This window comes from Bemisia tabaci, chromosome 1, assembly GCF_918797505.1.
Source record: "Bemisia tabaci chromosome 1, PGI_BMITA_v3".
NCBI classification, from domain to species: domain Eukaryota; kingdom Metazoa; phylum Arthropoda; class Insecta; order Hemiptera; family Aleyrodidae; genus Bemisia; species Bemisia tabaci.
This window is the reverse complement of record NC_092793.1, coordinates 89,536,111-89,779,903: the sequence shown is the minus strand read 5'-3', so window position 1 is coordinate 89,779,903 and position 243,793 is coordinate 89,536,111. Positions and strand designations below refer to the sequence as shown.

The following is a 243,793-nucleotide window of genomic DNA, read 5'->3' as shown; positions in this document are numbered from 1 at the left end:
TGATACCTCGTTCGAAAGAGCATAAAAAAAAACTTTTCACGCAAACCCGAAGTCAATATACCGGCTGCACTACAGTTTCGCACAACTTCAGTTTCGCACAGTTTTTATAAATGCACGATTTGACAGCTATGCGTGAAGAATCTGAGTGTTTAGGACAATTATTTAGATTACAACTCCCTCATCTCACACATCTCGCCCGCTTATCACTGATGCAAGAGTGCGGAGCACTGACGATCGCCGCGCCCGTGACTCTTATACGCTATCTCCGTATCATCACTCAGTTGATCTGATTGAGCACCTAATTTTCAGGTGAAGTCAGTGTCCTCTCGCCGGTCATTCGCGCGGGGTTAGCGTGTCGTATGTAGCAGGTTTTTAACGTGAATTTTAAGAGAAAAAGATTCACGGGATGCCAAAGTTAAGGTACGCATATTACTCAAAAACATCAGATAATCCAGACGTACAACACATCAAACAATGGCTCACGTTATTTTTTTCTTTATCCTATCTAAAACCGGAAGATGTTCCGTCCGCATTCGGTAAACTGCAGTCCATCCACCCCCCCTCATGAAGAATGCAAAAAATTTGCCAACTATGTAAAAAAAAATTACATTGATTCGACGAGCTATCCACCCACTCTATGGGCGTGCCCTTTAACAGAGTGTGTACCAAAAACTACTAACGCCGTAGAGAGCTATAATAGTAAACTGCAGATGGAATTCTACCATTCGCATCCGAATATACACGCTGTAGTAGGCAGTATCAAGCAGAATCAAAGTATGATAAAGTTAAAAATAAATTCGGTCCTCCAAAAAGAGACTTTTCAACGAAGGCCACAGCAAATAAAATTGGAGGAAAACATCATAATCGCTACTCACGCTTACTATACTTATAAGTATTTAAATACTTTACAATTTCTACAAGTTGTTGGCGATGAAAAGAAACTATTCCCTTTTAAACAGCCAAAAAACTCTAAAGAAAACGATCCAGCCGCCTTCGAGAACGATCTAGATATTTCTCCAGACGATCCAGATTGGCGATCTCCAGACGATCCTATCTACCTAGACCTATAAAGTCGAAAATCCGCATCACACCTAACTGGTGAGTCAACTTTTATCTTTTTCTCATTTCTTTTTCTATTTCTTTAATTGTGTCATTTTTAGTGTCATTTGAGGGCTTGCAATGTTGCTACATCGTGCATTTATAAAAACTGTGCGAAACTGAAGTGCTGCCAATATACCTCAAACCGTTTCAAAATGGCGGCCGGTTAGAGGTCAAGATGGCCGAAATTTGAAACCTAGGTTTTCTGCCTATGAATTTGCCTGAAATTGAATTCTGGGGGGGGGGGGAGGGGGGTTAACACGAGAAAAACGAATTTGACGTTAGATTTTCAAAAAAACCAAAATTGTCAACATAGCGGCTTGTTGAAGTTCAAAATGGTCGAAGCTTATTTTCTTTTAGAAATGTAATTTCTTCGTTAATTTCATGCCAAAATACCCCGAGATTCAAAGATTTAGGCAAACCCATCGACAAAAAACCGGTGTGAATTTGCGGCCATCTTGACCTTTAACCGGCCGCCATTTTGAAACGGTTTGAGATATTTGACTTCGGGTTTGCGTGAAAAGTTTTCTTTTTTTATGCTCTTTCGAACGAGGTAGGTATCACAAGAGGGGTCTTCCCATTTGAAAATGAAAAGTTGAGCCCTCCCCCAAGGGAAGCCCCCTGAAACGTTTAGGGGGGTCAAACAGTAGATCCTTTTGACCTAGGAACGTCCTCAGATTTTCAAATCTCTACCTACCTCAAGGTAAAAAGTTAGATGAGGGGAGGGGGACTTTTTTAACACCCTGTATGGATCTGAATACTTCACTGAACGGAATGGAACGGTAATCCATCCATTTGACTACACCTAGCGGCCGTTTCGATGAACAAAAACACCAGTCTGTGACGGTCGTGTAGCGGGGACTTAATGACAGCATATTTTCGAAATATTTTGGGTGGGAAACACATTTACTAATAATCAGACACAGGGTGTCCCAGAAATCCCTCCCGCCCCCTCTGAAAGGAGGAGTATAGTTTTGGGCCTTTTCCGGCCCCACCTGGATTTTGCTAAATGTTTCATATTTTCAAAGTACTAGTCCTAGGTAGACTTTATGCCAAATATTTTACCGAACGGAGCCCATGCAAAGGTGGAACAACGCCTCAAACCCAGGATCTTGGCATCGAAAAATAGTTATTTTCGTCGACTTTTTCGACTGTTATCACTCCTCCAACAGTTGATTCCTACGTATTTTTTTGTGTACTTTCCGTTTCTGGCCTTTTCAAAGGCCTCCGATAAATTTTAAAGGGCCTTATGGCCCATTGTTGCCATTTTTAGGGGTTTTTCCGATTTTACCAACGCAGAACTCAATTTAAACTAAAAACCGTAGACGTTTTTGAAAAAAACGCAAAAAAAGAATAAAAAATGTTCAGTACAACTTTTTTCTAAGTTGCCAAATTTTCGACAAAAATCGTTCCAAAAAGCCAAAAAAGGCAAAAATTCGATAAATTGCCACGCTTAAGGTTCAAGAAAGTGGGGTACAACTTTTATATTGACGTACGTAACAGCTCTTACCTGTATATACAACATATCAAAAAATTATAGTTGTACCTGGATTCCCACGATGTGAAAATTGACCGGGATGTCAATTTTAGCGGCCTTCTTTTACTTGAAGATAGCTCTTTTGAATGTTTTTTGACCGTAGTCACCCTCTATGGGCGTGAACTATGTGTATTTTTCTACGTACTTTTCATATCTGGCCATAAAAATGGCTTCCTGTGAATTTTAAAAGGCCTAACGGTCCATTGTTGCCAATTCTCACCAATTTTTGGATTTTTTTTCAAGTTTACGTGTGTGAAACTTAATTTAATGTAAAAACCGCGTCATTTTCGGAAAGAACGTAAAAAAAAAATATAAAATGCACTGTGTAACTTTTCCCTACGATGCCAAACTTTCGAGAAAAATCGTTCTGAAGCGCCAAAAATGCCAAAAATTGGATTAATCATCACGTCGAAAATTAAAAGTTAGTACGTCACGGAATCCTCAAACAACAAAAACATTGTTATTGTTATAACATCAAACATCTAATCCGACGGATAACTGAGTAATCGTCCGCTTATTTTTATCTTCATTTCATTTTCGTAATTCGACGGCGTAAGTCCGCAATCACATAATTATCTTATTCACGGTGTCTGAAAATTTAAAGGAGAACCAGACACATTTGACATCATTCCTTGCAGTTTATACAGAATTTTCTTCGCATAGAGAATAAAACTCACGGCAGTTTTAAAGAATTTTCGTTGAGTAGTTCTCCGTTTAAAAAATAAAGTATGACAGGAAGTCTGCGACGTCGTAAACCGAGTTATGCGATTGCCGACTCAGGTACGCCGCGCCGTCGAATTGTTTTCCGGTGTCATTCTAAAGATTCGCTACCAATTAAAGTTTGTTGAAAGAAACTTTAGGTTACTTTTAAAGTGAGAGGAGTCTTATTCAGTCTTTATTCAGAAACATCGGCAAAGAATAGGTTTGAATCAGTAATTCGCCAACCACGTACCTATCTCGGAATTCAGTATTGGACCTTAGTTCCACAAACACATAACTCGGTTTTTCGGTCGTTTCTCCTGACAGACGCGAATATTATTCAAAATGATGATAGAGTCTTATGAAGCATCTTATCCTTGCTGTCTCTAAGAATTATTTCCCGTCTACCTTCAAAGATGAGGAATGTAGAGGGTTTTTTCCCTCTCCTGAAAAATCGCGATTTCCGAGTTAAGTGATTGCCGACTTACACCGTCGATAGGAATCAACTGCTGCAGGAGTGATAACAGTCGAAAAAGTCGACGAAAATAACTATTTTTCGATGCCAAGATTCTGGGTTTGAGGCGTTGTTCCACCTTTGCATGGGCTCCGTTCGGTAAAATATTTGGCATAAAGTCTACCTAGGACTAGTACTCTGAAAATATGAAACATTTAGCAAAATCCAGGTAGGGCCGGAAAAGGCCCAAAAGGATAGGTACTCCTCCTTTTACTTAGTTAATATTTTGAAGCGAAACTTTGGGGATGTTCAAGGACCAATGTTACCTACTTTGCCCCCCCCCCCCAAATTTTCTGACCATCCCACGGGGCGGGCTACAAACCCCGACTTTTTTTCAAATAGCAACCCCTTTTTTATAACAAATCAATGGAGAGAGAATAAGAAAAGACAATTTCAGTGATGGACATTTTATTTCAAAATAGTGGAATTTACAGAGTGTTTCAGACCACCCGTATCAGGCCTTTTTCTCGGTTGTTTCAGGTCGTACGAAGTCGCGGACCGCGGGGTTGAATAGAGAATTGACCCCAAGGAATCCGAATTTCGTGGTCCCAACCCCCCCCCCCCTTTACCTCCCAAGGGGAGGTAAAGGGGGGGGGGTAACGATGCTAAAAGCCACGGTTCCAGACCGAATTGCGGATTAATCGCATCAGAATTGAAAAGCACGGAAAATTTCTTGTAAAATTGACCCCTAAAAATCCATTATCCATCCAAGGCCCAAAAATGACCCCCTAAAGAGGGGAACAGTACCCCCTCCATAATTTCTCTCTGGTCTCAAAATTGACGTAGATTCTCCATATAAAGATGGTCTCCCAGGTACTTGACTCCGAGAAATCCAAATTTCATGGTCCCGAAGCTCCTCTAGCCCCCCTTGGGGAGTAATCGGGGGGCCCAATTTTAAAAGTCGGGGCTCCTTTCTGAATCGCAAATCGATTGCATCCAAATTGAGGAGAAGAACACTTTTACTTCTTAAGTGGCCCCCAAGAGTTTTAATTGACCCCCCTGAACGGCAGAAAGTAACCCCCGAGGAGGGGGGATTCACCCCCTCCACAAGTTTCTCAAGATTCCTCTTTGGTCGCAAAATTGACGTCGATTCTCCAGATAAAGACAGCTTCTGCCCAAAAGGGCGGGTAGCGGAGCTTAGGGACCATGAAATTCAGTGCCCTCAGGGTCGATTACCTGGAAAACCGTCTTCTTCTGGAGAATCGAGTCAATTTTGCGACCAAAGAGGAATCTTGAGAAACTTGTGGAGAAGGCGAGGCCCCCCTCCTCAGGGGTTACTTTCTGCCGTTCAGGGGATCAATTAGAACTCTTGGGGGTCACTTAAGATGTAAATGTGTTCTGCTCCTCATCAATCAATTTGCGATTCGGAAAGAAGCCCCGATTTTTAAAATTGGGCTCCCCGTTTACCCCCCAAGGGAAGCTAGAGAAGCTTCGGGACCATGAAATTTGGATTTCTCGGGGTCGATTACCTCACGATTAAAATCGAGTTTTCCGACTAAACTCATTTTTTTTTATCTTGATGGATACCTGAAGATAAGATGAATCAATTGGACAGCTTTATGCAATAAGGAACTAGGGTCAAATTTTCCATTTATTCTTTTTATGATGAATTCCGTTTCAGGAGGGTATTTACTTACTATTGAGAAAAAGAAAATCCTCAAAAACGATTTTTATCCCGCTTCAGCGACCCCGCGAAAATTTGCCGTCGCAGGATCACGCGAGGTTCATTTTGCAATTGGGACCTATACTATGGTTCCCTATTGCGTAATGCGAAACTCGGATTTCCCATTTTGCAATTCGGAATTATAGGCAGGACGACAAAAAGCTATCTCGGCATTCACGGCTCCTGTTCGATCGATCTTGCTGATTTTTGGCACAGGGTGTTATTTTTAGAAGGAAAACTCAAATTTCTGGTCAAATTTCGAAAAAACATAAATCCAAGATGGCGCATGTGGCCTAAAATGCTATCTCGGCTCCTGTTCGATCGATCGTGCTGATTTTTGGAACCAATGGGTATTTTTGGACGTGAAACTCGAATTTCTGGTCAAATTTTGAAAATTCGAAAATCCAAGATGGCGGATGTGGCCTAACATGCTCCCTCGGCTCCTGCTCGATCTATCGTGGTGAATCTTGGTTGTATAGGAGGTATTTTTGGACGGGAAACTCGAATTCCTAGCCGAGTTTCGAAAAATTGAGTTTTTTTCAAACTTTGACAATGAACTTGTTCAGTAATGTTTGATTTTTGCATTTTTTGAAGTACTTACTACGCATAAGCCACAATAATTTTTTCCGATATTTTTCGCATTTCAATCCACGAAAAACAAGTTCGAAGTTGCGTCTTCTGAGCTCCCCTTTAAACGCGTATCTCCGAGGAATGAAAGATCCCCCAGGGGATACTTACTCAAGTAAGGTCATTTTCGGCCCCATCCCCCATCTTGGATTATCGAATTTTTAAAATTTGATCAGAAATTCGAGTTTCCCGTCCAAAAATACTAACTGGTACCAAGACTCACCGCGATAGATCGAGCACGAGCCAGGATAGCATTTTAGACCACATCCGACATCTTGGATTTTCGAATTTTCAAAATATCACGATTCACGGGATTGTTGACCTATTCAAGGGTTTATCGATCAATTCACGGATTTTTCGAACGAATCACGGGGTCAATCGATTTACGGATTTGTTGATCGATTCGCAGGTTTTTGATCGATTTACGATCGTTAATCGAATCAGTACCGATCAAATCACGTCAATCGGTTCACGTTCCAACTTTTCGTTCGATTCATGTCGGATTCATGACAACGGTTTTTCAAAAATTTGTCGAACGAGTCAGTGTCGATCGATTCACGCTTTCATTTTTCGATCGATTCATGTCAATCGAATCTATAAACCCTCCCGTCTAAATTGCATGTTAATATTTGCCACCATTCTCGAAATATAAGCAAGTCGGTAGGTATCCATATTTTTGGCACACCCTGTTTTTGGTAGAATATCTTTCCGCAGGGACAATGCACCTCCCCCTTCCTGGTATGATGGGAGGAAGGAGTGTTTTCTCTGTTGGGGTTAACCGGGGTTAACCCTCCAGTTTGTAATAGTGACACCAGGGTCGTCTTCCCTATGCAGTCAGTGCTAAAACAATATATAGTTCCTAATTGCAAAATGAGCTTCCCCGGGTTCTTCATTTTGCAAATAAGGAACTATAGCCTTTTTTTGTAATTTTTGGCAACAGTGTGATGTTTTCGAAGCATCTGTCAACACAGGGTGTCAGAGGAACTCCATAGCTATAAAATGAACCATCAAACTGCAACATTGATCGTTTTGAGGAAAAACGCCAATGGTTTTTCCAAAAGTTGCTCTCCTGAAAACCTACCGTACTGCCTATAGTTCCGAATTGCAAAATGCTATCCAATTACAGGCTGGGTTTTTGGCTCTTCACGACGATTTCTGGGTCGGAAAGTGAGTTAAAAATCGCTCCTTCCCCGTTTTCTTCACGGAGCAATGGAGCCGTTCGGCGGTTAGCGGAGTGCGGTGCGCAGCAGCCAGCCCTGCTCGGGTTTTTCCAGCAGCGTCCGCTCATCATCGTAGCCAATTGGAGCTCGAGTGGAACTTAACCTAACTTAACCTCCACTAGATAAACACGCCGTCAAGATGTGGGTAATGGCGGCAAGGAGAGACTCGCTCGCGTAGTTTGACCATGCGTACGGTGCGGTGGCGTTTGCGGACGTGGCGTTTGCGGATTCTAAGAATCGGGTGGCGTTTGCGGATTCTCATATTTTGACGGTGGCGATTGCGGACAGGTGGAACAGGGCCGATGGACTTTGCGGACCAGAGAATTTCGGCGGTGGCGATTGCGGACGGAGGGGTAGGAACCTACATATCGACGGTGAAACTACCAAACCACGTATCTCGTTTGCGGTGTTTAAAAATCTACGCTCACTTTTTATTTTTTTGAAGTAGACCAAATCAATATCATTCCTTGAAATTTTCACGGAATTTTCTCCGCACAAAGAGGGAAAATCACAGAAATTTTCAAGACTGGATGTTAAGTAGTTTTTCATTTAAAGAATAAAGTATGACAGGAAGTCTGCGACGTCGCAAACCGAGATACGTGGTTTGGTAGTTTCACCGTCGATATGCTGCCCCCCACCCCTGCGCTGTATATTAAAGAGAAATATTACCGGAGAGGCTCTGGATTCCTTTTCATGGATGTAGAATGAAAAAAATATTCGTATTCAACATTAGTATTATATTTGTATAAAAACATATGAGCAGTGAACATACAGTACATTTTTAAAAGAAAGGCATGTCAGAAATCAAGAAACTGAAAAATCGTCAGTTTCAGTCCATTTTCATGATGAAAAACATGTTGTAAATTCTAGTCCAAAATTCCTTAAAGTCAAAAAATTACATACGAAAAATGAAAACACTTATTTTAATTTTTTGACTTTAAGGAATTTTGGACTAGAATTCAAAACATGTATTTCATCATTAAAATGAACTGAAACTGACGATTTTTCAGTTTCTTGATTGCTGATATGCCTTTTTTTAAAAAAATTTACTGTATGTTCACTGCTCATATGTTTTTATACTAATATAATACTAATGTTTAATACTAATATTTTTTCATTCTACATCCACGAAAAGGAATCCAGAGCCTCTCCGGTAATATTTCTCTTTAATATACAGCGCAGGGGTGGGGGGCAGCATATGTAGGTTCCTACCCCTCCGTCCGCAATCGCCACCGCCGAAATTCTCTGGTCCGCAAAGTTCACCGGCCCTGTTCCACCTGTCCGCAATCGCCACCGTCAAAATATGAGAATCCGCAAACGCCACCGCACCTTTTGTACTACAGCCGATGCGATGCAATGACAGCGTTTATTTTCAACTTGAATTTGATGGAGCTTTGACGGGCTTTTTCGGGCTTAAGGACTTGATTTTTGACTTTTTGAACATTGCCATTGTTTTTATCGCGAAAAGTTCTAGAAATACATATTTTTTATTCTCAAATCTCTCACCCATGCAACAACCCCATTGTTCAGACTTTTTTCTTAATTTCATCAATAAACATACAGTTCAATGAACGATATACATGGTGGTATTCCAAAAGTTCCTTCCATCCCTTCTAAAATACCTATTTAATATATTGAAACAAAATTTTGGGGATGTTCGTAGATCAATGTTAGCTTCTTTCGCCCCCCCCCCCCAAAAAAAGTTTTTGGACCATCCCACGGAAAGGGGTTCGTAACCCCGACTATTTCTTAAAATAGCAACCCTTTTTTTATGACAAATCAATTAAAAGAGAATAAGAAAATAGGTACAATTTTGGCGCGAACTGCAAGTCAAAATTTTGACTTTTCGTTGAAAATAATGGAAATTTGACAAGTCCATTCTTGATGAGGGATTGGAATAAAACCTGGCAACCACGGTTTTTTGGGACGAGAAAAACGATACTGGCATTACTTTTCGGGAAATTCTGTCCTTTTCAAAATGGCGGCGGTCAAAATGGCAACCTAGAGCGGTAACCGCAAAATTATCTCTAATATATTCTCAACTGGACAGCATTTTGCAATTTGGAATTATAAATTCTGGCTCTTCTGGAAAAACATTTATGTGCTTAGGGAAAATAATAGCACATACGTTGTTTTTAAACCGGGCTAGAATCCATAGGTCCAAATTGCAAAATGTAGTCCAACTGATATGAAATATTAAGAGACAAAAAGGTGATTCACAAAGGAGGAACGAGTCATAGAAAAAGAAAAAATAACTGATGAGAAGTTTCTTGAAAATTTGTTCAAGTGGTATTTTTAAAAAAAGCAAATTGTCTTAATTCATTAGATAAAACTAGATCCAAAGCGTTCACAGCTCCTTGACACATAGGACACTTTCCATAACTTTCAAGGACCCTGAAAAATAAAAAATCCGTAACTTAGAATGACATGATGATCAATATGACGATCTAGAGGCAAAAATTGGCTTTTAGTCACACATGTTATATCCACTTGGCAAAATGTTTTGTACAGAGCAGCAGCGGGCTGATTGTTGAAACTGATAAACAAAACTATAGACGAAGAAGACAAGAAAGATATGAAGGGATCCTTAGGGCGGGTCGAAAAAAGGCTTTCTGTTTTATTTTGACCGCAATAGCAAGCCCCCCCAGGACGCGCGCTTCGCGCGCGTTTTTCAGTTTGAGTGTCCGGCCTCAGTTGTTCTGTCTTTTAAGTGACCCGCGCGTCCACCGCGGGAGGAGTGTATTTTCCGAAGGGAGGGGCGGGGGCGGAGAGTTATCAATCTTTGGAGGTTGGAATTACGTTTACACTGTTGGAGGCATTGATTATTCGAATAAGGACTTCATGTCGCCAGATTGCAACAACAATCCTCATGTAATGTCTGATATGAAAAAATGTCAACAAACGCTGTGGCAAGCTTGAATGACGATGGATGAATCTCCATAACCCACTGTGCGACAATATAGCCATCGTGTCCACCAATTATCAGTTCATCAGTTCGTGACCCATTGTACGACAACATTGCCGTCTTATCCACCAATTTTCAGTTCGTGACCCACTGTGCGACAACATTGCCGTCTTGTCCACCAACTTTCAGTTCGTGACCCACTGTGCGACAACATTGCCGTCTTGTCCACCAATGTTCAGGTCGTGACCCACTGTGCGGCTTCCCTCCTCTTTTGCCGCACACCCCCCGCCTAAAACTTTCAAAACTCGCCATTTTTAAACGGCTCGACCGATTTCGCTCAAATTCAATACCAGCCTAGAACTATGTAAGATCTTCCTTCAAAACTCGCCATTTTTAAACGGCTCGACCGATTTCGCTCAAATTCAATACCAGCCTAGAACTATGTAAGATCTTCCTTCTGTAAAAATTTCGGGGGAAAGCTTTTAATTTGCGCGAGTTATCGCGCCCACAAAATTGAACCTCCCCCCACTTCTCGCCCCCACCATTCGAAATGTAATACTTCGATCTCCGGTTTTTTTTCGCAGAATGGTAGTCCTGTTCCTCTACTTTACATCGCAAAAAGTTTCACCCGGAAATTTTTTAAAATGAGGGAAATATAACCAAGCAAAAATCGGAAAAACCACGATGAGTCGGAAATACATACATTAATAAACAGATATATATATCTGCGACCATGCGTAATCTACGACCCATGATCGATGCTCATTACATGGTCTTTGGTCCAGGTCTGACATCAGGGGAGAATGCAATAGTGTATTTCCTTCGGAAAATACACTAAAACCTGTGTCAAACATGGTAAAACTCACGTGTATTAAGTTTCAGCCCTTTATGCAACCCCTAACATGAAGTCCCGGGCACTTTAAGGGATGAAAATCAAAATATTAAATTTTTTGAAAAATTGAAACATGTATCCCAAAGGAACTTAGCGAGATAGGGTCCTTCGAGCTAAAATTTCAACCATTTTGACATGCAAAGTTACAAGTTCAGAATGACGATTTTCGGCGCGTAAAACATCCCTTTTAGCCACTGCCTGATAGGAATTTTCGCAAATTTGACAGTCTATCATGTGAGAAATAGACGATTTGCGAACTCCAGGGCGCAAATTTCGTCGGTTTTGAGGTATCTTAAAGCTTTATGCCACAAATCTCAAGTTAAAACTGCGTGAAGGTCACACGGGTCGGAGCCCGCGTCGATGCTCCCGGCCGCGCTGCGTTGTTGCCGTCGGAGTCCCATTATTAGGACCATGGTTGCATCTTACGCGCACTTAACGTGAACGGCTGCGCTCTTTCTCCCCTTCAACCACCCTCTAGCTCTTATATTAACGTCAACGATTCATTATTCAAATATCTTCCTTCCCTCTTCTTTATTTAAGATGAATGCTGCAACTTACGTTAAAAATGTGTAATATTCGAGCTCTGCCCGAGTACTGGGTGACCGCCCTCTTCTTCCACAAATGTATTTTTCCCTCGAAGAAAAGAATTCACTTCATCAAATTTACTCAAATGAAATTTTTTTCGAGAGGAAAAATGCATTCAAAACTGACGAGATATGCGCCCTGGAGTACGCAACTCGTTAATTTCTCATATGATAGACTGTCAAATTTGCAAAAATCGTACAAATTCAAAATTCCTATCATTCGAAAAAAGGGATCTTTGACGCGCCGAAAATCGCCATTGTGAACTTATTCCTATCCTTGCACGTCAAAATGGTTGGAATTTTAGCTCGAAAGACCCTATCTCGCTAGGTTTCTTTGGGATACATGTTTCAATTTTTCAAAAAATGTAATATTTTGATTTTCATCCCTAGGACCTAGGACTTTATGTTAGGGGTCGCGTAGAGGGCTGAAACTTTAAACAAGCCCAAGTAGCATTTTTCAATGTAAAAGTTGCAACAAGTTGAAACAATGTTGGTATTAGTTGCAACAAAGTTCCAACTTTCGGTTAACATTTGGTCGATAAGTGCCGATTTTCAGCGATCTGATCGGAAGACAAAGTTGCAACCTGCTGCGATTGCAAAATTTCTGAACCGAAGTTGTTTAAAATCTAAAGATAGGCAACCAGCAATACTTTGAAGTTGAAACATGTTTCAGCTTAATTGCAACTAGTTCCAACAATGGTAGCTCCTTCGGGGGAGAGAGTAGGCAATCTGCACATCAATCTATTAGTTGCAAAAATCAAACGATTTTGTTGCAAGTTGTAGCAACCTCTGTTACTTGGGAGTGAGTTTTACCATGTTTAACACAGGTTTTTTTGCTGTTACGGTCAAAACAAAACAAAAAGCCTTTTTTCAACTCGCCCTAGGGATCCTATATAGGATCCCTACCAATATTTGTAGAAGCGGGTGGTTGCAATGGATAAAGGAGGTAAGTAATAGACTGACTAACAGCAACCCTTGAGAGACCTTATACTTAGTCCATTACTTTCTTCCTTACTCTATAAGAGCCACCAATTTCAACCAATAAGATAACTCCATACTCCTTAAGTCTTCTTTCTTTATAGCTTTGTCTATCAATTTCAACAATCAGCTCGCAAATAAGATTACATTAACAGGTTAGAGTCCATTCATAAGCTTTATTCCTGCTGCATGAAGCCTGGGACGAAAGTTGCCACTGCTATTCGTCAGATCGTGAATTCTTTTCCCATTTCTCAGTCGCCGCGACACCATTTCTGTTGCATAAATAGCTCAACACAACAAGAGCACCGCTGTAGGATGAAACATTTTGCGTGCATAAAGAGCCGTTCATAAAATACAGGGTGGGCCAGAAGTTCCAGGACGGTCGGCTAACTTTTTTAACGTTCGAGATAGAAAATGAAACTTTGGGAATGTGCCTATCTCAAGGGGACCATCTTTTGGGGAGTCAAAATTTTGGTCCATACCCCCTAAGGGAGGGGGCGGGGGCCCCCACTTTTTTTTTTCAAATAGCAACCCCAATCTTGTGATAACCTCATTCGAAAGTACTATAAAAAACTAAGAATTTTTAGCGCAAACCGCAGATCAATATCTTAATTTTTGACCGAGTTATGATAGGCTCAAAGGTCAAATTTGACCTATTTTTCAAAAAATCACACTCCGATCAAATTATCGTAAAGAAAAAAATTAAAACGAGAAAATTTACTAAATTGTGTTCACAAATTTGGAAAAATTGCAGAAATCACTTCCCAAACCACCCACCAACCCAATTTAAACGGTCAAATTTAATTACCTTAAATTGCGTTTTTTTTAACTTTTCCTGAAATTTTGGGGGACTTGCCCAACGTAATGCCTGAACTGATTTTTACCTTACTGAGATAATGTGGAGGCAAATCTAGGGGAATTTGGCTTATTTCGCGGGCAAATTGAATGACCTTTGAATTGACTGTATTTGGGGGCCGAACCCCCCCCCCCCCCCCCTTAAAATAGTTCGAAGTGATTTTCTGCAATTTTTTTTTTCTCAAAAAGTGAACACAATTTAGTAAATTTTCTCGTTTTATTTTTTTCTTTACTGATAATTTGAATCCGGAGTTGTGATTATTGAAATAGGTCAAATTTGACCTTTGATCCTATCAATAACTCGGTCAAAATTAAGATATTGATCTGCGTTTGCGCTAAAATTCTAGTTTGTTATGTCCTTCTCCGAATGATTTCACATAGATAGGGTTGCTATTTGGAAAAAAAAAAAGTTGGGGGCCCCCCCGCCCCCTCCCTAAGGGGGACCAAAAATTTGACGTCCCCCAAGTAGATGGTCCCCCTTTGAGATAGGAACATTCCCAAAGTTTCATTTTTCTATCTCGAACCGTTAAAAAGTTAGCCGACCGTCCTGGAACTTCTGGCCCACCCTGTATACAACTCTTAATATCGGATTTATCACCCTCCCTCACCCCTCCTACAGCTTTTGGGAAGTAGGACCCTATTCTATGACACATAAAATACTCAACCCTTAATATCGGATTCATCACCCTCCCTCACCCCTCCTACAGCTTTTGGTAAGTAGGACCCTATTCTATGACACATAAATGCAAAATGGCATAATGATCTTCTAGACTTCCTCCTTCCCTCCCCTTGAGCGTTATGTATTTTAAGAACGGCTCCTGAACGCACCCATGCATAGCTCTGGGTGGTTGTGAACGCCAGAGACAAAAGTTGCTGGGCGGTTTCTAACTACTTGCTACACGATCTAGAAACCTCCATGCCCATTTTGTAAGAACAATCTTGAGGCAGTGATTCTTTGCTCCTCCCTTCAACATCTCAATTGCCTAATTCTTGGTCGCTGAGGGACACATGACGAGAATTGCAAGTATATGTGATCCTTTATGAGCAGAAATGAAGTCTATAAGATCATTTCTGTCTAAATGATGTGGGATCCTTGTCTCAGGAGATATTAAGCTCTAAGTGTCATAGACATAAAATACAAACCATGGATAGTCAACTGGGACTGCGGCAGAACTAGATCATTGGTTGACTTAGCGATGGCTACCTGAATGAACAGGTGTGAGTATACATACGAGCCATGAGTGGTAATCAATGTGAGTGCTAAATGTATAAATGGTTGTACTGCTTGTGAAGTAGCATTTTTACCCCCAATCCGACCTCTCTCACTGTAGGCCAAACCTTGTGCGCAGTCAAGATTGTATTGTAAGTCTACATTCAGTATTTATTCAGTTGACTAGAAGACAATGGTTCACACTATCCTTTTGACAATGAAATTAGAAAAAAAAATACTTTGAGCAGAACTTAATTAATACGGGGAAAAGTTGCATCAACTATGAGTACTTTGATGTAAGTATTTTCTGTGAAACATGGCAGCAAAATAGAAGAGGGAAAAACGTAGAACGATAGAGAACAGGATAAACTTACTCTGTAAAAGTTACATGCTTAGCAGGAAAATTACAAAGTGGGCAAGCAGTGAGTTCATCCAAGACAATGTGGTATCCCTGAGTGGACAAAAATTGATAGGTAATGATTATAAATCAAAGGCACACATGTAGCGAAATGCCTGCACAGAAATAAAGGGGTGCATGCAAAATCGGCAAAATCCAGCCGTGGATTTGACCAATTTTCAATATGTCATTCCTCAGTATAGTATACGCCTTTTCCCAAAATTTCAAGGGGCCAATATTTTTTCAACCATAATGTATCGTCAAATGCCGGATTCTCGATTCGAACAAAACGCTGTTCATTTTATTTGTCGTACTTTTCCGTACATTTTGATGTATTATACCTCCCACGAAAAAAATCTGTACGCGAAATATGAGCTACCAAAATTTACGTTTGGCGCGCGCCGCACATTGGGACGAGCCCATTACAGAAACGGGACATTCACGGTAAAAATGAAAATCATTAAAAGCAAGAACCAAAGGTGTAGAAGTTACCTGGAGGGTCTAAACCTCCAGAATAACGAAGATTTTAACAATTTAATTGAGGAATATTCAAATGACAGCCGTAGAGAAACGCGTGTTTCGGTAAGATGAAAAAAAGAGGCAAAAGCGCACGTATACAAATTTTGCTCCTCTAGCTTCCGAGATTATTTTAAATGCAATTTTTTGTTTTAACAATTGAAAACAAACATAGACTATTCGTTTACGTCTTTGGTGATGATTACTTTTTACTTCCTGGGGGTCACAGAGTGAATTCAAAATCGACCTGTCAAAAAACTAAAATTCAAACTTCAATTAGAGTTTTAAAAAAATGTCCAGACTTGTCCAAGAAACGGTTTGCAAATCGAGATTCTACGTATCCTTAGCTTTCAGAATCATATTAGTTTTCATCCGACTTCTTCCGACTTTGGAAGTTACGAGGGAAAACATGAGCGCGGTTTGCTTAAAATCGAGCGCTTTCACAGGCCAATTGACGGTTGAGGTTGAGTGCAACGGGCTATGTTGCTGGCCGCCGCGCCGCCGCTGCGTTGCTTATCAGCTTGCTGCGATGCTCATCTGATATCTAGGATACGGATCAATATCGTCTTTTTTTGTAGACCGATTTTTTATTTTTAATTTGTAGAGCAATCAACAACAAGAATCGGATGATGTCGTGATGGAAACGGTGCTTAGAATCGAGGCTGACATTAAAAATTTAATTTTAACCAAAGTAGACGGTTTGACAGTGTCCCATGATTTGTATTCCACCATGTTTGATGGGAAAATTTGCAATATATTAAGTGGCAATAAATCCTCATTCTTATGAACGATATCTCAGAAGTGCAGAAAAGACCCCTAAGAAGCTCGGAGTTTCTGAAGTATGGAATTTTGCCTTGGCATCTCAAGATTGAAACTTTTGAGTGTCTGTTGCATATTTCGTATAATCAGGATTTCAGAAAGTGACGCTCAAAAACGGAAGAAGAAAAGTCCTTGAAAAAAAAACGGGGAAAAAACAGCATCTGTGTCAAAGAATGATAATATTTGGGAGCAACTTATTCGTTTATGATTTTCGGATTCACTTTAATGTCTGCCCATTGATGAACTCATTCCCCTATAGTCAAATATCGCTGCGGTTTTTGCGATAGGTAAGAAGATGGTGGGGGGGGGGGGTGTTTATTCTTAATAGAAGCATTTCTCAATTTCAGGATCAGTGAATTCATTTTCTTTTTCAATGAAAAAAAGCAAACGACACGCGCGTTAAATCTCTACCATAATCATGCTAATCTGTTTATCAAATAGATTAAAACAGAGACTTGGCAACACAATTTTTTGGCGGGATTGTCACAATGAACCAAATTCTGAACATAACATTGGATTCCTTTTCCCAAAAAGACCGAAAATGTCAAGTTTTGAGAAGATCGGCGAAAAATTATCGTCTGATGTGCGAATGTCCCGTTTTGACACCTTTTCGTCCCACTGTGCGCCGATTGGAATCCGGCGCTCGGAGTCGTCTGCGCACCCCCTCCCTTGCCACCGACGAGCCTTACAATGTCATTCTCGTGTATCTTTTTGCGAACTTTTCAATTTTGACCTTTAAAAAGGCCTCTGATGAGGTTTCAAGGGCCTCAGGGTTCATCGTTGCCGTTTTTGGCCGATATTTAGGGTTTTTTCAATTTTACTTAAGTAAAACTTAATTTAAACTGAAAATTGTGCACTTATTTGGATTGAACATAAGCTAATGAATAAAAGAATACTAGCAATTAGCGCGCCCTCCACGGCTATCGAGGGGAAAAGCCCCCTGCACCATTATCACACGCTTCGCAATATTACTGTCATATTATATTATATACTGTCATATTATATACTGTGTGAATATTCCTGTCATTACCACTTTGATTACATTCGAAAAAGTTCCAGAAACAAATGCCACTCGTCGTCTTGCAACACTTTCCTAAAAGTCAAAGAATATTCTAGAAAGCTCCCAAAAGGACACGGCGAGGGCATCAATGTAATTGCGCATCACCTGGAGAATGAATGACATAATCACACTTTCGACCCATATAGGGAGGGAGGGCAGGGGGTCACAGCGGAGCCGATTCATAGGCGTCGGGGCGCCGCGCCACCGCGTACGGTGAAATGCGGCTAGGGTGATCCACTTTGGGCAACTTCACAAAATTGACCGCGATGCTCCCTAAATTTGTTCCATCCGATCCAAAAACGATGGATGCCACGTATTTTTACTTTCTGATAATATAAGGACCTATCTCCCAGTGACAAATTTTGGCCCGTAGGCCAAAAAAAGGCGTTTAGAGGCCCCGTCGAACACAAGTGAGGCTGCATACGTTGCAAAGTTTTATAATATTCGTCTCTTTTACTATTTTCTTCAATTTTCCCAAAAAACAGTCACACTAAGATGGGTCACATACACAGACACACCCGCACACATTATCAGAAACATTATTAGTCACATTATCAGACAGTAAGAATACGTGGCATGCATCGTCTTTAGATCAGATGGAACACATTTAGGGAGCATCACGGTCCATTTTCCGAAGTTGCCCAAAGTGGATCACCCTAGCCGCATTGTACCGTACGCGGCTGCGCGGCGCCCCGACGCCTAAGAATCGGCTCCGCTGTGACACCCTGCCCTCCCTCCCTATGGGTCGAAAGTGTGATTTTCTCATTCACAATAGGCTTCTAGGTATTTTTGTAGGAAATTATCAAGTTATTTTTATTTTGGCGCATTTTACAGCCGAAAAACGAAAAACCGCGGATCGGCCTATTTTCCCCCATTTAAATCAAGATAATTTTTTGGAGATTTTCAGCCTCAAGTCTTAATATTGTCGGAGAGCGAAAATAATTGGCAGGTATCATATTTGGATGGTAAGGAACAAATGTAGGGGGCGTCCCGATTCATTTTCCGAAGTTGCTGTTGGATAGTGATGTCATGTCATCATGACGTCACTACCCAGCGCCTCTCACCGATGGTCATCATCCATCAACGAGGCATTCGCCATTCTTGCTCTTGCTTGCTTGTGATCATGATATGTATTTGTGACTGTTGAATATTTGCATTTCTTGCATTTCTTGCATTTTCTTAATAAAATGCCTTAGTCTCAACCCAGTGTTACGTTCTTGTGTGCAACCCACCTATCATCTTAAATCAGTTGCCCAGTTTGGAGCACCCTAGCCATTGGATCAAAGACTCTCCTATAGGATGAGCTGAACAAGCCGTAGGGGAAAAACGCCAAATCGCGAGGAGCTGAAGTTAACATTTTAGAACTTTTTGCATTCCTAGGAATATATTCAATCTGAGATAAGTGTTTATTTTTTCCACAAGCAACAAACAAAGCTCCCACGGGTATCCTGACCAGCAGTTTTTTCAGTGATCGGCGCTTTTTCCAATGATCATCGATTTCTTTGATTATAGCTGGACATCAATGATTCTGATGATCATCAATTATTCCATCAACATCCATTATTTAGATCATCATTTGTCACTTTGATGATCGACGTATACATCAAAACTAAATCCGTTACTGAAGTGGACCGTCTCACATGTCTAGTTGTGGCTTTCCTGATCACCCCTGTCTTTATGAATGAGACCTATAATCCCATACTTCCTGCACCCCTGATGTGCTGTTGACAAGTGAGTAAGAATAGTCAATCTACTTTTGAAGATCGAGCCACGGAACGGTCTGTGGACAGAGAACTTTATTCTTTGCCTTCTCTTTTCGTCCAGCCACAGAGTATCACTTTTAGGGCGAATGTAAAAGACGCAGTCTTGACCGTGCAACTGCTGTAAGAGTTCTCAGCAACTATTGCACACTCCTTGCAATTGAAACTACTTCCTGTCTTGACAACAGACTGACTGTAGACATGAAGTTCAAAGTATACTCTCTTAAACGTTTAAAAGAAATGAGTCTTAATAAATGATTCCTATTCGAGTTTAATGATTAGAATTGGGGTTCATACGATGAAAATAGTTACTTACACTTGCTATGCAAAACGGGATGATTCGAGAACATTGTGGGCATTCTAGTTGGGTTTGAGGCACATTAAAATTACAATACGGACAAGGTGTTGAGATATTTTCAGCTTTCTTGGGTGTACTTCTATTTGCTTTTCTAACAATACCTTCAATTTTTGAACGGTACTTGGGATCAATCTGGAAAGAGAAGAGGGAATATATATATATGTATATGAAGTAAAGAACTGACTGTTACCTAAGTATGTACAGTATGGGAGCCATCCAGCCATGAGAACTTTTCAAATTTAAACAAGCATGTTTATTACATTTTGAAAGTTACACATAAATACAACCGCATACGTTTCGATGCCTGTTTTGAAGACCTCTTGATGGAATATGTTGAGATGGAGGTACATAGTTCTAATGATGCAAGACTTAAATTTTACAAACTTTTTTAGATGATTCTTTAGCATGCCTTCACAAAAATGACACCTAAAAATGGCTTGATAAGTTTAATGCGTTCTATCCCTCATTGAAATTCACCATGGAGGAGGAAAATAGTCAAATTAATTTTCTAGATCTCACATTAACATAAAAAGGGTAAAAAAATCCTCAGCAAATGGTTCCAAAAGAAAACGCACTCTGTAAGGTACCTCAATTTCTTTTCAGAATCTCCTCATCAACATAAGATCAATACAGTCCTGAATGTTGTTAATAGAGTTATTAAATTAACTGATGAATGTTATTGCCATGAACAACTAGCATTTGTAAAAGATATGTTCTTAAAGAATGGCTATCTGATGGGTATAATAGAGAAACAGATAATGAAAGCCTTGCATTGCCATATACATAGTAATAACCGTAAAGTTGGCATTGCATTTGATCCAGGTGAAGTAGTAAAATTTCCATACATACCAGTTTTATCTGAGAAATTGAGCCACAAGCTGAGGCCCTACAACATTAAACCTGTCTATTCTAACGGGCAAACATCAAAATCCCTTTTCACAAAATTCAAAACTTCAGAATCTGTGAAAAAAGCTTTCAATGTTGTATACCAAATCAACTGTTCAGACTGTCCTGGTGTGTATATTGGCTAGACAAAGAGGTATATACAAGAACAAATTAAATCTCATAAATACGACAAGAATGAGAAAACAGCACTCCCCCAGCATATTCATGACACAGGACAAAAATTTAACTTTGAATAACCCCAACCTCTTGTCCGTGAACCCGTTGAGAGAACTCACGAAGCCATTTGTATTAAAGCTAAAAATCGCACCATAAATTTTAGATCTGACACGCAATGCCTGATCGCCCTCTATGACAGGATGTTCTAACCATATTTCTTCATAATTGTTGCTGTTGTTGTAGAAGTAGTTGATGCTTTGCACGACGGAGCACATGAATAGTCACATTTCCTAATTCCATTTACCACCTATCACCTATCAGCATCTGATAAACAAAACCTGAGATTTTATAGGTCAGCGCAATTACCTCACAATTACCGTTCCTTCTCTTGGCTTTTGTAAAATTGTAAAATGCTCTTCATTTTGTTGTATTTTTTTGCTTATCGATGCTATCATTTTTGAATTGGTAATTGTTTTTTTTTTCACTGATGATGGTGTCTGTCTGGGCATCAAAAAGTCTGTGATTGTACTTACGTGTAACTTTCAAAATGTAATAAACTGACTTCTCTTGCCTGGATGGCTCCCATACTGTACGTACACACACACACACACACACACACACACACACACACACCACGCACGCACGCACACACACACCCACCCACTCTCACACCCTCACACATGCACACCCTCACACACGCACACCCTCACACACACACACATATATGGGTGGATTTCAGCTAATGGGAGAAAATGGTTCTGAAAAAAAGTTGAAACGTGATTTGGCCATATCAGGCTAAAGACTACTTTTCTGTTATCTTAGAGCTCCATACTATAGGATTTAATTACGTGCATTGCAATATCTTTACGATTATTTTTCTTTTTCAAGCCTGACGTGTCAGTTTGGTCTGGACGTGTCAGGTTTGGTGACGTCACCAAACTGACATTTTGCTGTTATTAATTTTTCCTGCCAATTCACAGTAACAAAATCAAACGAATCATTGAAGTTAGATCGAGAGGCCACTTGTAGATGTAAGAAAAAAATACTTGCTCACATATTCCTTGCATATTGCACCAAAAGTTTTGATGGAAAACAGCGTCACCAAACTGACATTGAATAAGTGAGACACTCCAAAAACCATGGAAAAAACTTAAATCATGCTGAAATTGGAAGAAATACAGGGTGATCCAGACCACCCGTCCACTATCTTTTTCTCAAAAACGGCGGAGAATTGAGCTTCGGGACCAAAACTTTCATGGGGTAAATCGACCCCAAAGAATCGAATGAAAATATTTTCAGCCCCCCAAAATGGCCCCTTGGGGGGGTTTTGGGGGGGAGCCCCCCCGTTTCTCGAAATTTTCAAATAGGAAGGGTATGTTTTGACTTTGGATTCGAAATCTACGGCAAAAAATAAGAACATTTTACTCTTTGCACTTTTTCCCTAAACCCCCATTTTTTTGAGTTATGGGGCATTTACGGGCCTTTTTGGGGCGATTTTCAATTCGATGCTGTAAGCGGCCAAATTATCCAAATTTCAAAATCTAAAAATCCCCTGAGAGGAGAGGTCAATACCTTTCTATTGATGTGCCACATGACCCCTGTTGCTCAAAAATTTTGGGGGCCACGACCCCCCAAAAATTTTGGGGTTTTGGAGGGCAGTAAGTCGAAAATTTCAAATAGCAAGGGTATGTTTTGATTTCAGATTTGGATTCTACGCGAAAAGTTAGGTAGAATTGATATGGCGCAAGGCTTGTTTGCTCCAAATTACTGAAGAACCCCATTTCCCCATAAGAAGCCGTGTATTTTTGGAGAAAATAAGGGGCAAAAAAATATTTGAGAAAACAGGCCATGCGCCATATCAATTCTACGTAACTTTTCGCGTAGAATCCAAATCTGAAATCAAAACATACCCTTGCCATTTGAAATTTTCGACTTACGGCCCTCCAAAACCCCAAAATTTTTGGGGGGTCGTGGCCCCCAAAATTTTTGAGCAACAGGGGTCATGTGGCACATCAATAGAAAGGTATTGACCTCTCCTCTCAGGGGATTTTTAGATTTTGAAATTTGGATAATTTGGCCGCTTACAGCATCGAATTGAAAATCGCCCCAAAAAGGCCCGTAAATGCCCCATAACTCAAAAAAATGGGGGTTTAGGGAAAAAGTGCAAAGAGTAAAATGTTCTTATTTTTTGCCGTAGATTTCGAATCCAAAGTCAAAACATACCCTTCCTATTTGAAAATTTCGAGAAACGGGGGGGCTCCCCCCCAAAACCCCCCCAAGGGGCCATTTTGGGGGGCTGAAAATATTTTCATTCGATTCTTTGGGGTCGATTTACCCCATGAAAGTTTTGGTCCCGAGGCTCAATTCTCCGCCGTTTTTGAGAAAAAGATAGTGGACGGGTGGTCTGGATCACCCTGTATGTGGACTTATCAAGTATACGTTTGTTCGTTCTCCACTTCCGCACTCAGTCATGCCTTAATCCGCACACAAGCGCTATCTCTTGAGTGGCCACAAACTAAAACGCATGGCATCACCAAACTGACATAATATTGAGTTACACGCTTCAAATCTCAAATTAAATTGAATAATATAGTTTTCTGGTGTTTCAATGCATATTATATCAAAAAATATACATTCAAGACTTAAAAAAAAAATTAGACACAGCTCGCAAAAGGTCCTGGTTTATTTATGTAACGATTTGATACATTGACTACCTCCGAGTTACACGTCACCTCACTGACATTTTCACTGTTTAGCACGTTGAAAAAAAGGTTTTGAACCTTTTTTTGAAAAAGGCACTACCTTTTAGTTGTAAGAAAATAACGTATGGTGCTTGACAGTTCTTAGACAGTATATTACCGCCATGACCACTTCTCCGCGACAATCACAACAAAACCTCAGGAAAACCATTAGAAACTTTACAAGAAATTTTTAATCGCATTTATCTTATAATTCACTGTAACATCCAAAATTTGTTATGACTTGTCAAAAATTTGAAACAATGTAGAAGTATTCATTAAGTAACGACAATAAATTTTAGACTTTTCTTTTGTTTTCACAAAGTTAAAAAAAGAAACCTTGTAAGTGCAAAACTTTGAAAGAAACAAAGTGGGAAGTACTAATTTTTTTGGCTACCAGAAGCAGGGGGAGGGGTAGGGGTGGGTAAGGTTGCCCCCTCTCTCTCAAATTCAAGTATACTTTTAGGGGTAATAATGTTTCTTAAATGTAACTTCCACAAAATCTCAAAAAAGATACATAATGTGTTTATAATGAGAGGCTCCTACATTTGAGGGGACTGGGAAGAGGAGAAGGAGGTCTAGAGGGGGAGGAGGGAGGCAGCTTATGGGTGGAAAGAGACTTTGGGACCTCGGTTGTCGAAAACGAAGTTTGAAAATCATAAAATTCTTCAAAAAACAGAGACAAAAGCATCGCAGCTATCAAATAACAGCATACTCTCAATACGGGCCTTGCAGGCTCGGGTTAGTCATTCAAGGGATAGACATGAAAAAAAATTGCTGTACCTAAAAAAATTTTTTTTTTTTTTTCAAGAATGTTTTTAAGGGTTTTTGTAGAGCTATTTGTGAAGGACAGACTTCTCGGACAATTACAGCTGCAGTGACGCTAAAAATAAGGCCTTGTCTCGACCGCTCAACTGTTGAGGGTATTTTGTACAACTGTAGAAGGAAGAAGGTGTTGTAAAAATGTTTCATTTATTAGTGAAACTTTCAAGGTCAGAAACCTGGAACCTCGAACAGTTGTTTACCTTTGTGTTCTGAATTGATAAACGCTGATTACACGTGAAGCAGGAGATTACTAGGGGTGTTTTATTTCTGAGCGGTTATTATTTAGAAATATTTGTCTAAATTTCAGTATCAATTTTGTATTTTAGTTATCACTACAGCAGGAAAATAAAATTTTATCGAATATATTTTCTTTTTATCCATATCTGTGTTATGTTATTGCTTTTGGTTATTCCTGGTCCAAATAATGCACAATATTCACTTCCCGTTGATTAATATCAGTTCAATTACCTCCGTTGACATCGTTTAACCTAAAAAAATTAATGTTGTTCAAATATTCTTGCCTAAAAGTTCCAGGAACACATGCGTGTGCCTCGAGACAGGGAACTATGGTTGGCACAACAAACTCGCGACAGTTGCACCAAATTCCCTCAACAGTTGCGCTGTCGAGACAAGGCTTCAGAAGCCACCGGGCCTCGTAGACCCGGTTAGTCATCTAGGGGTTAAAGTCCTTGTCTAACTTCACTGAGTACTAACCAATCCTATCCTAAAAAAATTGGCTTATTAATATTCAAAATGATCAAATTTCCATTAAAATAGCGAAAATTCGAGAGTCAACGTCAAATTCCCTGGGTTTTCCCAGTAGTGGAAACCCTTCACTTTTCTTGGAGAATTTTGGTAAAGGACTTTCCCGTTCATTTTGATGTTCCACAGAAAAATCCCCTAAAGTTAGTCTCCACTTAGTTGGTACACTCTGTGAACAAAAAAATTTTTATAACTCTGCACGTATTCTCAAGCCATGAAAGAACAGCTATAAAACCAAAACAGAAGCATAAGTGTCTCCCACGAGGCTTTAAATGATTTTTCAAATGTTTCATACAGCTTCTCGTTTTGCTTCTTTCATGTGTACCACGAAATCTTACTAAACTTAAAATAAAAAATGAAAAACAGCATGGATTCATACCAATTGACGATTCTCAGGTTTCATAAGGTAGGAGGCAAACTGTAGAGCATCTGCTTTGAAATCAGCTCTTTGACACTCAATCACAGCTGAGGTGAGAATTTGGACAGTATCTATGGATAAATGGTACAATGGTGGTGGATCAATGTAGTCGTTTGAGAGATTTCACAAAAAAGACATTTAAAAAAATTATAGAAGGGAAAAAAATAGTTTAGAACTTACAGATATTTACTTAGGGTCCAGGATATTTGAATAAATTATTTCACATGACGAGTGTTAAATGTTTTAAATGAAATTGTTTAGGAGAGGTTGATTGCTACTTCAATATTTAGAAGATATGCTTGAACCGAGATAGAACCAAAGTGATTCTTTTTGGGAACATGATCCCTATTAAAACTCCCCAAATTCTGCAAAATGCAGTGAAGTCAGTTTCCTCAGAACAAGTAAGAATCGATACTTCAATTAATTGCAAAGCACAGACCGAGCACCTCTTTAAAAAGCTGGTGCAATTGATGTAAATTATGAAACATTTTTTGGGAACTGTCTCTTAAGACGGCGTGGCAGACAAGCTTCTGTCCAAAGAATACTTTCAAAGGGAAATCCAGCAGAAGGACAGAAGAGCTTGAAAAACACTCACGAGGGTGTTGTTTCTAAGAGGTCATTACTGTGATTACGATGTTACCTTAATTCCATACAGGGTGATCCAAAAGTCCCTTCCACCCCCTCTAACTTTTTACCTAATTGAGGTAAAGATTTGAAACTTGGGGGATATTCCTAGGTCAAAGGAAGCTACTTTTTGGCCCCTCTAAAATTTTCAGGGGGGCCCCCCTTGGGGGGCAACGGCCCCCAACTTTTAATTTTCAAATGGGAAGACCCCCTTTGTGATAGCTCGTTCGAAAGAGCATAAAAAGAGAAAACTTTTCGCGCAAACCCGAAGTTAATATCTCAAACCGTTTCAAAATGGCGGCCGGTTAAAGTTCAAAATGGCCGAAAATTCACACCGGTTATTTGTCGATGGATTCGCAAGAAAATCGGTATGTAGGGGTATGTTGACACGAGAAAAACGAATTTGACGTTAGATTTTCAAAAAAACCGAAATTTCCAAAATGGCCGCCGGTTAAAGTTTAAAATGGCCGAAAATTGTCAACTCGGTTTTTTCCTGATGGATTTGCCTAAAACCTGGAATTTGAGAGTATTTTGGCATAAGATAAACAAATTTGAACTTAGATTTCTAAAAAAATCAATTTTTGGTCATTTTGAACTTTAACCGGCGGCCATTTTGGAAATCTCGGTTTTTTTGAAAATCTAACGTCAAATTCGTTTTTCTCGTGTCAAAATACCCCTACATACCGATTTTCGCGCGAATCCATCGACAAATAACCGGTGTGAATTTTCGGCCATTTTGAACTTTAACCGGCCGCCATTTTGAAACGGTTTGAGGTATTGACTTCGGGTTTGCGCGAAAAGTTTTCTCTTTTTATGCTCTTTCGAACGAGCTATCACAAAGGGGGTCTTCCTATTTGAAAATTAAAAGTCGGGGGCCGTTGCCTCCCTAAGGAGCCCCCCTTGAAAATTTTAGGGGGGCCAAAAAGTAGCTTCCTTTGACCTAGGAATATTCCCCAAGTTTCAAATCTTTACCTCAATTAGGTAAAAAGTTAGAGGGGGTGGAAGGGACTTTTGGATCACCCTGTATACTTAACCTTTGCCGGATTCCCTACACTCAGGAACGTTGAACAACCAGCAGTCACTGAGTTTGTCTAAAAAGCAGCTCATTTGGCAATTAAAATATTACAGTGTATTAAAGTTGCGCAGCAGTCTCAGTTTGGAGCACACCAAAGGATTTTAACTACTATCTTCAGTTCTAAGCGAAATTACTTCTTCAGTTGATGAAGTTCCCCCAATTTCACTTGACTTCTTGAACGAGACAAAAATCGGTTAGAGCCCTCACTTATAAACTTCGACCTCACACTTTGTAGTAGGTTGAGGTGCAAAACATTAGAAGCCCCTGCAGGGTGCAATAGGCAGAAGGTCCTCAGAATTCATTGATTCTTCCCGATTTCAACCCGGAGTATGTTCTCATCAATGTAGGTATTAGGTATTAGGACAACCTTAGTAAAATAGAGATGGTAACGAAAAATCGGAAACAGCAAATTTATGTAGGTCTTGATATGGGTGTTTCTGTTGGAAGTACTTACGAGATGGAAACTTAGAGATATTGTCAGCAACTTTCATCAAAAGTAGGGCTGCATTATGGTGATCATTCCTTCGGACATGAATTTTAATTAAAGCGTAAGAGTGAAGTAAATGTAAACATTTGAGAAGTTCAAAACTAATTTTCAGGCCATTCAAACGTAACTCTTGACAAATTGAAAATAGAACATCACGAGCGCTCCGATAATTGCCTGCAAAAAAATTAGAATGAAAAAACTAAAAACGAAATACAACTCACATCACTTAATTTTTTTAATTAAGCATAAAAACATGAACATTAAAGATATGAAGAGGTTTTTACCTCCCAGACACTTCCTCCTTACACTGATTTTACCAAACCCTTCAAAGTCTCTTTTGTCAACAAAAAAAAGTTTTATTGATGCTCAATCTTCTTATTCTTCGTGAGTCTCGGCTCTTGTAGGTACAAGAGACTTTTCATTTTAAGGAACTGAAGAAAACGTGCATCTTTCACCCAAGAAGGCATTGAGATAGGGTTTTTGGGCTGGTAGCTTTGCTAGATGATCGTTCGAACTTGACCTGATGCATTTTTGATTCTTAGACCTAAGAATCGTGTAACTGTTTGATATGTGATTATGAAAGGATAAGCCAGATGGTACATCAAAATCAAATGTAAGTTTGAAATGTTACTCTCCCTAGGCGACTTGGCGACCATCAATGCCACTTGGTAAAAAAGAACATATTTGCCAGAATTTGGGTTGATTTCATTCATTACTAATGGTATCGAAGGTCCACTTTATGATGAAGTTGTCATTTTTAGGTTTAGACTTCCTTCGATTTTGAACGAAAAACCTTATCTTACGCTGAAATCATGCGTTTACATGAAAAATGCTAGATACTTAAAGTTAGGGTAGGCGAAATTTTGTTTATGAAAAACATTATTTTAAACGACAAAAATCAAATAAAACTGAAAGAACTCATCTCAGTATTTTTTTTTTCCCTCGGAATTTCTGAGGCCTTGCAATGTACCGGTATAAATGACTTATTTCTTACCAAAATGAGTCGGAAAAGGTTATGATTGAACTGTAGAAAAGTGCTGAGGACACAGACGTCATTGGAACCTCCACAGTTTCAAAAAAAGGTCCCATTTTTTGCATTCTTCAAAAAATTATACTGCTCCCTTACAGCCATCGGTTAGCTAACTTGACATGAGCCTGACTTGGTGCGGAAAGGTTACCTCATGAATGGCTTTAAGGAAGGGGAGAGGGGTCTAAAAGTCGATCAAAATAGATCACACAATATATGAATGGACCTTAAGGTATTAACAGATGTGCAAGTGAATTCACTTTATAGGTTAGAATACCTGTAAAGGAAATGTATTGACATGTCGAAACATGGAGCTCTTGGGGCCCAAAGAGGCAACCAAACTTTGAACACAAACTAGGTATCCAGAATGATTTATAATTTATTTTATTTATTTATTTCACAATTTTCGGGCTAAAAACCCAAACAAACAAAAGATACATCAAGAATTCAACAAGATGGCAAATATATAACGAAGAATACAATAAAAAAAAACATAGTTTGAACATAACTCAACAGACCATCAAGAGCAATGATTATTACAATTGTCACGATTCGTCATTTATAAAGCATGTATTTCACATGGTTTTTGCACTAATTTTCTCACTTTGCAAGAAGGACGCTCATTCATCAACATTCTTGGCCGTCTTTTTTCGATATTGGAACCTAAAGACTGGTAGCGGCAGTTTGATAATATTTTTCATAAAGGAAATGTGGCTGCGCTTTAGGGCCCTAAGAGCTCTATGTTTTGATGTGTCCGTACACTCCTTTTATAGGTACTCTAATCTTAAGTGAGTTGACGGGCACAACTGTTAATACGTAAAGATCCATTCATGTATTGCAGAAGCTACCTATTCTGTTTAACTTTTAGACCCCTCTTTCCTTCCTTAAAGCCATCTGTGAGCGAACCTTTCGGCATCCTTTTAAATTACATGAGCCTAACTTGACACCCCCCTCCCTTTCCCAATTAATTATCCCCAAAATAACGCAGAAAACCTGGGAAATTGCTGAAATAAAAAATGTTTAATGGAAAATATTATTATGTCTAGAAGTGGAGGGTTCATATAAACCTGGGCCCGACCCCCACCTCTTTCCCCATGTGACCTCTTCAGGCAATCTCAGACCCCGCTCCCCAAAAGGGCTTATACAATACTTGGACGATTTAATATTAGTGTCCTGCTTTTAGAGCCGGATACCTTTTTGAGGAATGTGCAAAACTGAGACCTTCTTGTGAAACTGTGGAGGTTCTGATGACATTTGTATCCTTAGCACTTGTCAACAGTTCATTTACACCCTTTTCCGATTTTATTTTGGTAAAAACTGAGTCATTTATACCGTAATTCTTATAATCATTTATAATTCTGAGTATAAGAAATAAAAAAATAAATAAATGAATAAATATTGGGGCGTGTTTTTCAGTTAATTTGATTTCTTTATGTTCACAATAATGTTTTTCTTAGAAAAAATTTCACGCTTTACAACTTAAGTTATTTGACGTTTTTCGCATAAAAATTTATCGAACACATCATTTCAGAATAATATCAGGTTATTTGTACAAAATCGAAGGAAGTCTTAAACTTAAAATCACAATTTCACCATACAATTGACCTTGGGCACCATTACTCTATGTAAAGCTGCTGTTAACACTCACTCTGGCCCCCCTCCCCCCACCTAGAGAAAAATTGGCCGAAGCGATTTCCTTTCAACTTGGTACATCGTGGTTGTCGTGAGGAGTTGATCGAAATTATTCCGATTCCAATCCGCTACCTAGGACGCCCGCAACAGCGAAAAGCTGTTTCTCTCTATAGTAAAGCATTGGGGATACGCGGTTGTTTACGCGCACCTCGCCGAACAGGTTCAATCCCGTCGCGTGACGTCACAGCCTTATAGACGTAATTTAAGGTTTCGGGAGTTATTTTTCGACGAATTTTTGTGATACTAAAAGTCAGGGGGTATTTTTCAACAGGGAACTCGAATTTTTGGTCGGATTTTTAAAATTTCAAAATCCAAGATGGCGGCCGTGGCCTAAAATGCTAAGTCGACTCCTGTTCGATTGATTTTCATGATCATTTTTGTGGTACTAAGAGTTAGGGGGTATTTTTCGACGGGGAACTTGAATTTTTGGTCAGATTTTCAACATTTCAAAATCCAAGATGGCGGTCCCGCACCAAAATGCGGTCCCGGCTCCTGGAACATCAATTTCTGTAAAACTTGGTGAAAAAGCAGATTAAGACAAAGATGTCTTCTCATCAATGTTAAAAACTATGCATGGCGATGGCCGCCCAGTCATATCAGTTTTTATTTGGCTTCGGAAGTTACAATCGAAAACATGAGCGCGGATCGCTAAAAGACAAGCGCTCTCACAGGCTGATTGACGGTTGAGGTTGTGTGCATCAGGCTGCGTCGGGTCGTAGCCGCTGCTGCACTACTTATCAGCTTGCTGCTATGCTCATCTGTTATGTGGGATAATGATTGCAATGGCCATATTCCACTTTTTTCTGTAGACTAATTTTTTTTCTTTTAATTTGTTAAAGAATTGTATGAAGTCGTGACGGAAACAGTGTCTGAGATCGAGTCTGAAATCGAAAATTTAAGTTCAGCTGAAGTGGACAATTTGTCTGTGTCTCATGACCTGCACAACACCATGTTTGATGGAAGAATGTGTAATATTTCAAGTGGCAATAAGCCACCTCTGACTTGTTTTTTGTGTGGCGATAGACCCATTCAAATGAATAATATTTCAGGAGTGCAGAAGAGCCCTTTGTGAAATTTGGAGTCTTTAAAGTATAGAATTTCTCCCTTACATCATCAGATCAGGACTTTTGAGTGCCTGTTACACATCGCGTACAAACAAGACTTCAAAAAGTGGCGTGCAAAAATAGGAGAGGAAAAGTTTTTGAAAAAAAAAACCCCCCGAACAAAATGGTTCCAAAACAAAAAGGGTCAGTTAGGATGGAGAGTGGACATATTGAAGTGAACTTGTTCCCCTGGTTGAACTTACCTGTGGTTTTCGCGAGAGGGGAGAAGATGGGGGGGGGGGATTTCTGAATAAAGAAGTATCCCAATTTCAGGATTAATACATTTTTTCAATGAAAAAAGCCAAATGACACGCTCCCTAAATCTCCACCATAATCACGCTAGTCTATTTATCAAATGGATTAAAACAGAGATTTGGCAGCCACTTTTTTTTGCAGAATCTTTGCTATGAACCAAAGATTGAACATAAAATTGAATTTCTTGTCCCAAAACGACTTCGAGTGCCAATTTTGGAGAAGATTCGGCGATATTATATGGTCCGATAAGCGAATGTCCCGTTTTGACATCTTTTCGTCCCAGTGTGTAGTGCCTAACAGCTTAACACAATGTTGGTGCTAGTATACCATTATGTATGATTTGCACCTTTCGACGTTGAGATAAAGATACATACTTGACATGAGAAAAAATTACCATTTACACGCTCATTATCAGCAATGATGATAGCTGTTTCGGTGGCTTCCTTAAACTGAGATCTTGCAAGATAAAGTCGGTATATATTCCTTGGGTCCTGGAATGAAGAGACCAAATTGAATTAAGAGAAATGCACACGTTAAAAGTGAAAATTGTTGTGGTTGAGAAAAAGAAGGGTGCGTAAGGAGTGTCAGTCTCCACCTAATATAGTGAAGATGAAAAATGCAAAATCTTCACCAACAATTAATAATTAAACCTTTAAGGACGAATTCTTAAGCCGACGTTGATTCGAGAATTTACAATAAGTCTAGGGGCCATGAAGTCACTTTCACGTGCCACCCTGAAACTTTCAGTGTACTTTTCGAGTCCCTGGGACATCTTTTTCCAGCAATCAAAATGCCCGTATCCCATGGCAACATATTCAAAATGGCCGCCATGTCCAAAATCGTAGGTCCGGAGGTACTCTCGGATATCAACGATTTACTCGAAGATTTACACAGATACACAAAATTGTCAAAGGATCAAAAGTGCTCTGCACTAACAATACATTGAGTTTGGACCTCTGAGCCCCTTATTTTGAGAAAAAAATTACATTTTTCCCATTTCGGAAATCCAAAAGGTTCGAAAAATTTACATGAGCATTGCCATGACCCCAATGCAATGTTACACCTTAAACAGTTATTTCAGCCACCATATTAGATTTAGCTCTTACCCTAATGTTGAGAATAATTTCTGACAATACATTCGGATTTTACGACTAGAAATGCATAAGAATCAACACCTTCATAGCATATTTCCGGCAGAAATTTGTTTTACTCTGAAAGGGTGATTTGGGCCGCCGCATTGGATTTAAACCTTACCCTGATGCTTAGGATCATTTCAACCTTCAGATTCAACTTCAACGACCGAAAATACTTAAGTGGTCTGTCCGGAAAGTATCAGGACTTTTTAGATTTTGAGAAATCGAGCTTCCTTATGACATTGTGGCTTTAATCTCCTTCGAAGTACTCTCCGTAAGACACAATGCACTTGTTCCAGCGATTTTTGAGCTTTTCAAAACAGTCCAAAAAGCTCTCCTTTGGGATATCCTTCAGCGCTCTCGTCGTACTCTCTTTGATGTCATTGATGGAGTCAAATCGAGTCCCTTCCATTGGAGATATCAGCTTTGGGAACAGCCAGAAGTCGCAAGGAGCTGAGTCTGGACTGTATGGAGGATGTGGAACCAGAGAAATACCGTGCTTTGACAGAAACTGTTGCACAAGACAGGAGGAATGAGCCGGAGCGTTGGCACAAATTTCGCTGCCACTCTACGGAGCCCGAGTTTTTCAGTTGAAATTTCCGTAACGATGGTCTTCGGGATATTTAGCTGCTCTTCCAGTTCCCGCACGGTTAACCGACTGTCTTGGGCAATAGCTTCCCGAACTTTTTCCACGTTATCGGGAGAATTCGTCGACGAAGGTCTCCCGGACCGCGGATCACTAGCGACTGTTTCACGACCCGATTTAAAACGATTATACCACTCATAAATATTGCTTTTGCTCATAAAATCAGTGCCGAAAGCTTTCCGAATCATTTCCATGGTCTCCTTGGCAGTATTTTCCAGATTAAAGCAAAATTTAATACAAATTCTATGATCTTTACGCTCGGTCATTTCACGAAAAAAAAAAAAACCGCGATGATAGCACTTGACACACACACTTTGATCAGTTGATTGCAATCGACTGATTAAAGGTGTGAAAGCCCAATTGTGTGGCTGCATTGGTGAGGACATGGGCAAAGCCCATCCCAGGTTTCAGCTCAATATCTGGATTACATTCCGAGATAATCAAAAAGTCCTGATCCTTTCCGGACAGACCACGTAAAAGTCCACACCTAACATGGCATATCTGTAACAGAGATTTCTGAGGATACCCTGAAAGTTTCAGGTTGGCACGTGAGTGTGACTTAGTGGCTCCTAGACTATATTTTACAGTTTGAAAAATAGAAGCACTCTGATGAAAATCTGTTGAAGAGAAATATTATCACATATCAAAATGAGACACTCTATGAATAAAACCTAGGAGAGGCTCTGATAAGTTTTAGCATTGATGATGAGCAATGGGCTTTGCAGATTTTCATGTCTTCTGTAAGTCTCTTAGAAGTTTTATTAATACATCTTACAACGTTTCACAATGGCATTTAACTCGCCTCTTCCATTTTGAGGAAGGACTTGTCTGGTATTTCTTAGTTTGGCAATGAAGACTTGATGCTTCGACCAGTATGCTTCAAGGGTAACTCTTCATGCCTTTGGAGGAGATGACAACCAATCCTCTTAGGATTTTGAGTAAGAGAGAATATTATGCATAGAGATCCTCTTAAGCAGTGAGGGCTGTGCATTGAGGATTTAGAATTACTGCTGTCTATGCTACTCTTGTGGTAGTAGGAGTGGTGGTGGTGGTAGTAGTAGTAATGGTAGAAGTAGAGATGGTAGTATTAGTGAAGGTGGTAATAGTAGTGGAGATGGTGTTAGTAGTGGAGGTGGTAGTAGTATAGTGGTAGTGATGGTCGTAGTAGTAGTAATAGTAATGGTAGTGATAGTAGTAATATTGGTGGTATTGGCAGTAGTAGTAATAGTAGTGGTAGTGATAGTAGTGGTGATAGTAGTGGCAATGATAGTGGTGGTGATAGTAGTAGTGGTAATAGTAGTAGCAGTGGCAGTAGCAGTGGTAGTGGTACAGGTGGTGGTAGTGATCAACTACGTCTACCTTACACTTGAAAACTGCTGAAAATAAACTATAGAATTAGTTTGCGAGATTGGTTGTTTTTGTAGGTCTCTTTTTGGGCGATCCTGAATGCGGATCATTGTAGAAATGGTACTTGCAGACGTGCTAAATTTGAAAAAGAACAATACAAACTGGGCGAATAGTGCTTTAAGGAGTGGGTATTGAGCATTTCTGGTGTGCTTGACGTGATTTTTGTGCGATTTTCCAAATGAAGAGTGTCCTCTGTTGAACGTACCTCTTGTTTGCATTAGACCAACTGGGTATTTTCTAGGCATTTTGCAAGCTGATTTTAAATTGCTAACTGTAGCAAGCTAATAATTGAAAATTAGGTGTGACACATACAAAACGTTACTAACGAATGTTTTGAATTCATACCCTTGGAATCCCATCAAGATGTCCGAGGAGTAAGTTAATTAACTGATTGGACATAGCATTACTGTCAGTTCTGCTCACTACCTCAATTGCATAGGATAATGATTCAGGATTTTTTGAATCATTTTTTGCAGCTTGAATGAGCAACTTAAATGCCTGTAAACAAGAAATGGAAAAATATTTATTGATTGCCAATCCTGCTTGAAGAAATCTCGTATTGAAGATATTTTTGACGCATTTTCCACTTATGTAAGGATACAAAAAGTAAGACAAAGCTCGAATAACATCTTTGAATTTTTGGTGCAAAAATGGCTAAAAGCGCCAGACATTATTTCATCATTTAGTTGAGACTGTAATTTACTTGTAAGGTAATCACACAAAATCTTCAAGCCAACGTTATCAAATCAAAAGATTCGGTCTTTAATAATTTCATCAACTGCAGAAACTTCATGGACAGTGGCGTAGTAATTTTTGCCATTTCCATTCTGAAATAATATCTTTAATTCTTCAGATTAAACTATGCGGATACCAGAGGAGCCTGCATCCCTACACCCCCCCCCCCCCCCGGAAATCTACTCCATGTAAAAAAGTAAGTAAGTTTAAAAAAGTAAGTGCGTGACACTTCTTCCACCTTTGATATTGTATTTTCATCTATTTTTTGCTATGAGACCGTTCATAAAATGTGCACTGCTAGGTTCGGATTCTTCAGCCCTCCTCCCTCTGTGGCGCTTTTGTGACAGAGGCCCCTGCCCATTGACAAAAAGAGACAAAATGACATAACTCTCGCCTTGACCCTCCCTCCTCCCTGACCTTAGAGCATTACATATATTATGAGCAGCCCCTAAGAGCAGCTTAAAACTGCTTCTTGAACGAGTCAATTTTTCAAAATTTTCCCAAAGAGACTTTCGGAACCTTCTTTGGGGCTTAGGGTATCCAGAAAGTGCCCCTGTGCCTTCCTTTAAAATTGAGAAAGCCCGGGGACCCCACGGCTCCGTTGAAGGAAAGTTATATGAAAAGTGAATGTACATCTCCGATCTCTTCGGCATCTTCAAGTAGGGTAAAAATACTATGTTTTTAGCCAAAAATCGAAATGTGTTGCTCGAGCTCCTCGAAAAATATATCGACTTTTCGGTTTCTTTCTCAAAAAAATCACAAAATCGAAGAGATTTCAATTATTTACAGGGACAAATCTTATCGCAAACTAAAATCCAAATATACCGTTAAGAAGCTCTTGCTTTCAGCTTTTTAACGGTCTATAGATTTTGTAATTTGGAGCAACTGGCCGTCTATAAAGGGAATTATACTGCAATCATTTTAAGGAATTTTCCGCCAACTCGGACGGCCGGTTCCCTTGAATGTACCTCTTCTATTTTTGAAATTAAGAAATAAAATATGTACACCGTTAGTAAGACCACACTCTCAGCTTTCTATCGGTATAATAATTTTTGAATTTTGAGTAACTTAACGCCGGCACATAGGAATTTTTCGAAACCATGTCCAAAAACGCGGAAATCCGGGTGGCTCCAGTCAAAGTCAGTTTCTCGCCGCCCAAATGCACCAAAATCAAAAACCAACATGTCGTTAGAAAGCTGAAATTGTCAGCTTTCGCATGGTAACTTGGTTTTTTGTAGTGTTAAAAAATCTTGATTAAAAATACGAATCTTTGTCGGAGATGAAACCTTTGTAATTTAGCAACTCTTTTTTGTGGGGAGGCATCTCTTAATTTTACCCCGTCATTTTTGGGGAGAGTTTGGTCACTCTGAACCTACCCTGAGAGACCTGTGTCTCAAATTACACGTTATGAATCACACCTGTCTCACAATCAGTGAAAATTCATGGTTGCCAAATTTGGCCATATATCATAGCTGTTCCAAAGAGCCTCGCCAAAAAGGGGTGTTTTCTAGCCCCTTTTTGGATAACCACGTTGGTCAACCAGACAAGGCTCAAATGAAAGCTTGTGGTAAGGCAAACTTCCGGGTAAAGTTTTGACTTGAAGTGACACTTCGTTTCGGCTGTACAGCGTTTCCAATTTTTCATTTTTATATGCTAAAATCAAGGAATTCTGGACTATTAGTCCAGTGCATCATGGTTACATAGACTTGCACATCAGTCTACAGACTAAATACGACCCTGAGATTGTATGGAAACGCAATTAAAGGCTATTGTGAACTTTAATTTTTCCCCCATCATTTTTGGGGAGACCGATGTGCAAGTCTATGTAACCATGATGCACTGGACTAATAGTCCAGAATTCCTTGATTTTAGCATATAAAAATGAAAAATTGGAAACGCTGTACAGCCGAAACGAAGTGTCACTTCAAGTCAAAACTTTACCCGGAAGTTTGCCTTACCACAAGCTTTCATTTGAGCCTTGTCTGGTTGACCAACGTGGTTATCCAAAAAGGGGCTAGAAAACACCCCTTTTTGGCGAGGCTCTTTGGAACAGCTATGATATATGGCCAAATTTGGCAACCATGAATTTTCACTGATTGTGAGACAGGTGTGATTCATAACGTGTAATTTGAGACACAGGTCTCTCAGGGTAGGTTCAGAGTGACCAAACTCTCCCCAAAAATGACGGGGTAAAATTAAGAGATGCCTCCCCACAAAAAAGAGTTGCTAAATTACAAAGGTTTCATCTCCGACAAAGATTCGTATTTTTAATCAAGATTTTTTAACACTACAAAAAACCAAGTTACCATGCGAAAGCTGACAATTTCAGCTTTCTAACGACATGTTGGTTTTTGATTTTGGTGCATTTGGGCGGCGAGAAACTGACTTTGACTGGAGCCACCCGGATTTCCGCGTTTTTGGACATGGTTTCGAAAAATTCCTATGTGCCGGCGTTAAGTTACTCAAAATTCAAAAATTATTATACCGATAGAAAGCTGAGAGTGTGGTCTTACTAACGGTGTACATATTTTATTTCTTAATTTCAAAAATAGAAGAGGTACATTCAAGGGAACCGGCCGTCCGAGTTGGCGGAAAATTCCTTAAAATGATTGCAGTATAATTCCCTTTATAGACGGCCAGTTGCTCCAAATTACAAAATCTATAGACCGTTAAAAAGCTGAAAGCAAGAGCTTCTTAACGGTATATTTGGATTTTAGTTTGCGATAAGATTTGTCCCTGTAAATAATTGAAATCTCTTCGATTTTGTGATTTTTTTGAGAAAGAAACCGAAAAGTCGATATATTTTTCGAAGAGCTCGAGCAACACATTTCGATTTTTGGCTAAAAACATAGTATTTTTACCCTACTTGAAGATGCCGAAGAGATCGGAGATGTACATTCACTTTTCATATAACTTTCCATCAACGGAGCTGTGGCCCTTCAGAAGAGAGTTTCTATGTGCCCCCCAACCATCCTTGATATCCTTTCTGCCCCCTAACCATCCTTGATATCCTTTCTACCCCCTAACTTGATATCCTTTCTGCTCCCTCCCCTTCCTAAAGTTCCTAGTTCTGCCTATAACACTGGACAGCGATTAGGCTAGATATCTTAATACCACTGTTTGTTCCACAGATGCGGTTGGAAACACGAATGTTTTAAGCAGATGGGTGGGAAAATACCAATCAGTTGTATACTGAATAAGTCCATTGAGGCAGAGTCACCATACCTCCGACTTAAAAATTGACATTGAGTCGCAAGCATGGACCTGAATAACCCCTAGAACTTCTGTGGACGCCATTTTTCGGGATATAAAATTTAAAATATGTATGGACTATGTTATAAGTTTACTTTTTTTCAGAAAATAATTAACCCATTGACTGAAAGCGACGAGTGGGACTCGTCCGCGCTGCGTTGGGCCGGATCTGAGGCGACGAGTCCCACTCGACCTGAGACTTGGCAACATTATTTGCGTTGTTTTGGGTGTCTCCCGATAGAGAGCGCCACTTGGCAACATTAATTGTGTTGTTTTGGGTGTCTCCTGAAAGGAGCGCCATATATTTTCTCGATCTGGTCCACTATTTCCCCGATTATATGGTAATTTTCAAGTTTAGAAAATAGCCCTAATTTTTATTTACGCTTGGAATTTTCTAGTTTTTCCTTGAGGTTACGCTTTCTATTTTATTTGTTTTTCACTGGTTGCAGTTTTATTTTTTGTACTCAATCTTATAATATAAGTAATCTGCCTTTCCTCTTGGGTTTGCAAACCCCTTTCTCTTGTTGCATGCTGTTTTTTGTCAAAAATACATGATTTTCCCTAATTTTCCACTTTTTTTTTCAATTTTTCCTCACACATTTCAACAACACAAATGTATAAAAATGGAAATCCTTTTCATCAACCAGTCAATTTTTCTCTCTTCACAGTCTGGTAATAAGTAACTAATTAAATTTTTTTGAGTTAGTGGCTCTACAAGTCCCGAAAATCTGATTTTATAGGGTAAAGGTGAAATTAGCAAATCAGGGCCAAAATTAAATACTCATTCTGGGCGCAGAAACCCAAAATTAATTAATCAGTCAATGGGTTAATGGCACTCTTCAAAAATGCAAAATTTTATATTTTCCAAATTGTAATTTTCTTATTAAGAATGCACGATTTGTGGCACTACTGAGCCGTGTGTGCTTTGATTGGCAAAATGTTCAGCAAGGAATCTTCTGACAATGCAGAATCCAGATGAAACATTGCCACATTCCTAACACAACTTCTTCATTTCTTCCACCTAATGACAATTTATGATGCATTATGGATACTTGAAAACTTTTTTGCAGCCTGTTACTTACTTTAGGGTAGTCTTTGCACAGAAAGTAATACTTTCCAGCTAAAAAATATTGATTTTGAGATTCAAAAGTCACTGCTAGACTGTGATACTCGTCACTAATTTTATCATCATCACCCTCTGCGGTTAGAATTTCACCATAAAGCTCCAGTTGATTATTTGCTCTGGCAATTTGAAATGCTTCTTTATAACACTGAGAGACAATGAGGAAGCGAATTGCGGAGGTAATATTGCCCTGAGTCTGAAAAAATCTGAAAAATATTAATTACAAGCATTTATTACTGAACAGAACTTAGCTAAAAATTCTTCTTATCTAATCTTATCTTTTATGTCTTTAAAGAGATTTCATAAAATTTTACGATTTTCTTTTTCATGGCATTGATTAACACTGCCTCCTCCCAGGATCGCAGGAGGTTGAACAGTCTACAAGTGAGCTCAACTCGTACTCTAATTCGTTGGGAAGAAAAAACGCTGCCGAAAAAGGCCCATACAAGGTGATTTCCATAAACCGCTCGAGGACAAAGGATACATAAACGGCACTTTTTTAAGTCACTTTAGAACCACAAAAGCTTAACAAAGAGCCTTCAAAAGTGTTTAAAAACTATTTTTCAAATATTTATAATTACATCTAGGCGAATAAACCATGTCTAGACAGAAATCCTCGGTTTTCCGCAAATTTTTTTTAAAATCTTCCTTACATGTACTTAATATGGAGCGTCTTTGCATTTTTAATATGCGAGATCACACTATCAAAGGAGTGATGTGCTTCGAAGGCCTGAAAAGGTTCTTGCTTCAAATCTCTTTTGGATTTTCACAGCTTCTTCTCGAAGCTCCAGTGATCAAAATTATTTTTTAAAAAAAATACCTCAATACTTAATACATCTAAGACATCTATCCCGAACGGCGACATCTATCCTGCTTTAGAAACTGAATGTGTGAACTGTGGCTTAGGGGAAAAATTGCTTGAAGACTTTGACAAAAAAGACTTTGGCAATTTTTCAAATTTTTAGTTCTCAGCAGAAATTCTCTCTAAAGTGTATAAAACTGTTTTCTCTTCTAGATGCACTAAAGTTAAGTTAAACTGATGAAATATGAAAAGCTCAGGGCTCAAACTTTTGGTATGTATAATTGACTACAATTATAAAAGTGTCTCAATAGGATATAGTCGGTTGGCTTAGGGTCAAATATCACCGAAATATTTCGAATTAGGCTACCAGCATGAAACTTGGTGAAAATGTAGTTTAAGGTACCTAGAATGAAAATCCGTCGGGACCCAAGCTGGATCTCTCATGGTTCCCCGTATTTTGGCCGCCATTTGCCAAGATGGCTGCTATAAGCTGATTTCCATTATTATCTCATATTTCAGGCGTTCTAACTTACCTATTGACATGAAATTTGGCAGGTTGTATACTTGAGTGTGTCTAGAATGAGGAAAAATTGACATTTGAGTCCAGTCGGCCATTTTGCCCTTGCTATTGGCCGCCATTTTGAAAATTAGCGGTTCAGCGCCGTTTCTTATATTTTTGCGGCTAATGAGATGTATGAAATTTGGCAGAAATACGCATAAACATTTTGAGAACAAAAATCTATCGAGACCCAAGTTCAGTCGGTCATCTTTATCCTGGCTAATGGCCGCCCTTTTGGAAATTAACAGCCCAGTCCTGCTTCTCCGCGGTTTCTCAGATTTACGCGGCTGTTTTGCAGCTGGACACTTGAACTTTGGCAGAAATATCCATAAGTGTGTTGCAAATAGAAATTCATCGAGATCCAAGTTTGGTCAGCCATTTTCCCGCCGAACTTGGCCGCCATCTTGGAAAAAAGCTATCCGCCTTGTTCCTCCGAGGTTTGTCGGATTTTCGTGGCGGTTTCGCAACTGTATGCATTAAACTTGTAATGAGCACATGTAAATATGTGAGGAATCAAAAAGAGGTTGTTCCATCCCCCATTAGATTTGGCCCCCTATCAAATATGATCCATCTTTTCAGGAGTGATACAGTAGCATGCGAGACGTTCAAATATGGCGGTCATTTTGACTTAGGCCCCCCCAGAGAGGGGGGGCGGGGGGTCAAAGACAAAACCTTCAACTGCCTATAACTTTTGAGCGAAAAATCGGATTGAGTTGAACTTTTTTTTAAATGAAAGATCTCAAAAAGATCTATCTGCTGATACCAGAAAAATTGAAAAAAAGTTAAATTTAATGCAAATTTTTAGCAATTTTTCGATTTTTTAGGAGACAAAATTTTCAATTTTGTCGTGTTTCGGCACCGCGCAATGACTCTACTAAAACAAAAACCAGTTTTTTAGATTCTACACTCAATTTCCTATAAGATGCAAAAAACCGCATCTTGGGGAAACGTTTAGATCGCGAGCTATGGCTTGTCAAAGGTAGCCCCGCGCTGTTCGCATATCCTCCACGCGTCTGCCACCGATCCTGTTGCCCCTCCTCCCCCATCCTAAATGCAAATTAACATTCTACTACCCAGCTTTCGTATATATCTGCGTTATAGGTACGTGAAAATCCAGCAAGTTCGTGATTTCCAGTGGAATTGATGCTTTATATCTCCCCCCCCCCCCCCCCCCACCCGGCCACTGTGCTCCAAATATTGTGCGAAAAAGAATTATAAACATTTTCTTGTTACATGTTTTTGCTGATGTAGCACCCTGTGACTACGAAATCGAATTGAGGTAATTTTTTATCCCACCTCCCAACCTCCTTGTGTAACCTGTGTGTATCCTTGTGTAACTGCTTTCAATTCACTTAATAAATTACTTTTTTTATACCTATTCTGTTCATTTTAGCGTGTAATCTAGAAAACAAATACCTCCAGTTAGACACAAGAAAAAACTATTACAACTTGTAGGCAGGGGCAAACTTCAGTGCCAGTGGCCGGGTGGGGGGGGGGGGGGGGGGGAGCGAAATAAAGTATCAATTCCACTGGAAATCACGAACTTGCTGGAATTTTCACGTACCTATAACGCAGATATATACGAAAGCTGGGTAGTAGAATGTTAATTTGCATTTAGGATGGGGGAGGAGGGGCAACAGGATCGGTGGCAGACGCGTGGAGGATATGCGAACAGCGCGGGGCTACCTTTGACAAGCCATAGCTCGCGATCTAAACGTTTCCCCAAGATGCGGTTTTTTGCATCTTATAGGAAATTGAGTGTAGAATCTAAAAAACTGGTTTTTGTTTTAGTAGAGTCATTGCGCGGTGCCGAAACACGACAAAATTGAAAATTTTGTCTCCTAAAAAATCGAAAAATTGCTAAAAATTTGCATTAAATTTAACTTTTTTTCAATTTTTCTGGTATCAGCAGATAGATCTTTTTGAGATCTTTCATTTAAAAAAAAGTTCAACTCAATCCGATTTTTCGCTCAAAAGTTATAGGCAGTTGAAGGTTTTGTCTTTGACCCCCCGCCCCCCCTCTCTGGGGGGGCCTAAGTCAAAATGACCGCCATATTTGAACGTCTCGCATGCTACTGTATCACTCCTGAAAAGATGGATCATATTTGATAGGGGGCCAAATCTAATGGGGGATGGAACAACCTCTTTTTGAGATTTAAATACAGTTAGCTTTAACCCAGTTAATGGCCGCCTCCTTGAGAATGAGCAGTCAACCTCTGTTTCGCCGAGGTATCTCGGACTTTCGTTGTCCTGTAGCAGCTGGATGTATGAAATTTGGCAGGAATACACTTGAATATAATTGGAAGTAAGAAACATCGAGACACGCGTTTGGGGATTACCAGATGAAATTTTATTTCAGAGAACATTCGAAAAACAGGAAAATTTAATAAATTTACTGTAACTTATAATTTCTCTAAAAAAAGTCCCTGTAGAGAAGTCTTGATATTTGATGAGATATACAGGGTTATCCAAAAGTCACCGACCACCCCTGTAACTTTTATCCAAATTGAGATAGAAGTTTGAAACTTTGGCAATGTTCCTCGGTCTAAAGTAGCAACTTTTTGGTCCTCCCAAAATTTTGGGGAGCGGCCCCCCCCCCTAAGGAGGGCGGGGGCTAACTTTTTTTTTTCAAATGCGGTCAAAATGGCGGCCTAGCGCGGGAAGTGGATATTTAGGCTGCTTATCGTTGGATTTGCATGAAACTTGGTATCCGGAGATATTAGGGCACGAAAAGAACGAATCTTTCATTGGATATTTGAAATTCCGACAAATTTCAAAATGGCGGCGGAAAAATGGCGGGATATCAGTTTTACGGCTTTTTACCGATGGATTCGCATGAAATTCGATATCCTGGTGGTTTTTGGCTGGATAAAAAGGAAGCTTTCATTAGATTATTGAAAAAATTAATCATCGATATCGAATTTCATCACCCGGTCTTACCGGCAACGCTGATTTAATCAATGCGCTTCTCGCTACCATTCAATCATTAAATGAACAAATTAAACTTCTAAATGAAAAAATTAGCCATTTGGAATCACGTCCCGCAAAATAATGTTTCATCTTTTTTCTTATGAGTGTCAATATCAATTCATGTACTAATAATGTCTCTTTGTCTGTTTCTAACATGACTCATACAGAGCTGGAAGATGTCGCAATTGATTTTGACAATATGACTAATCTCCCTGCTCGAAATTCGATTAATTCACTAAACTTTTTGGCATGGAATTGCGGTGGCCTGACTCGGGCAAAGGCTGAGGAATTTAACGTTGCGCTAAGAGATTTCAATGTGGACATAGCCCTCCTGTCAGAGACCTGGTTCACCAGAACTGATTATAAGAGGTATTTTACAGGATATAAAATTTATAATGCTCTTCATCCAGCAAACAAACACAGAGGCGGCTCTTCCGTTCTAATCAAAGAATCCATTCAACATAATCTCATTAAAGTAATTGAATCCCAAGCATTTCAAACGGCCGTCATAAGTGTTCACACTGAACTCGGCGTTTTTAATGTCGCCTCAATCTATACTCCTCCAAAAAATGTACTTTCAACAGCCGATTATACCAGTTTTCTGGATGAACTGGGTCCCACTTATCTTGTGGGAGGCGATTGGAATGCTAAAAATCCTCGTTGGGGATCCAGGATTGTAAACCCAAAAGGTGAATCCCTACTGGAGGCTGTAAATAAAGCCGGGGGTAATTTCATCACACCCGGAAAACCTACAAACTTCCCTACTATTCCTGGCCATCAGGCGGATTTGATTGACTTTTTTGTGTACAAAAATTTAAATCTGATCGATCGTACTTCTTGTGACACAATCGCAATGAAGAAACTAGCAGGACATGCACAGATTATCATGTCCATATTCACAAATCCCATTTTAGCAGATCGCCCCCCAATCATATGTTCTAAAAGGACAAATTGGGACCAGTTTCGTTCTGATCTTGAATCCTTAATTGTAAATAACGTTCCAATCGCCTCCCCTGCGGATATCGACAGAGAGACGGAGCTGTTGGCGGAACAAATACAAAAATGCGCCATATCAAATACTCCGGTGGCCACAAACAAAATTCGGCCTTATTCTATCCCAAAAGACCTCCTCAAACTTATCAGATACAAACGCAAAGCAAAACGCATTTCAGATAATACCCACTATCCAGAAGACATTTCTCACTCTAACAGGTTAAATAAAATTGTAAAAAAACGAACAGAAGAATTTTTAAACAAAAAATTCGAAAATTTCATCAATTCGCTTTCCCCCATGGCAGATAAAAATTATTCCCTTTGGGCTGCCACTAAATACTTAAAACGCCCCAAGCAACTGAAATTTCCTATTCGTAAAAAAGATAACACTTGGGCTAATAGCGATTTAGAAAAGGCTGAAGTGCTCGCTGACCATTTCGAGGCTGTTTTTCAGCCCCACGAGAACATTGAACTTCCTTACTCAGATTCAGAAGGCTCATCTTCCGCTGATAGCTCCGACTCGGACCCGCAAGGACAGGGGGAGGTGTCCGCATTGAAACCAAAAAAAGTCAAGAAAATCCCACCAGTCAAAATCAAATCCATATCTCCTTCTGAGATTATAAAGGAGATTAAAGGAAAGATCAAAGCCAAAAAAGCCCCCGGCTTTGATAAAATCTCCGGTCTTATTCTAAAAAATCTCCCAAATAAGGCAATAATGAAATTGGTCGGTATCTTTAATGCTGTTCTACGATTTAAATACATTCCCACACAATGGAAAATGGCAGAAATTATCACTCTGCTCAAACCAGATAAACCGCCTGCAGAATCTGCATCGTACCGGCCACTTTCTTTGTTGCCAGTTCTGGGAAAACTGTTTGAAAAGTTGTACATAAAACGTCTCAATGAAATAGTCAAACAAAATAATTTAATTATCGATGCACAATTTGGCTTTCGAGCTCAGCATTCGACAGTTGATCAATTACATCGCATCACAAAATTCATTGAGGACGCCCTTGAAAAGGGGGAATATTGTGTGGCGGTTTTTCTTGATGTTGCACAAGCGTTCGATCGTGTCTGGCACGAGCGTCTCATTGGAAAGCTTTTCTCAATGCTCCCTTGTAACCATGTGGAGCTCCTGTCTTCTTTTCTCACAGGGAGACAATTTCGAGTTCGTTACGAAAACTCAACCTCTGGTTTCAGACCCATTAGAGCAGGAGTTCCTCAGGGTTCTTGCTTGTCCCCCTTCTTTGCTCTCTCTTTACAGCGGATATCCCACAGTCCGGGAGGAGAGGTAAGTTGGGAGTTTACGCCGATGATACTCTCGTGTTGGCTTCGTCTAAGAGCTATAGAGAGGCACGTCATACAACTCAACAACACTTGAATAAAATCAACAAGTGGACTTTGAGAGATAAAACAAAGTTAAATGCCACAAAATCGGTAGAAGTAATTTTTACAAATCGCCCTTATAAACACATTCCACTTTCCCTAGGGAACGATATAATTCCACATGACACAACTGCCAAATATCTCGGACTTCACCTGGATTCCAGGCTCAGGTGGGGCACCCATATTAAAAAGAAAGTAGCCCAGCTACGTTTAAAGTTCTCTAATATGCAGTGGCTCGTCGGACGAAAGTCACGGTTACCTTTAAATATCAAGTTACTCCTCTACAAGTCAATGTTGAGGCCTGTTTGGAGCTATGGCTGCCAATTGTGGGGTTGTGCAGCCAAAACAAATTTAGATAAGATAGAAGTAATACAAATGAAAATTCTGAGAAGCATAGCTAAAGCTCGTTGGTACGAGAGGAATGTCGATATCCGGGCAGACCTCGACATTGATTCTGTGGAGGACTACATCACCAAGATGTACACCGCATATGAGAGCAGGTTGCATCGGCACCCCAACCCTGAAGCGCTCGCGCTCTTGGAATGGGACCGATGCCTCCGCCGATTAAAACGTCGCAAGCCCCATGAGCTTGGAATCCAGGGGTTCTCAAAATTCTCATAATATTAATCATCGTGCCTCTCTACGCTCTTAGGACGTGATCGGAGGTTCTTGGCCTTTGACCGAGTCCGGTCGCCCAATTCTACACAGATAAATTAATAAGACCTTTTTACTTTGAAGTAAATCTGTCTTCATTCTTTCTCCTTGATATTGTAAAGGTAGTACTTTTTATAAAATGTATCTATAATTAGTTTAATATTATTTAGACAATTAAGACAAGCTTTTAAAAGACTTATATGAAGTCTAAAAGTGGTTTTTATACAAAATTTCTATTGTGCAAATAAAAAAAAAAAAAAAAAAAAAAAAAAAAAAAAATCGAATTTCATGCAAATCCATTGGTAAACAGCTGTAAAACTGATATTCCGCCATTTTTCCGCCGCCGTTTTGAAAATTGTCGGAATTTCAAATATCCGATGAAAGATTCGTTCTTCTCGTGCCGAAATACTTTCGAATTGTAGCATTCAAAACATCTAGGAATTTTTTTTTGGGGGGGCAGATGATACCTTTCAATTCTAGGGGGAGCCGGGCCCCCCTGGACTCCCCTTTTGTACGTCTATGGGAAGGGAGTTGAGTCACTGAAATCGAGGATGCCCAGACAGGAGCCTCTTAGCATCCGGCAACGGAAGAAAATGAAACGCAGTTACTAAAAATATCATTCTTCATATAATCAAAATCTTGAAAATAGATAGGAATCTCTAAAAAAAAAAATTTATAGTGCCCTAGCGTGTTTTTGAAAATTTATTCATCTTTTGCGGAATTTTTAGGGTAATTTTTTCACTTTTCCTTAGGAGACGAGGGTCACACATGCATTCGTAGTGGTTTGTTACCTGCGTCACAGGCCCCTCCAGCGGGGCGATTATTGAAATGTCATCGACTCTATGTTGCCGCTTACGACAAGACATAGCCCTATCTTAACCGTGCAATGTATCGCGATTCGATGTCTTATCGGGCTGGTTTAAATTTCAATAATCGGCCCGCAGGGCCCGGTCCCCGGTACCAAGGACTTAGTATCCCCCCCCCCCCTTGTGGCGGGCCTGCGGTCAGCTGGAGTTAGGTGAATGGTCTGCAATTTCCAAAATGGCAAGTAATAACATAGGTAAAGGGCCGGCGGAACTAGGGTCTCGACTTTTTTGTATTTTCAACTTAGCTGTGGGTGTACCTGCCAAATTTAATGCGTTTAGCTTCAAAACAGCCACGAAAATCCGACAAACCTCGGAGGAACAAGGCGGATAGCTTTTTTCCAAGATGGCGGCCAAGTTCGGCGGGAAAATGGCTGACCAAACTTGGATCTCGATGAATTTCTATTTGCAACACACTTATGGATATTTCTGCCAAAGTTCAAGTGTCCAGCTGCAAAACAGCCGCGTAAATCTGAGAAACCGCGGAGAAGCAGGACTGGGCTGTTAATTTCCAAAAGGGCGGCCATTAGCCAGGATAAAGATGACCGACTGAACTTGGGTCTCGATAGATTTTTGTTCTCAAAATGTTTATGCGTATTTCTGCCAAATTTCATACATCTCATTAGCCGCAAAAATATAAGAAACGGCGCTGAACCGCTAATTTTCAAAATGGCGGCCAATAGCAAGGGCAAAATGGCCGACTGGACTCAAATGTCAATTTTTCCTCATTCTAGACACACTCAAGTATACAACCTGCCAAATTTCATGTCAATAGGTAAGTTAGAACGCCTGAAATATGAGATAATAATGGAAATCAGCTTATAGCAGCCATCTTGGCAAATGGCGGCCAAAATACGGGGAACCATGAGAGATCCAGCTTGGGTCCCGACGGATTTTCATTCTAGGTACCTTAAACTACATTTTCACCAAGTTTCATGCTGGTAGCCTAATTCGAAATATTTCGGTGATATTTGACCCTAAGCCAACCGACTATATCCTATTGAGACACTTTTATAATTGTAGTCAATTATACATACCAAAAGTTTGAGCCCTGAGCTTTTCATATTTCATCAGTTTAACTTAACTTTAGTGCATCTAGAAGAGAAAACAGTTTTATACACTTTAGAGAGAATTTCTGCTGAGAACTAAAAATTTGAAAAATTGCCAAAGTCAGATAATTATTTATTAAACTTACTTTGCAACCAGTTTTGCACCTTCGAGGCTATGCGTCTCTTGCACCAGTTTTACCGCATTTTCCGGATCATTCAGGTGCTCTAAATCCAGCCTGATGACATTGTTGTAATCATGAGCAAGTTCATAGGCACGCACTGCCTTTTCATACTCACCAGCTGACTCTTTGGCCTGAAAAATTTTACATCGAGTCAAAGATAAAAGGTTAATTTAAAAGCTGAACCTAACTTTCAACTTGACCAGTCAAATGTAATGATATTTTATTACTGACCGGTTCTGCAGTTCTATCCTTGTGCGAATCGATGGCCGAAGTGCAAAACCGAGTATGTATGTCCATTTACGACGTTGCGGAGTCTCTCTCATATTTCATGGTTTCCTTGAAAAACTATTCAACGTAATTCACCGAAAATTTGCTGGATTTTTCGTCTTCATTACCAGAATATTCTATAAAAATTTCATGTTTTAGAGTTGGATTGTTCTCCCTCAAAAAATTAAAATAGTCGCGGACATTTATAAACACCGCACTTAAGATACGTTGCTCCGCACTTTAGCCATCGAAATACTGAATCAAAAATACTTGAGACAAACTCCACTGTTAAATTAAAAAAAGAGAGAAAGTCTTGCTTTTGCACACATGTTGTTTATTAAAAGTTTAGTGGATGTACATTTCGAACATCAGTCCATCCTCAGCACTTAAAGACAAAATTACACAGTAAAAACACAGGTAGTAGATGGAATATCACAATGCATTACAATTAAAACAGGAACAATTGAGGACATTGCACCAAGAACAACCTATAACTGGAAACCGCGTTTTGAGAAAAACGCATTTAAAGTTTTGTTTTTGATGTACTGCGCAGACTTTTCTATGCAGGTACCCTGTTTTGGTGTTTTTGGGTGACCTAACCCTTCTACTGAAGGATGCCGGGTAGATTTTGCGATACATTTTGGGTTTACACTCTAATATAGTTAATTTAAAAAAGCGGTTTATAGGTCGTTATTACGTCCAACAGTCATTTTGGTGGCAATATGCAGTATAAATCATTTTAATCACGCATGATTAACGCAAAATAAAAGAATATCGATGGTGAGTATAGAGAGGGGTAACTAGCACATTATAGGCCCTTAAATTTATAGGCCCGTATTACGCCCAACAGTCATTTTGGTGGCAAAATGCGAAGTATACATTTTTGGAGGAAAGGATAGTTTGAGAGGAGAATAAATTATTTCAATAGCTCGTTTTTCTGAAATAAAAACAAATCTTTATAAAATGAGATCAAAAAATCGAGCCATCACTATCGCCGCGCCGCGCCGATGCCCGCTAACCGAGAATGATAAGGCCGCGCGTATAGGTCGTTCTTGCACCCATCGATCCAGAGGCCTGACTTGCCTCGGAAAAAAAAGGTTTTTCGACCTCGAGACGTTACCTATCTATATTCTATCGCTACCACAGCATAGTCCAGGGTACGTAGAATCCGAAAAGCAGATTGGCGTAATAACGACCTATACGCCTATAGGTTGTTCTTGGTGCGGTGTCCTCAATTGAGCAAGTGAAAAGGTAAAAAGCAAAAAAGTGCGTAATTATTAAATAAATAACTAATCGAGTTAATATCAAAACATAAACACGGCCTGATTAGCTGAACTGATTATACAAACACAACCAATAGATGGCAGCACCCATATGGGAAAAAATCAAATTTATAGATGTTGCCAAGTTTGAAGCTTAAAGGTTGTTTGAAGGTTGAAGCTTTAAGCATAAATCAGTCAAAGAAGAAGCACTATTCATAATGTTCACTTCCATACTTAGCAAAGTTTCCCCTCAAGTGGAAGCCCATCTAATTTCAATAATTTCAAAAGCCTTTAGAGTATCATTATCAGTACTTTCATGCAAGATTTTTAAATTATTCACTAAACTAGAAATTTTGTGATCTTCATTTATACAGTGCTGAATTACACTAGAATTAGTATCTCTTTTATGTTCATTAAAACGTTTCCTAAAATTCCTGGCAGTGCAGCCTATATAGTTGCTATCACAATTATCACAATGTATACTACAAACATCTGAAAAATTAAAAGGGTTATCACTTGGAGGTTGATTTCGCTTCTATGGCTGGATAAATTTTTCTAGAGTATTGTTCGTTCTGAAATCCAGCTTAATAATATGCTTTCTAAAAATGTTACTTACTATATTACTGAAGCTATTGAAATATGTTAAAGCTCTATACCTTTCTTTTTCTCTTTTAGAGGTTTCATTATTATTTTCCCCAGTTTGGTTTCTAGAAGCTCCGTATTTATCTAAGAGCCTATTAATTTCCACTAAAGTATAACCATTATGCACAGCAATTTGCCTGATGATATTAATTTCATGGTTAAAATTAGAAACAGACATTGGGATATTGTGTGGGATATTGATTGGTGATATTGTAAGACTTTCCCTACTTTTTCGATTTAATTCAGTTAATTAACACGCAAAATGCGATACCTCAATTAACTCCACTGAGTTGCATCTATATTACATTTTGACATGCGGTTTGACGGAAGATTTTAGGTTAAACAGGCCAAGAAAGGGCAAAGACCCTGGCCTTTATCTCTCAAGTTGCACTCTCTACTTTAAATGATACATAGTTCAATAGTGGACAGAGAATTCTTTCGGCAGTAAGTTCAGGTTTCTAATCGTTATCATTTCAAAGCGGGCAAAAGCAACCAAAGAAAGGTACCAAAACACAGTAAACGGGAAAAACATTATCATTGCAACTATGAATTTCGCTTTAAATTTGATCCCAAGGGGCTCATAGACGCAGAAAGCGAGTTTGAAGCTCCTATTTCGAAATATCTTACCTTTTTCTAGATAATAGTCTTAAAATGGCTGAGAGACTGGTACTGGCCAGTTAGAAGCTTGGGCCTCCAAGCCACTGCATGGACGCTTTTATCATTCAGTTGAGCAAGATCATGTTAGTGAAGGAAAGTCTTTCTTGTGGTTATCGAAAGGGCAGCTGTATCCAGAAACGGAAGGATTTGTTCTTGCAATACAAGATCAAGTGATCAGTACCAGGAATTACAAAAGGTATATGCTGAAGGAGAAGATCGAGAGCGATAAGTGTAGGAGGTGTAACGCTGCATCCGAGACAATAGATCACATTACATCTGGTTGCGTATTGCTTGCAGGGAAGGAATATACCGAGAGGCATAACAACATGGCTAAAATTATACATCTAGCGTTGGCCAAGGATCGAGAACTATGTGATACTGCTGAACCCTACTACAAATATTGCCCAGCCACAGTCGTGGAGAATCAGCGCTTAGGGCTCTATTGGGATAACCCAATCTTAACCGATAAAACCATCATGGCAAACAGGCCGGACATAGTGCTTGTTGATAAGCGAGATCACACCGCTTACATCATTGATATTAGCATCCTTAATAATCATAACTTGGAGCTGAAGTATCAAGAAAAGATGGTAAAATATCTGCCCTTAGCTGCAGGAATGAAGCGATTATGGAACCTGAACGTTGTTTGCATCAAGCCCCTTATAATGTCAGTAACGGGGATAGTTCCAAAAAGTTTAGTTCAACATCTTCGAGACCTTGGAATAGATAGTTATCTGCTTCATTCAATGCAGAAGTCCGTCGTCATAAGCACGTCAAGTATTGTCAGGTCATTTCTTAATATCGAGTAATTTTTGATTTTACTTAAAATTTAATTTTTTAATTTTACTTTAAATAAGATTTGCTGTTCATTCAAGCAAGATAGTATGTGTTACTGACTTTGGCCTGTGGCTCGTCAGCAATACTTGTACCGGAAGTGCTCCCTCTTCCGAGTTTAAAAAAAAAAAAAAAAAAAAAAAAAAAAAAAAAAAAAAAAAAAAAAAAAAAAAAAAATATAATAATAATAATATTTGCCACTGCACAAAGCAGTAGTGTCTGCGGATCAAGAGCTCACCACTCTCAACCTACAAAACAACGAATATGGACCACCAAATAAGGCTAAAAGCACGCAAGAAAAGCAACATGAATGGATCCAGAAGGAGCTCCACAGCAGACATCCCAACGATCTTCAGCAAAGTTATGTCAATAAAGATGCATCGAACTTATGGCCAAGAAAAGGGGACCTGTTTGGAGAAACCGAAGGATTCATGACCGCGATACAAGATCAAGTTATCTGCACAAGAAATTACGCCAAATATATAATCAAAGACCCGAATGTAACCGATGACACCTGCAGAAAATGCTGTAAGCCACCTGAAACAATACAACATGTTACCGGAGCCTGTTCAGCCATGGCACAATCGGACTACCTTTAGAGGCACAACCAAGTCTGCATCATTCTACACCAGAACCTAGCCATGAAATACGAGCTTACCAAGAGCGAAACGCCGTATTATAAATATACTCCAGAAGTTGTGATAGAAAACGATAAATGTAAGCTCTATTACGATCGGACGGTAATCACGGATAAGACCACCCCACATAACAGGCATGACACAATTCTGGTGAACAAAAGCAGAGGAACAGCCTACCTAATGGATATAGCAATCCCCAATAATCACAACTTGCAGGAAACGCAACAAGAAAAAATAGAAAGGTACGTGGACCTAGGTAATGAAATTAAGGTCATGTGGAAGCTGCAAGAAGTCCACACTGTTCCAATCGTAATCTTGAACACTGGTGTAATACCAACCAAGCTGAGTGTTGCACTGAGACAATTGGAGGTCCAGGAGGACATCATGCAGAGAATGTAAAAAGACGTAATATTAAGCACGTGCAATATGGGACGGAAATTTTTATCGCTCTAAAGCAAAAGTAACTCTATACATACACGCGCACTTGTATATATGTATATATTTGGAGAAAAAAGGGAGGGGAAAAAAAAGAAAAAAATTTCTATGAAATACTAAGATACGGTAGTATAAAATAAAGGTTCATGCCCGAGGCCCAGCCCGGCACGAACTGGGAAGCCACAGACATTTGTGAGAAAATAAAAATAAATAATTACCTAAACCCCTACCCCACCATCATCGACGAGAAGCAACCTCTGGGTGGGCGTCTTAGGACACAGTTCCCACCCCGGTTACTGTAAACCTTATCGTTGACTGTAAATTGGCCATTAATATCCAAGTTAACACCGGCCTCAACCCACTCTACTCTCTCTACCAATGAGCATGGTTTGCTCACGTGAAGGGAGTCCAACTACCCGCAAAGCTGGAGACAACTTAATGTTTAAGCCCATAATAATAATAATAATAAGTAAGTAGATTCGAAACAGTGTAAACCAGAGGAAAGGTAGCATTAGTAGTATTAGCATTCTTATCGACTTTCTAATTTATTTATTTATGAATTTTTTTTTCTTTTTTTTTAAATGTAGTAACTCACCAGTGATAGGAACAACGCCTCCAACCACCTGGGTTATTATTCCCCCCCCCCCCCCTACCACTCAGTGGCGTGTAAATATGTAAAACGTATACATGTGTCAGATTTGCTACCCCTCTGTCCCCTCATTGAGCGCTCTTCCCCCTCCCCCACCCATGAATGCTAAGGCCTATTGTTTAGGCCTGCGATAAGGTGTACCTGATTTGTACCTCAATGTAAAAGTTAAGTAAATAAAGGATAAAAAAAAAAAATAAAAAAAATGAATAAATACATGAAACTGATCGCTGGATGAAAATAAATGAAGTAAAATAATAAATAAAATAGGATCAAGAAGTGTTAAGTGAAAAATGAAGTTGAAAAGTAAAGTGATTAATACGATGTAAGAAAAAATAAATTGAAAAAAAAAACAACAAATAAAACACAAACTCATTTATAACAATTATAGAAGGCAAATGTAATCGTTTGAGAATAAAAAAAAATAAATTGAAAAAAAAGACACTAGATCATTTAAAACAGTTATACATGAGCCAAGCAAAGGTGATCATATCCGTTTGATGGTGCTACCTTAAGACAGCTTGCCTTATCAGCCTCAAAGTCACCCGGAAAGTAGGTGAATGGAAGTGCAGGCAAACCCTTTACCTAACTGAGAGGATATGAGCAGCATCCTCCCAACAGCTAGGATATAGGGTCAATTTGACATAACTTTTTGGACATAACAAGTAAAAAAAGTTTCGGGCACCCAGAGGCTAAATAAAGATTCACGGTTTAGAGGAGAGAGGAAAAATTGAGGTACCTTTGCATACATGATGTAAATTTTGGCACTTGATATTCGGGATAGGAATGCTTCGATTTTATCCCATTGCTTTAAATTTGCTAAACAAATGGCAGCCTTGTCAAAGTTGTCAGCTGCTTCATACAAGATTGCGGCATACTGGTGTTTCTGCAACAATTGGAAAAGTGTGTGGCGAAAATGTGTAATTAAAATCTGTTTAAATCCTTAAATGGATACAATCCGGCATTTGGACCACAATTATGAATTTTTGCAATACTCTGTAAGAAAAGGGGCCTGAATCGGCCCAGAAGCATTGTACATTTTCTGATGAAGCTAAGAAGGACATGAAGCAAATAAGACAGGACATTTTTTTCCCAGAAATGTCTTTAGTCAGGACTTAAAACCAAGAAGGTCAGGATTTGTGATTTAGTTGCCTCAGATTGTTTGATAAATTTAAAGTAGGCATGACATTAAAGTATGTATGACAAAACAATTTTTGCACTAAAATTGCATTTAGTTACTTGCATTTTAGTTCACTAAAGTAATAATTGTTTCAGTTGCAAAAAGTTATTCATTTTTGGTAAATTGCAGTTGTTATTAATCTTAAATTTAACCCATTTTCACAAATACGTTTTAAATGTAGCATAGTTGTGTCTGCTACCCAGAAAAACAGGTCGAAATACGGCTGAATTTAAACGCTCTAAATCACGGTTACCGCCAATCGTTATGACATTAGGAATTCCCCACCAATACAGGTGTAACACCATTAATCTACCATGAATGGAGGACCCCCAAAAAGTGCCTTTAATGCAGAGCAGAGTCATGAAAATGCGAAACGCTGGTCACTGAGTGGCTATTTTTTCTGGAATGGCTAACAAAAAACCAGTCACCTTGACTAGCCTCGCGCTGAGCCGCTGGACAAACAAATTTCCACAACTCCTACTTATAGTTTGTCCTTGTAATTTTAAAAACTTTGGAGTAGTTAAACTGGTCGAAGAATTAAAATCAATTACTGCTATCTTATTTTTAAAATAAACTTAATAGCTGGGACCATAAAGCCGAAAGTTTCCCCCTCTGATAGCTGCATCACAGTTCCCTTGCACGGCCGTGAAGTAGGCTAAGGGCCAGGCAAAGAGAAAACAAGAGTCCGGACGTGAATTGCGGAGCGAGTGGCACCCCCTACTTTAGACGAGTCGTCTCTGATTGGCTGATTCGCCTGGTGCCCACCTTCTGGAGCCCTTATGGAAAATAACACGGGGTTCATTTTCCATCGAAAATATCTCGAAAACAAGGAAAAATTTATACGTCGGAAATTCCAGAAATCGATTCTCCAGATTTTTCTGAAGAGATTGATGGGTAAAACATGACACTCTTTTCTCAAACACACGGAACAGCTCGACTTGGAATTTTTTTTTTTTCAACTTGAAATATGGCACCCTCCAATTGTTTACTGACACCGGGTCAGCTGATAATGGGCACCAGCAGTTCTCGATCTGAAATTTGACAAATTTTCAATCTAAAATCATCTTTTGTGACTTAAGATGGTTTTTTGTCTTTCAATCAGTATTGTCTTAATACCTTTTCACTTCAGTTTCTAAAGTTTATCGCGTTTCTTCATTGTTCCTTTCGCTCTTAATGGTTGAAGCTGAAGCCAAGAAGCCAAGAAGCCAAGAGTTTACCCTTTTTTTGCGTGCCGATAAATGCAACCCTTATTTAAAGCTCTGAGTTAGACCAAGAAAAACAGAAGACACACCTGAACTCACATGATTAATTTTGCTCCCTATAATATCCTTAGAGGAACGGTAAAGGATAACCGGCCGCCATTCTGAAACAGTATGAGATAATGACTTTGGGTTTGCGCAAAGTCTTTTCTTTTTTACATGCTTTGTCGAACGAAATATCTATAGAGGGGAGGGTATTTCTAGATACATTTGAAAAGAAAAAACTTGAGTCTGTTTCTCCACAAGGGGGTCCCCAAAAATTTTGGGAGGGGGGGGCAAAATGTAACTGGTTGCATTTATCGGCACGCAAAAAGAAGGGTAATTTCACGGAAAAAGTATGTTTATCACGAAATCGAAAATGAATGTCACAGTAATTGTAATAATTCACGCAACTAAAAAAGAATTTACGCAATGGAAAAAATGTTGCACGAAAGATCAAAGTTGTGAACAGAAAAAAAAATACGTACACGAAAAATGAAGTGAAGAACAGGAAAATATATCGGAACTCATACGCAAATTTAAAGTGCAGGAGCGGTAATGAGAAGTCTTAAAGTTCATTAAAAATTCATAAAAACGTATTGTTCGTCGTATTGTTAAAATTATGTTTTTAAAAGAAATATACTAAAAATGAAGCGTCTTAACCTTGAACCAACAGAGCTTGCTTGGCTTTTGCGGGCTGCCCTCTCTTTCCCTTCTGGCCCAACAGAATTGTTTTGGCCTCTGGTGGTGAATTCACTAATTTCAGCCGGATTTGCATTCCCAATGTATGTTTACAAATGCAATCGAAGTCATTAGTATCCTGTTCATTAATCGAGATGGTCCAAATGCTGTAGTGGCTCTGCTTAAATTGGTCGAATGTCTTCCACTTACCGGCCACGGCTTTAAATTGGTTAGACGTTTTTGAGTGATATTCTCAGACATAGTGGAGGAGGCCGTGAAAAACAGTGACCTATCTTTAACTGACTGTTTTAATACCTTCTTATTCATAGAGGCCCATTGGTATGCAGACGTCCATTCCTTCAGTGAAGCAGTCGGTCGCTCAGCGAAGGAGATGCCGTTCACTGATGCAGCATTTCTGGCCTCCGACCATTTTACTACCAGGTCATTTGCACTATTCAAAAATTGGCCAACAGGCAAACTCTCTCTGAACGTGTGCTCTCGTTTTATGACTGCATTTGTTCCTTCCAATCGGTTGTTGGTGGATGGGAACCCCACTGCAGCTACTTCATACCATTTTGAATATTTCTTAAGCCATTGTGTTTCGAAATAAACCGCGAATTCTGTCACTTTTTCGTCTCCCGTTGAGGTCCACTTCTTCATAAACAACTCTGATGCTTTTTCAAATGCGATGTCATTTTGGCACAGCTGTAGAGCGCGAATGTCATCTTTCAAATCACTGTATCTCTTACCTTTGGTTAGAACTTCAAGTTGTTTTTCAATATTTTCCGATACGTGGAAAAAGCACATAATACGAATACGCGGAACACCGAACACGCGCTGAAACCTGCTTGTTATTGCGTCACTAGCATCAGCCAACAATACAGAAGGTTTCCACTCTATATCAAAACCGTGTAGGGCTTTAAAAGTGAATTCAAAGTCCTCCATTTTTTCACTTTTACAGACGGCTAATGCAAACGGATGAGATACATTATTTTTGTCACTCGTTCCGACAACCATCACAGGATACCTTTGCCAATTTAATTTGTACGTCGAATCAATTTGGACCATTTCAGATTTTTTCATTAAACTCAACAGCCTCAACGTTGAGATTAAAATTTTTAAATCTTGCTCATCAACATTGTGTGATTCAGCATGAACATGATATGACAAAACGAATGGTTTGTCCACATCGTCCGGCTTTTGTGCTCGATCATCACACCAATCTGTAATTTCTTTCGCCGAAACTGTGGGACTTCCATACTTTATTTCCGGCAACGTTTTCAAGTAAGTTACTATTCTACCTTTGGGTGGTTCCGGCAGCTTCTTTTGCCTAATCACCGCTAAAATTGCATTAGGTTTCTGTATCCCTTCACTAAATTTTTCTTTTATAAACAGTTTCATATCAGTTGATAAGACTCTGTTAGGCTCTGAAACATGATTCTCATGCTCACATCCATTTCGGTAGAATGATACACCAGAATCCGTCGAATGATACAGTAAATACAAGCCCGCAGGACATTCTTTGACTCTATACTGCCCGGCTGTACAACGGAACTGAACTCTTGATCCCGCTGCAGTTGTAGTTGAAGAACATTTTTTCCATATTGTTTTAGCAGCCACTGCTTCCTCTGCCTCAACTGAGGACTGAAACTCCTCTTTTTTGATCCATGAACTGTATGTTTTTCGTCTTTTACGTTCTGGTTCACACAAATCACTTTCGTTTGATTCACTGACACTTTGAAAGTCTTCGACGTACGACACTGCTTCCATTATAAAACTCACGAAACGTGGCACACGATGAAAATTCCACGGTCGGTCAACTGCGTGATCACAACTGACTATTGCACTTGCTCCAGCATACCTGGTACACTGCAAGCGACCGGCGGCAGCTCGCCGGCCAGATAACATTCTGCGACAACAGGCCAGTAGATAACATCCTGCGATGAGATATCAACATTCATTACCCTTCCTCAGACCGGCTGCCTGCGTACCGACTGTCCCATGTCTTTGTTCTTAATTAGCCGTTGAGCCGTATCAAATTCAGAGTTAGTGGGCTTATATGTATTTATTTACAGTTCATTTGATTTATTTTTTCGTTTCAACTTGCAGCAGAATTCTGTGGTATCAAATTAAAATGTCGTGCGAATAATACCGCGCAGTTCAATAAATTTTGCGTGCATTCAGACGATTTTTGTAAAAAAAAATTGCGTGCAAACCTCTTTTTTTTTGCGTGTGCTTTATTATTCCCCAAATGTAACTCCCTTTAACCTTTGAACATCCCCCCAGTTTAAAATCTTCACCTTAATTACATAAACAAATAGAGGGGGGGGGGGGGGCTTTAAGGACACTCTGCATGGAAACTCCAGGGTGTGACATTCTGATGTTATGGTGAGTTACGGTCTAGATCCGCACTTGCTCCACAAGGACCAATACTTCTTTGTTGATAGCTATCGGCAAATAAAGACATGGTGACCAGTTTTTCCGGCAGCGGGTTTCCCTGGCTCTGCCAAGCAGAAAAGATAGTGTCTATGGGTTCACCACAGAACTACCTGATCATCAAGTATGTATGGTGGATGCAACAGAGAGAAAGCACTAGGACCGCAGCTATCTGTAGTATTACTATTTAACAAGGTGGAGAAATGGTGCTGGGTCCACACCATTTCGCGGGGAAACAAAGCCAAGAAATACCAAAAATTAAAATTAGAGTCAAAAATAAATTTTTAGAACTCTAATGCGCACCAGTATGATACCATACTGGTGATATACCAGTGACCATACCATACCTATGATACCATACTGGTGCGCATTAGAGTTCTAAAAATTTATTTTTGACTCTAATTTTAATTTTTGGTATTTCTTGGCTTTGTTTCCCAGCGAAATGGTGTGGACCCAGCACCATTTCTCCACCTTGTTAAATACAGTTTTGGGCCACTTTTTAGTGTTTAATTTTTTAATTACTATTTAACTACGGTAACATTATATTCTGTTTATTCGTGTGAGTCCTTGTCGTATTAGGAATGCATGTCAAAGAAAACAGTAGTAGCGTAGAGGTTGAGATAAAATCACACAAGGAAGATCAAAAAAATTACATCACATGTTAGATCCATCATCATAAATATGAGTTCAGTTGTAAATGGTACCAACAGAGAAAAATAAATAACCACCAACTTTCACACTCAGTTTCTCTCTGTTTCCCTCTCTTGAAGTATGAAATCAAATGAGAAGTTGACATACCTTTGCAGCTTCTAAAATTTCAGCACAGTCCATCTTAAGAGATCTGTTTGACATTGAGCTCATTGCAATGCGAAAACCGAGTTCAAAGTTTCCAACTCTAATCGCTGTTCTAGCTATACCTTCATTGCATTTTTCCGTGTGATCAAAGGATTTGGAGAAACTGCCGTACTTCTTCAAGTCAAAATCACAATTGAAATCGGATAGTGCTTTCTCATAATATGACAACGCCTGCACATATTGCCCACTAAAATGAAACGACCAAAATTAAACTAGATATACCTCGTAAATTAAGCCATTTGGGCTAGCAAGAAAGTAGTGAACGAAAGGGGAATGCTTTCAGGACCATACCTAAATTACTTCAACACTGAATAAGGGAGAGGGAAGGTGGTTGGAGGCTGTGTGATGGTTGCAAGACAAGGGGCATAGAGGGTCATAGTGTCACCCGCCATAATTTAAAAGTGGAGATCTTTAGTAAAAAGCCATTAAAATTTCTTTCACACATAGTTATTCTGACACATTTGTCATGTGTTCTTTCAATCAGACATTTCCGAAACTGGGAATGAGTCAGGGCATGAAGTGCAGAGGTGGAGAGTGACCACGGGGGAACTCTCTCTACTTCAAAAATGACTCAATTTCCTCTCTTCCTCTCTTCTCATCTCGGCTGAGGAGTCTCTCTTCTCCGTCAGATCCAACTGAGTTTCTCGGTTGGGAAGATTTCTCTCACTCCCCTTCCCTCTCGTCGCGGCTGAGCATCTCGGCTGGTAGCCCTTTTGAGTATCTTGGTGGGACCTTCCTCCCCCTCCTCTTCCCTATCCTCAAAGGACTATCACTATGGGCGGCGCGATCATCCGCGATCGCTAGTCATCCCCACCAGTTCTCCTTTTTTGAGAGCGCTCTCTCGAGTAGACTCTGACCCCTCCGCTCCCCTCACACGGGCGCAAACACTTACCCTTAAAGTTTCCCATAAGTGCTTGTAAAATGTAATAGTTCAAAAAAATTGTAAAAAGTCCAACTTTATCGACTGATCATTCTATTGTAAATACCATAACATGTATTTTGCAAAATATGTATATATATAAATAAAAAAGTTCCTGGATTGTGCTGCTGGAGTCAGAAACCGTCGGCAGTCATATGTCGCCGATACAACGGCTTCTAAGCACTTAGCATCCTTCATCTCGCAAGGGCGATGGGCATACAATCCAGTAAAATGAGTTCTGTTCAATCAGTTGCGACGAGGTTGCAACAGGTCGTGGAAAATAATTTCATCGCGCATCTATAAGAAAAGCCGCAGCAACTTGCAATCTCTCAGGTCATCTTGGTTTCAAAACTCGACGACAAGAATGAAATTTTACTTTAATTCATGACATAATTCACTTATTGAAATTTTTGCAAATCCAACGAAATTAAATAATTTACTAGTTATACATTGTAATTTAAGTTTATTTAAATGCAAAAAAATACTTACGAAAATTCTAGTTGAAAAGCATACTCTTTCGAAATGAATGGCAACATTTCTGGTGCTAGAGTGTTGGCAAGTTGTAAAGCTGAATCCCAATGTAAAATATCTATGCGCATGTCAAGTGCAGCTGTAGGTTCATCTGAATTTAAAAAATACTCCTAGAAAAGATGATCATGAAATATATAAAGTTACCGTACTGGGATATCATCCACACACTTTACAAAAAAACTTATGATGCAATTTCCTTTGAACTTGGCAAGAATGAAGCTAAGAAGCATTCGAGCATGTCCAAAAACTCAATTTAGAAAAGTTGTCACCTTTACCTAAAGCAGAGAAACTTTGTTTCTCCCTATGCTAATGCATGGGAGATACAGGGTTGTTTACACGCACCGCGCTGAACAGGTTGGCGCAACTCCTGTTCAATCGATTTTAGTGGAACTCGAATTGGTAACTAGCGGGGGCGTTTTTCTGACAGGAAACACGAATTTTCGGTCAAGTTTTCAAAATTCCAAGATACAAGAAGGCGGCTGTGGCCTAAAATGCTATCTCGGCTCCTGTTCGACTGACTTTTGTGAAACTCTGCATCAGGGGGTATTCTTTTACCTTTTCTCTCCGCTTTTGGCGAACCTTACATTTGCTTTTTACAGTAATTGGTAATTCAATTGCACCAGCAAAACTTGCAAAGGCCATGGAACTGTTGTAATTCCGAATGTTATCCATGAACTTGGAGCACTCAATTTTTCAAAATAATAGGTTCTCGTGAATTAAGGACACAAACCAACCCGTTATGACAACAGCTATTAAAATGCCCCTGAACTGATTCACCTTTGAAATGGATCTCACCACATTGATGACATTTAGCATTCATAGATCCAAGGTTTGACTCCAAAATAACACTTTCTTTGAATTCAAAATCATATAGCATGTGCTGACTAAATAAAGCTGATTTGGAATATGACGTACAAATGTACCAGACTCCATTTCTGTTGCGTTTGATAATTCTACGTTCTGTTGTATCATGATAAATACGCCCTCGCTTTGCCGCGCGGCCGGAAAAATTCATTTTAACAACTCAAGTAAAATTCAAACAAACTGATTGAACCGTAGTATTGTGGTAAGTACGCCCTCACTTTGCTGAGCGGCCGGAACAACTCATTTCAATAACTGAAGTAAAATTCAGAAGTTGAATTCCAAATCTCTTTTTCTCCTATGATCTAAAACAGCTGACACCGAGTTCTGCGGTATCGTCGATTTATGGCAACGACTCTGACCGAGCGGCAACGGGAGAGATCCCAGCAGAAGGCCCCCTCCCCACCCCGCCTACCAGGAAATCCCGTTTTCAAGGCAGGAAAAATCGGGAACGCGACGCAGAGGAACGCGGATAATTTTCTCGAACTACATTTTTCGCGACACGCTGGCAGATACCACGCCCCTCCCAAAAGGGCCAGCCATCCCCCCGCAATTTCGATCTGAATTCAACTTTATACGAGGGTCATCCAAAAAGTAAGGTTCCCTACCCTGTATCTTCCGAGCGAAAAGAGATAAACCAAATCGGTAAAAAATCACATATTAGGCATACTCTAAGCTTTAAAACAAGCTCAAGTTTTTGAAAATCGGTCACAGGATTCACGAGTTAATTTAATTTTACTGAGACAACCTCCCGTCGCCGAGTGCCCACCTCCGGGGTTAGGATGCACGGAGAGTCGATTATTGAAGACTCGGGTTATCGCCTCTATACATCACATCAACAAGGAATTTTAAAGTTTTCATTGAGCAGGCCTTACCTCACTTTTTGACGTAGTCTCCACATCTTTTTTTGGCATTTCTGGTATCATTACAGCAGCTTCTTGATGCCTTCCGCGTAGAACCTTTTGCCTTGACTCAAAAACCAGTCATTGACAGCGATCTGCACTTTCAAATCAGTTGCTTTGCGTAGGGAAATTTTCCCCCAATCCTTCAAACTCTCTTACTTTAGCTTCATGTGACTTTCATTTGTTCCCGAGCGGAAAAACTTCCACAATGGAAGCGATTTTCAACCGATTCAGAGGTACAGATAGCTGTCAATGACTGGTTTCAGAGTCAAGGCGAAAGCTTCTATACGCAGAGGGCATCAAGAGGCTGCTGTAATGATACCAGAAATGTCAAAAAAAGATGTAGAGATTACATTAAAAAGTAAGGTAAGGCATACTCAATGAAAACTTTAAAATTCCTTGTTGATGTGATGTATAGAGGCGATAACCCGAGTCTTCAATAATCGACTCTCCGCGCATCCTGACCCCGGAGGTGGGCACGCGGCGACAGGAGGTTGTCTCAGTAAAATTTAGTTAACTCGCGAATCCTTTGACCGATTTTCGAAAACTTGAGCTTGTTTTAAAGCTTAAAGTATGCCTGTTATGTGATTTTTTACCGATTTGATTTATCTCGTTTCGCTCGGAAGATACAAGGTAGGGAACCTCACTTTTTGGATGACCCTCGTATATTAAGAAAAAGACATCGACGGCGTACGTCCGCAATCACAAATGTATCTCGTTTGTGGTGTCTAAAAATCTCCGGCTCTATGTTATTTTATTAAAGAAGAACAAATTGACATCATTCCTTGAAGTTTCGCACAGAGAAGAAAAATTACCGCAGTTTTAAAGAATTGCCGTTGAGTAGTTTTCCGTTTAAAAAATAAAGTATGACAGGAAGTTTGCGACGTCGTAAACCGAGTTATACCATTGCCGACATGCACCGTCAATATGCTTTGGCAGATATAGAGTTGACTTGTTAAAGTTTTGGATTGGCTTGACCTCAGCAAATAAACCAACAGGCGGGGATCAACAAGTTGCATTCTGATCATAATTGAAGGTGATCCAGAATAAAAAACTTGGATGCTATCCTGGATACATGACTTCAAAAACACTTTTGAAAAAAAAGAAAAAAAATGGGCTAACTATTACTTCTTTTGAACCATACTTGTCTTCGTATAGACTTGTAGGAAAACTAAAAATGAGGTCTCATTCTTTCACCTAAATTTTCAAGAGCTCATCTGTGCCATTAGCTATCATGAAATTTTCAAATTTTGGAAACGCTTTTCTTAAAATCATAAAAATGAGTAAATCCCTTGGTCTGGGACGCACTTCACATACTGTTGGTACACGTATGATTTCAAGTTTAAAGGTCACCTATGCCATAAGCTATCATACAATTTTCAAGCTTTGGAAACGCTTTTTTTGAAATTAAGAAAATCAATAAATCCCTTTGTCTCGGACACACTGTATTTATTGTTGGTAAAAGTAAGTATGATTCACTTACTTCAGCTTTATCAAAATCCTGCAAAAACATTGCAATTTGACCGGCGAAAAACTTCTTATTTTCGTGTGCATTGATGGCTTGCAGAGACAGAACCATTCCATCATCTCCGAGATGCATGTACACTTTGATGGCTAGAAAATAACATATGCAATGATGAATAAACAGCTGTCACTAGTGAAAGAAAAGATTTTTATTAGTTACTAAGTATATTTTTTTTAGCCCATTTTGTTGCATACATTGATGACTTTGTTATTATTTTTTATTTAATTGAGACACATCCCGTTGAAAGTTTAAATAAGTAAATAAATAAAAAATAAATAAATAGTGAATTCCCTGGTGAATCCCAGTTTTCTCGTCATAGACACCATGCCTAAACTCTTTCGTCTTAGTGTTTATGCCGGCGTTTAGCATGCAATGCGTCTGGGAAAAATCAATGATTTGTGAATAAATTTGTCAATCAAATAGGAGATTTGACAGCATTGCGTAGTGGGATGTTGTGTTTACCATTTTCGCGGTCCAGCACGCGCGCATCGCGCCTCACACCAAAGATTACTAAGGACTCCAGATACCGCATTGGAATAAAAAACGGCCCCCTAGTTCCCTGCAGCTCCAGGGTAGGCAACCAGTTTGGCGGTATGCTATACTTCGAGCTAACGAATATACCGTTTGCCGTGTGTTTGACCGGTTTCGACGTGGCTGTGCTTAGTTTGGTTGAAAATTCACGGTGTTAAATTTTCTTATGTTTTAAATCGTTAAAAAATGCCGAAAAAAAAGAAAAAAAAAAAAAAAAAAAAAAAAAAAAAAAAAAAAAATAATGCAAATATCTCTGCTCGATTTTCTGAGTCCATTTACCATGATTAGTGACTAAAATGAACAATTTTCGCAATTTGCCGTTCATAATCTGCACTTCCACCACAGGTGGGCTAAAGTATGGCATACCGCTACACAGGTTGCCTACCCTGGCGCTGCAGGCGCCTGGGGGACCGCTTCTTTCCTACGGCAAGTATACGGCGTGCGGTATCTGGAGTCCTTAGTAATCTTTGCCTCACACCCGCTGCACTCACGTGCGTCGCGGCTGCAAAAGGCCGGCCGGTCAAGCGTGTCATCGTCGGTTCCAGCACCGAAGAGCTCAAGTAAAGCCACGATAAGTACCTCCTCATACTTGCCTCTCTCGCAGGTTCTTCCGCTGACCAGTCGGACCTCCAAGCCTGACCAAGAGCCCTCCACAGCTTACATAACCTCAACACCTCCACGTATTGAGGAGGGGTCTCCTAGCCCCGGCGAGTGCTTCCACGCACTCGGCACTTCCAATCCCACGCCTAACGGAACCAGGGCAAGCCCAGCGAGCTATCGCGCGGGGTTTTCACCGCACCAAGGACCAAGAGAATAAATAAGGACCCTCAACTCCAGTTAGCGACGACGTCAGCGGTGCCTGGCAGAGGGTCTAGTGAACTAAACTGACAATTGGATTCTCCTGTTTATGTTTCCATGCACCATTTATTTAGGCTTATCACTCATTCTCACACTCAGTGCTCATGGAGATTTCTAGATCATCGTGGTCGTTCTGAAGTCCTGAAGAGTTTAGTGTGAAAAGTTTCCCATTTTTATTTCACTCTTAGTAAAAGTTCGGGCACACAACCTGGTATTAATGTGAAAAGTCTTTTCTAACCGTTTTACTCAGCAGCAACTGCTGTTGAGAGAGCAAAAGGAAGTGTGTAAGTAGTGTGTGTGCAGCAGGGTTGTACTTTTAGCCAAAGGCGTTTCTTTGTTAAAGTGAAATCTTTATAGTCAGAAATAGTGTTGTACTGATAAAGATCAGTGCGTGTCATCAACTAATAAAATAGGCAAAGGAAAGAAGTAATAGGAGAAACTGAATACTTTGAGTAAATTTTGTCTGTTTCATCATACAGGGTGTCTCACGAAAAACGAGCCACCTTGAATATCTGCCGAACGCGTCGGAATTTCGAAAAACTGTAAAAGACGTGTTCGTTTGTATCGAGGGGGACACCATTTGGCGTATTCGACATTTTCCCAAACCGCGGGAGGGGCGCGGGGCGGGGGGTGCCCCACCCGTAAGTCGAACTTTTCAAATGGCACCCCTACTTTTTTATTGCAGAAATCAATTTTTCGCAAAAAAACAAGCCACTCTATCCAAACCGAATGTAAATCGGACAATTTTTCAGTGATTGACAGAGTTTGAAACATTTTTTTCATGCTCTTTTCAAAAATTTCCCACGCCCAATGGAATTGCTGTATCAAACTAAACTCTCCGCCCAAAAAATTCTTAAACATTGCACTTTCGATAAAAAAATCAAAAAAATCTGCTGCACCCGAAATCTAGAGCACGCGGAGCCCTTCTTTGCGACATTAAAATTCGTAATACCGAACATTTCCGAAGAGCGCTCATCGGGAGGGAGTAGTAAGTTTTAGACAAGAATTATTAATCTTTTTTCTGAAGCATAAGAAACCGTGTCCATAAAGAAGCAGTTAAGTAGAAAAACAAATGGATTAGCTTTTTTTTTTGGGGGGGGGGGGGGGTCAATGACTTGAGCCGGACCTTGATACTTCTGAGGACGCTATTTTTCCGCGGTGCGTTGTTTTTCTACTTAACTGCTTCTTCATGGACACGGTTTCTTATGCTTCAGAAAAAAGATTAATAATTCTTGTCTAAAACTTACTACTCCCTCCCTATGAGCGCCCCTCGGAAATGTTCGGTATAACGAATTTTAATGTCGCAAAGAAGGGTTCCGCGTGCTCCAGATTTCGGGTGCAGCAGATTTTTTTGATTTTTTTTATCGAAAGTGCAATGTTTAAGAATTTTTTTGGCGGAGAGTTTGGTTTGATACAGCAATTCCATTGGGCGTGGGAATTTTTTGGAAAGAGCATGAAAAAAATGTTTCAAACTCTTTCAATCACTGAAAAATTGTCCGATTTACATTCGGTTTGGACAGGGTGGCTTGTTTTTTTTGCGTAGAATTGATTTCTGAAATAAAAAAGTAGGGAGGCCATTTGAAAAGTTCGACTTACGGGTGGGGCACCCCCCGCCCCGCGCCCCTCCCGCGGTTTGGGAAAATGTCGAATACGCCAAAAGGTGTCCCCCTCCATATAAACGAACACGTCTTTTACCGTTTTTCGAAATTCCGACGCGTTCGGCAGATATTCAAGGTGGTTCGTTTTTTGTGAGACACCCTGTATATATAAGCTCAGAGACCTCCTAAATATGCGTATCTGGTAACGCTTAGTTCCAGCGTTCTACCGGGCCGATTTTCATGATTTTTGCAGCTATCGACAGGCAAATATGAAAATATGACCCACGTTCTTTTACATTGCATGGTAAAGTTCGAATTCTCCCATTCACACAATGTAATTTTTTATATTTTGTCATAGTTTGTTTGAGCGTTCTACAGGGCCGATTTCCATAATTTTTGCAGTTATCGACAGGTGATAGTCCCTAGATGAGCCCGCTGTGATTAGAATTTGAAAATAGAACCCACGTTTTTTTACATTAGAGGAGAACAGATAGCTTAGAAAGGGGGGCAAAATTTGAAATTCCCCGATGGAAATGGCGGGAATTCCAAATTTAGCGGAAAATTGAAGTAAGCGGGAAATGTTGAATCTTGGTCTGTTAGTAGGGTAAGTGAATCGGAGGTATGCTCCTTTGCTACAGACTATCCAAAAGCGACGAAACGCTCCGTTCCGTTTCGTGTAAGTCTTGGCGTGAAGTTTGAAATAAATGCCGATTTTTTCATTCTATTCTTATTGGTCCAATTGCTCCCGGCCAGAGGAAGATTGAATAAATAGAGTCGGGTATGAAAATCTTCTCATTTTATTTGGCTGTTCTTTTGTCCACGCAGGCCTAAGAGAACGCGTAGCATCCTCTGGGAGTTGGGCTGCAGCCCCCTAGTATTCTAGCACGCTTTCACACAAACATTTGGAGTTGCGGTGACTAGAATTGGAGTTGATTAAAACCACGGCCGTTTGTTCTTTGTTTTTAGTCATAAAACTTGGATTAAAGTGACCAAATTTTGGTTTAATTTTACCTAAAATGCAGCAAGAATATTTTGAATAAATAGCGAAAAGCCAACTTTGATGTGACACCGAACACCTTCACTGGAAAACGACGCCTTACTTAATGCTAAATCTGAATAGATAAGCCACAAACGACTTATGGAATTAAGTAAAAGTGTTTAAGAAACAATTACTGAAAGTACAACCATAAAAAAATGTTGTTTTAGGGTAAAATTACAGAAAAATCGAGGGAAAAATACCACTTGTTTAGAAACGTTGTATATCAAATCAGCCACTTTGCCGATGCCGATGGTTCGCCTGGAAATCGCATTTCAACTTGAATTTCAACCTCCGATTCGTTTACACAGAATGCAAAAATCTAGTTTCTAGTGTAAAATATGGTTTCAAACAGAAATTTCGGAAACCTACATTTTGTTATGTGCATTTGTGCAGCCTTTTGGCAGAGATGAGTGTGAAGTTGAACACCGATTATTTTGATTCTTGCAAGAGACCTACTTCTCAGTAATAGGAGCCACAAAAAAATCTGAAGCTTCTCAAAGAGTGGTGACCTAACAGGCAGGAAGCACTTAGGTCAGGTTACCCAGGCTTTTGTAATAAATGGAGAAAATTGAAGCCTCGAAACCTTCAGAGTTAATGACAAACTTTTTTAGTAACCAAAGTCAAAGTAATTTTCAAACGTCCACTTCAACAGCTTGGTTCATTTCATATCAAAGGCACTTATAAATTAATTCATTCATTTAGCACTCATTTATTTTCCTCTCTTTACATCATACATTTAGCATTCTACAGATAGACATTTTCCGCTAAAATGGTTCAGAACAGTAATTTTTTAACTTGTTTAGACATCATGGTCGCATAGATCCTTGGTGGAAGTAGAATGATTTCATAGTAACATTCCATAGAATGATTAAATATTCTATCACGGCGCAGAATGGCTGATTTCATCACAGAGGCGTACTTTACAGTAAATAAAAAGTAAAAGAATATTGGCAGGAGGATTGGAGAATACCTGTGTTAATGTCCAGACATCTCAATGCCGTTGCAGCCAACTGTGCCCAACATTCTTTTTTATTGATGAGGTGACAGACATTGAGAGCATCACAGCATCTAATGGCAAAAAAAAACCAAATAAGACCTGAGGGATCACAATAAATCTAGGATATTTTGGAATGCGTTTGATACGGAAGGTATAATTCAGGAAGAAAGAAGTGTTCGTTGTATTTGTCCGCCCTTTTGCATAGGTTTAAGACTTACCTTACCCATGAGTCTCCAAAACACTTCTTCCTGGGATTGTGCTCCGCTCAGCCGACTCTCATAATGGGTCTAGTAGAAAAGGGCTGAAAAAGAGTTGTCCTTGAATAATAATAGGCATCTAAGGGTGGAAAAGGGTATGTAGAGATGCTATCAAAATGACTCGAAGGCGGTGGGAGGGGAAAAAGAACAGTTTTAAGGGAATGAGATGAGGCTGGAAAATCGCGTATTGATGTGAATCAATTAACATAAGTAGGGTCGAAAATGGGGTTTCTTATGAATATACCATCAAGTATCAACAATTCAACGTGCATTTTCAGCCAGAACTAGTGAAATCTATCTTTGAATAACTTCTTTTCACTCTTAAACTAAAAGTTTGAAAATAGCCCCCCCCCCCCCCCCCCCAATCATGTGTCATCATCGTTTGCGTCATCATATATATTAACATAAGTCAGGTCATAAATGATTTTTTCGATTAAAATAACATTAGTTTGCGAAGTTTCAACATGAAATGTCTACCAGAACGAGTGCAATCTATCGTTGAGTACCTTTTCTTTTTACCCCCGAAATCATGTGTGTCAACAAATGAAAAGTCAAAAATGAATTCTACGATCAAAATTCCCCAAGGATACCAAGTTTCAACACGAAAGGCCCACAAGAACGACTAAAATTTATTCTTATGTTTCTACAGAAGGTTTGGAAGAACGCGCAAAATTGTGTATTTGCGTCATTATATTAAGAAAAGTAAGGTCAAAAATGAATTTTACGATTTAAATAACATAGGAATGCTTTTGTTTAACACGAAATCCCCATGGGAACGTGTGGAATAGCCGAAACAAGTTGGGTAGTAAGGCGATGACCAAGCATTTCTATGCTTCGTTCCACCGTGCAGTGCCCCAGCATCCTCTGGGTAACGCGGCCACATCCTGGTGTCACCAAGTCCTTTTTATTTCAATACTGAAATAAAAATCACTTTCATTTCAGTATGTGAAGTTTAAAATCGGGGTAAACCCCTGATGGGTTTACTTTTTCAGTTCGTCTTATCTTTTTGCGCTTGGTTCGGTTTGGTGCTTCAAGCTCTCCTAACTGTTGTTCTGTTTGTCTTTCCTTTTCCTTTGAGGTTTCTCCTCTGAGTCTCGTGGTGTAACCATCTGTTTGACCGTTCTACAATGTCAGTACCAAATGGACTACATTTGGCAATTAAGAACCACTAATCCTGGCTCTTTATAGAAACAAAGCATGCACAATTACTTTCCCTATGCAAGGAGGTTTCTCCATGAGTAAGTAAGAAATAGTGGTTGGTAATTGCAAAATGCTGTCTAAATGAAACATTCAGACACATGGAAATTAATGGATCTAAAACTTTTGTTATTTAGACGTACAAATCTTGTTATTATAAATAATAATCCAATAATAACAAGCAAATTATGAAAACCGGTTGAAATAAAAGAGAGATTCCAAAAGTAGACTGTCAATAAAGGCACTCTAGGACACTCTACTTTCTATTAGACGAGGATTTCCTATTTGGTTAAGAATGATATTTGTGGGTTGAGCGAAGTTCAGAGATGACACTTTTATCCATTTGATTCCTAAAGAAGCTCCATTGATTCGAAGATTTTTTATAACTCTAATGAAACTATCAGAGGTTTTGTTTGGCATTGACTTCTAAATATTTAACTTATACATTCAAAGCACAATTGAATCCGCTCGTGCGAAAACCGCTAATGTCCATTTTTTTCAATATTGAGATTTTTGGGTTAAAATACTCTCGGAGATCAGACACACTCATTAATGTGGTGGAAATGTTTGTTCCTTAGGTTTGAAGCCCTTTTCAGGGGGGACCGTGGTCCGAATCATGCGAAAACCGCTAATGTCCATCATTCGTTGTATGCCTCATTATACTGTACAACAAACCAAAATGAAAAAATGTCTCCTGGACGAAATTAGGTGATCAATGTGCATTTTAAGGCGCTGAATCCGAATATGACCTCCGTTTCTTTCCATCACCCTCCAATTTTCCGGAAAAGCCGATTTTACTCGGAAAAATGACAATTTTGGGGTATTGTTGGTGTTTTTCCGACTGCTATCCCTGCATAATGTAGATAAAATTTTTCGTAGCTACGAGATTCAATTATACCGATGTCTTTTTAACTGATGAGTCCGGAAATGACCTTAATTTTTCCCGTTCACCTCTCAGTTTTCCGGGAAAGCAACTTTATCCTGGGAAAATGAGCAAATCCGACGCATATTTGTCGTGCATGCAATGTATTTTTATAAATTTTCCTGGACCCGTGGTAGCATGTTACTCATGTATTTTGAGCTGCTAAATCCGAATATTACCTCGGTTTCTTTCTATCACACTTCTCATATCCGGTAAAGCCGAGTTTTCCGAGCCTAAAATTGTGTATTGTAAAAGCTTTGCCGGATCGAAGTGTATTCAAAATTCATTGTATGAGAATGTCTCCGACATGTGATACATCGGTACCTTTGTATTTGATCTGTTGAATTCAAATATGATCTCAGATTTTTCCGATCACCCATCATTTTCCCGGAAAAGTCGCTTTAGCCGAGTTTTCCGAGCCTAAAATTGTGTATTGTAAAAGCTTTGCCGGATCGAAGTGTATTCAAAATTCATTGTATGAGAATGTCTCCGACATGTGATACATCGGTACCTTTGTATTTTGATCTGTTGAATTCAAATATGATCTCAGATTTTTCCGATCACCCATCATTTTCCCGGAAAAGTCGCTTTTCCTAGGAAAACGCTCTTTTCCTAGGAAAACGCTCTTTTCAGATATTTTTGCAATGATTTTTCTGCACTAGGGAGTTTCAGAAATTTTCCGAGATCCTCTTTAGGTCTCTCTTGCTGTATTAAGAGGCACTGAACTTGAATTTGACCTTCACTCATCTTTGACAATACCCCCCCCCCCCCAGTCTTCTAGAAGGTCCCATTTTTCCGGGCCAAAAGCTTTTCCGGACTGTTCCTACTTCCAGGGAAATTCAAAACATTTTCCGCATTTGTGATACATCGATTCTCATGTAATTTGAGCTGAAAACCCCGAATATGACCTTAGAAATTCGTTATCACCTACCGGAGAATCTCTGAAACTCTCTAGAGCAGAAAAATCATCGCAAAAATATCTGAAAAGAGCGTTTTCCTAGGAAAAGCGAATTTTCCGGAAAAATTATGAGTGATCGGAAAAATCTGAGATCATATTTGAATTCAACAGATCAAAATATACTTCGATCCGGCAAAGCTTTTACAATACACAATTTTAGGCTCGGAAAACTCGGCTTTACCGGAAATTTGAAGCCTGATAGAAAGAGACCGAGGTCATATTCGGATTTAGCAGCTCAAAATACATGAGTAACATGCTACCACGGGTCCAGGAAAATTTATAAAAATATATTGCATGCACGACAAATATGCGTCGGATTTGCTCATTGCTCATTGCTCATTGCTCATGCATCCTGGGATAAAGTTGCTTTCCCGGAAAACTGAGAGGTGAACGGGAGAAATTAAGGTCAATTCCGGACTCATCAGTTAAAAAGACATCGGCATAATTGAATCTCGTAGCTACGAAAAATTTTACCCACATTAAGCAGGGGATAGCAGTCGGAAAAACACCGAAAATGCCCCAAAATGGTCATTTTTCCCAGTAAAATCAGCTTTTTCGGGAACTTTGAGGGTAATGGGAAATAACGGTCATAATCGGATCGCGCATCAAAATACGTAAGGGTAACTTTCTTTACCCGAAAGGCACACTGAAAAACATGCGTTTCCGATGATTTAGAACCGACCATGCACGAATCATGCGAAAACCGCTAATGTCCAGTTTATTGCTAGTCATTTTGTGATGAAACTTGCTTTAAGTGCCGCAATTGTCAAGAATTTTAGTTTTACAACTTTACTTGAATGATAATCTACCGTTTTAATATCTTTAGAATGAATTTTGAAAGTACGAGGGTCATCCAAAAAGTAAGGTTCCCTACCTTGTATCTTCCGAGCGAAACGAGGTAAATCAAATCGGTAAAAAAGCTCTTATCAAGCATACTCTAAGCTTTAAAACAAGCTCAAGTTTTTGAAAATCGGTCAAAGGATTCGCGAGTAAACTTAATTTTACAGGGACAACTTCCTGTCGCCGCGTGCCCACCTCCGGGGTTAGGATGCGCGGAGAGTCGATTATTGAAGACTCGGGTTATCGCCTCTATACATCACATCAATAAGGAATTTTAAAGTTTTCATTGAGTATGCCTTGCCTTACGTTTTGACTCAGTCTCCACATATTTTTTTGACATTTCTGGTATCATTACGGCAGCTTCTTGATGCCCTCCGCGTAGAAGCTTTCGCCTTGACTCTGAAACCTGTCATTGACAGCTTTCTGTACCTCTGAATCGGTTGAAAATCGCTTCCGTCGTGGAAGTTTTTCCGCTCGGGAACAAATGAAAGTCACATGAAGCTAAAGTAAGAGAGTTTGAAGGATTGGGGGAAAATTTCCCTACGCAAAGCAACTGATTTGGAAGTGCAGATCGCTGTCAATGGCTGGTTTTGGAGTCAAGGCGAAAGCTTCTACGCGGAAGGCATCAAGCAGCTGCTGTAATGATACCAGAAATGTCAGAAAAATATGTGGAGACTACGTCAAAAAGTAAGGCAAGGCCTACTCAATGAAAACTTTAAAATTCCTTATTGATGTGATGTATAGAGGCGATAACCCGAGTCTTCAATAATCGACTCTCAGCGCATCCTGCCCCCGGAGGTGGGCACGCGGCGACAGGAAGTTGTCTCTGTAAAATTAAGTTTACTCGCGAATCCTTTGACCGATTTTCAAAAACTTGAGCTTGTTTTAAAGCTTAGAGTATGCTTGATAAGAGCTTTTTTTACCGATTTGATTTACCTCGTTTCGCTCGGAAGATACAAGGTAGGGAACCTTACTTTTTGGATGACCCTCGTATCAAACGGTTCCAAAACTCAGAGATTTTCACGAATCATGCGAAAACCGCTAATGTCCAGAGTCTTTTCTTTTTAATTATTCCGTCCCAGACAGAGGAGGAGCTGGAAACTGTTAGGGATCCTTTTCTACAATCCTCTCCTGTAATAATTAACTTCTGAACATTTTTTAATTCCGCATTTTAAAGGCTCCTTCAGTTTTTTGAAGTTCTCTCAAAATTAGAGGAAATGGACATTAGCGGTTTTCACATGAGCCAATTCAGTTAAATGATCATAAGTCGGATATAAATTTCTTTTGAATAATAAAGAGTTAACAAATCAGAAAAAATGAAAGCCTGAATCAAGCAAACAAAAAATTCAAAAATAAATAATCCAAACTTCTAATCTAATCATTGAGAGTTATGAGGGTAACTTTTAAGGTAACTTTTTCCACATTTCCCTATTCAATACATTGCTATAACTTGCATTTACTCATTTCTAGTTGAAAGCCTTGTGTAATTTAACTAGACATTCAAATGTTTTTTTTTTCAAAAAGAATTTGATATTGCAATCCAGACAAAATTGCAACTAAATATTTACTATACACGAAAGAAAAAAGGTATCAATTAAAAGGAACTAGTTAAACGAGTTAAGAAGAGTTACAAAGGGAAATCAATCCAGTTTTTATGTGAACGTTCTTCAACTAACCTGTACAAAGCTAAATATCTAGCAAGCACACTCTCGAGACCATCAGTGCGATTTTGCTTCAATACAGTATGAGAGAATAGATGGGAGTTTAAAATCAAGTTTGTCAGCTTTCCACCTCCAGAGAGAAGTGTCAAACCTCCGTTGTGCAAAATCAAAGGTAGAAAATTTTGAGATAACTTGGTTGAACTGATTTTACTTATTTCTGCACCTACACAATAAATGAAACAACAGGCAAACAATTTTATCTCTAAAAATAATTCAGTTTTAAAAACTTTACCATGAAAAGAGAAAAGGACTTCATGTGCGAGTTGGAGAGTGTATATACTGAGGCTAATCAAGATATGTTCCGGTAAATAAAAAAATTGTGTTGTTTTTCAAGTGAGAAAGCAACCTAGAGGTCTGTATAAATTTTTCGTGCTCCTTACAAAATGCAAGGCTATGGAAATTTCGATGATGCTCATTTACCTTCAAACTCAGAAACATCGACCCTTACCTCAACAAATGATGTTTAATGGGCATTGGGCAAAGGGTATGGATCTTTTGTAAATACCTCGAGAACGGCCGCACACGTTCACTTATGTTTTGGACGAAACTTCCTTAAATGGACAGCTTTATGCAATAAGGAACTAGGGTCAAATTTTCCATTTTTTTTTTATGATGCATTCCGTTTCAGGAGGGCATTTACTTACTATTGAGAAAAAGAAAATACTGAAAAACGATTTTTATCCCGCTTCAGCGACCCCGCGAAAATTTGCCGTCGCAGGATCACACGAGGTTCATTTAGCAATTGGGACCTATACTATGGTTCCCTATTGCGTAATGCGAAACTCGGATTTCCCATTTTGCAATTCGGAATTATAGGCAGGACGACAAAATGCTATCTCGGCATTCACGGCTCCTGTTCGATCGATCTTGCTGATTTTTGGCACAGGGTGATATTTTTAGAAGGAAAACTCAAATTTCTGGTCAAATTTCGAAAAAACATAAATCCAAGATGGCGCATGTGGCCTAAAATGCTATCTCGGCTCCTGTTCGATCGATCATGCTGATTTTCGACATCGGGAGTATTTTTGGACGGGAAACTCGAATTACTGGTCAAATTTTGAAAATTCGAAAATCCAAGATGGCGCATGTGGCCTAATATGCTACCTCGGCTCCTGCTCGATCTATCGTGGTGAGTCTTGGTTGTATAGGGGGTATTTTTGGACGGGAAACTCGAATTCCTAGCCGAGTTTCGAAAAATTGAATTTTTTTCAAATTTTGACAATGAACTTGTTCAGTAATGTTTGATTTTTGCAATTTTTGAGGTATTTACTACGCATGAGCCACGATAATTTCTTCCGATATTTTTCGCATGTCAATCCACGAAAAACAAGTTCGAAGTTGCGTCTTCTGAGCTCCCCTTTAAACGCGTATCTCCGAGGAATGAAAGATCCCCCAGGGGATACTTACTCAAGTAAAGTCATTTTCGACTACATCCACCATCTTGGATTATCGAATTTTTAAAATTTGATCAGAAATTCGAGTTTCCCGTCCAAAAATACTACCAGGTACCAAGACTCACCGCGATAGATCGAGCACGAGCCGAGATAGCATTTTAGGCCACATCCGCCATCCTGGATTTTCGCATTTTCAAAATTTGATCAGAATTTCGAGTTTCCCGTCCAAAAATACCATTTGATACCAAAAATCAGCATCGATCGAACAGGAGCCGAGATAGCATTTTAGACCACATCCGCCATCTTAAATTTTTGAATTTTCAAAATTTGACCAGTAATTCGAGTTTCCCGTCCAAAACTACCCCCCGATGTCGAAATTCAGCATGATCGATCGAACAGGAGCCGAGATAGCATTTTAGGCCACATCCCCAATCTGGGATTTTCGAATTTTCAAAATTTCACGATTCACGGGTTTGTTGACCTATTCAAGGGTTTATCGATCAATTCACGGATTTTTCGAACGAATCACGGGGTTGTCAATCGATTCACGGATTTGTCGATCGATTCGCAGGTTTTTGATCGATTTACGATCGTCAATCGAATCAGTGCCGATCAAATCACGTCAATCGGTTCACGTTCCAACTTTTCGATCGATTCATCTCAGATTCATGACACCGGTTTTTCAAAAATTTGTCGATCGATTCACGCTTTCATTTTTCGATCGATTCATGTCAATCGAATCTATAAACCCTCCCGTCCAAATTGCATGTTAATATTTGCCACCAATCTCGAAATATTAGCAAGTCGGTAGGTATCCATATTTTTGTTAGAATATATCTTTCTGCAGGGACAATGCACCTCCCCCTTCCTGGTATGATGGGAGGAAGGAGTGTTTTCTCTGTTGGGGTTAACTCTCCAGTGTGTAATAGTGACACCAGGGTCGTCTTCCCTATGCAGTCAGTGCTAAAACAATTTATAGTTCCTAATTGCAAAATGAGCTTCCCCGGATTCTTCATTTTGCAATAAGGAACTATAGCCTTTTTTTGTAATTTTAACAATTAGGCATTGTTACTTTTCTTGATTCATCTCATCAGAATGAGAAGATGAATCAAGAAAAGTAACAATGCTTAAGAGAAGAGGAAGCCCAGAGAAGGGCAGTAAGGGACTTTAAACGGAATGAGGGAGCTCGCCAACTTCCTGAGGACCTGTGGGAAAACAGGGCACTATGGCGGTTAGGCGTTGCAGACCGCGAAAGATTGCTGTTAAAGCGGCTCTTATGTATGTATGTAACAATGCAACAGTTCCTCGTTACACTCTGTGTAATTAAATTTGTCCTAAGAATCAATTCCTGAGTCGGGAAACAAGAAATACGCAGAACCAAAACCGCCAAAAGCATCGATTTTGGTACTATTTTTCAGTTTTCCACTGGTCGCGCGTTTTATTTTGCATCCAGAAAACATCGCATCCAGTTTGTTGAAAATTTAGTGAGTTTTAACTTTGGAAATAACCAATTTTGTCGTCAGATCAACCCCTGGAAAGTCACAGGCCATAATTCGCAAAAAAAGCCGATTTGAAGCCATTTTTGCCAAATGGCAACTTTCGGGCAACAATTCCTTGATGAACAGTTAGAGTTCGAATGCAGCGTCAAAAGTTACATTGGAAACCATGGAATTAAGGCTACCCGATGTTTTTGTAGGCTAAAATGTCTATCTGCCTGGGCTCAACAAGCAACGTCACTCCAAAAAGGTGTTCACAAAAATGGCCATATCTTGTGAGCAAAAAATGTCCATGCGAGGTATAATGTATGGATGGATGCGGAATCAAAGGAACCATCGATTCCACAACTTTTTATTCAAATCAAAACAGAGCCCTTTTTTGACAATTGCGGACTTGTAAAAAAGGATGCATATAAAATAAAAAAATTGGCAACAGTGCATGTTAAAATTAATAGGACATCAAAAGTATGAAAATATCTTTAGAGTGCGCAATTTTTAGAGAATTTTCGTTCGAACCGCGACTTCATAGCTTAATTTTAATGTCACTTATGGAATTTTCACGGTTTCAACTTGGCAACGCTATAGCGCGCAGGAAAAATTTTGGGTGAACTTGCTAATGCTGGAAAAAGGCGCGGCTTGTGATAAGAAACAACATATCCAACTCTGGGCAAAATCTACGGGGGGGGGGGGGGGGGGCAGAATCGCCGATTTTGAATAACCACCTTTTTGGCGCAAAACGCAAGTTGCTGTCTGTCACCATTCCAAAATGACTGCTGGTTGAAGTTAATAATAGCAGCAAAATGATATCTCCGTTATTCATGGGCCAATTTTTATCAAACTTGGTATGCAGGGATTTTTGACACAAAGATAAACAGACATCGGAATTTAAAAAAATTGCATTATTTTGATGACAGCCTCCAAGTCAAAATGTCAAGGGAAAAGTCGAAATCGGAAAAGTGCTATCTCGGTTGTGCACCAGTTGATCCAGATGAGTTTGGGAATGTGGGGGTCTTTAGACACGAGAAAAACGAATCTAACATCAGAATTCAAAAATATTGAAAAATTCTGCCTTTCCGCCATTATAAAGCCCACCATCTTGGATAAAGTGCTATTCTTTTAAATCCTGATGTCAGGCTTGCTTCTTTGTGCCAAAAAAACCCTTTATACAGTTTTATCTACATCAATCCATGAGCAATTGAGACTTTATTTTGCCACCATTTTGAATTTTAACCAGCGGTCATTTTGGAACGGTGATAGATATGGTCTTGCAGTTTGCGCCAAGCATTTTCTTTTCTAATGATTTTACAAATGAGGTATCACAAGATGCGGGTTTCTGTTCGAGATTCAAAAGTTATCCCCGCCCCCATAGGGCGGTTACGACCCCCCTCAAAAAATTTGCCCACTTTTATTGGAGGAAGTTTCGTCGAAACGGCATGTCAACATGTGCAACCCTTCATGAGATACAAGTGTCGACACTTCTTGCCCACCCTGTATTTGGTCTTTACACAATGTCTCAATGATTATGTATTAAAATGGATTATACACTGAAATTGACTTGGGCATATTACCAAACGGAGTGAAAGCAGATTTACTTTTCAGTCAGAACAATTCAGTCGTTTTTTCTACGGATCAGATTCTGCTCATTTTACTTCCTAACATATGTGAAAGTAATAGGGTTAAAAAGATATGAAGAAACAGAGGTAATACATTAAAAATATACCATTTATGGTGTCCTTAACATAAACATAAGTGGATATCGAGTTGGAATCACCAATGATGAAAATTTCTCCGACTTCTTGCCTAAAGTTATCCCACAAAATTTTGGTGCTGCCTGATGAAACAGATGGAATTGCAAGGACGGTGTCAGTCATCTGGAATAGAGATGAGAAAGAATTGAGGTGGGATTCTGAGAATGGGATGTCTTCCAATATAATGAAATCCTGAGAACTCAACATTCTTCCATTCCATTCAGTTCTGGCCTGAAGCCATATTGCTGTTATGTCTTAGAAATATGGAGTTTTAGATTAGTGAGTTCACTCTTATGGCCTCATTCAGTGTTATTTTTTGCCAGGTTATTGCAAGGAGCTACAAATCAATTTTCGCTTGTTTTGAAGCGACAAATTGATTCCATCCAGTTTCAATTTCTCGTGTTTGACATTAGGGTCAAATTAGTCAATTAGAGTCCCATTTAGGCAATTTGAGGATAATTATTATATTATTGTTATTAAATCACGTGAATTTCTATTCTATCCTGGTCTGAGCATACAGATTAACTCTTAACAAGACCCCTTCCCCAATTCATGAAGCTCAATATGAACATGTGCACTTCAACCCTCGATTTTTGGGAATTTCCAATCCGAAATAAATAATAATTGAGGAGTGCCTAAATGGACACAACTGGGAAAGAAATGTAGCTACAAGATTGAAGGGGAATAAACCAGATTCTCTTAGTCCCCAAAAGAGGTTCATTGGTAACACTTACGCTGTGGTAGCAGCATCCATAGAATAAGTTATAAATCTTCCTTGCACCAGAACGGGCCCACAGTCACAATCAGACCTCAGTGCAGTGCGGACCTCTATCAGTTAGCGCTCTCTTATCTGATTTTGTCCATCTGATAAACCTCTCTCAGCTCAATCTCACAGTGTTGAACAATTAGTGCTTTTAATGGGCATTATGCCCTAAGTTTCTGTGCAATTTGTTGCCACACTCAGAGTGGCAACATGTGTGATCAGGTGATAAAGCCTGGAATTCAGACTAAACAACAACCACACCTTTCTGTAGAAAACAAACGACAGGAACAAAAAACAAATGATGAGGTATTTCCAACTTCAGAAAACCCACACTTTCAAACCTCTGCTGTCTCTTTAATTGCTAATCTGAGACAAGCATGCAAAAATCCAATCCAAGCCACAGATGATAAATCTAGAGGCAGTGTTATGTTGCTAAAATCCTCCGCAGCCCATGTTGTCAATGTTTTCGAAAAGTTAAAATCTGAAAACGACAATTATAAAAAAACTATTGATGGACTCACCAAACGTTTAAGTGCGGTTGAAAACCAACTTACAATCATCCCAGCCAAAAATAGAGTCCCTTTATACCCAGAGTTACGACAACTCACTTTTGGTTGGGCCAGGATTGAGCTGAAAGTGGCCTAAAAAAAAATCCAACTCTGATTGGTTCTCGCTCATGGAGGCCGAAACGAGTGCATCAAGATGGCGGTACCTCGAATGTGAACAAGAATAATGAAAATATTACCTAATTGTGGTTTATCAAGAGTAAATTGTTATTTCCATAGGTCCAAAATGAAAATAGATTAAGAAATTATTCACAAACCAATCTCATTTTCTTTTTAATTGATCACTTTGTTGATGTTGTTGTTTTTGTGTGACAGACATCGCAGGATTCCTGATCCTTATCCCTCAATATCGTTCGTTTGGGTGCACTCGTTTCGGCTTCCATGGCCAGCCAAGGACGGCTGCCAGTCAGCTGATAATCGAGTTGTCGTAACTCTGGGTATAAAGGGACTCTAGCCAAAAAAAGAACCAAAACCTCTCATTTAAATAAACCTAGTGTCAGCAAATGTCAAACAAATGAGGTAATTCAAAACTCCTCTGGAAAATTTGACATCTTGGCTGAAAAATCAAATGAAGATGAAGAGATGTCCTTTGAAGAGGAAAACTCCTCAAGCTTAGACTCAGAAGAAAAAATAATCAAGGAGGAAACAGGATGGATCACAGTCGACTACAAGAAAAATCCAAAGAAGAAACGTTCAAAACCGATATCTGTCTCCTCAACCTCCGAAGATGACATCTCAGACCCGGAATACAGGAGCCGAAGGAAAATCTTCAGGAAAACTAGAGCCCAAACATCAAACGGAACCAACAACAAAACAACAACAGCCGGCGACTCCTCTAAAAAAGATAAGTCTTCTGTTAATAATAATATTAATAATTTTACAAACAATTCTAAAAACAAATCTCCCAAGGACAACCCTAAAAGTAACAATGTTAAACCTTTACCCCCTCCCCCTATCAAAGTCATAGGAATTAACTCAATGGAAAACATTAAAAAAATCCTTAAATCTGCTTCTGAAAAAGAAGAATATGTCATCCGTTTCCTCAGCAATGAGATGTGGAAAATTAACCCACTTACGGAAACAGCATACAGAAGCATCACTGCAGAGCTAAATAAAAATAACTTACAATGGTACTCCCATGCAGATAAAAACAATAGAAACATTAAAGTAATGTGCAGAGGTCTCCCATCTACTCTTGACCCTGAGGAAATCATTCAAGATTTAAAGGATAAAAATTTTAAAATTATTTCAGCTGTTTGCATGCAAAAAAAAAGTCGAAATTAAAAATAAAACCAAAACACAAGAAAATTTAGAGGAAAAAAAACATCCCTGAAAACCAAGACCCTAAAAAAAATTCTCAAGAAACTCCAAAAACAATTAAAAAATACGAGCTTGTAAAAATTCCCATCTTTCAACTTGATTTGGAACATAACGAATCTGCAAATAAAATTTATTACATTGAAGCCATACTACATACAATAGTTAAAATAGAACCGATTAAAATCAACCCTAAAAGAATCCCCCAGTGTAAACGCTGTTGTGGCTATTTCCACACAGCTAACTTTTGTCAAAAGCACCCCCGATGTGTAAAATGTGCAGGCAAGCACTTTTCACCCGAATGTGAGTATAAAGGGACCATTGCCAACCCAAAATGTGTAAACTGCGGTATTATAGGTCACCCAGCAAGTTACAGAGGTTGTCCCCTAGCAAAGGAGCTTCAAAACACTAGAAAGAAACAATTAAAACTTAAAAAGCAAAATTCAACCCCCCTCAAGTTAAAAAATCTAGCGTCAATAACCCTCCAACAAAGAAACTAGACAAAACGTTTGCTCAAGCCGCAAAAGGCAGCTCTGAACCTTCAGAAAGATTAATCGAAATGCTCTTAAAAACGATTGAAAGTCTTAACGAGCAAATTACAATTTTAAATAGTAAAATAAGTAAATTAGAAACATCAAGTAGAAAATGAAAAAAGTTTAATAATTTTAGTTTGTTTAGTTTTATTTAGTTTGTTAATTTTCTCTGTTTTTCTATGTATTTTCTATCTATGTCTTTTTGTAATAACAACATAAATGTCTTTTTCAAATAACTCTAATGAAAATTTATCATTTTCAGATCAAATTAATGGTGACATTGACTTTGACGATGTTATCAATCTCAAATCGCGTGCCAAAGCGGAAGCATTGACACTAATAGCCTGGAACTGCGGAGGTCTGACACGTACAAAGGCCGAGGAACTCAACGTGACGCTGAGAGATTTCGGTGTGGATATCGCCCTCATTTCAGAAACATGGTTCACCAGGAGTGACTTCACGAGATTTTTCGAAGGGTATAAAATGTATAATGCACTGCAACCCTCCAACAAACGTAGAGGCGGCTCTTCAATTCTAGTCAAAAATAATCTAGAACATAATTTAATTAAAATCATTCAAACTGATTTATTCCACACTGTAGTCATTCAACTACAGACGGATATTGGAATTTTCAATGTAGCATCTATTTATGCCCCACCAAATAACCTCATCTCAGCCCAAAATTTCCTTGACCTTTTCGGGGAGCTGGGACAGTCTTTCTTATTGGGAGGGGACTTCAATTCCAAAGATCCAATATGGGAGTCTAGAATAACAAATCCAAAAGGGGAAAACCTTTTTGAAGCAGTTAAAAAAATAGACGGTAACTTTATCTCACCAGGAAAACCCACGAACTTCCCATACAACAAAAAACATAAACCGGACATTATAGATTTCTTTGTTTTCAAAAACATTGAACTGATAAACAAAACAACTTGTGACACCTTACAATCACCCATAACAGGTCACGCAAAAATCAGTTTAACCATTCATTTAAATCCAATACTCATAAATAAACCCCCAGCCATTTGTTCAAAAAAAACAAATTGGACAAAATTTAGACAAGATTTAGAAAGTATGATTTCAAACAGCTCTAAAATAGATTCCCCTGAAGATATAGACAAAGAAACAGAAAACTTAGTAAACCAAATTCAGCTCTGTGCAAAAAACAATACTCCCATAGCCGTCAATAACTTAAGACCTTATGAAATTCCAAAAAGTCTATTAAAAATGATCCGCTACAAAAGAAAAATTCAAAGAAAATTCCATGTCTCTCAAAATCCAGAGGATAAAGCTCACTTCAATAGACTAAACAAATTAGTTAGAAAGCATGCTCAAACCTTCCTAAACAATAAATTTGAAAGATTTCTTCTCTCCCTTTCCGATAAAAAAGACAAAGATTATACATTACGGGCAGCAACCAAATATTTAAAAAGACCCAAACAACTCAGTTTCCCGATCAGGAAAAAGGATGGAACCTGGGCAGAAACTAATAGTGATAAAGCGGAAATCCTTGCAGATCATTTTGAGAATTCTTTTAAACCTCACGAGAACCTTGAAAATGAATCTGAAAATGAAACCGAAAAGGAGAGAGATGTGTCCACACCGAAGTCTCATAAAATCAAGAAAATACCGCCAACCAAAATTAAAACCATTACCCCCTCAGAAGTCAAAAGGGAAATTTTGGGGAAAATAAAAGCCAAAAAAGCCCCGGGTTTCGACAATATTTCAGGATTAATTTTAAAAAATTTGCCATCCAAGGCCATAATGAAATTGGTGTGCATTTACAACGCAGTTATCAGAAACAAATATATTCCGCAACAATGGAAGATTGCGGAAATCTTTGTCCTTCTGAAACCAGATAAAATTCCCTCAGATCCTAGTTCCTTTAGACCCATTTCGCTTTTGCCAGTCATAGGAAAACTCTTTGAGAAACTATATATCAAACGATTGAATGAAATTGTTGGTAATAAAACATCTCATCATAGATGCCCAATTTGGCTTTAGGGCCAAACATTCAACGATCGAACAATTGCATCGAGTATCTAAATACATCAAAAACTCACTTGAAAAAGGAGAATTTTGTGTTGCGGTATTTTTAGATGTAGCGCAAGCGTTTGATAGAGTCTGGCACGAGCGCCTCGTCGAGAAACTGTTTAAAATGCTACCCTGTAACCACGTGGAACTCCTTTCATCATTTTTGGAAGGAAGACAGTTTAGAGTAAGATATGAGAACACAATCTCAAGTTTAAGACCAATAGGAGCGGGAGTTCCATAAGGTTCCTGTCTCTCTCCTCTCCTCTATTCTCTCTTCACAACGGACATCCCACAGCCCAGGAGAGAGGGGAAAATGGGAATCTATGCCGACGATACACTCGTGATGGACTCGTCCAAGAGCTATAGAGAGGCGCGTCAAAATGTCCAGATCCACTTAAATAAAATAGATAAATGGACAGCTAAAGACAAAATCAAAATAAATGCTTCAAAATCAGTTGAAATTGTTTTTACAAACAGGAAATTTCATCATCGTCCTCTACATTTGGGAAATAGTCAAATTCCTAGAGATAAAGTTTCTAAATATTTAGGCCTCCACCTGGATTCCAAGCTCAGGTGGAAAGATCGCCGATGGTATACCTACTGGTAGTTCCGGTGAGACCTTTTCCCAACAGATCACCTGATTTCTTATAGCCACAACTTTTAATCTCTATTGTACTTCTTTTCTTATGTATAATCTTTTCTCATTTTGTCTGTTTTTTACATAACCTCTGTAACATTTACAAGTAACCAATAAACAAATAAAGGTCAGCAAAAAAAAAAAAAAAAAAAAAAAAAAAAAAAAAAAAAAGGTGGAAAGAACACATAAAAAAAAAAGTAGCCCAAATTAAATTAAAATTTCTAAATATGTTTTGGCTACTAGGTAGAAGGTCTAAGCTAGACCTTAAACTAAAACTTTTACTCTACAAGTCAATGTTGAGACCCATATGGAGTTATGGCTGCCAATTGTGGGGCTGTGCAGCCAAAACAAATCTCAACCAGATAGAAATAATCCAAATGAAAATCCTCAGAAATATCACTAAAGCACAATGGTACGAGAGAAATGCGGATATAAGAGCGGATCTCGACATTGACTCTGTAGAGGATTACATTACAAAAATGTATATCTCCTACGAAAATCGTTTACACAACCATCCGAATCCAGAAGCGCTTGCACTGCTGTTCAAGGATGATGGCGTAAGGAGATTAAAACGCAGGAAAACACATGAGCTTGGAATCCATGGTTTTTCAAAATTATTTCCATAATAATTAAAATCTTTGAGCGCCTCCTATTGCTCTAAGGACTTGTCAGGAGACACTTGGTTTTTGGACGGGTCAGCCCGTCGTAATCCAGTTACAATGAAAAGACATTTTTATTTCAACATAATCATGTGCTATTTTACACTCCAGTTAGTTTTAGGCAGTACACTTTAAGTTTAACCTTAATCAATAGCTAGTTTAAGATAAGCTAAGTTAAGATTAAGCATTTCAAAGACATTTAATATGTCTAAATGTAATCTTGTACAATGTTAAATATTTTGTGCAAATAAAAAAAAAAAAAAAAAAAAAAAAAAAAAACCAAAACCAGAACGGGCCAGACTGTCTGCAAGCGCTCAAAAATACCCACTGGAGGGGCTGCAGGTCTGGGGGCTAACATACAAAACAATGGTTTAAGCATACATTTTTTCTTTTTTCTTTTTTTTTATAAAAAAAACTTGTTTTGGAATTTATTGCAGCGTAAGGGACTCCCCAAACTCTTTATGGGGCTGTGTGCCATGATCGATTTCCTATTTCCTTATTAAGTTAAACTCGTGTCTGAATGCTGATCACAAGTCATCTATGTGCCAACTTTCTACAAACCACCGTTTACGCACAATCCACTATTGAAGTTTCGATAATTTTCTCAATACATGGAGGCAGCATGGCGATTAAGAACCAAAAAGATCATTTATGCTTTCGACACTCAAGAACGGGCAAGCTGTAAACAAGGAAAACTCCAGCTGGTGAGAAGTAAAGAATACATAGGACAGAGATATTAATTTGGATGGTAAAACAAAAAGGCAAACGGAATCCGATATAAGACTGCCGCTCAGGGCTGTAGTGGCTTCTGAGAATAATATACTTGAACGCGTTGGGGTTTTCCTATTTTCTTTATTTACAGCTAGCCCATTCTCGAATGGTGACGGAGAGAGGGACTTTTATGACTCTTGATCGCTGCTCAAACTTCATTTATTCAAATATTCAAGGAATTATTGAAACTTCAACCGCATATGGTGCAAAAACGGTGGCTGTTAGAAAGTTGGCGCAAAGATGACTTTTGATCAGCATTCATCGACGAGTTCCAGTGACAGACAGTCCCATAAGGTGTAAACCAAGTCCTTTAAAAAATCGAAAAACTAAAACGGGAAAGAATCTTTATGGCAATGTGATGAATTGTTCAAAAATTGTACATTAATTATAATTCACGAGTTCTGAAAATTTTGGGCATAAACTGCCTGTAAATACCTTTATTGGTTCAAAAGTTAGCAGACTGTCAAGATGACAACTAGGCATCACAGTGAAGAAAATGTTTGTGGGACTTTACAAAAAATGGGCGCATTAAAAAGGCAAAGCTTCATACCAAAAATTGGTAGCAATGAGCTTGCTCAGTAATTTTTGATCCGTTTATTTTCGAAAAGTAAAGATTGCACATAGTTAGCAGGAATTATCTCAGATTTTTTTGGACAGCTTTAAATCACGATTAATAATTCAAAGTTAAGTATGGAGCTCCCAACCAAACAAGCATTGCCGAGAAAGCCAAGACGGCGTCCGAAAATATCTCTCTCGTTACGGTCACGATCTTGATTGTACGTTACCTCTTCTGTAATCCAAGTATATGGAGCCGTTATCAATGCATGGCTGTAAAGACTATAAATCGCGTCAAGTGTACACGCGATCGGAATGGTAGCTGTATCGAGACGCGCATTCTTGGACATCAGCTTCGCATTCTTGGCGATGGACATGTGAAGGGGAGCTCAAAATATGCAACTTTGAACTCGTTCTTACTTAATCGTTTAGTCATCATTCATAAAAATTTGGGAAAATTTCTGGGAACTAAATGCACCGTTCACTTTACAAAAATGCAATAATTAAAAATTACTGAACAAGTTCTTAAAAAGCACGAGGGATTTGGTTGTCTCTATACATGTGAGCCTCTGTTGGATGGTTTTTCAAGATATTACTGGTTTTAAGACTTTCTCTATCCTGAATTTTGATTATTCCAAACATTAGTCAGACTCACAGATTCAAGTAGGCTTCAGTAAATAGAGCCTCTTGGTAGATTTTTTAAATGTTCACCTCGAATAATGATCTAATTCTTTCCTTCCTGAAGTGTTCCCTATTCACTGAAGCTTTCGGATGAACACTGAAACTGGCATGACTTTTTACAGCTCTTCTCCTTTTTCTGATTGGTCAAACACCTCCTCCCTTAAAAAGGCATTGAAGTGCCCTTTTTAACCAAGGCTACCCTTGCAATGCCAGTACCTTCTATACTATAAGCTCTAAGACCTCCTAATTTTGCGAAACTGGTAACGCTTAGTTCCAGCGTTCTACCGGGCCAATTTTCATGATTTTTGCGGCTATCGACAGGCAATTGTCTCTAGATAAGCCAACTCTTTTCAGATTTTCAAAATATGGCCCAGGTTTTTTTATATTACGTGGTAAAGTTGCGAATTCTCCCATTTAAACAATGTAAATTTACACTTTTTGTCATAGTTCGTTTGAGCGTTCTACCGGCCCGATTTCCATGGTTTTTGCGTAAATCGACAGGTGATAGGCCCTAGATGAGCCCGCTGTGATCAGATTTTGGAAAAAGGACCCAGGTTTTTTTAAAATCACGTTATAAAAGTGAGTGAGTTTACAGGTTGCTCCGGTACTGCTACCGCTATGCGCGGGAGGATGCGCAGTGGTCGAGGAGGTTGCGCAGTAGCTGTGTAGCCTGCGCATCAGCTCTACACTTATCTACACAAGATTCGCCCCATAGGACGCATGTCGAGCGGTGGCCGAGTCGTCTAAGACGTCGAAGGCGTCCTCTTTAAAATCGGTGTGGGTTCCGATCCCCGACTCATGATATCTTAATTATTACCTGACTATCATTGTTCATTGTTTTACTGCAATATTTCATCAAGCAGTCATTCCAAAATGCGTCCTTTTAATTTTAAAGTAATTTTAAGTAAAGTTTAAAATTAAAGTATACCTCATATCGTAATTTTTTATGGGAAAAATAAAACAAACACTGATAGAAGGGTAAGAATAGGGCCGCGAAGCGGCCCATTGATGGCGCGGAGCGCCTTCGGGGGGTTGGGCCGAGTGGCGGGCAGGGGGCGTAGCCCTCTAGTTTTCATATATGCTGGTTACGTACCGCATTTAAAATGAAGCCATTACCCTTGTCATCAATGAAGGCAATCCTGTTTCCGTTGATATTAGGCATTAGAGTCTTGATAGCAACTGGATGTTGATAATTACTGACATTTTTCCAATCCTCAAGATTAAAACACCTGATATGTCCAATCTAAAGCAAAAAATTAACAAGGATAAACCAAAAAATCCAACAAGTTTTAATCTTACTCAAGCGCTTTAAAAAGCAACATGTTGAGAAGAAGTCAAATATTACAGTCAAACGTCAAGTCAAATGACTAAATGAGACCAACTTTCCGCTAAGTTGAATTTTTGTGTGGTCCCATCGAATTTCCATTAAAGCTATTGTTGATAGTTTAGGCCTAACTCAAATTGCGAGCAAAATAGCATCTGCTTAACTCCCCAGGAAAGTTAAAATTGGGCACTATCTTGGATTATAGGCATTACTGTGCATTCGGTGGTTCAGTGGACCAATTTTTTGAACTTTACAACCCAAAATACGTAGGTTTAGAATTATCATACAACCCATTCTGATATTGTCACGGAGTATCAGGAGCGATCTAACCAAAATGGAGGCCGACTTTGGCCTTTACGTGGACCAAATCAGGACTATTCGGCATGAAATAGTTTTTTTTTTACTTTTCTTTTGGAATTTGCGACCTCGAAAACATATATTCAGTGTTTCTTCCTCTCTTTACGCCGCATTTGACATTTTGGCCGCTCAGCAGCCAAATTCGGCCGCCACCTTCGATTTTGAGCATTTCCGTGGGCCGAGGGGTCTGTTAGACAGTTTTTTTTTTAATCTAAGACCCAGTAAACATGAGAATCAACACCTCACTCGATGTGTTGTGCCGTTTCACCAAAATTTCATTTTTGAGCAGCCATTTTGGCCGCAATCTTGTTTTGGGAGCCTCTCCGTCAATATCCGGGAGTCCACCTCAGATTTTCTCATTCTAGAGATCAAAATGAGGAGATTAAGCTGCGGTGGCAACTTGCATCCTGAACGTGCACACGGGACGTAATTTTCGAACACATGGCCCCTGAGAATAGTGAAGAGTTTAACAACACATGAGTCTTGGAATACATTGCAAGTCTTGAATCAATACAGTATAATATTTATGCTGTTCTATCTCTCTTTTACCCGTTCTCTTAAATTTGCTGCGTCACTTCCAGTCCCATGTAACACAGAGGTACCATTAGCTTTACTAATTTGCAGACAAGTCTTGGCAAAGTTCTACTCTGCACTGAGGAGACTATATGAACTTGGGACAATTTAATACTTTTATTTTTTAATGTGGCTCTGCATATCAGCTGATGAGAAAAAATGAGAGAGAAAGAGATGATGCTGATAAACTTTGTGGGTGGTTCGAGAGCCAGGTGCACAATATTACTTACATCTGATGAATAATATAGAAAATCACCGATAATTTCATGATGAACTATAACGAGTTCCTGGTCGATTTCTGGTAAGATTTTCATTTCACTTCCATGGGGAGATTCCTCAATCTGCACAGAAAAGCAGATTTCAACTACATACCACAAAGTAAGACTAACAAAATATAATGAAAGAGAGTATTATTGACTAATTTGTGCAAGTAAGAAAAACAGAAAGCTTCACAGTAGCTTACTGTTCCAATTTTCAAAAAGTTTAAGGAGGATTTAAAGAATATGATTAACGTAATTGGCTGAAATGCGTATGATGGTGGATTTTCAAACAGGACAACGACCCAGAGCACAAATTGGACTGAATCAAGAGTCCAAAGTGAGTGGCGAACAATTAAGAATGGCGCTCCATTAAACTTTTCTGTGTTCACAATCAGCTCCTACCAGCTCCTTAAGATGGGATCATGATGTCATACAGGTAAATCCAGGCAGCCTTACTCACTAGTGAATCGAGAGCTCGTAATATGAGTTCCTATCAAAAAGATAAAAATTTACAAGCTCCTTTTCCAATTACTCCAACTATTAAGAATTGGAGAGTTCTTTAGAATAACCACATACAACAGAAATGACAGTTAGGAGAAAACCACAAAAGGATTCAAATGAATGCAGTTTTGTGAAAAATTGATGAATTCGTAAAATTGAAAAACAGAATTGAAAGGCACACTCTCCTTGATTGCTTGGCTTAAAGTAAAAGAAAATTAATTTCACCTGACACATTTTAGTAGTGAAAGCTGTAAGTTCAGATAAATGTGGTTTTAACAGAGAACTACTTTCGTGCCTCAGAAAAATCACTTAGGTCATCATTTCTAGCACAAATGTGATTAGAAATACATGACAAAACTATTGCAATGTGGTGAAGGAACATTTTCAGGAAATATTCAGTAAAGGAGCAAAAAAAATACAACTGTCCAAAATTGACGACATCGCACGAATAACAACCTATGACTGGAAACCGCGTTGCGAGAAAAACGCATTTCAAGTTTTGTACTTTATGTGCTACGCCAACTGTGCTTTGCAGGCACCCTGTTTATGGGTGACCCAACTCTTCTATTGAAGGATGCCAGGTTGACATTGTAATACATTTTCGGTTTCCACAGAAATAAACTTAATTTAAAAAATCAGTTCATGGGCTGTTACTGCGCCCCAAAATCACTTTCCTTGAAGTTGGTGAGTAAAAAGAATTATAACCACGCAAAATTAATGCCAAATGAACGAGCAGACACTGTTAGCGATACTCGCGAACTGAAAACAACATTAACGGGTTTATGGATGCATAAAAGACCTTCACACATATAGGCTGTTATTCCACTCATTGCTCCAGAGGCCTGACTTAACTCAGGAAAAGAGGCCGTTATCTAACTATGTTCTACCTGTACCACGGTATGGTCCGGGGTACAGAGAATTTGAAAAGCCGGTGGGAGCTACGAAGACCTATACGCGTATAGGTTGTAATTCGTACAGGGTCCTCAATTGCACCTAAAAAAGTCAAACTTTCTTACTCCACTTAAGTAACTATCCTTTAATGCACAGAAATGAGCTCCAAAAGCGTCCTTCCTGACTAGAATTTTATCGCAGCTAAAGTAGCGACTGTCTTTTGACATTTCTTTCAGCCCCCACTATAATGCGATATGCGATAATCACAAGACAATATAGAGCAAGATTGTAAGATTTCGTCCATACTTTTTGTTTACTCCGCATAATTTTAAAATTTCTCTTATAGATTTCTGAAAACACTTTTTTTTAAAGTTTTCCTTATTAGTATCCTTGTTGCAGAAATGTCTATGGGTTTTTTGGTGATCTTTAAAAATTCTCAGGAATTTTGAAAGCTGTGTTTCTGATTTGTGAAAAAATTAGTAGTCTACAAGGTGTTGCCCAAAAAACTAATTTTCCTCGATATCATAGAGGAGGATCCCCTGAAAACTTGCCAACAGTTACATGCAGCAGTTCAGTGTTACGTTTGCTCATCAAACTGACATGTTCTCCATGATATACTACGTATATCCACATAGGTGGTTTTTCAAGAATTTCCGAGGTGAAATTTTTCAAATTGCTTTCAAACGCAGAATTTTGATAGGAGCAAGTACATTTTCAATACATATATCTTAGAATACAAGTTATCAGAAAAGCCGTTCTCTAGGAAAACCATGTATGCGGCTAACTGCCATACACACTCATTCAAAAGACTTGCTCAGTTATGATAGGAAAGTCTGGTGGGCTGCAATGACAGCATTGAAAAATGAAGCCAACTGATATATTAGTTAAATCGCCCCTAATTGACAGAAAGATCAAAGGTAAGAATGAGGACCATCCCAGTTGAGACACAGTGTTAAGTCCTTAATGTACAATTATTGACAACTTTTATGCGTATAATATTCCTCTAGATTGTACTGTCTTAATATTTAAAGGTATGACATTTCCTAAAAAGCCAGTCCTCAGTGGTGGAGTTGCCAAGGCAGTTTGCTGTCAGCAAGAAGTGTGGCAAGAAAATTACCCATTGCGCAGGGGTATGCATAAAAACTTCTGAAATCATGGAGAATGTTCTTTAGGAAGTTATCACTCCGGAGGAGGGAGGGGGATTTAGACTAGGGTTGGCCAAAAAACTGATTTATCGAAAATCAAAGCTCAATATTGCAGAAACACGTTGTACATTGATATTACTTTAAAGCCTACTCTATGTTTTTGTTTTTTTTTTTTTGTGATAAATAGAAATATCAGAGTTCAAAAAATTTAATTTTGACTCTAATTTTAAGTTTTGGAATTTCTTGGCTTTGTTTTCCCCGCGAAATGGTGTGGACCCTGCACCATTTTTCCACCTTGTTCAAAATATTGAGGTTGCAGCAACCTTTAGTTTTGTGAATTTTTTTCCCCCCTTTCATTTGTTTTCTGCCGATTCGATTGTACTTCAAAAGCATACTTGAAATCGACTAAGGCCCTCATTTTAGGAGTCTAAACTCACATTACGTAGGCATTTAAGATGCGTTAATTGGTTTTTGGATAAAAGTAATTTTTGTCTTCCCAAACATGTCCCTAGAAACGCAGGAAACATAAGGGCAACTGGTATTACAACGATTTCATCGATTTTGTCGAGTGACAGGGCAAACTAGCAGAAAATTGGCTTGTGCTTCTTTGAAACTATTTTTATTATAAATGAAGAGAGAGAACTGTTCTGTTCCATATGGAAGGCGGGGATCTCCCATATGTATGCTCATAGAAAGGCCGCATTTCTCGATTTGGTCGAAATTTTACGATTTTGCTGTATTTTGGTTAGACTTGGCAGGAATGCTCAAAAATTTGAATTTTTTTATTCTAGAGAGCCTCTTTATAGGACATTAAGACAGTATAACAAATATTTTTTGAAAGGTGATGTTTCTCCCTCTCCACAGAGCCAATGGAAGAGTTGGAGACACAGTTTTTATTGAGTTTTCATCGATTTTCACCAATTTGTGAAATCCCAATTCACAAGGTCAATCGCTAATGGTTGATCAACACATTTGCATGAAATGATTAATTTGCCTGCTGGGCTTTGAAATACATATGATGATGTTTTTCAATTAAGTACTTCCTTGCATCAAATTAAAAAGAAAAAATCACTATTCATTAGGGAGGCAACAGAACACTCCTGCATGGTCTTGAAAATAGTATTTGAGGCGCTATTTGTAGGGGAATCAAAAAACCATGATCAAAACAATCGTCTAGCGGCAGCTCGACTGGACGACTTAACTCGTCGATTCAGATATTTCCCAGGCTTGGCTTGCACTGACAAGTAAAAATACTAGTTAAATTATACGAATGGACTAAGACAATGTAAGAATTATTCCAGCACACAAAAATTGTTTTGATCCAAAGCTGATTAGCACGCCTTGACAAGCGACTGAATGTGAGTTTAGACTCCAAAAATGAAGGCTCTCGCCGATTTCTATCATCCTTAAAATATACAATCAAATTGGCTGAGAATGCATGAGATAAAAAACATATTTTTTACAAAACCGAAGGATACAACCTCAAGGAAAGGACGACGGACCGGTCTTATGGGAAAAGTGGGCCCGGTTAAATCGGCTGGCGTTTTGATATGTTGTAGGTCTTAACCTACTGATCAAAAGTGTCAATGGGCATTTCTCCCTTTCTCGAAGTTTTACCCCCCATTTTGGGGGTCAAAGTTGCCAATTCGGCGTATAATTGGCAGTTTTGACACCCGGGTTTATTGGTCGCCTATGAGATTCTTTGATGGTTTCTTGAGTCTTTTGTATCCTCTGAATAGGCTAGAGACCATCCGAACTCAAAAACTGACAATTTCGCCTTATGGGTAAGGGGGGGGGGGGTGTTCACGCCACCGATTTCAGAGTCGGCGAGCCGCATTAAACCGATTCTTTCGCCATGTTTTGGAGAATTTTTTATGCAAATGATTGCGACTGCATCTTGAAAGGTCGACTAAGATGCAGCTCAGAATATACCCCCGGGCGGGAGGGGGGGGGGGGGTGCGACCGAACTCGAGCAGCGTAACTGGCTTGCGCGGGTCGGATCAAACCGATCCTTCTATTATGTTTTGGAGAACTTTTTTGCAAGTGACTCAGGCTGCTTCTTGAAAGGTCTACTAAGATGCAGCTCAAAATATACCTCCCCCCCCCCGGGGGGGGGGGGGGGAAGCGAAAACTGGGCCGAAAAGCCGACCGAACTCGGGCAGCGAAACTAGCTCTCGCGAGTTGCATCAAACCGATGATTTTGTCATGTTTTGGAGTTTTTTTTCCATCCCAATGAAACAGACTGCATTTCGAAGTGTCGACTGAGATGGAGCACGGAATATGCTGTATGAGAAAGGAGGTTTCTCAATCCGCACCCTCCCTCGCAATAGGATCTCTCAGCATAGGTCAGTGTGGCACTGACACTAGTATAGTGGCATTTTTTACCACCACCATCACTCATACATAATTCCGAGGGTCGTTTTAGCTGACACGCATTTCCGACTGAGCCCAATATTTCTATAAGCGAAAGCTAATGGTGCAGATGATTCCTACGGCTGAGACGTATATAACGTCGGTTGATTTCAGAAATATATCATCTAGGTGATTTTTTAAATGAAATCGCACATTATTATCGAGCATTAAACAGTTTTGTAGAATGTCAAGAAAGGCAAGGAAGAAAGCAAAGCATTCGCAAAAAGGCAATATATGCAATGCAATCAGTTCTGAAGGTATTTGACGAGTTCTGGGTTTTTCATTCTTTCTACTGGAGCTCCATAAGTAATGGATCAAATCCTGGAAGCTCTCAGTGCAGAAAGTGAGGCGAGCTCGCTGAGATTTTTTTACGTAATCAGAAAATCTAAGAAAAAAACAAGGTCATGTACTTCTTCTTTTTAATTTTTTTTCTTTTCAAAAGCAAATAACCCCTCCCCTCGTCGAAATTCTGAAATGCATCAGGATATGCTGAAAATTGAATGATGCGTTAAACGGTATGAAGTTTTAATCGTCCTAGCCACATTCAAAAGTGTCACTCTACTAGTGTCAGTGCCACACTGACCTATGCTGAGAGATCCTATTGCGAGGGAGGGTGCGGATTGAGAAGCCTCCTTTCTCATACAGCATATTCCGTGCTCCATCTCAGTCGACCTTCCGAAATGCAGTCTGTTTCATTGGGATAAAAAAAAAAAAAAAAAACTCCAAAACAGGACAAAATCATCGGTCAACCTATCAACTCATCAACCGATCAACAATCAAACTCGGGCAACTTTCGCTGTCCGAGTTCGGTCGGCTTTTCGGCCCAGTTTTCGCCTCCCCCCCCCCCCCGGGGGGGGGGAGGTATATTTTGAGCTGCATCTTAGACCTTTCAAGAAGCAGCCTGAGTCATTTGCAAAAAAGTTCTCCAAAACATAATAGAAGGATCGGTTTGATCCGACACGCGCGAGCCAGTTACGCTGCTCGAGTTCGGTCGCACCCCTCCCCCCCTCCCGCCCGGGGGTATATTCTGAGCTGCATCTTAGTCGACCTTTCAAGGTACAGTCGCAATCATTTGCATAAAAAATTCTCCAAAACATGGCGAAAGAATCGGTTTAATGCGGCTCGCCGACTCTGAAATCGGTGGCGTGAACACCCCCCCCCCCCCTTACCCATAAGGCGAAATTGTCAGTTTTTGAGTTCGGATGGTCTCTAGCCTATTCAGAGGATACAAAAGACTCAAGAAACCATCAAAGAATCTCATAGGCGACCAATAAACCCGGGTGTCAAAACTGCCAATTATACGCCGAATTGGCAACTTTGACCCCCAAAATGGGGGGTAAAACTTCGAGATAGGGAGAAATGCCCATTGACACTTTTGATCAGTAGGTTAAGACCTACAACATATTAAAACGCCAGCCGATTTAACCGGGCCCACTTTTCCCATAAGACCGGTCCGTCGTCCTTTTATAAAAAAAATAATAATTGGTAGGCTTCAAAGAGATACCAATATTTAACTTTTCCACACTATTGCGCTTTGATTTCCAAAAAAAAAAAAAAAAAAAAAAAAATTAGGCCCATTCTAGGCCAAGACCTCAGTTTGATTCCGCGTGGTCGCTGGTATAAAGGACACTAAGAAACTTGTCATTGAGACCATGACACTCCAATACCCTGTGTGTCCTTTCGAGTTTACTGGGGGGGGGGGGGGGGAGAGCAGCGTGACCATGTGGTCCACCACACTGTTTGACTGTTTTGTGATTTAATCGAAGATCACTTGCAGAGTGCGCGACTGCCAGCATCACCTATCAGTGGGAGGTCTGGTAGATGATAGTTAAGGAGGAGATCCGAAGAAGTCATTTGCCTGATGATTTTGAGAACAATAGATTTTGATAGCAATTGAAAGTTGCAAAGCTCCTGAGTTTGTTGACTTGGCGAATTGAGTATGTATATGAAAGTAACAGTCTTTATAATATATTGTTATTCAAATATTGGATTATAATCAAAGTAAAGAAAAATTATCTTGGATAATTCTTCAACGATGACAAATGTATTACTCTGAAATGTAAAAATATATTACTCTATCTTTTTCCTGATTAGAATCCGTCTGTTCATAGACAGTCATCAATAGTGCATATTTGACTCAGTACTAAGAATACATCAATCACAGGCGAACAACAAATTGCATATGCAAAGTAAGGAATATCGAGATACTCACTTTATGAATATGAAGTTTCCCCTCAAACAGAACAGAGATATAATGATTGCTTACTGAAATACTATGAATAGATCCTAGGTACTCTTTATGCCTTTTCAAGACAGGCTTCATGTTTTCTTCATAATCATTTAATTTACCTACTTCATAAATCCAACACCTATTATTCATGCCTAAAACAATGTGTGAGTTACTACACGTTACGAAGTTTGGTTCGATTTCGATGTTAAATGATGCTTTCTTGATAGTTTTCACCTGAAAGGAAAAAAAAAAGACCAATAGTAATGTTGAGAGTAGCATGTAAGGTTCACTCTGACAATTCGGGACGAAAACAAGAATTATGAATGAATGTAGCGGTAGTTGTATAATGTATATGGATATACCAGAACTGTCATTATAACCGCTAGTGCTGTAAATTCAGTTGTGCAAGAATTTTTTTTAATTTTGTAATTTTATTTGGTTTTACTTTCATAGTTAGTTTTAGAGGATTGCAAGTCTATTTTCTTCGAAGTGAGAGGAGTAGTAATTTTATTAACATATGTATACATGGTATCATTATTGTTAAAAAAAATTATTTTTAACCATAAAATATACAGTAATTTTCTGTGTATTACTTATACTTTGTTGTTAATCGATATTACACGCTTCATGTCTAATAATTACTATAAATTTTACTGTATTGCAAAATTTTTATTTTTCCCTCAATTTTCACTGTTTACTTTTCAATTTTTACAGTCATTATTTTAATGAGATTTTTGAGAAATTACATTTCAATTAGACTTGACTTCGATGATTTTGTGGAATTAATGAGTTATTTATGAATTTAGTCCTAAACTAAACTTCACTAAAATGATTTCAGCTAGAAAACTAACTATACCTTCATGTTCTCATATTTGCAAAGATATAGAGAAATCGATTTTAGACTGGAAAGAGTAGCGATGAATTCAGAGCTGACACCAGCCAATTGAGGAAGTCTTGACAAGAAAACATACACTGAGCCTGAGGCACCAGCTGCAGTCAAAAGTTGTCCATCATCTGTCCAAGCAATGTTTTCAATAGATATTTCCCTCTCTACCGACATTACAGCGCTAACTTCTTGAAAATTACTTGCTTCATGAATTTTAATACTGAAGTAAGAAACATAAAAAAGTAGGAAAATATTACTCAACTTATTAGCAAATGCACAAAAGGAGAAAGACGATATGAAATTTGGATTCTGTTTCTTGAAAATGTCGTACATATAAATTGATGACAAATTCTTGAATTCCACATTTTCCAAATGAAACACTGTTGGCAGGGTAGGTTTTGATAGGTACAATTATGAAGGCTTGTGAGAAGTGATAAATTTCTTAGAAGGTAAATTTCGTCGATAGTTGAAGACCCTCAAACAAGTTGAAAATAAATTTGTTTTTAAGTTTTAATTGTAAGAGGTACCAAAAACTTGCAAAAAAATTTGTTAAAATCACCTTTCAAAAATTCCAGCCTTTTGCGCAATGCTGGATAAAAACCCCTGTTTACTTTGTGAGATAAAAGCTTTCAGCGCTTCACGAGATTATTTGTTTTTTTCGGTTTAAGTCTTTCTTCTGGCTTACCTGACTGCCCAGTTCTAAGAAAAACTAGTCGCAGACTCGATAAGTTTGAAAAAGTGTGTTACAAACTACACAGATTGAACGCTAAGGAGAAAATTTCAGACTTTTCTTCAGGTGCCCACGGAGTTTTTGTGCAATTTTACTTCTAAAAAGTCTCACCACTTGGCTGTATCCCTTGCGCCCAACAAACCCATTCTGCTTCACACCCCAATGTTCATTACTTTTAATTAAAATTGGTCAAGACATTTTGTGTCTTGATGATTGTTGTGATGACGTGAGTTTAAATTGCAATGTGCACTAATAACACACTGATACAACTGAAAAAATTTCTGAAGGAAAACACTCGTTAAAATCTCACGGCCTAGCCTAAACCTCCTGCTTATCTACAACAAACAGAATAAAGGTGCTGCCGTGTATTCTTCCACTGGGGATTCTGCCACCATATCGATCATGACATAAATTCAAAGCAACAAGCTCACAGTTCAAACCCTGTTTTCGAATATTCTAATTTTTTACACTTTTAAGAGAACTTTACTCCCAGTTGCCGTTATCGAAGAAAGTTGGGGGAAAAAACAAAAAGTTTAGCTAATCTGATACAATCATAGGAAACAATAAAAAAATGACTTAACAGGCCCATTCCGGCTATTTTTGCATCTTGAATACAATTTGATGTACGTTTTATATAATTCATCACAGACCATTATTGTGTGATATTCTATAAATGCCCTAAATAAATGCACATCATGCAATAGAGAATTTGCAAGTGTCTGATATTTTATGAATTTCGTGTTTAAGTGGAAACTACTGTGTGAACTGATCAAGAGGATACCCTTGGTTCATGAATTGAACCATTATTGGAGAAGATACGACAAAATGATCTACGAGAATATGTGTATTTAAAGGAGAAATGCCGCGAGATGACGTCACCAGGCGGTACATATTTTCACTTTAAAATCTATTTTTATACTATTTCTCATATCAGAAAAAAACTAAGAAAAACTCTGTGAAATCAACTCTTTTAGCATTTACAGATGAAGTAATAAAAAATTTGCACGCAAATTCTCCATTCTTTGGCTTAAATCACTCCATTATCACAATGACATATTGCAGATATTAGTCATAGTAGTATAAAAATGGGAATTTAAGCCCAAAAGTTTTTAGCCAAATTGTGCAGAAAAATACGAATTAAATTACAGTGTTGTATGGTGATTATTGTCCAATATGGCGACGCTGTAGTAAAAGTATTGCATGTTGCCCCTTCAATATGCGGGTTATGCAATGGTGTAGTGTAGCCCCTTCAATACGCAGGATATGCAATGGTGTATTTTTCAAGATGGCGGTTACAACGTTGCCGGGCGGTGCACATACATAAATGATTTGTATATGGGTGAAATTTTGCAACATCGAATTTTACAGTGTTGCCCGATGGTGCAAGAAATTAGTAAATTTTTCGATACAATGTTGTCAGATTGTGCAAAAAAATTCGGATTGTCGGACTTGTAAAAATTTTCGGTTTCGAAAGACCGTATCTTACAGTAACGGCCTGGTGTCGGAGACTGGAGAGTAGGGTCTGATTCGGGAAATTGAAAAATTTTCGGAAAATCACCGTCCTCCGATCCGCCGCGGACCGATGCGATTCTTTTCCATTATCGAAGATCGGAAAACTGTACGGACCGAATTTTGATACAACTTTTTGTTTTCGAGATTTCGGACTTGTAAAATTTTCGCATCGATAGACCATATCTTACATTATGGGACTGGTATCGGAGACTGGAGAGGAGGGTCTGATTCGGGATATTAAAAAATTTTCTAAGTCCTACGCTGGAAAATATTTTCGGAAAATTACCCTCCTCCGACCCACCTCGGACCGATGCGATTATTTTACACTATCGAAGATCGGAAAACTGTACAGACCGAATTTTGATACGAGTTTTAGTTTTCGAGAAAATCCAACTTTTACCTAAGTCGCATGCGTATCTTATGTGCATACACGAGTTTTTATGCTTGCTTGAATACATGGGATTCTAGACTTTACTAATGACAGGTTGTATGTCTGATGGTAAAAACACATCTATGACACATACCTATCTTATGTGTATTTGCGGTTTTATTCCTTACATTGTTTTCAGATTGTGCAAAATATTCGGATTTTCGGACTTGTAAAATTTTTCGGGATTAATAGACCATATCCTCCAGTATGGGCCTGGTATCGGAGACTGGAGAGTAGGGTCTGATTCGGGAAATTAAAAATTTTCGGAAAAGTACCCTCCTCCGATCCGTAACGGACCGATGCGATTCTTTTACACTATCGAAGATCCGAACTGTACAGACCGAATTTTGATACGACTTTTAGTTTTCGAGAAAATCCAACTTTTACCTAAGTCGCATAGACCATATCCTCCAGGATGGGACTGGTATCAGTGACTGCAGAGTAGCGTCTGATCCGGGAATTTCAATTTTTAGTGGTGTGCCCTAACCTTGTGTTTTGGAATAATCAACTGGGATTGTATATTGCAATTTCAGTTTGATGAATCGAAAACTTGTAAAATTTTCGGGATCAATAGACCAAAGCCTCCAGGATGGGGCTGGTATCGGTGACTGGAGAGGAGGGTCTGATTCGGGATATTAAAAAATTTTCTAAGTCCTACGCTGGAAAATATTTTCGGAAAATTACCCTCCTCCAATCCACCCCAGCCCGATACGATTATTTTACACTATCGAAGATCGGAAAACTGTACAGACCGAATTTTGATACGAGTTTTAGTTTTCGAGAAAATCCAACTTTTACCTAAGTCGCATGCGTATCTTATGTGCATATACGAGTTTTTATGCTTGCTTGAATACATGGGATTCTTGACTTTACTAATGACAGTTTGTATGTCTGATGGTAAAAACACATCTATGACACATACCCATCTTATGTGTATACGCGGTTTTCTTCGTGGCCTTCGTAAATTGCGGTCCTCGCTCCGTCCAGACTTCAAAATTCATCGTGAACTAGCTGTCTGTTCATGGATCGCACAACGATGTGATGTCTGGTTTTAGTTTCTACAGATCAAAAGAATCAGAAAAACGTAAAATTTCACTGCGGATAGCCCGGGGTCATAGAAAATGCTCCTTTGAAGTGATGATTTTTTTTTTACATAGAAGAAAAAACGAATTAAATTACAATGCTGTATGGCGGGTATTGTACGATAAGGCAACGTTGTAAAAATTGTTCAACGAAATGGCAGGGTAATGTTACTCCTTCAATATGCGGGTTATACAATTCTAATAATACGAGGTATTGCATGTAGCCCCTTCAATCTGCGGGTTATGCAATGGTTTATTTTACTCTTCAACTTGTAGGTTATGCAACATAATTGCTACTGATTGAATTACCGGTGATACTTGACAATATGATATTGGTTTGTGTAACGAAAGTTGATGATTTCGATTATTTACCACAACCTTATATGAGAATGTTGTTGGTTGATGATTTTGATACTTTACCATAGATTTAAATAGAAAATCAATAAATAATCGATGGTTTTTGCTCGATATCTCGAAAACGGTGCGTCTTTGACGAATTTTGACGGCACCAAATGCACCCGAAGGCTTATTTGCCATCCGCTACTCCTCAAATATGAATGCAATGCTACCACCGGGAAGCCTTCATAACAATTGGACGTATTTCTATCAAACGGACCTAAGCGTTATAGGGTGAGGAAGGTACAGGGGCTTGGATTGGCGGCGGAATCCGGCGTCCGACTTATTCCGTCCTGTACTCGCAATGCTTTTCCATAGCGTTTAGGTCCGTTTGACAGAACGCGCTATCCCGGATTCTAAATTCCTCAAAAGGAACTCAAATTAGCGCTTAGTTCCGTTTGATGGGAATACATCCAATTAGGAAGCCTAAAATCAATTAATCCATTATGGACAATTGGTTTTCGCTCGATATTTGGTACTGTACAAGTGAAATTTGTATTGGTTATGCGGTAGTGTTTGTAATAACATAACATGAATGGTCTCTCCTACAACGCACTCTGACGCTCTGCGACACCCAAACACCACATGGAATAGCGTGTTGAATTGGAGTGTTAATTATTTTTGCTCGATATCTCGAGAACGGTGCGTCCTAGACGATTTTTTGACGAGACCAATCCGTTGCATTTCGATTCTATATTCAATGAGACCAATGGGAAGCCTCCAAAACGGTAAGGAAGCATAAAATCAATCAATCAATAATAATCTTATGGGATCCACCGTATAGCTTTCAGGGACGTGTTGTAACCCGCCATGGACCGTTCGATCTAACATTTAAGGTAGGGTAAAAGATCGATATTCGGGTCCAAATTACTTCACACTCGATAATTTACCATCGTTTTAAATAAAGTACCTGTATATAGCGAGAGTATAGACAGATGTGAAACTCCGAAAATCCATCAGGCCTTCACCGATGCCTCCGCGAATGAAGTTAGGGCTCAAAAATGCAGCCAACCTACGAATTTCAATCATCCAGAGCGTTTTACTAATACAATTGTTACGAATCATCGTTTATAAAGCATATATTTGACTTAGTTTTTGCATAAAGAACCCCGCACCTTCCTTATGGGAAATCCCCCCCAGTCAAACGCGATGCCGCTTGGATATGTTGCTCAGCTCGTCATTCTGATCAAAAGCTCTAATGGGCCCAAAGAGATCCCATGTGCGGTTTTCGAGATATTCGCTGTTTTATGTGCGTAAACGGAGGTTTCGCGCGCTCCCGCCGGAAGCCATACCAGTGTGCGGCGCCGCTCGTGCCCTTCCCTTCCAGTCCTCTCCGACCCCTCTCCGCTGCCCCGCCACCCATACCTTGGCTCCTCAACCGCTCCAACTCCGACGCTCACGAGGCTGCGCCCATTATTACCGGACCGCGCCCGCACGCCGTCTTCTTACGCGGCCTCTCCTTCGGCCATGTCGCCTCTTTTTCTCATCGACCCTTCCTGCAAGTCTTGAAAAACCTTTAAGAAGTCCATTTTTACTAAACATGATGATGCCAATGTCACAAATAATACAAAGAGAGAGAAAAGGAAAGAGAGGAAAAACAAATGATAATCCATGCGAAAGTATATGGAGAAGAGTCGGAATGCCTAAGAGATCGCTAAATGAAACAAGCTTTTTTTTATTTTTCCCCCCTTTTCCTTTCTTTTTTTCTTCATTTTTCTCACTCGGAAGCAGTGACAGTAACTTCTGTTGGAAGATGATGTTGAGGTTTTTTTTTTTTTTTATCACGTGGAGGAGGTTGAGGGGAATCAGTCGGCTGACGATGCCCAATTTGAGGCCAAGTGTGCCTTAGCTTCGACTTTTTTTGGCCTGCCTAGTGATCATTTTCGGTAAGTTTGTACGTCAGTTAGTAGTTAGTGAATCCTAATCGTCAGGAATCCCCCAGCCAAGATTCCCCAGCCTCAGAAGGAGAATATACGCAGGCGCCCGTAGGGGTACGACACTCATCAAATAACACTCAATATAGGTGAGATGAGTTAAAAACTTGAAAAATTGTCCGCGTTTTTTTATTACTCGCACAAAACAAAAAGGGGTAGGATAAAGTTAAATGAAACTATATAGACTTAGCCCGATAGAAAACAAAGTAAAAATTCATGAACGAACGAAAAAACACTTTTTAAGAAAAAAAATCTGATGGGGCGGGTTAAGAAATTGTAAGCAAAAACAAGCACCAAAAAACACTCATCAAATCTAAGAAATATTCTATTAGAAGGGGGGGGGGGGTCTCTGGCAAAATCCCGAGAAAAATTCAAGAGACTAATGAAAAGCCTTCCTAATATCCACCTAATGGGGAGGGAAGGGGGAGGAACATCGAAACCCTGAGAACTTTAGTGTCAAATAAACTCTGTGCATAAAATATCCAGGGACGGACTGGCTAAGGCAGCTAGGCAGCGATCGCTGCCTAAGAATTGTCGGCTCAAGGGCCCCGAAGGGGCTCCTGATCCGACAATTCCTGAATTTATTCTTCAATAAATGAAATGAATCCATGAAAAAGTGAAAAATCCTTGAAAAAAATCCTTGAATTTATTCTTCAATAAATGAAATGAATCCTTGAAAAACCCTCGTCTTTTCCAGTCCTTGAGGGTTTAACTCATAACACCTTCTCTGAGGCCCCTACGGCCGGAAAAAGGTAACCTCAGGGGCCCCTAAAAAGATGCCAGCAAGGGCCCCTCAGCGATCGAAAAATATGAGCTTCAAGGACCCTGGAGCGGCCCTCGAAGCTATATTTTCCCGGCCTCTAAGAGTTTTTTACTTTAAACAGCATGACTCTTTCTCTGAGGCCCCTATAGCCCAAAGAAGGTGCTCGTTTATGTACATTCTTAGCCATATTGGTTAGAATTGGAATCTACAGACTGGCAGTGAAATTTCGGGCGTTTGAAGTTGGTTAGAAGGGTGGCTGCACTTTTGGGCCCAAAACCCTCCATGAAGCGATCTGTCCATACTCTCGCTATAAAGGTACTCTAGTTTTAAATAGGATTACATCAGTATTCAATTATTTCGATTCATTACCATAGTTTTTAATAGGAATACATCGATGGTCAATTATTTCGATTCTTCACCGTAACATTAAATGGAAAATCTAGTCAGTTGATGATTGCGAATATTTACCGTAATGGACCACCAGACGAGTTTCTTAGCCAAAATTTTACGTAAACCATGATGCGCACACCGAAAATTACCAAAATATGATTCTTGCTGTGTAAATTTAAACTACCCGCTCATGAAAGCTCAATGCTCCGCGTGATTCACATCACACGCTAAACGTTATCACGACAGTTTTTGCGATATACAAATCTTGACACTTTGGATCATAGCTATAGCAAATTGTTTACAATGGGCCTGTTGCAAACTTTTGCTAGAGCAAAACTAAGAGTTGTTTTCTACAGATAATGCCTCAAAAATCACGATGAGCGCATCGGCAAAGTCTGAAATGCACTCATAACCTCACAATCTGCGTAAGAAATTTGCGATTTTTTGAGCTTCCCGCTTCGAAAACGATACTACGGTATAGGTGAACATTTTGTTAGAGGAGTCGTTCCATTGGCGGCAATACTCATCATGGCCGACGCCAGTCCGCCAAAACACGTGTGATGGAACGAGATAACACCTAAACAGGATTAAACCAGATAACAATCGGCGTGTTTACGTTCATATTTTCCTCGCCCGCCTTAATTGACCTTGAGTTCTCCTCGAATTACGCGAGGAACTGCGCAAGCGTCGGCCATGATGAATATTGCCGACGATGGAGCGACTCCTCTAACAAAATGTTCACCTGTGCAGTAGTATCGTTTTTGAAGCGGGAAGCTCAAAATAACGCAAATTTCTTTTACGCAGATTGTGAATTTATGAGTGCATTTCAGACTTTGCCGATGCGCTCATCGTGATTTTTGAGGCATTATCTGTGGGAAACAACTCTTCATTCTGCTCTAGCAAAAGTTTGCAACAGGCCCATTTGAACAACACATGATGGGAAATGAATACTTATTGCTCGATTGAGAAGCTTGCTGAAAGCGTTGTAGTGCTCGATTTGATTGTTGTAGAGGATTGAGTTTCGAGCAGTTCAAATTCCCCGTAACCAATGTGAAATGAAACCGTTAATATCTTCGTTAGGAGTTGGTTTCAGTAATTTAGTTGCGTGAATCGTGTTCTGTGAAGTTATGGTTAAGAAACACGTATCAGAATGCTTAAATTCGCACCTTGTCTAGTGGTCCATTTTAAATGGGAATGCATTTGGTCATGTTTTAAGTGGTCCATTTTAAATGGAAACAATACTCGATGATTTCGATTACTTACCACAACTTCATATGAGAATGTTGATGGTCGATGATTTCGATACTTTACGTCAGATATAAAGGTAAAATATCAATAATCGATGGTTTTTGCTCGATATCTGGAAAACGATGCGTCCTACACGATTTTTGACGGCAACACACCCGCTACTTTTCAAATATGAATGTAATGAGACCACCGGAAGCCTCAAAAAATTTTATCAAGCCTAAAAGACGATGAATTTCATTGTGGGAACCCCCCCAGTTGCGAAGAACGGTATTGAAAAGCTCCAGTAGGTACATTGCTTTACGGTCCCCGTCAAAATCAGAACTGAGAACTCAAGAGGGAACTGATGCATTTGATTGTGAGTCAAAATCAGAACTTCATGAAGAACTTGAGATAAAGGAAACCACAGAAGCGGATCACAACTCCAGTAAAGACAAAAAGGGTGATGCGAAGATCCATGTAGAGATGGATAAAAAACCATGTTTTGAAGCCCCAAAATCGTGAGAATGATTTTTTTCTTCTTTCTACAGGATTTTATGACTTATGATTCACTCCACTAGGCTTCCAAGAAGTTTAATTTTCATACGAGAAGCCACGAGATTGAATGGTGTGATGACTATGAGAAATCAAAAATGCTCATTTTGGACGCGAATCCAAGTGGTTGAAAAAAAATTTAAGACTAAAAACGAAGCTATTTTTGCGTCAACGGATCTGGACGAGTATTATGAAAAGATCATGGTCAAGATCAATAAAGAGTCATTCGAGGGTGCAATCATGAATATACATGATTGAATATACATCATGAATATATTCCTCGCGGTACAACGATTATAGAAGAAACTGACCAGGGAAACTTTACAACGTCTGTGGGCCGCTCTATCAGGTGAATACGTCCTGAATAATTGCGGGCAAGCGGTGACTGGATGTTCCATCATGATAATGCTCCGGCCACAGTTTTAGCGAAACACAGCATCCTTTATACCGCATCCTCCTGAAGTCCAGATTTAGCTCCCTGCGACTTTTGTCTGTTTCCTTAGCTTACGTTTCCGATGAAAAGGATCCGTTTCAACTCGATAGAGGAGATCAAAGAAAAAACTTCGAGAGTGCTGAAGGATATTGAATTTTGACGAGTCCACTTGAATTTTTAACGAGTCCACTTGAATTTTAACTTGCTAATTTCTAATTTTGCTAATTTTGAAGATCCGGCCCTGGTCTTAAATTCTTGAATTTTGTGGTGGACAACGGTTTGGTCAGTAAATCGGCTAGCTGATCACCTGTTGGAACAGATTTCACATTTATTAGCCCTTTTTCTACCTGTTCTCTTGAAAAATTATACTTAACATGCATGTGTTTTGATCTTTTGTGGCTACTTGGATTCTTTGCAATACTTATACAACCGGTGTTGTCTTCATAAATTAAAATGAGAGTTATTGCAGTCATATTAATACTACTCAGAAACGATTTCAACCATAGAGCTTCCCTGACAGCTTCAAAAAGCGCCATATACTCTGATTCAGTGGATGAGGCAGTCATAGAGTTTTGCTTTTGGTATTCCAACAAATGGTACAGTTTTCAAATAATTGAAATAGGAAGCCTGTCGTGCTCTTTCTATCGTTTTCATCTGTTACCCAATCAGAATCACATAGTGACCACTCAAGATATCAGTAAATATAAGTTTCTTTGTATGGGTCAATTTCAAATTCCTTGAGCCTTTTAGGTATCGTGACACCCTTTTCAAGTATTGCCTTGCGTACAGGAAACAATCGTTTAATTCACCGTTCTTTACATTGACAGCATGTTTCGTTGAAAATGGCACCTTAACGGACGTTCCTCCTCGATATAAAGCGTAATAGCGGTTGACACGTAGCTCCATACCCTGTATCTTCTTCAGCACCCACCCGGATCCGTTCATGTGAAAATCGAATGACTCTTTATTGATCTTGACCCTGATCTTTTCATAATACTCGTCCAGATCCGTTGACGCAAAAATAGCTTGATCTCCTCTATCGAGTTGAAACGGATCCTTTTCATCGGAAACGTAAGCTAAGGAAACAGACAAAAGTCGCAGGGAGCTAAATCTGGACTTCAGGAGGATGCGGTATAAAGGATGCTGTGTTTCGCTAAAACTGTGGCCGGAGCATTATCATGATGGAACATCCAGTCACCGCTTGCCCGCAATTATTCAGGACGTATTCACCTGATAGAGCGGCCCACAGACGTTGTAAAGTTTCCCTGGTCAGTTTCTTCTATAATCGTTGTACCGCGAGGAATATATTCATGATGTATATTCAATCATGTATATTCATGATTGCACCCTCGAATGACTCTTTATTGATCTTGACCATGATCTTTTCATAATACTCGTCCAGATCCGTTGACGCAAAAATAGCTTCGTTTTTAGTCTTAAATTTTTTTTCAACCACTTGGATTCGCGTCCAAAATGAGCATTTTTGATTTCTCATAGTCATCACACCATTCAATCTCGTGGCTTCTCGTATGAAAATTAAACTTCTTGGAAGCCTAGTGGAGTGAATCATAAGTCATAAAATCCTGTAGAAAGAAGAAAAAAATCATTCTCACGATTTTGGGGCTTCAAAACATGGTTTTTTATCCATCTCTACATGGATCTTCGCATCACCCTTTTTGTCTTTACTGGAGTTGTGATCCGCTTCTGTGGTTTCCTTTATCTCAAGTTCTTCATGAAGTTCTGATTTTGACTCACAATCAAATGCATCAGTTCCCTCTTGAGTTCTCAGTTCTGATTTTGACGGGGACCGTAAAGCAATGTACCTACTGGAGCTTTTCAATACCGTTCTTCGCAACTGGGGGGGTTCCCACAATGAAATTCATCGTCTTTTAGGCTTGATAAAATTTTTTGAGGCTTCCGGTGGTCTCATTACATTCATATTTGAAAAGTAGCGGGTGTGTTGCCGTCAAAAATCGTGTAGGACGCATCGTTTTCCAGATATCGAGCAAAAACCATCGATTATTGATATTTTACCTTTATATCTGACGTAAAGTATCGAAATCATCGACCATCAACATTCTCATATGAAGTTGTGGTAAGTAATCGAAATCATCGAGTATTGTTTCCATTTAAAATGGACCACTTAAAACATGACCAAATGCATTCCCATTTAAAATGGACCACTAGACAAGGTGCGAATTTAAGCATTCTGATACGTGTTTCTTAACCATAACTTCACAGAACACGATTCACGCAACTAAATTACTGAAACCAACTCCTAACGAAGATATTAACGGTTTCATTTCACATTGGTTACGGGGAATTTGAACTGCTCGAAACTCAATCCTCTACAACAATCAAATCGAGCACTACAACGCTTTCAGCAAGCTTCTCAATCGAGCAATAAGTATTCATTTCCCATCATGTGTTGTTCAAATGGGCCTGTTGCAAACTTTTGCTAGAGCAGAATGAAGAGTTGTTTCCCACAGATAATGCCTCAAAAATCACGATGAGCGCATCGGCAAAGTCTGAAATGCACTCATAAATTCACAATCTGCGTAAAAGAAATTTGCGTTATTTTGAGCTTCCCGCTTCAAAAACGATACTACTGCACAGGTGAACATTTTGTTAGAGGAGTCGCTCCATCGTCGGCAATATTCATCATGGCCGACGCTTGCGCAGTTCCTCGCGTAATTCGAGGAGAACTCAAGGTCAATTAAGGCGGGCGAGGAAAATATGAACGTAAACACGCCGATTGTTATCTGGTTTAATCCTGTTTAGGTGTTATCTCGTTCCATCACACGTGTTTTGGCGGACTGGCGTCGGCCATGATGAGTATTGCCGCCAATGGAACGACTCCTCTAACAAAATGTTCACCTATACCGTAGTATCGTTTTCGAAGCGGGAAGCTCAAAAAATCGCAAATTTCTTACGCAGATTGTGAGGTTATGAGTGCATTTCAGACTTTGCCGATGCGCTCATCGTGATTTTTGAGGCATTATCTGTAGAAAACAACTCTTAGTTTTGCTCTAGCAAAAGTTTGCAACAGGCCCATTGTAAACAATTTGCTATAGCTATGATCCAAAGTGTCAAGATTTGTATATCGCAAAAACTGTCGTGATAACGTTTAGCGTGTGATGTGAATCACGCGGAGCATTGAGCTTTCATGAGCGGGTAGTTTAAATTTACACAGCAAGAATCATATTTTGGTAATTTTCGGTGTGCGCATCATGGTTTACGTAAAATTTTGGCTAAGAAACTCGTCTGGTGGTCCATTACGGTAAATATTCGCAATCATCAACTGACTAGATTTTCCATTTAATGTTACGGTGAAGAATCGAAATAATTGACCATCGATGTATTCCTATTAAAAACTATGGTAATGAATCGAAATAATTGAATACTGATGTAATCCTATTTAAAACTAGAGTACCTTTATAGCGAGAGTATGGACAGATCGCTTCATGGAGGGTTTTGGGCCCAAAAGTGCAGCCACCCTTCTAACCAACTTCTAACGCCCGAAATTTCACTGCCAGTCTGTAGATTCCAATTCTAACCAATATGGCTAAGAATGTACATAAACGAGCGTTCTTCCGCAAAAAATGAGTAAATTTATGCAAAAACTAAGTCAAATATATGCTTTATAAACGATGATTCGTAACAATTGTATTAGTAAAACGCTCTGGATGATTGAAATTCGTAGGTTGGCTGCATTTTTGAGCCCTAACTTCATTCGCGGAGGCATCGGTGAAGGCCTGATGGATTTTCGGAGTTTCACATCTGTCTATACTCTCGCTATATACAGGTACTTTATTTAAAACGATGGTAAATTATCGAGTGTGAAGTAATTTGGACCCGAATATCGATCTTTTACCCTACCTTAAATGTTAGATCGAACGGTCCATGGCGGGTTACAACACGTCCCTGAAAGCTATACGGTGGATCCCATAAGATTATTATTGATTGATTGATTTTATGCTTCCTTACCGTTTTGGAGGCTTCCCATTGGTCTCATTGAATATAGAATCGAAATGCAACGGATTGGTCTCGTCAAAAAATCGTCTAGGACGCACCGTTCTCGAGATATCGAGCAAAAATAATTAACACTCCAATTCAACACGCTATTCCATGTGGTGTTTGGGTGTCGCAGAGCGTCAGAGTGCGTTGTAGGAGAGACCATTCATGTTATGTTATTACAAACACTACCGCATAACCAATACAAATTTCACTTGTACAGTACCAAATATCGAGCGAAAACCAATTGTCCATAATGGATTAATTGATTTTAGGCTTCCTAATTGGATGTATTCCCATCAAACGGAACTAAGCGCTAATTTGAGTTCCTTTTGAGGAATTTAGAATCCGGGATAGCGCGTTCTGTCAAACGGACCTAAACGCTATGGAAAAGCATTGCGAGTACAGGACGGAATAAGTCGGACGCCGGATTCCGCCGCCAATCCAAGCCCCTGTACCTTCCTCACCCTATAACGCTTAGGTCCGTTTGATAGAAATACGTCCAATTGTTATGAAGGCTTCCCGGTGGTAGCATTGCATTCATATTTGAGGAGTAGCGGATGGCAAATAAGCCTTCGGGTGCATTTGGTGCCGTCAAAATTCGTCAAAGACGCACCGTTTTCGAGATATCGAGCAAAAACCATCGATTATTTATTGATTTTCTATTTAAATCTATGGTAAAGTATCAAAATCATCAACCAACAACATTCTCATATAAGGTTGTGGTAAATAATCGAAATCATCAACTTTCGTTACACAAACCAATATCATATTGTCAAGTATCACCGGTAATTCAATCAGTAGCAATTATGTTGCATAACCTACAAGTTGAAGAGTAAAATAAACCATTGCATAACCCGCAGATTGAAGGGGCTACATGCAATACCTCGTATTATCAGAATTGTACAACCCGCATATTGAAGGAGTAACATTACCCTGCCATTTCGTTGAACAATTTTTACAACGTTGCCTTATCGTACAATACCCGCCATACAGCATTGTAATTTAATTCGTTTTTTTTTCTATGTAAAAAAAAAAATCATCACTTCAAAGGAGCATTTTCTATGACCCCGGGCTATCCGCAATGAAATTGTACGTTTTTCTGATTCCCTTGATCTGTAGAAACTAACAGAAAACAAACAATGTAAAGAACAATTTTTACAACGTTGCATTATCGTACAATACTCGCCATACAGCATTGTAATTTAATTCGTTTTTTTTTCTATGTAAAAAAAAATCATCACTTCAAAGGAGCATTTTCTATGACCCCGGGCTATCCGCAATGAAATTTTACGTTTTTCTGATTCCCTTGATCTGTAGAAACTAAAACCAGACATCACATCGTTGTGCGATCCATGAACAGACAGCTAGTTCACGATGAATTTTGAAGTCTGGGCGGAGCGAGGACCGCAATTTACGAAGGCCACGAAGAAAACCGCGTATACACATAAGATGGGTATGTGTCATAGATGTGTTTTTACCATCAGACATAAACCTAAAAAAGCAACTTGCCTCATGAAACGCGTCCCACTGTCGGACGCGGAACTTAAAGCTTTGAAAAAATCAGTATCACCTGTGGTTCCAGCTCCACAGACGGCTGATCCTAAGTCAGTGCCTGAGCAAAACTCAGTCTCGGCTATGGAAACAAATTCCACCGTCAATGAGACAACCTCAGACGAAACCTACCCCCCAGAAACAATTGTAGATAAAGATAATGAGCCTCTTTTTATTGCTGACTCTGCTTATGTAAGTAAAACTAAACTGATAAAAATACCGGTCCATCAGGTCGACTTCGACTATACTGATGATAAAGAAAAAATCTATAAGATTGTTGGTATTTGTTCTATGGTTGTAAAAGTAGAACCCATTAAAGTTAGTACTACTAAGATAATACAGTGTCGAAAATGTCAAAATTTCGGACATTCCCAAGCATATTGTGGTAAGCAAGCACGTTGTGTAAAGTGTGCAGCTAAACATCTATCCTCAGAATGCCCTTGGGCGAAGCGCATTATCAACCCTAAGTGTGCAAATTGTGGGGTAACAGGTCACCCGGCTAGCTATCGAGGCTGCCCCTTTGCCAAAGAGATGCAAAAAGATAGGCTCAAAGCTCTTAAAGGTAAAAATCTACAAAAATCCAGTATTAGGGGAAATTTCCCTGCCCTTCCCGAAAAACCTAATCAGAAAAACGTAAATACTCAAAATAATAAAAATTCCAAATTATCTAATCATAATAAAATCAAACCGAATGTCACATTTGCAGAAGCAACGAGCCCCTCGTCATCCGGTGATAACCATCAAACGGAATTGATAAGTCAACTATTACTCACAATTGATTCTCTTAGAAAACAGCTCGAAGAAATGAGTAAACGCCAAGAAAAATACGAGCAAGCTTTACTTGGCCGTGTTGTCGGCTCTACTTCCTTCCGAGCATGAATCACTCTAATTCTAAAGAAAATATTTTAAATTTTGTTGCATGGAACGCCAACGGTCTAACCCCGGCTAAATTACTCGCATTTAGTGAAACCATGGCTCAATTAAGAACGGACGTTGCCCTTTTTTCTGAGACCCACTTTGCCAGAGAATCAAGGGGTTATCTGAAGGGATTTCGGTTTTATAATGCAAGACACCCAGCTAACAAAGCGCGGGGGGGTGCCTCGATAGCAATCAGGGAGTCATTAAAACACTCCGTTATCAAAATTATAGAAGAAGAGAGATTCCAGTCTGTAGTCATTCAGATTGAGTCATCTCTAGGACCTTTCGAAATTGGTGCCATCTACGCACCGTCCGGACAGCGTTGCGACGTTGCACATTATACCGAATTGCTCGAAGGGATGGGTCCCCGCTTTATTATAGGCGGTGACTGGAATTGTAAATCTGTCAGGTGGGGATCTAGACTCACGAACCCTAAAGGTAGACACTTGGAAACAGCAGTAAATTTAATCGGAGGTGATTTCATCACCCCGGGCAAACCCACATTTTACCCAGCGGATGGAACCAAAGAGCCCGATGTTATCGACTTTTTTGTCTTTAATAATCTCTCACTAAGTAACAAAACCGTCCGCGATGTTCTGAATAGCAAAAAAGGCGTACGCCCTAAAGATCATGTCCCTGTCGTTTTGTCTATCTATGCTACACCTGTATTAACTAAAAGACCCCCGTGTCTCTTTTCCGCCCAAACGGACTGGGAAAAATTTCGTACAACCTTAACAAACCGGATCGATAATTCTACCACCATTAACGATCAAAAATCCCTCGATTTTGAAGCTGAACGTCTAACATCCCTTATACAAGAGGCTGCAAAAATTAGCACGCCAGTTGCACGTAATAATGGGAACTTTTACCCAAAATGTACTCTTCCGGCAGAAATTCTTCGTTTAATTGATAGGAAAAAGGGGGCTGCACGACGCAAAAAATCTTCCTTGTTTCCCCCAGACAAAGTTCGTTACAACCAATTGAACAAAGCAGTAACAAAACGCATCAACGAATTCAGGAACGCTCAGTTCGAAAAATTTATTCGGGATTTAAGTGCAAAAGAAATTAATGATTACTCACTGTGGAAAGCAACTAAATCTCTGAAACGCCCTTTCCACACAAGCTTCCCTATTTTACAATCAAACGGGGAATGGGCTAACAACAGCCAAGAAAAAGCAAACACAATTGCTGCCCATTTGGAATCAGTGTTTCAACCAAACCCCTGTACTGACCCAGAACGAGAGAGAGAAATTTTGAACGAGGTAAATGATATTCAATTCCTCCCCGATGAAAAAATTAAGAAAATTAACTTTGAGGACATTTTGAATGAAATCAAATATAAAACAAAAATCAAAAAGTGTCCTGGCTTTGACCTCATATCGGGTGTTGTGCTGAAACAACTTCCAGAAGCAGCAATTAGAAAATTAACAACTATTTTTAACGCTGTCTTAACCTTAAAATATGTACCACTACAATGGAAAAAGGCTGAAGTAATAGTCCTACTAAAATCGGGTAAACCTCCTTCAGCACCCAGCTCCTATTTCTTTGTTGCCCCTTATAAGTAAACTGTTCGAAAAGCTCTATATTAAAAGACTTTTTCCTATTGTTAAGAAGAAAAAACTTCTCCCTAACGAGCAATTTGGATTCCGACCACAGCACAGTACAATAGAGCAACTCCATCGCATCTCTGCTTTTATTGAGAAATCTTTAGAAGAGAAGAAATTTTGTAATGTCGTGTTCTTGGATGTTGCCCAGGCATTCGACCGAGTGTGGCACCAAAAACTGGCATTCAAACTATCCAAAATGCTACCTGGAAATCATGTCAAACTGCTAATGTCTTACTTAGATAGTCGTTTTTTCAGAGTCCGATTTGAAGACGCATACTCTGTATTTAAATCAATTAGAGCAGGGGTACCCCAGGGATCTGTACTCTCCCCTCTCCTTTACAGTCTTTTCACAGCAGACATCCCAAAAACAAAAAATTGTAAATTGGGTATCTTTGCTGACGATACTGCCGTAGCATCGTCAGCCCCCACATACAACGAGACTGTTACATACTTACAGTCGGGCCTGGATAACATCCAAGAATGGACGAATAATGATCGAACCGTGCTTAATGCTTCAAAGTCGGTGAACGTGGTGTTTACCCTCCGCCCTTACGTTCACACACCGTTGATTCTCGAAAACACTGCCATCCCTCACGCGTTTGAGGCCCGTTATCTTGGCCTTATCATGGATAGCAGACTTAACTGGAAAAAACATATCCTGACTAAAAAAAAGCAAATCGAATTAAAGCATCGTCAAATGCTATGGCTCCTTGGGAAGCGTTCAAAATTATCCTTAAATAATAAAATATTACTCTATAAATCCATGATAAGGCCAATCTGGACCTACGGCAGTCAGATGTGGGCCTGTGCTGCATCTTCCAATTTAAAGATCATTGAGCGCACACAAAACAAAATTTTAAGACAAATGGCGGGGGCCAGGTGGTACGAGCGTAACGCAGATATTCGTAGCGAGCTCGGGATAGAAGAAATGGATTCATATATATCCAGGTTGTATAACAACTATGAAGAGCGTTTGGGAGTACACCCTAACCCGGAAGCGATAACGCTCCTGGACTGGATGGAGGCTCCACGCCGTCTTAAAAGAAGAAAACCCCACGAGTTGGCAACGGCTCGCTTTCGCCAGTGTTAGGCTCGTGCCACTGGCCCCCGATTTAGTCTTTGTCGACTGACGGGGTCACGCACTCTTAAATAAAAAACTCTCATGTTTTACATGAGAATTCACATAGCTATTCATTGTTAGTTTTTCCCACTTTTTCTCCCTTTTCTTTTAACATTCAAGTTAACTATTTTTAATTTTCATTTCTTACAATCTCTTCGTAACTTTCGTAAAATTCTTTCTTTCAATAGTTAGCTCTCACCTTGATGTCCTTATTTTCTTAACTTTAGTTTCAGTTATCTAATCTTTATCTCTTTTGTAATTTTATTCCCTCTCAATATTTGAATTCTGTTATTAACTCTAAAAAGTGGTGTGTATTATACTTTATTAGGTATAAGTTAATGTAAAATTTTATAAAGACCTATCTGGTCTGAAAATTTCAAGTGTAATTGCTATGTACATTTACATGAATAAAAAAAAAAAAAAAAAAAAAAAAAAACCATCAGACATACAACCTGTCATTAGTAAAGTCAAGAATCCCATGTATTCAAGCAAGCATAAAAACTCGTGTATGCACATAAGATACGCATGCGACTTAGGTAAAAGTTGGATTTTCTCGAAAACTAAAACTCGTATCAAAATTCGGTCTGTACAGTTTTCCGATCTTCGATAGTGTAAAATAATCGCATCGGTCCGAGGTGGGTCGGAGGAGGGTAATTTTCCGAAAATATTTTCCAGCGTAGGACTTAGAAAATTTTTTAATATCCTGAGTCAGACCCTCCTCTCCAGTCTCCGATACCTGTCCCATAATGTAAGATATGGTCTATCGATGCGAAAATTTTACAAGTCCGAAATCTCGAAAACAAAAAGTTGTATCAAAATTCGGTCCGTACAGTTTTCCGATCTTCGATAATGGAAAAGAATCGCATCGGTCCGCGGCGGATCGGAGGACGGTGATTTTCCGAAAATTTTTCAATTTCCCGAATCAGACCCTACTCTCCAGTCTCCGACACCAGGCCGTTACTGTAAGATACGGTCTTTCGAAACCGAAAATTTTTACAAGTCCGAAAATCCGAATTTTTTGCACAATCTGACAACATTGTATCGAAAAATTTACTAATTTCTTGCACCATCGGGCAACACTGTAAAATTCGATGTTGCAAAATTTCACCCATATACAAATCATTTATGTATGTGCACCGCCCGGCAACGTTGTAACCGCCATCTTGAAAAATACACCATTGCATATCCTGCGTATTGAAGGGGCTACACTACACCATTGCATAACCCGCATATTGAAGGGGCAACATGCAATACTTTTACTTTTACAGCGTTGCCATATTGGACAATAATCACCATACACCACTGTAATTTAATTCGTATTTTTTTGCACAATTTGGCTAAAAACTTTTGGGCTTAAATTCCCATTTTAATACTACTAGTCATTGGAACACATGCAATGCCGCATCAAATTCAATACACATGTTTATCCACTTTCATACTAGTTAAAATTTTATAAAAATATCTGACAAGTAAAAAAATAGAATTAATATCCATTTGCAACTTTTGGAACAAGCTGTCGTCCATGGGGAAACAGTTTTGAACTGCATTGATGATAAAAGGAGAAGGGAGAAAGAAATAAGTATTTCAGGCCCTCAAAACAGCCTTTTTTCTCTTATGGAGGAAAAAACGATTGAATTGATACGATTTTTGGTAAACTGACACCATACTTCACACTATAACAGAAAGTTTCTGCCTCATGATCTAACATTTCAGAGGATTTTATGTACATTGTTGCATTAAGTTACTGGTCACAAATCAAAAGCATCTTAACATTACATACAAGAGACTTTGCCTGCAGACAGCAATTTTTCAAGGAATCATCCGATTGCATTTCAATGCATGGCAATTGATGCTCCTTAGGAATAAACTGGAGAGCATTACTAAACATATTTTCCCATTTTAAGTCCCTCGAATTAGGTTGCCACAGTGTTCATTACAAAGCACTATTTTGAGTTGATTATGAGAACAAATGGTGGACAAGTGGTCTAGAACACACAATAAAATATAGATGATGAGTCTCTTACTTGTTATCACCGCATGTGGCAACCTTGCCAACCTCAGGACAATACGCTATACCACCTAGAGTGCCATAATGGTTTTGAATCTGAAATAGTTCCTGGCCAATTTCTTCTTGATGAGTTGATATTGCGACAAAAAATCCATTTGAAAAACCTAATAATATACAACCACTGCAATACCTGTAAAATACAAAAATTATAAATTGTGATAAGATCTATTTTTAGAAAGTGCTGTTGTTCGTTAATTTCGCACTAAATCTGGAGTGAATTACTTTAGAATGGTGATTTGTTATGGCAAAGTGGTGAAAAGTTTGCAAATATTTTTTACTGTTGCTGGGGGTTCTCGAATAGCACCCCAACATCAATATCCGCTTGGATCTCAAAGGACTACGTGCAAAATGGGCCATTTGGGGCTCGGGGCGGAAACCTTTGAGACTTGCCCTATTCATTCACCTAACAATGCCCCATCTTTTCTTAAAGTTTCAAGCCCCCCAAAAATTTTGGGGAGACGCGGCGGGGGGTCAAAGTTAAAAACCGGCAAAATTTTCGCGAATTTATTACTCGAAAACCAAGAAGTTTTGGAAAACGCGGTTTAAACGAGCGTATTCAGCGTGACGAGAGCTCTCAGAAAATGTATAACATCATAGGGTTTTGTCAACTTCAGCTCGAGTTATCGCCTCCGAAGCGCTGGAACGCTCAAAAAAGACCCCTTATTTTTTCACGTTTGGGCCGATTTAAAAAAAAACCATTTTTTTATTTTGATGAAAAACTGATATGTTGTTCCTGACTCTCTGTAGCCCCTCTGGCTCTTTACCGCATGCTGGGGAAATGTTTTGGTCGCGAGTTATAAGAGCGGAAAGGAGTGAAGGTCGGGAAAATCGGCTATTTTAAACTGCGCGCGGCGACGGATCAGGAGACATGTGGCAACAATGCGAGGTCGGCAGAGAAGTGTGATTCGCCGAACTGAGTGGGAGGGGACGTTTTCCCTCCGATCAACGCCGCGCGCGCAGTTTAAAATAGCCGATTTTTCCGACCTTCGCTCCTTTCCGCTCTCATAACTCGCGACCAAAACATTTCCCCAGCATGCGGTAAAGAGCCAGAGGGGCTACAGAGAGTCAGGAACGACATATCAGTTTTTCATCAAAATAAAAAAATGGCTTTTTTTTAAATCGGCCCAAACGTGAAAAAATAAGGGGTCTTTTTTGAGCGTTCCGGCGTTTCGGAGGCGATAACTCGAGCTGAAGTTGACAAAACCCTATGATGTTACACATTTTCTGAAAGCTCTCGTCACGCTGAATACGCTCGTTTAAACCGCGTTTTCCAAAACTTCTTGGTTTTCGAGGAATAACTTCGCGAAAATTTTGCCGGTTTTTAACTTTGACCCCCCGCCGCGTCTCCCCAAAATTTTTGGGGGGCTTGAAACTTTGGGAAAAGATGAGGCATTGTTAGGTGAATGAATAGGACAAGTTTCAAAGGTATCCGCCCCGAGCCCCAAATGGCCCGTTTTGCACGTAGTCCTTTTTTTAAAAATGGTGTGGCCACAATAAATTTGGCGTTTCACTACGATTTTTTGTAGAAGAGCATCTTTTGGTAAAGGTTCATCAAAGTTAATTTACATAACATATTCCTTCGATTCTTTGGGCCAGGAAGCTGGATAGTTCACTGAAATAAATGTACATATTTTCCAAAAGCTTGCTAGACCTCTGGACTCATGTGAGCTTGGCGACACAAGATTGACAAAGATACATACTACTCTATATCAAGGAAACTCATAACTTTTGATTTAGACGAATAACCAAAGGACTTTAAGGCGCTGGGGCACAGTAAAGTCGACCACACGCAGTAATAATAGAGATAATGCCTGCAGAACTCGTCCCGTGCAGGTCAAGCAATCGAGAGGGAATAGGCACCAGGAATTTTCCTTTTGCTGTATGAATCAGTGAAAGAAAGATACGCAATCCTCAGAGCAAGAAAGGTTTGTCAGATTTAGTTAGTGGTCTGTCGTGAACGTTGGCTCAAAAGAGGTGGCACACTTAAAATTGAATCTTTGATGTTAAGGCAAATTGCTGTCATCTCGTATGGACCAACACAAAATTAAAATCGGGAACAGAAGAGATGTGTCTCTTCTCTCCTTTCTTAGGAGCCAAATTAGAATCTCAAAACCCACAAGCAAGATTACAAATAGTTATGGGTCATTCCAGTGTGACGGGTGAGGCATTTGTGCGTCTTTGAAATAAATTTTCAATCACGCTCTTTCAATAACTCTTGAAAGTTAAAGGCCCAACTTAGATTGAACTTAGTTGATACTTTAATTGTGACTGGTTGTTTTTCAACATCAACCTGTTCAGATACATGAAAGTGAGGATGTGCAGGACGCCAAAAGTACCCTTCTTTTTCCTTGCTGTCAATTGAAAAAATCAGCTTTTGTAGCAGAGGTTTTTTTATTTAAATCTTTTATTGATAACATGACTGCATAGTATTAATTTAATTGTTGACAGAGATAAAAACATACAATTCTAATACATTGAAGCCAAGAGCATTGTGCGTCAAAACCCTGTGGGATATTTTGAATTGGGGCAAAATTGGTTATCTTAAAGTCAAAGGACTAGCATGACAGGTATGACACACTTATAGTCTAGTCAATCTGGCCAAAAAAGGGTCAACTTTGCGAAAATCTGAGGAGAAAAAAGTAAGACGGATTTCCATGTAATGTTGGTCGCTGAATCCGAATCTGATGTTAGCCAACTTTTGCCCGGAAATGGCCGCCATCTTGAAAAAATGGCGGAAAATCACGTTTTTCCCCGAAATCCCCCAAAATCTCACTTATTTTGGGGTTTTCGACTAAATGAGTTATCTTCATATTAAAAGTACGTAAAATTTCCTATCAAACGGTTTTTAGATTTTTGAAATCGAACAATTAGGGTAAAAGTTATGGGCGGTCGCGTTAGGGGTGGTTTTACGGGTTGATGAGTTTTTCATAAAATTTGCTGCGTAAAAACGCTGTAATGCCGTTGGAAGTGAAACGAAAAATCCGAGAATGGTTTGCATATGTCCCCCTTGGTACCAGTGACCCTCCGCCATGAAAAAATCCCCCACCCCCGCGGCCACGCCCCTCCCCCCGCGCCCCTCATTCAATGTGCACTTTTTTCAATTAAATCACACTAATTAAAAATGTCGAAAATGTATGCAAAACCCTCATGGACCACTTGGTTTTCCAACTCCCATCATCCCCCTTAACCCCGTTATGACCCCCCTCACCTATCCTTCCCTCCTCAACCCCCTCCCCGCCCCTCCACCCCTCCACCCCAAACCCTTATTAGCCATATAAGAGCCACCGAACCGATTCTGAAAGCAAGAATTTTTCTTAATTTTTTTTTTTTTTTTTTTTTTATAGGCGGGGAAAATGTTTTAAAGACTTCATCTTAGGCAGCTAGGAACCCAAGATGGGTGTGTGGGATTTCCACCCACTAAAAACCCCTCCGCTTTGGGTGCGCAAATTGAAAAAAAAAACACTGAATGAATGTTGTCTTGAATCCGTGGTAAAAATTAGCAGTAGAGATCAGTGTTCCAAAATACTATAGACCTACAGACGGCTGTAAGTTTTCCTATAGCGTCTGTAGCCGACTATGCAATTTCTAATAGCCTTTCATGGCCCGTGGCCAAAAAGCTACAGCCAGGCGATATACTGTATAGCCCGGTGATATACTGAATAGCCCGGTGATAGGAACCATAGCCTGGCTGTACAATTGTTTATCGCTTCGTGTAGCCCGGCTGTATAATTTTTTATCGCTTCATGTAGCCCGGCTGTGTGATTTTCTTCGCTCCCTACAGCCAGTTATATAATTTTCTATCGCCTTCTATATCCGGTTATAAGAATTCCTATGGTTTTTTGAATAACGCAGCTCCTATTGATAATTTTTACCGGAGATTTTTTTTTCTCCGTAACATTTTCCATAAATCCGCTCCAACTCGGTAAATTCAGTATTTTAATCAAATGTCCATAAATCCACAACAAATCCAGCGTTAAGATTTCATAACGATAAGGCAATTTATTAATAGTCTGCAAATCAAGAATTCTGATGTCTTTCATTCCATCGTGGCGTTTCTTTTCAAAAATTTCAACGGTTGTTACTCCAAAGGCCCGAGTTATTTTACCTGCGGATTTTGAGATAAATTACGAGGTATTACTTGATTAGGGTGAACTGATGATTGTGGTGTGATACACATTACGCCGCTCATAGCATGGAAGGTGTTCATTCCATCAAGCGTCTGACTATTAAAATCCGCATTATCGAATATAAACTGAAAGAAAGCGTCGAAAATGATTTTTAAGGGTCCATGCAGAATAGCGGCGGTTTCAAATTTCAAAATGTCATGGTACAGTGCAACGTAGGCGAGAGAATTCAATACAGCAATCAATTTTTTCGATCCAAATTTATTGCACACATACGCTGAAACTCCGATTTGGATGGGCGAATTATATGACCGAGGTTTGACTGCTGAAATTGCAGAGTGAGATGTCGCGTTGACTTTTTTTTTGGAACTTCGGTTTACTCTTAACTTTTTTGTTATTTAGAATATTAGTATCAAGTAGGAGCTCCAAAGACTCTGGAATGTCGGATTCTGCGTTCTTAAAAATATAACCAAACCAAACCAAATAATGATATCTTTTCACGGTTTTGGTGATAAGATTCTCAACGAAGCTTGGTAAAATCAGGTTTAAAGTAATAAAAACGCTGAAACGCTACGTATCGTGGAAACTGCTGCAAAAATTATTCTCGAGGATATCAGAACAAAGGTTCACGACACAGACAACTATCCTGCATCTGATGATTTTTTTAAGAACGCAGAATCAGACATTCCAGATTCTCTGAAGCTCCTACTTCATACTATTTTTCTAAATAACAAAAAAGTTGAGAGCAAACCGAAGTTCCAAAAAAAGTCAACGCGATTTCTCACTCTGTAATTTCAACAGTCAGTATAATAACGAATTCACCGGGTTGGAGCGGATTTATGGAAAATGTTACAGAGAAACATAGCTATTCAAAACATCATTCATTCAGTGTTTTGCCAAAACCATAGGAATTCTTATAACCGGATATAGAAGGCGATAGAAAATTATATAACTGGCTGTAGGGAGCGAAGAAAATCACACAGCCGGGCTACATGAAGCGATAAAAAATTATACAGCCGGGCTACACGAAGCGATAAACAATTGTACAGCCAGGCTATGGTTCCTATCACCGGGCTATTCAGTATATCACCGGGCTATACAGTATATCGCCTGGCTGTAGCTTTTTGGCCACGGGCCATGAAAGGCTATTAGAAATTGCATAGTCGGCTACAGACGCTATAGGAAAACTTACAGCCGTCTGTAGGTCTATAGTATTTTGGAACACTGATCTCTACTGCTAATTTTTACCACGGATTCAAGACAACATTCATTCAGTGTTTTTTTTTCAATTTGCGCACCCAAAGCGGAGGGGTTTTTAGTGGGTGGAAATCCCACACACCCATCTTGGGTTCCTAGCTGCCTAAGATGAAGTCTTTAAAAGATTTTCCCCGCCTATAAAAAAAAAAAAAAAAAAAATTAAGAAAAATTCTTGCTTTCAGAATCGGTTCGGTGGCTCTTATATGGCTAATAAGGGTTTGGGGTGGAGGGGTGGAGGGGCGGGGAGGGGGTTGAGGAGGGAAGGATAGGTGAGGGGGGTCATAACGGGGTTAAGGGGGATGATGGGAGTTGGAAAACCAAGTGGTCCATGAGGGTTTTGCATACATTTTCGACATTTTTAATTAGTGTGATTTAATTGAAAAAAGTGCACATTGAATGAGGGGCGCGGGGGGAGGGGCGTGGCCGCGGGGGTGGGGGATTTTTTCATGGCGGAGGGTCACTGGTACCAAGGGGGACATATGCAAACCATTCTCGGATTTTTCGTTTCACTTCCAACGGCATTACAGCGTTTTTACGCAGCAAATTTTATGAAAAACTCATCAACCCGTAAAACCACCCCTAACGCGACCGCCCATAACTTTTACCCTAATTGTTCGATTTCAAAAATCTAAAAACCGTTTGATAGGAAATTTTACGTACTTTTAATATGAAGATAACTCATTTAGTCGAAAACCCCAAAATAAGTGAGATTTTGGGGGATTTCGGGGAAAAAACGTGATTTTCCGCCATTTTTTCAAGATGGCGGCCATTTCCGGGCAAAAGTTGGCTAACATCAGATTCGGATTCAGCGACCAACATTACATGGAAATCCGTCTTACTTTTTTCTCCTCAGATTTTCGCAAAATAAAATGCCAGATTGACTGGACTATAATAGGACCGATGAGGCGAGAGCGGATCTAGAAATTTTGATCAAGTTTTCAGAAAAAGAAAAATTTCTGCGGTACTCAGTTTCAAGGCAACAGTTAAAACAGAACAAAGTTTCTGCCGAATACGACAAGGTTTCATCAAATTTTTGGAGCTAGGGCAGTAAGCAGAGGTTGGGTATGTTTTTGAGACAAGTCAGGTAAAAAATTAAATTTCAACTTATTTTTGAATACCTCTTTGCAATCTGATTATATTTAGTCAAGAAATTTTGGGTTGACGATTCCAAGGATGACGCAATGCCATATATTTTTCAGAATTTTATCAGTATTTGTGCTAGAGAAGGGAAATAAAAACTATTTTCTGCTATGATTCCCTTTTTTCTGGAAGTACCCTTATATCTGATACCGCACCATTACGGAGTCGCTGGAATATCGCACCCTGTCAGGAGTGCAAATAGTGCATATGAAAATCCGAAGATTGGTGGTTGCACACTTTCAGGATAGTTCTCACAAAAGTATTTCATTCGTTTAGAAACGCTACTGTCTTCCTGATACAGGGTGGCCTAGAGCTATCGCACCAGGCCTTTTTCTTGGTTATTTTAGGTCTGATAAAGTCCAGGTGCAGGTGCTAATACGGAATCGACCTGAAGGAATCCGAATTTTATGGTCCTGGAGCCCCCCCCCCCCCCACTTTCATTGGGGAGTAAAAGGGGAGTCCGTACTTCATTTCATTAGTCAGGGTTTAAGTCAAAATTTTGAAATTATTTCATACGAATCGGAAAATACAAATAAATTCAATGTTGACTGCAAGAAAACCAAAATCGGCCCAACCGTGTCCGAAATACTAACTCCTAAAGGTGGGGGATGGAGCCCCCCTTCAAAAACTGCAAGTTTGCTAAAATTATGTAGAGGCTCGGAGAAAATTTATTACATGAGTATTCGACCCCAAGGAATCTGAATTTGAGGGTTTTGATGTCCCAAAAGGCTTCTCTAGCGAGGTAAAAGGGTGGCCCCGCACTGGTTCCAACAAGTTTGGAACTCCGTGTATTCCACCAAAGAAGCCTCTGGGGATGACAGGACCCTCAAATTCGGATTTCTTGGGGTCGATTACCCACAATTTACATCTTTTGGGGAGCTTCCACGTCAATTTAACGAACTTGAATTTTTTGAAGAGGGGCTGCTTCTCCTTTTGAAAAAGAGAGAATCACTCTACTTACTTATGGGATAATGTAGTATCCGAGCTCAACACTGCTGTCTAGCGCAAAGAGTATGAAAGGTTAGAGGCCCGACTAAATGCTAACAAATTGAAACAGAGGCGCTCGCTGTTAACGTACACAACTTCTATTTTCTATTGTTTTCCAGTGACTGGCGGCGGGTATATGGCTACCGGACCACCTTACGCAAGCGCGTCTTAGAAACCACACCTCATGTGTTTTCAAACTTCCCGCTCGAGTGGGCTCCCGCCGACGTCATGCACTGTGGAGGTCTTATCTTCGTTTTTGGAAGGACAGACCTAGTCTCGTTAGGCCATGCTCACAGTCTCTTGATCATTTCATTCTTTTTCACCCACCATGAAAGTTCTAGGTCCATAGGTTGTTTAGTGTTCAGTCTAGTCAGGACTCCTGAGCGTCGCCGCTTATCCGCTCCTTGTATATATCCATGTTAGCCTTTAGTGTATTGTGAGCGTTGCCTCGCACTTACTCCAGCATAGGTGTGATGCACCTGGAGCGCATATTATTCCCCCTGTGTCCACCCATGTAGAGAGAGGTTCCTTTTGTGTCACTGTTGTTTCTGTACATGTTCATTTTAGTCATCTATTACAGTTTGTTCACCACCATTTCATTCTTCTTCATTTCATCTCACGTCTCCTGAGTTTTAGTATAGAGGTTGGCTCTCTTAGCCATTTTGCTGGGATAGCCGCCCTCTACAATAACCCTTTGATTTTAGCCTCCTTGAGGTGATTCCAAGTGATTTATGGGGACGAAATTCACCACTTCGTTGCGCTGCATGCAGTTTGTGTCTATGAGCAGCAATCATTATCGTTATTTACAAGTAAATCCAAAAAACTGATCCACAACGTGTAACAGTATTAGTACTGAGTAGAATGACATCAAAGTGTAGATTCATGGTAAAATACCTTAAACTACGATGACGGACGTCGCCTATTGACTCAATGTGTGAGAAAGGGATAGTGCTGTAATGACTCTCTCTTACACATTGAGTCAATTGGCGACGTCCGTCATCATAGTTCAAGTATAAAACAATATATCTTGACAAATTTGATGTCATTCTGCTCAGTGTTAATGCTGCAATGGATCAGTTTCTTGTATTAACTTGTACGCAACGGTAATTATTGCTTCTCAAAGACATAAACTGTGAGACAGCACAGCGCACTATGGTCCACAGACTGGATTTAACGGAACTTTATTCGAAAATGCACTGCACCGTTATAAAAGGTGTTGGATCTTATGTTTTTTGGGTCGCTGATTTCATTTTACATCTTAGTTTAACAAAATATTAACATCCTGACCGAGAAACTTAACCTTAAATGTGATTTCTGGCGCTTTTAAGACTGAAGATTTTTTCCACCCTATTTAGACATGTATAAAAATAATAACAAAAGTGTCTCTCTGTCGAGATCAGACTATTCTCATTTATTTTTAGGCGGTAAATCCGAATATGACCTCCGTTTTGGTCCATCACCCTTAAAATTTCCGGTAAAGCCGATTTTACCCGGAAAAATGGACATTTTTGGTGTTTTTGCGACTGTTGACCTCTGCAACATGTAGGTAAAATTTTTTTCAGGTACTAAATAGTACTAGTTCGATGTATTTTGATCTACTGAGTCCGAAAATGACCTTTGTTTTTTCTTATCACCTCTCTTTTTTCCGAAAAAGCGACTTTTTCCCGGGAAAATGAGCAATTTTGACGTATTTTTGTCATAATTGCAATTCATGTTGATAAATTATACTGGACCCGTGGTAAAGCGATTCTGTCATGTATATTAAGCTGCTAAATCCGAATATGACATAGGTTTTGGTTTATCACCCTCCAGTTCTCCGATGATGCCGATTTTTCCGCGCCTTTTGAGTAAAACCTTTCCCGGACTCTTGTGCTAAAAATACGGTTTAAATTGATTTCGATGTTTGATATATCGATTCTTATGTATTTTGACTTGCTAAACCCAAATATGACCTTAGATTTTTCCTATCACCCCTCATTATCCCGGAAAATTCAATTTTCCTCGGAGAACGAGCTTTTTCGGTATTTTTGCGCCAATTTTCCTATTCTATGGAGCTGTAGCGATTTTCCAAGTTCCTCTTTAGGTCTTCTATGACGTCTTAAGAAACATTTAACCGGAGTTCGACCTCAAATTGCCTCTTACAGACCCCCGTTTTCCTCAGAATACGGAAAATCGTCGGAAAAATACCAAAAAAGCTCGTTTTCCGAGGAAAATTAAATTTTCCGGGATAATGAGGGGTGATAGGAAAAATCTAAGGTCATATTCGGGTTTAGCAAGTCAAAATACATAAGAATCGATATATCAAACATCGAAATCAATTTAAACCGTATTTTTAGCACACTTAGAGTCCGGGAAAGGTTTTACCCAAAAGGCGCGGAAAAATCGGCATTATCGGAGAACTGGAGGGTGATTAACCAAAACCTATTTCATATTCGGATTTAGCAGCTTAATATACATGACAGAATCTCTTTATCACGGGTCCAGTATAATTTATCAACATGAATTGCAATTATGACAAAAATACGTCAAAATTGCTCATTTTCCCGGGAAAAAGTTGCTTTTTCGGAAAAGTGAGAGGTGATAAGAAAATACAAAGGTCATTTTCGGACTCAGTAGTTCAAAATACATCGGAATACTTTTATTTTGTACCTAGAAAAAATTTAACAGTCGCAAAAACGCCAAAAATGCATGGAATATTCCACATTTTGATGTACGGAGGTGCACTCCGAAAAAAATTAATTTCGACCGTTAGTTGCAAAAAGGCGCAATTTAAATTGGCATCATTTTAAAGTCAAGGATATGTTGAACAAGATTTTTCAATCCGCAAAGCATTAACTAGAATTAAAAAAAAGTTAGAGCTTCCTAAAAATTACGAATTTCACTGATTTCTAGCATTTTTTGGCGTATGTTTGGAGCGTTCAAAAGCATACAAATTTCGGTTCAAAATTAATGAAACGGGGTGAAAAGGAAGTCACTTGCTATCAGGTGGATCCACGTTGCCCAAAAATTTACATAGATGAGGCGTAACTCGGTAAAATAAACACCCTGTAACGCACCACCGAATGCAGCTCACAATCAGCTAATGAAGACCTACCGCGCGCTCTGTTGTTAGGGTCCGTCACAATCTTATAAATCATTATTAGTCGATGAAAACTTAGGTGACGATCCATGAGAGTATGTATGATAAAACTGTAGTGCCAAACTTTAATTTTTTCCACCCTCAAAATTTGACTAAAGTTCCGTTAAATAGGGTCTGTGGACCATAGTGCAGCGTGGTCGCAGATCTAGTCCGTAGATCACATAGAATCACCTTAGGTAAAAAGTCAATTTCAAGCCTAACTCCACTGATAAGGCACGCTTCAAATAGATATGCAGATGCTTGAAATATTCTTTCAAATGTCTTACTTAATTGTTTAAGGTTACTGAAGTAGTATGGCACACTCGCACCAGAACAGGCTTCAATTTAAAATGAGGTGGGTAGATAAGAAAGTAGGCACCATAACCTCTTCAAATGACATTACAACCGTGAAACTCCCAAACCTTGTACCTCGTTTGCGGTGTTAAAAATCTCCACTCCTATTTTAATTATTTGAGAGAGAACAAATCAACATCACTCCTTAAAGTTTTTTCAGCATTTGCCTCTTACAGAGAAGAAAAGTCAAGGAAGTTTTTAAGAATTGACGTGGAGTACTTGCCCAGTTAGGAAGTCAAGTATGACAGGAAGTCTGCAATATTGCAAATCAAGTTATGTAATTTGGTAGAATCACCATCGATTGGGGACTTTATTTTTACAAATGAGGCCTTAAATGCTATTTGAATTGTTTTCAGTGCCTGAAAGTACCTCCGGAACCAAGATTTGTACTAAACCGCCCCATTGATCGGAGCTATGTAGAATTGCTCCGCAATCACTTGTTGGGAAGGCTTGTAGTCTCTATTTGAGCTGGGCTGTAGCAAAAGAAGAGCAGGCTCAGAGCCCGATGCAAGGCCTAGTTCAGCAGCATGACAGTCCGCTTGAGGAATTGGCCAAGTGCTATTTAAAAGCCATAATGTGCTTACTGGAATCCATATAAAAGAGATTTTTCTCGGGAAATCGTTACATTAAAATTTGGCGGAAAAATTTAACATCAGATTTTCAAGCATAAAATAAAAATAAGGCTAGATCAATAAAAAAATATACAAAACACTTTTACCAATGATAATCAACGATGGAACCATATCGAGTTTGAAACATTAATTCCATTAAGTTGGACGGATCTTTGATACTGAATAAAGATAAATTTTTCCCTCCAATAACAACACCTCCCTGTGAGACAAAAAATTAAAAAAAAAAAAAAAAAAAAAAAATTAGAATAAGACCAAAAACAAAATTGAAAATAGTGGTATGTATCTCATTGGGGCAGCACTTTTGTACTGATAGTGAGTTTTGAGGTTTCATTTTTATTTCATTACCATATTTTATGCTTTATCTATGTTTTGTGACAGAGCTTCTGCGTCAATTGGTCAGTGCTTGTGTTTCATTTATTTCAATGTTGGTCTCTCTTCTCCCTCATTGATGCTACTTACATTTTCTTATACCTGAAGGTTTGGGTGTCCCCGACTACCCGTACTAAGCTTTTTTCTCGGTTGTTTTAGGTCGTACGGAGTGACGGACCCGGGGGTTGAAAAGAGGAATGATCCGAACGAATCTAAAATTCATGGCCCCAAAATCACCCAGTCACCCTTGCAAGGTTAAAGTGGGGGGGGAGAGGTTACAATCCTGAAAGTTCCCATAAGGATCGTGCACGATTCTTTCTCTTGGGTAACAAAATTGAAGTAGATTCTCCAGAGGAAGATAAAGGCCCAGGTAATCAACCCAAAGAAATCCGAATTTCATGGCCTCGAACCCCCCCCCCCCCCCCAGGCACCCTTGAAGGGTAAACGGGGGATCTCAATTTTAAAAGTCGGGGCTCATTTCCAAATCGTAAATTGATTGCATCCAAATTGAAGAGTACAACAAAAATCTTAATTGACCCCCAGAGTTCAAATTAACCCGCCTAACGCCTAAAAATAATTCCCCGAAGAGGTGGGCGTTGCCTCCTGAAAAAATTGCTTTTTAGTCGCAAATTTCACAAAAATTCTCAGGAAAAAAGTGGAATCTTCGGTAATTGACACCAAGAAACCCAAATTTCGTGGTCTCAGAGCTCTCGTGACCCCCTCGGTGTCAATTACCCAGGATACCACCTTCTCTCGGAGAATCTACGCCAATTTTGCGACCGCAGAACAATTTTCGGAGGGGGCGCCGCCCCCTCCGAAAAACAGGGTTTATTTTGCGCCATGAGTGTGCCAATTTGAGCTCTTTGAGGTGAAATAAGGTTTTGTGTTGAACTCTTTCATTACGATGCTATCCATTTGAGATTCATAAAGGAGCCCCGACTTTCAAAATAAAGCCCCCCCCCCCCCTTTGAACTCCTAGGGGGGCTTCATAACTATGAAATACGGATATATTCGGGTCAACTACCTGGGTTACCGTCTTTTTTCGGAGAATCTACGTCAATTTTGCGGCAAAGGGAAATTATGAAAGGAGGTACTGCACCTTTCTTTTTTGGGATCATTTGTGGGCCTAGGGTGGGCCGATTTTGGATTTTTAGGGATCAATGTCGAGTGAAAGTTTCCGTAGTCTACAATTCCTATACGATTAAATCTTGATTCGGTCGGAAACCTTATTGACTTTTAGGATCGTGACTCCCCCTCCCCCTTACCCCCCAAAGGTGACAGGGGAGTTTCAGGACCATGAAATTCGGATTCCTTTCCGTCAGTTCCCTATTCAGCCCTGCGGTCCTTGACTTCGTTCGTCGTGAAAAAACCGAGAAAAAAGCTTGACACGGGTGATCTGGGATACCCCATATTCTGCACTTCATATTTTTGTTTCCTATTATGTCTATGACTTGAGTGTTGGTACTCTTTTCAATATGTTGAACAGAGTTTAACTTATTTTCCTGTTAGTCATTATTTCCATTTCATTCGTTAAATAAATCTGGATAAATTCCTCTTTTTTGCTTGTGGAGTTTGTACTGTCCTTACATTCTTGTCTTGTAACTGAGATTATTTCCATGGAAATTATAATAAAAGAATGCCAAATGATATTTGAATCGCGCTGCGCAAAAACAGCTAATGTCAATTTTTTGTAATTTTCAGATATTTGAATTATAATACTCTTGGAGGTTACACATATACATTCGTTGATATGATGAAAATATCCAGCTTTTGGGTTTGAGCCCCTTTTTAAATGGGGACCGTGCCCCAAATCATGCAAAAATGGCTGATGTCCATCATTCGTTGTAGGTCGTGACAATCCGCTGCGTTAATGAATTTAAATCATACATACCTGAAGACTTTCTAGAATACTATGATGACTTAGAAAATTGGCTAGTAGCTGAAGCAAATGACTCTTCCAATGAGAAAAGTAATGTGAGTCAGAAGAAGTATAATGAGCTATATATAAGATCTTTAGTAGAAATTGTTTGAAAAGAGATTAAAGTTCCTCTTTTTATGTTCCTTTCGATTGTTTTGCTCTTAAAAGATACTTTTAGTTAATTTTTCAATAAATACTTAAATATCTGTGTTTGCGACTCTCTGGAACCGACCACGCAGAAATGGGCCTGTTGCACACTTTTGCTAGAACAATAATAAGATTTGTTCCTTAGAGATGATGTTTCAAAAATCACGATGAGCACATCTGCAAACTCTGAAATCCGCTATAAACGTCACAATCTGCTTAAGAAATTTGCGATTTTTAAGCTTCCCGCTTCAAAAAGGTTACTACGGCACAGGTGAACATTTCGTTAGAGGAGTCGTTCCATTCAATCCCTGCTCAACATGGCCTACGCTTCCGTGCGCAGATTGAAGAGAGCATGAGGTCAATCAAGGCGGATATCTATCAACACGAGAAAAATGTGAATATAAACACACCGATTGTTATCAGGTGGTTAGAATCATCGTCCCGTCACATGTGTTTTGGCGGATTGGTGTCGGCTATGTTGAATATTGCGTAGTATCCTTGTGAGCAGAGATTGGACGGAATGACTCCTCTAACGAAATGCTTACCTGTGCCGTGGTATCGTTCTTGAAGAGGGAAGCTCGAAAAATCGCAAATTTCTTCTGCATATTGTGAAGTAAGGAGTGCACTTCAAACTTTGCCGATGCGCTCATCCTGATTTTAGAAACACATTTTATGAGTAACAACTCTTGTTCTTGCTCCAGCAAAAGTTTGCAACAGGCCCATTGTGCAAAAACCACTAATATCAATTTTAATGCCGCTAGCTCTGTGATGAATTCTCTTTTGAATGTCGCAATGGAGATGTTGCATGTGTGAGGAATTTGCGATTTGACTGTTGATTCTTATGTAAAAGTTCGCAAGAAACACGATGGTGCCGCTGTGTTTCTCTGAAATCAACTCCCAAGCTCAAAAAAAGCTCTGAAGTTGAGGTCAAAATGGAGGGGATATCCCACGCTATCCTGAAAGTCCACCTCTACATCAAAACAAACTCTCCATGCAAAGATAGGGAGCGTAGGGAGCAAATACATTGACAGGGCTGCCACTTTATTTGGGGACTCCAAAACTGAAAACATGGCAACCCTGCTAATGTACTTGCTCCCTATCTTTGCATGGAGAGTTCTTCTTGATGTAGAGGTAGACTCTCAGGATAGCAAGGGATATCCCTTCCATTTTGACCTCAACTTCAGAGCTTTTTTTGAGCTTGGGAGTTGATTTCAGAGAAACACAGTGGCACCATCGTATTTCTCGCGAACTTTTACCTACATAAGAATCAACAGTCAAATCGTAAATTCTTCAAACGTGCAACATCTCCATTGTCAAGAATTTCACTTCGTTTACTTTATATGAATGACATTCTATCGTTTTAGACTCTTTGCTTCATAACTTGGCACTTTTTACAAGTCATGCAAAAACCGCTGATGTCCAGTATCTCTTGTTCTCAATTACTCCGTTCAAGAAAGGAGAGGGGTCGAGGAAAGTTAGGAATCTTTCTCCACATTCCACTCCTACGATAATTAACTTTCAAAAATTTTTCAATCTGCAATTTTAATGGCTTAAGCAATTTTTTTTCGGTTTTCTGAAAGTTAGAGACATTAGCGGTTTTCGCACGATACGATTCATTTGCTATCGACTGGTCCCAATACCTCCTCAACAGACAATATCTAGTCACTGCCGAATTATAGTGAGAGTTCTTAATACATGGCATTTTGATGTGGCGATACATTGTGCCATGTGTTACAGTGTTGCTCGGTGAATTTACACAGGCTTTCCTGGGAATAGGTAAGTAATCAAGTCAAAATGGACCGATGAGACAAATCTCACGGAATAGTAATTTTTACCAGAGAATACAGTTTAAGTTAATCATATTTACAAAAAAATTTTTGTTTTCTTGAGTGAAAAAATAATTATGATTTAAGAACTCACCATACTTTCTCCACCAAATTTGCTGTTGACGCTGTGCTCCAGGAACCGTAGATTTGATGGCTCTGCTCTGACTGTGATAACATGCAAACTGTCTCCCTGAATGTTATTCAGCGATATTGTGCAGTCTTCAGATCCAAAACCTAAAATGTTTTCTGAATTCCAAGCTGCTGTAGTTATTCTTTTGCTATGCTTTGCAAAACAAGGCAATCTCCTGGCAAATAAAAAATTGTAGTACATTAGAGCTAGTTCAGAGATGCTAATGATGTCACTCATGACTCACTACAGACTTCACCCATGAATTGAACAGAGGCATGATGGATATCTTTACTGATGGTTGTTTCAAAATCGGCTGATGACAAAAATCTATTGAAACTTCCTATCAAGAGTGGCGGTAGCCACCCCCGGTCGAGGAAAATGACGTCCTACTAAAGTCCCGATAACAAACGGGTGGCCGACACTCTTAGTCACAGGCAACTCCCTTAATCTGAAAATTGATTCGGTTGGAACTCGACTGCAGCCAAAACGACGGCACGGATTCCTACGATCTTGGTGTCTACGGACGCATCTCAATTAGGACTACAAAGTGGAAGAGTTTCATTATGATCCATTGAGTTTTCAAAAAGTTATAAGCACTTAATGACCCAAAACGAGGAAAATTTTACTTTTTACGAGGGGTATTCGTAAAGTAAGTTAATATTTGTCATATCTTCTATATGTCTTATATATGCGGCTTCATCCTGCAAATCGTCAAAATGGAATTTTTTGTTTAAAATTTAAAATTTCCATGTTTTTGAAGAACTGGCTTTACTGTTCCACGTACTCTCCATCTCGTTGGACACATTTTACATACCATGACAAGAGATTTTTTATTCCATCAGCGTAAAAATGGCGATTCCGTTTTTGCAACCACTTTTTTACAGCTTCTTTCACCTCATCGTCGTCCACGGAACTTTTTTCGCCAAAACTCTTCTCTAGTTCAGTTAATAAGTGATAAATCACGTGGGGTGAGATCCTGAGAATAAGGAGGACGTGGGAAAGGTCTCATTTTAAGGAGGTCAACAACAGATTGGCCACATGAGCTGTATGGGGCCTAGCATTGTCATGAAGCAGCATCACTTGACGAGACGAAAGGCTAAGGTATTTTCTTTTTAATGCTGATTTGAGCCTTTAATGACATCACAGTTTCTGTTTGCATCAATATTTGTGCTTCTTTCTAAGAAATAAATGAGTAACACTCATCGAGCACCCCTAAAGACGCGCGTCAATTTTGGACACGCAATGGTGAGAGGCGGATGTGGGAAAACTGATGTCATTCGGCACTCAAAATACCGAATTTAAAAAACTGAAGCTTTTTAAAAAGCTGAGAGTATGACAATTCACAAACTCTTTACAGATTTAAATTATCTTTATTAGTTTAGAAGATATGACAAATATTAACTTACTTTTCGAATACCCCTCGTACTTTGCCGGGAAATTTGAATTTCAAGAGTCCAGGGTCCTGAGAAAGTTACTCAAACTCCGCGATAACGGTAAACCCTAGACCTATATAAGTGGGTACCTAAAGAATCGCCATGTTACCGTGTGTGTCGGTTTTGACTTTATTTTAACATTCCGAATGTTTTAGAAGAGAAATAACGTAAAAACGACTAAACTGACTGCCAACCTCCCCGTCAAGACCACCTTTCACAGCAGATTTCTCGCTTACACGTTGGCCGATTCCAGTGGAACCTGCAAAGGATCAAGGTTGAGGATATGAGGATTTCATTTCTACCACATTTAATAGGGCTTCATCGCACGGATAATTCAGCATCGGCTAATATCTTTCACAATTTTAGCTATAACTTTTGAATTTAGAAAAAAAACCAGTGGTGGTTCAATGCCATTGGTTCATTCTGTTCAGGTCCGTCCGAGTTTCGGGAACGAAATTCCCGTCCCCAAGTAGCAGTGATCGCGATAAATTGCGATTTAATTGGAGAATGTATCGCGATTTTATCGACGTTGCGATTTATTGCAATATTATCGGGAGAAAAATCGCGATAAATTGCAACAAAATCGCGATATTATCGAACGCGATTTTATAGAGATAAAATTGCAATAAATTGCAATTTTTCATTAACGCATGAATGACGCATATGAAAGATGTTTCTATTCCGCCGCCGCCGTTTTTACCGAGATCCGTTGGTAACTTAACCATCTCATTTTTTTTTATCAATTATTAGTATAATGTTACAAAGACAGACTGGTAAGCTTACCTGAAAACCGGTATTTTTACTGATTTTTTCAGGTAAGAATACCACTTTTATTGGTAATCAATCCCCGGTAACTTTACCATTTTATCTCGGTAATTCTACCACAGTCGATAAAAACTATTGGCGTTTTTCCCAAGGTCCATCGGTAACTTTGCCATCTCACTATTATTGGTAATTTTACAGAGACAGAATGATGAGATTACCAATAGAACCTTATTTTACCAACCGTATTTCAAGGTATGAAATAAAATACAGAGGAGGGAAAATTAAAAAAAAAAAAAAAAAAAAAAAAAAAAAAAAAAAAAAAAATCCAATGAAAAATCGGTGTCAGTCAACGCAAAGACATAAGTTGTGAGGTTGCGAAGCGCCGATCCATGTATAAGAGGCTTCAATTCGCACACGCAAGTCATATAGCGGTCATAGCATAGTGACAATGTGCTGGCCTTCCACCGTAGCGATTGGGGTTCGAATCCCCGCGGAGGCTCCGGGGATTTTACGCTCGTCTTCGTCAAAGGACCTGACGGCTGAACCTAACGGCAATCGGCTGACAACTTTAACCCCTTTTTTTTGGCGATTTTATCAATCGCTAGGATCATCAACATCTGAGCGATCATCCTCGATCTTATCGCGATAAAATCGCAATTTTTTCGGGCCGATAAAATCGCAATAAAATCGCGAAAAGATCGAGGATAATCGCTCAAATGTTGATGATCCTAGCGATTTTATCGCCGATAAAATCGAGGATAATCGCGACTTTATCGGCGATAAAATCGCGATTTTTCCGTTGAAAAATGCTACTTGGGTCGTCGTCACCAACCTCCAACCTCCAGGTACTATAAAGTTGTGAATAATGAACAGATTTAATTTAAAAGTTCAATTCATTTTAGATCCTAACTACTATTTCTTTTTCTGTTAGAGCCGGATGCACTACTTCATTGATTTCTCTTAAAGTGCTCAAGTGATTTCTACATATTGAACGATGAATTTATGAGTGAGGTTAGGTTATGTCTAGCTGGCCGTATCTGCTCCAAGCGATAAATTAATGTAATTTAAGATGATTAAATTACGAAATTGTGCCAAAGAATCAAAAGGATGCAGCATTTACATCCCTGTTTGCATTCTCATAACAAACAGCACCCAAAAATTTCTAAACCATTTCGTGCATTTGTAGACAAGCGAAAAGCGCAACGGTGGATCGGAGAAAAGTGCTATGGTCTCAATTACATTGTTATTTTCCTCATGTCATGAATGCTAGTCTTCACATCTTGAAGAGAAGTTTTTTTTAGTGGACCCTATTAGATATAAGTTAAGTTCTATGTTTTCTGCATGATTAGAATGCTTCACCAGCTGGTGGCGAGAAATGCAGTTAGGTGTCGGATTCTGCCATTCATCCTACGTGTTGATTAGTTTGTGGCTATAGCTTTCTGAAAAAGCGAGGTACAGTTTTATTTCTTCTCAGTAGAGTTCAATCATAGGTCAACTTAATGTCACTAAATCACAGATCTTTGATGATGAGCATTAGCTCAAATTTTGTTTTCTCCGAGTCTCTTTGATTTGGTGTCAGTAGGTGTTAGAAGCACTATTTTGCCACTGAATGTCTAACAGGATCTCTCGTGAAGGGTATGTACTCATTCCATCTTCTTAACTTGACAATTAACTTTAAATGAGCTTCACTTTGCTGCATCTATTCCTGCGTGAAACAGGAGCATCCATTCCTCCTCTGTCTAGAAGCCAAACAAAATGCATCACCCATCTCCTTGGATGGCCCAGCCACCTGATCATTGAAACTATGTCGATACGGTGCGATGAGACATAGTCCTATCTTAACCTTGCAATGTATCGCAATTTGATGTCATATCGGGCTGCTTTGAGCTTTTAATAATTGGCCCACAGAATTATGGAATGAGCAGCAGATTGATTGAGATCCTCTTGCTCACTTACACGTCAATTATCATTATATTAACAATTATCTTTTTATGCAGCCAGAAGTATGTCTTCATGATCCTTACTTTGTCTATGAGCCTTGCCTGATCGCATCAGCCCCAGTAAATGAGAGGATATACCCACCTAAATCGGAATGGAAAGCTTTGTTTAAATCGCCGCCCCTCTTTCTTGCTGCTTATGTGAGGGATAATCTCCACCCTGTTAATGGATATTTAATCTCTGTTCTCTGTTTTATTTAAATGAGGACTAGTTTGCTAGAGGGAGCCTCTGTGTCATTCATGTATTGAGTGTTTGTTTACATCAAGTCATAAGAAATGTTTGCACCCACTTATTGCTATTTATACTTATTGCTAGATGTGTTACTGAAGTATTATTCCATTATGACCTAGCGAGTGCTTTCTAAGCTCAGGTCCCAGCATGTAATTACTCCAGTGAAACAGTACACATAAAATATCAGGTGTTCGGAGTTCAGTATTGACCTACCTAGTTTCTGCACCGCTAATCGTCCAAGGCTGAATGTGATTAGATCAATTGGTATCATTTATAAGAAGAAATGGAAAGCTCGCATATCACCTTCCATATAGTAACTAAATGCTCTTATCAAGAGATTGCCGTTTCGGTTGATGTCTGTCAGTGAACCTTAAAAACTCAAGGAAACTAAGAGGTAAATTTTGCAATATTTTATCCTTAAAATGCCTGTATTACGACCAAATACTTTCTCCGTGGCTATTGCATTTTTTAAAATAACTTAAGGCACTATGTGGGCAAGTATATGATTCGACAAATTTTATGGTGAAGCGATAATATTCGAAATTAATCCAAGAGAAAGGCAAGCTATTTCATTGCATGCGCAGGTATTTTTTTGCAATGGCCGATACTTAATAAGGTCAGTGAGAAATTCTCTTAATAGGTATTGATTGTCAGAACCTGCAGCCTGATTGTCGAAATTGTGTGTTTCTCGGGTAGACATAGATGACATAGGTCAAAAGGCGGTACGTGATTGGTCGGCGCTATGTCTTGTCGCTGTTTTGTCCTGCCTCTGATGGGTGGAACCCTAGACAAGCTAAAGGGGTCTCTTAAGTTTCTGACAGTATGTTGTCCATTCCACCAGACAAAGGCACGATAAAGCATATTAAGACATAGTTGATCAATAACGCTCCACCTTTTAACCAATGTCATCTGTGTCTACCTTTCAAACACAAACTTTCAACAATCAGGCTGCTGGCACCCTCAAGTTAGGAAGATCATCTTATGCGATAAGTATGCCTGTTGCCCAATTTTCAATGAGAAATTAGGTATTCAGGGGAGATGAAAATATTCCTCATTTCATTGCAGTCATCGACAATTTTACTTTTACAATGCTCCTTAGAGTATGGTGTAGAGTCTGTAGGAACAAAGTTTGGATGTTTGGATGCTCTAAAGAATAAAAATCCCAAAAGTCATGAAAATGGCTGGTTTAAAGTCATGCCACACCAAATAGACTCATTTTGGTAAAATTTGTGCTCTACTACTTCATTCACTGGTTATTTCATGAATAATTCATCATTCTATACAGAGTACCTATGATTTATAAGGCAACGCTCACATGAATTTCCATTATCATCTGATAGGTTGCTGAGTGATGAAATTCAGTATCGAAAAACTTGCCGCTAGCATTAATACAAATACAGGTGCGCTTAAGAGGGATGATGTATGTAGTTGAAACAAATGAGCAAAATTATTTTGTCACTTGGAATAAGCTTACAGTGTAATGCCTATGACAATAAGTTATACTCTTTTTCCATCAATTTTCTCACGCAGGTAAATGACAACTCGATAGCTATTCAACCCCTCCCCCTCCCCTGTCACCCTTTTCCTGTGAGCCTTTCCAATTGGTACAGATACATTTGACTACCTTAGGTAGCCCCGCTACTTTCAACTACCTATTTCCAGACTGATCACAAGTCAGTGGGTGCTATTAAAATTTCCGCTGAATGTGTATGTGCTTTAGCAGATGTTGTTTACTTTCCATTCATTCAGGATTTTCAAATAGCCAATAGTACCTACTTAATATTTTATGGCAACACCTTTTTCCATTCAAAAACGAGCTGATATAAACTACAAAAACCCTTAAAAACATTTTCGGGCGAAAAATCCGGTCAAAGAAACTGACGTGTTACATTTTATTAACCAAAAACATTCCCTTTCACCCCTCCAAGAAGCTTGATAAAACTAAGTAAGTAACTATGAGACGGCAAAAACTTCTCTCAAATTCTCAGGGTCCACCAAGGCCACATATGTCCAAAAACTTACTCTATGGTTTTAAAAAAAAGAAACAAAAAATAATCCCTTAACAATAGGAAAATTTAAAAAAAAAAAAAAAAAAATCGATTTTGTGGTTCACAAATATGTACATAAATCCTTCGAATGAACTTGAAATCACAAAATCGGTCGAGAAAATCTAAATGAATTTTCTCCTTCAATTATGAGTTCCGCAACAAGCACGACTCGCTTGAAGCTTTCCATACACGAGCCGCAAGAAACTGATTTCTTCTTTCTTACCTACTGATTAAGAGGAGAGCGGGAGCATTTAATTTTTCCTTCATTTATACAGGATGCAACAAGCATGACTCTTGCGTTTGCAGAAACCCTTTCATTAAGGAGATCGCGAGAGCCTTCACCGCGTCCATTTCCAAAAGGGATTACTCCAGAATTTCACGCATTTTAATAATTTAAACGATTCATCTGTTCTTCTCTTCTCTCCTTCCGTCCATAGACAGTGATACAAAATTTTTCCGACTCACTGATGCGACCGGCTCGATGCGTAAACAAGTGTGGATTACCTCTGAGGTGAAAAAAAAAAAAAAAAAAAAAATCAGAATAACACTAACATTACAGCATGGGTGAGTTTTCTTATATCGAGACTTAATTCAATTATTTTAATAACTCCTCATGTCAAATGGGACCCATTCCGTGAAAATGAAAAAAAGGAAAAGTAAACGAAAACTTTTAGCCTTCTCACCATCCAAATCATATGGTATAAGCTTACAGTAAAAGCAACCATGATTTAGATGCAGCGAGGTTAATCGAAAGAGTCTGATAAGTACCTATGTGGTAAAATGGGTCCACTGTTAAAACTGAAGCTGGCGTCAGGGATAAAAAGGCACCGTTTCACTGAGAGCATCGAGCCGGTCGCGTCAGTGAGTCGGAAAAATTTTGTATCTCTGTCAATGGATGGAAGGAGAGAAGAGAAGAACAGATGAATCGTTTAAATTACTAAAATGCGTGAAATTCTGGAGTAATCCCTTTTGGAAATGGACGCGGTGAAGGCTCTCGCGATCTCCTTAATGAAAGGGTTTCTGCAAACGCAAGAGTCATGCTTGTTGCATCCTGTATAAATGAAGGAAAAATTAAATGCTCCCGCTCTCCTCTTAATCAGTAGGTAAGAAAGAAGAAATCAGTTTCTTGCGGCTCGTGTATGGAAAGCTTCAAGCGAGTCGTGCTTGTTGCGGAACTCATAATTGAAGGAGAAAATTCATTTAGATTTTCTCGACCGATTTTGTGATTTCAAGTTCATTCGAAGGATTTATGTACATATTTGTGAGCCACAAAATCGATTTTTGTTTTTTTTTTTTTTTTTTTTAAATTTTCTTATTGTTAAGGGATTATTTTTTGTTTCTTTTTTTTAAAACCATATAGAGTAAGTTTTTGGACATATGTGGCCTTGGTGGACCCTGAGAATTTAAGAGAAGTTTTTGCCGTCTCATAGTTACTTACTTAGTTTTATCAACCTTCTTGGAGGGGTGAAAGGGAATGTTTTTGGTTAATAAGATGTATCACGTCAATTTCTTCGACCGGATTTTTCGCCTGAGAATGTTTTTGAGGATTTTTGTATAAGACTGTCGGATAGGATCCCATGAGACTAGACTCAGCGCTAGCATGGGGGGGGGGGAGCTCTGCCCCCAGTATCTTTAATGTTATTGTGGTGCGGATAGGTCAAGACTTTCTCGTTTGGACCAACACTTTACACCCATCTATGGCCTTTTATCCACAGGACGTTTTCATGGGATTTGTCCCAATTTCAAATCGCAGGTTTGAAACTTTTGGGATTTTTTCCGGTTACCGTCTCTATAGGACAGGGCTCATACAGTCCTGCGACAAGTTTGCGCCGAAAGAAAAGTTAATAGATAGTAAAATTAGATATTTTTTCCTGAGTTTTCTGTTACCGTAAGCTTCCATTTAAACCTTATTTCAATGGTTGAATCGACTGGCTAGCCATTTTTAAATGGAGATTGGCCAATTGGCCAGCCAAAGTCGACAATGGCTGAAATGACTGGCCATTGTCAACATTGGCTGATTTCGGTCATTGGCTGTAACAGTAACACATACACACATACAGGGTGATCCAGACCACCTATCCACTACCTTTTTCTCGAAAATGGCGAAAAATTGAGCTTCGGGACGAAAACTGTAAAGTGACCCCAAAGAATCGAGTGAAAATATTTTCAGCACTCACAACGCTGAAGAATTCAATCCAAATACCTCGCAACGCCGCTAAGAAAAATCTAGAGGTAAAATCACAAGCTGAAAATATGAAGAAATCGTCTGACAAAAAGTTTGCTACCGTTTCGGTTGGCGAAACTGTCATCATTCCTATTCCTGATGTTGAAACAAATGGGGATCAAGGCTTCAAAAGGTGTCGATGCCATAAAAAATGCACAACCTGGAGATAGGCGTGCCGCGCTGCTAATGTCTTTTGTGACTGAAGATGCCATGACAGCACTCCATTCACCGACAGATAAGTTAGGAATTTTCAAAAACACTGGATATGTTCCAACAAGACATTGGCTAACATGCCACAGCCATTCTTCTCATTGGCTAGCCAATTTCAGTTTTTCGATCTTTGGCTGGTCTCTTTTTATGCAATTTGGGCAGTGCTGACATTGTTGACTTGGGAGGCAATTGTCAACATTGGCTGAATTCCGTCATTGGCTATGACATATGGATAAACGATGTCCAAGAGATGATTATTCAACCGAGAAAGATTACTTACTTGGCGGTTAAGTGATTATAAATGCAGATGTTTCCTTTGATAGACCCTACAGCTAAAATCCAGTCTTTTTTGGCCCAAGCTAAGCAGGAGAGAGTTTCTCGTAGTCCACTATCAACATACTGCTTCTTCTGTCTGTTGGAATCCCACAAAATTATATCATGAGAGCCTTGAGCAATTATGCCCAACATATCACCTTCTGGGTCCCAGCAGAGATCTATGCATGACCTACAGGGGCAATTATCGAAATTTAAGTATGAAACACAGTTATCTTGATCTCAAACCAAAATCAGCATGAAAATTCTGTTTCAAGCCTGCAGATTGGAATGACATAAAACTCAAAAATGTCTCCTATGTGAATCATATTTTAAACTTATTTATATGATCCAAACCACAGGTCAGAGTCGGACTGGCGTAAAAAAAGTTAGGCAGCTACTAGGATTTTGGGGCCCCTGACGTAAAAACTGGGCCCCTATGGGGGGTCTGGGGGTCCTCCCCCGGAAAATTTTCAAAATTTAACCCCTGAAAATAGAAGTTTTAGGCTCTTTTCGCATTGAAATTTGATAAATAGCGCCTCCGAAAATGTCACCAATTTTTTAGATATTTTTTGAAAAATTCGGCGATTCCTCTTGTTGATAAAGAAGCACATAACCTCCTCAAACTTTACGCATGGGCCTCTGCTGATATCTTTTCAGAGGCCCCGCCCCTGAAGTTACCTTCTCCCGGCTGCAGGGCCAGTAGGGGCGCCTCCAAAAAGAAGTCATCTTAAAACCTTCAAAGACCGGAAAAGAGAGCTTTCAAGACCCGGAAGGGCCCCTGAAAGTGAAACTCTTTTTTTCGAGCCCAGGGTTAGGGGCCCCTGCTGACATATTTTCAAGGGCCCCAGAAGTGACCTTCTTCGGGCTATAGGGGTCTCGGAGAAAGAGTCATGCTGTTTAAAGTAAAAAACCCTTAGAGGCCGGGAAAATATAGCTTCGAGGGCCGCTCCAGGGCCCTTGAAGCTCGATATTTGAAGCTTGATATTTTCCGATCGCTGAGGGGCCCTTTCAGGGGCCCCTGAGGTTACCTTTTTCCGGCCGTAGGGGCCTCAGAGAAGGTGTTATGAGTTAAACCCTCAAGGACTGAAAAAAACGAGGGGTTTTCAAGGATTCATTTCATTTATTGAAGAATAAATTCAAGGATTTTTTCAAGGATTTTTCACTTTTTCATGGATTCATTTCATTTATTGAAGAATAAATTCAGGAATTGTCGGCTCAGGGGCCCCGTCGGGGCCCCTGAGCCGACAATTCTTAGGCAGCGATCGCTGCCTAGCTGCCTTAGCCAGTCCGGCCCTGCAGGTGGTATTTAATACCTCAAAGACCGCTCAAGTTAGTAGACTTGAACTGGAGGGACTGTGTCCTGCCACCTTGTACTCTTGTGATCTGGGATGAGCTTGTTAAGGTGCTTGTGAAGCCCAACAAATTTTACACATACAAAGGCCATATTACCGGGAGTTGAATTGCTGGAGGGTCCATTGGACTTACAGTGGGCAGACTAGGAATACTAGGATTAACGAAATTCAGAGAGAGCTAAAGACATCAGAGGAAATCTACACCATCAAATTGAAACTTTTACTCTTCTGATTTAAAAAACAAAACCTTAGTGCAGAGTCTCCTTCAATAATATCCGAGGTTGCAAAATTGTAGAGGGACTTCAATGGACAGAAAATGGAATAAGACAACAGAAAAAGGTAACATTTGGGCTATTTGATGGTGCAATTACCGAATTTAATTGTCTTGAAGCCTAATACCCTATTAATGCTCTACATCAATGCGGGGACATACCATGTTGAAGAAAATTGTGCTGATTTTCTGCCATTAAGAGGCCATAGTTTAGGCAAGAAAGGGTTAGTTTTAAACTTGGATGTTTTAACTTTCGTTGAGAGAAGTGCTTTATGATCAACCAGCACAATGCAAAGCATGGCAATTCTGGCTTGTTACATAGCTACATATTTCTTGCAAACATTGGATCTTTTAAATACTTAAATTTTTAAGGGACATCATGTTGCTTCTTACCCTGAGAGATTAATTTTATCAACAGCTGCTCCTTCACGACTGAAAATTGAAACTGTCTGATCAGCTCCTGCTGTTGCTAAAAATCGACCACTTTTAGGTTGCCAAGAAAAAAATACTTCCCCAACACCATGAGGTGAACTCAGCTGATACAAAAGCTGCAATGATAAACGAAGGAACCAATCATTGGATTGAAGAGACCCAACCAGGTGAACAGAGGAACGAAATTCTAGAAAAATGAAAGGGGCTGCAAAAACTTATTTTTGAGGTTGCTTTTCAACCGTTACCTCTCTATTCTTGTTAAAATCCATGCACTTGGTTGAACTGTGCTTCCAGAAAAATTAATCACAGTCGAAATTAGGAAAATTAAAAAAACCATGCTTGAGAGCGCTTTGCCCCTCGGACGTGTGCTTCCTCACTGTGGTTGTCCGGGTTAGTTGATTTGCTTCTTTTTGAGAGACCTGTGCAATTGTGCATCCACCATGAGGAGAGTGTGTTTTCCGGAGGGTTTACATTGACTCAACAATTGTTTTAGTGTGGCATGGTCAGAACCGGATTTAGGGGGAGGCCCAAGGTGCCATGGCACCGGGCGGCAAATTTCGGATTTTTTTCGTAGAAAAAGAAAGGAGAGAAAAAATGAGGGAAAACTAAGTACTGGGCAGCGGCGGAGCACTGAATTCCTTTTGAATTGATTCCATCTCCGGGTGAGTCATCTCAATCCTCTATGAAAAACATGGGCATATTCAAGGCGGCAAATTTGCCGCTTGATAGGAAATTATTTTTTGACTCTCTCCGCGAAATTACACAGAATTTTATTTGTTCATGCTCTATGAACTATGAGGGGAGGGCCACCCTGTGCAGCGACTTTATTGCCTCATATGGCTCGATTTTTAGCCTGACAGACCTTTCTTTGTCAAAACTCTATCCACTTTTGTTCGAGAAAAATTTGCAAGATGCGTACCCGAATATTTCCATTGCAATACATAATACCTTTCCGTACCGGTGACCAATTGCTCGGCGGAGCGATCTTTCTCCGCTGAGGGGCGAGTGCACAAGTATCTAAGGATATATCAGTGGCATTAGAGACGTGTGAATGTCGAGATGATGTCAATACATAGAGAGAAAAAAGGAGGTGTTTGCATCTTGAGGACTGTCTACCCCGTGACGTCGAGGTCGGTACAGGTACTCCAGAAAAATCTGGAATTCGAAGTATGAAAAATTGATCATTATGTCCGATTTTTTTGCTTAAATTAACTCAATAAATTCAAACACAATATATAGAATTACTTTTTTCCATAAACTACACCATTTTCGAGAAAATCTATGATAAAAATCGTCGCACCGACCTCCGTCATCAAAAAAGTCCAAGATGCCCGAAATTCAACCACCTCCTTTTTTTCTCTATGATGTCAATGGAATTCGACATCACTATGCAACTGGATTTCGAGGACATAATAGAGAAGTTCGCGCATGTCAAAGCGGGAAAGAAAAATTTCTAGAGCTTTCAATGCCTCGGTGAAACTCTATGCCCCTCAAATTTTCTCTCTCTTCTCAACTATATCAATCCGTAAGTTTTTCGAAAACTTGAGTAGGTAGGTACATCGATGACCAAAGTGCGAAACCACAAATCTCCATTTGCGACGTTCCAGACTTCCTGTGATACTTTATTCATTCTATGAAAAAGTAGTCAACGTAATTTCTTGACATTTTTTCCCTGTAAGCAGAATATTCTGTATGATTATGACTCTCAAGCTATAAAGTCTGCTTGTTTCTCTTTGGAAAAATAAAATAGAAGCGGAAATTCTAAAACATCGCGACGGAAATACGAGATTTTGCACTTTAGCATCAACATTTAATTAAATCTTTTACTATGTTCAATTTTCGCCTTTTTCGTTCCTTAAATCCTTAGTCCTTGAAAAATCATATCTTCCTCCTAAAATATTTGTTTGCAACACTTTCCTGCATATAGATGCGCATTTTTCTGATTGGAGAATCAGATTTCTCTTCTGTCGTGTTTTCGAAATTTATATTTCGTGCGCATCGCGTGTTTCTATGAGACATTACACAGTACGGGAGGGGGGGGGGGCGGCAAAATTTTTCGGGCACTGGGCGAAAATCCGGCTCTGGGCATGGTGAATAGTTATTAATTTTAAATTATATATGAATGGAAAAACAGTTTGTTCGAGAAATTTCTTCCTGTGACTAATTGTGTCACAAAAGTTTGTCCAAAAATTTTGCTTGGGTAAACTTATTTGGCATGGACTTTACTGGCTGAGACAATTGCATTGGTGTTGTAAGGCTTGCTTATCTTGCCTAGTATGTGTTATTTGGTACTTATCTACACCATGAGCTCTGAGACCTCCATTTGCATATCTAGTAAAACTTATTGATGGTTCCAGTGTTCTAAAGGGCTAATTTTCATAATTCTTAGCGCTATCGACCACTAAAGGTCTCTAGATGAGCCCGCTATATTCAAATTATGAAAATTTGACACAGGTATTTTTGTATTAGGTACCTGGCAAAGTTGCGAATTCTCCCATTTAAACAATGTAAATTTTAATTTTTTGTCATAGTTTGTTTGAGCGTTCAACTGGTCCGATTTCCATGATTTTTGCTATTATCAACAGGTGGTAGTCCCTGGGAAAGTTCGCTATAAGCAGAATTTGAAAATAAGACCCGGGTTATTTTATATAAGAGTAGACCAGAGAGCTCAGGAAGGGGGGACAACCTTCGAAATTACCGCCTATAAAAAATGGCGGGCATATCAAATTTAGCGGAAAATGTTGAATTTTCGTCTATTAGTAGGGTACTAGGGGGCTATGCTCCCTTCAATGACTTGAAACCTGTTGACTTGCCCCTTTACTTTATATCATGGACTTGCTAGGGGGGTTTCTAGGGGAAGGAGGGGCTGCACACCCCAAAAAAGTTAAAATCAGATGTACCTGCACGATACCAATATATATAAGTGTAAAAGACAACTCAGCTCTTACTCCCTCTCCTCCCCACCAAATGTTAGCAGAGATGCATTGCTGGAGTCTCCAGAGAACTTGCCGGCATTGCTTACCTGCAGCTTACAACATCTGATGTTAGACTCTGGAGGAATTGCTGAGAGACTTGTTTCAAAGACGTCAGTTTGCAAACTTCTCTCTACATTTCGAATCTACTTATCGAGGTCAGAGGCGACAGACAGTGATGTAGAACCGAAGTTAGCTATACATCCTATTCACTTAGCGCTTAATTTCTCATGCTACATCTTGAGGTTCTAGGCCTGCTGCTTTTTACTTGTTAAGAGGTTGAAAAATATGGAAGATTACATTGAGTTTGTGATTTCAAAATAAACTGTAAATAAAGTGCAAAGAATCGGTCTGACAACAACAATAATGCAAAGAGATGACGTCAAGACATCAGGTAACCCTCCAAGCTCTCCGCTTCACATTCCTCCAGAGAGCTCTCCGGAGACTTTAGCAAAGTAGCTATGCTCATGAGAAAATTGCATAGTACCAAGGGCATCTCTTCAGGCACCCATATAAATATATCAAGAAACAACTGATCAGCATTACCTCGTCTTCAGCCATTCTCAATTAGGTCTTCTGAAGTGATTTGATTAGATACAGTACGTAAAGCACGTGATGCTCACTTCAAAGGTGTGATCATGTTCAGTCAGTTCAGTAGAGCTGATTCTAAATATTACTACTCTACAACACCGGCAGAATTTCGGTCCGCATTCAACATAGCATTAGCATTCTGATAATATGATGCAATATGATGAAGGTAACTATGGTAACAACCATGGTAACAACAACAACCACCGGCACAACCGGCACTTTACACACGGCGGCGCCCCAGACGTAGCCCAGACGCTGTTAGTGCCACGTCAGAGAAAAGCGATATATATCGATTTTTTCGCATTGAGAGCATTTTGGAAGAGGTTATTGTTTGGATCCAATTCGATATAATGAAGAATCCCTATGATGACGTTGATGACGTCGCCACTTAAATAATAGCGTCTAGTGTACACTTGTCATCATTTTGAGCGGAAATTGACGGAAATTGGCAAGGCGGATAAAGAATGGTGGTCGCATTTCGTACCCTCTGGACGTCACACGGTATCGGGTAGAGTCCTTTATACCCAGAGTAACGACAACTCGATTATCAGCTGACTGGCAGCCGACCTTGGCTGGCCATGGAGGCCGAAACTAGTGCACTCAAACGAACGATATTGGGGGATAAGGATGGGACTCTAATAAGGATCAGGAATCCTGCGATGTCTGTCACACAGAAACAACAACATCAACAAATTGATCAATTAAAAAGAAAATGAGATTGGTTTGTGAATAATTTCTTAATCTATTTTCATTTTGGACCGATGGCAATAACAATTTACTCTTGATAAACCACAAAGTTTCAAATCTTTTCCTCAATTAGGTAAAAAGTTAGAGGGGGTGGAAGGGACTACCCTGTATAGTAAGTATGGCCTCCTAGGACCATCCCCGGATAATTTCGAGAAAATCCAAGGGGAAAATTTCGAGCAATGTTGCCACATCCATCATTCATACGAGTCAAGTCGCGTAAATTCGGAGCAGGCTCTTTCGTTTCATTGATTTCATTTGTTCATCCGATTGGACACATTTTAAATTAAGTATGGCCTCCCGGGACCATCTTAGGGAAATTTCGAGAAATTCGAAAGGGGAAATCTCGAGCAATGGTACCGAATTTCCTCAACATCCGTACGAGTCGAATCGCTTGAATTCGGAACTGGCTAAGACGGTTCAACAATTTTATTTGTTCATCCGATTTGATACACATTTTATATTAAGTATGGCCTCCCAGGTCCATCTATGGAAGATTTAGAGAAAATCCAAGGGGGAAATCTCCAGCAATGTTGCCGAATTTCACCATCATACATACGAGTCAAGTCGCGTAAATTCACAAAAGGCTCCGAAATTTCATTTGTTAATCCGATTCGACTTCTTCTATATGAAGTATCTATCTCGGGCAATTGAATGTCTTTTCCGTTTGGGGGCTGAAATCTCGGATCTGCATCCTTGGAGTCCGAACGCATAAAAAAAAACATCATGTCACCGCGGAAAATCCCGGAAAATTCTATATTTTTTACGCCTATCTAAATTATTTGTTATCTATAACGAGGAAAAAATGTTTCCAGGGGAAATGCTTCTTTTTCGATTACGATTCCCAGCTGACATCTACTCAGAAGGACCCTGTGAGTTTGAACACACAACAATAATTGCTTTTTATCACGGAAAATCCTGGATTCTTTCCACTGCCGGGAATTGGCTAATACAGGGCGTCCGGAAGTTAACGTACTTAACTTTTAGGATTGCTTTTTCGTCTCAAAATATGACTTTTTTTCCCTATAGGAACACGTATGCCCGAAAACGCTTCGTACGTGAGCTATGCGCTTCAGAAGTTGCCGTTTTTCTCTTTCAAATTGATGTAAATCCTCGTCATTTTTTCATAAGTGGCTGAAGCTTGGTATACCTAGAGGGGGGGGGGGGGGTACTTTTTAGCGCTCTATTCATTTTTTGTGTTTTCAAGGACGTACGTCTTTGAAAAATGACGTCACAAGCGTTCCCGAATTTGAAAATCACGATAACTTTTTTGGTAGACGATATTTCCATAAACGACGGATTACGGCACTTGAAAGAGCGCGAACCCACTCAGCATGATATCTCAAAGCAATGTTGTTATTTGCTGACATATGTTGATATAATGTTACTAATATGGATGGAATGTTAAATCAGTATTGTCAGGATAAGACTGACAATATCAACATTGATGTAAGCTTGATACACAGATTAGTCCAGATCGCTAACATCCAATCTAGCCAATGCTTCAGAAGCGTGAGTAATTTTGCTTACAGGTTAGGCAACTTTAGAAAATTGATGGCACTACCAGTAGTGAAAGAACTTGACCGGATCGAGAGAAATTTCCTCTTGATTCTGATTATAAAGCTTTAATAAAGTATAGATAGTAATGTATAATAATGGTTTTTGATCAAATAAGATTTTATCAAGTACTGTTATGCTAAGTATTCTGTTTCAATATTCTTACAACAGTTGGTAGCAATTAACTGCTCTCATGGGGGCCTGGCGGGAATTCAAAACTAGGAACCAAAAGTCTCATTTTGGCAGGATTTTGCTTTAATTTTCGGTTTCTAAGGCTTTAAACTTCAAAAATATGATATATTATAATCTGCAAATTTTTTCAATAATGTTATCTACTCAGTATACTGATGAACTCTGATTTGTTTATTTCCACCGATAAAGCACAAAAACATAGCCCGATTATACGAATAAAGAAGGAGAATTAATTAAAATACGGGTAAACAAGGCTAAAAATTATTGAAACACTTAAAGGCAGGACGTTTCGAGCTGCTACCAGCTCATTTTCAGCTGCAAAAACACATAAAAACAAGTAAAAAATTGAGTGGCGACCTGACCCCAGCCGTTATTATGAGTGGTTACGTGATAACGGCTGAGGTCAGGTCGCCACTCAATTTTTTACTTGTTTTTATGTGTTTTTGCAGCTGAAAATGAGCTGGAAGCAGCTCGAAACGTCTCACCTTATAGTGTTTCAATAATTTTTAGCCTTGTTTACTCGTATTTTAATTAATTCTCCTTCTTTATTTATTTCCACCTTAATTATTTAATCTGGAAATATTGAACCACATAAATTCTACTGAGAAACTAATTCTTGAATTCTTCGGAACGTTTCATCCCACAAAAATCTGAAAAAGAAGTATTCCCCCGCCGAAAATCTGCTGAAAATAGCCAAAATTTCAGTTTTGGTTCCTAGTTTTAAATGCCCATGGATTTTCCCGCCAATGGCGCTCACAAAACTACTCACGCTCCTCCGCCGATGTTAGCGATCTGGACTAATCTGTGGCTTGATAGACCGGTAATCAAGGAGATGTCATGAAGTGTCAACCTGATAACAATGTTGACGCAAGGTACACTCTACTACCTACAGGTATGGACAAACGGGGTGCCGAAGTGGCAGCGCTGAGATTATAGGCCATCGAGTGACGTCGTAAGTCGTACCGTCTATGACGCGCAGTTCAAAATGAGGTTCTGGTAGATCCGTTAGCTTCGATGAGGCATCAGATGAATTTAAAAAATTGATAGAACTCAAAATGACGAAAACCTCAACAAAGAACACGAAAAAATAACACGAAATTGACGAGACCCACTCTTAAAACAGAAAGTAAATAAGTTTTCAATATGGCGTCGCAGTCGTAAAATTGGACGCTGCCAAATCTACGCGTTTCGACGACTTTCTAAAGTTCCATTTGTCCATATCTACCTGTAGTAGAGTGTACCTTGATGTTGACGGGGGCATATCAATATTATGTACCTAAGATTATTGTAATGTTACTTCAACCTTATTATCAATGTTGTTGCAATGTTCAGGCTAGAGTACCTGTATAGCGAGAGTATGGACAGATGTGAAACTCCGAAAATCCATCAGGCCTTCACCGATGCTTCTGCGAATAATAAAAGCACGGGGAAAAAGTGAAGCCTGGTTTGGCGCTGGGTGCTTGTGTGAGTGTGTAAATGAGCGCGGGAATCCATGGCGGCAAACAGAAATTTGATTTGAACTTGTCCTCTTGATTTTTCCACATTTCTTCTTTTAAACGTGTTTTAAATGCCTGAAACGATTATATTAAGAAAGTTGGGACTGCGTCCTAATATAATACACCTACTTTTGCTCGGTAATAGGCAGTAATCTCAGATAAAGTTAGTTTTTCTTTTGCTCATGGTGGTTCTGCCGGTTCAAACAGGCCGTTACAGTCCTAGATGACCGTTACTCCCAAATGAAATTAATCGGTCGACGACGGACTAAAACTAACCTGAAGTTAAAAAAATATGAGTGGGTAAGTGAATTTGGGCAAAGATCAACCTAGAATACTTTGTTTCCGCAATTTTATTTAGTTCCCGCCCTACATTTGAATTTCAAACTTGTCCCGATTTCGCCGCCAATCCTCTAGCCAATAGTAGAGGTGATTGAAAAGAAGCTTCATTTTTTGCTTTTAGCGCTCCGTCTTTATGTCTTTGGAAAAAATCGATAGATATCGCTTTTCTGTGACGTTGCACTAATAGCGTCTATGTCCGATGTTTTCGGAACATGTGGTATTCTGAAAGATCCGAAAAAGATCCGGAACCATCATAAAACAGCGGAAATCGTTCCGGGATCGATTTTTCCGGCTTATTAACCCTTTCGGAGTCCTCCGTTTTTATGAAACGCAGAAATCATCTTTTTTGAGCCGATTAGCAGATAGGAAAGGCCGAGTAGAGGCCCGTCGCGGTCGGATGATGGCACGGGCAGAGGTGGATAATGAATTAGGGATGCGGAAAGAGCAAGGGAGAATAGGTGAAAAGGGTGAAGGGGGCATGGGAGGGTTGGGGAGGGGGAGGGGAAGAAAGGAGTGAGGAGAGGAGGGATGGTAGGCTAAAGGGACGGTTTGGCAGTGGGGAAGTGAGGGGGAGTGGAGAGGGGAGGGGTGGGATGAGTGAAAAAAGGCATCGGTGAGAGGGGAGGGGAGGAGAGGGTAGGGTGGGCGGAGGGGAGGGGAGAGAGGATACGATGGGAGAGGGGGAGGGAGTGGGAAGGGGTGGGGGAGGGGGAAGGGGTGAGGCAGGGGGAAGGGGTTAGGCAGGGGGAAGGGGTTAGGCAGGGGGAAGGGGTTGGGCAGGGGGAAGGGGTGAGGCAGGGAGGGGGGAGGGGGAGGAGAAGGAGGGGAAGGGGTGAGGCAGGGGGAAGGGAAGAAGGAGGGGAAGGGGTGAGGGAGGGGGAAGGGAAGAAGGAGGGGAAGGGGAAGGGGAAGGAGGTGTGGCGGGGGAGGGATGAGGGGTGTGGGAGCGAAGGAAGGGGGGAGTTGATGCTTCGTCAGTACCAACTTTAATAAGTATTGATTGATTAATTGATTAATTGATTGATTGATTGATTGATTGATTGATTGATTGATTGATTGATTGATTGATTGATTGATTAATCCATTGATTGATCCATTGATCATCCATGCGAGTCGAGTCGCGTAATTCCGAGCAAACCCTGTCATTTCAGCAATTTCATTTGTTTCTCCGATTTAACTCATTTTATGGTAAGTAGGGCCTCTTAGAACCATCCTCGGGTATCCTCATATCGAGAAATTCAAAGGGGGAAAATTCATGTAATGTCGCCACATCCGTCATTCATACGAGTCAAGTCGCGTAAATTCGGAGCAGGCTCTGTCGTTTCACCGATTTCATTTGTTCATCCGATTTGACACATTTTATATCAATTATGGCCTCCAAGGACCATCTTAAGAAAATTTCGATAAGATCCAAATGAGAAATCTGGAGCAATGTTGCCACATCCATCATTCATGCGAGTAAAGTCGCGTAAAGTCGGAGCAGGCTCTGTCCTTACATTGATTTCATTTTTTCATCCGATTTGACACATTTTGAAGTAAGTATGGCCTCCAAGGACCATCCTCGGAAAATTTCGAGAAATTCCAATGGAGAAATCTCGAGCAATGTTGCCACATCCATCATTCATACGAGCCCAGTCCTGTAAATTCGGACAGGCCTTATCGTTTCATCAATTTCATTTGTTCATGCGATTAGACTCATTCTATAGCATGTGTGAACTCCCCCGACCATGTTAGGAAAATTTCGAGGAAATCCAAGGGGAGAATCTCAAGCAATGTTGCTGAGTTGCCTCAACGTCCGTACGAGTAGAGCCGCGTAAATTCGGAGTAGGCTCCATCGTTTTATGAACTTCATTTGTTCATCCGATTTGACTCATTTTATATTAAGTATGGCCTCCCAGGACCGTCTTAGGGAAATTTCGAGAAAATCCAATGGGGAAATCGCGAGCAATGTTGGCACATCCATCATTCATACGAGTCAAGTCGCGTAAATTCGGAGCAGGTTCGTTCGTTTCATCAATTTCATTTGTTCATCCGATTTGACAAATTTTATATTAAATATGGCCTCCCAGGACTATAGAGAAAATCCAAGGGGGAAATCTCGAGGAATGTTGCCGAATTTCACCATCATACATATGAGTCAAGTCGCGTAAATTCACAAAAGGCTCCGAAATTTCATTAGTTCCGATTCGACTTCTTCTATATGAAGTATCTATCTCGGGCAATTGAATGTCTTTTCCGTTTGGGGGCTGGAATCTCGGATCTGCATCCTCGGAGTCCGAACGCACAAAAAAAACATCATGTCACCGCGGAAAATTTCGGAAATTTCTTAATTTTTTATGTCGCCCTAAAATCATTATAACAAACGAGGAAATTATTTTCCCGAGGGCAGACTGTTGTAATGTTGTGTGTCCATCCGATTTGGGGACTGCAATAAACTCAGAAGCATCCTCGGAGTCCGACAAAAATACAAAACCATCGAGTCACCGCGGGAAATCCCTTAAAATTCTATATTTTTTACGCCTACCTAAATTACGTGGTCTGTCCGGAAAGTATCAGGACTTTTTAGATTTTGAGAAATCGAGCTTACCCATGACATTGTGGCTTTAATCTCCTTCGAAGTACTCTCCGTAAGACACAATGCACTTGTTCCAGCGATTTTTGAGCTGTTCAAATCAGTCCAAAAAGCACTCCTTTGGGATGTCCTTCAGCGCTCTCGTCGTATTCTCTTTTGGGTCATTGATGGAGTCAAATCGAGTCCCTTTCATTGGAGATTTCAGCTTTGGGAACAGCCAGAAATCGCAAGGAGCTAAGTCTGGACTGTATGAAGGATGTGGAACCAGAGGAATACCGTGCTTTGCCAAAAACTGTTGCACAAGACAGGAGGAATGAGCCGGAGCGTTGGCACAAATTTCGCTGCCACTCTACGGAGCCCGAGTTTTTCAGTTAAAATTTCCGCAACGACGGTCTTCGGGATATTTAGCTGCTTTTCCAGTTCCCGCATGGTTAACCGACTGTCTTGGGCAATAGCTTCCCGAACTTTTTCCACATTATCGGGAGAATTCGTCGATGAAGGTCTCCCGGACCGCGGATCATTAGCGACTGTTTCACGACCCGATTTAAAGCGATTATACCACTCATAAATATTGCTATCGCTCATAGAATCAGTGCCAAAAGCTTTCCGAATCATTTCCATGGTCTCCTTGGCAGTTTTTTCTAGATTAAAGTAAAGTTTAATACAAATTCTCTGATCTTCACGCTCGGTCATTTCACGAAAGAAAAAAAAATTGGCCTCCGGCCAATTTATGCGCGGCGCTTCGCGCCGCGTACCGGCGCTACGCGCCGGCATTTGGGGGGCTTCGCCCCCCCATCCGCTTAGCGGATTGGTGCGGAGACCGCACGGGACTTTCTCGCTCGAGCCGGCGCTTCGCGCCGGCATAGACACTTTTACTGGAATATTTAGAAAAATACTGCCAATTTTACAAAATCATAAAGTTTGATCGGAATTTTGATCACAGGATAATAGTTATGAAATTTTTATTCAAACCACTGAACTTTATTGTAAATGTCTTCGCGATATGTGATGAATTCATATATTCGGACTCGACTTGTTGATTTTATGAGGCATCTTCAATTAAATATGTAATTGATTAACAAAGTCTCCTGTCAAAGATGGCGATCCGTAAAAATCTTAGCTTTTCTACGATTCATTAGGATCCATTAGATTCATTGACATCATACTTCAGATACGATTTTATATTATAATCTCTCCTTAAGCACGGTCAAAAGCCATCAAATATCTACTTGAATGGGTAGAATGACTATTCGATGTTCAAATAGTCTTAAAACTAAACGGTTTTCGCTTAGCATCTCCCAAATTTTAAATTTGGCGGGCGAATCTACCTGCTGGAAGGTTCACCACTTGCCCGCCAGGAGCGCCATCTCCTTACCGCGTATTCCCGTAATTCAGAGCGAAAACAATAGAGAGCGCTGCGCGCGATCTCCTTGCTGCTGTCGACAAACGTCAACGAACAGGTTATAACAATTATAACCTCCTTTATTAACAAGCATTAAATCAGTCATATTTGTGCCGAATTATTATATTATATTTGTGCTTAGTACCTCGTAAAAAGGAACCGCAAAAGATGGAATCTGCCGGGATTCTAAATTCATTAACAACAAACATATTAGTTTTTAATAAAGATCTAAGTGTCAGTTCTTGGCGTTAGCTTGATGATTCATTGTACCTTTGTAATGTGAGTATGTACCTAATTAGTTGTCTAATTTTGCTTTGTGTATACCTACGGAGTAATTTTGGAAATAGTATATGATGCATTATATAATGCATTTGAATTCCTAGGTTTCACCTGACTCAAAGCGTTTGCTGCTATTATCTAGAAGCGTTCCGACTCATTTATCAGAGAATTGAGCGTCTCCTATCGGCCCCTCTGCAATTATGAGATTAGTCCAAGAATCCTTTAGGAACTTAAATTAATGACTCAGATGGTGCTTTTGAGCCAACTTTCAAAGAATTAAAGGCATTTTTTTCAAAATCTACAGTCCATGAGCTCTCCGTGTGACCGAAGTGCTCTCCTCGCTATATGACGCGCAACCCTTCAATTTTTAGTTTAGTCCAAAGACCTCATAGGAACTTACATTATTGAACCAGGTGGTGCTCTTATGCCAACTTTCGAAGAAATGAAAGGCATTTTTTTTCAAATTTACAGTCTTTGAAAATGAGTTGTTTGTGGAATGTCGCGGAGCAAAGTGCCCTACTTTTGGGCCTCGTAATCCCTTGAATTTTGAGTTTAGTCCAAAGATCTTTTAGGATCTTAAATTAATGACCCAGGTGATGTGCTTGATGCCCAATTTTAAAGAATTAAAGGCATTTTTTAAAATTTACAGTCCCTCAAAATGAGCTTTCCGTGTGATTTTGCTAAAAATGGACAATTGAGCGTAGCCCCCCCAAATTTTAGCGTACCTCAAAATCGTTGGACGTGCATAAGGAGACCATAGATATGGTGTCCTGTGCCAATTTTGAATGAAATCGAACAGATAGATTCTGAGATATCGCTGTACACAGATTTGGGGGACGCCACACGGACGGACACACATTTTTTCAAGTATGGTTATTTTTACTCCTGGGACCTTCAAACGTCTAGAAATGATGAAATTTCAACTTTTTTTTTTTTTTTTTTCTTGGAGGATGACAATACTTCCTCTCTACCCTATGGGAGCGAGAAAGTAAAAACGCGACGATAGCACTTGACACACACACTTTGATCAGTTGATTGCAATCGACTGATTAAAGGTGTGAAAGCCCGATTGTGTGGCTGCATTGGAGAGGACATGGGCAAAGTCTAACCCAAGTTTCAGCTCATTACATGCATTACATTCCGAGATAATCAAAAAGTCCTGATACTTTCCGGACAGACCACGTATTTGTTATTTACAACGAAGAAAATTTTTTTTTGGGAAACGCATCTTTTTCGATTACGTTTCGCAACTGATATCTACTCAGAAGAACCATGTGAGTTTTTGGACAAACAACAATAATTGGTTGTTGTGTGTGTAACAATATAAAACAGTGTAACATAGCATGCTTAGTAAGCACGTGTGAATCTGTGAATGCTCGGGGCGGCATGATTTGTTACACTTATGCTACGAAACTACCGCACTTTGAAACCATGTTTTCGATGAGACTCCCAAGTATGCTTTTTCGGTGGATATTTGATATCAAAAATATCGCCGCCTAACCGCGATTTTTGTAAGATGATGCTTGGGCCAGTCCCAAGCCTGGAAAAATTGTGAGGGAAGGAAGGGTCAAGAGCCGTCTCGATAGCTTCGGAATTCTCGAAGCCCCTTGCTCTGTAGGCTTTTCTTACAGTCCTTGAAGCAAAAATTTCCTACCCAGCAAGGAGCTTCGAAAATCTTAAAATTTGTCAAAGCTCTTTTGCGTCAAAATGATGCGTTTTTGGAAAATTTTATGCAAAATCTATGGCCCTTGAATTTTCCCGCGTTTTTGGAAAATTTTATGCAAAATCTATGGCCCTTGAATTTTCCCACTCAGCATAAAACCTTAATAGGTACAATCTTAGTATAATATTGCACATCTTACACATCAACATTGCAACCATATTACATCCATCTTAGTAAGAATGAGGTAAGATTGCATCAATGTTGATGTGCTACTGCCAGGGACTTGCCTGAACTAGAGTACCTGTATAGCGAGAGTATGGACAGATCGCTTCATGGAGGGCTTAGGGCCCAAAAGTGCAGCCACCCTTCTAACCAACTTCTAACGCACAAAATTTCATTGCCAGTCTGCAGGTTCCAATTCTGACGAAGATGGCCAAGAATGTACAGAAATGAGCGTTCTTCCGCAAAATTAAGTAAATTAATGCAAAAACTGAGTCAAACACGTGCTTAATAAACGACGGTTCGTAACAATAGTATTAGTAAATCGTTCTGGATAATTGAAATTCATAGGTTGGCTGCATTTCGGGGCCCTAACTAGATACACTCCGTCTTTATGTCTCTGATTTTTTCGCATTGGTAGCATTGAAAGAGGTTATGCTAATGTTATTGTTTGGATCCAATTCGATATAATGGAGAATCCCTACAGACGCTATTAGTGGCGACGTCATCATAGGGATTCTCCATTATATCGAATTGGATCCAAACAATAACATTGGCATAACCTCTTTCAATGCTACCAGTGCGAAAAAATCGATATATATCGCTTTTCTGTGACGTTGCACTAATAGCGTCTATGATGACGTCGCCACTAATAGCGTCTATACACAGATTAGTCCAGATCGCTAACATCCAATCTAGCCAATGCTTCAGAAGCGTGAGTAATTTTGCTTACAGGTTAGGCAACTTTAGAAAATTGATGGCACTACCAGTAGTGAAAGAACTTGACCGGATCGAGAGAAATTTCCTCTTGATTCTGATTATAAAGCTTTAATAAAGTATAGATAGTAATGTATAATAATGGTTTTTGATCAAATAAGATTTTATCAAGTACTGTTATGCTAAGTATTCTGTTTCAATATTCTTACAACAGTTGGTAGCAATTAACTGCTCTCATGGGGGCCTGGCGGGAATTCAAAACTAGGAACCAAAAGTCTCATTTTGGCAGGATTTTGCTTTAATTTTCGGTTTCTAAGGCTTTAAACTTCAAAAATATGATATATTATAATCTGCAAATTTTTTCAATAATGTTATCTACTCAGTATACTGATGAACTCTGATTTGTTTATTTCCACCGATAAAGCACAAAAACATAGCCCGATTATACGAATACTAGCCGTTCTGGGCGCGCTTCGCGCGCCCGTCACGCCTAGCCGGGGGCTACGCCCCCTGGACCCCCGGTCACTCGCTGCGCGAGTGACATTCGGCTCGCTTCGCGAGCCGATTTTGTAGTAGTTGCAAATTTTTTATCACTATATTTTGAAGATTTCATAGAAAACATTATGAAATTCTCATTCCACAATTAACTTGTAGAATAATAATGGCAGGGCAAGAAATAGACTATATCTTATGGACGGTTCCCACTTAGTAAAAACAGCCAACACCACGAGAAGGTGAGGAACCATTGTTAGCCACTTTTTTTACTTTTCTGAAAAAATTTACTGAAATTTTAGTTGCGTCCCCTAAAAGGAAACACGGAGAAAAAAATTTTGTGCATGGAACCCGAAGCTGAGATCATATGGATCTCTGAAGTTTTCGGATCACGCATCCGAAAAGTTAAGGTCCATCTGCCGAAGTTCGGGTCAGACAATTGAAGTAGTTCGGTATATACCGAAGGTTTCAGGTCACACATCTGAAGTACTCGGTGCATACCGAAGTGTTTCAGATTTCTGACCCGAATTTCGGCAGCTGGACCTCAAGTTTTAAGAGATTCATATGATCTCAACGTCGGGTCCCATGCACGAAGTTTTTTCTCCGTGTGAGTATTAATATAAATTTCAACACAGTCAAACACAGTAGAGAACCAAGGAAATCACAGTAGAACAGAGAAAAAATACCGTCGAATAAATAAAGAAAACTATTATCGAAGAAATTCTAATTATTTGGAAAGTAATTCGCTGGCGTAGGTAATCAATGCGTAGCTGCGTAGGAGCATGAGCGAGATTTATCATCAACTGACCTGCTGGCCGGTAGGTACCTGGGTGGGCGAGCGACAATACGTAAGCGGTGGCATATGGTTCGATTGACAGAGGAGTGGGGAACGGTCAGACGTAGGGGAAAGGTTCAGGCTGAACCGTTCAGCACAGCGCAGCGTCAGTCACCGGGTGGGGAAGAGAGTCCGGGAGGGGACACTTCCCCTCGAGTGAAATAGAAAAAGGCAGAATCCTTCGAAGTTTATATTAATGAAAGAAGGAGAATTAATTAAAATACGGGTAAACAAGGCTAAAAATTATTGAAACACTTAAAGGCAGGACGTTTCGAGCTGCTACCAGCTCATTTTCAGCTGCAAAAACACATAAAAACAAGTAAAAAATTGAGTGGCGACCTGACCCCAGCCGTTATTATGAGTGGTTACGTCGTTACGTGAGATAACGGCTGAGGTCAGGTCGCCACTCAATTTTTTACTTGTTTTTATGTGTTTTTGCAGCTGAAAATGAGCTGGAAGCAGCTCGAATCGTCTTACCTTTTAGTGTTTCAATAATTTTTAGCCTTGTTTACTCGTATTTTAATTAATTCTCCTTCTTTATTTATTTCCACCTTAATTATTTAATTTGGAAATATTGAACCACATAAATTCTACTGAGAAACTAATTCTTGAATTCTTCGGAACGTTTCATCCCACAAAAATCTGAAAAAGAAGTATTCTCCCGCCGAAAATCTGCTGAAAATAGCCAAAATTTCAGTTTTGGTTCCTAGTTTTAAATGCCCATGGATTTTCCCGCCAATGGCGCTCACAAAACTACTCACGCTCCTCCGCCGATGTTAGCGATCTGGACTAATCTGTGCGTCTATACGACGAGTCCTCCGAAAATTCCATAGAGTACAATCAAAGACATAAAGACGGAGCACTAAAAGCAAAAAATGAAGCTTCTAGAGCTTCTTTTCAATCACCTCTACTATTGGCTAGAGGATTGGCGGCGAAATCGGGACAAGTTTGAATTCAAATGTAGGGCGGGAACTAATAAATAAAATTGCGGAAACAAAGTATTTTAGGTTGATTTTTGCCCAAATTCAGGTACACACTCATATTTTATTAACTTTAGGTTAGTTTCGGTCCGTCGTCGACCGACTGATTTCATTTGGGAGTAACGTAGATCTAGAACTGTAACGGCCTGTTTGAACCTGCAGAACCACCATAAGCAGAAGAAAAACTAACTTTATCTGAGATTACTGCCTGTTACCGAGCAAAAGTAGGTGTAATATATTAGGACGCAGACCGAACTTTCTTAATATAATCGTTTTAAGCATTTAAAACACGTTTCGAAGAAGAAATAAGGAAAAATCAAGAGGACAAGTTCAAATCAAATTTCCGTTTGCCGCCATGGATTCCCGCGCTCATTTACACACTCACACAAACGCGCAGCGCCGAACCTAGCTTCACTTTTTCCCCGTGCTTTTAGATACGAGCACTCCGTCTTTATGTCTTTGAGTACAATAAATAGAGTCGCAAAGTACTGGAGCGCCGATAAAGCCAATCCATGAACAGGCGTTTCCGAGCCGCGTGTGCTCCGAAAAGTGTGAACCATTTGTGAACCCAACGGCATTTTGTAACACGGCGGCTTATGGAGAGATCAAGAACTGCTTGTGTTTTTTAGGTATTTTATAATTCAATCAGCATTAATTTTTGCAAATTTTGCTATTTAAAGGTAGTCAAAGCCATAATGAATCCATTGATGTATATTACTCCTGGATAATATTCATGTTGGGATTTAATTTCTGACTTATACCAAGTGTGAACCAACCGGCATTTCTTATCACGGCGGCTTACGGGAAAAGCAACGACTGCCTGTGTTTTTTCGACATTTTTTAATTCCATCGATATTAATTTGTGCAAATTTTGCTATAATTAGATAGTCAAAGCCATAATGAATCCATTGATGTATATTACTCCTGGATAATATTCATACAGGGATTTAATTTCTGACTTATACCAAGTGTGAACCAACCGGAATTTTTTAACACGGTGGCTTATGGAGAAATCAAGGACTGCTTGTATTTTTTCGACTTTTTTTAATTCCATCGGTATTAATTTGTACAAATTTTGCTTTAAATAGATATCCAAAGCCATAATGAATCCATTAATGTATGTTACTCCTGGATAATCTATACTATAAGCTCCGAGACCTCCTAATTTTGCGAAACTGGTGACGCTTAGTTCCAGCGTTCTACCGGGCCGATTTTCATGATTTTTGCGGCTATCGACGGGCAATTGTCTCTAGATAAGCCAACTCTTTGCAGATTTTCAAAATATGGCCCAGGTTTTTTTATATTACGTGGTAAAGTTGCGAATTCTCCTAGAGTCCCCTTTATGTCCCTTTTTGTCCCTTTTTTTCTTATGGGTATAAAGGGACTCTAAATTCTCCCATATAAACAATGTAAATTTATGTGTTTTGTCATAGTTCGTTTGAGCATTCTACTGGGCCGATTTCCATGATTTTTGCGTAAATCGACAGGTAATAGGCTCTAGATGAGCCCGCTCTAATCAGATTTTGGAAAAAGGACCCAGGTTTTTTTAAAATCACGTTATTAAAGTGAGTGAATTTACAGAGTGCTCCGGGACTGCTACCGCTATGCGCGGGAGGATGCGCAGTGGTCGAGGAGGTTGCGCAGTAGGTGTGTAGCCTGCGCATCAGCTCTACACTTATCTGCACAAGATATCCGCTAATTACTTCAAGACGAGCGGTGGCCGAGTCGTCTACGACGTCGGATGTGTCCACATTGATCAAGGTGTGGGTTCGATCCCTGCCTCCTGAGATACTTAATAATTATCCGATTTAAACAGATCGTTGTTTTACTGTAATATTTCATCAAGCAGTCATTCCAAAACGCGTCCTTTTGACTTCAAAATTTTTTTTTCTTTATTCATCAAAACCAAAAATTATTTTATTCTATTAAGTATACCTCATATCGAATTTTTTTAGGGGAAAAATAAAACTAATACTAATAGGAGGGTAAAAATAGGGCCGCGAAGCGGCCCATTGATGGCGCGGAGCGCCTTCGGGGGGTTGGGCCGCGTAGCGGCCAGGGGGCGTAGCCCCCTAGTATTCATATATGGACTCAATTTCAGACTTATTACCGGCCTACTTGGCTGGTTCAATAATATTAATGTGTGTGGACCTAGCCGACGAACGGAGCCGAGTCGAGAGTGGGGAGGTGGGGAGCGCTGAGCGCGAGTCTCTGCGCTTGCGTCATCGCTGGTCGCCGCACACTAGTTTCCGGAGAACTGGACAAAACAGCCTCGAAAAGTGACTTCAACGGCGATCCAGTACTTTGCGACTCTATTGTACTCTATGGAAAATTCCGAAATGTTATCAGTATCACAGCACAGCGCAACATTACAGAAACTAGACAGAAACAGAACAGTAAACAGTTAGGTATGGAGCCAACATCTTGTCTCTAATTAGTCCCAAAATATCGCTATCCAGGTTGGTCTAGTATTCCTTGGTTTTTATTTTGTACGCAATTTGCACTTTCATCTTTTTACTAATTTCTATCGCAAGCAAGTTCCTTATCAGCTGCTAATGTTCCAGGTTAAGCCAGAACAGAGATGGAATGTGAAATTTCACGTTATGAAATTTTAAAAGGCTCGAATAAGTTTCACTAAATTTGAAAGGACCCCGCATACTCCTCGTGGGAAAGTGCACCACGATCGATTTTTAATTTTTTATTGCATTTAATTTCTCTCAAGATGCTGATCTGATGTCATCATTGCGCCAACTTTCCAAGATGCACCTTTTTGCACAATGAGCCTGCCAAGTTGCAATTATTCAGGGATATAGAACAAGAAAGATTCCTTATTTCAGCACTAGTGTGGATGGTCCGCGGTGTGTCAACAAGAAAATCAGGGAAACTCTAGCACTGAGCGGCAGTCTTATCTCAGATTCTGCATGCCTTTTTGCTTGACCATCCGAATCACTTGTGTGAGGAGCTTAACAGGAAAGTCGGAGAAAAATAGAAAATGTCATATGGATGGGAGCGGGAGGGAGGTAGCCCTTGAGTAAGTAGGAACAACTAAGAAGACAGACATGCGGTACGTTTTTCCTTCTTCACATCAGGCCTGTTCTTGAATGCCTTGTTCTTTTTGGCTCTTTATTACCGAATAATTAAAACTTTACGGGTGTATTGTGTGAAAATGGCGCATAGGAAGTTGGCGCAATAATGACTTTTGATCAGCATCTTGAGAGGAATTGATTGCAATACATAACGAAATTTAGAATCGATTGTGGTGCACTTCCCCACAAGGACTGTGCAGGGTCTTTATTAATTTTTTTCAGAATTATTAATTGAACCCTTGGAAATCAGGAAGTGTTTCAGATAGTCTTCCTGATGATGCGCGAATATTATGCTACCCTACTGAGGTGCCATCATCAAAGAGGGGGGGAGGTGTACGTGTTCAAAGTGTGAAGCTTCGAAGTGGTGGCTGTTGGGTTGAGTGTTGCGCATCGATGCCTCAAAGGAGAGCGTCCTGCTCTCCTTGATGGTAATCACTCTGAACGTCTGTCCAGGGCTGTAGAGAGAGGCCCCAACCCAACCTCTAAACCAAACAAAAACATTTCCAACGTGCGAATGTCTTAGGCTTGGGGTGAACAGTTTCAAAATCCAGAACACAGTTTCTGAGCGTTTCTTAGCCTCTTGAATGCATCCCCTTCAGTTTAAAAAATTTCGTGAAATTTCATAAAATTTAATGCTTGAAAGAATCACGCACAAATCAGGGGTCTCAGTGGCTCCCAGTAGATTTTGATGAAACTTAAATATATTTAAATGAAGTTCATCCATCAGCTCAAAGCCAAAAAATTTCCTCATTCTAACGAGTGGAAGCCGAGATATTCTCGATTATACCCGGGCCCTTTTCTGTGTGGCGGAGACAAACGGGCGCTCCTCGTCGCCTTTCCCTATGCTTGAACACTTCAGACTTCGGTAGGGAAATCTTCTCTCTTCTCCAGGTAGCTCCTCGGATATTGAGATATGGAGTTCTCTGTCTCTTGCACCTCTCCTCTGAAATGACTAAAGAGCTGCTGAATCAGAATCGGCAGATGCGGGGAGGAGGGCGTACAGCCTTTGCACCTCCCAAACGTATGAGCAGTTAACTGTGTGTGAGGTCTGATCAAAAGGGCTAAACAACCAGAGGAGAGGGGATTCGTACGTCTTCCATCATGCTGTGACATGATAGAAAATAGTTTGGGTTCATTTGGAAATATCTCTGCTTCTGGCTCTGTGCTAATGATGAACTTTATTTTAATTTATGAAAGTTTCACCAGAATCTATGGGGAGCCATTGAGCCTCCTGTTTTGTGCAGGGTTCTCTCACGGGAATAAATTTCATGAAATTTTCTATCTCTGCAGCGAGAGACCACTCAATGAGTTACCCCTCATCACAGTCTTTAGGTGCTTTGCCGAAGTTTTTAGAGAGCTCTCTGGCATTACTCAGGGACAGCAACAACCGTTGTCAGACCCTGGAGGAGTCACCTGGAGACTTGCTGCATCAGTCTCTTAACTGCTCTTCAAGTCTCCGACCTCAAGAGACAAAGGCTTGTTGAGACAAAAGAAGAGAAAGAGACAAAATTTTTGTTTTTAACATATCTTCGGAGAGTTTCGCTTGTAAGGCATTTAGCCTCGTATATACAGGTTCTCAAGATTACCAATGTGGGTCATTATATTAGTACCTTGAATATGTTTGTAGTTGAAAAACTCTTCTAGCAGGACACATCTCTGTTCCTCTGTGTCGCGTTCATAGAGTTCTTTGATGATGGTCCACGTCTCCTTGCCTGATTGGCACTTCCAGAATTACCTTTGCTTGGAACGCAATCTTGATTTGGAACTTCCATTGGTGATAAGAGTTATCCTTCAGCTTTTCAACATCACGTATCTCTATAAGGCGTGTTCGTGCTTGCTTCGTACGACATGTTGATTATTGTTGATTAGACTTCACAAAAAAATGTTTATCGCGAATTTGCTTTGCAAAAAAATAGTTTCATAAACAGCATTTTTGGCCAAGTTTCCTAATCTTTATTAAATACTTGCGCGTCTTGCACGCTCAAATGTTTAATTTATATCAAAAGTAACGTAATAGGAGGCTCCCATCACAAATTTTTAGGGCTCTAGCGTAACTACCTTATCCCTAATAGTATCATCAAATCGATGAAATTCGTCAATTTTTGGAACCATACATTTCAAAAATATGCGATGCGGCAGCACTGAAACTTCACCTAGAACTCTGAAACTTAGCCAAAGTTGTTTTTTAACTGAATGGAACACTTTTTCGTCCAGAAAACGCTACTTTTTGAGGGTCGACTTCTTTGTGGGACATTCTAACCATCATGCTAGTAAAACTTACTTGATAGTTCAGCATCTTTGTGCACATGTTTAGAGTGGCTGAGGAAATATTTTTCTTTAAATGGTTATTAAGGCGCTACCCTCTTACGCACTGCTGATGAGACTCTATATTGTGTTAATTTTCCCCAGCGAATACCTGCTTTTTTGAAAAATCATAGCTCCAAGTAGGGTTTTTTTTCGAAAACTGAAGGCATTCATGTCTAAGTATGGTATTCTGATTCAGGGGCTTGAGGAACTTAGCATGAGTTTTATGCTTCCCCAATCAATAGAGATTAAGACCAAATACGCCGCCACCACAATTAGGACCCTTTCCACAAAAAATTATGTTTTTTTTTTTTTTTTTTTGACATCCCAGCTATAGCTTGTCTCAACACCTCGTGCAATGATTGTTGTAATAGTGCGCCTAGTAACTGATAGGTAGGGAACATTTTGTGTGCACCACTTTTGCCATCATCATGTTGCGGAGGAAAAATTAAAACCAACTCCCAATATACCAAGTTTATTTCTTCGAAGATAACCTCCTCTCCGAAGAAGAAAAACTAAAGTTATTCCTTACCGAGCCCTGGCAAAGAAGAAAATGTAGGAAATGAGTATGCGGTCTGAGGTGGTGGAATTGGAGCTCCATATAAGCCATCCATCTGCTGAACTCCTGAAAATTACATAGCAGCATAGAATTTTCTGCAGTAGATATCATGTAATGTTGCGTTAATTTTCAATTTTCCCTTCTCTTTTCATCTGTGAGCTCCTAAAGGTTAATATGTTTTCTATGCCTTTCAGATTGCTGTGCAACAAGTGAGTAAGTGCTAAAAGTCAGAATGGCGAAGAAAGTCAATGTAAAAATCACTAGTAACACAAAAGGAGACCGAATGAACATAGCCGTTCTATTTTCCCTGTACTTGCTGCAAGGAATTCCTCTAGGATTGTGTGCAGCCATCCCCATGCTCTTACAAAATAAGAAAGTGAGCTATCGGCAACAGGTATGGCTCCTTGCAAATGGTTTTACTTTTGGCATTTCTGCATTAAGTGAAAGGGTGTAGATTTTATGTTTTGCATTTGTAAGTTAAAGATATGTAAGAATGCAGCACATTTTACAGAAATAGATGAGCCGAACAGGAACTGCTGAAAAAGAAAATTTAAAATTTAATTTTTTCATTCCTTACCTATTTGTAGCATGATGTACAAAGTAAAAAGTAGGTGCGGTAAGCAAAATGATTTTTAAACATTAAGTATTTTCTGAGTTTTCTGTAAATAAGTTTAATCATCAATATTTGTTAAAGTAACTAGTGCTTAGAAAAGTTGACACATAGATTAATGGAGGATTTTCAAATTTCTTTAACTTGATGGTTCTATTTATATTTAGATGGAAACATCTGAGGGAGCTGAGAGCAAAGATATCTGTTTTCTCTAAATTGAACCATTGTTGGAGGAGTTATGACAGTGTATCTAATCAGCTGAAACACACAAATGTAAATAGAGTAAACTTCTACACCACACAGTACACTTTTAAATCTATTTTTTCTTAACTTCCTGTATTAGGATTAAAATTATGAGGAAACTAGTTTTATGTCAATCAATTTTTTGTGTGCTAATTTGCCATTAATCGGTGGTAATTGGTACTGACACAATATTATTAGTCGCTTAGCTTTTCGAAAAATAGATTTTTCTTCTGAAGTTCCTCATTTAAGTGTATACCCACTAACTTTTTTGAAACAACATCATGAAGGAATGTTGTAAGTGTCTGATAATTTAATTGGACAGCTTTTGTTAAGTCTCTTCACATTGGTTATCTTGTATCGTTATCCTATTTTCAAGGGACTGCTAACACAAGAATTTAATCAAAACGGTTAGTCTTCCTGGTTTACTGAAATGGTCAGCTGTATGGAAGTTTTATTGAGTTTAATTGATGGAAAGTCATGTCTTTTATTCTATAATATATTGTGTTTATCAATATTCAGTCTACCTTTCAAAGAGCCTCCCGATTTCATGATTCCATACGTATAAAAATTTAAAGTTTTGAAAAGAACCAATGAGTCAGTTAAGATCAGAAGGGATTTGCCTGCAAATAGTCGAATCTGGCGTTCTGGGTACGTCCATATACATTTTTTCAAAAATCATGAAGAATTCAATGTAATTATTCTAAGTATTCCTCATCGAAAAAATTTACATAATGACACCAAAATTAGGAGGCTCGATGAATTAATCCTTGAAGTAAACTCAGAAATTATAATTCATACTAGAAAATATAATAATAGCAAAATGTGTACAACTATATTTTAAAATGGGGACTTCAATGTGAAGGATGGTTTAATATTATGGATCTGATCAAGGGAAATGACATTTGCAGCGTTATTCCAACAGAAAATACAGGGTGGCCCAGACCTACCGTACCAGGCCTTTTTTCTGGTTAATTTGGGTCGTACGAAGTCCAGGATGGCAGGGACGTGTAGGGAATCGACCCCAAGGAATCCGAATTGCATGGTCCTAGAGCTCTCCTGGCGGTCTTGGGGGGGGGGGGGGGGGGTGGGTAAAGAGGGTCGTAAAAAGTCCGGGTATATGTCAAAATTTTGAAATTATTTCATTGGAATCATAACGTGCGGAAATTTTTAACTTGAAGCGACACCAAGAAATCCAAAATCGGCCCATCCATGTCCAAACTACCGACCCCTAAAGGTGGAGGACAGAGCCCCCTTTCAAAAAATGCAAGTTCGTTAAATTGGATGTTTATTCATGGGAAATCGACCCCCAAGAATCCGAATGGGCATGTTGCAAACTTTTGCCAGAAGGAGCAGAGTCATAGAGCACCATTATAAGTAATAGAAGTTAATGTACATGAAGCTGTATCTGGAAAAACGACTAATGTTGACATCTGCCGCTTTTAGGGAGAACAGCTTTTTTAAATGTAAGTACCCTCAAAAGCATGTGTACAAATTTTCCTGACTCAGGTCTCAATTTTGGAGTGAGGAATCTGGCAAAAGCTGTGTTATATGTAAAAAAGGCGGATGTCTTGTCAACATTTGTCATTCTTTCACATAACTAGTTAATGACCTAGTTAATGGTTAAGCAGCTAATGGCCACCCGTTTTTAGAGGACAACGCTTTTAACTTAACTATTCTTTGGAAGACTGAAATTTGATTTAATTTAATTGCATTTTAGAAGACTGATATAATTCGTTCCATTTTTTCAAGAAGCTACCGATTGTTTCGTTTTTCCACCATTTATTGAAATACTTAAAAAGCAATAAGTTTTTGTTAATTTCAATTGTTGAACGTTGCTTAAATTGCTTTAAAACCCGATTTTAACCGTCATTAAAACCTTTTCGGTACAAATGGCGGATCTTGTTTTTTCTTCAACCCGATGTAGCTCACTGAGTTTTGATTTGAATTAAAAAGTCTAAAAAGGGTTTAGTAGGGGAGGATTTGCTTTACACAAAATTCTTAAGTCGAATCCTCTTGATTTCAAATGGAGTCAAATCGCAGAGCTTTGAAATCTTTGAGAGCGTTTTTCTGAAAACTGAAAAACTCGGCATCCGCTCTTTTTACAGATACGGCTTCATAAGCGCCTCAAAAGTTGAAGAATTAATCCGTCTCTGAGTTCTTAAGTTCTCGCAAAAATAAATTTAAAAAACCATTTAAATACTCAAAACGTCTTCCTCATTTTTTCAGGCCCAATTTAGTTTTGCCCTCTGGCCTTTTAGCTTGAAGTTACTGTGGGCCCCTATTGTGGACTCTCTCTACTCAGTCAAATTTGGTCGCAGGAAAACATGGCTGGTTCCAGTGCAGTATGCCCTTGGTAATTCTACTTTCTGCATTATATTCTGTATTCTGCATTGCTCTGCATATTCTCAATTTTAGTATGCACTCTCTGTATTGTGATTCAAGATGATACATTGATAACCCAACTGGGAAGCCACTCATCTTGAATGAACTCGCCTCTATGCTGTGGCATCATCAACTCAATGGGTCTGTCGCATTCAAGAGATACAGCCATGTAATTAGTCTCTTCCCAAGTGAAATGCAAAAGAATTTCAATGGAATCATAAAAAAAGTCTGAAATCTACTCCTTAGGGTGCAATCTGCTTATTTTGAACAATTTTCCAACTTCCCATAGACAAAAGGAATAATAAAACCTAATATGAGGATACGATTAATGTCACAAACTTTTCTAGTGTACAATTTCAATCGTTTTCAAGCATTTGCTACCTTCTTGTTTGTTTATTATGCAAAAACAAAAGCTTTAAATCAATGGAGTATCTGCACGAAATTTTGTATGGCTTCATTTGAGAATGCTTAAAATGATGATTTTGTAGTATTTTTTACAATTTTTTCCTGATATTGGGAAACAGTATAGAAATAGAGTTAAAAATGAGAAAGTACGCTGCCTAGTGACGTCACCTGGTGGCATTTCCCAATTAGACACATGCACTTCAGCAGATTAGATCATTTTGTCATATCTCCTCCACTAATTGTTCTATTTATGAACCAATGGTATCTTCATGTTCAGTTCACACAGTAGTTTCCTCTTTTATGCAATATGCACTTATTTTATGCAATAACTAGTTAAAGTATGAAATAGAAATGCCATTTCATACTTTAACCAAAACTGCCCGTTATTCTATACAGGGTGTCCCAGATCACCCGTACCAGGCCTTTTTCTCAGTTGCATAGGTCGCACCAAGTCAGGGACTGCAGGGTTGAACAGAAAAGCGACCCCGAGGAATCTGAATTTCATGATCCCGAAACCCCCCAGCTCCCCTTGGAAGGTAGAGGGGGGGGGGGTCAAGATCTTAAAGGTCGAAGTTCCCGGTAGAATTGTGATTTGATTGCATTGAAATTGAAAAGAACGGAAACTCTCACGTGAAAATGACCCCTAAAAATCCGAAATCGGTCGTTTTTAGGCCCAAAAATTATTCCTTAAAGAGGGGGACAGTGCCATCTCCATGATTTCCTTTTGATCGCAAAATGGAAGTAGATTTTCTGGAAAAAGATAGTACTTTAGGTAATCGACCCCAAGGGATCCTATTTAGGAACCCTATTTAGGGGACCCGAAGCCCCCCTGGGTCCCCTTAGGGGCTGAACGGGGAGGGGGCACAATTTCAAAAGTCAGGGTTCCCTTTCGAATCGCAAATTGATGGCATCCAAATTGAAAAGTGCAACAAATTTAAACTTTAATTGACGCCTGGGAGTTCAAATTGACCCACTCAATGCCCAAACTTGAACTCCGTATTTCTCAAGTTTGCTTATTATCATTCTCTAACTTTGAAATACTCGGGTACAGTCAATTTTTTGAAGTTCTTTGTGCCAAAATCTGCAGAATTAATCCGTCTGAGATATGGTAGAGTTATCTCATTGCTTTCTTTTTTTCACTTTTAGTCCCTCTTTACCTGACTCAATCAGCTTTTTGTCAATTGTTCAGTCGTCGAAAAATTACTATTTATCGGATTACATGAAGTAGTCAAAAATTACCATATTTGTCTGTGAAGTATGGTTTTTGAAAGTCTATTAATTTACTTGTTAATACAATCTAATATTTTTTTGAATAGGATTGTGGGGTAGTGAAGGTGAACAAGTTTAGAAGGCAAGGAAGGGTAGCCTCTCTAAGTCGTCAGTTATCAGAGCCCTGGGTTAGTGATTGTTTTTCACCTCTGTGTCGGATGAGTTGTTGTAGAGAATTACTTTATGATGCCATCACCCAGTGAAAATACAGGAAAAACACAGGGAAAACCCAGGGAATTTGAAAGTTGCAATAAAATAGAAACCCTGGGGGGTTACTGTTGGGCATTGAGTGGGTCAATTTGAACTCCCAGGCATCAAGTAAAGTTTAAATTTGTTGCACTTTTCAATTTGGATGCCATCAATTTGCGATTCGAAAGGGAACCCCGACTTTTGAAATTGTGCCCCCTCCCCGTTCAGCCCCTAAGGGGACCCAGGGGGGCTTCGGGTCTGTGAAAATAGGATCCCTTGGGGTCGATTACCTAGAGTTCTATCTTTTTCCAGAAAATCTACTCCCATTTCGCGATCAAAAGGAAATCATGGAGATGGCACTGTCCCCCTCTTTAAGGAATAATATTTGGGCCTAAAAAGGACCGATTTTGGATTTTTAGGGGTCATTTTCACGTGAGAGTTTCCGTACTTTTCAATTTCAATGCAATCAAATCACAATTCTACCGGGAACTTCAACCTTTAAGATCTTGACCCCCCCCTCTACCTTCCAAGGGGAGTTGGGGGGTTTCGGGATCATGAAATTCGGATTCCTTGGAGTCGCTTTTCTGTTCAACCCTGCAGTCCCTGACTTGGTACGACCTAAGCAACTGAGAAAAAGGCCTGGCACGGGTGATCTGGGACACCCTGTGCATTAACTAGTTAATGTTTATATTAACGGAACTACGCACTTTAATGGTAACATTCTCTCGTGTCTCATTCACAAATGCAGTGAGATTTGCCGTACAAAAATAAAAAGTAAATTTAAAGTAAAGGAACCTAACTGAAAAGAGAAAGTTAATGAGGTCATGGTTCGAGAAAATGACGTGTATATTATGAATTATAATATTGAGGTGAAAGGAAATTGAGCAAAGATGTAATAAAAAATAAAAACAAAAATACATAAAAACTTGATCATTTCAACATTCACAGATACACAGGAGAAACTACCGAGTTCAACCAGAATTACGAGTTGCATTTCAATTGCCTATTTCTCAAGCTGAAATTTAACACCAGAATTTGCAATACGAAACCGTTGCTTTGCAATGGAAACATTATCTAAAAAGAATAATTTTCTAATGCTTAGCCGTTTGAATTAAATGGAAATAAGATTTCATAGTACGCTGCACTCTTTTTTTCCTGCCAATTTTTTTTTCCAAATGGTTTTTCTCGTGGTTATAGTGTACAATGAGGCAGTATTTCCTGTCCATGATAAAAATCATGAAATGACTTACAGAACGTCTCTGAACTTCACTTTCAAATGCATCTCACTTTGCTTGAAATACTGAGAGCGCAGAAGACAGAGAGCTCAGTTCATCGAGTGGATTGTGGTTTGACCTTTAAGAATCTCCCTAGGTACCTGCAAGTTCCCGTAGATGAGCAGACTTTATCGGCGTAATCCCTAACGTTGTGATTTCAAGATCATATCCAAGTGATAAACTAGGCTGAACAAATCAACATTTTCAAGAGACGTGGAACAATCAGCAGCAGATTTTGGCAGCATTTGAAATGAATGTCTCCAATTCAATTCAATTCTGAATATTACTTAGAAGACTGCTGCCAGTGTATGATGTGCATCTAGCCCCGTAATGTTGGAACTATCAGGCCCTGTAACGAAGGAATGCCCAATTCCTCAGTCAGAAGATTGGGGTGCTTTTAACACTCAAGAAGTGAAAATACTTACTGATCACCTATTAAAGTAATGTAATCTAAAATGATCTAATTTTGTCAGATTCAATTAGATGGCATTACTTGGAGTAGTCACTTTGAGGACATGAAACTTCACCCTAGTAAGAGGCACTACTGAAATGTGTGTGTTACCATTGATTAAGATACCTATGACAATAAACTTCAATAATAATGTAATAGTGTAAATAATTTAAAAAATTCTTAATCTTTTGCATATTTTTTTCTAGGGGAGAATGTAAAAAAATTAGTAACATTGTACAGTTTTTAGTTGCTAAGTAATGTGGCAACCAAATCAATGGCCAACTATCCCTTCAAAGAAAGCAGATAGAGAGAAAGGGTGAAAGAGCTGGAGAAGAGCTGATTGGCCTGACCAATCAGGATAAACGGCCAGACCGCGCCCCTTGCTTTAATCCAATGAAAAAAAGAAGTCCTCAGAGCTGATTGGCCAGACTGATCAGGACTAGTGGCCAGACAGCGCCCTTTGCTCTGAAGGAGGGAGGATAGTTGGAGATAGGGGGGTTGGAAAGGGTGAGACCGATCAGGACAAACGGGAGCTGACTGGCTGGACCATGCCCCTGAAGGAGGGAAGATAGTTGAAGATAGGGTGGTTGGAAAGGCTGATCGGCCAAACCGATCAGGACAAACGGCCAGACCGCTTCTCTTGCCTTTCCGGAAGAAAAAAGAGACTCAAAACAAACGGATAGTAAAAAAATAAAAGAAGTCATAAAATGATCAGAGCCGTGAAGGGAAAAGTAGACTTCTGAAAAAATAATCCAAGAAACAAAGAAAACATATAAAAAAAGAAGGGGAAAAATAATCTACTTACTGAATGAGATAACAGACGAAGTTTTAATAAAAGAAAGATAATAATTCGTACTGGAAAAAACAGAAAGGGGAACGGACCAAGTAAGATCAAACCATGAACGAAAGAGAAAAAAATGAATGAGAGAAAGCTAACGGATTCAATTCCTGGCCTCCGATTATAACCGACTTAACTGATAAAACCCCCAAAAAAAGCCAAAAGCCTATCTCGAGGATCGAGCTCTGTGCACAACGGAACCTCCCGCCAACTTGAATTTGCAGTTGCGACCAGGGATCCTCGTTGCCTCCGGAGCGCCGCGAGCCAGCGGTGAAGGTAGCCGAATCAGTACACTGCCCTGTAACTGGAAAAACTAGTGTTTTCTAGCGGAAAAGGACAGGCACGATCCTACCCTTCGCTCTGGCCCGAAATGCTACGAAAACTCGCGAGAGAATTTCCCCGATCACCACAGTAACTTCCCTCCGTCTTTGTTCTGTGTGTCTTATGTAGAAAAATTGCACCCCATTTTCGCCTTCTCCTCTCTCTTTAATGAAGTGCTCTAACTAATAAGTCTTGCTATCAAAAATAGCTCCAATGATGATATAAATGTAGGTTACAGTGGCTGCATGCAAAGGTGACTCAGTATAAGATGAATCCGTCTAAAATTGTATCTTCCCATGTTCATCGATATAAAAAGATATAATCATCTTGTCTGAGTTCATTATGTGAGAGGGTTTAAAATGTACTGTGTGTCTGGAAAAAGGAAGGGATTAACTTCGCTCATCTGTCAGCAAGGATAACTCTCCATTCTGGAAAGTTGGTCAAAAGTGCAAAAAACATATGTTGGTGATCATTCGACCAAGTTTACATCACCAAGTAGGTGTTTGTCTATTGACTGGTGTGTCTTGCTGCATTTGCTCTTCGCAGAAATATAATACAGTCCAATTTCATATATGTTCTTTTCAGGAGCACTGATGCTGTATTTGAGTTACTTCATTGATGATTGGTTGAGCGAATCAGAGCCAAAAATTCAGGTTCTCACTGCCTTCTGTTTTTGTATGAACTTTCTCGCAGCAACTCAAGATATCGCTGTTGATGGCTGGGCCCTGACAATGTTAAGGAGGTTTGTAGTCATTCATGTGTAAGAAAATCCTGTTTGAGACTTGAATCAATTTAGTTACTTACGTCAATATCACAGGTCAGACCTTCCCTATTCCAGCGCTTTTGAAAGTTTACATTCCAATGATTTGTGGAGAGAAGAAAATTTTAGTTTATTTAGTTTATTCATCACAGGAAAAAGTAATTTCAACTTATTTAGGACATTTATTGTTTGCACAACTCTATCTGAGTTTACAGATCTAAAGATTCAAAATCCTGCTCATTGCAAGAGTCCAGAAAATCCTAGCTCCGTGAAGTTTGCTGACCAACATGGAGCACAGATTCCAAAAATAGGTCCAGTATTTAGTGCTTCAATTGTGCTTAATTGTTCTATAAATTTCAGCTCATACCGCCCAAGGGTTCAAAAACAGCAGCCTAAAAACGATATGGTAAGTCAACGTCACGCCAGAAAATCGTTTCTTTTTACTTTTGCTGAGAAATATTGATGCTAACAGTTGTGCTTTGCGACTATCATTTAGTGCTTCAGATGTTCTTTTGATATCCAGAGAAATTTTTGAAATCTCTTGATCTGTTCTCTCGCCAGAGCCAAAAAACCTTTTTTGAACTACCACTTACACGGTTTAAAAACAACTTTCTTAAAAATTGATGGAAACAACTGTGCTTTACGTCTAACATTTAGTGCTTCAAAGGTTCTTTCGATATCCAAAGAGACTTTTGAAATCAGTCGATCCATTCCTTCGCCAGAGCCAAATTACCGACCCCCAAGCGCTGATCCCGCCCTAGTCTGAAGATCTCGCGTGAAAATTCCAGATCTCTAGTAGCCTGCGACTGCGGAAGTTTTGCGACAAGTTTTTGATTACTTCATTCCATGAAATATGATGAGCCTTGTTGCTGCAGGAAACACAACATACTAGCAGGAATCCTCAAATAAATTTTCTGTCTTGTACAATATCTGTTGATACTTAAGTATTTGATGACAACAGATATTGTGCAAGACAGAAAATTTATTTGAGGATTCCTGCTAGTATGTTGTGTTTCCTGCAGCAACAAGGCTCATCATATTTCATGGAATGAAGTAATCAAAAACTACTTACTTACCTACAGCTTGGTCAGTTTCATGTCTTTCTAGAGTGAAGAAAATATTTTTTTTCTCTCTATTTAAGATTTCAGGGTGAATCAAACCTGTCCAACAAAAATTTTAATAAAATCCCTCTGTTCAAAAACACCTAAGAATCATTTCAATGGTAAAGTTGCCGACAATTCTTGTTTTAAGTCCGAAAGTCGGTTGGTTTACTGAATTTCTCAGGTGCAGACGGATGGAAGGATTTTGAAAAGACATAGAATTACATCCTCCCATAAGAATAAGTCAGGAACATGGTTAAGATTATCTGGGGATGACATTTGTAACATTTCGTTGAATGATTTTATAATCGAAGAGAAACAGAAAGTCTGAAACTTTGTAAATCTACGTAAGTGGTTTTCTAGTTAGGCTATGACATTGATATGCTCGTTTTGTTATCAATTAATCTCCACGAAGGTAAGCATACTTACAAAAACTGTTCCACAAGAGATGCGAATGTAACTTGTGATACCTAAATAACTTTACAAATCTTACCTGTTAAACTACCAGCTGCCCGATTATTGAAACTATGTCAGTCCGACATGAAAAGACATAGCTCCATCTTATCCATGCAATATATCGGAATTTGATGTCTTGTCGGGTTGCTCTAAGCCTTCAATAATCGGCCTGCTGATGAGTTGCAAAATATTTCCACTTCCAGACGAATGATCATGTCTTGGTTGATGCTTTCGATAATAGAGTTGTGATATCGGTTCAGCCGCAGCACTCACCAGAAAATTCCTTCTTCGATCGGACCTTTGATGATTCATTGTCGAAATAGCTTTGAACTGATTAAAGATAAATGACACCGCACAAGTGTCATTAAGTGATGAATCAGAGATCAAAGTATAAATTTCAAGCTGCTAGAGCAGTAATTTTATCAGACAAGAGTGACCGTCTAAATGCAAAATCCACTTATGACAGATCTCAGAAACTTTGCATCACCGCAAGGAGACATTAACAGAATATCTATACACCAAATTATTTACTCAACTAGGTGAATTTCTTTGGTAAATTATTGCGTTTAAGAGAAAGTCCTGACTGTAGAAAACAAGAAATAATACCTGTACCGATAGCATAACTGTGTCTATATGCACTACAGTGGTCACTTATAAAGAACAGACACGAACAAACACTTATGACAAACATTGAACAAGAGAGCAGAACTGGATTAAGTGACTGTAGTCTCTGATTTAGTTCTAAACTGCGAATTTGAAGAGCCATAAGACACACATCAGATGTGTAATCACTTGGTTTGGGCCAAAGAAACCTCGAACTACATGAGATCATATCGGTAAAGCTTGAGAGGTCAAAAGGCTATAATACTAAATAAATCGTGAACTTCTAACTCTTGAATGAATTCAGGACCACATACTTAAGACAAAGAAACTGCAAAACATTTGATTTGAAGCGAAAATGAAAAGAGAATGGTCAAAAAAAAGTAAAAGAAGAAAGTCTGGGTTTGGACACTGGACTTGTAAGACTGATTTTCAGAATGCACCCTAAAATGAGCCGATAGGCCGTGGCTCCTGGTTGTAAAATACGATGAATATTATTGCCAAATGCTTGGTTGAAGTCGAAAATGGATTTAAATTAATTAAAATTAAAAGATTTCGAGTTGTTCGGATCATTTGCATTATCAATCTTCGTTTGTTTATACGACCCACACACGGCAGAGGCATGCAGAGGTACCTCGCCGGCACGCCGGGTCAAAAGTGTGGCCACCGCCGGACGGATCGAATGGGCGCCATTTTGAGATGGCCCAAGCGCCGCGCGTTTAAATGGGAGCCCAAAATACGGACTTTTGGACTCGTATATTGTGGGTTAATATTGCTCAAAAAAATCGGGGAAAATTCCTGTGAGCTCTGTGCACTCTCAAGTTTCCAAAAATGCAAGAATTACGAATTGCTGAACAAGCTCATTGAAGCACCAAATACTGGATCTATTTTTGGATATCTGCAACGGCGGTGGTGCCCGACAGTAACGAGATATCGATATTGTATAGAGATCAAGAGCAATGGATCTAGGTCCCCTGCCAAAACTACTCATCGGACCACTTGAGTGATTTGTGGGCTTTTTCAATATCTCGTTACTGTCGGGCACCACCGCCGTTGCAGAGAGATAGCAGAAACCATCGATTCGATAAATAAACAATTCCAACTACAGAATAAGGCTGAACGTGATAAAATAAGTAATACATTTTTTTTTGTGATTGCGGTGGCGGTTTCCATGAAAACTGGCAACCCCGCCTCTACGCGAATTCCGACGGAAATTAGGCAATGTTGTGAACACCATGTCGCAAATGGTCAGTTTAGGTTAAAAAATGTAGCTGGACGTGATTAAATGAGTACTACTCTAAATTGTGATCGCAGCGGTGGTTTTCATCGAAAACCGGCAACACCGCCGCTACTTGAATTCTTAAAAATCGTGTAAAAGTTTCAAAAAAGTGCAAATCATGGGCTGACTTTTCGAATTTTGCTTGGTCTAGACGTTTTGCTTTAACACGGAGTCGCGAAACGAACCGAAACGAGCGTCAATATCGGGCGTCGGGCAAGTTGCGGAATTTTCAAATCGCTATAACTCGTGTTCCCTAAGTCTCTCAGAAAAGTATAATATATCAATGGATGCGGCATAGAACGAACAATAATTCCGACAGGTTTTTATTCAATCCCCACCAACCGCAAACCCTTTTTTAGGCGGTAACGTGATTTTAAATAATTACGAAAATTAAAAAAATGACCGAAACGTGGCAACAGTGGAGTCAAATTAAATTTTTTTTGCATAGGTCGATAGAACGTAATTTTTTGCGTTTTTTGGTGTAAATACGAGCTCTGTAACTGCATTTTTGCAAAAATAATGGATGTTTAAAGGTTACGACTTTAAAAAATCGCAACGCTGTTTCCCTGGGGTTCCTGCAAAAACGGAGCTAGGGATAAGCCTCTCTCAACTAGTACTATCAGCCTACAAAGTTTCGTACATTCCGGGCTGGGTACATTTTTCGCCTATATGAATAACCCTCTTACCGAAATGTCAACTATGGTATGTGCCACAGCTAGTAATCTAATTTAGAACCTAATATGCATATCGAAATGAACTTTGTTTGTATTGCAGGGAAAATGTAGGTTATGCATCAACGTGTAACAGCGTGGGTCAGACTGCTGGTTATTTTCTTGGCTACGTAATATTTATCGCTCTGGAGTCTGCTGATTTCTGTAACTATTGGCTGCGTAGTGTTCCATCTGATGAAGGCCTAGTGAAAATCTCAGGTATTAAATCACAAACTTGATTTTCAGATGTTCTCTCCTCTGCAAAATTTTTCCCTTCTTCTTTAAAAGAGAAGAAAAATGTTCACAAAATTACCAATGAAGTAAATTTTTCTAGAACTTATTGATTCGAATGTACTGCTGAACTTGTGAAATATTTGATATTTTCTTTTTTTTTCTCTAGGTTTCTTAGGATTTTGGGGACTCACATTCCTTTTGATAACTACATTAGTGGCTATTTTCAAGAAAGAGGACAGGCATACACTTGAAGAGGATGATATGAGTATAAAAGAAACATACTTACTGCTGCAAAAAATAATAAGTTTGCCCAATGTAAAATTACTAGCGTTTATTCTACTAACTGCAAAGGTATTTCTTTTCATGATTCACCAACTTTTTTATTCCTCGTATTCTTATGTTTTCTTGCAATCAAGTTTATGTACAAGAGGTTTTCATGTTTTAGTTAACACTGTTACCCAATAACCTACACTGTGGCCAAATGGTTAAAATTTGATATTTCATTTTTGTATTTTGGTTTTATACAGCAGCAATGAGGCTCTGATGCCAAGATGGGCATCGCAATAATGTAGGAAGAACTTTTTAATACTTACGAGGGTCATCCAGAAAGTATGTTTACATATTCGATATTGCCCATTAAATATATAAAGATACGCCACCAATAGATCATCAACACTTTACAACAAACTGCTGTGGCAATTTCTTTCAAACTTGGCAAGGAAAGAGCCATGAGGAAGCTATGAACCATCCAAGCATGTTTATGAAATCAAGTTTTGAAAAAATTGTCGTCGAAGCGTAAGAAAGAGAAAAGTTGTTATTCCCTATACTAATGCATTAGTTATACGAGGATGTATATATGCACAGCGCCGAACGTGTTGGTTCGGCTCCTGTTCAATCAATTCTTGTGAGATGTTCCGTATTGGCTATATTACACTAACTGTATTGCAGCTGAAATTGCGACCATGTAGATCCACTTTCAACCGGTAGATCACGTGAAGATCACCAGCCTGAGAGCTAGAAATATTGTACCTTTTTCCTCGTCAATTTTTCTCAATTGAAGCACACTTTTCTAGATCTTGCGAATTTCCAGGTGTATTAGTGCCATTTTTGCCCAGTAGCTCTTGGCCAAAACGGCGATAGTTGCACGTAAGTTGCTCCTATCTATCTCCTGTCACCTCTGTTTGAAGAGAGGCCCGCACCAGACACTGTTGCCAGAGCACGTGCTTCAAGTTTCGTCATTAGCTTCTTGAGATAAATCCAGGAGTCCTCAAGCCAAAACTAAAAAGGCATGTCACGCCTATGGTTCTGAATCTATGAGCTAACTCCTCGGTGAGATTTTTTTGAGTCACAATGCGAGAGACATTTAAGACGAGACAAGAAAGGCATGTTGCGTCTATGGTCTTGACCCTTTAAAGGATCCTCTCAGGTGCGGCTAAAACCCACCTTTGGACGCTCGCGAGTTCTGGCAAGTATCAACAGGTAGACCTCATTGTTGTCACCTATTACCGAATTTTTGTATTGAGTGCGAAGTGAGTTACCAGACTAACCATGTTGATGTTTCTGGCACCATTTTGAGTTCTATTCGTCATAGCCTGGAGAACGAACATTTCGCATTTGAAGTCTAAGTCAGATTGCCATGTTGCAGCATCTGACCACTCCCTATTGCTCAGTCACTTCGGGTTGAGTGTTGCAACTATTATGATGGAAACTATTTTGTTAGTTTCTCTTCTATGCTTTTGCAGCTAGGAGCAGCATTTTTTTTAGTTTCATTCTGAGTTGCAACCACACCTACTTTATTTATTTTAGATCAATTGGTACTTGGAGTAGAGGTTTATGTAGAATTGTAAAGAGGAGCACCAGTACATTCAATAGATGAAAATCTGCAAAGTTGCTTTGTTTTGGCTTGGGGGGTCTTACGAAGGGAGAGGAGAGTCAAGTCAAGTCTTACATAAGCCTCTCACTTTAAGAAAAAATAATGATTTTGAATCGGAAAAAAAATCAACCGGCTTTCACACTTTCTCTGTTACCTTATGAAAAATTGGGTGGTGGAGGAAGGAGATCAGGGCAGTTATTTGACTTCCAAGGGGGTTGAAACGTCATTGCACTGTTGCTTTGAAAGGGGTTGAGGTTGAAAAAGTTGTCCAAAAAACCTTACGTATTACTTGACTGACTGTCAGAACAAATTAGGGAACAGCTAAAAAGTAAACTGAAAACTGGCAAAAATGGCGCCTTTGAAGAGAGCCTTTTTAATGGAAATGATTCATTTTAGTCGTCGGTAGACGAACAGAGCCGAATCAACCATATTTGCTATCATGTGCCACCCAAAATTGCCAGTTTCCGATTCTGAACATAGGATGCCACGTGTCGATCCGCTCCGTTTTTGTTCTCTTGTGCCTCGAATTTTGAAGATAAACCCATAAGGTTATGTACCAAATCTACGCTGAGACAACGATCTACAACTTTTAGTGAAAGGTATTTTTCGATCGGGGCCTGTATATGGACGTCAATACAGGAAATGCCGGTCAAATATTCTCAGTTTTCAATTTCTTTCAACTTTACTCGGATTTAACTTACTTTGACATTCAGACTCATACCTAATTCAAAAAGTAGACTCAATTACCTTCATCAAAAAAAAAGAAAAAAAGAAAAATAAAAAAAGAGGTCTCTAAGTTCATTTCTCGCTCTGCAGTGAACTTTTTAAAATGTCCATTTTCAACTTCATCAGACCATTGCTCTGAATCCCCCGAGGACATTAATGAGGACATTAATACCCAGCAATGACTTAAAACCAGCAATATGTTAATTTTTGACCATCAGAATGCTTCGTTTACCGGACCATTTAGACTCATCGATGGATGACTAGATCTACTCCTATTTTTTTCTCTCTTTCTTTTACATTGTTTCATTCTTTAACTGCTGAACTTGGAAAATTGAATTTTGCCTCTCTATTTTTCAGATTGCTTACAGTGCATCTGATGGTGTCACAGCTTTGAAATTAATTGAAAATGGGGTTCCCAAAGAAAAATTTGCTTTGATGGCTATGCCTCTAGTACCTTTGCAGATCGTCCTGCCCTTGTTCATTGCTCGACACACCTCTGGCCCCGAACCAATGAATGTTTATATCAAATGCATACCGTATAGGTGAGATGTTATCAGCTTTTTATTAGGTGTAACTCATTGTCAGTGTGTAAATCAAGCATTTGATGTATTTCACTTCAGTGAAATTGTCTTTCTTGTTCATTGTTTTTAGATCGTTCATGGCATTCTCTTCAAAGCACCCTTAACAAAAGCGTAAAAGCATGCCAGTAGTAAACACCCGTATTTAATCAAACGAGTTAACCAAAAGAATTAGTCCTGTTGCATTCCCCTTAGGTACCTGTCAGGTCAGGAATGTACTTGTAGCACCCCACAGTAGGGTGTCCCAAATTTGAACCAACCCAAAAAAATTTCCCCGATCATCAATGTTCGATGGTTTTATTGTGTCACTATGTCAAACATTTAATATCCCCAAATTTGAGCGAAATCGGATGATTTTTAGTGCTGCCGCATTCCGTTTTTAGCCACGGCGAAAATTTTTGAGACTCTCATTTTAAGCGTTTTGGACACAACTTTTAAAGGCATTTAGCAGTAATTACAGGCATCCTATAATTTTTTATCGTGACTTTGATAGTACACTTACGAGTATTAATGTTTGTTCTGATGTTGCAAACCTTAAAGGTTTACTTCAAACCCCTTAAATTCGGCAAAAAACTCTAATTTCCTCTCTTTAGTTCCTAGTCAAGGACTTGTATGAGTGTCAAGGGATACAATCAATATCAAGCTGAATTTTGGCATAGAGGGTCCTTACGACCCCTTCAGCCCCCCCCCTCCCACCGCCCCAAGAAAAGTCTTCATAGATAGGACAGCGTGAGGGGTTTGGAATTCGGAGAGGGGGGGAGTTTAACTGCCCCAAAATCGGCTTATCCGGCCACAACACATAAGCGGTTATTCGTATACAACGAATAGCATCATTTTCTAAATCCTCGTAAAATTTTGAAGCGATGTGCCTCGTTACCATTTTCCCGGTGCCCCCCCCCCCCCAAAAAAAAAAAAAAAAATTGCAAAAACATCATTATGAGACATATTTTTGACAGTAATTCTGCAGGAAAAGTTTGATCAGGGCCTGTTCAACGATAAATGCTGCTTTATATGTCACTCTGAGCTGTTGGTTCTGTAAACTCATTGACTACTATACTCGCGCCAAAGTCCATGAAGGGCGGGAAGAACCCCAGAATATCGATAGAAAATGTAATCGTGGAGGAGGGGTTTTCAACGGTGTTTCTCAAAACTGATCATGCAGATTTGATTCTCTATGAGAATGATTTAGGATTCAAAGCATATGCCAACTGAAAAATATACCAAGGGCAGGGGACGGGGGTTGTTGCCTGCGAAGAAACCCCCCACCCGTCAAGAATGCCCCCGCTCTTAGCAATACATAAGGCGAGGAAAACAGTGAGCGTAGATTAGGATCAAAGGAAATACTGGAGTATAATCTTGATCTGAAATGTTTTGACTCAGACCTATTTCTAAAATGAGTGGAGGAGCTGACCAATGGGTTGATCGACTTACAAAAAGGGCACAAAAAACGCACTAAAGTACCGTCCAGTTATCTTGATTTCAAGCTGATGTACTGTATTTTGGGGCGAATCGCGGTCACGCGCAAATGTTGTATATCAGCTCAAAAATAAGATAATTGGAATTTTAGCGCGTTTTCTTCATCATTTCACGCAGGAACCAAATTTTCACGTCAGAAGATGAATTTTCCGATGGCAAAGAAATCTTGGTCCCGGTACTAGGGCTCATTAAGGAGGGATGAAGGGTGTTCATTGTTCCTACCCTCACAATAGACGGGTTGCCGGCCTATGATCGCTGAACAAAAGAGGGTGTCTAGCGAGCGGTCCGGTCACAGAGTCCAAGACTGATGGGTTGCCATTTACGGATTTTAATGCGGAATAAAAAGTCACAGGTTTCGTGAAGTGGACTATAGCAATACGTAAGGTGAGGAAAACAGTGAGCGTAGATTATGATCAAAGGAAATAATGGAGTATAATCTTGGTCTGGAAAGTCTTGACTTGGAGCTGAGGACCAAAGCTTACACAACATGTTTTGTAAGTCGATCAACCCTTCAGTCAGCTCCTCCACTCATTTTAGAAATAGGTCCAAGTCAAAACATTTCAGACCAAGATTATACTCCATTATTTCCTTTGATCCTCATCTACGCTCACTGTTTTCCTCGCCTTACGTATTGCTAAGAGGGGGGCCATTTTTGACGGGTGGGGGGTTTCTTCGCAGGCAACAACCCCCGTCCCCTGCCCTTGGTATATTTTTCAGTTAGCATATGCTTTGAATCCTAAATCATTCTCATAGAGAATCAAATCTGCATGATCAGTTTTGAGAAACACCGTTGAAAACCCCTCCTCCACGATTACATTTTCTATCGATATTCTGGGGTTCTTCCCGCCCTTCATGGACTTTGGCGCGAGTATAGTAGTCAATGAGTTTACAGAACCAACAGCTCAGAGTGACATATAAAGCAGCATTTATCGTTGAACAAGCCCTGATCAAACTTTTCCTGCAGAATTATTGTCAAAAATATGTCTCGAAATGATGTTTTTGCAATTTTTTTTTGGGGGGGGGGGGGCACCGGGAAAACGGTAACGAGGCACATCGCTTCAAAATTTTACGAGGATTCAGAAAATGATGCTATTCGTTGTATACGAATAACCGCTTATGTGTTGTGGCCGGATAAGCCGATTTTGAGGCAGTTAAACTCCCCCCCCTCTCCGAATTCCAAACCCCTCACGCTGTCCTATCTATGAAGACTTTTCTTGGGGCGGTGGGGGGGGGGGGCTGAAGGGGTCGTAAGGACCCTCTATGCCAAAATTCAGCTTGATATTGATTGTATCCCTTGACACTCATACAAGTCCTTGACTAGGAACTAAAGAGAGGAAATTAGAGTTTTTTGCCGAATTTAAGGGGTTTGAAGTAAACCTTTAAGGTTTGCAACATCAGAACAAACATTATCAATCGTAAGTGTACTATCAAAGTCACGATAAAAAATTATAGGATGCCTGTAATTACTGCTAAATGCCTTTAAAAGTTGTGTCCAAAACGCTTAAAATGAGAGTCTCAAAAATTTTCGCCGTGGCTAAAAACGGAATGCGGCAGCACTAAAATCATCTGATTTCGCTCAAATTTGGGTATATTAAATGTTTAACATGATGACGTAGTGAAACTGTCGAACATCGGCTCGGACGTTAAAAAAAAAGGGATCTTTTTTTAGCGTTCTGGTGGTTTGGAGGTTATAACTCGAGCTGAAGTTGACAAAACCCTACGATGCTTTACATTTTCTGAAAGCTCTTGTCTTGCTGAAAACGCTCGTCAAATCCGCGTTTTTCAAAACTTCTTGGTTTTCGAGTAACAAATTTGCGAAAATTTTGTTGATTCTTAACTTTGACCCCCTTGCGCGTCCCCCTAAAATTTTTGGGGGGCTCGAAACTTTGGGAAAAGATCTGACATCGTTTGGTGAATGAATAGGGCAAGTCTCAAAGGTATCCGCCCCGAGCCGAAAATGGCCCGTTTTGCACGTACCCTTTTGGCAACTCTCAGGCCAAAACTTTTTGACGAAAAGTTGAAGTCCAAATTACACAGGAAACCTTAGAATTAATGGTACCCAGTTTCTGTAGGGCTAAAATTCCTATCTGCCTGGACTCAACAAGCGTCATTGCTCCAAAAAACCGTTTAGAAAAACGGTCATAACTCACGAACAAAAAATTTTCATGCTACGTTTAATAAATCGATGGTTGCGGAATCAAAGGAACTATCGTTTAGACAACTTTGTACTCAAATACAAAATGTGGTGTTTTGAGATAATTACAGCTTTGTAAAAATTGACGAATTTAATATCCGAAAAATTGGTAACATTGCATATCAAAATTAAAAGGACATCCAAAACATGAACGTATCTTTTAATTGCGCATTGTATCGAAAATATTCGTTCAAACCGTGACTTCATAGCTCAATTTTAATGCCACCTACGGAATTGCCAATACTCGTATTCAAGTAAGGAAAACTAGCGCCGGGAAAATTTTTTTTGAACTTGCCGTTGTTGGAAAAAGGCGTGTTTTGTGTTAAAGAACAGCATATCAAACTCCGGGCAAAATCTATGAGGGGGGTAAAATCACCAATTTGGATAACCGCTTTTAAATGGAGGGTTAATTGACGCTGTCAAGCGATTTTACAAAGGGAGTTTTACTAAAATTAAGTATCATGGGGGAATTGTCAGGAGGTTTTTATGTAACAAAGGGTTTAAAACAAGGATGTTGTTTGTCATCGATCATCTCATTATACTACCGCTCTTAGCGCGCACAAAATTCGTGACAGGAATTCCTCCCCCCGGGCCATGCGCCGCGCAGGCCCACCGTATTTAACGGAACTTTATTCCAATTTTGAAGGTGCACAAAATTAAAGTTTGGCACCATAGTTTTATCATACATACTCTCAAGGATCGTCATCTGATTTTCTTCGACTGATAATGATTTATAGGACTGTGACGGACCTTAAAAACAGAGCACGCATCAAGTCTTCATTAGCTGATTATGGGCCGCATGCGGTAGTGCGTCACAAGGTGTTTATTTTACCAAGTTACGCCTCATCTACGTAAATTTTTGGATAACATGGGTCCACCTGATGGCAAGTGACGTCCTTTTTACCCAGTTTTGTCAAATTTGTATGCTTTTGAACGCTGCAAACATACGCCGAAAAATGATAGAAATCAGTGAAATTTGTAATTTTTAGGTAGCTCTAAATTTTTTTTAATTCTACTAAATGCTTTTAAAATTGAAAAATCTTATTCTGTATATCCTTAAGTTTAAAGTGATGCCAATTTAAATGTAGCTCTTTGTCGCCTAACGGTCGAAATTAATTTTTTTTGGAGTGCATTTCGGTACATCGAAATGTGGAATATTTCATGCATTTTTGGTGTTTTTGAGACTGTTGACCCCCATAGCATGTAGGTAAAATTTTTCTTAGGTACAAAATAAAACCATTTCCATGTATTTTGAGCCGCTGAGTCCAAAAATGACCCTCGTTTTTTCCTTTAACCTTTCACTTTTCCGAAAAAGCTTCTTTTTCCCGGGAAAATGACCAAATTTTACAAATTTTTGTCATGCATGCAATTCTTTTGATACATTGTCTGAGACCCTGATTCTGGTGAGTATTTTTGGCAAGAGACCCACATCCATTGATCTTGATACAATATCAATATCTCGTTTTTTTAAACGAGTAATACATTTTTTTGTGATTGCGGTGGTGGTTTTCTTGAAAACTGGCAACCCCGCATCTACGTGAATTCCTACGGAAATTAGGAAATGTTGTGAATACCATGTGGAAAATGGTCACTTTAGGTTGGAATCTGTAGCTGGATGTGATGAAATGAGTAAAATTTTAAATTGTGATCGCAGCGGTGTGAAAATCGGCGGCAACTCCGCCGCGACGTGAATTCCTAGAAATCATGTCAAAGTTTCAAAAAAGCGTAAAACATGAACTGACTTTTCGAATTTTGTTTGGTTTGGGCATTTTGCTTCAACACGGAGTTGCAAAATGTACAGGAACGAGTGTCAAAATTTGGTGTCGGGCGTGTTGCTGAATATTTAAATCGCTGTAACTCATACTCCGTAAGCCTCTCAGAAAAGTATAACATATCAATGGATGCGAAATGGAACAAACAATAATTCCGACAGGTTTTTATTCAATCCCCACCAACTGCAAACACTAATAGGCGTTAACGTGATTTTTAATAGTTACGTAAATAAAAAATGGCCAAAACGTGGCAACAGTGGACTCAAATTACAGTTTCTTCCGCACAGATCGATAGAACGTAGTTTTCTGCGTTTTTCAGGTATACATACAATTTCTACAACTGCATTTTTGCAAAAGTTATGGATGTTTGAAGATTACAACTTTAAAAAAGGGCAACGCTGTTTCCCTAGGGTACCTGTAAAAACCCAGCTAGGGATAAGCCTCTCTCAACTAGTACTATTAGCCTACAAAGTTTCGTACATTACGAGCCAGGTACATTTTTCGCCTACATGAATAACCCTCTTTTGAATGTTGATTAAAATTCAGATATAAATTTCACATCCTTGATCAGAGAAAAGACAATTTTCTTGAAACTTTTTTTTTTTGAAGGAAGTTTATTTAAATATAACGTAACTACTACAAGTATTTCCTTGTGTCTATCCACATGATTTGAAACTAAAACTAAACGAATTGCATTAAATTTACAGGGTAACGTTAGATAATTCAATGATTGGAAACTTTTCAAATCCACAGTTATTGACAGCCACACAACTAGAAGCTGTTTGTAAGGTTCTCCACAATAGTTTACATTGTACATTTTCTGTTCTAAAAGCCTCAATGTAATTTCTGTTACAGGTTATTTTTCAACATTCTTGGACTTATAGTAGTTTATTTCACATCAATAGTTATTAAGAATAATATAGTTCCTGTATATTACTATCCAATGCTAGTCTTAATGTACTGTTTTCATCAGGTAAGTCTCTCATGTGCTGCACATACAAGCAGGATCGTTGCCCCTGCAAAAAATAGTTTTCCATAACCCGCCATACATCATTCAGACGACCACAGAAAATAGTTCGGGCATGAACTCTTTGTGAAGAAAGCCTTAAACCCTCACTAGTATGGCATCTATCTCTTGCAGCGCTTGCGTTTTGCTTATGCCGCGTCTCTACTCATTGCAGCATGCATCGAATCGCGAGTGCCTGAAGACCAGGGGCCGAATTCTGTCGGTTCTTCCACCGTACTTAAATATACTTGAGACGAGTCTCGGCTGCACTCAAGTCCAACCTAGTGCCTCTGATTGGCCGGTGGTGCGGATGTTGCACCTCCTTGGGAAAGAGCCAACAAAATTCAGCCCGAGGACCGCACACCTTATCTAATAAAATTAGTTGACCTCTTTACCGATTATGGGAGAGAGGGCTAATTCATCTCTGTGAGGTAACTGTTATCGTCAGTCTAATTTCATCGAGGAGAAGAGCAGATGATGTCTATGCTCCTGGCCCTGCTGATAGCTAGCTGCTGCTGCTTTGTAGCCATAACAATTCACTATTACGACCTCGGTTGGTCTGCTGGTTAGCGCAAGTGACGGTTGACCCAGAGATCCCAAGTTGGAATCTGTGCCAGGGCGAGGAGATTTGCCAGTCTCAGATCTCATTACGTTCATTTTTCCTCATTTGTCTATCCTTTTCTCTCTTCAATTTCTGTCTGTTGTGCCTAGTTGGCAAAAAAGGACGCTTGAACTAACTAAAAAAAATAAAAAATATTTATTTAATCCTTCGTTGCTTTTTATATGTTGAAGAAACATCACGATCAGATATCTCATGCATTCTCTCATGCACACTTATCATCAGGTTTCAATCATTGTGAGAATACATGTAGAGTTCCTTTTTATTGCCTGCACTCCTAAAATTTGCAATTAAAGCCAAAAGTTAGCCTTTTTTGTCTGCCAGAACCTTGACTCTCCTCAGCATTCTCAGTTGAATATTCAAAGCCTTGCAATTCTCTGAAGCAGTTGTTTTGTGTCTCCAAAAATTTGCCCAATTTGGTAGCACTCTGTATAATGAGGAACTCCTGAAAAGATGAGAGACAGAGGAACTTACTTGCATTGAAATGTTTCATAGGTAGTTTTGATTGACAATATATTTCTGCATTTGATAGCGGAAGCGAATGTTTTACATGATAAGTTACTGGAAATTTTGATCAAATCATGAGGATACGTAAAAAAATCAGAAAAAAAGGACCCTGCACATCCCTTGTAGGAAGCTGCACCATGACCGAATGCTAATTTATTTATGTCATTCGATTCTCCTCAAGATGCTGATCAACAGTTATAATTGCGCCAACTTTTTACGATGCACCGTTTTCGCAAAAATACCGCCGAGAAGATTCCATTATTCGGCGATGAATAGCCAGAAAGATTCCTCATTTCAGTACTTGGTTGACAAGCGGCTGTGTGTCAACAAGGAAATCATGGGAACTCCCACACCGAGCGGCAGTCTTATCTCGGATTCCGCACGCCGTTTTACTCGACCATCCAAATCAGATTCTTGAGAAGCATAAGAACAGGAAAGTCGTAACGTCAACCGGACGAGAGCGGGAGGGAGATAGCCCCAGAGTCGGCAGGTACAGATAAGAAGATGGACACACGCTACGTTTTTTCCTTATTTACATTGGGCCTGTTCTCAAATGCTTTGTTCGTTTTTATTCATTGTCACCGAATAATTGAATCTTCTCGGCGGTTTTTTTGCAAAAACGGTGCATCGTAGAAAGTTGGCGCAATTATAACTTTTGATCAGGATCTTGAGGAGAATCGAATGACATAAATAAACTAGCATTCGGTCATGGTGCAGCTTCCCATAAGAGGTGTGCGGGGTCCTTTGAAACTTTTCAGGAGAACATGAATAAATTGTCCAATAAACATTTGCAACGTTGCAAAGCAATTAAGTTGCTTCGGTTCTCTTCTCTCTTGGATAAATCTGCTAGCTTTAAGTGACAAACAGACAAAATCCATCAAATTTTTATTGAAAATTTGGTGTTAAGAGTTACCTTAATATTCCGAAAAGAGGGTCAACGTTTCAAAATTTTTCCTAGGAACGTCCCTGACCTCACGACCACCCATCCTTCATACTAAATAAAATTCCACACTTCAAATACCGTCAAGCTAAAGCCAAGAGATGGGCCAAGGCCCCTAAAAAAATGCTCCTATGCCTATACCTATGATACAAACCCCCTACCCCGACCTGGACGTAAGCTAATGACGAGCAACGGCCTAGTCCGTCCGTTTATTTAGAAGAAAAAAAATTGTGCAAATGAATATTCATTCAAGGATCCTCATTTATTTTTGATCCACTCATCTCTCGAATCATAATCTATTCTCATTGCAGCTCACAACTTACGACACTACTGATATACAGTGATGAATGAGTAATAGATATGAAAATTAAGGGCAACCTCGGAAGGCACAACCGCCGGTCGTCGTGAATAGTGTCGCAACTTAAAAAGGAGAAACGGAAAAGATAAAAACGAGGGAAACGTAGGATTCCCTGAACGGGCGATAGGTAAGTCAAGTGTTTGAAGAGGACCTTGTGCGCAGGCCACTTTTCTGTGGTCACTGGAACGTTGCACCACAGTGTATGCCAGGTTATGGAAAACTATTTTTAGCAGGAACAACAATCCTGCCTGCTTATTTAATTTTTCATGTCAGATGTGTTCCTCATTAAATATCCAGACGAGCAACAGGTGGGCATTTCATGAAATTTGAAATCACCAAGAGAAAGCATTCTCAAAGATTTGAGGTAAATCAACTTTACGGAATTAGATAAAGTTGCAGTCTGGTTGGTGTAGCTGTCAGCCATAGCCATAACGAGAGGTGTTTTTCACTCAAAATAGCTCAAAAACAATGAAAACTAGGTGTAATCACATCTAACAAGGAGTCTGCACCCTTTTTTTGTTTCTAATTTTTTAAAAATTTGAGGAGGTTGACGAGGACACCACTGCAACATCTAGGACAGGACCGACTGGATCCACATCCTTGGGGTTAGACATTGGTTGGGCTACGTCTAAGAGGAAGAGGTAGAATAAGAACCTAGGGAGAAACCGGTCAGTGAATATGGGAGAAATGGAGATCAGTAGCACGAAACTAAGGTGAATGAAGTGTAAAGAAGAAGAAGGAACTAAAGTAAAGGAAAGTGATTTAAACTAATATGAATGTGAAAGGAAAGTCATTTGTTGTAAAGGAATCAACTAGTGAAATAAGGTGAGACAGTTAATGGCTTTGAGCTTCTTTACTTACATGAACTGATATGATTTGTAGGATCTGAAGAAAATTGGAATGTAATGCTTAAAGTTGGTTTTGCGAGGTGGAATATTCCGCTGGTAACTTTCCTAAAATTTAGGGGGACCGGTTATGATATGCATATCTGAAGAGAAGATAGCACCCAGTAGGGAGAAAGTGAGGAAAAATCAAAAAAATAAACACAGAGACTATTAAGATTTAGGTCAAAACGCTAGAATTTGAATGGCACTCCTCTCACACAGCTTGCAGTGGACCAAGTCACTCTACTTTTTCAACGCCGCAATGCATGGAGAGTACTTTTCCAGTTCTCAAAGAGACCCTTTTTGCCAATTTTTTTAAATCTCTTGTGGGTCTTTCAGGACTCATGTGCTAGAATGAAAAAATAGGAATCTAATAGTTTCATTTGAGAAAACGTTTGGCCCCATTCTTATCAAAATCCAGGCAGGTCAGCAAAAGGCTAGGGGGGGCTCTTATTTTTGAAATTTGAGATAAGTTCAGGTCTCCTCCACTCATAATATGCTATAATATGGCCAAATCAAGGATCTGTTTGAAGAAAAAATTTGAAAATTCTTTTAAAGGTGTCCCGAGCGCCCTAAACCGGGTTGCCTTAGTCAGGGAAAACCGGGAAATGTCAGGCAATTTTAAAAAACCAGGGAAAACCTGGAAATGTCAAGAAAAATGACGAAAATGTCAGGGAACAATTGTCGGATCACCTTTACTTGTTGTCCTTTCGACGATTCGAACAACACATTTTGGCTGAAAACTATTTCTAATAGTGTCTTGCTGGCCATCTGGCATATCTTCGATTGTCAGGGAATTTCATCTTCTAATTTCTTTGGCAACCTTGCTTGAAGGGCCCGCATCTAATAATTGGCATTATGCAAAAGTGGGGTCATTTCTCAATGGAAATAATCAAATTTCGGCTCTCTATCTAGGGCAATAAATTTGTTCGTTTCACTGCACCTACAGCCGAAAAGCCGCAAACTGCCAGTTGAGGCGCGGAAACCACCGGAACCACGGAAATTTTTTTTTCCGAAAAGATCTTTGATCTAACCACATTTTAGCATATTTTGGGTGGAGGAGATCCGAACTTTTCTCAACCCTCAAAAATAAGTGCCACCCTACCAAAAGGCCTTTCCTTGTTAGAACTTGACGTTCTTATAATTCAGGTCAAGGAGTATCCTTTTTTTCGGAAAATTTCGTAAAATGGGTGGGTGTCCCACATGAAAATCTACAGGCTGAAAAAACATATTTATTGAACTCTTTAGGATCGGAGTAGATCATGAAAGTTTTGGTTTTAAAGCTCTTTTTCGAGTTGTTTTCCAGAACAAGATAAAAAATGGGTGGTCTGCATCGTCCTATAAAGGAATAATAATAGTCACGCATACTGCGGTACTAGAATGAATCTTTCCATGCACTGGATTTGTGGAAGATCTTGATCCTACCAGAAGGTCTAAATTAGAATATTAAGAATTCTCTGCCTTTTCAAGAGAAATGATCTTTTCTGTAGACGTACAACTTTAAAAAACTTGTTCCTGCATCAAATCTGCTTAGCTCTAGATACATTTATTAATCTCCACAGATTACATTGTACGGCATGTTTGTTTCTGCAATGGCCTTTTTTGCCAGAATATCAGATCCAGCTGTCGGCGGGACTTACATGACACTGCTGAATACTTTGTGCAATCTTGGGGGTACGTGGACCTCAACTGTCGCTTTGTGGTTTGTTGACTCTTTAACTTGGAAGTCTTGTTCCAACAATTCGGCCAATGACTGCAGTACTGTGACTTTGCAGGAGGTATGTATAGTACCATGTTGTTCATGTATTCTGCCGTGCTAAGGAAGAACGCCGTATGAACATTCGAGAGTTGCCTAATTTCCTTCACTAAAATTTCAATTTTAAAGGAAATTTATGAATATTTTTCCTAAAATTTTCAGGAACCTTGGGTAAAATTGGGGAACGAAATTATCTGAAAAATTGGAAGAAAAATATCCTTAAATTTGCCGGGAAATTCGGGTTTTATCGAAGGAAATTTGGCAACCTCTGAAGGTTCATGTGGCGTTATTCCTTAGCACGGCAGTATTGTAGAGGGGCAGTGAGGAAATTGCCGCTGCATCCATGGTTGAACTCTAGTAACAAGTATGATCCTGTAAGACATTGCTAATACTTTGTTAAGCCTTGTCCAATAATGTTGACAAGGGCCAATACTTCATGAATTAATAAAAAAAATACTTACATATGACTTATCGACCACACTGATTCCCGCCACACAGAGTAGCTCCACACTACAACTCTAGCAGGAATGCCCGAGATTTTGCCCACAGATTGTGGTGCTGATCATTGCAGTTACAGATAAACATTAAAGGTGACTGTCTGCAGTATTGTGAAAAAGTGTGTTCTCTACATCAATCTCTTCGTCTTGATACGAAGAATCAGATTTTCGATGGTTTTTTTGTTTTTTTTTTAGAAGTTCTTTATTATAGTTTAAAGATACATTAATACAGTTGATGATTCTTAATTTTATATTTTATCCTAATTATCTAATCTAAGTCTATATCTATAATATGGAGACCCCGGAACCGCCTGTTGGCATTACGTCGGGGTGTGGGTGAGGGGGTGGCTTTGATACAGTATTGTTTATCTTATCATTGTACATTTTATTCTTATCTTCTAAAGTATTCTTAATGTAATTGTATCCTGAGTTCCAGTATTTCCTATTCTCTAACATAAGTTGTAATAAGTTATTTGCACATATTTGATGATTGATTTCCTTCTCTAATTTCTCCCTATCTTTTTCGTTTAATTTACAAGCAAAAAATGTGTGTTCAGGAGTATCTAATTCCCCGCAGGAGCACAGAGGAGAATCCGTGAGATGTCTTTTATCCAAATAGCTTCCGTATGCGCCATGTCCGGACATATACTGAGTCAGATAGAAATCAGGGTAGCCGTGAGTTCTATCCAGCCAGGCATCTAAATCATTTAGTACTGTTTTTATCCATTTGTTTCCAGTTTCTTTTTCCCAAATTTCTCGCCATTTGTCTCTAATTTCGCTTTCTACAGTTAGTTTATTCTCTCCTCTTGCTATTCTTAGTTTTAGTTCAACGAGGAGCCTGGCTGGAAGAACCCCCGATATTACATCTTGGGCAAAGTTTGATATCGAGTTATAGCCGCAGATTAAAGTCTTTTTTAAGGGTCGAATAGAAGTTTCAATTAGTTTTATAGATTTTTCCATTGTGTAGCAGTTATCCAAATAGTTATGCCGTAAAAGAGGATTGATAAGAGGGAATGAAATATTATTTTTCTTTTATGAAAAGTGGGACCGAACGTGTTAGGTAGAATTCTACTATAATAATTGGCAGTTTTATTTAATTTTTTACAAGTCATTTCCAAGTGTTTATTAAAATTTAAATTTTTTGTGAGATAGAAGCCCAGGTATTTAAGTGTTTCTTTGGTTTCGATTTCAGTTTCATCTACTTTTATTTTGGCTTTAGAATTCTCTTTTTTACCGGCCAATATTAATGCTTCTGTTTTGCTCTCCTCGAGACTCAGATTTTTCTTTTTTAATCGCTTTTTCATTCTTTTAGTGGTGATTTCTGTTTCTGTTAAAAGAGAGGTTCTATTTTCAGATTCAAAGGCTAAGAGCGTGTCGTCTGCGTAAACATTTTTCTCTGTACCGTTACTAAGTCTTAATCTAACAATTTCATCAAAGATAATTAAAAATATCAAGGGGCCAAGGATACTCCCCTGTGCTCCCCCGGAGTTCAGCTTAACTTTAAATTCGGGGAACACTAAAAATCTATTCGATAAATATGATTTCATAATTCTAATAAGATAGGGGGGTACATTTCTTTTACATAAGGTAGTGATAAAGTCAATCCAACTAATACTATTAAATGCATTTTTAATGTCTAATGAAACTAAACAAGGAGTCCTCTTTTGCCTAGTGGTTTCCTCATATGATAGTCATAAATTCGTTTAACTGATTCCATGGCTGTGATGGTTGACTTTCCTTTCCTAAATCCATGTTGTCTCAGATCAAAATTGAAAGAATTATTAAGCCTCATTGAGATAATGTGTTCGAAGATTTTCGACAGCGTTTTAATTGAACATATAGGTCTATAACTTTTTTGAGCACCTGGTTTATTTTTAGGGAATAGGATCAATTTTGCTTCTTTCCAGGCTTCAGGAAAAACGCCCTCTCTCAGAAGAACATTACACATATTAGTGAATTTCTTTAAGTTGGTGTCTATGAATAATTTAGTAATTAGTGGTAATATATTGTCCGGGCCCGGGGCTTTTCCATTTTTGAGCTTTTTCATAGCTAGGCGCATCTCTTCTAAGGTTATTTCATGAATTTCTGATTTGTCTACTTTGGTATCGCTCCAGACCACTTCATTGTGGTCTGGGAAGAGTTTTGTTATTTCATTTAATAGTTCTTCTTCTGAGAGAGTGCATTCGTCATGTGCTCTAGGATTTTTTAGGCGGTGTCTAAATATTTTATAGCCTTTACCCCATATGTCGGTATCCAATTCGTTAAGTAATTCTACATATTTCTTCTTCTTTGAATCTTTTATTTTAGTCGTGAGTTCTTTTTTCAGTGATTCTAGTTCTGCTAGTTTGCGTAGAAGAGGTAATTTTTTTCTTCTTAATTCCATAATTTTACGTCTAAGCTGTTGACAATTTTTCCTGATTTTTCCTATTTCTTTGCTCCACCAGTATAAAGGAGTACGGGGAGTAGTTGAAGACTTTTTCACAAAAATCACATCTGAGGCTTCTGTAATAATTTTTTCACATAAAAAGGGGGTTAATTCGGTATCTGTGCAATATTTGGAGGTAAGTTCCTTAACTGTTTATACAAAATCCGGCAATTTTTCTTTATTTATGTACCATCCTGAATTCTTAGTTATAGCAGTGGGATGTTTCTGTGCATCTTCATTTATGATATTAACTATTATACTTCTGTGTTCAGAAAGCACATAAGAATCTAAGACTTCAATTTTGACTCTCTCTGTAAGATCGGCACTTGAGATAACTAGATCTGGAATCGATTGATATCCTCTTGAGTTGATAAAGGTGGGGATAAATTTTTCATGGTTGTTATGAATTACTAACTCATTTTCATAAATCCAATCTTCTATCAATCTGCCTCTTGGATTATATTTTAAATCACCCCAGGCGGGTGATCTGCCATTAAAATCTCCTAATATTAAAAAAGATCCCTTTATTCTTTTTATTCTGGTTTCTAAAATGAAAAGTGCTTTCTTAAGTTCTACGTTATTATTATTAGGTGAAAGATAAATGCCTATAATTGTGATTTCTCGCCATTCAAAAATGATGTAGAAAGGGCCGGCTTCCCAATTTTTGATTGAACCTATAAGACTTCTATTTGTACTAGCAGTTACCCATTGATCTATACTTGAGTAATAATTATCATAATTTGCCTTATTTGCATTTGGTTCTGTGATGATGCAACCTCCTAGTTTGCGTTTATTTACAATATCTTTAAGTAATTCTTGTGATAAAGGATTCGTATTTACATTGCCAAGTAGAAGAGAAAGTCCGAAATCATTTATATTATTGTTATGCTTGAATATTTTTTCTGAATCAGCATTTTCAGATTGAAAGCGTGTTAAGTTCAAAGTGTTATTTGGGGGAGCGTGGGAGACCAGTATTTCCTTTATATCTACTTTTTTATTTATTAATTTATCTCTCGCTGTTAGGAACGTGTCGTCTTCGTCACTTTGATCCGAGTCGTGTTTACTGTTATAATGAGTTCTAATATTATCAGCGTCACCTATATTATTGCTGATATTTGACCAAATGTGAGGTGTCAATAAAGGTCTTATCAATCTTCCACCTGGCAATACTAATGGCGGTAGAAAGGCGTCTTTGCATTTTTTGCATTTTTTCACCTTAAGATTATGCATGCACCAGATACTATTTAAATCTTCATAAATTCTACTATCGAAACAAATCATACATTTAGAAATGGGTCTCGTGTGTTGACAAATAAGTTCATCATTCTGTTTTCTGTTAGTAGCGTCTGTGTTTAAGATTTCGAAACGATTCGATGAGAAAATGGAGTCTTCTCTTCTACAATTGTTGTTGTTTCCTAGCATGAATATGATGTGTCATCAGTCTCCATGCCTGTGTTGATACGTTGATACTGGAAACTGCCCTCCTTTGAAGTGCTTAATTCTTCCTCGGGTTTTTCAAACATGCCTGCCAGCCTCCTTGCCCTCTCCATTGCCTTCCTGTATATAATGCATTTTCCTTCGTCGAACATGTGATGATTTGTTTCCTTCTTTCCTTCTCGCTCACAGTTTATGCATTTCTTCATTTTCCTGTCCTTACAGTCCTTGTTTTTATGTTCTGTACTGCCGCACGACCAACACATTTCCTTCTCTTCGCATGATTTGGTGCTGTGATACACCGATCCGCATTTCCCACAGGGGGTAACCACCGCTGTAGGGAAGATGGGGCAGTTACTGAATCCTATAAAAATCTTTGATTTAGTAGCCAGAAATCTTCCCAGTCCGTTTTTTGCCCTGATCAGGATCCATCTCGTTACATCTTCTCTTTCATTTCGGGTCCAAGTTCGTTTTCTGTCTGCAAAAACAGTAATAGACTCTCTAACTCTTTCTTCGGTCCATCCCGCAATACCTTTCATGTTCTTGATGTATATATGATAGGGAATACGTTCGGTTGATATGTCCTCATCTACATAATTTATCCGGAAAACAGTTCCTGTTGGTCTGACAGGCTGTATTTTCATTTCCTCTTGCTTTAGTTCCTCTTCCACTTTCCTTATCTCTTCAGTCGGGCCATTTAGAATAACTGCTTGCGAAAACGTTTTTGCAGTTATAGTCGATTCTGGATATTTTTCTAGCACACTGTTGACTTTTTTCTTTGTTTCTTCTCCGGTTTTTCCCTCCAAGGTTGCCTTTACTTTAGTCATGTTGTCATTCCTGTTGATTATATTTTCTTTAAACTGTTTTTCACCCTTGTTCCTTGTTTCCTTCATCTCAAGTTTGCTCTTTGTTTCTTTAAGCACTTTTTCTACCGTTTTTTCCGTTATCATATTTTTGCCGATTTTATCCAGTTTTTCCTGAGTTTTCTTATTCTCTTCTTTCTGCGATTTTCCGTTTTTGTCGAGGTTGTCCTTAAGCTTTTTTAATTCTTCTTTAATCTCCTTAGTTGTTTTGGTCAATTTTTCGTTCTCTGTTTTCATTTTCTTTAGCTCCTCTTTACTATCTCGGAGCTCCTTCTCTAATTTTCCTATTTCGGTTAGATTTTTTGGGTTTTCCTTCAATTCTTTCAATTGTTGGAGGAAGGTTTCCATAGTTTTCGCATTCTCCTCTCGAAGTTTCTGGTGGTTCTTTTCATTATCTTCCTTTATTTTCTTCATTGTGGTCATTTGCTCTTTGATTTGAGTCGAAAGGGCATTCAACAGGTCCTTTAGTTCCATGTTTTTCTGAGTTTCCGTGGTAGTTCCTTCAGTTTCTTTTTCGCCTCTTTTCTTGAGGCCACTGTTCCTTGTTGGCAGTGAGTTACACCTGCTCCTGTAAGCTTGCTTCACAGTTGGTGAGCTTCCTCTAGAAACTGATTGTTTTCCAATTCCCGCTCCTTTAGACGTCGCTGTTCTCACTCTCTTCAGACCTTGAGATTTCCTCAGAAAAACCAAGTCATCGTCATCCATATCCTCCATTGATGTGTCGAGGGCTTCTTTTCTTCTTCTCTTGAGTTCATTGATGATCTCCACTTCCATTTCCGTTTCTTCTGTGCCTAAGATTTTGCTAATTTGTTCCTCATGTCCTTTGGTTTCCGTTTTCTTCCTTATCCTATCCAGTTCCGCTTTTGCAAGTTTGATTTGCTCCTTTTTGTATGCCAGTGTGTTCATTAAATTCTTCCGTGTGTCATTTCCTTTGCTGTAGGTTTTCCTTCCGATTTTGATCTCCTTATTTCCGCTGTCACTATCCTAATCGTAAATCATGTTCCTAATAATGTCCAGGGTGTCCAAGTGTTCCTTAAGGGTTGCTTCTACTTTTTCTTCTTCGGCTTTCCATTTCTCTTCATCACTTTCTGTAGCCTATTTTCTCCTGTTTAATTCCTTCTCGATTTCTATCCGTGCTGTTTCCACAACTTTCATTTCATGCAGGAATTGTTCGTATTCATCTTTCTTCTTGGCGGTGGCGGGAGGGGGGGATTTGTTGACATGCTCATTCCATTCTTTCATCTTCATCTCCATGCCGGCCGTCAAGCTTCTTTCCTAATCTCTCTTTTTCCTCGTTCAGCTCCTGCGAGGAGAGGTTTAAGAGAGATTTGGCGTTATCGTCCTCTTTCTTACTCATCTTTCCTTCTGATTTGATAATTTTGAGCTAATCAGTTTCGATGTTGCCGGATTTGCTGTTTAATGCGCATGCGCGAACCGGAAAAAATCGACGAGTGAGTGGGCAGAGTTGGCAATGTTGAGTGATAGCACAACACTAAACCCACTACACTGTCACTGAAAAACTACTGTTTTCGAGTCCCTGGGGACTTATAACAGGTTCAAAAGTTCACAGTAGTAAACTACATTCCGAACTGAAACGATTGATACTAAAATCAGGTCTCGCAACAACGTATAAACTTGGTTTAGGTTAGAAAAACGCGGAGCCGATCACAACACGTCTTTTCCGCCCAAGAACATACCTCTTTACCTCGATTTTCGATGGTGTCATGTTCAAAAATCAATCTGGCACCCCCCATTCAATATGGCACCCAAAAATGCGCCAGGGGGTAAACAAATTTTAAATTTTCTCAAATAGCCAATCAAGGTGTCGTTTTATATGTGATGTTATAGTCTGTCCCAGATAGGAAGAGCGCTAGAAAATCAAAATAATTAGCTTTGATATAATTGATAGATTGATATATAAATGATAGAATAATTTGGCTGGTTGGAGGTACCTCAACCCTCGTCACCTGTCATTTAGTCGCCTCTCGCATGCGTCGTACAGAGGGCCGCAAGCCACCTTGAGGCAACGCATACTCCCTTTGCATTTCTAGACCGGAATAGGCGATTTAAATCCCTGAATATTGCCATTAATCGTCGCTCCTCTAACCAAAGGTCTCATCTCCATTTTTACCTGAGCTCCAAAAAGCATGAAGCCACATGGACAACAGGCCTCACTTGAAAATTGAGATATGCCTTTACGTCATAGGAGCGACGAAATGTGGAGTAATAGCGACTTTTTCGTACGCTTAAACTGCTTTAATATATTCTTTTAATTATTTGTTTGTTTGTGATTAGCATCCACCAATAAGAAGCCAGATAGCGTTCACTGGAACTAACGCGATGCTCGAGGCCTCAGCACGGTGCTTTTCCCTAGGGCCCAGGAGCGGATGCCCGGCGCAAGACGCTGACGCGCCGCGGAGCTCATAACCAACCGTTTGTGCGGTGCGGGGTTGACTCGGTCATTAGTTGGCTATCAATGGAACGATCGATACCTTGCTTCTACATGGTGCAAATTATTCTGATTAGCCAGCGCTCTTCCCATCTGGGACAGACTATAGACGCAAAATCCGAATGAGACATCCAAAAAATCCTCTGACCTAAGTTGGGGGTTCTAATTCCAAGATGGTGGCCAAAATGAGCCCCCCCTCCCCCAGTGGGAAAATGGCCTTAGATGGCTTTATATTCTGTATGACAGATCCGCTAACAGGTGTTCTGGGTCGAGAATAACGAATATGAGGTCAGAAATTGTTCTGGACCCATGGGCGGGGCTTAGGGTTCCCCCCTAAATGGCCGCCGGGGGTTGAAAACTTTTGAATTTCCTTTATACCCCGACGGGGGTGTTCTTTCACAGGTAATTAATGGCACTGGATGAGGGGGGGCTCATATTGGCCGCCATCTTGGAATTGGGGTCCCCCACTTAGGTTGGAGGATTTTTTAGATGTGTAATTCGGATTCTGCGCCTAAAATTACATAGAAAACGTCACCTTGATCGGCTTTTTAAAAATTTTAAAATTTGTGCACCCCCTGGCGCTCTTTTTGGGTGCCATATTGAATGGGGGCGCCAGATTGATTTTTGAACTTGACACCATCGAAAATCTGATTCTACGTATCAAGACGAAGAGATTGATGTAGAGAGCACACTTTTTCACAATACTGCAGACAAATGCTCATTTGTAACCGTACTAGAAGTCCGAAAACGCTCTCTAGCTGTTGACTTTCGCCCCACACTGGTGAGAGAAATCAACAACTAATACGATGTTTTGCCATGAAAACTTAAAACTGCGCATTTTCTGTTGATTACGCTTACATAAGGCACCTGAAATAATTCACGACTGTTTTAAAAAATCTGTTTGCGTCAGTTCTAAAGTCTGTCAAATGGAGCTGAAATTCTAGAGGTGCTTTTTTTCTTCTTGGTTTGGCACTGATGGGAAACTGGGGAGCTCAAATTTTCTGCCTTTTTCTCTGCCTTTTTTGCATACAAATGAGCTGCACTTCAGGCAGCAACTACCTTTACTTTTTCCATACTAATTTAGTCTTTTCTTTCCAGCAATGTCAAGGAGGTGATGGAATTTGCAGAACTATCATCGATGGTTACTATTTTGAAGTTATTTTCTGTACGTTTGTGGGTGTTGTTTGGTATTTCCTGATGCGATCAAGGATACTATTACTTCAAGCTGCACAAACTTCAGACTGGTGTGTTAGCTTAAGAAAAAGACGCAAGAGCTAGCAGCTGCTGGTTCAAGACTTCTTCAGATAAGTTTTATAACTCTGATTTTCTCTCTTTTCTTTTTGGATGCCAAGTTGTATTTTTTTCCAGTTATGTTTTAAGCAAGAAAGTCTAATTTAAACAAAAAAATTCCTGTGTGGAATGAATATGTCACTCTTTGAGCTTTCCTAACATTTAATGTCTCTTGTGTCGTCTTTCGATTAGCTCTGTAATTTCCTTTTCTAAAAATTAGTCAACAAACAAAGCCAAATTAAAGAGTTTTAGGAAACCTCAAATAATTTCCAATCCATTCGTAGTTGAGTGATATCATTTGATGGATTAAGAAGGGCAAAATGTTGAAATTGCTGCTCTGTTTAGTGATCGATGTTGCTAATTTTTCATCTCAATAGCTTGTCACAAGGCTCCCTTCAGATGATGTGAGTGGAAGAAATAATTTGAACTCAGCATAATTGCAGCCATTTATTGCTCTCTCTCAACTACCTCGGTATTAAGGCTATCTTAACTAATCATTTTGTAAAAAGAGAAGCCAAAAAGATGAAGGAAAAGTAACTACCTACGTACACTGCATCAGGCTATAGTAGGCTGTATGTTATTAGCCATCTAGTTTTCGTAGCAGCCTTAAAAATTCTGTGAAGTTCAAATGCTCACTATCAACTGCAGGAACACCCCCCCCCCTCCATCCCAAATAGTATCAAAAGATTTTGAGAAGGGAAAAATACTACAGTGTAACTGTTTCCCACATGGTTAAATGTCTTATCATGATCCTCATTTCAAATAAGATATGCTCAGTGAGAGGAACAAGTGCAGTTACTGTCAAGATGCCATGTTGTTTATACTCATTATGCCGCTTTGACATCCACCCTGGCTGCTGGGCTTACATCTAATGTTGCCAAGTTCTTACCCTTTCAAGATATTTTTTTACACTGCGTTATCTGTTTAAGATAAGAAACTGGAAGTTTTATCATTTGTGAGGTCTTTTGTCCCTTTCCCCGTTTCCAAGCTGTTTTCGTCCATTATTGATTAGGCATTGCAACACGAGTGCAATGTCATCATGTAGTTTTGAAGTAAACGTTCCACTAAGTATTTAGCATTTTCTCTACTTTTGATTTTTCTTGTATTCTAAGTTTTGCTGCGTAGCAGTTGTTTGCATTTATTTTGGATTGGTGCTGTGTCTGATTTAAGCTCCTCCATGAAAGTCGGTTATTAGTTCTTCATCATATCAGGCTCCAAACCATGAGCACTCAGGTTGTAGGCAGAGTATGAACTGAAACATTTATTGCGTCTCTTTTATTTATGTTAAACTTTAATTTGTGAAAGGTCATGGACAAAACATTGCTATCTAGGAAAATCGCTAATATAGGTCGCAAATCGCTAATATAGGTCGCAAATCGCTATATAGGATCATCTATATCCCCGATCCCGATCCCCGATTATCCCCGATCTTGTCGTAATTCTATCCCCATAATATTATGTTTGACAGAATCAAAATTGTATCTCAATGTATCACGATTTTTTGTTCGAAAATATCGTGATAGATCACCGTCGATATTCTCGCGATTATATAGCAAATTGATAAAATTGCAATTTATCTAAATCTTTTATCCTATAACATTGCAATAAATTGACGTCGATAAAATTGCGATAAATTCGCCGATCAAATCGCAACTTATCGCGATCACTGCTACTTGTGTATGTCAGGAGGCAGAGGCGGATCTAGCAATTTGGCAAAACCGGATTGCCTCCATTTAAACCTATGCTAAATAATCGGGTTTTATCGGAGCACCTGGCCCCTCTAAGAATCGATGCATTTCTATAAGTTTAAATGGAGAAAAGACGATGTTGCCAATTTGCTTGATCCGCCGATGTCAGGAGGGTGACAATTTTCTCTCCCAATAAAACTTTAAGATGAAGCAGAGGCGGATCCAGCAATTTGGCAACACCCCCCCCCCCCCAAGAATTACATTATCCATAGCGTCCCTTCCAGAAAACGCAGAAAATTGATAAAAATCAAGCATTATTTTCAGCCAGATTTTCAGTTTCAGTATAAATACGTCATTCCGCGGTCACATGACAAGAAGTACAAGATATGGAAAAAACACGTAGGCATGCAATGAGTCTCGATCCACTCACTCAAAAGGTGAAATGCTCTAAAAATATTCTATTGCTGGAAAATGCTGGCTCATCATTTTAATGTCATCTCTCTCACTCCTTTCCTCATTTATGAATTTATAGCACTCTTGCTAAATACTTTTCAGCCAGAGGATCAATCCAGTGGCTTCCCACTGCGATCGCATGGTTGTCACATTTGGTATCTTGTTTATTATTCTTATTTTCTCTTCAGTTTTACTGAATGTAACAGCCTACATCAGCCTTGGCTTGACCCTTCCTCTCTCCCTGTCACCCACCGCTAGACCCACCCATCGCGAGACCCACCCATTGCTGGACTCCCCTCCCTCTCCTCTACTTGGGCGACGTAATGTATGGACGGTCTTCAAGACAAGATTTAAGGGCATTGAGTTATGTGATTGCTCAGTTCTATCAATCATCCTCATTATCATGCCGGTATAGGATTTATTTATCAAGAAGCTAAATACATCTCTTGGGTTGCCGATACTATGTCGTCAAATTATAGTGAAATCCATCTTTTATCGCCACGGCAAACAGGAAGATTGAAAAAAAAGTTTCCTTTTTAAGGAGATCTCTATTAGGCAGTTCTACAGGTGTTTTGTTCGTTGATCTTCATTGCAAATGTTTGGAAGGAATCAACTGCAAGTACACGGTTTTTAATATTCATGGCAAAACATCGTAAGACCTGTTGAATTTTCTCTCAAATGTGAGGTGAGGATCAACAACAAAAAAAGCGTCTCCGAGTTCCCTTTACCTAGGCAATTTACCTTGCTAAAGGTACTTCGCTAGCATGATCTAACCTCATTTAGTCCTGTAGTCTTGACCGCCTGATCTCTGACTAGTACTATCAATTTAGCTAAACTGACCAAACAGCCCTCTTTGACAAAGCCTAATCCCTCATTGTTATTATTTTCTTATTAATGTTTTAAACAATCTCCTCAGAATGTTGTATTTTTTAAAGTAATTTTTTGGATTTTAATGCATTCCTAAGCTGTGAATGTTCACGAATGAAAATTTACAAAACTCTTTTTTTAAAAATCATTTTGGTATTTATTTTATACACAATTTATGCGCAATATTGTTTTTTATTCACCTATGTTCTTTTTTTTTCGTTCATTGTTTTTATTTCTGGGAATTATGTTGAATTTTTGAATAAAGAAAGTATTCATAAGTTATTTTGAATCTTCACTCTAGTACTTGTCTTGATCATCTCTCTACAAAGGGAAAGAAAAAAGAAAAAGAAAACAAAATCACCAATGATAATCACCCCCTTTTCAGTAAAGTAATTGAAGATGTTCTCTTTTATTTGTCCTTTTTTTATTTGGCAATATGGCCAAGAAATACTTGTTTTGATAGGCTCGTACATTCCTACTAATATTGATTGTTTTTAATTGATTAGTCAATTTAATCATTTGTGCAACCAAAATTTATTACTACAAGTTTCATGTGATGGCAAGTGTAGTTTGCCAATTTTGGGTAGGGTTTGAAGTTATTTTTCTGATTTAATGTGCAACAAGTGATGTAAGCGCACCTCACACGTCAAAAATGGGAGCCGAAATTGAGGTTACGTGGTCCTTGCCCAATGGCAAATCCCAAACTATTTTTTACCGCACATAAAACTATACCGCTTAACTTTCTTTCCCGCTAGAGTGAATGTACCGCCTCACTTTTTTTACCGCAAGTATGACATAACTTTTTTTACAGCTTGAATGAATGTACTGTGTGGAATTTTCTTATCGCAAATATAAGGTGGGTTGGCAGATTGTGGAGACCAAATTTTTACAGATTGAAAAGATTTTATTTGAGGTACATGGTACAACAGTGAGAAGGGCTATAAGTTAAGGGAAAATAGCAAGTAAAATTGAGTAATGCTCATGAATAAGAACGTAAGGAGGCCGTGTCGTACCGTAGTTTCTCTGGAGAACGGCTTTTCTGATTCCTTGTATCCTAAGGTGCACTTGCTCACGTCAAAATTCTGAATTTGACAGAAATTTGAAACATTTCACCTCCGAAATTCATTATTCTCTAGAAAAATCACGTATACGGATATACGTCTTACACGATGGAGAACGCAGGCATCTGTTTTATAAAAAATTGAATGGTTTGGATGGACATACGTAACACGGAACTACTTCATCCCAGGTACTGTAGCCAACTTTTGGGAGGACCTCCTTCTACGATTTTCCAGAGAAAGCAGTTTTTGGTGTGACGACTAATTAACAATGCTAGCCGTTCGCCGTTCGCCGTTCGCGTCCGTCACGGCTGACTAAGGGGCAGCGCCCCCCGGACCCCTGGTCACTCGCCACGCGAGTGACATTCGGCTCGCCATTTTTCTAATTAGTTGGACTCCTAATCACTATGATTTATACATTTTGGAGACTCTCAAGACAAAAATGATTTTGTCACAGAACCTTGTTACTGAAGCGTGCCATCATTTGCACATTAATAATTATGTGGAGATGAGGCAATGATTGGGATCAATCATTTTTTCAAAAACGCATTTGACTGGGACCTCAGACCCATGGGGTGGAGAAAAGTGACAACCTTGGATCTCCTTCCGCGAAAGTATCAAAAGTTCATCTTTACTTCCTTTTAAAAAGATTATTGGTTGCGTGGGGGTCTAAAAACTGCTCATCGATAGTATAGTTCGAGTTCCGAATCGCTATGAGCTCACTTGTGTTTTCTTTAAAAGTTTCATCGCATGTATATGTCTTAGATGTTTTTGTTTTATTCTCTCTGATTGCATAAGTAATTGTATACTCATTTCATTTCCTTTTCCTTTCATTTTTTCCTTTTGTGTAGCATCTGTGTCCATTTACAATGACTATTACTCTATATAAAGCTGCCGTACCGGCTCACTCTGCGCCCCCCCCCCCCCCCCAGGAGAAAAATTGCCCGAAGCTATTTTCTTTAAACTTGGTAAACGTTTAGCAACCGTCGTGAGGAGTTGATCAAAATTATTCCGATTCCAATACGTTGCCCAGGACGCCCGTAAGAGGGAAAAGTTGTGTATAGTAATGCATTGGGGATACGCGGTTGTTCATGTTCACGCGCACCGCACCGAACAGGTTCAATCCTGTCGCGTGACGTCACAGCATCATAGATGAAATTTCCGGTTTTAGGGGGTATTTTTGACGGATTTTGGTGTAAATTAGTGGGAGAGTGTATTTTTTGACGGGAAACTCGAATTTTTGGTTAGATATGTAATATTTCAAAATCCAAGATGGCGCGGCCAAGGCCTAAAATGCTAAGTCGGCTCCAGTTCGACGGATTTTCGCGAAAGTCGGTATCTGAGGGCACTTTTTGACGGGAAACTCGAATTTTCGGTCAGATTTTCAAAATTTCAAGATCCAAGATAGCGGCCGTGGCCTAAAATGCTTAGTCGACTCCTGTTTGATCGATTTTCGTGAAACTCTGCATGAACAGGTATGTTTCAACGGGAAACTCAAACTCTTGGTCCGATTTCATAATTTTTAAAATCCACGATGGCAACCGTGGCCTCATATGATGTTTTGGCTTTACTTCGATCGATTTTCGTGAAATTCGGTATCAAGAGGTATTTTTCAACGGGAAACTCGAAGTTTTGGTCTGATTTTCAACATTTCGAAATCGAAGGTGGCGGCCGCGCTCTATAATGCGGTCTCGGCTCCTGGAACATTGATCTCTGTGAAAATTGGTGAAAAAGAAGATGAAGACGAAGATTTTGGCTTCTCATCAATGTTAAAAATTATGTGGGGCAATGGTCGCTCGCGGAGCGAGTCGCAATTCAATCGCGAAGGGAAGAAATGGGGCCCAGGGGCACTCCCCGGCTAGGCGTGTCAGCTCTCAAAGCGAGCTAATCACGGCTAGTCTATATTATACCGCTACAAGCAAAATCTTGGAAGCACTATTTCTAATGAACTACCGGACCGATAAGGATGATCCTTACATGTATGTTATCTGTAGTAGCTGTAGACGTGCAAAAAATTATGAAACCCCAAATTTTCAATATTGTAGAGCTTTCAAAGCTCATGTCACTTATGTCAAATGTTATTAGCGTGAGAGATACGACGTTTCCGCTAGAAACGTCGAGGTGTGGGATTCTACCTGAGTGACTCGAATAAACAATAGAACAATAGGACACTCGTGTAGGGCTCCTCATTCCGATAGTTGAGGAACGGCGGCGCATCGCTCAGGGTTCAAGGTCTAAGGTATAAGGTTTTCACTCTATTTTTCCTGATTCTTTCGGCTTCGATTGTGGCATTGGTCAATACTTGATTGCCGAATTTCTATTAATATTATTTTATTAATATTAATTAATAAATAATTAAATTAATAACGTAAAAGTATGACGAGAAGTATACGACGTCGCAAATTGAGGTACATGTTTCCCTAGTTTAACCGTCAATACACTGCCTCTATTAGGTAATACCAAATTATGTACATCCACCTATTCCTCATAATTTACAAATCTGAGTGTTACGTACACACATACATACATAAATGAAATGAGAGGAACACGTGGTGCAGGCTGTAAATAATAGTAATTTGGACTGGACGTTTCGGGGTTCACATTCCCTTTTTCAACCGCCAAAAAAACAAAAAAACACAAGTTATTTACACATAAATGAGCCGCCGCTTAACAGCAAGGTAAGACTGAAAACAGGTAAACAAAGTTCAGCCAAACCGGCATTTCCAAAGATTACACCACCTATCAATCAGCGCTCTTTGGTAAAAAGCTCTGATGATAGGCAAAGCTAAGCTTATCGACGTCAGCGCGGGCATTACAAACTTGATCCCTCATCTTGAGGATGTGGACCATTCGTAAGAGACACCGCGAAAAATCGTGCCTCTTAGTGGCCAAAATCCTAGCCCCTTCGAAGTCAAACCGATGATTTAAATATTCTTCGTGCCGATGTAATGCAGTCTTTTCATTTTTATTGTATTCGTCTCAGTGATGCAAAGTATCACAATGAGGTGATGGAAACGGGAAAACGTTTGTTAATCGAAAATTGCTACCCTCCATCTCTTATTGACCAAGAGTTTCACAAGGTTTTAACATCGAGTAAAAGGAAACAAACTGTGCCTCCCAAACAACGAAATCTGGATTTTGGGAAGTTAATTTCTTTGCCATATGTACCATTTTTATCTGAAGTATTTGCTGGGATTTTAAAATCTTATGGTTTCTCTGTGGTTCATAAGCTGTATAATAATTTAAATTTTCTTTTGTCTAAATTAAAATCTAAGCTTAAGGATGAACAGGTACCGGGAGTAGTCTACCATATCAAGTGCCAGGACTGCGAAATTGGGTACATTGGTCAGACGAAGTGGGTACTTAAAAAGCGGCCGAATTCTCATCGATACAATAAAAATGGAAAGACTGCATTACATCGGCACGAAGAAAATTTAAATCATCGGTTTGACTTCGAAGGGGCTAGGATTTTGGCCACTGAGAAGCACGATTTTTCGCGGTGTCTCTTAGAAATGGTCCACATCCTCAAGATGAGGGACCAAGTTTGTAATGCCCGCGCTGACGTCGATAAGCTTAGCTTTGCCTATCATCAGAGCTTTTTACCAAAGAGTGCTGATTGATAGGTGGTATAATCTTTGTAAGTCCTTTTCTTCAATTGGAATTATGCGGTGTTGCTTGCTGAACTAGTGTATCGTATTTTAAGTATATTAGATGTAAATATAAATTATGTATTGATGTGGTCTGACAGCAACATTTGCGCTAAGTTGGATTAAAAATGTTAACACAAATACAGACGGATTTATATCCTGTAGAGTTGAACTGATGAGAAAATACCTATGTACTGACAACTGGGGTTACATACCCTCAGCTGAGAACCCTGCTGATCTTCTTACTAGAGGATTCAATGCTAAAAAACTGGGAGAATCCCCTTTATGGTGGTTTGGTCCTCCATGCATTAGAAGTGCTGAAGCTGTTTCCAATGCTGCACCTAGGATATTCGTAGAGCCACAAAACGTTGATATTGTTTGTTTGAGTGCGGTTAATTGTGAGCCAATGTTTTTATTTTTGAGATATTCAAGTTTTAATAAGTTACTACGTGTAACCTCGTACTGTCTTAGATTTATTGAAAATTTGAAGCAGAACTTACAAAGGAGTAATAAAAGAACTGGGCACTTAACTTGTGAGGAGTTAAATAATGCTAAATTAAGATCGTGTAACCTAACAAAATAGCTGTTAATTTATTGTATATTGTTGTATTTATATGCTTTGCTACAAAAGCTGTTCATTTGGAGATAACATTTAATCTAACTACGAGGGTCATCCAAAAAGTAAGTTTCCCTACCTTGTATCTTCCGAACGAAAAGAGATAAATCAAATCGGTAAAAAGTCACATATTAAGCATACTTTAAGCTTCAAAACAAGCTCAAGTTTTTGAAAATCGGTCAAGGGGTTCGCGAGTAAACTTATTTTTACTGAGACAACCTCCTGTCGCCGCGTGCCCACCTCCGGGGTCAGGATGCGCGGAGAGTCGATTATAGAAGACTCGGGTTATCGCCTCTATGTATCACATCAACAAGGAATTTTAATGTTTTCATTGAGTAGACCTTACCTTACGTTTTGACATAGTCTCCACATCTTTTTTGATATTTCTGGTATCATCATAGCAGCTTCTTGATGCCTTCCGCGTAGAAGCTTTCGCCTTGACTCTGAAATCAGTCATTGACAGCGATCTGTACCTCTGAATCGGTTGAAAATCGCTTCCATCGTGGAAGTTTTTCCGCTCAGGAACAAATAAAAGTCACATGAAGCTAAAGTACGAGAGTTTGAAGGGTTGGGGGAAAATTTCCCTACGCAAAGCAACTGATTTGGGAGTGCAGATCGCTGTCAATGACTAGTTTCGGAGCCAAGACGAGATCTTCCACGCGGAGGGCGTCAAGAAGCTGCTGTGATGATACCAAAAATGTCAATTAGATGTGGAGACTACGTCAAAAAGTAAGGTAACTACTACTAACTAATATTAAGGTAGTTACTCAATGAAAACTTTAACATTTCTTGTTGACGTGATGTATAGAGGCGATAACTCGAGTCTTCTATAATCGACTCTCCGCGCATCCTGACCCCGGAGGTGGGCACGCGGCGACAGGAGGTTGTCTCAGTAAAATTAAGTTTACTCGCGAACCCCTTGGCTGATTTTTAAAAACTTGAGCTTGTTTTAAAGCTTAGAGTATGCATAATATGTGACTTTTTACCGATTTGATTTATCTCTTTTCGTTCGGAAGATACAAAGTAGGGAAACTTACTTTTTGGATGACCCTCGTACATACTCATTCCTATTAGCACTTCAAAGATATGTATCTAGACGCGGAATTCCTCTAACAATATATTCGGATCAAGCAAAAACGTTTATTGGTGCTAGAAATAATCTTAGGCAACCCCTGTTGTTTGAAAATAACCTTCCAGCTGAAATTTTAAATTACTTGCAAGAGAAACAGGTTGAATGGAAGTTCATCCCTAGTTACTCTCCTAATTTTGGTGGTTTATGAGAGAGTTGTGTCAAAAGTTTTAAACATCATTTTTCCAAAACTGTAACAACAAACGTACTTCATTTCGAAGAATTCTCAACAATCCTTAACAAAATTGAAGCAATCCTGAATTCTAGACCTCTTTGGCCAATGTCAAACGATCCTTATGACCTCTCTCCACTAACTCCTGGACACTTCTTGATTGGTTCTGCAATGACCAATATATTAAATACTAAAGCAGAATATCCAACTTCGCCGGTCACAAATTGGAAGTTAATTAAAAAATTATATGAAAAATTTTGGAAACGTTGGTCAATGGAATATTTGCATCAGCAGCAACAAAGATGTAAATGGGTAAAACAAACCAATATTAGGGTCAATACATTAGTGATATTAAAAGATAAGTTCTTGCCTCCTCTGCTTTGGAGAATGGGCAGAATTATAAAGCTTCACCCAGGTAATGACAACATACCTAGAGTAGCATCAATCAAGACCAGCTCTGGCACTTTGATACGTAGCATCTCTGAAATTTGCCCTGTCCTTGACCCGGCATAGCCCGCCCGGGGGTGGCACCCTGTACGATTTTGACTGTATCATGTATATATCTCTTGTATGTATCTATGGTTACGCACCACCACTTGTCCTTCTGATCCTCTCTCACGTTCATACACGCTTATCTGTTCCCGATAGATTTGTCCTTATTTCCTTTACTTTCCCCCTTTTCCCTACACGGCCCAACCTGGATTTCGCTAAATGTTTCATAATTTCAAAGTACTAGTCCTAGGTAGACTTTATGCCAAATATTTTACCGAACTGAGTCCGTGCGAAGGTGCAGCAGCGCCTCCAACCCTTAATCCCGGCATTGAAAAATAATTATTTTTGTTGACTTTTTCATCAGTTTTATTCTTTTAGCAAGAGTTATTTGCACGTAGAATTCAATTTAAACTATAAACCGAGTACCTACGTGTTTGGAAAGAACGCAAAAAAAGGAAGAAAAAACATTCAGTGAAAATTTTCTCCACGTTGCCGAATTTTCGAGGAAAATCTTTCCCAAGAGCCCAAAATGGCAAAAATTTGATAAATCACGCCTAAGGTTCAAGAAAGTGGGGTAGGACTTTTATATTGACGTATGTAACAGCTCTCACCCATATTTACAACATATCTAAAAAGTGTAGTTGTACCTGGATTTTCACGATGTGAAAATTGACTGGGATGTAGTGTTTAGCGGCCTTTTTTTACTTGAGAGTAGCTCTTTTGAATATTTTTTGACCTTAGACACCTTCCGTGGGAGTGCACCACGGGTATTTCTCTGCGTGCATTTCATTTCTGGCCATACAAAGAGCTTTCAGTGAATTTTAAAAAGCCTAACGGTCCATCGTTGCCAATTTCAAGGGTTATTTCAAGTTTACTTGTGAAACTTAATTTAATCTAAAATCAGTGTACTTTTTCGGAAAGAACGTAAAAAATACGTGCATAATGTGCTCCGTAACTTTTCCCTTTGTTGCAAAATTTTTGAGATGTCGAAAATGTCACCAAACTAAAAATTGAAGAAAAAAAGAGATTTAGCGCTAAACGTTTGGCTTGGAGGTTTGAACTTGACTGATCGTGTAACTAGAAGGGATGAAAAAGATTTTTGGCACTCAGTTGAAGCACTAGCGACCCTGGGGTTGCAGCAGTGCTAACGTAAAATTACTAAATCTCCAGAAATTTCTGAAAGTAAATTTTTCCTTTTAAATAGATAAGTGTTACATATTACATAGTACACTAGTACAGTGCACAGAGGGCAGCACTTTTGCCTCCCACTTTGTGAAGGAGGTGGACTTCTAGTCAACCACTGAATATAGGTATGCGAGTCTACGCTCTAGCATCATCGCTGGCTGATATCTTTCTTTTTCCCCATTTCCACTTTTTCTAGTTTTGCAACAATAAGATATTTTGTAGTGTGGAAATAAAAATTACAAACATCAGTAAATAGCCTATAATTAGCAACTCAAAATCGCATTTCAAACCTAATGGAGATATTCAGGACTTGAAAATTTTCAAACAGGCAATAGATACAGAATTTTAAAACTTCCATTTTCCCCCAATCATTCTACTTTCTGAGAATATCAATCCTGCCATACTTAGGTATAGCTGCAGTCTCATTTGAATTCTTATCACTGCCAGTCAGATAAACTAAATGGAAAGGTACTCAATGTTGAGATAAGGTCATAAGAGCATCATTCACCCTCATGTTGATAACAGCAGAGAAACTTGTTCAGAGATGAAACGGCTAGCACTCTGGGTTGCATAGTTCAAGTTCCATAAGACTACCTACCTCAATTATTTCTGTAACACACTCTTAACTTGAAACTGGATCCGTACCTACCCATGTCTTAGTCTTGCCATTTTCAATACACCATGTGACTAACATCAAAGAAATATATAGTAGCTCGTATTTTTTCGTTGATTGAAATGTAAAAAAAAAATTAGATTTTCTTGCTGCTGTGCAATCAACTACGAAAAAATTACAGACAATCTCAGCCAATGCGTATTTTTGTGACAGGGACGGACACTGATGTTGGTAAGACAACTATCTGTAGCTGGCTTTGCCTTCATTCTGGTTACGCATACTTCAAGCCTATTCAAACTGGAAGTGTGCAAGGAACGGACAGCAACCAAGTGAGTAATTTGACAAACACGCTAATATACAAGGAAGCTTTCATGTTCAAAGAACCGTTATCACCTCATGTAGCTGCAAATCTAGAGAACAGTGATATAGACATTGGTCAAATTGACTTGCCAAAAGAAGAAAACATAATTATAGAGGGTGCTGGAGGTATCTTGGTACCAATTAACAAAAGTACATTAATGGTGGATTTAATCAAATTACTTGGAGTTGCAACAATATTGGTTGCAAGAAGTACACTTGGTACTATCAATCACACTCTACTGAGTTTAGAGGCCCTTAGAAGAAGGGATATCCCTATCTTGGGAGTAATTCTTAATGGGCCAGAAAACAAAGAGAATCTTCAGGCGATAGAATTTTACGGAGGAGTGAAAGTGCTGGCAACAGTGCCTCAGTTAAAGCAAGTTGATAAAGAAGCATTGTTGAAAGTGCCTTTGTCAATTCACCTGCGAGAAATGCTTGCAATGAATGAAGATGAATCTAGCAGAGCGAGATAGAAATATCCTGTGGCACCCATTTACTCAAGGAAAAACAGCTCCGATACCAATTGCTGTCAAGAGAGCTGAGGGGTCATATATTTATGATGTGGATGATGGGGCATACTTGGATTTAATTTCTAGCTGCACGGTCATGCTCATCCTTAAATAGCAGGAGCAATTTATGAACAAAGTCTGCGTTTAGAACATGTAATATTCGCAGGATTCACACCCAGGATGAGCCAGCAGTGACGCTTTGTGAAAAATTGAAAGCATTGCTCCCACAAAAATTGAGTAAATTTTTCTTCTCTGATAACGGTTCTACAGCTGTTGAAGTTGCATTGAAAATTTCCCATCAGTACTGGTGGAATAAAGGTGAAAGAGATAAAACTGTTTTCCTCAGTTTTGAAGGAGCATATCATGGAGACACATTTGGAGCAATGAGTGTAGGAGTCACGTCTGGATTTCATGATCTATTCTCCAGATTATTCTTTTCTGTTCTTACGATACCTTTTCCGGAAACTTGGATTGGTGATGATCAAGTGGAAAATAAAGAAATACATGCACTTCGGATTTTAGAGCGTCACTTGCAAGCTGATGCTCATAAAATTGCTGCACTAATTTTGGAGCCATTGGTTCAAGGGGCAAGTGGTATGAGGATGTGTCGTCCAGAATTTGTTTCCAGAGCTGTTAATCTCACGCGCCAGTATGGCATTTTGATTATATTCGATGAAATCAAGTCAGGATTCGGTCGTACAGGATCTTGTTTTGCTTTGGAGCAGGTGAACTTTGTTCCTGATTTTCTTTGTATATCCAAAGGATTGACGGGAGGATTCTTACCATTAGCAGTTACCGCCACTACTGACCGGATCTATGATGCATTTCTAAGTGAACACTTTACTAAAGCGTTTGCTCATGGCCACTCCTATACTGCTAATCCTCTAGGCTGTGCTGCAGGGATTGCATCTCTGGAGTTGTTGACGCAACCTGGCATAATGGCTAAGTTAAACAGAATTCACATGACTCATAAAACAGAGCTGGAAAAACTCTCCATAGCTTTTATTGATATTCATCATATACGAGTCACTGGAACGATTGCTGCCTTTGATACTCCCTATGCTCAGGTACTCAAGCCAAAATTTTTAGAGAAAGGACTTTTACTCAGACCTTTGGGAAATACGATTTACTTTCTTCCGCCATACCGTATCAGTGACTTAGAACTTGAAGAAGCTTACAAAACTATAGGTAGCAGAAATTATCAAATCTTTATGAGGTACCTTCAGTCAAGGATGTGAATTGAAATATGATTAATCTGGAATGGGAATATTTACTTACTTCCTTGACTCTAGCCTGGAACCTAGAAGTAACCCTGAACTTTTTTAGTTCCATTAATTTTCGTGAGTAACTGTGTACATGCGTGGGTGTAAGTTGAATGAATGTTCACTTTACTGGTTGCACTTATAATTCTTTATTGTACTTTTTAAGTGCTAAAAGCATATTTTAAATTTTCAACGAGTCACAAAGCTATAGATACAGAGTGAAAATTAACATACATTTTTAATATTATGTACTTGTTAATTGACTCATTCTTATTGCTGAGACGATGGTGGATGTATTTTATTCATCAAATACAGAAAATAAATTTCTTTAAGATACGGAACCTACTTTATTTATTCTACACCCACAAACTGCACCCAGCTAGCAGTAGGATATTTATAGGATATTCGAAGGATATACTCAATGGCAAAAGTAGAATATCCTATGAATATCCTACCAACGAATATCCTATGAATATTCCACAAATATCCTACCACTGAATATCCTACGATTATCTGATCAAATTATCCTGCAGGTATAGTGCAGTTTGAATTAGGAAAAAAAGGAGAAAATCTGCATCTTAAGGTGATTCGATGGACGCCATATTTTTTGTCAGAACGACATGCGATATATCGCATTGATTGGTCCCATTTTTTCAGCTAATTGTCATTTTTCTCATATTTTGAGATCGCAATTCTGTTACCAGGAGTTCAAAGAATTCACATATCAATTCTGACAACCACATTCAACGTATAAAGCGTCCAGCCCACCTACAAACTAGGGGCCTCAAAAAGGCTCATCGATGGAACTGCTGACTGTTGCCTTTCAAAGATCGTCGGGCCGACGATCTTTGAGGGTAACCGATGTGTTCGGGATACATCACAGATCAGATCTTGAAATTTTCAAGGCATTCCGTGCAGAAATGGCTGAGAAATAGAAGAATTAGTGCCAGTTTGAGAGCCCCAGTTTGTACGTGGGCTGGACGCTTTAAAGGCGTGATTTTTAGAGGAAAACTATCGCATTCGACACTGATATCGAAACTGCACTCGAATGCGATATTTTTCGTCAGTAAAAACCACGCCTTTAATACGTTGAATGTGGTTGTCAGAACTGATATGTGAATTCTTTAACCTCCTGGCAACAGAATTGCGATCTCAAAGTATGAGAAAAATGACAATTAGCTGAAAAAATGGGACCAATCAATGCGATATATCGCATGTCGTTCTGACAAAAAATATGGCGTCCATCGAATCACCTTAATGAAAATGACAAGTCACATGGTAAAAATAAACCGCACACATTTGCCACAGCCAGAGCATCCTGTTACTGCAGGAGGTTCTCATAGAGAAAAAAAAGGAGGTGTTTGCATTTCGGGCATCTTGGAATTTTTTGATGATTTGATGACGTAGGTCGGTACAGCGACGTTTATCCTGTCGATTTTCTTGGAAATGGTGTAATTTAAGGAAAAAAGTTATCTATAAAAAGTGCTTGAAATTATATAATGAGTTGATTCAAGTAAAAAAATCGGACAACATCATGGTCCATTTTTTATATTTTGAATTCCGGATTTCGCTGGCCAGGTTGTGACGACCTACGTCACAGGTTAAACAAACCTCAAGATGCAAACACCTTTTTTTTCTCTATGGGAGGTTCTTGCCCTGTAATAACTCATGAGATGTTCTCGCTGTGCAAAAAATTGGTTTAATACCACCAAGTAGCGAATCATTTTAATTAATATGCAGATTTTCTCCTTTTAATTCCTAAAATAAACTGCACTACTTACAGCAAGGGGATTTGCTCAATGCTCAGATAGAGCTGCAACATTTTGGAAGTTATTAATTCACACCAGTCATCGAAGTTTACACCATTGAACTGAATTGAATTTATTTGAAAAACAAAGAAGCATACAAAATTAAAAAATCATCCAGTGGGAACCATTACAAGCACAAAGCTTTGTGCAGGGGAGTACTTTACGCATAAAAAATGGGGGAAACTTGAAAAAATTGAACCATTTTTTTTTTACATAGGGTTACAGCTGCCTGCAGCTGAACAAAAAAAACACTTGATAACAACTTAAAGTGTGATAATATTTTTAGTTGTGGAAAATAGGGATGTTTAGGTTTAGTTTATGAAAAAACTACTTGTAAAAGACATACAATATGTAGGAAAAAATATGAAGAAAGCAAACCAATAATGCTAGAGCCTGCATGACATGAATGTTGGCATCTGATGGAACGCATTTATCAGATCAGTAGTGATGACACCCACAGTTTCATAGTCATCTCCTTTCTCGATAATTTTACCGCCTTTAAATTGGATTCTTCCTAGATCTTTTTTTTTGGGGGGGGGGGGGAGGGCTTCAAATAGCCATTGGCTAACCCGTCCTGTTCCCACTTTTCTCTGAGGTTACACACTCTATGCTCCCATTCGTTCCCCCTTTTCTTACATAATACCTCCTTATCCTCGTACCTCAGTAATCTTCCCTCCTCCCCAGTTGTTGTTTTGATATACCCTTAGTTTAAATAGTAAGTTCCTTTTGAACACCCCCAGTCCCAGGTCTTCCAATTTGTAGCACTTGAATCTGTTGTACTTCCTCACTCTTTTATAGAATATCATTTTATCAACAGCAACCTTTTCATGATATGTCCATACCTTATCTCCATTTCTCGTTTCCTTTGTATTTTTACACCATATTAGTTCTTTCATTCCTTTGTCCACACCCTTAATATAATCCTTCTTCATTTTATAAATAAATATAAACACCCTATATTTTACAAATAATTCCATACATAACCCCCCAAGTTCATTAAGCATTACCCCAATATTTTCTTCTCTACCCCTTATGTAATATGTATCTCATCGTGATGTTCTGCCCCACTTGTATTCTTTCAATAACGCTTTTGCTCACCTCAAATAATATTGTTATGGAGTAATTTACCACTGCATACTTAGTAGGCATAACAATTTCTTCCCCTCATTGTCAATGTGTTTTTGACCCTTCATAATAAAACAAACTCTACTTCTATAATCATTGGTTATTTTCTTAATTTGCTTATCTCATTTCAGGTCTTTTCCTGCTAATACCCCCAATGATTTGTATTCATTAACTCTCTCCACTTTCTCCTCCCCTATTTTTATCTGCGCCTCCATACCACTTTTCTCTTCCTCAGAGCTAAATACCACAAACTTCGACTTTTCTGTGTTTAATTTAAGTTTATTTACCTTCAGCCATTCCCCATTCCCCAACCCTTGTCAATTCTTTAAGCAGCTTTTCCTGTAATCTCTCAACTATTTCTCCTCTCAGATATATCAAAGTGTGTCATCAGCGAACATTCTCAGTTTTGCATTCCCTCAATACACTTTTTAAATCGTTTATATAAATTAAGAACAGTACTGGCCGTAGCCTACTCCCCTGTGGTATTCCCAATTCAACACTTTCGTCGGAAAGTTCCCCCCCCCCCTTCACTGCCTGCTCTTTTTCTTGTAGGTAGTCCTTCAACCAGGCTAATGCCTTGTCTCCAATCCCAATTTTTTCAAGTCTCTTAATTAATATCTCTCTATTGATAGTCTCAAAAGCCCTCTTTAAATCTACAAAACCCTTATCTTTCTCTTCCCCTTCTCACCATTCTTTGAACAATATTTAAATTAATTCCTCCGCCCCTCTCTCCTCCCTAAAGCCTCTTTGTTCCTCAATTAATTTTTTTTTTCTTTTCAATGTGATTTAAAATTTCTCTAATTACTACCCCTTCTTTTACTTTCCACCTCTGGTAACGAGTTAATTAGTAGGTCTCATTTCCTCAATTTTCTTCGTATTTTTTACCTTAGGCATAGGTGTTACTATCGCCTTTATTAATAGGTACCTCAGGAATTTTCTCTTCCTTAAATGACTTATTTAATATTTCAGTAATTCATAATTCAAAATACAGCGGACTCTCGATAATTCGAACCTCGATAATTCGAAAACCTCGTTAATTCGAAGGAAAGTCTGTTTCCCTAGGAAAGCTCTCGATAATTCGAAGAAAATCAATGTATTTCTCTCCCCTCGTTATTTCGAAATTTTTAAGCTGGCTCGACCCTCTATAATTCGAAATTGCGACGAAAATTCTCTCTGTAATTCGAAGTGCGGGAAGTAAATATGGTCCTCCCTCTATAATTCGAAATAAGGCGTTACATTCCCTCTACAATTCGAAGTCAACTGTTTATGTACCTGGGTGTCTGAAAGAGCTGATAGGATTGTCAAAATGTAAACATGTAATTAATAATTTTAAAATTAAATATAAATAATTAATACTCAATTGTGTTACCTGTTTTGTGACTTTCGGTAATTTATATTCAATTTATTATGTTTCTCATTTTCTTTATTTTTTCTAGTAGGTAAGAGTTTCTCAGGGGTAATTTATATTAAATTTATTATGTTTTTCATTTTCTTTATTTTTTCTAGTAGGTAAGAGTTTCTCAGGGGAAATCCTTGTGATAAGAGCCCCAAATTTGTGTTTTCTTCCTAAAAAAAGGCGCAGCTAAGCAATGTCAAAGCGCACAAGTAGGTGTTATTTTTGGCGTTCGAATTGTAAATTTTATTTTCTCATTTGACCACTTCTCCAGTTCAAGCTATCATCAGCGTTCTGTTCTCAATCGCCTACAGCTTATTTGCTAAATTTGATTTTTGAATAAAGATACTTCTTTCGTTTTTCCTCTCTAGATTTTATGGTATCTTATTTCAAAGTTTCCACTGCCAGCTTCAATTACCGTAGAATCATGAATTTCCACCGACATTTTTTGTTCCCCCCTGTTACGAGAAATCCCTGTACTGTCAATTCTTTCTTAAAAAAAATATTACAATTTGTAATGACCAGAAAAATAATCATGATTTTAAAATTAAATGTGTGTCAAAGTCGCAAATGATCATTCAACACGCAAATGTATTTAATTTTAAAAGTGTCTTGATTTCCTTCCTTTTTTTGAATGCCATAGAAAATGTTCAATTTTTTTTCTATCAAAATTTAAAAAAAAAATCTTGAACATTTCCTGTTCTTCAATCGTTAAAAAATAAAATGTCCGTGGAAATTTTTATGTGGAATTTTCTTCTCTGTAATGTCCCACGGATGTTCTTTGATGGAACATTCCCAGAATATTCCTAGAATATTCCTAATGTTCTGAACTTGTTTCATTCACACTTTCTCAGAATGTTCTGAGAATATTCCGAGAACATTCTCAGAATATTCTGAGAATGTTCTGGATTTATCAATGAATGTCCTCAGAATATTCTCTGAATATTCCTGTGCTATCTGGGTAATAATTACTTAGTGTAATTTTCGCCTCCGTAAAGAAATAAACTGATATATTTGGTTCCTTTTGACGTAAATCCGTCCATTTGCCTCTCTACATTCGAACCTCTCTAATTCGAAATCCCTCCGCATGAATCTCTTTAATTCGAACTATCTTTATTTCGAAACCTCGTTAATTCGAAGAAAAACCGATTCCCTTCAATTTCGAATTATCGAGAGTCCACTGTAAATTAGGTTTCCTTTATGTTCCTTAACTACTGTGGAACACACTGGATAGCCCCCTAGACTCTTCTTTAATTTACCTATTATTTCTTTTACCCTCTCTTCCGTCATAGTGTTGAGAGGGATAATGGTTTTCAATAACATTGATTATGTGGATGCACAAGTTCCAGATTGTCTAGAGCCTTTTACGAGTACGAGACTAATATGCTTCAGTGTTCTTGAAAACTGAACATTTCCTTCCATTAGGCGTTCAGAAAATATCGTGGAGAAATTGACGGCCTAAGCCAGATTTTTTATGCGCGAAGATGCTGACATGCTGACTTTTTGTGCCTCTTTGGAGTCTTTGGACCACACAGGGGTGCAGAAAATTCATGGCCTTCCTCACTTCATAAGTTGCCTTCCCCAAAATTTGCTGTTTTGCTACAATTAATTGCGCCTTTATATAATACAACCCGCTAAACAGCCTCCTTCCCCAAAAGTAGCGCGCTTGAAAGACCCCCGGCACATGAAACAGCGCGCATAAAAGTTTCCCTCCCCAAAAGCAAAGCGCTTGAAAGACTTCCAGAAAATGCAACTTGCTTGACATTTTCCTTGAAAGACATCTACATATCTCAAATAACAATGTGCTTCCTTGTTCGATCCCCAAAAACAAGGGGGACCAAAGTCTTCCCCAATTTTTACCAATTCCTACGGCCTTCCCCAATTCTCACGCGAGCGGCCACGCGATCATAATCACGTGATCGAGGTAACATTCTGCACCCCTGGACCACCTGAAAGCTGTGCTTACAACCTAATCAATGTTATCCACCCATTAACTGTCATACCTCTCAACATTTTAGAGGTACCTGTCCCAAGTAGCATGGATTGCAATTTCATTGCAATGGATTGTGAGTTGATTGCAATTTTTGCTTGTTGCCTATACGTTCATTTGAAGGCGCTTAAAAAGTTGCAATTTTATTGCAATAAGTTTGCAAGAAATGTAGATTATGCTTGTTGCCTAACCTTCTTTTTCAAGGCACTATAAAGACTGCAATTTCGGTGCAATCATGTTGTAACAAATTCACGCCATGTGCCTGGCATCCAATTCTCTAGTTGTTTCAAAGTTTTTTCGACTTAAATGTCTCACCTAACCCATATAGCCCAACATATTTTGAAAATATTGTCACCTTTATCAAAATATTTTCATGGCAATATTGTAATTAAGATATTTTCAAAATATTTTTAAAACATTTTAAAGGAATATTTTGAAAATGTTTACAAAAAATATTTTTAAAATAATTCAAAAATATTGCCTGTAAACATGCATGTTAAAAATATTCCTTAAGAAAGTTTTGAAAATATTTTAAAAATATTTTTTGAAAATATTTTTAAGTTCTCAAGTTAGTATGTGGTGTAATTTACACCGGTGTAAATTTAGTGTGAGTACCTATTACGTGATATCGAAAAAAAAATCAGACAAAAAAAATATGAAAAAAAATAAATAACACGAAAAAAAATAAATAATAGGCAAAAGAAAGAAGCCTGAGAAAAACGGCGTTAATCAAATCTATGATGAATGTTGAGCCACGCACTGACGCAATGCATGCGATAACAGCCTTAACAGGCGTGATTTCAACCCAGCTCATCATCAGCTCCCTGTAGCTCAGTGGAAGAGTGCTCCGCTATGACATTCGCGGGTCGGGTTCAAGCCCACTCAAGGGCGTCCGGTATTTTATGCTGCTAAACGTCGTAGGACATTAGGTAAGCATGGGTTCGAATTATTATAATTTCCCCGGAAAATTTAGGGGTTGAAATTTAAAGGTCGTCAATATTTAAATTTCTTTGCAAAAAAAAAAATTGCAACTTTTTTACAATGAGGGGGTCAGATGTTGTAAAATAATTGCAATTTTCTTGCAAGAAAGTTGAAATCATCTGGAAATTTTATTTCATTTAAATTGCAATTTTTTCGTTGCAAAATGCTACTTGGGGTACTACCTATACCTATACTATGGCACATTAAGTTGAGGGTAAAACAGAAATACCTGCCGCAGTTTAAATTCTCAAGGGAAACTCATCGGAGAAAACTCTCATCTGTAAACACACATTGGCGTGGATGGCACTCTCGGATAGGCTGAGAATCGTGAATTTTTCACTTGATGAGCTCAATAACTTAATAAGATCTCATTATAAAGCTAACGAAATAAGCTACAAGATTTTGCAAACCGTTTTTCAATATCTTCAATGGTTCATTCACTGCAGGCAGGCCTGCAAGACTCTGCTTCTTTGGTACACCTTTTGTATTCTTATGCATATAAAGGCATTTATTGTATGGAGAATAATTTAAATATTACTGAAATAAGTTGATGAATAAGACTGAATATGATACCAGCTAAAAAAGAGCATGGCATTACGATTTCATAAATGTTTGCTTTTTAACTATTTTATATTACAGAGCTGACGGATAAAATAGATCCATATTTAGTTACATTTTTACTAGTTTGTATCGGTCATTTTAGGGTTAGAGGCCCCTCATGAAGTGGTAAAGGTCTATCTTTATAGTGGAGAGAATGGTAAGTTTTGAAGCTCGTGGATGAATTATTACCTGAGACCCTAGTATTATATAAATCGATACTTGACTTGCAATACCGCGCGTATTTTCATTTTTTTTTCACATCATCTTCGCTACTTCGGTCGCAATCTTGGACCCACATGTCTTTCATGGAGTAGGAACAGTTATTTTACCCTCATATTTTGCTTTTTTGACCCAGTAAACCCAAGGAAAAGACACCCAACACGCCATCATTAGGACCTGACGCCCCTCCATCCTCAAATTTAGAGCCAAATTTGGGCGCCATCTTGGATTTCGGGCCTCCGTAAAGGTGAGAGATAATTTTGAACGACATATTTAAATTCTACGACCAAAAGAACATAGGGATCGATACCTATCATGACGTAACTTGACTATTGCAAATTTTTTACTCTCAGCGTCGGCCATTTTTGCCGCCATTTTGGGGCCTGGAGCTCCCCCGTGCCCCGATAATGTACCTAAATATAATTTTATTTTTGGATTTTACGACCCAAATAATCGAAGGATAGACACCCTACTCGGCACTTTGAGGAGCACGTGTCCCCTACCCCGTTCTTGGCCCAAATTTGGCCGCCATCTTGGATTTGGGGCATTGGATTGGGGAAATACTCTGAGTGAATTTTGGACTGCAGATTTGAGTTCTATGACCACAAGTACGTAGGAATCGACACCTCAGCGATCAATAGGGTTGTTTTTGTAAATATCATCCCCCCGGGGTTGATTTTAGCCGCCTTCTTGGATAGGGGGTGACTTTTTGAAAATTGAGAATGCCAACATCGGAATTCTGTTTCTAGACATCAATACGAAGAGATTAAGACATCTTCCACACTTCAATCTCTAATAGTGCCACGGGATGACATTTGCGCCTGCACTATAATTAGATCACATATCTTGTAATCTTATTAGACGCAGTTCGAGGCTTCCATAACGCAGATTTATCGAAAAATCCAGAATAATTACGCTTTCGTACCTTTTTTCAAACTGTTGCATTTAACAAATCTGGAAAATTTTTGAAATGTCATCTCTGTTTGGACGCATTTCGATGCCACCGTAACACAGCTCTTCATGAATTTCCGCAGAAAATTTACGTTTTTTCCCCCTTTAACATAAAATAATTTTGAATTGTTGCAATCAACAAATCTAGAAAGTTTATGAAATGTCAACTCTATTTGGACGCGTTTTTTGACGAAAATTTTACAAAAATTAATGAAAACTGTGATTGTATTTAAGACTCTACATTAAAAGAGATAAATATCTTCGAAGGTCTCAAACTTTTTCTTTTCTCATCTATTGTCTCCTCTTTCCTTCACTCTTTCCCTCCTTTTGCTTTTTTTCTTTTTGCTTGGGGGCTCAAGCCCCCCCCCCCCCCCCCCCTAGCAGTGGCCCTTATTTTTTACTTTTCGCAAATTCAAAGTGTGAAACCCTGCAAATGGTTCCTTTTGATGAGGAAATAAATGAAAAAAAATACAAATGGAGAAAAAAAAATTTAAATGGTGCCGCAATGAGCCTAAAGTTGCGCGCTTGGCGTGCGAAGACGCGTTTCCCCGTCAATTCGCAATTTTTTTCCCCCTTTTAAATGTTGCCACGGCTTTGAAATTTTTGGAGGCAACACTTTTTACTAAGTAATTTACGGGGAAAATAACTGAACTATCCTCGACCATTTTAAAATGCTCTTTTCTTCCCCTCAAAGTGACCACGTCTTGCGAATTTGCCGATTGTCCCTATAACAATCTCCCCTCACGGTGTGTCTTTTTTCTACCTTTAAATTGTTGCTACGGCTTTGAAATTTTCTGGAGTAGCACAATTTTTACAGTACTTTACGAAAAAGATAACAAAATTTACCGTGCTACTTTTAAAATGCCCCCTTTTCCCCTCCAAAGTGGCCACATCGTGCGATTTCGTCGATTGTTCGTAACATTCTCCCGGCATGGTTTGCCGGAACAAGTTTAAATTTTTTGAAGAGTCAAAAGCAAAAATTCTTCAGATTCTAGAAGTAGAGTGTCTACCAAGTCATTTAAGCCAAGAGGATAACGATTCTATTTAGCTACCTACTGGAAAACAAATCGATTTAAATGTTTATCGGGGCTAACATAGGCAAATTACCGGCATAAGGCCTGATGAATTTTCGGAGTTTCACATCTGTCTATAGTATGGCTATACAGGTACCTACTCTAGACAGAGTATGGCCATTTCTGTTCCGGTTTTTCATTGGTCGCGTAAAAATAGGCTGACACCGCCTGATACACGATGTTCTTACGGCCGTAAATAAACAAACAAGATGGCTGTTATCAGCAAGCAAGATTGAGGTTGCCGGCCAGTTGGCCTAGTGGTCAGCGCGTCTGACTCTAGGCCAATAGGTCCCGCGTTCGAATCCCAGTGGTGGTGACAAATTTTCATGGAACTGACGAGTGGATCTGCAGAAACAGATTCCACTCGGCCTTAATCCTTAAAAATTTGAAAGCCTGGAGCATGGATGTGCCTAAATCCCATGATGTTTAAGGACAATAAATACTGTCTATCGATGGCTGTAGGTTCCAACAGAATATAAGCCACTAAACCAGCAAAAAAAAAAAAAAAAAAAAAAAAAAAAAAAGATTGAGGTTATGCACATCTTACATCCTCCTGTGATAAAGGTGAAAGGCGATTTAACAATGTTTTCATGTGTTTCGTGTGTTATTAGTAGTATGCTAATTTAAATTGTTACTGCCGTATAATTGAAATTCTTGTCAAATATATAGCTTCTTATCGATGTTACGGTGAGCCGCCATCTTGTTTGTTTATTTACGGCCGTCATGCCGCAATCAGAGAATTTAACAGCTGAATGTGGAAGTCAACAGTCATCGCCAAACGGCTGAAATTTAGTAAATTCGAGAGATTTTCATCCAGATGTGTATAGCCCTTAGCACACGATCAATATGAGGTATCAATATGGCGAGGTCTAGAGTACCTATATAGCGAGAGTATGGACAGATCGCTTCATGGAGGGCTTAGGGCCCAAAAGTGCAGCCACCCTTCTAACCAACTTCTAACGCACAAAATTTCCCTGCCAGTCTGCAGATTCCAATTCTAACCAAGATGGCTAAGAATGTACACAAATGAGCGTTCTTCCGCAAAAATGAGTAAATTTGTGCAAAAACTAAGTCAAATACGCGCTTTATAAACGATGGTTCGTAACAATTGTATTAGTAAAGCGCTCTGGATGATTGAGATTCATAGGTTAGCTGCATTTCTGGGCCCTAACTTTATTCGCGGAGACATCGGTGAAGGCCTGATGGATTTTCGGAGTTTCACATCTGTCTTTACTCTCGCTATACAGGTACTCTAGCGAGGTCATAATGCGCGCGCAGCTTGTACGACCAATCACAGCTCTTCGAGGCATCAATATACAGCGGCGCCGCTCTATATTGATGAGATATTAATCGTGTGATTGCCCCTAACTGATGCGGGCTTATCAAATCTACTCGAATAGTTCAAAAACAAATTCAAAATTGGTTCGATGGTTGCTGAGAATCGTTACTGAATTTTGCGCGTCACGCGCAAAATTCAGGCATCAGGCCGATGACTTCCACATTCAAGCCACATTCAGCTCCCACATTCAGCGTGTGATCGGGGCATAAGAGCATCATGAAGCCTAAAAACTCGTTGACCAATCAAAAAGCGGAACAGTTTTCCTGTAGTAAAAAGATACGAATGGCCATCTTGTCTATAAAGGTACTCTATTTCAGCCTACATCCGAAGAAAATGCAAAAAAAAGTCAGTCGAGCCTTACTTAATTTTTAGAGGAGGGGGAGGGATGCCTTTCGGTGCCTAATGAAGGAGGGAGGGGGAGGAGGGATGCCTTATGAGGGAGGGGGGGGGGGTCTAAAAATCGGAAAAAGTGTTGGAATGTTCCCGATAAGAGAGGTATCTCAGAAATTTTGTATCACATCCTCTTCATTTTCGATAGTTTTCAAGAAAAGAAAGTAGTATACACAGCCATGCGGAAATTTTTTGACGAATTTTGCAAACTCTCAACCTCATTCTTTGCCAAAAGTTGACTTCTGTACATTGATCAGGATAAGGCCTTCATGTGTTGAAACTTCAGATTCATTCCTTTTTTTTGTCGTTGTCCTTGTTTGGATGAAGATCTCGAGGTTTTTTTTTTTTTGATTTATCCTCCAATTTGCGGCTATTCACCCGACCCGGATGGGCATGATATCCCTGAAAAACTTCTTATTTCCCGGAATAAACGCAGACGCATTATTCCGGAAGCACGGCCGGCCGGCAGTTTCCCGCTGGTCCTTCAACGAACAGCGCTGCCAACACAATTGCCCCAGCATTGTTTAGTATCTTCCTGGTTATTGTTTCCTACTTAAAATACATAAATTTTTTTTTAATTCAATCGACTTTATTATGACCATGAATTCATAAAATTAAAGTGCGTGATCGTTACTTCTCAAAAAATTTATATCATTGCTTGTTTTTCTACAGGGTTATCCAAAAGTCACTGACCACCCCTGTAACTTTTTTCCAAATTGAGATAGAAGTTTGAAACTTTGGGAATGTTCCTCTGTCTAAGGTAGCAACTTTTTGGTCCCCCCAAAATTTTGGGGGCGGCCCCCCTTAAGGGGGGCGGGGGCTAACTTTTTTTTTCAAATGGCAACCCCCCCTTTGTGATACCTCATTCGAAAGATAATAAAAAAAGAAAATTATTGGCGCAAACCGCAGGTCGAAATGTTCATTTTTGACAAAATGGCGGCCGGTCAAAGTTCAAAATGGCGGAAATTCGGCATCTCCGTTGTTTATTGACGGATTGGTGTGAAACTCTGAATCCTAGGGTTTTTCGGGATGAGAAAAACGATTCTGGCATTGGTTTTCCAGAAAAGTCTGTCCTTTTCAAAATGGCGGCGGTCAAAATGGCGGCCTCGAGCGGGAAGTGGATATTTAGGCTGCATCATATCGTTGGATTTGCATGAAACTTGGTATCTGGGGGTATTTCGGCAGGAGAAGAACGAATCTTTCATTGGATATCTGAAATTTTGACAAATTCCAAAATGGCGGCGGGAAAATGGCGGGAAATCAGTGTTACGGCTGTTTACCGATGGATTTGCATGAAATTCGATTCTGCGGTTTTTAGACTGGCTAAAAAGGAATCTTTCATTAGATTCTTGAAATATCAAATAATTTCATGCTAATCCATCAGTAAACAGCCGTAACACTGATTTCCCGCCATTTTCCCGCCGCCATTTTGGAATTTGTCAAAATTTCAGATATCCAATGGAAGATTCGTTCTTCTCCTGCCGAAATACCCCCAGATACCAAGTTTCATGCAAATCCAACGATATGATGCAGCCTAAATATCCACTTCCCGCTCGAGGCCGCCATTTTGACCGCCGCCATTTTGAAAAGGACAGACTTTTCTGGAAAACCAATGCCAGAATCGTTTTTCTCATCCCGAAAAACCCTAGGATTCAGAGTTTCACACCAATCCGTCAATAAACAACGGAGATGCCGAATTTCCGCCATTTTGAACTTTGACCGGCCGCCATTTTGTCAAAAATGAACATTTCGACCTGCGGTTTGCGCCAATAATTTTCTTTTTTTATTATCTTCCGAATGAGGTATCACAAAGGGGGGGTTGCCATTTGAAAAAAAAAGTTAGCCCCCGCCCCCCTTAAGGGGGGCCGCCCCCAAAATTTTGGGGGGACCAAAAAGTTGCTACCTTAGACAGAGGAACATTCCCAAAGTTTCAAACTTCTATCTCAATTTGGAAAAAAGTTACAGGGGTGGTCAGTGACTTTTGGATAACCCTGTATAATATTAATATAGCATGTGCTCAAGCGGCTATAGTGGCAGCACTGTTCGTCGTAAAACTTCGAACGGCCCTGCCGTGATAGCGAAGAGAGCCGTAACTGCAAAAATGAAGTTCTGAGAAAACGGGCTCAGAAGCTTGTGACCGGAACATTTTATTCAAAGAAGCCTCCGTTCTTTGTCAAATTGCCACAATTCGTCCGGAAGACTCCTAGAAATCATTTGGGGGATTAAAACTCGACCGATTTTATTTTAAAGTGCATGAAAAAGGTAAAATTCAATTTCGTGTTAGGTTATTGTTAGGCAAGACAGCCGTAAGTGCTATCTCCTGCATGCTTTCGTGTTTTGGACGCACAACAAACACATTTTCAGGTTAGAAATTGGCAGAAGAGGGCACCGCTTTACGGTGCCGGACACGGGAGCTGTCAGCAATAGATTTCGGGTGCAGATTGCAAAACGACGGTGGTGGCGCGACTGCGGATTGCACAGGAGTTAGGGCGCTCCGCGAGAATATATGAACAATACCCATATGAAGCGTGTGGCTCATTTTAGAATTTTGACTTTTAGAAGTTTTCTTGTCCGGACTGCGGGCCGAACGCTGCCTTTTTTTAACGGTATATTACAGAGAAGTGCAGGTAAAGGGGAATTGTGTCGATATAAAAGAAGAGGCAGTGGACTGATTAATCGGAATAACTGGTCAAACAGTGGTTGCCCATTTTTGAGAGTGATTCTTTTCGCTCTAAATGTTTTTACTTTTTTCTTTAGGCCTTGTCTGCACGGGCCGTTTCACGAGATTTGTCCCAGCGTTAAATTCCACTTACGAAGTTGAGAAAAATATTGAGTTAATCAATATTTTTCCCAGTACCAAGTATGGTACTTGTACCCCTAGGACCCACTGAGAGGAGAGGAAGAAGTGAAACGAATTGTGCGATATTTTATTCATTACTCCATTGTTAATGTTTGTTTCGTTAAAATAATGTGTATAATTGTCAATTGAGTGCAATTAGTATTTTAATCCCGGTTAAATACTCGACTTTATCTAATTTATCTTCTCACGCAAACTAGTCGCAGGACTGTATGAGCCCCGTCCCGTGGAGACGGTAACTGGGAAAAATCCCAGAAGTTTCATTCCTGCGATTCGAACTTGGGACAAATCTTATGAAAACGTCCCGTGGAGACAAGGCCTTACCTTTCTCCTCTTGTATTTTAATCTCCCTAAGTTGAGAAAATGACAATTCTATGGCCTTGTCTCGGCGGCGCAACTGCTGAGGGAATCAGGTGCAACTGTTACGAGTTTGTTGCCCCAACCGAAGTTCCCTGTCTCGACGCACAAGCAAGTGTTCCTGGAACTTTTAGGCGGGAATATTTGAACAACATTAATTTTTTTAGGTTAAACAATGTCAATTGAGGTAATTGAACTGATAATTATGAACGGGAGGTGAATATTTTGCGTTATTTCGACCAGGTATAAAACAAAAAACAATAACATAACACAGATATGGATAAAAAGAAAATATATTCGATAAAATTTTATTTTCCTGCTGTAGTGATATGCTACTAACGAAAATATAAAATTAATACTGAAATGTATACAAATATTTCTAAATAATAACCGTTCCGAATGAAATAAAACACCCGTAATAAACTCCCGCTTCACGTGTAAGTTGTAACCAGCGTTTATCAATTCAACACACGAAGGTAAACAACTGTTGAGGTTCCAGGTTTCTGACCTTGAAAGTTTCACTTATAATAGTATTTTGAATTGATAAACGCTGGTTACACGTGAAGCGGGAGTTTATTACGGGTGTTTTATTCCGGAGCGGTTATTACTTAGAAATATTTGTATACATTTCAGTATTAATTTTATATTTTCGTTTGTAGCATATCACTACAGCAAGAAAATAAAATTTTATCGAATATATTTTCTTTTTATCCAAATCTGTGTTATGTTATTGTTTTTTGTTTTATACCTGGTCGAAATATCGCAAAATATTCACCTCCCGTTCATAATTGTCAGTTCAGTTACCTCAATTGACATCATTTAACCTAAAAATATTAATGTTGTTCAAATATTCCCGCCTAAAAGTTCCAGGAACACATGCTTGTGCGTCGAGACAGGGAACTTCGGTTGGTGCAACAAACTCGTAACAGTTGCACCTGATTCCCTCAACAGTTGCGCCGTCGAGACAAGGCCTAAGTGAAACATTTTTGAGACACTTCCTTCCTTCAACAGTTGCGCCAGCTTCCCTCAACAGTTGCGCCGTCGAGACAAGGCCTATATCTACCAGCAATCCCCCCCCCCCCCCCCGATCACGTCATCGGGACACCCATCAAGGACGCCATAGACTCATCCGTTGATGACTTCATGGAGGCACCTGTCGATGACGTCGATGGAAACGAGTCTCGTTGATGACGTCATGGAGTCATCCTTGGATGACGTCTTGATAATGGCATTTTGAGGTCACATCCAGGGTACCAGTTGATGGTGACGTTACAACACAAATCATAATTCATGTATATACATTTATTGCTAATTAATTTTTGATGAGTCAATATTTTCTAAATTTCTAATTTTTAATAAATTTTCCGCTTCATATATAAAACCTACTTTAGCATGTACAGCATCAACTTGTTTTGAATCCCCCGCCATCTTTTTTTAAAAGTCAGAGAGTTTTTAGAATCTTGTCCATCTGTATTACAGGTCGTCAATTTTTACAGCCCACAAGCTGTTCGTTAGTTCCTCAGATGTCCGATTCAATTTAGAGATTCAATTCTTCAATCCCGCGGCCAAAGTTTGTTTACATCATACGAGCGCCCTAACTCCTGTGCAATCCGCAGTCGCGCCACCTGTCGTTTCGCAATCTGCAGTGCACCCGAAATCTATTGCTGACAGCTCCCGTGTCCGGCACCGGGCGCCCTACTGGAAAGCACTGTTTTTATTGGCTCTCATGCACCTACGGCTATCTTGAAAAAAACCATAATCATTTTTTGTGCACTTACGGCTTTCTCATACGTCTCGTTTTCATTAAATTAGGATGAATTTTGCTGTTTTCGCTGTCTCAGTAATTTCATCTAAAAGAGTTTAGACGAATTTTGAAGAAAACTCGATTTAAAAAATTTTGCGCTTACGGCTCTTCGCTATTCCGGAATAATATGGACGTATTGTACGTCTGCGTTTATTCCGGGGATTGTACGAGTCTTTTTTCGCGGCTTTCATGTCTTACCAGGCCAGATTTTTCTCTGCTGAAAATATTAAGAAAAATATAAGTAATAAAAGTAAAAAATATTGTTTTCCCAGTGATCAACTGGGGATAACTTTCTTATCACCCTTGCCGTTTCATCAATGCAAAAATCTCGATCGCTATAGTGGGGTTTTGCCGTGTAAATGGGGATTTTGATGGCTATCGAGCGATTTTTTGTATGTGTGTGTGCATTTCCATAAGATCCCTCATAACAGCGTATAGTATTAGTGTGTACTAGCCGTTCTGGACGCGCTTTGCGCGTCCAGAACGGCCAGCCCAGGGGCTGCGCCCCCTGGACCCCCGATCACTCGCTACGCGAGTGACATTCGGCTCGCTCCGCGAGCCATTTTTCTCAGTGATTCGGCATTTGATCACTAAGATGTACACATTTTGGAGACTCTGGAGCAGAGTTAAGAAATTTCATGAAAGATTATAAAATGAAATTTCATGAAATTTCGTGAAATTTCATTTAACACGCAGAATTCAGGATTAAACCCTTGAAACTTATGAATCTCCTTAAGTTCATTCATAGGCACGTGGTAAACTGTGAACGGGAACTTTAGAAATGCCCAGAAAGTTGAGTAAAACAGCAAAAACATAATTTTGAATTTTTTATCTTAAATTTTGGTTGAACACACAGCTGTACCGGTTGAACACCAAAATAAATTCTACGGATTAAGTAAGACGTTAGCTTTCATATTTGGAGCAAAACAAATTTCTTGACTATAAAGAATCCTAGTACCCCCTAATAGTATATTGTTCTATTTTGGTACAAAAGAGAGGGATCTTGAACTATCTTTGAAACAATTTAAATGATTTTTTCATTTGTCTCTGATTTTTTCAGAAATTAACAGTTTGAAATTTGAGGTTAGGGTCCCCGGTCCTCAGAGACAAGAGACCCTCCACTAGTATCTTGGCCATGGTGGAAGCTTTTACTTTCGGGACTTCAGCATTCTACTGTTGACTTACCTACATGGTTGATGTTCAACAACGTGTTGGCAGTTTCGTTTTGCAAACAAGCCGAAAATGGCCGACGTTTGGGAAAGTTGTTTGGCTCATGACGTCATCCGAAGCTCATCATCGACCATGTAGGTAAGTCAACAGCCGAAACTAGGGTGATGACTGTTGCTCCCTAATAATTGTCCATAAGGAATTGTTGAAACCCCGAAAGTAAAAGCTTCCACCTGTCGCTAGGAGGCCAGTGGAGGGTCTCTTGTCTCTGCCGGTCCCCCTCCCAGAACATAGAAAACGTCATTCGTGAACTCAAAATGACCGACTTGTTTTGAGTTTCGTGGCGCCTACAATCCGCAATTCCGCAAAACATAAATCTTAATATTATGAGGCACGACAACATCGATATTTCACGGTAACTGTTGACAATTTGAATCGGAAATATAAGAATGTCACAGACATTATCAAAGTCATGCATCGTAAATATAGTTGAAATATGGCAATGCCGTAAGAGCAAAAATTAATACGATTCTCATCAGCTGAGTTTTTTCATAACCTCCGGTGCAATATAAGAAAAAGTCGATACACCGAACCGAGTGTTCTTATTTCGTAAATCCCTTATTTTTCCCTGCATCCCTACGGGTTATGGGCCCAGGTCGTTTTTACTTGGTCCTTTGAAGCATTTATTTGAAAGTGAAGTGACTTTGAAGTGTTAATATGGACCTTAAGTCTAAAAAGAACATTAAACCATTTAATGGTGAAAAGTACAGCATATGGAAACTTCGAATTCGCGGGCTGTTAACGAAGAAAAATTTAATTGATGTGATTGATGGACCATCTAGTGCGGTCGCTTAGCTCAAAAATGCACGATGATACGCGGTTTCCGGCTACCAACGTGATTTTGGTCTTAAAATGACCGTTAGACCCTCCTGATTCAGAAACCACCGGGAGCCACCCGCGCTCCCCCCGTTTTCCCCCCTTTTGGCCGCCATCTTGGAAAATGGCGGCCAAAATCGGGTTTTTTCAAAATATCTCGAGAACGGCGGCAGATATCAAAAAATTTTCTTAGTTAAAAAAGATTCAGCGTGAAAAAGCGGTATGAATGAAGTACTCACACGTGAATAATATGAGAGAAGGGAGGGGGGAGGGGGAGGCCCGCCGCGCCGCTGCGCGCTCCTCTGCTCCTCAGCTGTCTTGCGAAAAACTCGCTGTTCCGGCGGGCGCGCGTCATCACCCGAGGCGTTGCGCCCTCTGGTAATCAAGCAATTAATAACTGTACACTTGAATCTTCCCGCTTTTTTACTTGCTGTGCTCTGGATAGGTTGGTAGATATAGACAAATTTGACAGAAAATAGGTAAGTTTAATTCAGAAACAAACTTTTGCTAAACAATTTGAATACAAGTGGGAGGAAAATAAGTGCCTTATCGATCTATTTCTTTTTAATGGAAACCTAATTTGAAATTTGGTTCATTTTAGACTTTAGCGGTATCATTGGATGTAGGGTTCTAAGCGGCTCAGATTCAAATGACTTGGAAACTTGTGTAAACCTGTGCACCGCTAACGTAATTGATGGAGCTGTGTTGGTGCATACCTTAAATAAATCAAATGCTAAAACATTCTCCGAATTCTCCATAAAAGTTTTTCAGTCAGCAATTAAGCGCAAACTGCAGAGCTTTGACAGGGTTGATATTGTTTTCGACAGATATCCGCCTTTTATAGCTTAAAATCAGACACAAGAGAGAAAAGAGGGTCCGGAAGAGAAATTCTCGTAAAAGGTTCAACGCCTATACCGAAAAATTTTGGCCATTTCTTGCAAGTTGATCGTAACAAGACTCAGTTATTTCAATTACTCGCACAAAACATCAAATCTATGGAGACAATGGGTAAGATCGTCATTTGCACTGATGACATATATCGATCGTTTCAGCTGGAAATTTGGTTTCAAGCGCCGATATTTCACCGTGTTTCCACGAGGAGGCAGATACTAGACTTTTCATTCATATTAAGAATGCTGTTCGATCTGGTTATAAGTTTGTACTGCTCAGTACTGTGGATTCTGATGTCATCGTGATTGCAACTTCTATGTTCCAAACTTTGAAAGAATTCGGTTTGCAGGACCTGTTCGTAGAATATGGAGTTGGTAAAAATAGGAGTTTAATCCAAATTTCTAAATTAACATCGAAAATCTCGCCGGATATGCGCAACGCACTGACATTCTTCCATGCGTTTACAGGTTGTGACTCCGTATCGTCTTTCTACGGCGAAGGCAAGACGAAGGCGTGGAGTATCTGGAATAAATTGGAGAATGATTTAACTGGAACATTTTTGAGGCTTTCATCGTGTAACGAAATTTCTAATAATGATTTTGAAAAAATTCAGCTCTTCACTATTTTTATTTATGACTCGTCCAGCCAGGCAAAATCCGTCAATGAATGCAGGAGAGTCTTGTACACTCAAAAAAATCGATCGGTTGAGACATTCCTCCCACTGAGGAAGCATTGCGCCAGCATTTGCGGAGAGCAATGCTCCATACTCACATTTGGAAGCATTGCTTGGAGCTGAATCCAGTTGTTCCCGATGTGAAATCTTGGGGTTGGACAAGTAGAACTGAGACCACTAAGGGACTTGCCATCGTGCCATTGTGGACCACCCTATCAGAGGCTTCGAAAGAGTGCTACGAGCTAATATCTTGTGGATGTAAAACAATGTGTATAAAAAATTGCAAGTGCCAACGCTTTAATTTAAAGTGCACAGCACTTTGTTTATGTGATGGGCAATGCTCATAAAGGTTTGCATTTCCAACTTACTGGCCCGAAGCACTCTAATTTTGAATCCATCTTTCAAACAACCGCACTAATATCGTACTAGTTTATTGCAAAACTTAGGTCATGAATACCGAAAGAATTTATCCTCTCATGCCAAACATTTGGACTGCATTTTGCGATTTGGAACTATAAATTCTGGCTCTTCTTGAAAAACACGGATAAGCGTAGGGAAACTAATGGCACGTACGTTGGTTTTAAACCGGGCTAGAATTTATAGTTTCAAATTGCAAAATGTAGTCCATTTACTCTTCAGTCAAAAATGTATTTTATTAACATTTATTTGTATTTTATACTTCCTTTTATTTTAGTTTTTTTGCGAGACTGTTGCAATACACCCAACGAGTTAGACACCCAACCCGTTGGGTCTATTTAGTTAATTTCGTTTATTTTTGTAATAACAAAACTATAAT

General features: G+C 39.3%; 4 protein-coding genes, 1 long non-coding RNA gene and 1 pseudogene across 10 annotated transcripts; 5 read left to right on the top strand and 1 right to left on the bottom strand.

Moving 5' to 3' along the window:
- The first annotated feature begins 244 nt into the window (after positions 1-244).
- Positions 245-40,007, top strand: LOC140226058 (uncharacterized). Its single transcript, XR_011900881.1, has 3 exons — positions 245-1,098; positions 19,087-19,305; positions 38,813-40,007. It is a non-coding gene; the product is annotated as an uncharacterized lncRNA (long non-coding RNA).
- Positions 9,611-152,497, bottom strand: Oseg6 (intraflagellar transport protein Oseg6). Of its 2 annotated transcripts, XM_072306455.1 has the most exons (26): positions 152,204-152,497; positions 148,647-148,801; positions 146,596-146,820; positions 137,371-137,581; positions 133,103-133,215; positions 121,361-121,534; positions 100,645-100,894; positions 99,771-100,022; positions 92,580-92,690; positions 91,189-91,338; positions 81,552-81,702; positions 76,897-77,104; positions 71,020-71,117; positions 65,982-66,112; positions 62,694-62,845; positions 61,229-61,472; positions 55,635-55,781; positions 49,479-49,645; positions 40,016-40,262; positions 35,292-35,444; positions 32,155-32,251; positions 27,651-27,857; positions 25,459-25,568; positions 19,651-19,824; positions 15,157-15,233; positions 9,611-9,752 (listed from the first exon to the last, which is right to left on the bottom strand). In XM_072306455.1, exons 1-26 carry the CDS (start codon positions 152,216-152,218, stop codon positions 9,641-9,643), a joined length of 4,131 nt encoding a protein of 1,376 aa, XP_072162556.1. In that variant the 5' UTR covers positions 152,219-152,497; the 3' UTR covers positions 9,611-9,640. The 2 variants fall into 2 exon arrangements, with proteins under 2 accessions (XP_072162556.1, XP_072162557.1); XM_072306456.1 differs by lacking the exons at positions 146,596-146,820; positions 148,647-148,801; positions 152,204-152,497 and adding an exon at positions 142,047-142,770.
- On the top strand, positions 82,626-84,192 carry LOC140226055 (uncharacterized). The gene is made up of 2 exons (XM_072306487.1): positions 82,626-82,648; positions 83,403-84,192. The coding sequence occupies exons 1-2, from the start codon at positions 82,641-82,643 to the stop codon at positions 84,190-84,192; spliced, it is 798 nt and encodes a 265-aa protein (XP_072162588.1). The 5' UTR covers positions 82,626-82,640.
- Positions 152,498-168,034: 15,537 nt separating the features above from the next.
- LOC109035791 (acetyl-coenzyme A transporter 1) lies at positions 168,035-211,742 on the top strand. Of its 4 annotated transcripts, none has more exons than XR_011900864.1 (10): positions 168,035-168,194; positions 171,879-172,078; positions 174,764-174,890; positions 180,252-180,408; positions 184,636-184,790; positions 184,972-185,156; positions 187,762-187,946; positions 194,280-194,397; positions 199,348-199,516; positions 208,261-208,492. XR_011900864.1 is itself a non-coding variant. In XM_072306425.1 (10 exons), the coding sequence occupies exons 2-10, from the start codon at positions 171,917-171,919 to the stop codon at positions 208,438-208,440; spliced, it is 1,485 nt and encodes a 494-aa protein (XP_072162526.1). In that variant the 5' UTR covers positions 168,035-168,194; positions 171,879-171,916; the 3' UTR covers positions 208,441-211,742. The 4 variants fall into 4 exon arrangements, 2 of the variants coding, with proteins under 2 accessions (XP_072162526.1, XP_072162527.1); XR_011900865.1 differs by lacking the exon at positions 208,261-208,492 and adding an exon at positions 207,009-207,128; XM_072306425.1 differs by having other exon boundaries at positions 199,301-199,516; positions 208,261-211,742.
- Positions 211,743-217,930: 6,188 nt separating this feature from the next.
- Positions 217,931-221,205, top strand: LOC109035785 (ATP-dependent dethiobiotin synthetase BioD-like). Its single transcript, XM_019049552.2, has one exon. It carries the CDS (start codon positions 220,567-220,569, stop codon positions 221,203-221,205), a length of 639 nt encoding a protein of 212 aa, XP_018905097.1. The 5' UTR covers positions 217,931-220,566.
- Positions 221,183-222,456, top strand: LOC109035784 (adenosylmethionine-8-amino-7-oxononanoate aminotransferase-like; annotated as a pseudogene). The gene has a single exon (XR_011900863.1). The product of XR_011900863.1 is annotated as an adenosylmethionine-8-amino-7-oxononanoate aminotransferase-like (transcript).
- The last annotated feature ends 21,337 nt before the right edge of the window (positions 222,457-243,793 follow it).

Excerpts from the sequence above, each read along its gene's own strand:
- Oseg6 (XM_072306455.1), bottom strand. Across the intron at positions 100,023-100,644 it reads GCAAATATGAGAACATGAAG|GTGAAAACTATCAAGAAAGC; the intron begins GTATAGTTAGTT and ends TTTTCCTTTCAG. Across the intron at positions 66,113-71,019 it reads ATGTCTGGACATTAACACAG|CCATCAAAGTGTACATGCAT; the intron begins GTATTCTCCAAT and ends GTTATTTTCTAG.
- LOC109035791 (XM_072306425.1), top strand. The coding sequence starts at position 171,917 with ATGGCGAAGAAAGTCAATGTAAAAATCACTAGTAACACAAAAGGAGAC. Across the intron at positions 180,409-184,635 it reads GCCCTGACAATGTTAAGGAG|GGAAAATGTAGGTTATGCAT; the intron begins GTTTGTAGTCAT and ends TTTGTATTGCAG. Across the intron at positions 199,517-208,260 it reads GTACTGTGACTTTGCAGGAG|CAATGTCAAGGAGGTGATGG; the intron begins GTATGTATAGTA and ends TTTTCTTTCCAG.
- LOC109035785 (XM_019049552.2), top strand. The coding sequence starts at position 220,567 with ATGCGTATTTTTGTGACAGGGACGGACACTGATGTTGGTAAGACAACT.